The sequence below is a fragment of the Pipistrellus kuhlii genome, unplaced genomic scaffold (genome assembly GCF_014108245.1).
Source record: "Pipistrellus kuhlii isolate mPipKuh1 unplaced genomic scaffold, mPipKuh1.p scaffold_m20_p_2, whole genome shotgun sequence".
NCBI lineage: Eukaryota > Metazoa > Chordata > Mammalia > Chiroptera > Vespertilionidae > Pipistrellus > Pipistrellus kuhlii.
In genome coordinates, this window is record NW_023425515.1 from 150,191,379 (window position 1) to 150,475,080 (window position 283,702).

Sequence of the window (283,702 nt, forward strand, 5' to 3'; positions counted from 1 at the left end):
TTCATGGTAAGAACACTTCACATCTGCTGAAACCGATTTGGCTTAGTATATAGAGTGTCGGTCTGCGGACTGAAAGGTCCCAGGTTCCATTCCAGTCAGGAGCATGTTTTGATACATTGGTTGTGGGCACATCCCCAGTGGGGGATATGCAGGGGGCAGCTGGTGGATGTTTCTCTCTCATCGATGTTTCTAGCTCTCTATCCCTCTCCCTTCCTTTCTATGAAAAATCAATAAAATATTTTTTTAAAAAAAATAACACTTCACATCTACTCTTAGCAAATTTCACACATACAATACAAGTATTATTAACTATAGTCACCATGCTATACATTAAATACTCAGAATTTATTCATCTTATAACTAAAAGTTTGTACCTTCTTACCAATATCTCCCAATTTCCCCCACCCCCAGCCTGACTTAGCATAATGCCCTCAACATTAATTTATATATATATATATATATAAATATTATATATATATTATATATTATATATATATTAAATATTATATATATATATAAATATATATATATATTAGAGAAATATGCTAATTAACCAGGACACTCAACAGGACAGGAGGAGGTTGAGTACACAGCATTGGGGGCGGGGCAGCAGAGGCCTCCATGTGCCTGCACTGGGGAAGGGCCTGATCAGCAGCAGCCCCCGCTGCTTCAAGAGCCAGAGAGGGCCGAAACCAGTTTGGCTCAGTAGAGCATCGGCCTGTGGACTGAAACGTCCTGGGTTTGATTCCGGTCAAGGGCATGTACATTGGTTGCAAGCACATCCCCGGTAGGGGGTGTGCAAGAGGCAGCTGGTTGATGTTTCTCTCTCATCAACATTTCTAGCTCTCTATCCCTCTCTCTTCCTCTCTGTAAAAAATTAATAAAAATATAAAAAAAAAAAAAAAAAAAAAAAGGCAGGGCCGGACCAGAGACTCGAGGGTGGGTGGCACCCTGCGATTTCAAATCAAGTGCTGGGCTCCTAGTATAGTTATAAATGGCAGAATTTCCTTCTCTTTGTGGCTGAATAACACTATGTTGTGTGTGTGTGTGTGTGTGTGTGTGTGTGTATTATTTTCTTTATCCATTTATCTGTTAACAAACACTTAGATTGTGTCCATGTCTTGGCTATTGAGAATAATGTGGCTATGAACATGGGCATGCAGGTATATCTTGGAGATATTGCTTTTGCTTCCTTTGAATATATTCTCAGAAGTGGGATTGCTGAATCAGATGGTAGTTCTATTTTTAATTTTTTGAGAAACCTCCATACTGTTTTTCACAGTGCTTGTAACCTGTTTACATCCCCACTAACAGTGTATGAGTTTCTTTTTCTCCACATCCTCACCAACATATATTTTTTTGGGAAATGTCTATTCAGGTTCTTTGCCCATTTTAAAATCAGATTATTTGGCTATTTTGCTGTTAAGTTGTATGAATTCCTTATATTTTTTGGATATTAACCCTTATCAGATATATGATTTGCCAAAATGTTCTCCCATGTAGTAGGTTGCCTTTTCTTTTCTTTTTCTTTTTTTAATTATTTCTTTTGCTGTGCAGGAGCTTTTTTTTTTTTTTTTTTTTTTTTTTTTTTTTTTAATGTAGTCTTACTTCCTTAATTTTGCTTTTGTTCCCTGTGCTTTTGGTGCTTTATACAAAAAAAAAAAAAAAAAAAAAAAAAAAAAAAAAAAATCATTGCCTAAGCAAATATCAAGGAGCTTTTTTTCTCTTTGTTTTTCTCAGGAGATTTATAGTTTCAGGTCTCAATTTAAGTCCTTTTTCAATTTTAATTTCAATCTTTTACATCTGGATATCCAGTTTTCCCAGCACTATTTATTGAAGAGACTATCCATACCGCAATATGTGTTGTTTGTGCCTTTGTCAAAGATTAGTTGACCATATATGAATGGGTTTATATCTGCTCTCTCTATTCTGTTCCATTCTCTATTTTTATGCCAATACCATACTATTTTACTTACTATAGCTTTGTGATATAGTTTGAAATCAGGAAATGTAATGCCTCCAGCTTTGTTATTTTTTCTCAAGATTGTCTTGACTACTATTTTATTTGTTTGTTTGTTTTAGGGAGGTATGAGGTTCCATAAAAATTTTAGATATTTTGTTTTCTCTGAAAAGTTCTATTGGAATTTTGCAGGAATTACACTGAATATGTATATTGCTTTGGGTAGTATGGAAATTTTAACAATATTTTTCCAATCTAAGAACATGGAATATCTCTCCATTTACTTGGGTCCTCTTCAATTGCTTTCATCATTTTCTTTCAGTTTTTACTGTACCAGTCTTTCATTATCCTGGTTAAATTAATCCTAAGTATTTTATTGTTCTTGATACTATTGTAAATAAGACTGTTTTCTTAATTTCTCTTTCAGATAGTTCATTGATATATCATATATTGTTTTTTGTTTTTGTTTTAATCATGAAACATTGGTGAATTCATTGGTTATAATAGTTTTTTGGTGGAGTCTTTAGGGTTTTCTATATATATGATCATGTCATCTGCAGAAAGAGAGTTTTACTTCTTCGTTCTCAATTTGAATTTCTTTTCTTCCTTTTTTTTTTTTTCCTTTTTTTTACCTGATTTAATTACTCTGATTTGGACTTCCAGTACTATGTTAATAGAAGTGATGAGAATGGGCATCCTTGTCTTGTTTCTGACCATATAAGGAAAGCTTTTAGCTTTTTAATGTTGAGTATGATGTTAGCTATGGACTTGTCATAAGTGGTCTTTATGATATTGAGGTTATTCCTTCTATACCTAATTTGTTGAGAGCTTTTACCATGAAAATATGTTGAATTTGTCAAAAGCTCTTTCTGCGTCTATTGAAATGATCATTGTTTTATTTTGTTACTGTGGTATATCACATTTATTTTTTATCACATTTATTGATTTGCCTATTTTAACTAGCATTGCATATCAGAAATAAACCACACTAGATCATAGTTTACAACCTTTTTAATGTGTTGTTTAATTTTGTTGAGGATTTTTTGCATCCATGTTCATCAGAGATATTGATCTGTAATTTTTTTTTTTTTTGTAGTGTCTTTGTTTGATTTAGGAATCAGGGCACCGAAAAGATTTGTCAGTTTTGTTTATCTTTGTCTGGCTTTGATATTAGGGCAATGTTGCCTTGTAAAATGAGTTTGAAAATGTTAGTTTCTCTTTGATTATTGAAAGAGTTTAATAATGATTGGTATTAATTCAATTTAAATGTTTGGTAGAATTCACCAGTGAGGCCATCTGGTCCTGGACTTTTCTTTGTTGGGAGATTTTTGATTACTGATTCAGTCTCCATACTATTAATCAGTCTGTTCAGACTTTTTATTTCTTCATGATCAGATTTGGTAGATTGTATGCTTCTAAGAATTTACCCATCTCATCTAGATTATTCAATTTGTTGGCATATAATTGTTCATTGTAGTCTCTATGAACAATTTCTAATTTGAGTTTCAGGCAGACAGGACAGTTGAGGGATAGGAAGAGAGTTGAAAAAGAAGCACTAGGGTGCATTAGAGGTCCTGAAGGGAGGCCACTGTGGGAGGAGCAAAGTAAAAAAGGGGAGAACAATGGGAATTAAATGGAAGAAAATGAGTTCTGAGAATTATCTGTAGCCAGGGGTGATGGGCAAGTGAAAGACTCTAGAAGGCCTTCAGCTCTTCTGATAATTGAGTTAAGCCATTGGAGAGTTTTAAGTGGAGAAATTATAATGATTCGACTCTGAGGATTTTGATCTAAGCAACTAGAAAGCTTGGATAAAGTGGCCGTTAATTGAGGTCTGATAAAATTTGAAGAGGAAAATACTTGCTGAGGAATGGGGAATGGATTTAGGAATTTATGTTGAGACATGGTAAGTTTAGAATGACTACTATGCATCCAGATAGAGATGCTGAATAGGCAGTTGGTCATATCAGTTTATTCAGAAAAGAGATACAGGCAGGATATAAAAAATTAAGTTTCATCTACACATTGATGAAATTTAAAGTCATAAAAATGGATGAGATTACCAAGAAAATAAATGTAAACTAGAAGTAGAAAAGGAAAGAAATCCTAGGACTGAGCCTAAAACATGCCTATGTAAAAAATGGGGGAGGGGGGGGGAGGACAAGGAGAATTTTCTAATAACTTAAGAAATTTGCCAGGAAATGTATTTTTTCATTATTGGGGGGGGGGGGGACTAACAAATAACAAAACTAAAGAACTTTGATGCTAAGATAGACTTGAGCCTAAAGAATGATCAAATTCAGCCTGTTGGCCTTTTGGCACCAAATACTTTGACATTTAAAAAACTAGCTACCTGAGTCATTCATCCAATTTTAGGTTAGGGTTTTAGTTTCAAATTATGGGCACTGATTGAAATATGAATCTTCAGTTTACAGTAGGTAGACTAGTGTAAGTATGGGATTGCTCAGACAAAAGAGGGACCTAGTTTAAATCAGAGGTTTGGGTAGGGCACCACTCAATTCAGAAATATTTATTGAGTGTCTATTATGTGTAAAACATTTGGTAGGATAATTTGGGAAATAGAGTTATGAATAAGACACAGCCTTTTTCTTCAGAAAGAGTACAACAGGAAAGGAGAATAAGTAAAATGTGACAAGTGCCATAGTGAGGCAGAGAGATATTTCATAGAGATTCGAGCTAATGAAAGTGATTCTCCATTGGGAAAATCTTAGAAGGCCCCATAGAGGGCATGGCATTTAAAATAGCCTCTAAAATAAGGGTAGGGTGGGATTTTGACAGGTAAAGGGTATGATATGGGCAAAGTTCCTGGATTGGGAGAATGCTCCACTCATGGATGTTCATGTTCCAAAACCATTGTTACTGTCCTCTACTATTTTCTTCATTGTTTTCTCCCAAGCAGGGAAGCAGAGAATGTATAAACAATTACTAGTTTGAATCCATAAAGAAAAGACGCATATATTTGTACGCCCAAATTCATTGCAGCATTGTTCACAAATACCAAGAGGTGGAAGTAATCTAAATGTCTATCAGTGAATGAACCCCCCCAAAAAAAGTTGTATAAATTTCAAAGGTAAAGTGGAGGTAGGAGGATGGGGAGGAGAGATTAACCAGGGAATTTATGTGCATATATGCATAGCCCATGGACACAGACAATAGTGTGGCGAAGGCTTGGGAGGGGCAGGTGCAAGGAAGAGGGGGTCAATGGGGAAAGAAAAAAACCCAAAGGAGATATCTGTAATACTTTCAACAATAAAGATAAATTTAAAAATAAAAAATTTAAAAACCAATAAGGTTAATACTAGTTTATTAGGTATAACAAATTTACCATGGGAGAAAAAAGTGGTATATACATACAATGCAGCCCCTTAAAAAGAAGAAAACCATGCCATATATTATAACATTGATAAGCCTTGAGGATGTTATGCTAAGTGAAATGAGCTGGTCACAAAAAGACAAATACTGCTCTGGCTGATTTGGCTCAGTGGATAGAGAGTCGGCCTGGGAACGGAAGGGTTCCCAGTCAAAGGCACATGCCCTGGTTGTGGGCTCGATCCCCAGTTGGGGGCTTTCGAGAGGGAGCTGATCGGTGATTCTCTCTCATCATTGATGATTATCTCTCTCTCTCTCCCTCTTCCTTCCTCTCTGAAATCAATAAAAATATATTTTTAAAAAGATGAATACTGTGTGATTCCACTTATATATCTAAAATAATCGAACTCATAGAAATAGAAAATAAAATAGTGGTTGCAAGGAGTAGGGAGGAGGAAAAAAAAGAGGAGTTGTTACTCAATGGATGTAGTGTTTCAGTTTTGCAAGATAAAACATGTCTAGAGATCTGTTGCTATATTGAACTACTAAATTGAACATTTAAAAATAGTTAAGATAATAAACTTTATGTTATTTTTTTAACACAATAAAAAAAAAAGTAATCAATTGTAGCGACTAAACCAAACCAGAATAGCTTAGTCAAACAGAAGAGATTTTTTGGTTCAGAGAACCTAAGAAACAGCCAGACCTTTAAGATAACTGCAACAGGGATTCTAACAAGCCCCTAGGTGTCTGCTGACTCATCTTTCACACTGTGAATCTGCTTTCTCAGACTGGCCAACATAGCTGAGTTTAACTCCGGAGTTTTATACCTTTGACTTTCTGCCGTAGAAGTGCCCGATGTTGTCTCTCCGACTTCAAAATATTGAGAAAAGCTCTAAGTGGCCCAGTTGGCTTCTGGACAAACTGATAACAGGATCTTGTAAAAAGAAGAAAAAAAAAATCTTATAAGGGGTCAGGTCTTATAAGAAGAACCTGGTAAGTCCCGTGGGAACCATATGATTGGGAATGGAATGGGATGGAAGGTATATCAGTTAGCCATTATCACTTTAATGTTGTACAGCAAAGTACCCCAAAGTAGTGGTTTAAAACAACTGTCACTTATTTCCATGGATCTGCATGTTGTCTGGGGGCAGCTCCACTTCAGACTGTGGTGATGAGGGTGGCTGCATTCCATACATTGTTCATCCCCCTTTCTGGGCCAGGGCACATGGAGACCTCTGAAGTTTAGGCTCAGAACCATTCTAACTCCTATCATCGAAACAGAATTTTTAGGGGTCAAAAAGTCAGGTTTTAGGAAATTTTAGAAATTAAGGGGACTATGAAAGAAACACAGGGCTTATGAGAAAAATTTATAAGCAGGGCTTATAAGCAGAACGTATACCTCCATAGAAGAGGGAAGCTGAAAAGCTGCAGCAGATACATTTCCATAGAATGAGGGAGCAGGGAACAGCAGAAGGTCTATATTTATGAAATAAAAGGGAGGAAGCCCCTCATCCAAAAGGAGAAGAAGGTCCAAAGGGATTAGGAAAACAATAAGGAAGGAGGCTAGGAAAACCTTACAGATCCCAGATGAGGTTCGACCTTTGAGCTCAGAATTACTATAGTAACCAGTCCAAGGGAATAGTGACCAATCTTATGGGATATCAAGACACCAGAATCTTCAACCTTTTTTCTTTTTTTTTTTCTTTTTTAATATATTTTATTGAGTTTTTACAGAGAGGAAAAGAGAGGGATAGAGAGTTAGAAACATCGATGAGAGAGAAACATTGATCAGCTGCCTCTTGCACAACCCCTACTAGGGATGTGCCCGCAACTAAGGTACATGCCCTTGATCAGAATTGAACCTGGGACCTTTCAGTCCACAGTGACGCTCTATCTGCTGAGCCAAACCGGTTTCGGCTCTTCAGCCTTTATAAGCCGTAGGGAAAAGGAACTCAGTGGGACTCTTCCCCCTCCCTACATGGGAGTCCATTCAGAGGGACTCTTTTCCTCTTCCCACGTGGGAGTCTGTACTTATTCTTCAACAAATTTCCACCTTGTCTATACCACCTTCTGTCTGTGGATTCATTCTTCCACTCCACCCGACAAGAGCCCGGGAACCATTGTGTTTCAGTCCAAAAATTCCGTTTCACCATGGATCAAAGCAAGCCACATGGCTAGGCACGTAAGTCAAGGGGACGAGAAATACTCTCTGTTCACAGTGAAGCTTTAGTAAGAGCAGGATGTAGGGGGTGGGATAGGATGGGGATAGTCATTTAATTTAAAAGAGGGTGGGTGTGTGAAACAGTTCCCAGAGGAAGACTGGACGTTGGGCATACAAGATAATAAGTGTCCACTATAGTATTAGTTTGTAGATACAAATGGTAAAATATGAAGTAGTTTTATTAATCCTCATTGTTAAAATAGAAGACAATTGGAAGAGAACTAGTTAACCCTTACAATGTAACAAGCACTCTACTAGGAATTGAGTAGATATCATTTCAAAGGAAAATCAAAGAAGCTATTATTAACCTGAAATAATATAATTTCCCCCCTAAATTCTTTTAGTTATGTTTCAAGGAAAGTATCAAGTTCACATTTCTTTAAAATTGCTGCTTCTTGAAGAATAAGCCATGCCATAACTTTCTAATTGTTATATCTGCAAGGAGCAATGGGAAAGAGAAATATTCTGGAGCCAAGGAGACCTGAGCTTAAATTCTAGTCTGACCATTTACTAGTTGAATTACCTCAGACGAGTCACAGACCTGTTTTCTTCTCTATAAAACATGGATAATTTATAGATAGCATATGTTTTAGGGGAGGATGAAATGACAGTATGTTTATCAAATGTGCCTCACAGTGCCTGGCACATATATTAATAACATTTAAAAACAGTATTTAATAACTGTTAGTTTCTTGGTTATGGGAATAACAAATGAAATCAAGTAAAGCTCCTATATTGAGTTCAATGCTTTGCTCCTTTCCACACTAAAAATCTAATACTGTTACAGAATGAAAAAATTCTCAAATGAAATGAAGCACAAGTTTACAGGGAGAAAAAAAGTAAAATGTTAAAGCCATTAGCACTCCAGGTGAAACCAAAGTTCTATGGGGGAGAAGGGGAAAGCAGTTGCTTTGTCAACTATTTCTCTTAATAGAATCCTCTGGCAACTTAAGTCTGAGAGTTTCCATTTCATGTTTCAATCAGTAGTGGAGCTCTTGTAGTTTATTTTGAAATTCCGGTACAGCACAGGGGCTTAAACACTGAGAAACTGACACCTTTCACCATTCATAATTTGCAAGCACAATATTTCTTCGTGGTGACTCCTTGTTTTCACACATGTAAACATATTGTACAAGGCAATCTATTATATATATATAATAGATTATATATATATAATAGAATATATATATATAAACCCAACAACGGGTATAGCCGAATGACTAGAACTACCAGTGGCTGTGAGGTGCACTGTGGCAGCAAACTGACCTGATCGGGGTCTCCTTGGCTCCCCACCCTCGCTGACCCGCCCAGTCCCGGATCAGCCCCCAACACTCTAGGGGCGGGGCCAACCGTCCATGGCCCCTCCTCCCACCAGCCCGCCAGATGGGTCCCCATTGGGGCTTGCCAGCTGGACCCCACCCATGCACAAATTCGTGCATTGGGCTCTAGTTTATAGTATAAATTAGGTTGTCAAATTTCTACTTTCTCATTTGACAGAATAAATCTTGGCTGATGAATTTAATTAGTTTGTCTTCTTTTGATGCCTTTATACTTTTCATAAGTGGTCCTTGCTATAGCCTTCTTTATAAGAACCTTTATATTTTGCTGGAATTTCCTTTTTAAGTTAATACTAATCAGTTTTTAAATTAAAAGAATGATTCAATGTTAGAGTTAAACCTTTGTTCATGGTTCACTCTAAAAACCAATAGAAAACTTGATTAAGTCCTGGCTACAATCCATCCCACTTCCTGGGATCACCTACTAACTAAACGCCTTGTACCAAACTCCTTGTTTTCTGCTTGATCTGCTTTTGGGAACACGCAAATAGGCTGTAGAACCTTTTGTAACGATCATTACGTTTTCATTCTCAATTCACTTTTAAAGCAAAAATCCTTTTCAGCACCATATTCTAAGTCATGCTACTCGTTTCAAAACAACCTAGAGATTATTTATCTTCAGGCAGAAAGCAAAATGTGTCTTGGTCACAGACAGAATTTGAACCTGCCAAGATTTTGCCTGTGAAGAACCTTTGACTTTGTTATGCTGTAAGTGGGTAGAGAGATCCTGAATTTGAAAGGAAAAAAAAAAACTTAACTTCTCACTTCCTAAATTCCTTTGTTAAAGTACTTAACCTCCTGCGTGTCAATTTCCTCATCTATGGCATGGGGATCAAAATACCTACCTCTTAAGCCTGTGGGAAAGATTAGATGAGGTTAGGCCATGAACACAGTGTCCAGTTACAAGTGGTTCATTCTTTAGCAAAATAACAGACACACACACACACACACACACACACACACACACACAAAACAACTAGCAAAACACCTGTATCTTAGATCTTTTCTCCATATCCTCTTTCTCTTTAAGTTTTACCTTTTCTCTAAATAAAACCAAAAAGAAGAAAATAACAAGAGAACATATTCTTGCTTGTACCATAAAACTCTTTCTTATTTATAAATCAATTACTTGTTTGCTCTTTAATGCTCTCCAACCCATTCCCCCTCCTTTCTCTCTTCCTCCCACCTCCTCCATTTGCCTGATTTTTTCACTAGTGTACTTTGACTTTAATAATTTTTTTTCTAATTTAGTTTAAGAGTATTTTTTTTACCAGTTTAAACTAATATGACAGATTTCTTAGAACTTTTCTTTAAAGTAACAAAATCCCTGGCAAAATGTTTTTGAATAAAAGTATAAATGTTTTTAAATCATCTTGAATTGGTTTCCTTTAGTGGTCCTAAAAAGTTGAACAAATGAATTTGGAATTATAGTAATATTTTCAACTCTAAGTTAGTCTAAGCAGAAATTCTATGTTCAGCTCAGCATTAGAGATTCTGTTTTGATTCAGTTGGATGTATCCTCAGTAGTTTTGAGCAATAAAAATATTTACATCTGATTTTATGAGTCATAAGAGCAACTGATACATTATTTCTACTCCAGGATATAATCTGTATTTAGGAGTCTTGAAGTCAAATTTAATATGTCTTGTTCATTTCAGATTTTTCCTGCCTCGGGATCAAAACCAATTGCTTACATTGATTTTGTAAAATGTCTTCGAGATCAGATGAACTGGAAAGGTTCAAGCTTGTAGTCAACAAAAATGTGCTGTGGTCCTTCCCTCAGATAAAAGTGCCACAACCTGGACTAGAGAATAGAAGCATTTTAAAGGAATTACTATCAAATTATCAACAATATTTCTTTTGTCTATTCTCAGCTTTTCTATTTTTAATTTAATAATTGAAATCATTAAGTTAATTTTTTAGGCTTTAGCTTTGTGAATGAAAAAGGGGTTCTACAAAAAGTAACCTCACAGAGTGACCTGATCATAGTTCCTAATGGGCAGTCATGCCCTCCCTTCCCCCTCAATATAACTTCTTTTTAATCTTTACCTTAAGCCCTGTCCACTGTTTCTGGGCATGTAAATTAACAAGCTTTCTAAATGCCTCCTTTAGGGCCCCTCAGAAGAGAAACCGCCCTCAAGAGAGCACAAAATCTTCTTAACTATCCTGTCAAACAATCCCCTCCTTGCTTTCTCCCACCTTTGTGTAATCTTCCTTAGAGTCCCTCCTAAATTCCAAATGCAAAAGCATTTTCTCAGTCTATTGAGATTTTGCTTCCAGGCATATCCTGTTTGGCTCAAATAAAGTTTTATAAAAATTCTCTTTAGGTTTGGATGTCCTTACATTGACAGCTTTGTGTACTTTTGTAAAAACTTTTTGAATACCAAATGAAAAGATATTTTAAAAAATTTTAAAGAGGCTTTTGACTTTTCAAGTCCCATAAAAAGAAAAAGATGTTTTGGGCCAATGAAGCATTTGAATAACTTGGCTGCAAAAATAATACATACGTTTGTTTGCATTTTTTACAATCCAGAAGGTTCTAACTGTAAAATAATGTTCTTCTCTCAAAAGTAACTTTTTAATTTGATATTGTTATTTTTAGTAAGGACTCAGACTCTAATGTGCTTATAGGGTTGGCCCAGCAACCTTGAAATTGTTCATTGATATAGCCAAGTCTTTGCCGTGAGGCCTATGGATGATTTATGCTGAAAGTCGCTGGGAATTTTCTTCTGCCCTAGTTGGCAAGCTCTCTGTTTCATTGTATTCTTTTCAAAACAACTGTCATTACTGAGCGAGTAATTAAGAACATGAACCCAAATTGTCTTTGAAAGTCATTTTAGATTTGGCAAGAACTACATTTTAAAATAATTCACTCAATTTCATCGCTTCTCAGCCATAAAATAATTCACTCAATTTCATATTTTATCCTCCCAGTAAATCATCTTGAATTAACATAATCTACAATATTACAGATAAACTGGGATTACTCCCCACAAACGTTATAATCAGAAACATCTTCAAATTATATTGTCATTTTCAGATCCTGGTTAGGTGCTGAGATTCAGAGGAGAGTAAGTCAATTGTTGCTTTCAATGAGCTTTCAATATAGGGAGAAAGAGATCTGTCAGAGGATGCGCCAAGTTCTATAGTGAAGGACAGACATGCCTGAGGAAACGGCAGAGTGCACTCAGGGGCTAGGAGAGTAGAGTATTGCAGAAGACAGGATATGGTAGGAAAGGCAGACCTGGAAAGGCAGACTGAGCCAGATCCTCAAACATCTTGTATGCCATTTGAAGAGTTTATGAGTTATTCTGCAGGTGATGGGGAGCAAGTCGAGGTTTGTGGCCTGGAGCTGGATTTGACCAGTGTCCAGTTTAAGGAACACAGTTCTGATGGCATTTTGAAGGATCAATATTTGAGAGATAAGGAGGGGAAGGATAAGGAGACAGTAAAAGTACAATAATCTAGAGGAGGGAAAGTGAAAACCAGAAGGTCTGAAGGAAGACAATGGCAATGGAAATAAAAGTAAGGACTTGGAAGGTCTTGTCCAGTTGGGGTCAACATTGCCTCATTGTTCATGGAATTATGTGAAAGGCTGTTGACCCATTCTGACCTCAAAATTCTATGAGTTGGTCTTCTCTGACAACAGAAGAACTCTATACTCCCAGAAGAGGGCATTTCCCCACAACTCTAAGTATCTCTAAGAATGCTTCAGACATATCTCTACATATTTAAGAAGTGAGATCATCTCTCCCACCCAGTTATTATATCAGTTGAAATGGTAGATAATTAGGTCTATTTCCTCGAGCACAAACTAATTTTTTTGTGTGTGTGTTTCCAGTTTGGAAACAAAGTAATGATTATCATAGTAGTCTCCCGAAATAGGAGGCCTACATTTGTGCTTTATAACACACAGTGCATTTTAGTTTCTGTTCACTGAGCTCAGAATAAGGATTTAATAGAAAACTGAGAAGTAAAACTGTGAGAAAATTAGAAAAGAAAAAGAAGCAAAATAATCAAATGATGGTACAGAAGATACTGAATTGCCATACCAAAATAGAAGATACAGACTTTCTGAATAGATTATTATTGTTTCCTAAGTTCCAAGGATTTAGAAATATACTGTGAAGGAAACAAGTAAGCTACCAGATATATGGATATCATTGGTGAATGCACGTGGCAGGTATGACAAAAAAAGCAAAATGACATACAGATGGAGAACATGCATTTTGCAGCACTAATAGATAATATTACATATCTTGTTCCTAACTTGTAAGTATATCATTACTTATATTCATTTCTTTTATTTGCCAAACATTTATGTGTTGCTGGGGCTGATCAGCAGACCCTGAGGGACAGATGACTGGATTACTCTGACATAATGTTTGCTGTGAAAGAGAGGGCTAAGGGACTGCCTGGCTAGAGGAACCAGACAACCTTGATTGCCTGTCTCATTAGGTTTTTATTGTAATAGCAGTTTGAGATAAAGTTTATCTTTTAGAGACAATCAGCAAGGTAAGTAATATTGGGAGGACAAATGTGTCTATAATGTCCTTTAAGTAAGGACACCTAAAGGCTAAGCATAAGGATTCCAGTGAACACCTGGGGGTCAGCATGAGCACAGACCTGTTTGGAAAGGTCAAGGAGTAATTGGGGGCACTTCCTTCGGCACACCCCTAAGTTGGAATCCCCACAAACAGTGCAGGCGGCCTTCGACACACTTCTCTTTTCTCGAATGTTCTCCTTACAAACTTTTCAACGAAGTCTCATGCTTCCCCACAATATGTTATTTACATTCACTCAATTAAACCTCATAACAATCCCATGGGGGGGATATATATATATATATATATATATATATATATATATATATATTTCAATTTGCATATTACCTCTATTTATTTTTTTAATTTCTTTATTGATTAAAGTATCACATATTTGCCCTCAACCCCCCATTCCAATCCCCCACTCTCCCTACTAATGCCCCCACCCCACTATTGTCCTTGACCACTGGTTAGACTCATATGCATGCACATAAGTCCTTTGGTTGATCCCTCCCTTTTATCCCCACCCTCCCTCTGAGGTCCAACAGTCTGACCCATGACTCCTTATCTCTGGGTCTGTTCTTGTTCATCAGTCTATGTTGTTCACCATTTCCCCTAGATGAGTGAGATCATGTCCTACTAGAAATATAAGAATCAAAAATGAGACAAGCATTAATCGTTATGCTGAAAGCATATGAATTAGTCTGTAGTGAGTTTCTTTCTGGGCCACCAGTTCTTTTGAGACTCAATTTCGATGTCAAACAGTTCCTTATGTGTACATGTCAGCGATTATATTTCAGTTCTGGATGGTGGACAAATGGAAGTATGTACTTTTTTTAAAAAAATATATTTTATTGATTTTTTACAGAGAGGAAGGGAGAGATATAGAGAGCTAGAAACGTCGATGAGAGAGAAACACCGACCAGCTGCCTCTTGCACACCCCTTACTGGGGATGTGCCCGCAACTCGGGTACATGCCCTTGACCGGAATCGAACCTGGGACCCTTCAGTCCGCAGACCGACGCTCTACCACTGAGCCAAACCGGTTTCGGCGGAAGTATGTACTTTTATTATCCCCACTTTGCAGATGGGGAAACAGAGAGGTTAGGCAGTTAGCTCATGGTCACACAGCTGGTAAGTAGTTGAGCCAAGGATTCAAACTTTAGCGTTCATGTTCCTAACCAGGACACCATGCTGCCTTTCTAGGTTTGAAGATGGGAGAGAAAACAATGTTTTTTTGTTTTTGTTTTGTTTTGTTTTTTAATACTATGGTTTGCTCTAGAAAGACCTTAATAGAACTCTGTCAAAGATTTGTGTATTTTTATGAGTGTAAATGCAGGCTAAAAGCAGTCATAGCATTTACAGTTGTCCATTTCCTCTATTGCTGATGGTTAATTCATTCATTTCGGTTGTTAGGTATTAGGGATGCAAAGATGAATTAAGCATGGTTTCTACCTTTAAGAAACACAGAGGGGGAAAAGAAGTGCCATATTAACAGTTTTAGATCACCAATCAATTAAATTTTAATGCACGTGATTATATAAATGTGAGCTCTTTACTTTTATTAAAATTATATCATGACAAAAGAAAATAGATATAAGTCACTCTGCATATTCAAGTATGAGTCACAAAAAGAACAAAAAAGAAGAGAAAAAAAAAAGTATGAGTCACATCTGCTTCTCATATGGTAATCTTGAATTTTCTTCAACTCACCTTATCATACATTTAAAAATTCCCAGGGCCCACAAACATCTGAGAGTTCTGATTATGTGACTTTCTACCTAAAAGCTTTGATCTCTACACTTCTATGATTTATTCCATGATCTATTTATACAGTTTTTTATTTTTTACCTAAAACAGTAAAATAAAGGTGTCTCTTGTTATGCCAAGTCAATAATATGTTTAAATTGTTTTATTTTTCTCCTTTTTAAATAGAAATTTACTGATTGACAATGGCAGAAAGAATTGTAAAGAAGTTAGAAATTCTAAATGAGCAAGCAAAGGTACTTTTGGCCACAAGAATAAAGGTTTGTAAAATAAAAGCTAAGATTTAATTTAAGTATTAAAAGGTTTTCATTTCAAATGTAAGTGATTATTTTTACTTCTTAGTTAATATGAAGATATAAATTAATTTGTAAAAACAAATATGTTAGTTGAGTCATCTGTGCAAGTGGATGCGCTATAAAGAATTAATTAAATATAAGGTAACTTCTAGATAGGAGCCATATTAGGTTATGATGTATTTAAACTGCTTAAGATACTAGGCAGTCAAATAGTAAATGTGACTGCACCTGTTATTTTTTTAAAAAAATATATTTTTATTGATTTCAGATAGGAAGGGAGAGGGAGAGAAAGATAGAAACATCAATGATGAGAGAGAATCATTGACTGGATGCCTCCTGCACACCCCTGTAAGGGATTGAGCCCACAACTGGGAATGTGCCCCTGACTGGAATCAAACCTGGGACCCTTCAGTTCGCAAGCTAATGCTCTGTCCACTGAGTCAAACTGACTAGGGCTACACCTGTTATTCTTACTAATATGTTAAACATGTTAAAAATTATTTACTTGGGGTGCTTGGCCAGTAGCTCAGCTATGAACCAGTTCAATTCCCAGTCAGGGCACATGCCCGGGTTGTGGGCTTGATCCCCAGTAAGGGGCATGCAGGAGGCAGTCGATTAATGATTCTCTCTCATCATTGATGTTTCTCTCTCTCTCTCTCTCTCTCTCTTCCTTCCTCTCTGAAATAAATAAATATATGTTTTTAATAGTTTATTATTTGGTATTTGGTATAGTTACCAAATTAAAAATAATTAAGACTCATAGAAATTAATTTAAGTAAACAGGCAAGACTCCTAGAAAATTCAATAAATGAAGGGTGATAAAGAACAATGAAGAATAAAGTCCACACAAAACAGATTTTTAGTGCATATGAACAATTTAATTTGTTTACACAAAAACTTGCAAAATAAATGACAATGTGAGTAAGTGAGGCATGGGTAAGAGCGTGCAGGAGAAGTCAAAGAAGTCACCACAAGAGAGGAGCTCAAGAGAATAAACATCTTTATGACAGTGGATTGCTTCTCTCTGCTTTATTAATGACCAGGAATGAGATAACAATGTGTAAATCACTTTGGTAATTGCTTTTTTAATTTTTTAAAACTTTTTTTTATTTTGAAATAATTATAGACTCACAGGAAGTTGAAGAAACAGTACAAAGAGTCCCAGGTACCTTTCACCAAGTCGCCCCAGTTAGTGACATCTTACACAGTGTGGATCTAGACTGTGGTGCTGGTTACACACATCTATAATGGGATAAAATTGTACAATGACAAAACCAGTATGCATCACAACTGATATTAATAAAATTGTTATATTACTGTTATCCAGATTACAAGCTTTATTCAATTTTCCCCATTTAACCTGCATTCATTTGGTCATTTGTATGTGTAGCTTTATGCAATATTATCAAAATACAGCATGTTTATATCACCACAAAGTAACTCCTTCGTGTTACTTCTTTGTATTTGTATCCGTGCCTTCACCCCATTCTCTGTCTCTATCCCTGACAAGGGCTAATCTGTTTTCTATCTCTATCATAATGTAATTTTGAGAATGTTATATAAATATAATCATTCAGTATGTAAACTTTTAAAAATATTTTTTTATTGATTTCAGAGAGGAAGATAGAGAGAGATATGTAGAAACATCAATGATGAGAGAGAATTATTGATAGGCTTCCTCCTGCACATCCCCACATGGGGGATGGGGCCCATAACCCAGGCACAAGCCCTGACTGGGAATTGAACTGGGACCCTCTGGTTCATAGGTCGATGCTCAATCACTGAGCTATGCCGGCCAGGCAGTATGTAAAATTTTGACATTGATTTTTAAATTAAGCATAATGCCCTTGAGTTCCATCTAAGATATTATACAAATCAATAGCTTTATTATTACAAATAGCTAGAGGCCCAGTGCGCAAAATTTGTGCATGGGGTGAGGGGGGAGGGAGGTGTCGATCAGCCCAGCCTGCACTCTCTACAATCTGGGACCCTTGAGGGATGTCTGACTGCCTGTTTAGGCCCGATGCTAGTCGGACATTCCTCTCACAATCCAGGACTGTTGGCTCCCAACTGCTCACCTGCCTGCCTTCCTGATTGTCCCTAACTGCTTCTGCCTGCCAGGCTGATCACCCACTAACCATTCCCCTGCCAGCCTGATTGATGCCTAATTTCTCCCCTGCCAGCCTGTTTGCCCCTAACTGCCTTCCCCTGCAGGCCTGGTCACTCCTAACTGCCCTTCTCTGCAGGCCTGGTCACCCCTAATTGCCCTCCCCTGCAGACTTGATTGCCTCCAACTGCCCTCCCTTGCAGGCCTGGTCCCTCCCAACTACCCTTCCCTGCTGGCCTGATCACCCACAACTACCCTCTTTTGCAGGCCAAGTCCCTCCCAACTGCCCTCCCCTGCTGGCCATCTTGTAGTGGCAATCTTGTGTCCACATAGGGGCAGCCATCTTTGACCACATGGGGGCTGCCATCTTGAGTGTTGGAGTGATGGTCAATCTGCATATTACTCTTTTATTAGATAAGATATATAAATTTTATTGCTGAGTAGTATTCCATTATATGAATATACAGAGTTTCAGTTAATCACCCATTGAAGGACATATATCCTCAATAGATCGTTTGCAGGTATTTTGCTTTTAAAAATAAAGCTGCTAAAAAATAAGGTAAAATAAAGCAGCTATGAATATTTGTTACAGGTTTTTAAGTAAACAAATATCTCTGGAGTGAATGCCCAAGAGTGATTGCTGGTGAAATCTGTCTCTTAAACTCAACAAGGTCAAGGCCGCAAGGTTTGGTTTGAGTTCCCCTTCCCTGTACCTCAGCCTGGAAACTGCCTCCGAGACATAAACTGGGCTATAGTAGGTTTTACCTCATTTGTTTCCCCTGTTTTCAGGGATTGTGGCTCTGCTTGTTTTCTAATGCCTGCTTCTAGCTGTCTTCCTATATTTTGTCTGGTTTTCTAAGTAGTTTGAAGCAGAAAGGCAATTCCCATAGTGCTTAATCTAACTTCATTGGCAGAAGCAAAAGATCTCATATACTTTGATTTGCTTTAATTTTTTTTTTTATCTCTTTGTTCCTCTGTGCTGTTCTCTGAGATAATTTTTTATAGAAGATTTTTGGCTCCTTAGTTTACTCTTTAGCACTCCTTATTCCCCTTCTGTCCATCTATGTAAATATTTGAACAAAGTTCTCCTTTGATTGCTTTCTAACTCAAGTACTTGCTCATGCTACTAGCCAAATTATGTGATCTTCACACATGTGTGGTGTCAGGAAGAGGAACAGGTTGGAGAAACAGGCCTGCTATGGTTCCAATAACTCTATATATCAACATTGTCTTTCCTAAAGATATAGGTTGTTCCTAATTTCTAAATTTGGGAATTAGGAGGGAGCCTTCACCATTATCTAGTCCAACACCCTCATTTCATATATAGGCAAAGAGCAGCTCAGGTCACACAGCAGTGACATAAAAAATTGGTGTACAAGGACCCCAATTTTCAATCTGTATTATTTTTCCATTATTGACTACACATAAAGTGTGTGTGTGTGAGTGTGTGTGAGTGTGTGTGTGAGTGTGTGTGTGGTGTGTGTGTGTGAGTGTGTGTGTGTGGTGTGTGTGTGAGTGTGTGTATGTGTGTGTGTGTGGTGTGTGTGAGTGTGTGGTGTTTATGTGTGTGTGTGTGTGTGTGTTGTGTGTGTGTGTGTGTGTGTGTGAGAGTGTGTGTGTGAGTGTGTGGTGTGTGTGTGTGTGTGTGTGTGTGATGTGTGTGTGTGATGTGTGTGTGTTGTATGTGTGTGTGTGTAAAGTGAGGTGAATTTTGTCCTTTCCACACAGGATTTTCCCTATATGAAAAGCACTCTTTTTTTTAAGGTGTTAAAACTTTGTCTTTGTTGCAGGAAAACAGTGTTCAGAGTTACATAAGGAAGACTTTTGTTAGACCCCTGACATTTGATTTTCAATTGGAATCCAAAGAGGCTATTTCTGCTACATCTACATCTGTGACAGTATCACAGAGCAGAGAAGACAAGCCACACAGTATTACAAAAACTAAAAGGTAACCATAGTAACTACTTCAAACTTTCAACTTGGAATTTTAAAGTATTACTTTAGATTTGTCTTATATTTTGCAGTCTATATTAATGTAAGCTTTGTCAAACATAGATATATTTCATAATGGTTATGAGTTATGGTAGAATATGCTAGATAAGCATTAAAAATAGTTTATATTGCTGAAACCGGTTTGGCTCAGTGACAGAGCGTTGATCTGCGGATTGAAAGGTCCTAGGTTCGATTCTGGGCAAGGGCATGTACATTGGTTGTAGACACATCCCTGGTGGGGGACGTGCAGGAGGCAGTTAGTCAGTGTTTCGCTCTCATTCATGTTTCTAGCTCTCTATCCTTCTCCCTTCCTCTCCGTAAAAAATCAATAAAATATATATTTTTTAAAAAGTTTATAAAATATTCATTATATTATTTCACTACTACAGATAGTAATTACAATTCTGAATTTTTAAAGGAAGGCCTTTCTTGAGCCATGCTGTATGGCCACAGATTATCAGGATTTATTTTAAACTTTAACCAATAGAGTCAAAGGAAAGTGTTATGCCCAGATTTCGTGATCCCCAAAGACCACCAGGGAGCCGAGTCCAATGCAAAAAAAAACCCAAAAGAGCCTTTTATTCCATGCTAGCATGGGCTCTGTCCCACTTACACAGACAGTGGCGAGGTGGGAGAGAGCAAGCTTCAACAGATCAATGGGTTTTATAGAGGTGGTGATGTCACTGCTTGGCTGACCCCGATTGGTTGGGTGAGGGCTAGGGTTCAGTTACAAAATGGAGGATCAGGAGTTAGCCCTGCCCTGCCCTTTCAAAAGCTCGCTTCATTTGAGAAATCAAAAGTAATTCACTGTTGCTAGACTTGAATACGGGGAGGGCAGGTGAAAGCTAAAGAAGTGAGGCTAAAGAGGAAACAAAGGCCAGATCACCAAAGGCCTTATGAACCTACAAAACAGCTTTGGTCAAAACCAGTAGGAAGCGACCAAAAGGTTTACACAGGTCAATGCATAGGCAGATTTGGATCTTAGAAATATCATTAAAAACAGCAAAAGAGGTCATTAAAAATGATGAAGGCGCCTCAGAAAACCCGACCCCTTACTAAAGTCATATTATCTTTAGAAACTGCCTCTTCTGGGAGGCATCCCATCTTGCCATGAGTTCTTTTCTAGACAGAGCAAAATATAATATAGACTGCTTAATTTTGCTCTGTCTATATTTGCTTAAATAGCAGAGCATAAGGCAGAAAGTTTTCATCTTCATATGGAGAATGCTATGCTGGTTATACGGTTAAACTGTATAGATTCAGTTCCTCCAAATCTTGAGCTGCAGCTCCTGGGCTGAAAATCTAGGTTAATAATAACCAAGCTAGGAGTCTCCACCAATGCTCACAAACCCCACTCCAACACCTAGCCAAGGTGTCAGATCCAGTCCACACAGCTTCCAGCTTGGCCTCAAGTTTACACCAAGACTGCCACCTCCTACCAGACACTGCCTGCTCTTTTTTGATCTCTAGCCTCTTGCTGTTCAAAGTGTGGCCTTCCAACAAGCAGCATCCGTGTCACTTGGGAACTTGTTTTAAGGGCAGAAACTCTAGCCCCTTCCTAGACAGAAGCTACAGTCAACAAGATCTTACAAGTGATTCCTATGGACACTAACAACAAAGCAACACTCCCTTTAGCGCAGAGGTTCTCACACACGAAGGGCTTGCTAAAACACAGGTTGCTGGGCCCCGCCTCCAGAGCTTTTGATACAGTAAGGGCCTGATAATTTGCATGTTCAGTAAGTTTCCAGGTAATACTGACATTGACGTTGCTGCTCGGGGTATCACCCTTTGAGTCACTGCTCTGTATGTCCCACTGTAATCGTAGTGCCTAATACCAGCATTCGTTCCATTCTTTTCCTTGGCTTACTGGATATCATAGCAACAGGCGGTGATCAAACGTGCCCGGGTTTATTTGCAGCTGAGCTTTGCTTTCAGAGTAGTCATTTCCAACACATACCAGTATGTACATTAGTATTACCAGGGGAGCTTTAAAATAATTGGGTTCTACTTTAATCGGTTTGGAGTGCTGCCCAGCCATTACTATTTTTAAGATTTCCCAGAGATGATTCCTATATAAAGGTAAGATTGAAAAATCATTAAATTCTTAAGGCTTCTTTGTCAGTAACTGCCAGAGACATTTTTCTATGTTATTATTAGCTCGAGATTTCTGCATCTCTCTTAGATAAATAGGAACTGATAGCCTTTATCACCTGGATCACTTTTCTGATAAGCAAAGTTTTATAATCTTTCAAAAATATCTCCCAGTCCTTATTATTTAATTGGGATAGAGTCTTTAATATTTCTCAATAAACACAAAAACGATCTTCTCTGCAACTTTTTATAATTGGACCTTTCACAAAAGAGCCATGCTCTTTTTAACAAAAGTCTCTTTAGAAAACCACCTGTAATAAGGAATTTTAGTAAGAGAGATGAAGTGACTTTTTTCATTACTTAAGCATTCAGTGCTGGATTATCGTCTGATAATGGCAATTTTACCATGTATAAAGTAGTGAGAAATAGTAAGTTAGGGCAAGTAGGTAGATTAAGAATTTTTTTTTAGGGGAGGTAGGAATGAATGGGGAGAGGTCAATGGAGGAAAAAGGAACATACAATACTTTAAACAATAAAAATTTTAAAATTAAAAAAAGAATTTTTTTAGATAAATGGAAGAATCACTTGACCTTCATAGGTGCTGAAGGGATAAAAACTCACTGAAATGAATAGTCAAGGAGAAATCTCAGGAGGCCTCACATGAAGGAGGGAGGTGAGGACAACTAGAAGAGATATCCCCTAAATAAGGAGTATTTATAAGAGGAAGCAGAAGAGAACCTTAGAAAATATGTATCTTGAGGACAAATAATGAGTGGGTGGGGAAGGGGGTTTTAAAAAAGCATTTCACAATCAAAAACTGAGTAGGAAAATTTAAAAATAGAATACAATTGCAAATTGGATTAATAATCTAGAAGATCAAAGAGAGACACAACCTTACAAAAATTTAAAAAAAGAAAGAAATGGGCCGAAACCGGTTTGGCTCAATGGATAGAGCATTGGCCTGCAGACTGAAGGGTCCCAGGTTGAATTCCGGTCAAGGGCATGTACCTTGGTTGAGGGCACATCCCCAGTAGGGCGTGCGCAATAGGCAGCTGATCAATGATTCTCTTTCATTGATTGATGTTTCTGGCTCTTTATCCCTCTCTCTTCCTCTCTGTAAAAAATCAATAAAATATATTTTTAAAAAAAAAGAAAGAAAGAAAGAAATGGGAATCAGATTGAAAATATACTTAGTAAGGTTTCAGGATAATCAATATCTAAACATATACCTAATACATAAATCAGGAGAGAGAGAAACAAATGGTAAGAAAATAAAAAAATATTAGAAAAATATGCCCATTTTTGAAGGCAGATATGAATTTTCAGATCAAAAGGATTACCAAGTGCTAGACTTATGGAAAAATTATACCAAAGTCAGGAAAAAACATTGGTTAATTACAAAGAAAAGGAAATAAAATGAGTTTCATATGTCTCATCTGCATTTCTAAAGCTGGAAAACAGAAAAACAGTTTTCAACCTTTGAACTGAATGACAATCCTGGAATCCCCTATTTGGATAAGTCATCATTTATATTTGAGAATAATATTTTTGAAAATGAAAGATTTTAGAATGTCATCTGCCTATGTATTCTTTCTGAGGAACTTACTTGAAGAAATATTTTATCCAAAATAAAATGAAATATGACTATGAATAATACAAAGATACAAACTTTATTATACAAAAATGCATTTGAAATTGTTTATGGTGCCAGAAAAAAACGCTTGAACTGGGAATTAACTCACAAAATTTATAATTCCAAGTTTTATTTCTCATATTATATGAGAAACCAGTGCTTTAAACACAGTTTTTATTTCTAGGCTCTTAGCTTTCTCATTCATTTTTCATACTGTTGGGAGAAAATTCTTCATAGTCTCTTATATTTTTATATATTGTATGAGCAGAGGAACTGGCTGTCTTTCTGACAGTCATTTCAGGATGTTTATGTAGCAAACAGCCTTGGAAGACAGAGATAGTACTGTCTTCTGAGCAAGAGCAGGCATGTTACTGTCCATTATAAAAATTTGGGTTCCCTAAGCTAGGGTTCCATTCCTGTGATATAACCAATTGTGTGTGCAGGTGTCATCTGGCACTCTGCTTGTTGCTTTTTTTCTATGAATAACAAATGGTCCTATGCCTCTAATCCAGGAGTCTCATGTTTTCTGCCAGCATAGATAAAACTTTGACACGCTAACTTGTTAGTTTGTAAGTAAGGTCAAGTCTCAGACCTTTCATAGTCCTTCACACCTACTTTTAAGAAAGAAACTGGTTATTAAACACTTATAATTAAAATCAAATTATGTAAACTAAGAATTCAAAGATATACTAAAAACAAAGACATTACTCAAAATTTATCACTTCCTAATTATTTTATTACTTTTTATTATCTACTAAAGGTTCGATGCATGAAATTCGTGCACGGAGTTGGGGGGTGTCCCCCAGCCCAGCCTGCATCCTCTCCAATATTGGACCCCTTGAGGGATGTTGGGTCTAAATGAGCAGTCAGACATCCCTCTCACAATCCAAGACTGCTGGTTCCCAACTGCTTACCTGCCTGCCTTCCTGATTGCCCCTAAACACTTCTGCCTGCCAGCCTGATAACCCCATAACCACTCACATATCAGCCTGATTGATGTCTAACTGCTCCCCTACCAGTCTGTTTGCCCTCAACTTCCTTCCTCTATCAGCCTGGCCATTCCTAAATGCCCTCCCCTGCAGGGTTGATCCCCTCCAACTGCCCTTTCTTGCTTGTCTGATCACCCACAACTGCCCTCTCTTGCAGGCCTGGTCCTTCCCAACTGCCCACCCCTGCTGGCCATCTTGTGGTAGCCATCTTGCGTCCACATGGAGGCAGGATCTTTGACCACATGGGGGCAGCCATCTTGTGTGTTGGAGTGATTGATGGTCAATCTGCATACTACTCTTTTATTAGATAGCAGAGAGGCCTGGTGCATAGATGGGGGCCAGTTAGTTTGCCCTGAAGGGTGTCATGGATCAGGGTGGGGATTCTATTGGAGTGTGGGGTGGCCTGGGCGAGGGGCCTGTGTTGGTTTGCAGGTCGGCCATGCCCCCCAGCATCCCAAAGGGGAAAAATAAATTCCTCTTTGTTGGGGAAACCCAAGTCTCTCAACTGCTCTCTGTGACTGCAGCCATCTTGGTTGGGGTTGATTTGCATACTCATTCTGATTGGCTGCTGGGCATGGTTTGTGGGCGTGACTTGAGCAGAGTGATGGTTAATTTGCATATTATACTTTTATTAAGTAGGATAGCCTTGATATTATTTACATGTATTGTATCCATATGGTAAACTATTATGTATTATCATGCTACTACACATTTTTTCCCAGTTCCACATTCAATGATGTCCCACTGGTAGCTTGAAATCAACCTTGGAAATATTTTCATCATAAAAATTGACAAATATAACAAATCAAATTTGTATATATTGTATGTCTAGATTTAAAAAAGTTAAGGAGTAAATGTTAATGATGAACATTAAACTTAAAAGTATGTCTCTTGCCTGTAACCATTATACTTTAAATAGCAAAAATTAAAATTGTGGAAATATTCTTCTCATATTCAAAAAACTATTCTCTGTCTCAGCAAAGAAGTAACGTATGTCATTGTTGAATATGTGAAGGTCCAATATATGTTTTCTTTTCTTTTTTTAATTATTTTTATTTATTTATTTATTTATTTATTTTACCAATATATGTTTTCATTGTTCACTTTCATATTATTTCTTTCTTTTTTAAAAATATATTTTATTGATTTTTTACAGAGAGGAAGGGAGAGAGATAGGGTTAGAAACATCGATGGAACAGAAACACGGAATCACTGCCTCCTACACACCCCCTACTGGGGATGTGGCCGCAACCAAGGTACATGCCCTTGACCGGAATCGAACCTGGGACCTTTCAGTCCACAGGCTGACGCTCTATCCACTGAGCTAAATCGGTCTTGGCAGTATTATTTCTTAATGTAAATGAAAATATCAACTAACATTAGGGGAAAAGTTATTAAATATTTTCCAGCACCCTCCTATATAGGAGTAATGGAGGAGGAAGAGGGAAACAACAAAATTTTTTATCTGGCCATTGTCACCATCTTCTCTCTCATTATTTTCTGGCCAACTCTACTCACAAAGAACATAGCTGGTGAAATGAGTGAAAGTGATCAAAAGGTACAAATTTCCAGTTATAAGGTAAATGTCCTAGAGATGTAGTAGCATGGTGACTATAATAAACAAATCTCTAGTGAGATTTGTTAACAGATTGGGAATAGGGAATGAGAGAAAGAAATCAAAGATGACTAGAATTTTTGTACTAAGCCTCTGCCTGAATGGAGAAGAGGAAGCCGACTGGGAAGAAGGTGTAAGCAAAAATTTCGTTTAAAATATCGTAAGTTTGAGATGGTTATAATACACCTAAATGCAGAAGTCATGTAGCAGTTAAAAATATAAATCTGGAGTTCAAGCAAGAGTTTGGGGTCTAGTCTGTATATGGGGACATCAGTATAACAGGCAATCCTCAGGTTACATCAGACTCAACTTATGTCACCATCTCCCATTTACAGTCTTTATAAAAAAGTTCCATCATTTTGACATATGTACATATGTGCTTTATGTTTTTTATTACTTATTTGCCACAGATAAAGGTCAGGAATTGTTATCTTTTAAATTTTTTTATTGTTTCACTTCATCACTGCTGTGTATGTGCTCCATGTGAGTGACATAGGTGCTTATATAGGTTGGTTCTGACTTATGGCAAAAACCATCTTACGTCACGTGGGATTGGATCTCCAATGTAACCCAAGGACCAAGTGTATAGGTAATATTTAAAGGTGTGGGATTGGGTAATACCAACTACAGGTGAGTGTCTGAGGTCTAAGGATTGAATCATGGATTATAAGCATTTAGAGGTCAGAAATATCATGAATTATATACCATTAACTTTCTTACATACCGATCAGAGTGGGAGGGCCATTGGAGCTGTCAGGGAGAGGGGCCATATGCCGTTTGCCAGCTGGCCCTGCCCCTGATGGGGCGGGGGGGGCACTGGGAGGCTGGCCAGGGCAAGTGGCCCCAGGCATTCTGGTCATTCTGCTGTTCCATCTATCTGCACATTACCTTTTTAATACATAGGATAAATGCTGTGATCTGGTATCTGAACTGATCCTAACTCCATGTTTCATCACATTGATTCATGGCAATGTCCCCAGTATCTCATTTATCACTTTCCAGCATATTTTTCTAAAAGCTCCTGAACAACCGCTTTCTTAACTGCCCTCAATTTTATGACAATAGCAGTTTCCTGTCTCTTCTTACTTTGAGTGAATATCACTAGTTTTTTTCAGCTCCTGCTTATCAGTCCCAATCTTTTACACTTTTTACTATAATATATTAACACAAAAACATCCAAATCTATATAACAGGGACATCACCACAGTTCTCCAAATTTATTTTTTAATATATTTTATTGATTTTTAACAGAAAGGAAGGGAGAGGAATAGAGAGTTAGAAACAATTTATGTAATATAAGAGGACTGAAAGGAAATTTTTAGAAGAAATAAAATGCTTGGTACCAATAAAGAGAAAAAGAGAGTTAAAAACATTGATGAGAGGGAAACATTAATCAGCTGCCTCCTGCACACTCCCTACTGAGGATGTGCCCGCAACCAAGGTACATGCCAGGATCGAAATCAAAGCTGGACCCTTCAGTCCACAGGCTAATGCTCTATCCACTGAGCCAAACTGGTTAGGGCCAAATTTATTTTTTAGATTAGCTTTATACATTTTCTGATTATTTTAATTACATTAATTTTATTTTCCAGCTATGTCTCCTTAAAAAATAAGCCTAAACCGAGAAAGAGTGATTTTGAGAAGTTAAAATTAAGATTACATGCTGCGCCAACAAATATAAAAAATCAAGAAAACAAATCAACAGGTAATACTTTGTGTAATGTATTTATTTCTCCTTTGATATATAAATGCATGCTTTTATTATACATTTCAATATTTTTATCTTAAAGGTTCTTGATAATTTGATCTCTGTTGAAAGCATTTACTCAAAAGTTATGGGTTATAACTGCAGTGTGAAAGATTTTGGGAAGCTAAAAAGAAGAATTTCCTAAGAGAAAGAGATGTTAAATATCAGAATGGGTAATTTATATAATTAAGAAGATATTTTTATTTTTATTATTCTAGAAAGAAAAATTCTGAATTTATTTTCAGTTCATCATAATGGCCTTTACCATTTGTATTTCTACCAACATTTCTGTACATGATTACTTATGTATTATCTAAGAAGATGGAAGTTTTCTCTATAGCTCTCCTCTTTCTTAGTTCTCACCAGAATTGCCTTTAAAATCCCTTTATGGACATATTGACTTTTTCTAGAATGCACATAAAAACTCTTTCAGCCTCTACCCACGCCCAAAGCCACTTCCATATTTTTAGGTATTTGTTACAGCAACACCCCACTTCTCGGTACCAATTTCTCTCTCAGTTCAGGCTGCTGTAACAACCTGCTATAGTGTGGGCGGCTGAAACAACAAATACTTATTTCTCCCAGTTCTGGAGTTTGGAAGTCTGAGATCGGGGTCAGGTTCTGGGGAAGGTCCTCATCCCAGTTTGCAGATAGCCACCTTTCTTTCCAGTCGGCTCTCTCCTAGCTCTTCTTATAAAGGCACTAATCCTATCATGGGGCCCCACCCTCATTACCTCATCTAAACCTAATTACCTCCCATAGGCTCACTTCCAAATATTATCACATTGAGGATCAAAGCTTCAACTTATACATTGTGGGTGGGACGCAAAAATTCAGTACAAAGCAACTACCCTTTTTAAATTATACCCCCATGTATTATTATCACTCACGGACATCTGTTTATTTCTGTCACAGCATATATCTCCATTTATAATTATTCGCTTCATTGTCTCTTGTTTATTTTCTGCATTACCCACTAAAATGTACGCATCATTAGGCAGGAGTTAGCATTCCAGAGTCTAGCACCAGTGCCTGGCATATTGTATGTGGTCAACAAATAACCATTGATTGAATGAATACCACACACTATATTTGTTTATTACATCTATTTTTATTTTATTTTATTTTTTAAATATATTTTATTGATTTTTTTTATAGAGAGGAAGAGAGAAGGGTAGAGAGCAAGAAACAATGAGAGAGAAACATCGACCAGCTGCCTCTTGCACACCCCCTACAGGGGATGTGAACGCAACCAACTTACATGTCCTTGCCCAGAATCGAAGCTGGGACCTTTCAGTCCACAGACTGATGCTCTATCACGGAGCCAAACTGACTTCGGCTATTACATCTATTTTTTAAAAATCTCATTTAAGTCTCACAGCATCCCTATTAAGATAAGGACTACCATTTCCACTTAAAAGGTGAGGACCTGGTGGGATTAAGTAACTTCCCTAAGGCTGCCTAACTCACATAAAGGAATGTAGTTTGGGTCCCAGGCTATCTAAATGCAAAGTCTGTATGTTTTACCCTACATTGTGCCTACTTCAAGACAGTCCATTAAATAATAACCAGATTAATAAACTCATATTTGGAGATGGGGTTATCATATTATAGTAAGTAATCAAAAGTTATTCTGTTGTCCAGCTGATGTGGTTCAATGGTTGAGTGTCAACTTATTAACCAGGATGTCATGGTTCGATTCCTAATCAGGGCACATGCCTGGATTGCAGGCTCGATCCCCAATAGGGGCATGCAGGAGGCAGACAATTGATTCTCATCATTGATGTTTCTATCTTTCTCTCCCTCTACTTTCCTCTCTAAAGTCAATAAAAAAATGTATTAAAAAAACACACATTTGTATTCTGTTAATAGAAATTCACTTCTAAAGCACATTATTCTAGAATATATTTAGCTCTAAAAATGTGAAATCAATTCTATGTAAGCAAACAAGATTATCAAACTACATTTCTAAAAATTTTACTATATGTAAAGAAAATAGTTTATTGAGATAAATTAAAAGTAGACTAATAGTGTAGAAATATCATTTAAGTTTTTATTTGTTTCTTTAGAACCAGTAGAAGAAAATAAAAAACCAAGATGTAAAAAATCTTTTCTTTATCTTAAGGATTCAAATGAGGTAGGTTTAATTTGTATGCTTATAATTACTTAATAGCAATTCAAATTAACCCAAATAATTTTGTATATATTCTACCAATCCAAAATTCAAATGGGCTTTAGGATTCAAAAGCATAAAATTTTATCTCTGTAATGATGGAAAACTTTATGGAGATAACAGGAAATAATATGTTATTTGTTGGACAATCAGTACAATAGAAATTATTTATTAAATATGATAAGAACTAGCAGTTACCATAAAGTTGATTAAGACAGGGCATCATAATCTGTACACACATCACTTAAATGTTTAATTTTAAATATGAAAAAATATATATATTTGTTAATCTTCTGACGTGTATCCAAGACCATTTATGAGCATGGGATGGTTACTTAGATTATATAATCTGTATACATAAAAGCCCAGTGACTGGAACTACCAGAACAACCAGAATGACCAGAACAACCAATTGCTATGATGTGCACTGCAACAGCCAACCAGCTCGATCAGGGCCCCAATCAGCTGTGGCCCCTCTCCCCAGCAGGTCCCACCCTGATTGCTCTTTCCCTCCCCCCATCAAGGGCAGGCCTGGCCAGCCAACATCCTGTGGCCCCCCTGACCAGCTCCTCCCTCAATCCATCCCCCATGAGGGGCAGGGCTGGCCAACCTCCCATGTCCCCTTGCCCTGCCAGCTTGATTCAATCAGCCCCCTTCAGGACAGGCCAGCCGGCTGCCATCTGTGCACAAATTCGCGAACCAGGCTTCTAGTTATCATAAACTACCATAACAGGTTTTCTTCTCAAGTAAATTTTTATGTTAAAGTTTCTGTTTCACATTCATATCTGTAGTCTATTTCTCTTACAAGTCTCCTTAACTATTCAAACTTATCTTTTATACTCAATAAATAGTGAATGCCTCCTACTCTAAATATACTGTTTTCTTGTTCTTCTTATTTATACTTTGGGCTTTTGAAATAGCCTCATCTTCACATCCTAGTATTAAGTTCTTCCTCATTGATGAAATATTTTTGTCTATTTTAGTCCTCACTGATATTCCTCTTTTTTAAATGTCTCCTCATTTATTGATTAGTTTGATTCTTAGTGATATTACTCTACTACATTATTTACTAACTAGTGGCCCAGTGCACAAAATTTGTACACAGTAATGGGGGAAGTTCCTCAGCCAGGCCTACACCCTCTTAATCTGGGACCTCTTAGGGGATGTCCAACTGCCAGTTTAAGCCCATTCCCTCTGGCAGTCAGACATCCCCCTCACAGTACCGCTAGCTCCTAACTCGGAGCACCAGTGGGTCTTTCTTTATTTTTATTTTATTTTTTTAGGGAAAATATCTATGACTTTTAGTTAAAACTGAAAAACAGTCAGGAACAGGAATGACAGAGGATCCATCCTATGTGGATGGGTTTCTGGAAGTGGGAGTGGGGAACATTGTTGACACAGTTGTCAGAATTCAAATGGGGTCTGTGAATTGAACCTTAATACCATTTGAATGGAGATTTCCTTGTATGGTCGGGTGGAGAATTGTTATGAAGGAGTGCCTGCTTTTGGGAAATACATAGGGGAGTATCTGGGCATCCTGTCAAGTGTAGAGCATGCTCTCAAACAGCTCAGAAAAAGACTGGGAGAAATGCGCATATCCTATCTAATGAAAAAGTAATATGCAAAATAACCACCACTGCACAACACCCATAAGCCACACCCACAGCCATGCCAACAAGCCAATCAGAAGCAAATATGCAAATAACCCCAACCAAGATGGTTACAGCCTCAGAGAGCAAGAGGGAAGCGTGGGTTTCCCTGGCAATGGAGGAAGCCAAGCTTTCCACCTGCCCTTGCTGGCCTAGGCCTCCACTCAAGGCTATAAAGTTTCAATAATAGTAGATAGATGAATCCAAACAGAAATGGCAGCAGCCATGGAGCTGAAAAAAACAGGAGGCTAGGGTTGCCCCTGGCAATGGAGGAAGCAAAGCTTTCCACACACCCTGGCCAGCCCAGTTCTCCACTTAAGGCTAAAAAGTTTCAATTATAGAAGATACATAAGTCCCAACAGAAATGGCTGGCACCACAGAGCAAGCAGAAGGCTTGGCTCCACTCCAGGCTACAAAGTTTCAATTGTAGAAGATAAATAAACCCCAGATACCAGGGCCTCTGCTTGGGTCACCAGGTGGTGTGGCTGGCCTGAAAACCACCACAGGCATCTCGCCCAGGCTGCCCCACACCCCAAGGGAACCCCCATCCTGATCCAGGACACCTTTCAGGGCAAACCAGCCAGCCCCTACCCATGCACCAGGCCTCTATCCTATCTAACAAAAGATTAATATGCAGATTGACCATCATTCCAACACAAGATGGCTGCCCAATGTGGTCAAAGATGGCTGTCCCCATGTGGACACAAGATTGCCATCACAAGATGGCCATCAGGGGAGGGCAGTTATGGGTGATCAAGCCTGCAGGAGAGGGCAGTTAGGGGCAAACAGGCTGGCACGGGAGCAGTTAGGTATCAATCAGGCTGGCATGAAAGTAGTCAGGGGGTGATCAGGCTGGCAGGCAGAAGCAGTTAGGGGCAATCAGGAAGGCAGGCAGGTGAGCAGTTGGGAGCCAGCAGTCCTGGATTGTGAGAGGGATGTCTGACTGCCCATTTAGGCCCAACATCCCTCAAGGGGTCCAATATTGGAGAGGATGCAGGCTGGGCTGAGGGACACCCCCCAACTCCGTGCACGAATTTTGTGCATTGGGCCTCTAGTATGAGTATAAATGCAAACACACACACATAGTCTAACCTTGCTATTTTTGACTCCAACTTTGTGCACCTGCCTGCTTGCTAAGATCCATAACTCCAGAATCAGGGCTTGCAGAGCTTCCTTAGCCAAATGGGCCATGGCCAAGGTGCAGGAACCCTGTAGACAGACCTGCGGGCAGAGTCCCAGCTGAAGTCCAACAGGTGCCACCGTTTTCTTGTTTCCACTCCAGTACGTGAACTGGGGTCTGTTTCACAATGGATTCCATTGGGGGCTTTGGCATTTCTGTGCTTCCTGGTGGCATCTAGCTGTGTGGGATGGCCAAGCTGGCACTCCAGTTACTGCCAGTTCCCTGAGCCTGAGGAGACTGTGAGATAAAATACGGAGAAAAGATAGCATTGTAAGCAAGTTCAGGCTGCCCCGTTTCAACCTTAAGGAATCAGCAGCACCCATCACATACGATGTGCTTTTCCTTTTTTAAAAAAAAAAAATATTTTATTGATTTTTTACAGAGAGGAAGAGAGAGGGATAGAGAGTTAGAAACATCAATGAGAGATAATCATCAATCAGCTGCCTCTTGCACACCCCCCACTGCGGATGTGCCCGCAACCAAGGTACATGCCCTTGACCAGAATCGAACCCGGGACCCTTTAGTCCGCAGACTGACGCTCTACCACTGAGCCAAACCGGTTTCAGCTACGGTGTGCTTTCAATGGAAACACAGAGAGCGCTGCCCTGAGCACACATGGTGCCGGCTCACTGGGACCCACAGACCACAGTGATGGCCACTTGGGGTGACATCGTGAAGTCCTGATGCTGAGGCGAACGCCAGGGGTGAGTCCGGCTGCCAAGGCCACGTCCTGGCCCACATCCAGGCCTACGCCCCACAGTGAACCCCGCAGTTGGGCATCAACAGGCAGCTGGGGGACTCACATAGCCATGTCGGTACTGCCGCAATTTCTCTCTGCACGTTTAAACCATCCTTGTTCTTCCGGAAAGAAGGGCTTTTTCTCCCACTCTGGATGGCCATACTCCCCTGGCAGCGCCCAAGAACCTGGGGCCTACCTGGCACCCCCGCCTTGCTGACCCCGCAGGCCACCGCCCTAACAGCTCAGTACCTCTGAGGCCCTCCTCGCAACCTGCCAGCGCCGTCCAACATGGTCCGTCCAGCGCAGTCCATCCATCTGCACCCCCAAGGCCGCCCAGCCACACGCAATTGGACCATTCCTATCCATTCTCTGCTTTCCCCGCTCCTGGCAGGGGGCCCAGTGCACTTGCACAGAGCTCCCGCCTAGATCGGTCTTCCGTCTGGTTGTGAAAACCCTAGTCTAAGTATATATGTTTCATGTATGCTAATCATAGCTATCCAATAAGAATGTGAGCTCACCCTAGCCAGTGTGGTTCAGTCAGCTGGAACATCTTTGCATACACGAAAAAATGGCAGGGTCAATTCCTGTCAAGGCACATATCCATGTTTTGGGTCCAATCCCTGGTTGGGGTGCATTCCGGAGGCAACTGATCAATGTTTCTCTCTCTCTTCCTCCTTCCCTCTCTATAAAAATCTATTTAAAAAAATTTTTTTTAATGTGAGTTCTTTGTGGCCTATATTTTTATCATATGCTTTATTTTTATCATATATTATCCAGAACTACATATATTCTGTGCCTAGTGTGAAAAACAATTGTGGGTGCTAAATACATATTTGGCTTGTTGATGAAGATTCATAAATTATAGTTTATATTTACATATGCATATGTATGTTTTGGGCATCTAGATATGTGTATTTAAGTAAAAACATATGGAGCCAATCTGAGACTCTAATTTAGGGAAATCTGGATAATTTGTTCCAGTTTCTCCTCCTTTACTCAGGGTTATTTTGCTGTATTAACTCTATGTATGAACAAGTAAAGCCTCTGTTTAAATTGAGAAGGCTATTTGTTTCTCAGTATTTTAACTTCAGACTTTCCCTACACTTGGATAAATAAGTTTTATATGGATTAAAAGGCTAGGTTTTAAAGATAGAGATAGTAAAAATTAGTAAGTATGAGCATGGGCAAATTTTTAAATTTCTGTACATTTGTTTCCTTACCTATAAATGATAATAACACCCATCTCACAGGGTTTTTTGTTTTGTTTTTTTGAGAATTAAGAAAACATATTTTAAAGTATTTAAAGAACTAGAAAGCTATTAGTCATCATAATTAGATATTCCAAAGGCAAATAAGCAAGTATAAATAACCAATATACACATGGAAACTATTTCTAAAAAATTTTTTTCCTTTTTCCTCTCCCTGAATTTTAGGTAGACTATGCTAAGCCCTTACGGTATCTATTTCCACACCATAAATATAGACAAGAATATGAAAGAACATCGGGTTCTACAATCTCTTCTTCTATGCCCAGCATTCAATCTGATGCTTATAAGAAGAAAAAAGTTGCTGCTTCATTTACAGGTATACACACTGTGTGTTAATGTTGAAATAACTGAAAATTAATTGCACCTAACTTTTAGGCATAAGCATTAAGAAAACCTTTAACCACCTTTGTTGGTACTCAGTTGGTCTCACTATCTCCCATCTGCTCTCTATAAAGTAATCAATGAATGTGTCCTTGAGTGAGGATTTTTTTTTTTTTTTTTTTAAACAGAAAGAAAATCTGCCCAACCAGTATGGCTCAGTGGTTCAGTATCTACCTATGAACCAGGAGGTCATGGTTGATTCCTGGCCAGAGTTGTAATTCAATCCCTAGTAGGGGGCATGCAAGAGGCAGCCAATCAACGATTCCCTCTCATCATTGATGTTTCTATCCCTTCCTCTCTCAAAAATCAACCATATATATATATATAAAATCCCTGCAAAATCGGGCCTAAACCAGCAGTTGAACATCCTTCTCACAATCTTGGACTGCTGGCTTCTAACCACTTGCCTGCCTGACTGCCTGATTGTCCCTAACCACTCTGCCCGCCAGCCTGATAGTCCCCTAACCACTCCCCTGCTAGCCTGATTGCTGCCTAACTGCTCCCCTGCTTGCATGATTGTCCCCACATGCCCTCCCCTACAAACCCAATCACCCCCAACTGCCTTCTCTTGCAGGGCTGAGGGGACTGGGGGACTCCAACTGGATGAGGTGGGCCTCAGGGGACTGGATGACTGAGACTGAATGAGGCAGTGCTGAGGGGACTGGGGACTCTGGCTGAATGAGGTGAGGCTGAGGAGACTAGGGGACTGAGGCTGGATGAGGCGGGGCTGAGGGGATGTGGGACTCTAGTTGGATGAGGCATGTGGAACCTGCTATGGTGCCCCTTCCCCCCTTGGGGGCAGGGCTGAGGAGTCTGGGGGACTCTGGCTCAATGAGGCAGGCCTGAAGGGACTGGGGGACTAAAGCTAGATGAAGCAGGCCTGAAGAGACTGGGGGATTGAGGCTGGATGAGGCGGGGCTGAGGGGACTGGTGTCGCCATCTTGTGGCTGTGGGCCCTGCCATCTTTGTGAGGGTGTGGCAGTCAATTAGCATATTCCCTCTTTGTTAGATAGGATATATAATTTTAATTTTTAAATCCTCACCCAAGGATATTTTTTCCCTTTGATTTCAAGAGAGAGAAACATCAACATGAGAGAGACATTGATTGGCATGCCCCTGCTGGGGCTGGGGAACCTGCAACCAAGGTAAATGTCCTTGAGTGGGAATTGAACCCAAGACTCTTCAGTCTATGGGCTGATGCTCTAACCTCTGAACTAAACCAGCCAGGGCAATAAAAACATATTTAAAAATAAATGTGTCGGGGTTCTTGTTCTGGCATTAAGAAGGATTCAGCAATCTAGAGAAAGACTGTGTATAACCTAAGAGTCCATAGACAAAAGATAATTTTGAAAGGCATTGGAGGTCAGAGGAACCTGGCTGAAGAAACCAAGTTCTCCTTGTCTCAGGACCCCTTGCATTTTATTAACCCAAATTGTCCTAAAGCAAGGTAGAGCTATACACTTCAAAGGGTAGGGTTTCTTACAGAAGCATTGTCAGATTGGGGAGTAGCCTATGGCTATTCAGGTGTTTGGCCAGTAGGAAGCAATAACATGTAGATGAAGATGCCCTGAGCTGTCTAGCAACATACAATCATCCTTCTCAGGTTTGGGGAAATGCCTTTAGCCATTCCCAATAAGCGATAAAATATGTGACTCAGCCCTTGTTGAGTCTCCAAATTCCATCAACCTTTTGATTTAACTCTTGCAGTTATGACATTCTGGAACTGGCTTCTGGCATAAATAAATAAAATAAAAGGGGACATCTGTAATACTTTCAACAGTAAAGATAGATTTAAAAAAAAGAAATTTTGACTGAGTAACTACTACAGGTAAGGCACAAAACCTGGTGTTTTTCTATGTTATTTTATATTGTAAAATATTTATATAAGGTATTTTCTAAATGTCATAATATATATGTGCCTTTTATGACAATTTTTTATAATTTCAGCTCAAACTGAAAAAAAACCTAAGGAATCATTTGGTTCTGTTGTCTACTTAAAAGATTATGCATATAAAAGGTAATTTATTTTAAATTTTTAAATATTTCATTCTGTTCAAAGATGTTTCTAATAGGAAAAGTTCTGCTTTCATTTTCTAAAAGACCAGAATGGATTTATTCTGGCTTATTACTACTTAGACTCATACTACAATCCAATGGCTGATCCTAGACTTCTCAGCTAGTCAGCATTACATGCGAACCTTGAACATATGACTTATCTACTGCAAGTTTATAGTCAAATGGAGAGAAAGACATAGTAGAATAAATGGAGAGACTACAATAGTTGAGATTCCTCAAACACTGTGTAATGAAAATATAATCATCTTAATCCAGTGTGCTTTGAAATTTGTTTGGAGCAATAATATTTAGTCTCTTTAGGTTTACCTCAGTCCTCTTTCTTTCCAAAATTGTATCTGAGTAGATGAGTGAGGGGCTCACTGGACTTTGACTGAGGAAAGGTACTTGACCAAGGGTCATTGTCAATATCCTGTACTACTGGTCTCATTCCTAGATGTTCTGTGACTACTGCTATCTCTGGTTCATGTACATATGGTCTATTCTCTCTGAATTTGATACAGTCCACTCTTACTGTTCATCAGTATGGTAGGACTTTCTGAGTCTCTTCCATCTCCTTCATCTGCTCTTTGATTGTCCATCACATATGCCAAGCCCTTGCTATGGATTACCCCATCCTTGCAGTGACAAGCTTCTTGGCAAGCCTAAACTCAGTGTCCATGCCACTTGAGAACCAAGGGAGATTATTTATATCCTCTCTGTCTAACCACACTATTCCATCCTGTTAACAAAGCTGGGGCCACCCTATGTTGGCAGAAGCCATCCTACAAAGCACTTTCTCCCAGAATTTCAACAAAGGATGTGGAAATACCTCTCTATCTTTGGTGTTCTCAACCTACATACTATTCCTTCCCCCAATGAAAAACCAAAGAGACACACAGATTACTGTCTTGCTTCCACCACTTTTCCTGTCCCTTCCTCCATCTCCCCTTTTTCCCCAAACCAGGCAGGAAGCCATGTCTTGACTTATCTATAGCAAAGAGTTTGGGGGAGATGTTGGCAGAGACTTTGAGGAATTGGGGCAGACAAAAACTGGCAAGCTGAAATCATCCCTATAGACATTTATGCTGAACTTATGTTCATTTTCAGAAAAAAAGCTCATTTTTGTTCAAAAGAAAATAAATCTGTCAGAATTGAATATCATTCAGAAGGAACGAAAAGCTTGCTACCCTTATGCTTGGAGGATGAATTGAAAAAGCCAAACACCAAGATAATCAACATTAGTCCTGCAAAGACAGTAATAAGAATATCTGTTCACAAGGTAATAAGAATATCTACTGCTGTTCAGTAAATGTGTGTATTCCACGATTTGTGGGAATATCATGTTCTAGTGACCAGAATCTTTGGTAAATCCTTCTTTTGATTTCACACACTTTAAAGTCCTAATGCTCTTTTTAAAACCTTCACTCCCAAACTGGGGATTCCTCTGCACCAGCTGAACATTCCACATGCTTTCAAATGAAGAAGGCTTTATCAAATTTTCTTGATTGTAAGGAAATATGAAATAAAAATGGTATTTTTTTTAAAAAAGTGGATCATGCATCACTTTTCTGTCAATGTACGTCAGCTATTTCAAGCAGAAAATCTACTTACTAAAGGCTATTTGGCAGCTCACAGAATCTCTAGGAAGGCTGGAAAGACAGACTGGCTTGAAAGCTGAGTAGTCAAAAGTCACCAAGTTACAGCCTCAAACTGCTCCACTGGGGCCCATGCTATTGTCACCTATGACAGTTAACAACTCTGATTCTGGGCAGGGGACACTCTTTCAAAGACCCTTGCCACTGCTGCCCTTCAAAGCTATAGATATATCTATCTATCACCATCCTCACTAAAATAGCTTTAATATTTTTTCATAGTCCTTGCTTTTTTTGAATTAAAGACTTGTCTTTGATATACCTTACTGATAGAGCCCAGGTCACATGCCTATGCCCTAAGCTCAAGAGAGGCTGATACAACCAGTGCCTGCTTCTCCCTAAAGGCACATAGATTTGAAAGGTGAAAAATTCCTTTAACATATTGGACAGAACAAAAATATGACACATCTCCACTACTGAAGTGGACAACATTGGCATCACCAATGGATTGCAAAACTCGATATTCTGTCATTTTGAAGGAAATCATAGGCATTAACATGTCTTTAAACTAAGTGTACTAATATATAATTAGATAGATCTTAGTTTCTTATTTTATTATAATAACTAGAGGCCCAGAGTATGAGATTCATACACTCAAGGTGAGGAGGGGTGTCCCCTTAACCCAGCCTGCATTCTCTAGCAGTCCAGGAGCCCTTGGGAGGATGTCCAACTGATGGCTTAGGCCCGCTTCCCAACAGTCAGACATCCTTAGCGCTGCCTTGGAGGCAGGAGAGACTCTGGCCATGGCCACTGCACTCACCAGCCATGAGCCTGGCTTCTGGCTGAACAGCGCTTTCCCTGTGGAAGCGTGCTGACCACCAGGGGGCAGCTCCTGCATTGAGCATGGGTCCCCTGGTGATCAGTATGCATCACAACAATTGGTCGTTCTGCCATTCAGTCAATTTGCATATTAGCCTTTTATTATATAGGATTATACTAGAGGCCAGGTGCACAGATTCATGCACCGGTGGGCCTCCAGGGATCGGGCCGAAACCAGCTCTCCGACATCCCCCAAGGGATTCCAGATTGTGAGAGGGTGCAGGCCGTCAGGGGGACCACACCAGTGCAAGATTGGGGCTGGAGAGGGTCCGTGGGAGCATTCCAGGTTGTGTCTGGCCTGCCTCACACAGTCCCAATTGGCCAGACCTCAGCAACAAGCTAACCTACCAGTCGGAGCATCTGCTCCGTGGTGGTCAGTGCACATCATAGCAACTGGTCAAACGGTTGAGTGAATATCAGACATTTAGTATATTACCCTTTTATTATATAGGATATCTAAAGAAAAAGTAGCAGTTATTGTAAACTAAACACTGATAACATTTATATTTAACAGTTTCCTTAGAGTTAATTTTTTTGCTCTAGAATAGAAATGTGGGGAAGAGTTTCATGAGAAGCTTGTACATACATATTGTGTTACTACTGTGATAAAAATAGTCTATTTTAAAGTCAATCTATTATTTTAGCTACTTTATTCTGCAGATATATATTGAGCACTTTTTTTAAAAATATATATTTTATTGAGGTTTTTTTTTTTTTTTTTTTTTTTACAGAGGAAGGGAGAGAGATAGAGAGCTAGAAACGTTGATGAGAGAGAAACATCGACCAGTTGCCTCCTGCACACCCCCTATGGGGGACGTGCCCACAACCAATGTACATGCCCTTGACCGGAATCGAACCCGGGACCTTTCAGTCCGCAGACCAACCTCTACCACTGAGCCAAACTTCGGGTATTGAGCACTTTTTATGTGTTAACTGTTGGGGTACAATAATAAATATAACTGTTTTAAAGATAATTTTAGATTTTTCTGAATTATTTACTAGGATATCCAGGCTTTGTAGTTTGGGTTTATAATCACTTATATCTCTTATGACCTTTTACTCAATCCATTTTTTTATGTGCTTATTTCTGAACTGGAAATCTAAGAAATGTCAGAATGATGATTTGTTCTACCAATATCCCACCTTATTTGTAAAAGGGTTTTAGAAGGCCCAAAGCTTTTAATCCTAACAGATTTTTAATCCTAACATCCTGGTAAAATATTAAGAAGAGAAGAAAGTATGACACATACAAGTACTTGTTTTTGTGGGTGTGTTTGAATATCACTATTGTTCATATTTAAAACTCCTATTATCTTTTTTGAGTATTTTATTTTATGTTTAAAAATATATGTAGCCTTTTTGCCTCAATAGACTGATGATTAAGTACTCTTTTCTTTAATTCACAGGAACAAAATGATACAAATCCCATAATTTTTCATGAGACTAGATATGTACAAATGTTTCTTTTGACAAGAAATAGGTTTCTGCTTGAATTTATGGAAAATAAAATCAGTGAACCACAGAAAAGAGTAAATTTGGTTTTAGAAAGAAATCGTGAAATTCTCAAACCTGTAACTAATAATCAAAGGATTACTTCTTCCAAACCTAAAAGAACCATGCCTACAGCATGGAGGAAGCGTATGCAAGTGATATCTTTTGAAATGGGTTGCAGAGTTATAGAAGATAAACTAAAGAAAAGTATTGCGCAAACATCCAAAAACATATCTGAGAAATCCTATAATTTCTCAGAGCCTTTTTCCAGCCTAACAAAAACATTTGTAGGTTTACTTGGTAAAACTGTCATTGAAGAAACAAGTGCTAAAATTGGCAAATTTGAAAGAATGTTGTCTACAGTAAAACCAACGAGCAAATTCAGTGCTTCACCTGTCGAATGTTGTTCAAAGCCTTTAAAAAACAAACTCCAAGTCCATATAATACAAACTGTAACTCCACTGGATGATTTGCTAACCTTGTCAAGTGAAAATTAAATGCCTCATAAAATATTTTTTGCGGTAATACTTGAGTAACAAGAAGCAAAGAACAAAGTTTCAAGATCATAGAAGAAATTCTTGTCTAAATAGTACTGTTCTAATGGATGGCATATAAATTGGAGTTATAAATCAATAGAACTCTGTTTAAGAAAAAAAATGTTTTCACAAGATAAAAGAACAAAATTAAGAAATAATATTAACAAGAGAATTAGTTCATGAATTTCTATTACCCCAATTTGGTCCTTAATCACCAGCATTCCTCCAGTAAAGTTTGGTTTGGACCAAGAATGTCAGACTGATTCTGGACATTCACTATTGGAAGCCAAATAACATCGATAATTTTGCTCTATAATTGAAAGTAAAATAAAATAAATGTAACATTAATCTGATGTATTTGTAATTAATCGTATCAGCATTGTGGATAATCCTTGAAAAATATTTTACACTATAGGCCTGGTGCATGAAAATTCATGCTCTGGAGTGGGGTCCCTCAGACCAGCCTGCCCCCTCTCACAGTTTGGGAGCCCTCAGGGGTGGGAGGCCACCAGGCGATCAGGGGAAGGCGATGCCCCATTGCCGGGTTCTTGCTCCAGAACTAAGAAGGATACAGCAATTTGGAGAAAGGCCAGGTGTAACTGAAGCAAGAGTCCAGAGATGAAAAATAATTTTGAAAGGCATTGGGGGTCAGAGGGGCTTTAGCTAAAGGAGCTAAGTTCTCTTTGTCTCCAGAACCCTTACTTTTTATTAACATAATGTATCCTAAGTCAAGGTGGAGATATACACTTCAAAGGCCAGGGTTTCTGTGCAGAAACATTGTCAGATTGGGGAATAACCTACGGCTGTTCATGTGTTTGGCCAGTAGGAGGCAATAACATAGATTAAGATGCCCTGAGCTGTCTGGCAGCAAACAATCATCTATTCAAATCTTTTTCAGGTTTGGGGAAATGCCTTTAGCCATTCCAACAGGTGATAACATATGTGACTCAGCCCTTGTTGAGTCCCCAAGTTCCATCAATCTTTTGATGAAACTCTTGCAATTATGATGTGCTGGAACTGGCTTCTGCCATCCCATCACACCTCTGCTGCTGCCACTGCCAGCAGCACAAGCCTCGGCCGGTCCTGGTTACCTAAGCCTCGGGCAGCCCTTGGCAGCTGGGCAGCCACCATCCAAGGCTTGCCTGTGCCTTGGGCCAAGCCTGGGAAGCTGTGTAGCCAAAATCTGAGGCTTGCCTGTGCTTTGGGCTGGCCCTAGGAGGCTGGGGGGCTGAGGGAACTAGGAAACTCTGGCTGCAGATGCATGCCTGCCACCCCAGTGGGGCTGAGGGGACTGGGTGCCACCATCTTGTGCCTGTGGGTGCCGCCATCTTTGAGGGAGGGGCAATCAATTAGCATATTCCTTTCTTATTGGCTGTGGGCATCACCAAATTTTCAACAGCATGGGGGTCAATTAGTACATTCCCTCTTTATTAGATAGGATTAGCAATTTGTATAATTATAAAGGCTTTGTAAATTTTCAAATAGTTTTTTGTTAGTAAATGTTAGAACTTCATTACTATAAAATGCCTTAACTTTGACTTTTTTCTCAATTGTTAAACAATTTAAAAGAACAAAAAATAAATAAATGAAAGAAAAACTTATCCTTCATAAGTTAAATAATATCGGTAGCAAATCCTATAAAGTATTGAACATTTTAAGTATAGCATTTAACTTCTCATTAACCCGGACAGGATAAAGACAGAACTCAACTTAGAAACAGTTGCATTTCAAAAATTCACTTATAAATCCACTTGTTAGAGGATTAAAAAAAAAAAAATTTTTTTTATTAATTCAGAAAGGAAGAGAGATAGAAACGTCAATGATGAGAGAGAATCATTGATTGGCTGCCTCCTGTATGCTGCACACTGAGGATGGAGCCTGCAACTGAGGCATGCTCCTTGACTGGGAATCAAAACATGACCTCCTGTTTCATTGGTAGATGCTAAACCACTCAGCCACACACGCTGACCAGGCATTTCTTGGAAGATAAAAACAAAAACAAAAAACTTAACTGTTAGTTCTTGAGGAGAAATGTTTTTAATTAGAAGCATTTCAGTAAGGGGAAGGCTTTTAAAAACTTCCGAGGGAAAGGAGATAAAGTTGTTCAGGTTCCTGTTTTCACTTCAGACTGGAGGTGGTCTTTATTGTGCATCTTCAATGCTACTCTTCAGTGTCTCTTCACAAGTAGCATCAACTTGGGCTCTCAAACAGAATGACAAGAAGAGGAAATGGAGAGGGGGTGAGAGGGGTATAACTGGAGACTAACTGAAGGAAGAGCAAAAGAAAGGGGCTTTAGCCCTATCTGGTTTAACTCAGTGGATAGAACATTGGCCTTTTGGATTGAAGGGTCCCAGGTTCGATTCCAGCCAAGGGCACATGCCTGGGTTGCAGGCTCAATCCCCAGTAGGGGTGTGCAGGAGGCAGCCGGTCAATGACTCTCATTGGTGTTTCTATCTCTCTCTCCCTCTCTCTGAAATCAATAAAGAAATACATTTTTTTTAAAAAGGAGGGGAGGGGCTTCAGTTTAGGGTGGTAGGCTCAGATATGTGGGAGGTAGGGGAGGAGCATACAAGCTTTCCTGCCTGTTTGCCTTTCTTCCAGTTCCTGGCTGGGGAGAAGCAGCAGCCATAGTGCAAAGTCATGAAGTCACCATGCTCTTTGTCCAACAAGCACCGACTGACCCTCTTGTTCTCTTTACTTGCTATGGTCTATTCTCCCTTTATCCCCACTCCACCCCTCTTTTCCCTCCTCCCAGGCTCCTTAACTATCCTGCTGGCTCAGAAGATAAAACACAAACTCTTTTTAATCACTAACAATAAAAATAAAAATAAAATATAGCTAATAATAGCACAGTAATGATGATTGTTTTTGTTTGTTTTCTGATATTCAGTATCAGATAAACAACTGTGGACCTTGGGTTTGGGCAGGTGTGAATGAACTTGGGTAAACAAAGTAAACTATCTGAGCCTCAGTTTACTGTATCCCCTCCTTAAGATGGGATAGCCATGTCTTATTACAGAGTTATTTTCAGGATTAAAAAATAATGTGAAGTACCTTAAGTATGGTAAACATTCATTAAAGATTCCTTTCCTATTCCTTCCCTTTCCTCTGCTCTTCATGTAAGTATAACATCTTAAAAGATGTTCCTCCAAGTCTCTTAATTCAATCTCTTCTAAAATCTAATTACAGTATTTAGACTATTGCCTAAAGTAGATTCAAATGAAAGTTGAGGGTTTTTATATTGGTTATTTTTGGAGGTATCTGCTTGAGTTTGTGAGCTTTACCCTTTAGGAAGGCACTCAGTCAACTTTAAAAAATATTCCATTTTGCTGAGGATTCTCCATTAAAACAGCTGGACAGATGGGAGCGGTAGATTCTGGGAAGATGGTGACCTAAATTCAGCACCTTCCTTTGTACTCTCAACTTAAACCTTTTATCTTCTAAACCAAACAGCTGCTGGAATCTTCAAGCAGTGGGGTGCAAGGTTAGACATGGCTTCCATTCTGATGCTGAAATCTGAGTATGGTCCTTGGAGACCAGTCTCAGAGTCACAAGGCAATGATGGAGGTTGTGTTATATCCTGGGACTAGCTGTCCAGTTGGCCTCTGTAGAAATAAATATATATTTATTTACATACATAAAAATATATTTATAAACATACATATATATGTATATAAAATAGAGAAATATGCTAATTAACTGGGATGCCATAATGGGTCGACCTGACAGAAGGAGGTTGCATGTGCAGCATCGAGAGTGGGGTGGCAGGGCCTCCATGCACCTGCACTGAGGGAGGGTCTTATCAGCAGCGGCCTTGGCTGCTGCGGGGTCCAGGGAGGGAGGCAGGGCAGGAGTCAAGGGTGGGTGGCTCTGTGATTTAGAATCTTGTACTGGGCTCCTAATCCTATCTAATAAAAGAGTAATATGCAATTGAACCATCACTTCACTCAAGCCACACCACCAGCCATGCCCACCAGCCAATCGGAGCAAGTATGCAAATTAACCCCAACCAATATGGCTGCAGGCAAATAGAGCAGTTGAGAGGCTTGGGTTTCCCTGACAAAGAAACCAAGCTTTCCACACACCCTGGCCGCCTGGGCCTCCACTCAAGGATACAAAGTTTCAATTATAGAAGGTAAATCCCAAGAAAAATAGTGGCGGCCATGGAGCTGGAGAGAGCAGGCTTGACATTTGTGGAGATACTGAAAAATCCTAGAAGAAAACATAGGCCTTAGAATCTGGGACAGTTCCTTTAGCAATACTTTTTTTCTGATAAATACCTTCACGCAAGGGAAACAAAAGAAAAATAAACAGATGGGATTACATCAAACTAAAAAGTTTTTGCACAGCAAAGGAAACCATACTAAAAACAAATAGACAACCTACTAAATGAAGGAACATTTTTTGCCAATGATATATCAGATATGGAGTTAATATCCAAAATTTATTTTTTAAAAATCTCATACTATTCAACAGTATATAAAAAAAATCTAATTTAAAAATGGGCAGAGATTTTATAATTGAGTTTATTGGGGTGACATTGGTTAATAACATTGTATAGGTTTCAAGTCTCTTTCCATCAGCATTTATCCCCCCTTTTACCTTCCTATATCCCCCTTTCCCTCTGGTCTGGGTCTTTTAAGTTTTTTTTCCCTATGCTTAATCTTTTCACCTTTTTCACCTAGTCCCCAAACCCACCTCTTCCCTGACAGCTGTCACTCTGTTTTCTGTATCTATGAGTCCATTTCTATTTTGTTTGCCGAGGATCTGAATAGAAACTTATTTAAAGAGGCTATACAAATGGCGCATAGACATATGAAAAGATGATCAATGTCACTGATTGTCAAAGAAATGCAAATTAAAACCACAATGAGATATTACTTCACACATATCAGAATGGCCGTTGGATAGTTTTTAAAAACATTTCTCCTTTTCCTGGAAGCTATTCAGATGTTTCAAGACATCAGAAATGTCTCATTTTTCTCAAGGAGTCAGGTGTCCAGGATTAGGCACAGGTGTGTTATGAGCAGGAAGGTATTTTATTTCAGTGTCCAAAGAGAGAATCAAAACTAGTCATTATTAAAGCTGAGGGGATATTGTTAAATGTAAATCCTATTTGCTGCTGATTTCACTCTAAAGAAAACCTTCATTATATGTGTTTTCTGCCCATAAAAAAGGTAAGACACTGCCTTTACAGTTAGAGTAGTGGGATGGCAACAAGAAAGAGGCAAAGAAAGGGCAGAGCAGACCAGTAGTCACAATGTAAATTCCAAAGTGGCATTTAGTTTGTCAAAATGTCTAATTTATTTCAGTCAATAGTCAATTTGATCCAAACCCAAGTGCAGACTTCTATGTGAACCAGAAACTAAATATGGGCTCTCTGTTTCAGAGATGAACTACACGTGTTTGGTGGCAATAATTGATAACTAATGCTTCTAAAGACAATTCTATTTCATTCTTTTGCCTTATTTTTTTTCTCCCAATGTCCTTAGTATCTTGTTCTTTTTCTTTTTTCTTTAATTGATTTGGCTTAGGACCTCAGAGCTAAAAAAGATCTTGAAAAATCTTCTAGGCCAGAGCTGTCGAGTAGAATGGTTAGCAATGATGGAAATGTTTTTATATTTATGTTGTTCAATATAGTAACTGCTGGCCACATGTGGCCATTAAACACATAAACTGTTTCTAGGGTAGTGTTTGTCAGATTCAGCACTATTGACATTTTGGGCTGGATAATTGTTTATTGTTGTCAACAATGCTGAGTAGGTCCATGCACAGTTATTCAATTTAACTTCAACTTTATCCTCTCAGCTCTCAGCAATCTTATTTAACTCCTGTTCACATTCCTTCACACATTCCATGGTGGCTGTTCCAAACTCTCCCACTGTGCTCAAATTCATGACTATACCCTGCCTACCAGTTCCAAGAATAAGGGGAAAGCAAAACTAATTGCAGCTGTAATATGAGATTATTTCCTCAAGTAATCCTGGCATTTACTTAAAATTTCTAGTTCCCATGTGAGTAACAATACTGATCATTTCTGAATTTCTCCATGCTGTGAGAAAGTCAAATTGGGGTTACCTGTCTCTTTGGATCTAATAGAGGGAGTTCAGTGTAATGAAAAGAAGATTGGCGGGAGATATAAGAGGCCAGGGTTCTATAATCAGTAATAATAATAATAATAATAATAATAATAATAGTAATAATAAATGGCCCTAGCCGGTTTGACTCAGTGGATGGAGCATCAGCCTGTGGATTGAAGGGTGTCGGATTCGATTCTGGTCAAGGACACATGCCAGGGTTGCGGGCTTAATCCCCAGTGTGGGGTATGTAGGAAGCAGTCGATCAATGATTCTCTCTCATCATTGATGTTTCTCTCCCTCCCTCCCTCTGAAATCAATAAATATATATATATATATATATATATATATATATATATATATATATATTTAAAAAATGATAATAACAGCCTAAACTGGTTTTGCTCAGTGGATAGAGCGTCAGCCTGTGGACTGAAGTGCCCCGGGTTCGATTCTGATCAAGAGCACATACATTGGTTGCGGGCACGCCCCTAGTGAAAGGTGTGCAGAAGGCAGCTGATCATTATTTCTCTCTCATTGATGTTTCTGGCTTTCTATCCCTTTCCCTTCCTCTCAATGAAAAATAAAATATATTTAAAAAATAATAATAATAACATACAGTATATGGTTGATTCAGCAAGACTTTCAATCTGGCCAGCCTCAGATTCCCCATCTGCACATCATAAAAGTTTTTAATTATTTTTCCCCCTCAAGATTTTAGATAATCTTTCCAGGTGTAGATATTTAAGGTTCTAGGTTCTTCTTCTTTACTGTTCAACTTTTAAGCAAAAACAATGTTTGAGTACCAGCTGTATGCCATAATTGTGCTAGATGCTGGTAATGAAACAGTGACTAGAACAGAATTGATGAATGCCCTCACTTATTTTGATGGAGAAGCTGACTACCTGTTCAATGGGAAACTCAGCTTTAGGGAGAACAATGCATCTAAGCAGTAGGGTTGCATTGTTTTATTCGTAGGCTAACCCATAGGATACCAAGAGGGTGAATCTAGGCCCACCTAGTTTATCATTTCTCACATGTAGCTATGTTGACAGCTTAGTAGAACCAGGGATTATATGAAAAATATTTAATAATGAGCATAGTACAGGCATTGGTCAACAAACTTATAACTGAAGCAGGACGTCACTCTAGGACTTACTCCTTTGACTGCTGGTTTGTGGGGATTCCAGGAAAGGGGCTAGGCACCATAGTAGTAAGTTGAGTCTCAGAGGATCTGGGGATATTACTTTTTACTAACATTTGTAGAAATATTCTTATATTCTAACTATAGAGTGGCTTTACCCATGTGTTGCTACTGAATATAAACCCTAGGTAGAACTGATGAGGCAATATGGACATACAGCTAAGTCAATTTATCAGCAATATTGGTCCTTCCAGAGTCAGTGAAGCCTGCAGTATCCCAACACTTTAAAAATGCCTGCATGGATGTGTACATGTACGTAAACCCTCCATCTTAACTTGAGTTTCCTCTTTTGATTCTACCAAAGTTTCCATCCAGAACCTCCCTCTCCTGGGCCATCTCCCAATTCTGCCTACCTCAGAGTCCAAATAGGCCCATCACCACCTCCTATTGACATGTTTTCTTTCTTTTCTTTTAAATATATTTTATTGATTTTTTACAGAGAGGAGGAGAGAGGGATAGAAAGCTAGATACGTTGATGAGAGAGAAACATCGACCAGCTGCCTCTTGCACACCCCCTACTGGGGATGTGCCCACAACCAATGTACATGCCCCTGACCGGAATCGAACCCGGGACCTTTCAGTCCGCAGACCGACGCTCTACCACTGAGCCAAACCGGTTTTGGCTTGACATGTTTTCTTAATGTGTGGAGTGGTTTAGGATCCTAGACTACCTCATTTGGCCCAATGCATTGTCCTTCCTTGGAAATAACTCTTAATAATGCGTATTTTATTCCAAGTGTAAAGAAGACATATTATGCTTTTATAATCCAAATTATGAAAAGCAACAACCCTACTTTCTCTTTCTTCCTTCTGTTCTCTCTTTTAACATATGTGTATTGTTCTAGGTACCAAGAATACAATTGTGAACAACAACAAAAAAGTCCTCCACAGATAGAGGCATGGATAATCAAGCAAATGACACTTAATCTTCACAACCCTTAGTCATATGAAGTATCTCTAAGGACCCAAGAGGGGCACTAGAAAAATGATCACCTGTTTATGTATTTTATACATTTTATAAAATTTGCAGATGTGAGATATTTTGCTGTTGTTGGTTAAGAATGCTGTCTCTTTCCACTCATATTTTGCCACCATCATACTTCCCCTCATAGCAGATAACATTTGAGGTAAAAAAGGTATTTGGAACTCCTTCTAAGAGAAATTGAGTCCTGGATCTATCTAGCCTGTGTTTAATATGATGTATATAGATGGTATGCAGTCACTTCTACATAAAGTTATTTAGTTGCTATAATGTATGATTGGCATCCAAGAATACTCCAACTGTCCACTGTGCTACTTTATCATGTGACACAAAGTTTCAAGCATGTCCTACAGTGTCAGTTCCAAAAGTTTGTGGCTAGATGGGGAGAAGATCTGAAACATAGAGTCTGAAGCTGCATCTGAAACCTTTCTACAGTCATCAAATACAATTATTAGCAGAGAACTGGGACTCCCCAATACTTAGTCTCTCAACCAATGTCATACCAATAAATTCAATAAAAAATTGTCTTTCATTTGAAAATAATTATGTAAAGTATACTGTTATAAATGTACTATGCATTTTTCTGTTTTGATATAATCATGCAAAATAGAACTTACCAGAATTTATTTGTTTGTAGGGCACATTCATGGCAGTACTACAGTGAGTTTGTTTGGGTGTGAGGATTCATGTTTCACAAATCCCACTTATTAATAATAAAATCAAACTGGTTAAATCATGCTAAAAGAAATACTGAGCTATTTTTCTATTATTTCTATTAAAAATCCTATATAATCAAAGCCTAATATACTAAGTGACTCATCATCCATTCAACCAAAGTAAAATATGCTAATGATATGCTAAGACAGCTCAACTGCTTGCTATGACATAAACTGACCACCAGAAGGCAGACAGTCAACTGGTAGACCAGTTGCTATGATGTGCACTGACCACCAGGGGGCATCCAGTTGAACCAGAAGGTTAGCTTGCTGCTGGAGTTTGGCTGATTGGGACTAAGATAGGCAAGACATGCTTTGGAGCCCTACCACAGCCCCTCCCTGGCTGGCCAACCTCCTGCATTCCTCCCCAGCCCCGATTGTGCATTTGTGGGGTCCCTCGGCCTGGCCTGCTCCCTCTTGCAATCTGGAACCCCTTGGGGGATGTCAGAGAGCCAGTTTCGGCCCAATCCCATAGCCAGGCAGAGGGACCCCACTGGTGCACAAATTCATGCAACAGACCTCTAGTATATTATAAACCACTTGGCAATAGGCAAAGAGACACCTGATTGGTGGTGCTCTTGTATCATCAGGGGCATAGCAGAAGTATAGTCCTTAGTTCATCCTAGCTTGATGCCAATGTTGGTGGCCAGACCTGTTTCATGCCTGGGATACCTAAAAAAATTTTTTTAAAAATCCCAAACATACAGGTATATATGTAAAATTATTATCACATACTGGTACAGAAACAGTAAAAATATGCAGCCAAAAATATAGAACAATTATAGAACTATGGTTGACACGTAATAAAAATACAATAATTTCCTATTTGTCACATTTAAATTTTTTATTAGTTCTGATTTATTTTCTTACATTAAGTACATATAAAATTTTGCGCCTTATTTTACATTCTGAATTTTGCATTTTTTAAAGAATTCACTAAAGTTTCATAAAAACTTGGATCCACTCTTGTTCATGGAGCTAATAGAGAAGAGGAGTTGTCAGCAAAGCAGAATGAGAAGGGGCATCCAGGGAACCAGGAGGGGTTGGAGAGCGCGGAGCCTCCCGGGAGGCCGGGGAAGAGAGAGCAGCTAAAGGAAGGGAGAGGATCAGCCGTGCAAATGTCACAGCGTAGTCAAGCAAGGGAAGGACTGAGAGTGTCGTCTGGGTTTATTCCCATGGAGGTCATTGGTGACTTAGGCCTGAGCAGCTTCAGTGTAGTGGAGGGGATAAAACTAGTTCAGTGTGGGATGGGAAGTGATTGAGGGATGGTTAGAGAGGGAAGAGTCATGGTGAATAGGTGGGTGGTAATGTCAGCTCACCGAGGTAGAGGATTCAAAGCATTTGTCTTAGGATGCAGTTCAATTGTAAACATATTGAGTGTGAAATGTCTATTTTCAAAAATGCCTAATTTGATGTCTGGTACGGTAGTATTTGTGAGAGTCGTGATTGAATGACTTCCACAGATTGCTACTTCTATATCCTGGTTCTTTTTCATAGATAAATACTAAAGTTGGTAACTGAAGGAAGTAATGACATTGCAAGAACATCTTTTAAAAGGGAGTATGTCCACTTTCCCCAAAAGAGGCAGGATTGTCAGTCGAGGAGCACAGACTCAGGTTAAATCTATAAAGTCACTTAGAGATCTGGGGACTTGGGTTATGCCTAATTGGTGCTTGTTTTCCTGTTTATTAGTTGTTTCACTACACCTACTTCCTGACATAGGTAAGGATGAAAGGAGATGAATTTCACTTGTAGCACAATGCCAGATTCACCATCCGTGGTCAATGAGTTCATTCCTTCCAGCCCAGCACAGAGAAGCATGAGGCACTGCAGAGAAACTCCAGGTCCTTTCATGTTTTTTGCTTTTCAGAATTTTAAAAGCATTGTTCAGGTACAAAACACAGATGATCTTTGTTCCCTGTCTGAACTGTAATCAGTGGTGAAACACAGCAGGGCACTGGGTATGATCTAGGACCTGGAAGAGAAACAGAAACTGGTGAATTAAGGTAAACACAAAAAAGGCCTACATTAATTCCAGTATAGGAAGAGCAAGTAAGCCAAGGGAAAGTGAGAAGTAGAGAAAAAAGAAATAATACGATTCATGTTAACAAAAAGGGAACAGAATCAATTTCCCCTGTGGAGAAACATGATGGCTAAAGCAAGGTTTTGATAAAAAGACATGATTTAATTACGAAGATGATTTTTCTGCTAGTAATTCTGCCTAGCAAGTTGTATAGTATATATTGACATTTCCAAATAGATTGTGTATCAGTGAGAAAATTTAAATTCAGCCTTTACCATTTTATACAATTTTTAAAGATATGGTTCAACCTTTATTCAATTTTATCAAATAAGTAGAGGCCCGGTGCACAAAATTCTTGCACAGGGGATGGGTCTCTCAGCCTGGCCTGCTCCCTTATAGTCCAGGAGCCCTCAGAGGATGTCTGACTGATGGCTTAGGCTCACTCCTCACGGGCCTAACCCATTAGTCGGACATCCTTAGTGCTACGTGGAGGCGGGAGAGGCTCCACCACTGCTGCTGCACTCACCAGCCATGAGCCTGGCTTCTGGCTGAGCAGTGATCCCCTGGTGGGAATGCACTGACTACCAGGGAGCAGCTCCTGTGTTGAGTATCTGCCCCCTGGTCATCAGTGCACATCATAGCAACTGTTTGTTCTGCCATTCGGTCAACTTTCATATAGGCCTTTTATTATATAGCATGTGTAAATTCCCCACATATAATTTTGTGATTAATATTACTGAAGTTAAGAAACAGGTCCAAGTACCTAAAATACCTAAAATACAATAAACACTTTACTAGGGTATGAGCATCTATCTTGTCTTTATGGGTACCTATTAAAAATGTTTGATTCCCTCAGGTGTAACAGCATTTTACTGAAGGTCCACAAATCATTACTGGTGTTAAGAAAATCCAACATAGTTCTTGGCCTGTCTATGGCAGATCTTAAATATTTGTTAACCAATAATGTAATCATGCTGAGAAAAAGAACAGTAATTGCTTGGATCAGTACTTCTAGGAGATTTCTTTTTATTTCATTTTGTGTAACTGCGATTCATTTACCACAGCTACCATTTCATACTCCACAGGGCAGCACCTGAACTGGCCTCTTTTAGTGATCTCCATTGTTGCCATATGACTTAAAAAAAAAAATTAAAAAAAAAAGGTTTTACTCAGTGGATAAAACATCGGCCTGCGGACTCAAGGATCCAAGGTTCAATTGTGGTCAAGGGCATGTAAATTGGTTGCGGGCACATACCCAATAGGGAGTGTGCAGGAGGCAGGTGATCAGTGTTTCTCTCATTGATGTTTCTAACTCTCTATCCCTCTCCCTTCCTCTCTGTAAAAAATCAATAAAATAAAAAATTTAAAAATCTCAAAAAAAAAAAAGGTTTTATTTTTATAGTGTTAGTGGGAATATAAAAGTGGTATAGTCTCTTTGGAAATCAGTTTGTTAAATCTATTAATGAAACAAAATATGGCCTTTAATTAAGCAATTCAACTTCTAGAAACTTATACCTGCACAAAGTAGAATAGACAAATTTGAGTGGACAAGGATAGTCTAGGACAGGGGTCTGCAACCTTTAAGACATAAAGAGCCACTTGGACCTGTTTCCGAAGGAAAAAAAACCTGGGAGCCGCAAAACCATTGCGACATTTAAAACAAATATAACACTGCATATATTGTTTCTTACCTTAATGCTATATACCGGATCGTGCAGTTAGCTGTCAATCTGAAGAAAAAAAGGACTTTTTCATTAACAATGTAAAATATATTTTTGCAAGTTAATAGCTAATTAAAATATTTAATTTACCTTGTTAATGGGATTTTTGCTCCTGAACCTCAGTGCACAGTGTCTGCACATCAGGGCTGTAAGACGTTACCTTCATTTTCACACAGGCTTGCAAGTTGTCATCTGTGAGGCATGATCGATGTTTGTTCTTAATATAGTTCATGTTGGAGAAGACCTGCTCACATACATATGTGGAGCCGAAGATCGACAGGACTCCAAATGCATACTTTTTCATGTTTATATAAGTGTTGGGGATGGCATTCCATGTTTCGAATACAAGTTTGTCCTGTTTGGGAAGGTTTTCAATATCACTCCATTTATGATTCTGAGCCAGAATGGCCTTCTGATGGGCAACATCCTCAAGAGTAGCGGTCAAGCATTTGAACTTGGACACCCATATATCTTTGTCGGCTATATCGGCCAGTTCCATCTCAAGATCAGGTTGACTTACACCTGCAAATGCATTCATATTCAATAGGGATGGATCGATCGCCAGGGAAGTGACAGGGAAGGATAATGTGGTTTTTTCCTCTCTGAACTCACAGAATCGTTTCCCAAACGAACTTCGCATTGTGGTGATTGCAGACTTCAAATATTCCAAATTTATCGTATCATGACTTTGTTTGAACTCTCTCAAAGAGGGAAAGTGAGACAGTGTACCTCTCTGTAAATCTTTGACAAACACTGTCGACTTGTGCTCGAATGCCAAAACAGCCTCCAGCATGTGCAGGGCTGTGCCTCCTTTCCCCTGAAGGGTTGTATTTAGTGTGTTTAGATGTGCTGTCATGTCTACCATTAAATGTAATTTTTCCAGCCACTCTGGTTGTTCCAGCTCAGCAAAGGTAAGTGATACAGCTCCCCGTCCCCCTCCCCCCCTGCTATTGGCCCTGCAGAGCCGCGGCAAAGCTTCAAAAGAGCCGCATGCGGCTCTGGAGCCATAGGTTGCTGACACCTGGTCTAGGCTGTATTGCTTATGAACTGAAAAACTGGCAATAACCTAAATGTTCATAGGGAGGGCTACATGAATTATGATACATCTAGCTGATGGAATTCTCTGCAAACATTTTTTTTTTTAAAAGAATAATGTAGAGTTTCTATATTGCAACAGAAAGGCCTTCAAGGAGTATTAAGTGAAAAGAGAAAGGTTGAATGATAATAATTAAAATAATAGTAATTATTATAAACACTTACAAAGTGTGTACTATGTTTTAAGTACTTTACCATTATTAACCCATTTAATTCTCATTACCACCTTGAGGTGCATACTATTGTCATCCCATTTTACAGATGAGGAAACTGAAGCACAGTAATATCAAGTGGCTTGCCCAAGGTTGTCAAATTAGTGTCAGAGGCATTGTCTGGTTTGAGAATCAGTGTTCTTACCTAGTTATTTCCATGGATGTTAAGAAATGAAAATACATGAAAGTATTTTTGTGTATGGATGTGTATGTATATGTGTTCATATATGCACGAAAATGACTCTAAGCATAGCCTCTTAACTTCTAGCAATTGCTTTCTCTAAGAAGGGTTTGGGGTGGGAAAGGAAGAGGAGAAGATACTTACATTTCTTTTTTGCTTGTTTGCTTTTGTTATGAGGAACATTAATCCTATATAATAAAAGGCTAATATGCAAATAGATTAAATGGCTGAATGACTAGTCGCTATAATATGCACTGACCACCAGGGGGCAGATGTTCAACACAGAAGCTGCCCCTGGTGGTCAGTGCGCTCTCACAGGGGGAGCACCACTCAGCCAAAAGCTGGGCTCACCATGCTATGATGGTGAGCACAGCAGCAGTAGCCATCTGTTGGACATCCCCTGAGGGCCTCTGGACTGCAAGGGGGTGCAGGCCAGGCTGAGGAACAATGCCCTCTCCCCCAACACACACACCAGTGCACAGATCTTGTGTACCAGGCCTCTAATATTTTATAATCTTCTTTTCACAAGGGATGTTTCTCAAAATGTAACTCTCTAGTTATTTTCCTTCTGTTGCTAGCAGTTAAAGAAATTTGACCATTTTCCTCACTATTAAAACATTCTTTCATTCATTGGTTCACTTAATACAAATATCTAAACTGTCCTAGTTCTCCCTGTCTTTCCCAGTTCTCAAGAAGTTCACTAGCCGAAACCGGTTTGGCTCAGTGGACAGAGCATCGGCCTGCAGACTGAAAGGTCCCAGGTTCAATTCCGGTCAAGGGCATGTACCTTGGTTGCGGGCACATCCCCAGTAGGGTGTGTGCAAGAGGCAGTTGATTGATGATTCTCTCTCATCGATGTTTCTAACTCTCTATCCCTCTTTCTTCCTCTCTGTAAGAAAATCAACAAAAAGTATATACATTTTTTAAAAAGTTCACTGTGTAGTGAAACAGATTGACATATAAACATGTAATTCCAGAGCCTCTATAAAGGGGACACACAAAGATGGGGTGGGAGGGGCACAAAGGAGAGATGTCAATTCTGAGGAGAGCAGTGAGAAGGAAGGCACCCGGAGAGGAAGTAATGTTTTGCCTAAATACTGAATAAAAAGTAAGAGTTCTTTAGGAGACAGGGGAGGGAGAGAGAGAAAAGGCATCCCAGATGGAGGGAATAATGGGAGTAAACACAGAAATAAAGACACTGGAACCCACCTTGTTCTTTAGGGGACGGGTGTGGCTTGACTTAGCTGCAGCTTAGCAGGAGAAACATGAGCAGTGCCTGCCTCTGGAGATGTGGGCAGGAGCCACATTACCTAAGCCCTGAGAGCCATGTTACGAACTTCATCCCATGTACCAGATGTTCCTAAGGAACATTAGACGAATCAGGTGTTCCCAGAATAAGTCAAAGATGTAGATGCATACGATGGAAGGCCATTCTGACACATGCTGCATGTGGATGAACTCGAAAACATGCTAAAGGAAATGTTAGATACCAAAGGACAAATAATGTTATGATTCCATTTATACGAGGTACCTAAAATAGTCAACTTCATAGACTGAGAGTAGAATAGTGATTCCTCGAGGCTGTGGGCAGTTACTGTTTAGCGGTTACATAATTTCAATTTGAGATGATGAAACTGTTCGGGAGATGGGCTGGAGATGGGTAATGTAATGGTGAGAGTTGCACAATAATGTCAGTGCACTTAATGCTATTGGAACTGTACACTCAAAAAGTCTTAACATAAAACATTTTACATGATGCATATTTTACAATTAAAAAAACAGGTTAAAATGATAACTTTATGTTATGTGTATTTTTACAATTGAAAAATATGGGGAAAAGAGATAAAGATATTGACAAAAATATTTAGGGAAATCATTCTTTTTCTTTCCTGACATTAAAATTAGGTACATCAGTCAAAAACATTTTTTATTGATTTCAGAGAGGAAGGGAGGAGTGATGGAAACATCAATGATGAATCATTGGTGGGCTTCTCTTGCAGCCTTCGCCTCTCATCAGAGATCGAGCCCACAACCTGGGCATGTGCTCCTGACGGGAATCAAATCCCGGACTCTTCAGACCGCAGGCCAACGCTCTATCCATTGAGCCAAACCGGCTAGGGCAGGCGAGTCATTTATTTGCTTAAGCTGATAATAAAGATTTGTTTCCGTTATATAACAATGACTATCATTTACTGGAAACTAGCTCTGTGCTAGCGTTACCTTCATAGAGATGGGAGAGATGCAGGCTCAGAGAGCTCAACTAACAGGCCCAAGAGCACACAGCCAGGGAGGGGCATTTCTAGGAAACCTCGAATTGGAACTCAGCCCACAAGGTGCTTGATTATCTAGCTCTATTTTTGGACATGCCCATATTTTTCTTTAAAAATCCTCCCATGATCTGCCACGAACATATGTTTGGTGTTTTCTGGGTTGGGAACATGTAAAAAGCCTGAGACTATGCAGAACGAAAAGTTGAGTGTTTACTTGATTGATGATTGATTGATTGACTGAAGTATTACATATGTGTGTGTTCCCATATGAGGTATTACATATGTATTCCCTCCCAGTGTTTACTTTTGATTCACATATAGACCAAGGGCCTTCGCTGTGAATCTATAAACACACAGCCGTGAACTCCTGGGCCAAGCACCTGGGAGGGTGGAGGACGGTTGCATTCCTGTCCCAGGTCTGTCCCCAGAGAAAGAGCCTCCCGCCCGCAGCCGCTGCCTCCGCTTCCCAGGAGCCGGGCCGCGGGGAGAGCGCGCGGCTGGCGCGCAGGCGCGAGGTGGCGGCGCCGCTCCGCGCGGGGCTCCGCCACCCGCGTTCCGGGGTCCCCCCCAGGGATCCCCCTTGCGCTTCCCCTCCGCCCTCCCCGCACTCGGGGTCGCCGCTGCCCCTTCTCCGGGCCCCTCCGTCCCTCTCACCCCGGCCTGGCCCCGCACGGTCCCTCCCTCCCCTCTGACCCCGCGGTGCACCCCGCCCGCCGCCGGGGCGAAGTCCGGAGGGTGTGAACCCCGGCCTCCCTGCCCCTGGGCGGGGACGGCGGCCGTGCGGGGAGCCCAGGCGGCGAGCGCGCAGTGCAGCCCGCAGCCCGCAGCCCGCAGCCCGCAGCCCGCAGCCCGGCCCGCGCGCCCCCCGGAGCCGCCGCCGCCGCTCGCCCCCGCCGGGCCCTCCCGGCCGCCGCCGCCGCCGCCGCAGCCATGGCGGAAGTCCACAGACGTCAGCATGCCCGGGTTAAAGGAGAAGCCCCCGCGCCAGCCTCCACACACCGACATGCGGAGGCGCTGGGCATGGCGCCGGCCGAAACGCTGACGGTGTTTCTGAAGCTGCTGGCCGCCGGCTTCTACGGCGTGAGCTCCTTCCTCATCGTGGTGGTCAACAAGAGCGTGCTCACCAGCTACCGGTACGGCCGCGGCGCCAGGCCCGGGGCGGCGGCGGCGGCGGCGGCCCCGGCGCTCCGGCTCCAAAGTTCAGGCTGAACAAAGTTGGCCGGGCGGGCGCGGGGGAGGCCGGGCGGCGCGGACACGCGGCCCGGGCGGCCTGGGCTGGGGGCCTGGGCCGGGGGCCCGCGCCGGCTCCCGGCTCCGCACGGCCCGGCGCGCGTTCGGGGAGCGCCCGCCCGCCCGCCGCGCCCTGCAAAGCCTGTCCCTCCGGGCGCTCCGGAGCGAAGTTGTTTGGTGACCTGTTGGTCCCTGTTGGTCCCTGTGCTCGCCGTGCTGGGAGCAGAGCGGGGATGTCCTCCCGCCAGCGCAGCCGGGCTGGGGGCTGGGGGTTGTTGGGGCATCAGGGTCCCCGAATTCGCTGACAGCCTCTGGGGACGCGCGCGTCCTCAAGCCCATTTGTAAGGAGCCCGGTGCTGTCACTGGACCCTGAGGCAGCAGCATGTCTGCTTGCAAGGTATGAAACCATTGCAGAGACCCATGTCTTCATTTCCTTAAAAAAAAACAACCGTTGGAAGCAGCCGACTGGGATTGTATCAATAGAATCAAACGAGACGAGGCAAGTAGCCGCCTGAAGGTACAAAATCCACGGTGTTGCCTGACCCCACGCAGGGATTTTTCTCTCACCGGTTTTCATTTGGATTGGAGGCGGACACGGGTGTGCTTTGGTATCAGGATGCATTTTAAGGTCAGCTGCGCGCCAACTGCATTCACAGAGCTACCTTCGGGTTTTTCTGACCCTGTCTTGTTTTTCTCTCTCTACCGTTTTGTAGATTTCCCTCCTCACTATGTGTTGGACTTGGCCAGGTGAGTTGGAAGCTTCAGCGTTAACGTGGTTTAGGTCGTTAGAACTTCTCTGTGTGGCTTTATGTGTGGAACAGTGAATCTGTGTTCTCTGTTTACAGATGGTGGCTACAGTGGCAGTTCTCTGGGTGGGAAAGGCGCTCAGAGTAGTCAAGTTTCCTGACTTTGACAGTAATGTACCTCGAAAGGTAAAAATATAAATAAAGTAATTCTTTATTTTCTGAAAAGAAGTCACTATATATTATGTTATATATTACATGTTACATATTATATGTTACACATTATATACCATATATTACATATCATATATTATATATATTACATATATTAGTGTTTATATATTAATCAGTTGCCTTGCATATTTAAAAATTGTCACCCAATCCAGAGTGCGTATAATAAAAGTAAAGAATAAATGTTGTAATAGGTACTTTTATTTATTATAATTTTTTATCCTTATCCGAGGTTATTTTTTCCATTAATTTTTAGAGTGGAAGGGAAAGGGAGAAACAGAGAGAAACACCAATATGAGAGAGACATATCGATTGGTTGCCTCCCACATGCCCCTGACCAGAATCAAACCCGGGACCCTTTAGTCCGTTAGTCCGAAGGCCAAAGCTCTATCCACTGAGCCAAACTGGCTAGGGTATTTTTTTTTTAAAGTTCCATAATCTCTTAAAATTAAGAAAAAAAGGCCCCAGAAATCATATGTTCTGTTTAACTTACTAGTAATGAACACTTTCTTTTTGGAATACAACCATTTTGCATTTCCTGCATCTAATCTAGCCAGTGTATTGTTTATTCATTCTTCAGGTTTATTTTCTTATTCTGTCTGCATCTGCTTGCTCCACTTGAAGATGAAGTGCATTTTTTCCCCCTGCTGACCTTAGAGCTGTGGGCTAATACATTATCATATTTTAAAATAAACAATATATTTATCCCACGTTTGATTATACTCATATTTGTTGGCCCTACTCCCCCCTCCCCGGCCCTCCCCCCATGCCTCTCTCTCTCTGCCATGGTAGTGCTGTTTATCCAGGAATAATATTGTTGGAGCACTATGTGGGGGCCAAAATTGTGTGTGAGAACTAATCTTGTGTTTTTAAAGGGAAAGAATTTAATCATATAAACAAAACTGTTTCTGTTTGAAAGGCCCTGTGTTAGCTATCTTTATTATTGAGTTTTGTTATCCCTTTTAAATTTTCTAGACGTTTCCACTACCTCTACTATATTTTGGGAACCAAATCACGGGACTGTTCAGCACAAAGAAACTGAAGTATGGATACTTTACCTTACTAGTGAGGTTATCTAATGTATTCTTAAAATTTTATTTGAATGTCAAATATTTAACACATTATTATTGATGCTGAAAGAAATGAAAGGACCAGAAAACTTGTGCTATTAAATAATGAAGATTACACTAAGGGTTTTAGTTTAAGCTCTTTAAGTTTAAAGGGAAAGAGGGTTTTTATTTGTTTGGGGTTTTTATCACTCAGTTTGATGATAGAAGTCTTACAGTGTCATAAAATGCTGTGATAGAGGATTTACGTTATTTTTCCAGATGTATAGTGAAGGATATATGCTTTGCTCTTGGGATTTCAATTATTTAATTCAATTTATGGATATTATGTTTTTGACAAATTTTACAAGCAAAATCAGAGGGTGGGTAGGAGAACTTTCGTAGTGCTTCTTTTAACATGTTAAAATAACACCAGATGGAACCCTGATGTAAGCGTGATTAATATTTTCCTCATGGCTATATACCTGTAGAGGCAGCCTTTTCACTTTCGGAAAGAAGTGATAGCTCTCCACTCTATGACAATACTGTCTTATTATCCTTCAACTTCCCCATTCTTGGTGTCCATACTTATGGAGTATAGTATGTATTGAGTATATGTGATGTTAAAATTATACACACAAGGAAACCATTTAACAGAAATCCATGTCTTACCACTTTCACATGAGCTAAACCCTGGCATACTTGCTGGATGGGTATAAACCAGAATGGGGAGACCTCTGAGGGTCAGGGACCAATTGTTTTTCATTCCTTCTTTAGACCCAAGAAACTTTACAGAAGGACCATGATGGTATCTCTGGAGAGTGTCTCATGGAAGTCAAATTTGTCATAGGCGGGCATCCTTTTCCATCTCAGTACCCATTTGGAAAGAAATGCAGGCCTGCTGGAAAGGCTGCTAATAGCATTTACTCTTTTTCATCCTCGCCATCCATCCGTTCAGCCACACCCTGACTGTGATTGCCAGCTCAATATAAGGCACTTTGCAGTGAGATGAAATATATTCATAAATCACTGTATTCCAAGAGGCTGTATGTTTGATCAATGCAAGCAAAATACTCTGAGAATTTGGAGGAAGACAAAAATTACTTCCACAAAAGGACAATTAAGGAATGTCTAATGGAGTAAGCTTATGGTAGATGTTATTAGGAGGGTTGGAGTGGGAAGGGAGGTCAGTAAAGAAAGGAGAGAAAAAGAAATAAGTTCTTAAACTTTATTTTACCTAATTATCTTTTTTTTTTCCCCCCTAGCTTGCCAATGTTTACAGTTCTGAGGAGGTTCTCCATCCTGTTTACAATGATTGCTGAAGGAGTGTTACTAAAGTGAGCTACATTTCTAACACATTTAGTCTTTAACAAACTGTAGTCGCTTTGAAAAGGTACCCAGCATAGTGATTGTTTAATAAAAATATTAAAATTATTTGCCTTGCTTCTACTTTATCTCTTGGAAAGTTTAAGCAACTTGATCCCTTTGCTCTGGGAATTGATAGTTTATGGGAACAGTAGTTGGGAAGATTATGAATAGGAGTTAGAAACCTGTCTAAACACGAGATACACTTTCATGAATTCCTATACTGACTGCTGCTACTGGGGGAAGAGGAGTCAGAAACATCAGTATAATTTTGTGCTTTACTTAAATCCTTACTCGAGGACATGTTTTTATTGATTTTTAGAGAGGAAGGGGGAGAGAGAGAAACATTGATCAGTTGTCTCCCGTATGCACCCCAATCGGGGATCAAACCTGCAACCTAGATATGTGACCTGATGAGGAATCGAACCAACAACCTTTTGGAATACGAGACTATGTTCCAACCAACAGCCACCTGGCCAGGGTAGAATAGGACTTAAATAGTGTTCCTGTCTCGGCTACTTTCACTACAAATGTGTGTGACCTTTTTCTGCTTTAAGAGATTCCAATTTGTTGAACTACAGCTCAATAAAAACAAACGATAAGAGTGAGGGAAAAAATGAGTATATAGCAAAATAAGTTTTTGTTTTATCAAAGGGGTTCTTTTAAATATCTAATTCATTGGAAACATAAAAATATGACTGTCTAGCCAAAACCGGTTTGGCTCAGTGGATAGAGCGTCGGTCTGCGGACTGAAAGGTCCTAGGTTCGATTCCGGTCAAGGGCATGTACATTGGTTGCGGGCACATCCCTGGTAGGGGGTGTGCAGGAGGCAGCTGGTCGATGTTTCTCTCTCATCGATGTTTCTAGCTCTCTATCCCTCTTCCTCTCTGTAAAAAAATCAATAAAGTATATTTTTAAAAAATGACTGTTTATAGCTTTTTTCAAATATATATCTTTTTGTGTGTATGCCTGTGTTATGAATCTTTGTGAATAAAGCCACATTATACATAAATTTTTTTGTTTTTTTGTAGGAAGACCTTTTCTTGGAGTATTAAGATGACTGTATTTGCAATGATTATTGGAGCCTTTGTAGCTGCCAGGTAAGATGTGGGCTTATATAAGCCTATGAGCACATTAGAAATTATCAGTAGTAATTAATAATAATCAATTACCAATGAAGATAATTTTTATAGGCTCCCTAAGAATCATATCTTTGAAAAGCATCCAAAGACCCTTAAAAAATTAAATCTTTTTGAGTTTGTTAAGATCAAGGCTGGTAAAATCAGATTCTTAAAAGTTAAATTCATGTAATTTAGGATTTATTATATAGTCTTCTACTGATTGAGCACCTACCATATGCCACACAATATGTTTGATATTTTAGACATATTCTATATTACAACTCTCAAAGGTATGGATATAATTTTTCTGTTTTATAGTTGAGGAAACTAAAACGTAAATTCAATAACTTATTCAAAGTCCTACAGCTGGTAAGCAGCAGAGCTTGCTGGAATTTGAATCTGTGCCTGACTCCAGAGCCTACGTGCTTTTATAAACCATGTAGCATTTTTTTTTTTTTACTTTGTGTACTGCTGAAGGAAACAGTGTCTCAGAAAAGGCAAATGATAATGAATTATTTGCCTCATCGAATAATGAATAATAGAATTGCTTTATTGGGCCTCACTTAGGATGTATCACAAATGCATAACTTATTCTAAATTATTAAAGCTTTCTCCATTGTTCTTAAGTTTTAGTTTTCAGATGGTTGGAGAAAATGTATATCCAAAGACTCAGAAAATTAAAACGATGGTCCGAAACCTTCTACAACAGGAATCTCTTTAGGTAGAAAAAGGTCAGACACATTTATAGTGAAAGTAGCCGAGACAGGAACACTAATTTTACTCAGCCCAGCGCATGCATATACGGGTTTGCTAATGTCACAGATTCTGCCTGATGTACATTTTTCATTTGGGAGTTATAATGTACCTCTTAAATTGGCTCATTTACCTTCATCTTTTCCTGTGGTATAGATAGGGAGGGGGGAGGAATATAAGTCAAATTTTATTCCACCCTAAATCTCCAAGTGAAATTTCATTGTAAAAAAAAAGTGAGGGGGGGGATAGAATAATTGGTTACTAGAATTTCATTATGTAGCTAACTGCTTTTCTCTCTACATATTACTGCCTCCTTGGATAAACATTCTGTATGAGCACCTACCTTTCTTTTTGAGGCATTTCTTTGGAGCTGGTGGGATCCAAAATTGAGCCACATGATAGGGATTCCTCAGGGCTAACATCTGGCCTGCAAGATTTCTGAGGAGGATTGCTATCTGGACCAGCCTTGTCTATATAGGACATTCTACTTGGGAAAGAGGTTGTGAGGAAGGGAGTCTGAGCTTAGGGGGTGTCCAGGCTGCTTGAAAGGAGGGGTGGGCATTAGGCTGGTTCTGCCTCACATTGCAGTGGTGGAGAGCTCCTCAGAAGTCCTGTTCCATGTAGCAGCATAGGAGTAATAGTAGTAGTAGTAGTTTAGATACAAATACATAGTATCTTTGCAAAATCATAAATGTGGTCCACTGTTTAGCTAGGGTCCTAAAATATGAAGGCATACTTTTCTTAGATTTTCACTTGTTTGTTGAATTTAATAATTTTTTTTTTATCACTACTAAGTACTAGAAAACTTCTGTTTTCCTCATGCCACTAGTATATACCACATAGGTGCATTAAGCAATTATTGCAGTATTTGAATTCCTTCTGTGTGCTTTTGGGCACTGTGGTAGCTTGATCTCAGAGCTAACCATGATCCACACTTCAGAAATTCCACCTCGGGGTCCAACCACCTGCGCAAGATAGTCCTGCCTTTTGCGTGAACTTTTGGAAAATGACATATTAACAGCTCATCTGTTTGGTTTCCTTACCTATGAAATTCAGCTCTGATGCCTTCTGCCCACTTCAGCTGTAACAGTGAATTTGGTTGCTAATTGTTGTCTGACTTGGAATTCAGAACAGTGTGCTATTTAACTGACATGATTGTTCCTGATAATTTTAAGTGTTAGTGTTTCTCCTTTCTGAAGACTCTACTTACTATGAAGTTGCAATATATAACTAGAAATCAAGAAATAAAATACCTACTGTTCATTGACCTAAAAATATGTTGTTGAAAATACTCTATTCACACCTACTTAAAAGGACGTGTTCCTTAAATGAAAGTTGTTAAAGTGCTGCTTATGTTTTGCAGCTCTGACTTGGCATTTGATCTGGAAGGATATGTTTTTATTCTGATCAATGATGTCCTGACAGCAGCAAATGGCGCATACGTAAAACAAAAATTAGATTCAAAGGTAGGTAGCAAATCTAAAGTTTCTGTAAGATGATGTTTATTGATCTTGGGAATGATAATGCCAATTCATCAGAGAAGAAGCAGGGAATAAATAAAAATGTTTAGGAGGAGTGGGAAAGAAAGAGGGGGTTCTCTGAGGGTAGAGAAAAGTGTCATAAATGATCATGGCTGTATTCATGGTGAGGGACCTGAACAAGAAAGAAATATCTGGAAGCCGTGAGCAGATTTGAGGAGAAGTGAGTGTTGGCAGGAGATGCAGAAAAAGAATGGACTTTGCGCATTACACATAATGGGAACCTTTCCGGAGAATTACTATCTTTCTCTGGGGCAACAGCGAGTTCCCTGGCTCAGATCTCATGCACATGAACTTTTTTACCTATCTCTTTTCTCTCACTTTGCAACATGCACACAAAGGCTTTATAGATATTTGTTGTTAGTTTATGTATATGCTTTGCATATAGACACGCTAAATTTTATTTTTAGATGAAGTCAGGTCGTCAGGAACCTGAGTTTTTGAGCCACATTAGTTTACTCCATTATGGTGTAAGGTTACATTATTATTACATATCATAGGATTGTTATTGAAGAGGTTGTCCTTCCTGTCATAATGTGTCCTGTATGGGGACCCACATGAGATATTTATCATAGATGTCACCACAACTCTTCCTGAATAGCTGGTTTATTTTATCTCATTGTAACTGACTATGGCTTTATCTTATTTTCCTACCCGTGTTTTCTCTTCAGTCAGATAGTCTTATCTGTTTAGTTTGTACAGTGTTTCTGGAATGACTTCAGGTCCTTTTTTGGAGTTCAGATCATAAATACCAATGCCCTTCCTAATACTAATAGTATTAATATTGCGTTTGCATCATCTTGGTGAGAAGCTTTACCTTCTCCAGAAAATGACCCTAAAACCCCATGGCCATCCCAATAGTTCTCATTTTCAGAGAATGTTGACTTTTAATATCCTTGAAGAACAGAATGTGTAGATGTTTCCAAACCTTTTATGTCTTGTTCTCCCTGTACTTGCCTTGACAACTTCATGGGATCATTGCATTTTAATGGAAGCGACTATTAACATTTTTGACTTTCTGAAATAGTTAAAGAAAAGGGACCAGTTAGAGATTTAGTTTTATTCTGTGTTTTTTGTTTTGTTTGTTTTTCTTTTTTTCCTTCAGCCCATTTGCTGTTTTGAAATATAGGTATGAATAACTTTTCATTTGTTCAGCAGCCCCAGCTCTTTCAGTATTTCTGCTGTCCAGTAATGGTAGGCACTAGCCATATGTGGCTGTTGAACACTCGCTATATGACTGGTAAAACTGAGAAACTGAATTAGTAGTTTGATGTGTAAATTAAAATACCTTATTGTACAGCACAGTCTAGAGCTGGGATGGGGAACCTTTTTTCTGTGAGGGTCCATTTGGATATTTATAACATCATTTGCGGGTCATACAAAATTATCAGTTTAAAAATTAGCCTGCTATATTTGGTCAAACATTTAATTAACTCACCCCTAATGCTTTGGCAGGGCCAGACCAAATGATTTCCTGGGCCTTATACGGCCTGTGGGCCAGACATTCCCCACCCTTGGCCTAGAGTACTATATATTTTAGAACCTAGAAAAAAGTAAAGAGGGTTTCTGAGTATTTTATTCCCAATAGATCCCTTTTGTTCCTTACTCAGAAATGACTTATGACTTCTTTGTATGAGACCTTTTAAGCACATTGATCTGTTTTTCATAGTTAATGGATTAGAAGCAACAAACTCCACATGGAATTCTATTTAGAGGCAGAGAGGCTTACGGGCAGTCTGAAAGGTCAGCTAACAATAAGAAAGACAAGCAGGAAAACTATAAAAATCAGATGGAAGCCCTGGCTTGTTTGGCTCAGGGATATAGGGCCTGCAGACTGAAGGGTCTCAGGTATGATCCTGGTCAAGGGCACATACCTCGTTTGCAGTCTCAATCCCCAGTCCTAATGGGCATGTGCAGGAGGCAATCAATGATGTGCCTCTCTCACATCGATATTTCTCTCTGATTCCCCCAACCCCCTCCACTCTCAACATGAATGCAAAAACATCAGATGGATGTACTCAGAAATGATTTAGGGGCCATTAAACACCCTTAAGGGCAACATCATATAAGAACAAAGTACAGCCCTGGCTGGTGTGGCTCAGTTGGTTGGAGTGTTGTCCTGTACACTAAAAGGTAGCAGGCTCGATACCCAGTCAGGGCACACATCCAGATTGCGTTCTCGATCCCTGTTAGGGATGCGTGCTGGAGGCAACCCATCAATATTTCTTTCTCACCTTGATATTTCTCTCTCCCTCCTCCCATAACAACACAATGCCCTGACTTTAATAATGTTTATAATGCCCTGACTGAAATTTTAGTCTATTTGCTCCCTTTAAGAAGGCAGAGGAAAAGATGCTCCAAACAGTTAAAATGTTAAGAGAAAAACAAAACAGTTTGGCATTTTAATTTTTGGCAATTGTCAGTTGCCTGAATAGGTGTGTTTTGTGTGGTGTGTAGGCATCCTTTTTAAGAGAGGGATAATACGTAAGTCTCTGGCTGACTGGGTGCCTGCTGTTTCAGATTGTTTTGTCCTATGGCTTTTTTCTTGCTACCTTAGAAATGAGGTACTTCTTTTCCTGATGCTTGTGGTGGCCATAAGCAGTCAGTTTTTTGGTTTATCCAAGAGGCAGTATAGCCACACTGAGAAGCTTTTAATAAAAAGGACTGCTTATAATCATGGTCCTTTGAGGATGAGTCATGGGGCATAAAAATTTAGGGCTGCATTTCAGACATGTATGCAGTTATTGAATTTAAAATATTTTTAACTTTAAAAAAGTCACAAATAATACTATTTATAGAAATATTCGTTTTAAAATGTTTTGTTTATTACTTTTAGAAAGAGAAAAGAAAGGAAGGGAGAGAGAAAGAGGAACATTAATTTTGTTGTTCTACTTATTTAAGAACATTCATTAGTTGATTCTTATATGTGCCCTGACAGAAGATTGAACCCACAACCTGGACATAGAAAGACGATGATCTAACCAACTGAGATACCTGACCAGAGCAATAATACATAGTAATAATAAAAGTTGTAGAAAACATAGATAAGCAAGAGGAAGAAAATACTCCTTAATTCTAACCTCTAGTGAGAAGCACTGTTCTAATGGATATCCTTTAGAGCAGTGTTTTTCAACCTTTTTTGGGCAAAGGCACACTTGTTTCATGAAAAAAATCACGAGGCACACCACCATTAGAAAATGTTAAAAAATTTAACTCTGTGCCTATATTGACTATATATAAAGTAATTCTCTTGAATAGGAATCAAATAAACACAAAGAAAGTATTTTATAATTACTTTATTATGAAATATTAAGTAAACAAAATAGTGAAAAATTATAAAATTCTTGTCTTGTCTGCACCTACGGCACACCAGGCAACATCTCGCGGCACACTAGTGTGCCGCGGAACAGCGGTTGAAAAACGCTGCTTTAGAGTGTGTGTGTGTGTGTGTGTGTGTGTGTGTATGTACACACCTAACAAATTTTTAAAGAGGTATGATACATAATATTTCCTAACCTATATTTTTCATCTAATACTGTTTCATGAATACCTTTCAGTATTATTAAACACTAGAGGCCTGCTGCACAAAATCTGTGCATGTGGGGGGATGTCCCTCAGCCAAGCCTTCATCCTCTCCAATCTGGGATCTCTCTCACAATCCAGGACTGCTGGCTCCCAACCACTCGCCTGCCTGCCTGCCTGCCTGCCTGCCTGCCTGATTGCCCCTAACCACTCCTGCCTGCCAGCCTGATCACTGCCTAACCACTCCCCTGCATAACTGCTCCCCTGCCTGCCCGACTGCCCTTAACTATCTTCTCCTGCAGGCCTGGTCATCCCTAACTGCTTTCTCCTGCTGGCCTGGTCACCCCTAACTTCTCTCCCTTACCAGCTTGGTTGCCCCTAACTGCCCTCCCCTGTAGGACTTGTCTCACTTAACTGTCCTCCCCTGCTGGCTCAGTCACCCCTAACTTCCCTCCCTTGCCAGCCTGGTCGCCCCTAACTGTCCTCCCCTGCTGGCCTGGTCCCCCCCCCAATTGCCCTCTCCTATAGGCCTAGGCCCCTCCTCCCCCCAAACTGTCCTCCCCTACAGGTCTGATCACCCCTAACTGCCCTCCCCTGCTAGTCTGATTGCCCACAACTACTCTTCCCTGTCAGCCATCTTGTGTCCACATGGGGGTGGCCATCTTTGACCACATAGGAGTGGCCATTTGTGTGTTGGAGTGATGGTCAATTTGCATATTACCTCTTTATTATATAGGACTAGAGGCCCAGTGAATGAAATTTGTGCATTGGGGGGAGGGTCCCTAAGCCTGGCCTGTACCCGCTCCAATCTGGGATCCATCTCCCAATCCAGAACCACTAGTTCTTAACTGCTTGCCTGCCTGCCTGCCTGATTGTCCCTAACTGCTCCTCTGATGGCTCTTCCCTAACAGCCTGATGCCCCTAACTGCCTAACTGCCCTCCCCTCTTGGCCTGATCCCACTAACTGCTCCCCTTCCTGATCCTCCTGTCACCTTCTACCTTCTCCTATCTCCCTCAGCGTCGCCTTCTCCCTTCTGCCTTCTCCTGTGGTGACTTCTCCCATGGCCTCTGCTAAAGGGACCATGGTGCTATACTGGCCCTCATAGCCGTCACAGCTGCTGGCCCTCGGCCATTGCAGTTGCTATGACTTTGTCTGGAAGGACATCTGGAAGGATGTCTGGAAGATATCCGGTCTAATTAACCTATTACCTTTTATTGGTATAGATTTTTAGTGGCTTTATAATGTTTCATTGTATGATTGTATCATAGTCTAATCAACTAGTTTTCTGTTGTTGGATATTTGTTTCCAGTTTTTCACAACTTCTTTTGGAAGGTGGTTTGACTTTTTACACAATTCGGTGATCTTTCAGTTAAAAGAAATTAGCCTTTTCCTCACTACTACTTCACCCTCTTACCCCCCAAACTCTGGCCTACTTTTCCAGGTGGCTCTGCTTCCCGATGAATGTCCCAGAAGTGTGTGAGTCAGAGGTGGACCCAGAGTTCTCATAGGCTCCCTGTGTTTGAAGATGTTTGGGGTCCTTCATTGCTCCCCGGTTTCCTAGGATACAACTAGTCATACTCTGTTTTGGGAAATGTAGATAGAGGGAGCTTAATTTTTTAATATACTTCACATACACATTTTCAGAAAAACTTCTCTGGGAAGTTATACCTGCCTGTGTTGATGAGGTGTGAGTCTGTGTCTGGCTCTGACCAGCCATCTCTTATGGTTCTAAAAAGTCCAACACCAGCTTGGTGAATTTTGACTCAATTCCAGAAGGGAAAGGGCTTCGGAAATGGATTTCTGTAGGGATATGTGCATATGTTCAGTATAGCTTCTCCCCTATTGGCTGTTTTGAGGCAACAGTTGGTATCATTTTTATTTCTCTACTCTTAAACAGTCAAGGAATTTATTTTAAATAAATTTTAAAACATAAGTTGTTTTTTTTCTTTTGAAAGCTTGGGCTTCTTCTTGATGTTTGAAAACTTCTGACTTGGCCTAACTGGCTGTGCATATTGTGGGGAAGGTGTGTGTGTATAGTGAGGGTAGGACTTTATGTAGGGTTTTGTATATGTTGTGTGCTAGAACTAAATGAAACACCTAATTATTCCCTATCCTAGGAGCTGGGAAAATATGGCCTGCTCTATTACAATGCACTGTTCATGATTCTGCCCACCCTGGCCATTGCATATCTTACAGGAGATGCACAAAAGGTAGGACTTTCTAACAGTGGTTTAATGCCTTCTGTTTTTTAATTGTATTATTGTTTAAGAACAAAAGATAATTGTGGAGTTGTTAAGTAATGTACTTACCTAGTATTAAGGGACCAAAATCTGAATTTATTTTTTAGCTTGCTAATGTCATGCTAACCTTTTTTCTTGGCATAAGTATTGCATAGTGCTAAAATGGCTCAAAATAGCTCTGGCTGTCAACACATAAAAATAGTGCATGCCAACCAGTGTCTTTTTCTTATGGGCCAGAAGGATGGAGAAAGGGAATTCTTACATTTCTACCAAACTACAAAATAATAGTAGCAAGCTATCCTTGAAAAAGAAACAAACAAATCTTGAAATAATAGAATTCTTCAAGACTTAAAATTTTAGACCTCTCTAGAAGCTTCTGTTTTGGTGTAAAATTTGTCATCCTGGCTTAAATCCCAAGCTGGCTCCCCTCGCCCCCTCCCCCCAGGAGATATTTAGCACAGTGTGGTGACTTAACCATATAAATAGCAAATAATATAATAGTTTACTCATTTCCTGCAAATGTTTAGCTAAATAAATCCAGAATAGAGGAACAAAATAAATCCAAATAAGAATTCTTCTCTAAAACAAGCCTATATTCATAGGCAAAAAAAGTTGATACCATTTTGTTAGAATTCACAAAATTTTGCAAACTACGTAAATGGAAATCTAGAATTCTGCCAAGGATTTCTGTACCAAGATTCCTTCTAATGATCCCCCTGGCAGGTAGGTTTTCAAAATAAATGTGTTGGTTATGTACTCCAGTAGCAGTGACTATTTCCACAAAGAGGTGGCAAGTGGTTAATCTGTTAAAAAATTGCTCTTGAATTAAAAGGTAGGAGAAGACTGACTGTTTTTAAAGCTGTTTGGGGTTTCCCCCCTCTACCCCCTCATCAAGAACTTTCTTAAAACAAACACAAACAAACAAACAAAAAACCTGGCACAGATCAGCTTGAACATGTGTAAAGATTTAATGCACTGTGTAACCGGGCTGCTAGCAGGCCTACAAATGACACCAAAGTAGAAAACTGAGCTATTGCTTTGACTGAACAAGAGTGCTGAAATAAATATTTTGTGGCTGTGGAAAAAAGTGGGAAGAGAAACCAACATTTATTAGCCCCTGTCAGGTGCCAGTCACTTTATGTGTGTGATACGATGTAACCCATAACAGCTCTGTTGCCCATGTGGAAATGAAGTTCAGAGAGACTAAGTAACTAGCTCAGTGTAATACTGTCTGTGGGTAGTAGAGTCAGGATTTAAACCCAAGCTTGACTCCAAAGGCCCTGGTCTTTCCGCAGGGTTCTGTCTTTCTCTAGCAGACTTTGGCTGAAGCAGCCCTCTCTCTTTAGCTTTGGGGCAAGAATGTGATGCAGAATAACCAGGCCCTCCTTGGCAATGCAGATCTCGAGGCCAATCTGTACATGAGAGAGTTGGAAGGAGTAATGTGGTTGGTTAGGTTATTCTACATACTTGGCAAAGGTGGAATTTTCATTAACTTGAAATTCTGACTAGTAGCTACTTGAAAAATTGAACCAAAGGAGAAATATCTTCATTCCAGAGTGATTATAATTGAACTAGAAAATAATAATTCATGCATATTTCAATAACACACATTTAATATGAAATGCTTCAATATAAGTAAGAATGTTTACTCTTAGTGGAAAAATTACTTTGCCACCCGCATTAGAATGAGATTTAGATTTTTCTCCTTTTTTTAAGCAGAGGAGTGAAATTTGAGTAATGTTTGTTTTTCCCCAATGAAAATGCCAGGCAAAGGTCAAGAAAGGTTTATTTTGGAGGAAGTATTCATCTAAATACTTTGAAATTGGGCTGATAAAGTAATTATGGGAACTGAACTCATTGTTTTATAATCAAACCCCACCAGTATTTTGATCTCACATATTTGTTCATTCTCACTCTTATTATTAAAGGGTACTAGGGGCCCAGTGCATGAATTCATGCACTGTGAGAGGAACTGTGGGCTGTGGTGGGCACAGGGGTAGGTCCTGTCACTCCCATACGCAGGCCCCACTCGCACCCGCTGACAGCACCACGTGATTGGGGCTAGTGTCAGCAGCGGGTGCGAGTGGGTCCAGTGCCATCAATGGGTGCGAGTGGCAGCTGCTGCCCTGATGGCCCCTCAGGAGAAGGGGGATGTGGAGAAGCCCTCAGGGGTGATGGGGCTGGCCACCGCTCACACCAGCTGATGGCGCCAAGCGATTGGGACCAGCACTGAGTGACAACAGTGGGTGCGAGCAGTGGCTCCAGCGCCGGCAGCAGGTGTGAGCACCAAGTGGGACCACAGTGCGTGGGGGCAAAGACTTTTCAGTAACCACGGGAGGCTTGCCCTGATCACAGCGACTGGCACCCCACCTTGGTCTGGCGCCCCCGCTCACCTGCTCCACCATCCCGCCTGCTGCCAACGCTCACCATGTTCCATGCGTGACCCCTGGTGGTCAGCGCACGTCATAGCAACCGGTTGGTTGTTCTGATGTTCACTCTATTTGTGTATTAGGATTTTATATATATATAGGTTGTTATTCTTGTATCACTTTTATTGAGGTATAGATAGACATGCTAGCTGATAACCTTACCATCTCATGATCTTTTTCTTATCTCTCTCCTTAATCTGTTCTCCCTCTAACATTCTCAAATAGTTAAGTGCTGTTGTGTGTCTCACAGTGTTAGGCTCAGGTGATTAAAAAAAAAAAGAAATGAGTTAGGTGGTATTGCCTTCGAGGACCATCAGTCACTTTGTGGAGCATATCTGTCATCATCAGAGCAATAAACTATTATGTTTTGTGGAAGAGATGCTTTGGGTGCACTATAGGGTGTAAAATGGAAGAGGATCAAGTCTCTCTCCTTGTTGGGGATGGAATGCCTCAGGAAGCTTTCCTGTGCACGGAATTAAAATATCAGTGAATTATCAGTGTTGTTTTCATAGGCTGTGAATTAAATTTGAAACTTGGGAATTGAGAACCTAAGTTTGATTCTGTTCTTAAATTCCTGAGATAAGTCAGTTCAATGTTATTTTAAGTTCAATTCGGATTAGTATTTCTGAGTATTTTTCTTTTGCTAAGAAAGCCCTGTGCTAAGTTCTCTTGGGAATATATGAGAAATATAGCATAGTTCTTGCCACACCAGGAAAACACAGAGATGGTGTAAGAAATAGCACCAAAGTGCATGACCATCAGTCAGTGCTATAAGTATAGGGTTGGAAGAAATGTATGTGGGCTGAATCTCAAGATTAGCTTTTTTTTTTTTTTAAATATATATTTTATTGATTTTAGAAAGGAAGGGAGAGGGAGAGAGATATAGAAACATCAATGATGAGAGAGAACCATTGATCGGCTGCCTCCTGCACGCCCCCTACTGGGAATTGAGCCCACAGCCCAGGCTTCTGCCCTTGGCTGGAATCAAACCTGGGACCCTTCAGTCCACAGGCCAATGCTCTATCCATTGAGCCAAACCAGCTGGAGTTCAAGATTAGCTATTTTATTGATTTTTTTTTTTTTTTTAACAGAGATGAAGGGAGAGGGATAGATAGTTAGAAACATCGATCAGGTGCCTCCTGCACACTCCCTACTAGGGATGTGCCCGCAACCAAGGTACATGCCCTTGACCGGAATTGAACCTGGTACCTTTCAGTCCACAGGCTGACACTCTATTCACTGATCCAAACCGGTTTTGGCAAGATTAGCTTTTTAATCCTTTTCCATTTTATACCCCACAATGCACCCAAAACATTTCTTCCACAAAACCTATCATAGTTTATTGCTCTGATGGTGACAGGTCTACTCCACAAGGTGACTCCATGGTCCTCAAAGGCAAGAAGACCGCCTAATTCATCTTTCTTTCTTATCACCTGAGCCTAATACTGTGAAGGGCACAAGAGCACTTCACTAAAGGAGACAGGGCTTGGCTTTCTTATCTACCAAGTGCAACAAGTAATGCTCACCTGTGCTAGGGGTGGTTGTTGAGACATAACTTAGAGAGGTGGTTGAGGGGTGTGTTTTTATTAACCAGCACAGAAACAATGGGTGGAAGCCATAGGCAGCCTACTGTGTCCAAGATGCTCATAGCAGCCTACAGGAGTTGCAGTGTATTTCTTCCACCGGAAAATTCAGTCTCAGAGTGGTCAGTTGAAGTCTGGTAACGAGTTCCCATGTCAGAGTTTTCTAGTAAGTCAGGTTCATTTTTAGCACATGTCTTTTAGACCTGTGCTTTTTCTCCAAAGTACGTATACCTATAAGTGGACATTCATGTAGGTGCATGTATTTTTTAAAGAATGGGTGCTTTTTCATGTGACAGTGTACCTTTAACTAAAGCTGTTCCCAAGTTAACAATCTGGGCCTCCTTCTGGCCTTATAGGGTATGAGGCCTTGTACCTGATAAGATGCTCCCATATAAATTACTTTCCCTGACCTCATTGTATGCCTGTGAGGTAGGTCATTATCTGATTTGCAAAGGTTAAGGGCATGCGTAAGGTTGCACAGTGTCAGATTTTAGAGCCTGCCTGTCTGACTCCACATCGATCCCTTGCTTGACTACATCTGTGCTCTCTTTCCGACTAGCAGGTGTCCTCAAACTTTTTAAAGTGGGGGCCAGATCATGGTCCCTCAGAGAGCTGGAGGGCCGGACTATATGAACTACTAATTCCTACTGTAACACCTCGGCTGCGCTCACTGCCCAAAAAACCTGGCGGGCCGGATCAGACTCTTCTGCGGGCTGCATGTGGCCCGCGGGCCGTAGTTTGAAGACGCCTGGACTAGGGCTTTCTTCCAGAACAAGCTACTGAATGTGAAAAACACCCCAGGGTAGTATTAGAAGTGAAGTCTCTGAAGCTGGGCCTTGTTGTTACTTAATTGTTTACAAATAATCATATTTCTTTTCATTCACTCTGATGCTGTTCTAAGAAAAGAGAAAGAAAGAAAGAAAGAAAGAAAGAAAGAAAGAAAGAAAGAAAGAAAGAGAGAGACATGTTGCTGCCTTAAGGAGCCTGCATTCCAGTGGCATGAGGTGGACTACACATAATTATACAATAAGAGCTATGAAGATAAATAGAATGAAGAGAGTGACTGGAGAAGTCCCGTTTTGCATCAGATGGTTAGGGGAAAGCCTCTTTGTCAGGTTCCTTTGAGCAGACAACCCAATGGTTGTGCCTCTTTGAAAGGATAATCTAGGTCAGTGGTCGGCAAACCGCAGCTCGAGAGCCACACGCGGCTCTTTGGCCCATTGAGTGTGGCTCTTCCATAAAATACCATGTGCGGGCGTGCACGTACAGTGCGATTGAAACTTCGTGGCCCATGTGCAGAAGTCGGTTTTCAGCCTGGGCGAGTCTATTTTGAAGAAATGGCATTAGAACACTCAAGGGGCCAAAGAGCCACATGTGGCTCATGAGCGGCAGTTTACTGACCACTGATCTAGGTCAAAGGAAGGGCAGGTTCTAAGAGATGTGGTGGGAGTGCCGCGCTTGTTCGCAGGGGACATTTTCTGAATAACTAAATATCAGGCAAAGTCAAGGTGGGCCTTGAAAGATGTGGAGGAAGAAAAACAAAAGGTACATCCCAGGTGTGACTACTAGCATGAGCACAGGCTCAACCGCAAGAACTAGACTCTTCAGGATGCTTAGAAGGGGGAAATGCAAGACTCAGAGACTTTAGAAGAGACCTCAGAGAGCATGGTTCAGCCTCTTCCTCACAGATGAGGAAACGGGAGCCCAAAGAGGGCTCAGGACTGGAACCCAGACTTCCCGGCTCTGTGACTCCTGCTCTCCCTCCTCCCACCACACCACACCCTGCTTCCTTCCCAGCTGGGACCAGTGTTAAATGCAGGAATTTGAAGTTTACTCTGCAGATAGTGACAAGTCCCTAAAAATAAGTAGTACAGGAGAGAGAATTTGGGGCCAGAAGGCAGACGACCAGCAATCTCTAATTCTTTCCCTGACCACGGTCTGACTTTGGACTAGACCCTTGCCCTCCTGTCCTGCTTTGTCCTGTGTAAACTGAGTAGGTTGGATCAACCAAGTTGGCTGCTTCTCTAGGTAGGGCCCTTTCTTTCCAGGGCTGAGACAGAGTTTCTGAGAAGTGGAAGGCCTTCCAGGGTGGAGACAAGGCTGCTGTTCTGACAGCTGGCATGAGCCCAGCGGCTCCCTGACTCCTGGTAACCAGTGCTGATAAACTCTCCTTATCTCTTGGGCCCCTGGCTTTCCTGACCCAGATCTGTTATGTAATTGAATGAAAAGATCTCTGAGATAAATTGTTAAGCAAAAAGCACAGTATAAAACAGTGTGTGTGATATGCTACCTTTTGAGTAAAGTAGAAAGGAAACAACAATAAGAATGTATGTATGCATACATTTTATTCACTATTTAAGTAAAAACAAAACAAAAAACCAACTAGATGAATATAATGAGACTAATAAAGCAAGCACCAGTGTGTGTGTGTGTGTGTGTGTGTGTGTGTGTGTGTGTGTGAGAGAGAGAGAGAGAGAGAGAGAGAGAGAGAGAGAGTGAGTGTGTCAGAGAGACATAGACACACAAGGGCTGTGGGGAGGGTGGCCGGTGGGGGAGGGGTAGGTGAAACTTTCCTCTGTCCTGCAAGGTTCTTTAGCTGGTCTAATAGCTAAGTCTGCATGAGACAGACTAACAAGAAAATAACCAGATTAAATTCCGTATGTACATATGGGAACCCCACATGCGAGGTTCAGGACAGGAAGTTAAAATGTCGTGTGTATCACATTCTGACCCACGGAGGAGGAAAGTGCTCCGGGACTCCAGAGGAAGGTTACTGCAGGACGAAGATAAAAGGAATAGATGCTTGCTAACTAGTAGTTTGCCCTACCATATAGATAGATAGGCTGAAAAGGTTATCTCTGATAATCTCTTATTATGGGGAAGGCCCTTAATTTAAGTTCTTCTAAGTAGTTGGGGGTGGGGTGGGGGAGCGGGGCAGGGAAGAACAAAAGTTTCTCTTGAGCCTGCAGGGTGTCTGTGCCTTTAGCGTAAAATGAACTGCATACCTCAGAGGCACCTCTTTGGATGACTCATTCTCCCTGCCAAGGAAACAGGAATGGGAGGGAGACTTGATTATTCATCCTTTTATATTTCTTTGATTATAGAACCACGTGAATGTACTTTTAAGTTATATTTTATAAAAGTAATGATAGGGAAACGATAAAGTTAAAGGGAAAAAAAATGATGACTATCCAATGATGACTCTTAAATTTTAAAATAGTTGGGTGAGGTGGGACAAATTAGTTTATTCTCATTATTCAGAGTTGCAGACACTGGACCTAGGATATAAATTGAAACAGAATCAAATGCAGATTCCTTTTCTTCAAATCCCACTGCTCACCTTCGTAGGTGGAGGAGGGAAAAGTCCTCGGTTAGGAAGGAATCCCAGGGAGGCAGTGCTGCAGAGCAGTTATGGGGCTGCCACAGCCTTTAAACAAGACTTGGAGGACTAGGAAGAAGAAGAAAACTAAATTACCATAATAACTGAAAGGGAAGATTCAACTGAACAACTCATCCATCCCAGTGAGGACCTAATACAAGGTCATTGGCAAAGCTTTCTGAGAAACCAAACCAGATGTGTGTGTAATTAAAAAAACATTACAGTTCTCAAAGTCCTGGGTTTACCAGAGACCAAGGAACCAAATACTATTTCAACATTTAGTTTTTAAAAAACGTATGTTTTCACCAAAACCCGTTTGACTCAGTGGATAGAGCGTCAACCTGCGGAGTGAAGGGTCCCAGGTTTGATTCCAGTCAAGGGCATGCACCTTGGTTGCGGGCTCATCCCCAGTTGGGAGTGTGCAGGAGGCAGCTGATGGATGATTCTCTCTCATCGATGTTTTTAACTCTTATCCCTCTTTCTTCCTTTCTGTAAAAAATCAATAAAATATATATATTTTTAAACCACATAGGTTTTCTAACTTCAAAGGGTTCTCCTTAAAACACACACACCCCAAAACACAACACACCCAGAGCTGCGTATCATGCAAAAGCCAGAGTATTGTCCATAAAAGATACCCGGTTTACCAGATAAAGGCGGAGCAAGCATCACTTGGCTAATGACTTCCAAAGTGTCAGCTGGGACAGACTGTGTTTACACTGATCGGGTGCTGCCTCCAAAAGGAATGGCTGCCCCACAAAGCCCATGATTCACGGAGCCCTGGGGACGGGCGCCAGGCCTGCTGACAGCACCGCCTGCGAGGTGTTCTCTGACAGGCGGAGAACAGACTCTCGCTGTAGATCTCACAAGGCCGGCACTGAGGGCCTGGTCTGTGGTAGAATGTCTGCATTATATCACTGGTTCCATTGCACGGCTCAGATGAGTTTACAGGAAAACTTGCTGCACAAATCATCCACCTGGCAGTGCCTCTTCATACGCATAGCTGACTAAATAGGAAGGGTTTTTAGGCCATTGGTTCTGCCTCTCCAGAGTTGTTCATCGTTTCTGGGTCACTCTGTAGACCACAGAGACTGAGTCTCAACCCTGAATTATCCTTTCCACGTGGCGACAGGTCCCTTCTGCTTTGTGGACCTTGGTATTCCCAGACGTAAAACAAGAGGGGTGGGTCCGTTATAGTTCACTAGTTACGAATGACTACATCTTCCTCTTGGATTATCGTTTGACAAAAATAATGTTTTCAGCCATTCTCACCTTTGAGAATCTTTCTTTTTGCAATAAAAGTGACTCATTGGCCCTAAATGGTTTGGCTCAGTGAATAGATTGTCAGCCTGCAGACTGAAAGGTCCTAGGTTCGATTCTGGTCAAGGGCATGTACCTTGGTTGCGGGCACATCCCCAGTAGGGGGTGTTCAGGAGGCGGCTGATCAATGTTTCTCTGTCATCGGTGTTTCTAACTCTCCCTCTCCCTTCCTCTCTATGAAAAAATCAATAAAAAATATATTTTTTAAAAGTGACTTGTTGGTGAGCTGGAGTATGTAGTTACTTTTGCCATGGTACAATACATAGGTTTTGCTTAGGTGGCAGAGCCTGCTGAGCAGAGGGAGTGAGATACCTGGGTTCCAGTTCCTTGTCTGAGATAGGAGCGTGAGGGAGAGCAGGAGCAGTTGTGGCGAATGGTCAGAATGGTGCAGAGAACTGTAGAGGTACCCGAGGACGACTTTCCCAGGGCGGGAAGGAGCCACGCAGTTATTGGCTCCCCGGACATTATCTTCTGTCTTAGAAAGGTTCCTAGCAGCTTACTTTCTGGGATAAGGTTTCCTTTTTTTTTTTTTTTTTTTTTTTTAACACAGTTTTTTAGGGAAAAGAATTTTGAAAATAGAATTGTATCATATGCCAACATTTTTTCTTTACCATGAAGTCCAAAGACTAAACGGTTTATTATTTTTAGACTTTATACTAAGTAGGGAGGTATCAAAACACTTAAGAAGATGTCCCAGTTATGATTTGGAATTTATTTCATGTCTAAAGTAATTTGGCGACTCTTTTCTTAGCAAATTTTCTTGAGAGAGAGAATGGCTGCATCTTAGACTAAAGTGCACGTTGGAATTATTTCATGCTTTTCACTGGATTAGGAGTGGTGAACTGGTCCTGTTATCCTATACTCCTTGCAGATATTGCCACGTAGTCATAGCAGTTTTTGCAAAGTCTAGACAACCTCCAGCTGTTTACTAGACAGTGGTCCAGATGGCCAGAAACAGTCTTTTAGAGCTGGTTTATCAGACAAGTCTGATTGTTTCCCTGGACTTGATTTTATTGGTTGTATTATTGATTATGTAGTATTTAGTGCCTAATCTTATTAGGTATTCCCTTTCTCTCTTAATTTCCTTAATTGAAGCAAATTAAAACGGCATTTTTTTTTTTTTTTCATTACATGTTTTTTTCTAAGTATTTTTATTTAAATAAAAGTCCCATTCAAACAAATGCCTCATTTTAGGGAGTCCATATCAACCATTTGCTCATGGGTTACACCACATTCTTTTCATGCCTGTGGTTTGGCCTGTGGTATTAGTTTACACCACCAGCACCTAGAACCGGAGAGTTCGTCCAAAACAGAAGCGAAGCCTGAGAAAGCATCTTTCCTATCCGGTCTGAAATCACAGCCCCCTCTCAGCCAGTCTGAAGGTTGCAGGCCTTGTGGCAGGAGCCCATCTGGTTCTGTATCACACAGATTGAACAAGCGGGCATTTCTTCTGACTTTTCTAGAGGCACAAATTTTGTTTTAAATGTGTTTTTCCCCCCCTCCTCGTTAGTAATGTACATGTTTACTGTGACTTCTGTCTTAGGGAGAAGAAAAATTTGCACATCTATTGAGAGATAATGGTGGAATTTTTTTAAATATATATATATTTTTCATATATTTTATTGATTTTCCACAGAGAGGAAGGAAGAGGGATAGAGAGCTAGAAACGTGGATGAGAGAAACATCGACCAGCTGCCTCTTGCACACCCCCTACTGGGGATGTGTCCGCAGCCAATGTACATGCCCTTGCCTGAAATCAAACTGGGACCTTTTAGTCCGCAGACCGACGCTCTATCCACTGAGCCAAACTGGTTTCGGCTAATGGTGGAATTTTAAGTCAATAATATCTAAATTTGAATACATTTGAAATGTCTGCATTTCATTCTCTGATTTGATTCTTGTAAGAGCAAATGGAGGAGTCTGCTTTCTATATTTGTAACATAGATAGAGACTTAGGTGTAGTGATTTTATGATGGCCTTGCAGAAAGTTAATGGCAGAGTGAGAATTAGAACACCACTTATTTAATTAACTGACTAATGAATTTTCAACTACACAATACAGTATTGTTAATTGTAATACCATGATGTACATTAGATCCTCAGAACTTATAACTGGAAGTTTGTGCCCTGTGGCCAACATCTCCCTACCCCCCAATCCCTGAAATTCTCTCTGTTTCTCTGAGTTTGGCCTTTTTAGATTCCACATATAAATGAGATCATACAGTGTTTGTCTTTTTCTGTCTGACTTATCTCATTTTGCATAATGCCCTCACGTTCTGGTCCTATTATTGCAAATGGCAGGATTTCCTTTTTTTCTCATCCTATATAATAAAGAGGTAATATGAAAATTGACCATCACTTCAATACACAAGATGGTCATCAAGGAAAGGCAGCTGGGAGGGACCAGAACTGCAAGGGAGGGGCAGTTGGGTGCGACCAGGCCGGCAGGGGAGGGCAGTCAGGGGCGACCAGGCCAGCAGGGGAGGGCAGTTGGGGGCTTCCAGGCCTGCAGGGGAGGACAGTTAGGGGCAATCAGAGTGGCAGGGGAGCAGTTAGGCATCCATCAGGCTGGCAGGGGAGTGGTTAGGGGATGATCAGGCTGGCAGGCAGAAGTGGTTAGGGGCAATAAGGAAGGCAGGCAGGTGAGCATTTGGGAGTTAGCAGTCCTGGATTGTGAGAGGGATGTCTGACTGCCTGTTTAGGCCTGATCCCACCGGGCAGTCGGACATTCCTCGAGAGGTCCCAGATTGGAGAGCATGCAGGCTGGGCTGAGGGACACTCCCCCACTCCCCTGCCCATGCACGAATTTTGTGCACTGGGCCTCTAGTGGTTACATAATATTTCATTTTTTATATTTTATATAAAATATTTTTCCATATTTTATCTCTTTGAGGTCCTGATTTTATTTTTTTTATTTTTTTATTTTTTTTAATATATATTTTATTGATTTTGTATAGAGAGGAAGGGAGAGAGATAAAGAGTTAGAAACATCTATGGGAGAGAGTCATCGGTCAGCTGCCTCTTGCACACCCCCCACTGGGGATATGCCCGCAACCAATGTACATGCCCTTGACTGGAATCGAACCTGGGACTTTTCAGTCCCCAAGCTGACACTCTATCCATTGAGCCAAACCGGTTTCGGCTGAGGTCCTGATTTTAATTCCTTACATAAATACCCAGAAGTGGAATTGCTGGGTCATATGGTGGTTCTAGTTTTAATTTTTTTAGGAACCCCCATACTGTTTTCCATCAAGGCTATAGCAATTTACATTTTTACCAACAGTGTACAAGGGTTCCCTTTTCTCCAACCTTGTCTTTTTGATAATGGCCATTCTAACAGGTGTGAGGTGATATCTCTGTATTTTTTATTTGCATTTCCCTGATGATTAGTGATGTTTAGCACCTTTTCATCTGTCCTCCTTGGAAAAAATGTCTATTTAGTTCCTCTGTCCATTTTTTAATTGGGTTATTTTATTTATTTATTTATTATTATTTTTATTTTTTTGCTGTCGAATTGTATGAGTTTCTTACAGATTTTGGTTATTAACCTCTTAACAGATACGTGACTTGCAAGTATTTTCCCCACTCAGTAGGTTGCCTTCTCATTCTGTTGATGGTTTCTTTTACTGTGCAGCAGCTGTTTAGTTTGATGTATTTTTTCTTATTTTTTGCTTTTGTTTGTGCTTTTGTGTCATATCCAAAAAAATGTTATCAAGACCAGGGTCATGGACCTTTTTTTTCTTCTTATATTGTATTTTCTTTGAGGAGTTTTATGATTTTGAGATGAAATTTCTTTATCATGAGTGATTACATGACTATATACACTGAGTGGCCAGATTATTATGACCTCTGAACACATAATAATCTGGTCACTCAGTGAGTGTGTGTGTGTGTGTGTGTGTGTGTGTGTGTGTGTATGCGTATTAGAGTCCCAATTCATACATAGATGAGGTCTGGCCAGCCTGGCCAGGGTGAGGGGACATGGGCAGTTGGCCAGCCTACACTCCTGGTCGAGGGCACACTTTGCATATTTGTCTTTTATTATATAGGGTATATACTGAGTGGCCAGGTTATTATGCATTCAGAAATTATAATAACCTGGCCACTGAGTGTATATTTGTCAAGATTCATTGAATTATACACTTATAACTGGTTCATTTTTTTTTCTGGTATGCTATACCTCAACAAAGTAAGAACTATAAACAAACTGAGTGTCTACTGTCTGTCAAGTGCTGTGTTAGGAATATGGTTAGATAGATGTGATGTGGGTCCTCTCTCCAGGCGGCTCACAGCCTGTAGAGTTGGTGTAGATACACACAGGCCAGAGGGAAGAGCCCTGTGGCGCAGTCCGTCTGCTGAGGCTCAGGGGAAGGTGTTCTTGGGTAGGGAAAGTGCCGCAGAGGAGGTGCTTGACCTTCAGTGCGGTGGGTGGGCAGAAGCTGGGTGTTGAGGGAAAGGGCACTCCAGGCAAAAAAGAGCACTTCACATGTGAGTGTGAAACTGCATGGTGACATTTCATAAACCACAAGGAGCCCAAACTGCTGGCGCCCTGGAGCTGTGAGATTATTTATGTCAAAGTGGCAAGAGTAGAAGCAGGGCAGGTTGGCAGGGGCAAAAGATAAAATGTGTCTCACATTTGCTTATCCAATTCCTACTGCAAGAGAAATTACGTACGTAAGAGAGAAACCCTCCCTCTGGATGAGAGATGAGATGATCAATGCGCCCATTCATATCTCTTCGTTTTGTTGCTTTTTGCTTAAAAACAGAACAGCAAAAGCCTTGCTTTTTCTATAACTATTTTAAAATAGTAATTCTCTGTGAACAGACCTCAGCTGAATTTGTGCAGCTAAGGCTGTACTTGAGCTTCACATGTAGCAAGGAGGGAGCATGATTTAATGCTTGAGAAAGCCTTTCATACCAGCCATCTGGGAGAACTACTGAGATTTGCCCCGTGCGGCTTGTGCCTTCAAGCTAATGCCAGTTTCTTTGTACCCATAGGGAGAAGTACAAAATCTCCCTCGCATTGCATTTTGAAAAGGAGAAAACCTTTTGAACCTGCTTATTGGTTCAACTCCTTATATATGAAATTCTTGAACATCATCTGTCCTTGGAGGGATGCAGGGAAAAGTGTGTGTGTGTGTGTGTGTGTGTGTGTGTGTTTGTTGGGAGCAAGTACAGGATTTTGATTAACAAGTGGGACAGCTAATTTTGTTCCAAAACTGAATGCTTTGTCATATATTGCAGGCAATGGATTTTGAAGGCTGGGCGGACACCCTCTTTCTTCTGCAGTTCACCCTCTCTTGTGTGATGGGGTAAGCCTTTGCTGTCTTGTAATCAAGTAGTTTTCCTAGAGAAATGTGTTTTAGGGTCCTTTTGCCTCATCTTCAGTATCCTGTTCTGTCCCTTGAGTGTATCCAGTTCTGTCCCTCTGATAATGAAACTTCCGCATTCAGGTGGTTTCACAGCCCTTGGGAATGTGCCCTCAGGGCAGCTAAACAGATTCCCAAAGTCATGCTTATAAGGCTGGAGGACAACTAATGTTTACGCAATGACGTAGTGGGTAATAAGCACCATTATTTCTCAAATTATTTTTGACCATAGGGTTATTTTTTTTTCTAAATTGACCATTTGGGAGATGTTGTTGTCCCTATAATCATGAGAAAGCAGGCTCAGAACTCAGGTAGGTTGCCTGAGTTTGCACAGTTAGTGATTGTTGTAAAGCAAGCATGTCAAACTCGAAGGCCAACACGGGCTGAATACACAAGGTTTAAGTTTATGTGGGCCGCAAAAAAAAAAAAGCTTCAATTTTCATAGAAACGTAGGTTTATTTCGAGAGACACATGCTGAATAAAAAGGGCTGAAATAAATGATAGAATATTTTAATAAAAATTAGTAATTTTTCTTGAACATCAGCTTATCAGACACTGAATAACTGCACAAATTAATAAACATAATACAAATAAACCTATTTTTCTTGTTCTCTGAAAGCGAAATATTTCGTGCTACACAAACCAAACAAGTCAATCTAAGACTAATGACATGGCAGTCGGCTGCTAAATATTTGCTGCTAGTATTAGTGGAGAGAAATGGTGCGCCTGCACATAAGGGTGTGTACGTTTATAGTAACCAGTCAATAGTGAACATTGTTAATAATTATGTATAACAGGATATTGTAAAAATTAAGTTAAGAAATTTTTATTGAAATGTTTCTTACATACCTTTATATTGGCTGGGCCACAAAAATATTCATTATGAGTCTGGAATTTGATATACTAGTTATAGAGAAAACACCTAGATCTTACTCATAAGATACCTCTCCTCCTTCATCCCAGGTTTATTTTGATGTACGCCACAGTACTCTGCACTCAGTATAACTCGGCTCTTACAACTACAATAGTTGGCTGTATTAAGGTGAGTTGAAAAAAATACTGTTATTTTTGGGGACCTGCTTTACTTGAGAATTATTCCTCTCAAATAAGTCTGGCTAAGGCCTTAAGCCATATTTTTTCCTTATTTCTTCCTTTTTTTTTTTTTTTTTTTTTTTTTTTTTTTTTTTTTTAATAGTCTGGCAAATTGTGGTGATGGTTTCGGAAATAGTCTTTAAGAACTCAGGGAGAACAGTGTCTCTACTTTCTGGCAGTTTAGCTCTGCGGAGGAGGAGCGTGAGAAAAGGAGAGCCTGTTATCTTAGAGAAGAGGAAGAAGAATTCGGCCTGTTTCTGACTGGGCAGCTGACGAGCTCAGTAGGGAGAGGCCTGTCTCTAACCCCCGATGAGAGCTGCTTCTTCTCTGCCTGCTGAGTGCTGGCTGTTTTTAGGGGAAGGGTGCCTGCCAGAACTAATCGAGGGAGGTTTCCTGTGTGTCAGCCAAACCTAATGGCCCACTTTTAAAAGCTGCGTCTGACTTTTCCAGTGATGTCATTTCCTCCTGACCGTTTTATTTGAGTCAGGCTCATTTATCTTCACCAGGAGAGCCAAGTTGACTTAAATATTGAGCTGACATTTGGGGAGGGTGGGGGTAGTGGGGAAGAGATCAACCAAAGGACTTGTGTGCATGCACATGGGCCTGGCCAGTGGCCATGGACAATGGGGGTGGGAGGTGGGGGGGAGGGGAGGACATATGTAGGGAGGGGTTTGGGATGGGATTGGGGGGATGAGGACAATTATGTGATACCATAATCAATAAAAAAAAAAAATGGGGAAAAAAAATACTGAGCTGACATTAGTGGCTTTGAAGCCTGAGGCCTCTTTCACCCGACTTTGTCATCGTAGTGGTTTAAGATCCAAGTGGCCCCAGCGAGCCTGAGTTTTAAGTGGATTAGCCAGGTAGGCTTGCTTTCTGAGAAAGGTAAAACAGAGAGAGGTAGATCCCAGATCACTGGGGAAAGAGTGGAGGTGCCCTTGGGACTTCCTTGATGATGCCCCTTTTGTCAGAAAGTGAGGCCAGTGGTTGCAGAGCCAAGTTTTTACTGCTCTGTGTTACCCTTTGCACCCCCAATGGAGTGGTGTCCACATGACCTTATTTCAGAAATTAGATTTGGGTCAAAACTTCATGGAATTGGAGTGTTTGGTGTGAATAGAATTGTAGATGGAACTATAACAATCAATTGTTTGAATTCCATTGAAATCTAGACAGTTAATCTACTTTCAAAGGTCTGGCTGGCTGACATGGCTTTAGTGCCCCACCCTCCCCCCTTTCTCCGTCCCTCCTCTTCCCTGGCCCCCCCACCCAAATGAGCTTGCAGCTCTGTTTCCATTTTGTAAAGTAAATGCTTTAAGAGCAAAGTTGGATGGCTTGCATCTTCAGAATAAGAACAGCAAGAGCAGGGCAGCTGGTACCATGTTTTTAGCCAAGAAGAAGGATGGTATAGGAGAGCCTATATTTAATTTTAATAACTAAACCTATTTGCTTAGAATTTCTTAGTGCACTTTCTTTGTCATTATCAGCAAGGGGCACAAATATAGCTATGCTCTCATGAACATGAAGTCCAGTTTTTTACTTTTGCCTATTTCCTTCTCTGTGTAGAACCTTATGAACTTAGTCCAAAGGGATCAGTTTTGCTTCCAAACTTCAGAGGGAGGGAGAGAATTGGATTGTCTGTTTAGTGTGCAATTGCTGTTGCTTCTTTCTGCCATGTGGTATCGCTGTTGAAGGATGTCTGGAACCTTCTGGCGGATGAGAGTCCACGGAAGCCCTTGCTATTTCACTCTCCTGAGTGACAGTGGAGCTTCCTTCCTTAGCCTCTCAGTGGATACCCTTTAGCTCAGTCATTGTTCCCCAAGGGGCTTTAAGCTGTCTTCTGTGCTTGAGGATCCCAACCCCATGAACGCTTGGGTCAGCATTTCTTGTTTCTTTTAAGTGTGGTGGGGAAATCACTCGGGATAGCTAGTTAAACATGGAAATTCCTAGGCCCACCTCGGATATACGGAGTTAGAATCTCTAAAGTCGAGCCTGGAAATGATCATCTTTAACAGTTTCCAGATGATTCTCAGGTACTACTAAAACTTGAGAGTTAGTCTTGAACTACTGGACTCTTCTGTGCTTCCTGGTTAGTTCTGCTTTGTGAGCTGGGATCTTTTCCTGATAGCAAACCTGTGTTAGGCTGCCCTAACGTGTACTTATAGTTTTTCTGCCTCCTGCTGATTGGTTTTGCTCAGTGAGGCCTGGGTTCTCTGTCTTTTCCCTTTCTCAAGTTCCTTGAGCAGTTACACAGGGTAGCCCACCTTCTCTCTGGATCTCTGGATCTTGTGTTTGAAGAGAGGTCCTGTTACACATTTTCCCCAGCTGCCTACTGTTCCATGGCATTTCACACCCCCTGAAATTATTAGAAAGACCTGCCTTATGGTAACGTACTTTCTCTATCCTTAGACTTAGAAGAGGCAGACATAATTTCGAATGCTCCAAGGGCACTCCATTATGAAAGTAATTTGGAAGTTCATTTTAAAGTAGAGCACTTTCTGCTTCAGAGGCCTAATCTAGGAGAACCCAGGTACTAACAATGTTTGTGACTTTTACAGTTTATGGCAGTTGTAAAGGCAGGGAGGGAGGTAAGTGACTTAGGAATGTGAAAGAATGGAGGTTGTTAGGGAAGAACTGAATCCATTTGGAAAATTTTATTTCACCTTTGTGGTTCGAGTTTAATTAAAGGGGGAGCACAGATAAGCAGAAGATGTTTATGCCTGGGAGTTTAAGGGAGTCAGGCGATGTGATTTTAGATATGCTATTTTGAAATAACTTCCCATGTGTGTTTTGAAAATACTAAGACTCCTCTAAATACGTTCTTCATGTTGGTAAACTCCCACCATCCCCTTTATCCTTCTCAAAAAAGAGGGAAAGATTCTTGACCTTAGCAGGCCTTTCTTCTTCACTGTCCCATCACAAGTCAACAGTTACCTCAACGAGAGGAAAAGCATTCTTTTCTGATTGCTAAGTACGCCTCAGTGTTTTCCGCCCTTAGAAGCAGCAGAGTTTCTCTGTTTAGATTTATAATGTCAGCCCATTCCACAGAGCAGAGAAAGTTTGATTACCTTGTTAGTATTTTTTAGTATTGGTGAAAGCATTTAGCGCTCTGTAGAGGAAAAATTGGGGAGAGGCTAATGTCATTGTTCCTTGTTAGTATACTTGTTCATACTGCACTCATTTTAGGTTTGGTGGAATTTTGTTATTGTCTGTTTATTTATTTTTTGCATTTTAAGAATAGGTATTTGGGTCATAACAGGGAGGCGTTTCAGTCCCGGAGTGGCCGGGCCTGGAGCAACCGGGCCGGGTGCGGCCACGCCCGGAGCAGCCAGGTCGGAAGCAGCAGTGGCCAGACCTGGAGCAGGTGGTTGTGGAATGGACCAGAGCAACAGAGGCCAGGCCCGGAGCAACCAGGCCCGGAACAGCTTGCTCCTCGCCTGCCTCCGCCCCAAGACTGCCTCTCAGACATGGCTGGAAACTTTTGGGGGAACTTGAGGGTCTGCTGAATAAATGAGGAAGGCGTAGATCTGGATGTGTTGAGTTAGTATAGCGCTGGGGTGTTGATCTGTAATTGGTTTGTGTGGGGTCTGGATGAGGTTGGTTGATCTATTTGGAAATGTCTTTTGTGTGAAGTGTATCCTTGGGCATGTGGAGGTATTATTGATTTGAGAAAATGCTAAGTAACTGATTTACTATCTGAAAAATTTAAAGTTCTGAAAGTTTAAGGTCTCTTGCCAAAAAGAGGTTTTAAAGCTAACACCTTAATTTTAATGGAGAAAGGGAATGACAAGCCCTTCCGACCCAGAACAGGTAATCCAATTCCAACCAGCAGCTTTGTTTAAACAATGTGTCCATTTACACTTGAATGGCTACACCTTTTGATAGCCTAAGGGCAAGTTTACATGTAAACAAGTTTGCTCTCAATTCCCAGGGCAGAAAAAAAACAAGGTTTAAAATTAGTAGATTTTAAAATTTATTCTTAGAAGTGTAAAAGTTTATTAATTAAAACAACAACAACAACAACAACAAAAGGAGATTGAAAAACCTGATGAACAATAATAGCGGTTCATTGTAGTAGAGTCGGCCATATGGGAGGGGAGTGGACTGACCTGGGGGGAAAGGGAGGGAGGAAGAGACTGAACATAAACTGTGCACCTATGGATGAGGACAATGGGGGGTGGGGAGGGGGCGGAGGGTGGGGTGGGAACCTGGTGGAGGGGGGGAAGAAATGAGGAACCTTTGTAATAATATGAACAATAAAGATTGATTTAAAAACAACAACAACAACAACAACAAAAAAAAACCAGGGAGGCGTTTATGTGAATATTTAAAAAGTTCAGTTAAACTTATGTAACAGTGTATTGCTTTTTTTTTTTTAGAATATATTAATAACTTATATTGGAATGGTCTTTGGTGGAGATTATATTTTCACATGGACAAACTTCATTGGCTTAAATATCAGGTAAGTAAAAATATTTAAATATAACCACTTTGACAAATAGTGTCACAACAAGGTTGGGCTCTTTAATGTCAAATTTGTTATTTATTAAACAAACCTATATGGAGTGCTTCCAATGTATTATATATTTAACATCTTTAGAGAGTGCTTTTTAAGAGAGAGAAAGTGGTTCCATATTTTATGTGTAATAGTTGGGGAATCTTTTCTGGAAGTGGAATTCCTTTTTACTTAGCTCTTCGAAGAGCAGACCTTTACTTAGTATACCAGATGGCAGTACACTGTTCTTAAGAAAATGCAGGACTAAAGAATACCAGCTCCGTTAGAAATGCATTATATGTGTTTGACTTTGGCCATATCACTGCATTTCTTTAGACGTTATCTTCATCAATGATGAGTGTGTCTTGTATGAAAGATCTTTTTCAGCTCAAGAATTTTGAATCTCATGGTTTTTAATCTATTTATGTGCTTAAAAATTATTACATTTGTAGTTGGGCCAGACCTCTGTCCTGAACTCATGCTATATATTTAACAGCCCCCTTGACATCTCCAGCTGACATGTCCATTACTGACCTTTTAGTTTTCCCAAAGTCTCTTCCACCGAAAGCCTCTGCATCTCAGCTGATGGAGACTCCATCCTTCTAGGCTTCCAGTTTTAAAATCTTGGAGTCGTGTTTGACTCTTCCATCTTATACCCAATATCTAGTGTGTTAGCAAATTCTGTTGGCTCTACCTTCAGAATATCTTCAGAAAAGGACTACTTCTCACTATCTGCATTGTTCATCATCTAAGACACCAATATCTCTTGTCTAAATTACTGTCTAATTTCTATATTTGTCCCTGGTTGGACTCCTTTCTTGTCCACCCCATCCCTCAATCCCTTGTCCACTCCAAACCCTGCAATTCTTAACAGAATAGATAGTGTATTCCTTGTATAATAATAAGTAAGACAGAACATGTCACTTTTTTTTCCCCCCCACCTCAGGCTCTCCATGTCCCAAAGTGCTCACAAGGCCCTAGAAGATCTACCTCCTTTACCTCGCCAGTGTCAGCTCCTGCTTTCCTTTTCTCCCTCACTCTATTTCACCCACAGTGGGGTCCTCCCTATTCCTTTAGAACAGTGTCCGCTGACCTTTCAGACATCATGGACCACCAGTTGTCCATGGGCCACCGTTTGGCGACCGCTGCTTTAGAACACTGGATATTCCCCCACTTTAGGGTCTTAGTACAGGCTATATCCTCTGCCTGGAACGTTGTACTGCCAGATACTTGCATGGCTAACTTCTTTACATCTAAAAAGTTTTTCTCAGAAGTTGTCTTCTCAAGGAAGTCTACCCTGACCACCTTATTTAAAATTATAACCTATGGGGCTATCGGAGGAGGGAAAAGAGGCTGTAGGGGGAATAAATGGTGAAGGAGATGGAAGGAGACTTGAACACACAATACAATATACAGATGATGTGTTACAGAATTGTAAGCCTGAAACCTATATAATTTTATTAAAACAGTGCCATCCCAATACATTCAATAAAAAAGTAAAATTAATTAATTAATTTTTAACCCTTTGCACTCCGCTGTCCCCTCTCAGGGGACATCGGAATTCTAGCATATCACTCTGCTGTCCCCTCTCAGGGGACATCGGAATTCTAGCATATCACTCGGACGTCCCCTCTCAGGGGGGGACATTGCAGTTTATTAGTGATCACGGGGAATTGGGTTAATTCAACGCACGTGTCCGCCGCAAAGTAGCTTCGAGTAGCCAATGTCCAGAATGGTTCGAGTGCAAAGGGTTAAAATTGCAGTCTGCTCTTCCTCTTTTGATTCTTCCAAATCGTCTTATTCTGCTTTTTTGATTACTTTTTTCCAGAGCACTTGTTTTCTTTCTAATATACTATATAATTGGCTTAGTTATATTTATTGCCTATTTTCTGTCTTCCCGGCTAGAATATAACTTCCATGAGGGTAGGCTCTCTGCCTATATTTTTCACTCACGTTTCTCAAGCTCCTAGAATGAATCCTGGTTGTTGCTTAATAAGTATTTGCTCTTTGAATTCTATTTGGATTAGTGAAAAAGCACTTTGAGAATTATGAAGTTCTCGCCTAAAATATGCAGCTAATTACATAACCTCTCTGAGCTTTAATCTCTTTAAATGTAAACAAATGATAATACCCTGTTTCCCTGAAAATAAGACAGTGTCTTATATTAATTTTTGCTCCCAAAGATGCGCTAGGTCTTATTTTCAGGGGATGTCTTATTTTTCCATGAAAAAGAATACAGTACACATTTATTGTTAAATGAAAATAAAGGAAATTTATTACCTCTATACAGTACGGTAGTACGGTAGTTGTCAACACAAACCAGACAAACTGAATCCTACAGTATCAAGAATTTACTCATTTATTCAATGACGATCATGTCATCATCTTCTGGAACATCATTGTAACAATCCAATTCCTTAATTTCCTGGTGAATTTCTTGTGACTCCATTTCTTTCAGAAACAGTGGACCAAATCTCTCATGTACCAAGGTGGGGGGAGGGGGATCACTTAAAATGACACATGGGGGATCAAATGGGGAAATCAAAATGCACAGGAGAATCAGAGTGGGGATTATCATTTTAGTAACCCCTTTTGATCCTCCTGTGTCATTTTGATTGCCCCCTCTGATCCTCCTGTGTCATTTTAAATGATCCCCCTCCCCCCACCCCTATGCCACTGAACACCTTCACCAGACATCCCTCCTACCCCTTTATCAGACATTTACCCCCTGGGGCCTGCCTGGGGACTATCACTGGGCTTGCTGGGGCCTGGATCTGGGCTGGAGCAGGGTCTGCCACTGACTGAGAACCTTCAGTCATCATGAGGGCGGCCACGAGCATCAGGTAGTGTCACCAGAGACAGACCAGCACTCACCACCTTCGCCGTGTCCTGTCCGCTCTAATCCTCCTGTTCTTCTACACGCATCTGCAAAAGTCTCCTCCTCTCTCCCGCCCGCGCTCACCGCTCACTCTGACCTCTGCTCAGTCTTCACACAGCAGTGATGTCAGGACTCCACGTAACGTCACTGGTTGCTAGAGGCCAGTCGGGGCGGCCCTAGCGACCAGTTTACGGTAAATTAATTTTCATTCTGAGACAGAGCCTAGAAGGGCCTTATTTTCAGGGGGATGCCTTATATTTCACTCAGAAGGAAACCTGTAAGTAGGTCTTATTTTCGGAGGATGTTTTATTTTGGGGGAAACTCGGTAGCTATTCTACCTCTCTTATGGATCAACTAGAGGCCCAGTGCACGAAATTCATGCACTTGGGGCTGGGGGGAAGATCCCTTCCCCACCCTGTGAGAGAGGCTCCTGCCACCTCCACTGTGCTCACCAGACATGAGCCCGGCTCAGGGCTTCTGGCTGAGCGGAGCCCCCTCTGTGGGAGCACATGACCATCAGGGGGCAGCTCCTGCATTGAGCATCTGCCCCCTGGTGATCATTGCGCGTCATTTCGACCCTTTGTTCTGCTGTTTGGTCAATTTGCATATTAGCCTTTTAGTATATAGGATATGAGAATCTAACACAAATATTAATAGGTTAATAATTCATCATTGCCCCTCCCTGACATTTTTTGCCACTGTGGTTGTTGGCCTTTTAGAGGAAAAATCACTTGTGATTTGTGGGATTCAGAGTTGGGAGGACTGTGGGTATATATGTCGATCTGAGAATTGCATATTATAGAAAGAAGATGAGTAGTCGGGTCTCAGATCTGGTTGGAATTGTTGTTCTGAAGTTTACCGTGTGTGTGACTAAGTTGCTTATCTTTTCTGAGCTTCAGTTTTTTTTCAATGTGCTAAAGATGAAATACCTACCTTTTTAGAGTTGTTTGAATGAGTGTAAGTACCTAACTCACTGCTTGACATCCATGCTTAGTAAATATCTCTCTCATTAAAATTTGTGAGGAAGGGGCTGGGTATAAGGAGCAAAATGGTGAACCAGTTCTGACCTTGGATATGGCCTGATTTTCACTCATTTCTAAAAGTCTGGATTAAAAGTCATTATGACACTGAGTCAGAGATGTCTTAATTTTCTTTTAGCCTCCTTAAAATAAATAACCTGAGAGCCAAAATGAAGTAGAAGTTCTATATTTGCATTTTTTAGATCTCTACAGTTCAAATCTCATAAAATAATCTTTTCAGAAAGATTAGGTATCTTTTTTTACATTGAAAGCCACTTAAAATAACTTTTTTTTAAAGTTCTTGAGTATATTGGAATGTTACAACTTATGTCAGCCTAACATGTATTAAATCTAACATCTGGAAAATCTTCCAGTAGAATTTCTGTTTCAAGATGTTAGATTTGATGCATGTTCTGCTGACAGAAGTAGAGCTCTGTTGCGTGTCTGGCTCTCTCCAAATCCCCTAAGTGCCTTTGTCCAGTGGCCAGTTATGAGGGTGCTGGGCCAGGCCTGGGACAGTCACAGAGAGGGTGGGAAGGACCAGTGAAGGGTGGTGACAGTGCGTGCTTCTGTACTTCTCCCGGTGGCTGCACTCCCTCTGCGGCTTCAACTTGAGTCATGTAGCCTTTCTTTGTAACGAATGACACCATCATCCTCAGAACTGCCCAAGCTAGAATTCTTAGAATCTCTGGAACTCTTCTTTAGTTGTTGACCCTTTTTTTGTTTCCATGAAAAAAATGAATATACATTTAATTACAGTAAAATTAAATGCTTTTAATGTACAGCTTATGAGTTTTGACAACTGCACCACATTCAAGATATGAAACATTTGTTTCAACACCCCCCCCCCCATAAACACACACTCCTAAAAAAAAGTCCCTATGTCCCTTTGCATTGAACCTCTGCCCCTAATCTGTTTTCTATCCAGGAAGTGTCCAGAATGTCATTAATGATACATAATATTATGTAGCTTTTGGTCTGACTTCTTTCATTTAACACAGTCCATGTTGCATTTGAGATTTTGGGTTGTTGCATATATTAGTAGTTTGTACCTTTTTATTGCTGAGTAGAATTCTATTCTTTCAATTGGTGAATGGATAAACTGGGGATTTCACAGTTTATCCATTCACCAATTGAAAGAAAAGTTTCTAGTTCTTAACTGTTTTGTATTAGCTGCTAAAACATTTACTAACAAGTTTGTGTGTGAACATAAGTTTCCATTTTACTTGGGATAAGTACCTAGGAATGGAATTCCTGGGTTGTGTGGTAAGTGTATGTGTATAAGAAATTTCTGAACTATTCTTTGAAAGTGTCTGTACCATTTAGGTTATCCTAAAACTCCTAGGCAGATGGATTGATTCACATCCTGGCCATAATTGTGTGACTAAGGTACTTCTATTTTTAAAGTTTGTGCACAGACCAACACTTATCTCAGTATAGCAAGGACATAAATAGATCCCGAGGAAGGCAACAGATAGGAAGTTAATGTTTGTTGAGTACCTGTAGATGATGGTCACCTTTATAGTGTCATCTCATTTAGTCATCTCACATAATAATGAAATTGAGGTTCAGAGAGGTGAAATAATTTGTCCAAAGTCACACATAGTAAGAATCAGAGCTGAGATTCTAATCCTGATCCAACTTTTAAAATATGCCCTATAATTTAACCATGTGAGGGCACATGGGATTAGCGGTTAAAATGGCCTTTCTTGTTTTGAACATTTCCAGAGTCTCCTTGCTTACTTCCTGCCTGAGTTGTCTTTTATTCTCCTATTTCCCTTTGCAGGCAAAAGAATCAGAATTGTTGAACCCTTTCTGTACATATATTAAAGGAAGTAACTACTTAATGCATGAAAGCCATAGGCTAATTTTTATTTTTAGGGAATTTGTAATCTACCTAGGAAGATTTATTCATAAGCAGATACATAGTATTAGGTCTAGTAATAATTAATGTCGTTTTCTAATACTTTTTTTAATCGAATTTATTTAAACAATACAACAAAATTTAATCAACAATATAGTTGCCGTTGTTTTCTACTACTTGTGCCCAATGCTCAGGAAGCATTTTAATCCCTCTGTTGTAAAATTCTTGTGATTTTGATGCAAAAAATTCGGTCAATGCATTTTTGAGGCATTCTTCATTATTAAATTTTTTTCCAAGAAGGAAGTTTTTCAAAGAACGAAACAAATGGTAATCGGAAGGGGCAATATCAGGAGAATATGCAGGTTGAGGGAGAACTTCCCATTCCAACTGGCGCAGTTTTTCAGCAGTGATTCTTGCAGTATGCGGTCGTGCGTTATCGTGGTGAAGAATTACGCCCTTCCGATTAATCAGCGCAGGTTCTTTTTCTCTTAAAGCTTGGGCTAACCTTTCCAATTGGGCACTATACACTGCACTTGTAATGGTTTGGGTAGATGGTAAAAGTTCATAATGAAGAATTCCTTTAAAATTCCACCAAACACACAACATCACTTTTTTCGCATGCAAGTCAGGTTTTGGCATGGGGTGCGGAGCCTCATTTTTGTCCAACCATTGAGGCCGCCTTTTCAAATTAACATACAGCACCCATTCTTCATCTCCGGTAACAATTTGCTCTAAAAACGGCAAACGGTTTTGACGAGACAGGAGCGAACTGCAAATTGTGACTCTCTGATTACAGTTGTCGGTCAACTCATGAGGAACCCATTTTCCAAACTTTTGGACTTTGCCAAGTGCACGCAATTGATTGGAAATTGTTTTTTGTGAACAATTTAAAGTTGTCGCAAGCTCTTGTTGGGTCATTTGAGGATTTTGCACCAAAAGAGCTTGAAGAGCTGCTTTTTTTTTTTTTTTTTTTTTTTTTTTTTAATATATTTTATTGATTTTGTACAGAGAGAAAGGGAGAGAGAGAGAGAGTTAGAAACATCGATGAGAGAGAGTCATCGATCAGCTGCCTCTTGCACACTCCCCCCCGGGGATATGCCCGCAACCAAGGTACATGCCCTTGACCGGAATCGAACCCGGGCCCTTCAGTCCCCAAGCCGACGCTCTATCCATTGAGCCAAACCGGTCTCGGCTTGAAGAGCTTCTTGATCAAAATTGGACACACGGCCTCGACCACTCTTGTCATCTAACGAAAAATTTCCCTCGCGAAATTTCTCAAACCAACGCTGGCATTTTCTGGCGCTAACTGCATCTTGACCAAGAGCACTACAGATGTTTTTTGCAGCCTCACTTGCTTTTCTTCCTAATTGGAACTCGTAAAGCATGCAGTGCCGAATATGCTCTTCATCCGCCATCTTCTTAGCCCTAGTTTTGCAACAAAAACCAAACCAAACACAAACTTTTTCAAGCAAAACTTGTTAATTGCACTTCACATGTTCTGTAAATACCACGTGTTTGAAGGTTATGTCAATACAAGTCAACGCCAAGCAAGATTTTAAACGAATGTTTAAAAACGACATTAATTATTACTAGACCCGATAGGTACCTACAAAGTACAAACATTGTAGGCAGAGGCGATAGAGGTGCTATCACACTGATCAAAACCTTTCCCTTCATGGAGTTTTCCTTCTAATAGAGGAAACAGAAAATGAAGGAAGAGAGAAATGAATGAACTACGTGCTGGCAATAAATGTTAGCTCTGCTAAATAGTTTTCCAGAAAAATTAAGCAGGGCAGGGGGGATAGGGAGTATTTCAGGGGTGGGGGCACCTGCTGAAAGGTTATATTTTATGTAAAGACCTAAAAAATGGAGGGGATGAGCCACGTTGATTTCTGGAGGGAAGAGCAAGTGAAAAGGCCCTGAAGTGGCCCAGCGGGTGTGGCTCAGTGGTTGAGCATCAACACATGAACCAGGAGGTCACGGTTCGATTCCCAGTCAAGGCACATGACCAGGTTTCGGGCTCCGTCCCTGGTAAGGGGCATGCAGGAGACAGCCAAGCAAAGAGGCTCTCATCACTGATCTTTCTATCTCTCTCTCCCCCGTGTCTCTCTCTCTTTCTCTGAAATCAATAAAAAAAACATTAAAAAAAGAGAAAGGCCCTGAAGTGGGAGTGTGCCTGGTGTGTTCACAGAACAGCAAAGAGGCCGGTGTGGTGGAGTGGGGTGAATGAAATGAGATGGGGTGGAGGAGCACACTATGGACCACAAGAAGAGAGGGGACAGTTGGACTGGAGGACTCAGTGCCTGGCCATGAAGTGGCTCTGCTGAAGGCATTTTAGATTGCATTTGTGAATGGCTGTCTACTTCTCTGTGGCTGGAAAACGTGTGCATGGCTCTCGGTCTAGGAGAGGCAGGTTGCATTTGCATGGCTTTGGAAGATCAGAAGTGGACCAGAGCCGAGGAGGGACACTGCTCAGCACTTCCCAGTCTTTTCTGCATTATTCTAAGGAGACCCCTATCTGCAGGGCACAGTAGCTTTGCCTTTTTTCTTCTGTTTATCTCCTGGTGGTGTCTGCCACAGTCTCATTGAATTTGGTAATACTATGTGAGGTGAATATTAGGCAGCTGGAGAATTGCTTGAGATTTTAAAAATGAATATTTAGAACGGTTGAATATATAAACACCAGTTTATATATTCAGAAGTTGTCAAATTCCATGTGAATGTTTATGCAGCCAGATTAATGAGAAGTTGGGTTTTTTGTTTTTTTTTTTGGAAGCAGTAGAAGATCCTGGTTCACAATCATGGTACTGATGTATGAAAATTCAGATATAGGTCTCCCTGCTCTGCTCCAAATCTAGGCTTTCCCTTTCTCTTTTCCATCCTCCTCTTCCCCTCCTCCCAGTTTCCCTGCATCCCCAAAGTTGCCAGGAAGCAGTTTTACAGTTTACCCTTGAATAGCACAGGTCTGGACTCTGTTGGTCCACTTGTCTGTCAATTTTTCAATAAATATGTAAGTACTAGAACTGTTCTTTCTCTTCTATCTTACTTTATTGTAAGACTTGAGGCCCAGTGCACAAAATTTGTGCACCGGGGGGGGGGGGGGGGGGTTGTGGGTAGTGTCCCTCAGCCCAGCCCTCTCCAATCTGGGACATCCCTCTCAGAATCTGGGACTGCTAGCTCCTAACCACTCGCATGCCTGGCTGCCTGATTGCCCCTAATCATTCTGCCTGCCAGCCTAATAGCCCCCTAACCACGATTGACACTTAACCAATCCCCTGCAAGCATGATTGACACCTAACTGCTTCCCTGCCAGCCCAGTCACCCCCAACTGCCCTCCCCTGCAGACCTGGTCATCCCCAACTGCCCTCCCCTGCCAGCCATCTTGTGACAATGTGGGGGCAACCATCTTGTGACAACATGGGGGCAGCCATCTTGTGATGTGAGGATGTGAGGGTCAATTTGCATATTACCTCTTCACTATATAGGATTATCTATATATATAAAAGCCTAAGTGACTGTTACAACCAGTTGACCAGTCGCTATGATGATGCTCTGACCAGTCGCTATGATGATGCTCAACGTAGGAGCTGCCCTCTGGTGGTCAGTGTGCTCCCACAGCCAGGCTCCCTCAGCCAGCCAAACTCCTGTGGTCCCTCCCCCTGCTGGCCAGCCCCAATCGGCCCTGATCGCCATCCAGGCCAAGGGACCCCCCCCCCCCCCCAGTGCATGAATTCATGCACCAGGCCTCTAATAGTATATAACGCTTACAACATACCAAATATGTGTTCATCAACTGTGTATATTTTTTGTAAGGCTTCCAGTCAACAGCAGGCTATTAGTAACGTTTTGGGGGCATCCAAAGTTATATGTGGATTTTTGGCACCCCTTACCCCCCAAGTTGTTTATGGGGCAACTGTATGGTAATCCTTTCCAAAGCATTAACTCATGACTGCTCGGCACATGGTATCCTTATTGATGAATATTCAGTTCTCTTCAGACGATTCAGAAAAGGTCATTTCTGAAAATTTACATACCTGATAATGATCAAGTCAGACATAAAGATGAGATGGAAAGTCTTGTACTGCCTCTTGTTGGAGCTTGTGAGACTCTGACCAGGCTGTGCTCTTCATTCTCCAGAGTTCAGTAGTCTCTGTGTGTGGTTTTGCGCTGGATATGTGGCAACAGGGTGCCCTCTTGCATCAGGTTAACTCTGATTATACCACCCTTCCTTTGTTAACATTGCATTTTGCCTCTGGTCGGTGAGTTGTCAGAGGAGGGAATTAATATTTCTTTTTTTTATATATATATATTTTATTGATTTTTTTACAGAGAGGAAGGGAGAGGGATAGAGAGCTAGAAACATGGATGAGAGAGAAACATCGACCAACTGCCTCTTGCACACCCCCTACTGGGGATGTGCCCGCAACCAAGGTACATGCCCTTGACCGGAATCTAACCTGGGACCTTTCAGTCCGCAGACCAACACTCTGTCCACTGAGCCAAACTGGTTTCGGCTAATATTTCTTAATTGCTTAACTGTGTGCCAGGATTAGGGCCTGGTTCTTTTTATTTTATTTTTATTTTTGTTTTCTTTATTGATTAAGGTATTACATATGTGACCTTATCCCCCATTGTCCTGTCTCCCCCCCCCACACACACACACACACTCACACACACGCACACACACTCATGCCTTCATCCCCCTGTTGTCTGTATCCATTGGTTAGGCTTATATGTATGTATGCAAGTCCTTTTGACATTTCCTCCTCCCCTCCCCCCACCTTCCCCTACCTTCCTTCTGAGGTTTGACAGTCTAATCAGTGCTTCTCTGTCTCTGGATCTGTTTTTGTTCAGCATTTTCTGTTGTTCATTATATTCCACAAATGAGTGAGATCATGTGATATTTATCTTTCTACAACTGACTTATTTTGCTTAGCATACTGTTTTACAGGTCCATCCATGCTGTTGCAAATAGTAGGAGTTCCTTTTTATAGCAGCTTAGTATTCCATTGTATAGATGTACCACACTTTGTTTGTTTTTTAAATATATTTTATTGATTTTTTTTACAGAGAGGAAGTAAGAGGGATAGAGTGTTAGAAACATCAACCAGCTGCCTCCTGCACACCTTCTACTGGGGATGTGCCCGCAACCAATGTACATGCCCTTGACCGGAATCGAACCTGGGACCTTTAGTCCATAGACCGACGCTCTATCCAGTAAGCCAAACCAGTTTTGGCATGTACCACAGTTTTTTAATCCACTAATCTGCTGATGGGCACTTAGGCCGTTTCCAAATCTTAGCTATATAAGCTATTTATTCTTTATACATGCTATCTCAATCCTCAAACCAGCCTAGATAGATAATATTATTCTTTTTTTAAAAATATATATTTTTATTGATTTCAGAGAGGTAGGGAGAGGGAGAGAGAGAGAAAGAAACATCAATGATGAGAAAGAATCATTGATAGGCTGCCTCCTGCATGCCTCACACTTAGGATCGAGCCCGCAACCCAAGCCTGTGCCCTGACTGGGAATTGAACCTTGACCTCCTGGTTCATAGGTTGATGTTCAACCACTGACACATGCTGGCTGGATGGTAGTATTATTCTTATTTTATTAATTCAGAAAATAGAATCTCAGATACCTTAACAAATTTACCTAGGGACACAGAGGTAGCAGTATATTCCAGATTGAACCAAGGCCTATCTCCACAGTCATTGATTTTTCATTACACTAACTGCACTGACAGCATAGGGTCCTGGGTCTCCATAAGGACTAAGCCTGGAATAAGGTCCTTGTCTTCTAGCATGCATTGCTTCATTATTCCTATCCAGGTGAAGCTGGCGTAACAGGAGCGTCAAAGATAATCCTGACAGGAAAAATAGGTTGTCATGTGAGTGGGAACCTAGAGGAGAATAGGATGACAGAAAGAAGGAGCAGTCCTTCCACTGTGTTGGGGCATGGAGTGGGGTTGGTGGAAATTGACTACCATGTAGTCAATTAAATGATGTGATAAATACTTTGTTGGTACAGTGAACCTCAAGAATATTTAGCCTCAGTCCAAAGGCTACATAGCAAACCATCTCCGTAGGTCCTAGCCCCAGCAGCCAGGCAAAATTATCTACTTGGTGCACTAGAGAATTAAAAAGTTTCCAGAAGTGAGATAAAATTCAAAAAAGAAGAATATGTGGAGTAAAGTTACCAGATGAGAAGATTGGGCTCGCGAGGTTCCTTTCTGTGCACAGGGCCATACGGACATCGTTCAGCAGTTATTTACTGAGCTGCCACAAAGTGCCAGGGACTCTGTCGAGCTGAGAGGGAGGCCTTGGGAAATTTATAGGCTGATGGGAACAAAATAACAACAGGCACCTGCAGCATCCAGTGGAAACATTGCACTGACGGGGTTCTACTCTGGTCCATCATTGGGATGCTTTGTGGCCCTGAGCGCGTTCTCTTTTGCCTCTGGATTTTTTTCTCATCTGCAGAGAGATTGTACCTTGCAGGAATATTGCAACAGCAGATGTGTATAAAGTAACGTGACATGTAATAGAGTTGAATAAAGGGCCACCATTTGATTACTAAGTGCTGTGAAGTGCCTGGTCATCCTTACTTCGGGGGCGAGGCACCTCTCACCAAACCCCAGGGGAAAAAGGGACTCATTTCAAATAAATGCAGCACGTTTATGAGCCAAGTGGTCAAGCAGAAGATTGGGGTCAAACCTAGGGCAAGGACGTCTGAAAGCAGAGCCCAGGCCAGCCTGCCAGCGGGAGACCCAGGGGAGCCATGGGGGCAGGCTCAGCGGGAGAGCAGGCCCCGCAGGCCAGGGCCGTCTCTGAGCTCCTCCACTGACTCTCCGTTCAGCGAATCAGGCAGGAAGCTGTGCGTCGCAGGTGGGGTTGAGGCCCCCACAGAGAACAGATAAGAGCAATCCCCGTCCCCAAAGAGTGAACCCTCCTGGTAGGAGGTGTGGTGGACAAGTGAAGGGCACCAGAGGCTGAGAGCTCAGACAGTGGGTTTTCCACTGCGGATGTGATTCTAGTCAGAGGAAAACCAGCTCTGAATCTCCCAGCATCCGCATGCTTACGTATTCATTGCAGTGATTTTTATTAAAAATAACATTTGCCTGGAATGATTATCTTTAGAAATGCAGAAAATATGAATAACGAAGTCACCTATAACCTCACCATCCAGGCGTAACCCTTGTTAATATTCTTGTGTTCCTTCCAGCCTTGATTCTGGTACATATCAATATACACACTCTTGTTCATTTAAATAAAATGGGATTGGATAATAATTAAAGTTTTGTGAGATTTATTTCACTTAAGATGTCATTGCCTGTTTTTATTTTACATCATTTTAATGGATGCATGGTATTCTGTTGTATGAATTTACATAATTCCTCACTGTGGGACATTTACCCTTTAATTTTCTGCTGTGATAAATGATGTGATAAATACTTTGCTGGTAAGTCTAAGGAGATGTGCACAATTCATCAATGAAATAGATGGCTAGGTCAAAGGATATGCATAATTTTAAAAGCTTTTGATTTCAACAAATTGTCTTCCCAAAAAGCTTGTATAAAATTGACAGTCCTGTTGACAAGTCTGTGCAAACATTCATCTTCCCAGAGCGTCAACAGCAGTGGATAATACCAGGACAGGGGAGGGCCTCAGGTGAAAATGCTGCATGTTTTCATTTTATGGGCCGTTGATTTATACAGGTGACTCCTCCCTCACCTCCGTCTCCCTTGCATTTGCCGTCCCTTCCTCACTCCCTGATGGTGGTTTTCTATTTTTTGCAGTATTGCTGGGAGCCTGGTGTATTCCTACATCACTTTCTCTGAAGAGCAGCTGAGCAAACAGTCGGAGGCCAGTAACAAGCTGGACATCAAGGGGAAAGGAGCGGTATGACCAGAGGATGGCTTCGGCGACGTAGGCCTGAGACTTTGGTCCGCTTGGAACACTGGCAATTCTCACACAGACTCGGAGGTGTCTCGATTATGGAGAAAATACCATTCCTTTGCACTTACACAATCTGAGGATTGATTGCTGCCTTTTAACATTTTATGAGAGAAACTTATAATGGACTCTATTTTAATTGTGCCATTTGAATTAATTTATATCAGACTGGAAAATGCACCGGGCTTTTTAATTTATTTTTCTTCTGTGCCGACAGTGAACCAACCACCCGTGTTTGGAAACTGTTGCATTCCATATTTTAATACCCAGGTATCCCTGAGAGCTGCATCTATAACGCGCTCCGACCGGAGCCTCCTTGTTCACGTCGCTGCTGCGTCTGGAGGCAGGTCCAGCCCTCCTTCCGCGGGGGATGCAGTGGAGTGCGGGCAGTGTCTCTTCTCTGAGTTACATTTCTTAACGATTGCATTTTCTTCCTGAGGATATCGTCGCCGCATTTGCCAAAGGCTACAACTTTGGCTCTTAAAAAAAAAAAAAAAAAAGGTGGGGCTGTGAGGTGTATTGCTCTGCATGTGGGCTTTCCTGAGAAGTCCTGGGATGAGCAGAGTGCATTCCTTGAAAACTTGCTGCTGCCTCTGGGTTGTGTGGGAGGGGGATAATGAAGTGCTGCAGGAAGCACTTATCTATCTGCTTCGTTCATCCACCTAACATGTGGTGAGTGTGTAACACGTGCCAGGCCTTATCCCTAAGTGCTGGGGACACAGAGTTTTCTGGAAGTCGTTGAATGATCTCACCTCGGCCGTAGTGACTGAGTGAGGTTAGGCAGGAGAACTTAGCTTGATCCATCCATTCGGCACATGTGACTGAGAGCAAGTCGTAGAACTTCATCCAGTTCTCTGACACTGCAAGTCTACGGGTGGGGTGGGGTTGGGAACACCCGTCCCACCCAGCCCACAGCGGTGTGAAACCACACACCGAGGTGTGGGGTCAGATGCGCATGAAGAAGTGCATTTTGTGAACCATGCAGCGAGGCCCTTCCCTGAGTGAGCATGGCAGGCAGGCAGGCCAGGTGACCCCTGTGTACCTCCCCCTGCCTCCCTTCTCTGGGTTTAGCCGATACTCTTCTTACCCCTCTTTAAATCAACATGAATGGATTGGCTTGAGGGGAAAGGCTGGTTAGGTGCGTGTGTGTGGGGTTGAGGTCTGGTTGATGTGAGAGCTGTCACCTTCTTGCTCCTGATGGCATGAATACACCTCTCTCCGGTGGCCACTCCCACCTACATTCTGCCGTCCTCGTCCTTCCGCTGATGTACTGAGGACACCAGCTTCTCTCAAGCCTAGTGCTGCATTCTGGGAGAATGACATTGCATTGCCTCTTTGGGTGGGCCGGGGTGTTCAGTTCACAGCCCTGTGACTTTGTTCAGACACAGCCGCTGACTTTGGGGATGAGTGTTTGCTCAGCCAGTTGTGCAGTGAGTATGCAGGAGGCCGGGTGCCTGGTGCACACACTACCTTTAGTTCGTCGGGTGTGGAATCCACTGGGCTCCTCTGATCTAAACAATGAATAATTTGGTGTCTCGGCATGGCCCCTGGAATGTTTTGATCTGTTGATATTTTTGATGGAGGTCATATTTATGCTTTTCCCTTATTTTGCTTTGTCTTTATTAAAGCCTGGCCAGTGGTGCTGGGTCCCCAGAATTAGCCTCACAGCCAACTTCCAAGTTATAAGCTCCATGTAAGAGTTCCTAAAGCTCACTCTTCTTCCCCCCCCCCCACCCCCCTCCATATCAGCTGATCTGAGGAAATTCTGTGGGAGCATAGGACATTATCTACTGTAAGATGGTTCTTACTGTCCCTGTTTTACCAATGAGAAAACAAGACTCAACAGAAGTAGGTGATTTGCTAATTAGTCTAAACGTATGTTTTTTCCATTGTACCATGCTGCCATAAGTTACCTGTCCTATAAGAGGGAGTAAGGAAAAGGGGGTGCTAGCTGGATTAGCTTGAGGCAAGCAGTCGATTGAATTTTAGTCAGAGAGGAATAGGCTTTGCACATCAGGGAGAATGACGGATCCCTCTATATGCCAGAGCTCTCTTCTAACTCCCAGGCTGGCCCCAGCTGATCCGCACTCTGGCTGTGACTGCTGCCTGTCACTGCCTGGGTTTGCCTGGGCACAGTGGAAAGGCGTTGTGAGACCTAATTTTAGCAGCTCTGTTCCTTTTCCTACTAGCCACATGAAAGAACTTGGACATTAGAAATAGTTTGTGTTGCAGAATTTCTCATCATGAAAGGCCTTTGGATGTGTTCAGAGGTGTTGAACTAGAACCCCACCAGGACTTGAATTTCTTCTTGGGGTTAGGTTCCCTTGAAGATCCTCCATCTCTCCAGGTTAATATGGGAAAAGCATGTATACGTTACAGCTTTGCTAAATGCACATGGTCTCAGGGCCCCTACCCTATGCCGAACTGACTGACCTGTAGGACAATTTATAGATCCTGTCCTGTACCTGTTCTGATTTCTGGATGCTCCCTTCAACTGCCATCCACATTTCAGGGTAAGAGGAGGCAGCCTGGGGAAGTTGGGATCTTTTTGAGAGCTCTGTCTGAGCAAGGACAGAACTGGCCAGCCATTTTTGGAGTTTGCGTCCATTATGTGCCCCTCGGTTACAGCAGTACCCTAGAGACTTACCTAGAGCTATGGCATCACCCGGCTGTCTGGAGTGTATCCTGAGGTTGATATTTTGCAAGATCGAACATTCTCTGACCTGTTAACTACCTCCTGGGAGGAAAAAGCGGCAGTGTTGAGTTTAGTCTGTAATGTGCTCTGTGAGACAGCTGTGGAGAGAATTCTTTTAAAGCAAAAATCTCTGACTACTAGTTTGTCTTTTTGAGTTAATGACAGTAGAGTCCGCTTTGGCCAGTTTGCTTTTATCAGTGCCGGATTGATTCAAATGACTTTGGAGGCTGAGGCTACCCATGACCAACATAACATGTCCGGTGATTGTTAGTCACCTCACATGGCTGTTGACTTTATCAGTCAGTCATTTGTAGGATCCATCTTGCGTGTAGGTGAAAAGTTTTCGGTAGTCCTATTGTGTCAGAAATCCATGGAACGTTCAGGTCAGTAAAGCTGATATCTGATCTTCATGGAAAGAATAAGAAGATTTCACACATTTGACTGGTTTGGAGTAGTACCTAGGAATTTAGGCCTGCCTTTCCTTTGATATCATGGCCTTAGTCAGTGAGCAAAGATTTACTGTGCATCTATTTTTAAAAAAATATATTTTACTGATTTTTTTTTTTTTTTTTTTTTTTTTTTTACAGAGAGAAAGGGAGAAGGATAGAGAGTTAGATACATTGATGAGAGAGAAATATCATTCAGCTGCCTCCTGCACATCCCCTACTGGGGATGTGCCTGCAACCAACATACATGCTCTTGACCAGAACTGAACCTGGGGCCTTTTAGTTCGCAGGCTGACGCTCTATCCACTGAGCCAAACCGGTTAGGGCACTGTGCGTCTATTTTATGCCAGTCGTTACGCTCAGTGTTTTGTTTTGGGTGGCTACGTTATGCTCAGAGACTAAGATTGGTTTGCCAGTATTTTATTTCACACATGTTCACTGTGGGAATTATAAAAATTTCCTAAGCCCATAACAAAACAACATGCTCCGAAGCAATGATAGATTAGTTGCACCATTGTTCCAGGCAAGGGAAGGCGAGTGAAATAAAGCCCAAATCTAGTGAGGTGTATCTTTTCTGTAAAGTGGGTTCTTGGGAGAGACAGCTTCATCAACAGAGTGCCTTCCAGCTGCCAGCACAAAACGGATCTCTGGTTGCTAGGGCAGATTGTTGGGGAATGATGGCACTAGTTGGCCTGCAAGAAGTCCTCTGAGAGGCTGCTCCAGGCTCTTGTCACTGCTGGTCAGAGTCTCCATTACCGTGGGGAGCTAGTGCCCAGAGGTCTCGGGAGTGCTATTTAGTTCAGCAAAGGGTCTCCTTGCCCAGAGAGAACTTCCTAATAGACCTCATAAACTCTGCACAAACACGCAGGCTGTGTATCGTCTAAGTAGGCCTTCACTAATTGCTTCCTCTTGGGGTGTTTTTTATTGCCAGGGCCCCAGGGACGCTCCTCAACAGCTGAGATATGTGATCATGACACATCTTACTTCTCTTTTATATCAAAACAGCTTTACTATTTAAAAAAACAAACATTTTTATTGACCGGAGAGGAAGGGAGAGGGGGAGAGAGAGAGAAACATCAATGATGAGAGAGAATCCCTGATTGGCTGCCTCCTGCACACCCCCTACTAGGGTTATAGCCTGTAACTCAGGCATGTGCCCTTGACTGGAATCGAACCCGGGACCCTTTAGTCCACAGGCTGACGCTCTATCCATTGAACCAAACCAGTTAGGGTAGTGGTCAGCAAACTGTAGCTATGTAGCTTGCGAGTGGAGGTTTGCCGCTCTGTTGACTAATGAGTTTGCCAACCACTGACCTAGACTCTTGATTCCAGTAATTACAGGCTGCTGTTGTTCTTTGTGATTAAACCCCTATCCCAGTGGTTGGCAAACTCATTAGTCAACAGAGCGGCAAACCACTGCTCGTGAGCTGCAGTTTGCCGACCACTGAGCTAGGGCAAAGCAGCTTTACTCTTAAAACAACTTTATTTTTGTCATAAACAAGTAAAACTGAAATCCTATCAAAGCAATAGACAACACAGAGCTCTGGGGAAAAGGACATGTTTCTTGCTTGTATTCTTTGGCAAGACCCTAACTGAGAGAAGCAGTAGAAGGGGTCAGTGATTTATCAGTATCAGTGATTAGGGGTGGCCCACCCATAAAGCTGAAGCTTTTTTTCACTCTCAGAGTACTTTTATGATTTATACTAGTCTTTTAGCTCTGAGATGTGCCAGGCTATTAGAATTCCATGACTACCCTGAGTCCCTCCTCCATTAACCGTGTTTTCTTGCTTCCCCATAACATCGTATGATTAGTCCCTCCTCATAATAATATTCAAAAGAAATGAGGTGTTGGATGCAAAACTACTCAGCACAATGCCTAGGATACATTGGCAGATTTTGTTACTGTCATCGTATGGTGAGACTTTAGGCAAAACAAGTTTCTTACGTTGTGTTCTTTGAATGCTAGAGGCCCTAGACAGTGTGCGTATTTCTTGCAAAATGTGACCTGTACTTTGTTTGCTTCCAGAATGCTTAAATAATAGTGTCTTTTCAAATTCCTATCGGATATCATTGTGGCCGTTGTGTGATGCAGGTGATTCCACTTGTTTTTTTTTTTTTTTAATGACAAAATTAATTATATATTTACAGTAAATTTGAAGAAACAAAAATTACGTTACCCTAGGAAGATACACATCAGAATGGTGATTCGGTTAAAGCGTTTCCAGTTTGTCTCTTTGGGGTGGCTGTTTGCATGCCCGTCATTCCTCCTTCTTTTCTCCGAGTGAAAGGCCTGGGCCACGCGCTCCGTCTGCGTCTGCGTCTGCGTCTGCGTCCGCGTCCGGGTTCCTCTGGGCTGTTGGCGTTGGCGAACCTCTGGCACCTTCCCTGAACCTCCTGCTCGTGCTTCCTGTGAGGACCCCGCTTCCTCATGGAGTGAGGAGATACTCTTTGGTCGGGTGTTTTTTTGTTTGTTTTTTTTTAGCTTTCTTGTTTGAAAATACTTTTAAAATAAATCTACTGGTTAGATTTATGGTCTCACAGAAATGTTTTTAGAGATTCTGTTGTTCATAATGTTGCTTTCTCGTGCTGATGATCAACTGATTTTTGCCTACAAATGTTGGCCTATTATAGTATTTTTTCAGTATAGATTCTATTTACCAAATGACCATTTTAGTGTTTTTAAGAGGTACTGAGGATTGAGATATGTAAAACCAGGTGACATAAACATGAAAATTATGTGCCTAAATATTTTTGTAAAGTTGTCAAATAAATACTTTTTTTTTTTTTCTGAACACATGGATCTGCAACGTTTTATTTATCTGTTCATTCATTGATCGATGCTTGGGTTGCTTCTACCTTCTGGCGATTGTGAAAGCTTCTGAACGTGGATGTCTTAGTCCGTTTGTAACCACGCAGAACCCTTATTTCCTTTTATCTGATTTTTTCCCTTTGACTCAAACTGGCCTCACCTAGCACCCTGCCCTGACTCACCCACCCCCACTCTCCCTTGCTTAATCATTAAGCCCTCAGGACAGTGAGGTTCTGGTCAGCATCCAGTAGTCTTAGGAACATGCCCCTGGGTCTCTTGACTATTGAGACAGGGTTTTCAATCAAGAGAAATATCTTGGCCTCAGTTGTGTTTTAGCTCCAGAATAGGAAAGTGGAATGACTCCACAGAACAAATCCTTGTGAAGTTGGATAGAGCAACTCCATGGCTGACAGGAGAACTGACCGCAGTGACCAATTACCACATCCTGGCACCAACCAATCAGTAGAGACCACAACCCTACCTCCTTTAGTCACCATGATTAATGGCTTTTCCCCTGGGTAATCCTCCGCCCCCCACGGAAGCTATCGGGGAGCCAAGTATTTGAGTATGAGCTACCTGTGTCTCCAGGCCTGGCGCCATCTCCTTTAGAAATCCTCACCTTGGCTGCAGACTCCTGTTCCTGCCTGCTGGGCTTTGACGCCTGCAGGCGAATGAACCTCTTCCTTCGGTAACAAGTTTGGACTGCTGTATCGAATTACCACCGGCTGGGTGCCTTAACCAGCAAACATTTATTTCTCACAGTTTTAGAGAGATGGGCAAGGCCAAGGTGCCGGCAGATTGAGGTCTGGTGAGAGCACACTTCTGGGTTTGGAGATGTCCAGTCTTCTCGTAGCCTCAAGGGTGGAGAGCAGAGAGAGGCAGCGAGCTGTATTCTGCCTCTTCTTAGGGCACTAATCCTATCAGGAGGGCTCCTCCCTCATTACCTAATTACCTCTCAAAGGCCCCATCTCCAAATACCATCACATTGAGGAGTAGGGTTATTTTTATATAAAGAATTTATTGATTTTTTTTTTTTTTTTGAGAGAGAGAGAGAAGCATGGATTTGTTGTTCCATTTATTTATGCACTCATTCGTTGATTCTCATATGTGCCCTGAGGATCGAGCCTGCAACCTTGGAATATCTGGATGACACTATAACCAACTGAGCTACCCGGCCAGGACAGGATTAGGGATTTATTGTAGCATATGAATTAGGGCACACAAAATCCATGGTAATGGCTACGCAAATATGCTTTCAGTTATTTTGGAATTGTTGGGTCGAATGGTAATTCTATTTTAACATTTTGAGGAACTGCCACACTGCTTTCCATGTGGCTGTGCTATTTTACATTCACACTAGTAGTGCACAGTGTTTCAATTTCCCCACATCCTTGCCACCACTCATTTTATTGAGAGTAGCCATCTCAGTGAGTGTGAGGTGATCTCTCATTGTGGTTTTGATTTGTATTTTCCTGTTAATTAGGTGGTGCTGAGCATCTTTTCTTACGTTTGTTGTCTATTTATATGCTTTCTTTGGAGAAATGTCTATTTGAGTCTATATTTTTTTAAAATTGGATTTTTGTTGTTGTTGAGTTGTAAGAGTTCCTTATAGATTAGGTTTTAGCCTCATCAGATAAATTATTTGCAAATATTTTCTTTTATTCTGTAGGTTGCCTTTTTTATCACTCTTGTTGTGTCCTTTGATGCACAATGATAAATTTTGATATTGTGCCATTTATTTTATTGACTATGCTTTTGGTGTCATATCTAAGAGTTAATTGCCAAATCCATTGTTATGAAGCTTTCCCCCTATTTCTTCTACCAAGAGTTTTATAATTTTAGGTCTTACATTTAAGTTGTGGATCCATTTTTAGTTAGTTTTTATATGTGGTATAATGTAAGGGTCCACCTCCATTCATTTGCATGTGAATATCCAGTTTTCTTGACACCTTTTGTTGAAGAGGTCCTTAAAGCATGTTTTTATTTTTGTTATTGTTAATCCTCACCCAAAAATATCTTTCCATTGATTTTTTTTTTTTTTTTTTGAGAGAGAGAGTGGGAGAGGAGATACCAAGAGAGAGAAACATCGATGTAAGAGACACATTGACTGGTTGCCTCCTGCATGTGCCCCAACCAGGGCTGTGGATTGAGCCTGCAATTGAGGTATGTGCCCTTGACTGGAATCAAACCCAGGACCCTTCTGTCCTCAGGCCGACAATCTATCCCATGAGCCAAACCAGCTAGGGTAAAGAATGTGTTTTAAACAACTTTTAAAAGTGCTCCTAGTTTTACTTTCTTTCTTTCACTTAGCTCTTTGCTGGCTTCTTGTCTTGCTTGGCTTTTGCACTCAGGGGACTCCAGAGAAGAAGCACCATTGAGAGGAGCAGAGCCAAGAGCTGGCTTGTGCATCCACTGCAGGTGAGCAGTTGTCAGGTACCTCCCGGACTTCTTCCCTGCGCTCTCATCACCTGTATTCGCTCATCCAGCTGCCAGCCAGACTGAGCTCACTGGGCCAGCACCCAGCCTGATGGAGGCCTGGCACAACCACATTGCACAGATGAAGCTCAGTAAGAGAGAACTGTCCAGTGTGGTTGGTGAACCCATATTTAAACCCTAAGCAGTCTGACTCAAAAGACCTTTGCTTTTTACCACCATACTAGGTCCTTGTTTCTCCTGCTCTGCTCACAACAGACTTGATGGGTCATCACCACTATATGCATGTCCAGTGCCATTCTACAATCAGAGTCCACACACCATGGATTTCAAGCTTAGGTGTGAGCTGGTAGCTGATGGAATCTGAGGCCAAGGAGCCATGCTCTCCCAGCTGTGCAGATAGTGCCCTCTTGTGGTAACAACTGCCATTGGAGGTAAAGCATGGAAAGCAGTTTGCTTTCCAAGAAAGAAAAGCGCTATTGCTTACTGAGGGCCTACTATGTGCTTTCATGGAGCTTTTGTGGTGCTTTTTCCCATTACAGTACTTTACCATTGCACAAATGGTGGCTTAAGAAAGGCAAAGGGATTTGCCCAACCTGCTCTAACTAATAAACTTAAATCTGCACTTTGATTCCCAAACCTTTCTTTAAAAGAATTCCAATCACGCTGTGATTACGAGAATGAGGTCAGAGATCATCAAGAGTGCTTCTCACATTTGCTTCTTCTTAAGGTAATGTTTTTAAATGAATAGTTTTGAGGACAATATGTATAAATGACAGATTCATGAAACTATCTGAGATATACATAAGAATGGGAGGAAGAATATCATTCTGCCTGGGAAAGATAATGGAAACATTTTCTTGGAAAACATGGCATTTGAGCTGATTTAAGGACCACTAGGATTCAACTAAGGTATTGGAGGGGACTGCCCCCTAGCATTCCAGGGCCACTATATCTACTTCGGTCTGGAATTCATTCTCCCTTGATGTCTTTTAAAAAAATCTTTATTGTTGAAAGTATTATATATGTCCCCCTTTAACCCTTACTATCCTCTTCCAGCCCACCCCTGCTCTGCCCCAGGCCTTTACCACCTATTGCCCGTGTCCATGGGTTAAGCCAGTGGTCGGCAAACTCAATAAGAACCAAATATCAATAGTACAACAGAGCCAAATATCAACAGTACAATGATTGAAATTTCTTTTGAGAGCCAAATTTTTTAAACTTAAACTTCTTCTAACGCCACTTCTTCTAGACTCGCCCAGGCTGTGATATTTTGTGGAAGAGCCACACTCTAGGGGCCAAAGAGCCGCATGTGGCTCGCGAGCCGCGGTTTGCCGGCCACTGGGTTAAGCATAAACAAGTTCTTTGGTTGATCTCTTTCCTCTACCCACCCTCCCCCTTGTACCTTATAGCACATGCTTTCCTCTCCGTGGGCCTTCCCGGAACCACTTGTCTGAAGTGGCCCCTACTACACTCTGCTTTATCCCCACAGGCCTAGTCTCCTCTCATCAAATGTAAGCTTTGTGAAGGCAGCGACATGGGTCTGTTTTGTTCACTATAGTGTCCCTGGCATCTAGAACAGTGCTGGACACATAGTAAGTACACAATAAATAATTCCTGAATTAATAAAGTATACCAATGAAATAGCTCCATTTTTTGAGCCCAGCAAGGCAAAAATGTGGCCTTGTCTTCATTTTAGATCATCCCAGCTGCCTGATTTGAGTTGTATACTGTAGGTCAAGTGTTGACAGATTCAGATCTTAAAGGGGCCAGGCAGGTAGAAAGTGTAAATCTGAATGAGTGCAATCACTAGAGACAATAGTAAGTGGTAGGGCATGTGGTACCTGGCTGCCTAAAGACACATTAGAACTAAACAAAAAGCTGCCAGCTAGTTTTGGCCCCTTGGCCACCCGTGAGCCTGAATTGAGGAACTACTATAGATCAGGTTTGCACTCAAGCAAGATCACTGAGGATGCCATTCAGATTGCTGTTGGGTGGGGGGTGAGGGGTCAAAAGGCAGAACTGTCCAATTAAGTTCATCCACTGGAGGAGGCTGGTGATGAGCAATGATGGGGTCCTAAAGTGTAGTTGTGAAAGCACAGAGGAGAACCAAGGTGAGTTGTTTAGGGAGATAAAATTGATGGGTGATATTTTGTGGAAGAGCCACATAAAATCTATTTTTCATTTATGAGGAAAGCTGTGATGAATCTTTCTTCATAACTCTGTCTTCAGGAGACCATTTGAACTTCAGGAAACCAAATGTGAACCTTTTTAAAGTATTTAACTCAGGCTTCCAAGTGTTTTCCGAAAAGAATATTTGAAGTGTAGCAAGGGAAGAGAGTACCTGCTCTGACCAGTAAAAGTAAGTTTACTGAGCATCTGCTACATGCTAGGTAGGCACTTCTTAGCTCCTTACATATTGATACACTAGAGGCCAAGGCACGAAATTCATGCAGGAGTAGGCCTTCCTTCCCCTGGTCGCTGGCACCGCCTTCCCTCTGGCATCTGGGACCTAGGCTTCCCTCGCAGCCCGGGCTTCGTCCGGGAGGAAATCTGATCTAATTAGCATATTACGTTTTTATTATTATAGATGATTAATCCTCTAAACCAGCGGTTGCCAACCGGTGGCCTATGGACCTACTGGTGGTCCATGAGGTCTGAAAGGTTAGCCACGGCTGCTCTGAAGAATCCTTTACAGTCAGTTCTGTTATTATTTTAGTGGGGAGGAAACACACAGGAAAGCTCCATTGTTGGACAGTAGTAACTGCGAGGGAGTCTTTGCTTTACAGAAAATAAATCTGCCTTCCTGTAAGGGCTACCTTTTGCTCTGAGTTCGTGGAGCTGCCCACAGTGGGCAGTGCTGTGTAATGTTTGGGAATGGGAATAATGTCAAATTACTTATCCTTTTAAGTCAAATTAGTGTGTTCTCCGTCCCATCACCTCACAGGAAACTCAATCCCTGGCCTTCCCTACAGTCACACAGGATTCAAGGGAACTGCCCGTTCCCTGGCAAACAGCACGACCTTCTCGTGTTCCCCTTCACGGTCACTGCCAAGCACCAGCTTTGGCAGGGCGGCGGTTTCCACTACCGCGAGTTCCGGTGCCTGGGGTCTGGCCTCTCACGGCCCATGTGGTCTTTCTGGAGGAGATTCCCATCCCAGCTGTTCCCAGAACCTACTGACCCATCCCCTTACCCCCAACTTGGGGGACTTCCTCCTTTCCAGAATTCAGACTTGTGGGGATAGGTTGTTTGCAAGTAACATCTGCTTCCAACCTCCAACACATCGTCCCTGAATGATAAGATTTAACTCAGGAAAATGGGTAAAGAAAATCCAGATCACTGGGAAAGGTAAGTCTTTCATCCCCAGGTGGCCGTTTCCCCATTTGTGAACTGGGAGAAGGCGGTGAGGATTCCTTTGTAGTACATGGCCCCGTGCATGTGACAGCAGTGAGGGAAGGCACATGTTTATCTGCAATGGGCTTACCTGCCTCATGACTTCTGGGACCAGGGAAGGCTCCCTGCCAGGGAATGTCCCTTCCCCAAATGTTCTAGCACAATGCAAACAGGAGGAGCTGCTGCTTTATGCGAGCCACCTGCCAGCCACAGTGAGCCATCTGTTATAGGGTTGAGGCCAGGGCCTTCGTCACAAATATATAAACTATTAAATGCCATGAGAGAAAAGGACAGAGGGATCAGACCTTGTCTGAGGCTAAGGTGGTTGGACTCAGGGCGGTCACTTTTCGACTTGGGGCCCTAGGTTCTCCCGTCTGTGAAATGAGGAGTAGGAAGCTCCACCTCTGGGTGTTGGTGGGCTCTTCTCACTTTGTCGCTTCATGTCCGCGCTGCTTGTTGGCTCTGAAGGCCCACGTGCAGGGTACTGTCTATATCAAAACTCCCTGCTAGTTTACTTCCGGCTTCCTGTTTGCAAGCTTTCTTGCCAGATACATAACAAATCAGCTGCCGCGTTAAGTGCTGGCAAAACTATGAGGGCTACTACAGGTTTGTAATTCTGAAAGCCACAGTGCTCTGAAAAAGTTCTTTCCTGAGTTTGTTGCCAAATTCATCTGGAAGCAATATCTGACTTGAAATTTGTATGCATATTAATATAGCTCATTGTGGACCTAAGTGCCTTCCCCATAGGTTCTAGGCCCTGCTGTGGATTTTTTAAAAATACACTTCCTTTCTAAAATCTGAAGATTCCTGGCCACAGGGACTTTAAATTACTATTTTGTATTCTCAAGAAATGGATTTTCCTATGTGATTTTATAATCACAACAGCCTTGTAATACAGTGAATGGGTATCTTCCTGATTCTACAGAGGGGCACTGTAGTGGTTTTTAGTATAAGTAATGGCCAAATCATTCTTAAAATATGGCTGAATTTGGATGAACGGGATGCAAAGAGGTAGCATGGTATTAAAGCCTATGTGTGTTTTGAGCAAGATTCTGAATCAAGGACATATTTTTAGACTACCTCTTGGTTGAAATGCAAGTATGGTCTAGGGCAGTGTTTCCCAACCTTCTCTCATGATGAGAATCACCTGGTGGAGTTGTTAAAATAGATTCCTGAATCCCAACTAAGAAGTGCTAAACTAGAATTTTTGGGAACATATAGGTAAAATACAGGTTCCTGAATCGCAACTAAGAAGTGCTAAACTAGAATTTTGGGGAACATATAGGTAAAATACAGATTCCTGAATCCCAACTAAGAAGTGCTAAACTAGAATTTTCGGGAACATGTAGGTAAAATTGTATAGTTAACTAGAGCACTAGTTAAGTTTATGACTGTTCAGTAAACCATTCGGCCCGCGATTTAGGCTGGATTTTAGATTTTGGCCCCTTCTCTGATTGAGTTCGACACCCCTAGTCTAAGGTATAGTCCGAGATAAGGAAACGCAAGGCCAGGTACTGTGGGAATTTGACTCTATGTTCTGAAAAGGAATATTTACAAGTATTGGTAAACAATATGACTCCAAACATCTAATTAAGTCCACTGCTTTCCCCGTTGGCCTATCGGATATATCTTGTCAACACGTCTTTATTGAAAATGACACTGGTTCATAAACACTTCTAAACTTCAACTCTAGATGATGACTTGCAACAGCAAACTTAATCTACTCAAATTCAACTAAAGAAGACAAAATACTACTGCTGGTACCCCAAGCCACAAAAGTTGACCTAGGCCCTCTGTGGAGCCCAGGGGGTGATTCAAGCCAGCAATATCGTGAGTGGCATCCATATTGTTTCTTCTCAAACCCAACACCCTCCCAAATCAGTAGATCTTAAGGAAAGTGCAATGTTGTCAAGTTACACAAAAGCAATAGGAGATGCTGTTTCCCTAATTTAACCAGACACCTTTTGAGGAAAAAAAGGGTTTCAAAATTCTTGGAGCCACAAAAAAAAAAAAAATAAAAAAAAATTAAAAAAGCAAGGAAGGTCAGCATCACCTCTTCCAAATTTTAGGAAATCAGGATAGTGAATGATAAGAGAAATGGGCAAGTCCTGAGTAATAATGTGTAAACCCTGCAGTATATGTTAAAAATAAGTGGTCTTTCTTGGGGGGAATTGTTCATTTGTTTCATATTGGGTTATAGTCTAACTTAAATGTTAAGTTGGAGGAAAACCTTACTTAGCTAGAATTATATGATCTGTGGACCGGTGGTCCAGGAGGTCCGAAAGGTTGGCCACCACAGGTTCAGTGGACTCCCTGAGATCCGTCCTCTCCATTTGCCCTCGGTACTCAGCCTTCCACCACAGTACTTACCTGCTCATGCCTTCTTGCCTTTAGCATCAATTTGGACAAGAGGATTAGTTACACTTAAAGCAAAATGACATAATATACACGCTAAATAAGTCATAGGATCTATGATATCCTAGTTCAGAAAAAGAAAATCTCCATGCACACACAGAGATGTGAAAAAACACCAGCACATAATGAGTTAACAGAAAATTGGTATTAGAAGATATTCTAACCAAGTAATTAAATACATAAAATCAGCCTGCAACTTAGAGGGATGACCCTTTTAAGATTTTGCAAAGGATAAAATTGATTAAAGAACAGTGTTGATTTTATTACAAAAAATTTAAATAATCAGAATTATGTGATACAGAAAAATCATTTTTAGGGAGACAGAATTAACAGACTAAAATTTGGAAACTCCTTTTTTTCCTTCCCATAATGTTATATGATTTTTCACAGTGGCTTTTTTCATGAATGTAGATTATAGTTGGGATAATCTTCATTTTTGATTTGGCATTTAATAGTGATATGGAGCCTGTTACACAGCCCATTGTCATCAGCATACATCTTACCTATGGAAATTCAGAAACACTTATTCAAAGTGCCCAGTTTAAAAAATATATATATTTTTTATTGATTTCAGAGAGGAAGAGAGAGGGAGAGAAAAACATCAATGAGAGAAAATCACTGATTGGCTGCCTCCTGCACACCTCCTACTGGGAATCCAGCCCACAATCCAAGCATGTGCCCTTGACCAGAATTGCACCCGGGACCCTTAATTTCGCAGGTTGATGCTCTATCCACTGAGCAAACCGGCTAGGGCTCAAAGTGCCCACTCTTAATTTTCCATTAAGAGTAGCGCAATATGGTGACAGAAGTTTTTGCAAAATATGTGATATTGTATTTTGCTATGACAGCTGTCTGGTCTGCAAAAGAAGGAAACAAGTAACTTTAATTATATAGTTCAGAAGAGAAACAGGTAACTAGCAGTCCATAGCACAAAGGATATCTCTGAAGAGAAAAAAAGGACAAAAATACATCATCCAATATGAGGTAGAAGAGACTGGAGCTACTGAAACACTACTTCGTGGAATATGTCTAGGAGCAGGAGCAACAGATTGCATGTGTTTTGTACTATAAACAATGTGCATCATAGAAAATTAAAACCTATAATTCTAGTAAATCAATGTAATGAAAATCATTCACACAACATTAAATATGCAAATATGTTTAAAAAAATATTTTAATAAGCATATTCAGAATGGCAGACAGGGAATGGGAGAAGGGAATTATTTTACAGTGCAAAATTACTATGCATAAATTTAAAAACATCCAACTCATAATTTTAAATGCCTATTTAAATATTATTTCAAATACATTTTAAAGCTCAACAGACTTATGTTGAACTGAGTTGAAGATTCTGAATTCTAGCTGAAGACACATCATAGAACAGAAAACCATTCCAAATGAAATTGACAGTGCTTTGCTGGAGGTCAGAGAGACTAAGTAGCTATTAACAAAGGCTTCTTTTCCTAATGCAATTTGTCAGGAGTTCAAGAGTTATGAAATGTAGTAAATATTAAGCAAATTAGATTCATGATATTACTACAAATTTCATAGTGCAATGACTTATAACTAAGTACTGTGTGAAATGCCTATATAAACACAAAATATAATTAAATATTCCTTTATGAGGAGCTGAGCATTATGTATTATAAGAGTGGAATGTCTTTCATTAGGCATACTTTAAAAAGAAAGAAGAAGAAAAGATTTCCTAACATGTATACATGTGCTGTATTCAACAACTTCACACACTGCAAACAAAATGCATCTTTTATAAAAGGTGAAAATGGTATCTCAAATATTACAACTTAAAAAGTACATTACTATTTGTTTGAAACATTTCTATAGTCTTTGACAAAGAGCTAGGATACTTTGGATTCATTTGAATAAAATCTGATTTAGAAAATGGATTGTGACCATATGTTAAAGCTGCCATTCTGGATAAATTAATGTTCTAGGCAAAACAAAAACAAAACAAAATTCATGCTTCTCAACACTTCCACCCAAAACCTGGATTTACTGGGATTCTGTAACAGTGAGTGCACATTATATGAAGCCAGTCAAGTGTCGTAGAGTGGCTCTTAACACTGTTTGGGGTAGGGGGACTTGTTCACACTGGTGGAGGGAAGCAGTCTGAACATATGTTAATAGTAATACTTCATGGAGTAAGGCCTAAACCATAATGTCTCAGTGTAAACCTCTACTCAATTGCATTGGACAGCTTAGCCATTAAAAACAAAATCACATTAGATTTAAAAAGGCATCAGCTCTTGAACTGATGGCTGGAAATGAATTGGTAGAAGCATTTGGGGTATGCCTGTGTGATAAAAACAATAGGTAACAATCTTTTATAAAAGTTTGGATATAGGTTGGTCTATCAGCTGTATAAAACTACATTTTTCAACAAGAATTTTGCACTAAAAATAAAATGGCACTTTTGCAAAGCTATGCAAATGGATGATTCTATTTGTAATCACAGAACAATAGTTACTGTATAACTTATTTTCATTTTGGAAATATACTGTCGAATCTGAAAAACTAGATTGTAACTGAAAAAGTCCAAAAACTTTTCTCTAACTTCACTTTTTCTTTTTAAAAATCAAAATTGCTGCCTGCCAATTCTTTGTGTGTGCCAATTATCTAAATATCACTTGACCTTTCCCCCAGTTCATTTAATGCAAAAATGGAAAATTTCATAATGCATATAAAAATAACTGAACAGGATTCTGGTCAGCATGATACATTTAAGCATTTAAGCCAATATTAACTGTTTGTCTTGCTTCAAAAATAATTTTGAAAATTATAGCAAATACAAACTATGAAATCTAAGTATCATGCTTAATTTGAGAATTATCACACTATTTGTCCATAAGTAAAAAATTGAAAAAAAATTTTCACAATCCTTCATGAATGCTTTTACCACCTGAATAAGAAACATGACTCAGTTACTACACAAAACACTTAAAAATTCATTAGAAAAACCATAGCAAAATAAAATGAAAGCTGACAGACTCAGATATCAATTCCTCTCATAAAAGTTTACCAACTGTACAAGTTAAGAAAATTATACAAGCTTTTGTATTAAGAAAGAACAGCTCAGTCAAGACATATGTACTGTAAAAATCTTTCAAAGGCTACAAAGAATCTGGAAAAATACAGAATGTATTTCTTAAGCCCAGATAAGAATATGGAAAGACATCATTGATGTCAACAATTTTACATATACAAACCTGACTTGGTTTATTTTTAAACTTCTATATATAAAAAAATCATGCTAGCATAACTTTCAGGATTCATAAGGGTTTCCTTAATAACGATGCACAACTTGTATATAGAGAAAAATGTCTGAAAGATTTCAATAAACTAAAAAAATTTGGTGTTAAGCAGAAAATTTGTTTTTTCTTCTCTGCCATAAAAATTAAGCAAAAAGTACCTTAGAGTAAAACTTTAGGATTAATACATCCAATGAAAAGGTACAGATATATCTTTATTTCAAATTTACTAAATTGTTATATCCTTAAAGGGTCTTTTATAGTTTTAAAATAAAAGTTCTGCAAAAGGCAGAATTATGAAATCATATTTACTAAAGTTAGGACTCAATTCAGTTTTCAAATTTTAACCAATTTAAGAAAATCAAGTTTTTAAGGTAACCCATCAACCCTGAAAATTTTAATCACACCAGGATTTACTCCAAAGAAAGTAAAATAAGTCTAAAATTCAGTCATCTGTGTTTTCAAGTTCTTCAAATTTCCCATGTGAGATTGTTTCTTGGAAAAATTCAGAAGAACCTGGACTTTCTTTTCCATTGCTGTTTACCCTTCGCCTTTTGGCAGGTCTCTCACTTTTCTCATCAATATGGGCAAGCTTTGGGTCAGTGGTAAGATTATCTGTTTCATAACCATTACTATCCATATCTGCATGAAGTGGTTTCTTATTTCCACCTGTTGGTCCATTAACGTGTAACCCTTCAACTTTTACTTCTTCTTTGTTTAATAATTCACCTGGTCCATTAGATGACACCCCTAAGTTGGAAGAAACAAACTGCTAATATTAAACTGTTATAAGATTGCTTTTCATCAAGGAAGTGAGGAATCAAATCTGCGTTATGATCTGAATTTGGACTATGTTTATTTGCCTACTAGAGGTATGACCTCAGGTTAAGTTATTAATATCCTCTGAACATCAGTTTTATCACATATACAATGAGGATAACTATGATGCACAGTTGAGAAGATTAAATAAGTTATTAAGTATAAAGAATTAAGAACAGAGTTTGGCATATATTAAGAGCAGGTTGATATTATGTGACAAAATAAGCACTGGATCCAGTAGTCAAAAACTGAAATTTTAAGCAAAGATATGCATAAATTATTCAGATTTAACAAACCCTTCTAAAACTATGTAAAATACTATATTCTTTTTTAGAAGCTTGAGCTTTATACTGCCACATAAAATTACGATGATGTGACTTTTTAAATTTTAATGTAAATCTTTAGATACTCCTGTAGTCTGTCATGTTGAAAATTAATGCTTTCATTGTCTAAGCATACACTTGAAAATGCTAAAAGTCAATAAATTCCTCCATAATAGGTGAGAAAAGAACACAATTATTCTAATGAAAGCAAGTTAATAGTAAAAAGGTCATGTTCACATTATCTGCAATAAGAAGTAGAAATTGTGGGAATACTTAATATAAAAATATAAAATGTACCACTAAAGATAATTAAAATATTCAGTTCAAAGGATAAGACTCAAATATTATATTTTGGTCAAAGTAAATATTCTATTTTCCCCAACTCACAAGTACACCCAATCATGAATCACGGAAGTATGCGTCATGATTTTGTTGTAGTAAGCTGAAAGAGTTGGTAATATTGTGATTAGGTAGAAAATAACTGTAAGGTTTCAAGACACTGATAAAGTCCCTTACAAATAAATAAAACTGGGTTAGAAATTTCCTTCCTTTCCTTGAAAAACCTGAGAATTTGAATTTTAGGTACTTAATGTGAATGGCTTCTGGGCTACTGAGTTAATTTATAGGAAAATCATGAAACTTTCCTACTTGACCTGCATGTTCTCATCAAATGCTTAAAAAAGAACAAGAAAAGGAAATTATTTATTTGGTATTATGAGCAAATAGGAAGACAAAAGTAGTACCAACTGAGTTTCGACCTCTAGTCCCAAGGTCAGATTTCAGCTTTTTATTGTATTTCAGGGTGGAAGTGCTAGCATTAGATGTCATGTGAATGAAACTTTTTGGACCAGGAAATTGGTTGTTGGGCCCTACTTTTTGTTGGCTTAGCTGGTCTTAGAAGGGAAGTAGTGAGGAAATAGAAAGGGATAATCAAATAAGCATGTGCAGTATATTCACTACAGCAGTGCCAGGGTCAGACCAAAGGTTAGAACAAGGGTCAAATTTTTCTCAGCATTTCTCTTCCAGTTTCTGTCACGAGTTTAGGTTAGCTCTGCACTAGCCCTCCCTAAGGCTGCTACATCCAAATGTAAGTAGGCAGATCTTAACTCTAATGTACCCGTTTCTTTCTAAAGAGGAGTGAGGGACTTATTACTTTCTGCCTGGCTACTGTCTTACTTGGAAGATCATTTTTATTAAATTAGAAGTCAAAATAGTTCTCTGATTAGGTGTTACTGATCAGCACAATGATCTTTGGTCCACTATATATTTTAAACAAGAACATTATCTGAACTTCAATCATACTGGTATGCCTTTTGCTTCTTTTTTCCCATGGAAATAGAAATAGAAATGTTTCTTTTTGATCTTTTCCTATCCTTCAAGGTTATTACACTATCAAAGAGAAAAATACTCAAGCTGGTGTCTTTTTAGCTATCTCTCTTTATCAGTATGTGTTATAAGCTCTCAAAATATTTTAAAAATATGTGTATTTCTGATGTGAAATGGCTGGAGTTTTGGTCTAAAAATTAACAAGAATATTTATATTCAGACATCCTAACCAGATAAGAAAATAGATGCTACTCAAAAAGAATAAATTTCTTAAAAGAAATGGTCACTGTTGACAGTATAGTTTATTAAACTTACTTTTTATAGTGATATTAATGGGAAGTCTTTCCAATTAACTTGTATTCTGTGTATTGTTAGTATGTAAGTATGTATGTATGTATGCTGATATCATGTGTCATCTGATGTTTACAATTATTAATTTAACTTCTGCATTGAAGTTTAATAGAAACCAAAACTGAACATTCCAGGCTACAGAAAGAAACAGAAGTGTTTCTTTGGTTGCTTACCATTTTGATTACTATTGCTTATAGTGCCATCTTCTTTCTCAGACTGGCTGTTACTACTGTTTGAGGCAGTTGGGGGAGGGGATGGTGCTCGGCTGGAGGCAGCACTTTCACTTTCATCCAGAAGACGATCCATGTAATCCCTTAAAATTAAGTAAGATAATAAAGTAATTATTTTCTTATATTATAAAAGCTGACAATTAAAATTAAACGAGGTTAAATTGAGAAGGCTCTATTTACAAATATATCCTAATTTTCACTTAGTAGTACATTAATTCTACTGCCTTATTTATCACACCAGGATCTGAACGTATAAATGGAAAGCTTATTTTGGTTACAAGTTTGTAGGAAAAATGAGCAAGAATCTTAAACTAGCTAATTTTAGAGACCTATAGGCAGTTTTAAGACTTTTAAAAGTGCAGGCAAGTGCTCAGAGTGGTCCAACTAAAACCAGAGGATCTAAAAATGAAGAGATAGGGATGATGTCAACCAGGAGTATAGAAGAGTTCCTGAGCAAACACAATGGGATTTTAAAGCCCCTAAAGTCTACTTGATAACTACGGCAACATCTAAAAGACAAATTAGGTCCTAACAATGAATCACCTCCCTAAATCTTCCTGGATACCTTCTATTTTACCTTTCTGCTAGATATGAGCTATAAGTTCACTAAATTTCTGGGCTTATCTACTGGCTTGATCTGCCACTATGTCATTAAATGCGAGTTCACTTCTTTCCAAGTCATTCCTGAATGTTATGGCATGGAAGGTAGTTATGTATATGAATTGGTCTGAGTTTGACCTGGGTTACTATCTCTCTGAGGTATAGTGCTCTTATCTGAAAAGGCATGTAATCATACATGACCTATCTACCACATAGGGTTGCTGTATAAGACACATATAGGAAAAGTCTGCAACACCAGCTCTGGAAAAACTTCCTGAAGGCAGAGACTTTAGTCTGTTTTGTTTACCACTGCACTTTTGGTCCCTAAGTTGTACATGAAACAGCATAGTATTTTAATAAAAACAAAAATACATATTTAACAATTCCCTTAGAATAAGTATAATGGAAATATTCAGTCAAATGTTTTAGAAATTTGTGAGCAGGACAAAGAATGTGGGAAAAAATGTGGACAAGAAAACAGTGGAAAGGCTCAAGATCTGTGTTTAAAAGTCCATAAAAAGACAATCAACTATAGCTTTAATCTCAAACTTCATGATCACGTTGTCCCTTGGGTTATGGGATATAATAAATATAGGGATGTGGTACCTGAGCCCAAGAAGCTTCAAACAATCTGAGGTACAAAATTAACACATATCAGAGAAACATACAAGATAACAGGCTAATCAATTTAACATTCTAGGCCTATTTACCTCATCTATAAATGAAAGGCGTTAAATTTAATTGTCTTTATGACCTTTTGGCTTCATGCCATGTATCTTACCTGTTACATAATTGTAACAAAGTTGAAGCACAGAGAAACAGAAATGAGGATGATGAAAGCTAAAGGGAATTCAGAAGCTAAGGCTAATAGGAACAGAAGATGCATGATGAGGAATTGCTGGAAATAAATTTGGTATGGTGGGAATGGATAATGGAGGATACTAAAACCCAAGCAAAGGAAAGTAGAATTGACTAGATATCAAAGTTATTTTAAATTTCTGAATACATCAATGATATTGTGAAAGAATTATTATTACTTAATAATTAATGGCATTCAGAATGCTTAAGGAAGAAGAGGAGTCAAGTAGACTACCCAGGAGAGTGAAACAGCATTCAGATAACCAAAGTTAGCTGAGTTAATTTTTACTTTTAAAAATATATATATTTTTATTAGAGGCTCAGTGCATCAATTCGTTTACCTCTGGGGTCCCTCGGCCTGGCCTGTGGGATCGGGCTGAAACCAGCTCTCCGACATCCTCAAGGGGTCCCAGGTTGCGAGAGGGTGCAGACCAGGCTGAGGGACCCCACCAGTGCATGATCGAGACTGGGAACGGATGTAGGAGGCTGGCCAGTCAGGAAGAGAATGTGGGAGGGCTCCAGGATGTGTCTGGTCCTTCCCACTCAGTCTTGATCTGCCAGACCCCAGCAGTAAGCTAACTTACCAGTCGGAGCATCTGCCCCATGGTGGTCAGTGCACATCATAACGACTGGTTGACTGTCTGCCCCCTGGTAGTCAGTGCATGTCATAGGAAGCGGTTGAGTGGCCTTAGCATATCATTAGTATATTATTCTTTGATTGGTTGAACAGACAACCAGATGACTGGACACTTAGCATATTAGGCTTTTATTATATAGGGTTGGTTTCAGAGAAGAAGGTAGAGAGATAGAAATATCAATGATGAGAGAGAATCATTGATAGGCTGTCTCTTGCATGCCCTCTACTGGGGATGGAGCCCACAACTTGGGCATGTGCCCTTGACCAGAATCAAACTTGGGACTCTTTAGCCCACAGGCCAAAGCTCCATCTACTGAGTCAAACCAGCCAGGGCAATTTTTACTTAAAAAAAAAAAAAAGAAGAAAAAATTAAATGCAAGGTGGTTTCAGCCAAATCTTCAAATTGCATATGGCTACCAATTCTTTCAAGTAGTAAAGAATCTGCATCAGAATCTTTCAAAGGCTATTTATAGGCAAAGAATGTAGTTCATTCTGGTGAACAAATGCCAGATAACAATGCAACAAAAAAAATGAACAAATAACTTTCAGGAAAATGTACTCTATGATTTTGACTAAAAATAAAGATGAAAAATGCAATTTTGGCCAAAGGCATTACTTAATGTTGTGTGCAACTAATAACAAAAAGTAAACTGGTTTGGAAGCAAACTGGAAAAATATCTCCACGCTTACAGAAAACCACAATTTCTTCTCATCTGGAAAATAATGTACAGTGTGGTCTAAAATTATAGTTCAGCTAAAAAATATATATATATTAAACTTTTTGAAAGACCCAAAGGGAACATAATCAAAGACTATAAAACTGTTATCTTGCCTAGTGGGGCAAGCACATTTGTTCACTTCATACATTACACCAGAGGAACACTGTTAACTCTTGAAGCCCAAGGAAAGAGAAAATGAGGATTACCCTTACCTGTGGCCATTCCACCTACAGAATAACTTAACCTTAACAGGAAACAAGGTTATAGACATAGGCATCTTCAAAACGTTACAGAAGTTATGGAGAAATTATCAGAGAAACTAAAGTGTTTGACAGCACCATCCCTATTTACCGTATTTTTCGGACCATAAGACGCACTTTTTCCCCCCGAGAAGTGGGGGGGAAAAGTCCCTGCGTCTTATGGTCCAAATATAGCCTACACATATACTTTAAAAAAAAAAGTTTTTTTACTTGCCCGGCTCTGTGTGGTCTCTGTGTGCTTGCCCGGCTCTAAAATGGTTCTAAATGCTGCTGTTTACTTTACAGGGTTGATTACATGTGTTTATGACTGTGATGTTGGGTTTTAATGCACATAAAATATTTTAGGACACTATTTGTTTCAGAATCTTTTTTTCTTCATTTCCCTTCTCTAAAAACTGGTGTGTTTTATGGTCCGGAGCGTCTTATGGTCCGAAAAATACAGTAACCTGCGAAGCTTGACAACACAGAGGACCAACAAAGCCAGCCCACAGCACCACCCTTGGTGATGTTCTCTGGAAAAGAAAACTGGATGAACTATGGGTCTGACTCAACATGGCAATTCTTATGTTCTTTTGCTGATAACAGAATGCCTCTAGTTCATGTGTGAATATTATTTCTGAAATGGGTGGAAAAAATGAAATATGTTACTACTGGCTTTTTCCTACAGAATAGCTTGAAAATTGAGACTAAAATGGTACATTCTGTAAATTAGACAGCTATATCTAGTTCTACATTATGCTTCAACAATACCAATTCATTATATAATCCAGAAAAACTTATAAATGTATAATATTAAACAATTAGACAAAATTTGGAATATTGTTATGAAATTCCACTTTAGCGATCATGAGCTTTAAGCAATGGGGGATGAGGCAGTGTCCAATGTACCATGATTTGCAAGGGCAATCATAACCATTTATTTGCTTTTAGATGATTTTGCTTGTGACTTTAGAGTGTATGATCCTTCAGCAAAATGACCAGCAGCGAGAACTATGAGGAAACATTACTCCAAAATATGTATACAAGCACATCTTTCAAAGGCAGTTATTTGGCCAGCGTAAGAACTTGACTAGTGAACACTGACCAAATCAAGTCACATTTTACATTATTCTTATTCCATACACAGTAGGGAATATCAGGTATAGTATGATCAGGTTAAGTCCACTATAATAACATTTTAGAGCAACTCATGTGAGAGGATAGGCTCTATACTCTATGTCAGCCATTTTCAACTAGTGTGCTGCAAGACTTTTAAAACATGTAATACTTAACTATTGAGTCAGGGGCACTGATCTCTTTTCCCTTAGATCAGTGGTTCTCAACCTTCCTAATGCCATGACCCTTTAATACAGTTCCTCATGTTGTGGTGACCCCAACCATAAAATTCTTTTCGTGGCTACTTCATAACTGTAATTTTGCTACTGTTGTGAATTGTAATGTACATATCTGTGTTTTTCGATGGTCTTAAGTGACCCTGCTAGCGGTTCTCAACCTGTGGGTTCTCAATCTTTAGGGTTGCTTAAGACCATCAGAAAACATTAACAAAATTATAGTTATGAAATAGCAACGAAAATAATTTTATGGTAGGGGTTCACCACAACATGAGGAACTGTATTAAAGAGTTGTGGCATTAAAAAGGTTGAGAACCACTGCCTTAAGATTGTCAAATTCAAAAGTGACACAGCCAACACAACAATAGCCACTGATATGAATGAATCAAAATTATACCCAATTTTTTTTGTCAGATCAGCAAAAATTTCAGCAATCTTATATATAAAAGCCAATCAACTAGAACAACTGGTTGCTATGATGTGCACTGCAGCCACTCTACCCCTAGCTCCCAATTAGGGGTTGGACTGGCCTGGCCCCACCACCCTGATCAGGGTCAGGGCCAGCTGGACAACTGCCCTCAGTCCCTCCCACCCGCAGGCCTGATTGGCCCCCATCAGGGCAGGCGGGCCAGACTCCACCCATGCACAAATTTGTGAACTGGGCCTCTAGTTTATATGTGCCATGAGATGAAAAAGGTTGAATGTGGCTGCTCTATGCATTTAAATAACAAATTACTAGTGGCAATGGGAACAATGCTTCATTCCAGAACTAGACTGACTGAGAGCTAAGAGAATTTGGTGCACGGGGACTGGATTAGACATATAAGGCATTTTGCATAATGAGTTTTGGTTCCCTGGATCTAAAATAGATTATACAAGCCTCAACCAGTTTGGCTCAGTGGATAGAGCACTGGCCTGCAGACTGAAGGGTCCCAGGTTTGATTCCGGTCTAGGGCATGTACCTTGGTTGCGGGCATATCCCCAGTAGGTGGTATGTAAGAGGCAGCTGACTGATGTTTCTACCTCTCTATCCCTCCCCCTTCCTCTCTGTAAAAAAAATCAATAAAAATATATTTTAAAAAATAGATTAGACAAGAAAAAATATTAAGTTCCTTTCCTCTTTAAAGTGCCTCTATTAGGCATATGACCTTGTAGTTTTTTTTAGAAAAGATAAGTCTCTCTTTTCTATTTTTACTGCTCTCACAAGAGTTATTAAACTATAAATGCTTATACTAAATAAAACAGAATTAAACAAAAATATGCTTTCACAGCCGTTCTGATCCACTACTCTTAAGGAATCCTACTGAAAACATACACTCTAACATTTGCTTTGAGATATATATATATATATATATATATATATTTTATTGATTTTTTAACAGAGAGGAAGGGAGAGGAACAGAGAGCTAGAAACATCGATCAGCTGCCTCCTGCACACCCCCTACTGGGGATGTGCCAACAACCAAAGTACATGCCCTTGACTGGAATTGAACCTTGGACCTTTTAGTCCGTAGGCCGAAACTCTATCCACTGAAACAAACCGGTTTCAGCTGCTTTGATGTATTTGTTGGCTCAAATAATATGAACTGTAGTTTGCAATGTTTTCTAAGATACTGAGAAGTCCAAATGTCCTACAGATATGTCAAATAATAAATTGAAACTGAAGTATTGTTAAACAATTATAATTTCCTCAAGAAAAATTTAGAAAAGCTTAGTAAAACCCTGGCTAGTTAGCTCAGTTGTTTAGAGCATAGTTCCGATATGCCAAGGTTTCGGGTTCAATTCCCAATCAGGGGCATATATAAGAATCAACCAATAGATGCATAAATAAACAACAAATTGATGTTTCTCTCTAAAGTTAATAAATTAAAAAGAAACAACAACTCGCATCCCAACCAAGCAAATAGAAAAGCTTAAAAACACATTACATGAAGGAAAGATACTCACGTTACACCAGGATGAAGATTGTATTTCTTTTTTCCAAATCGCGTTTGCTGAGCAAAGAAATCATAACGTTCAGATTTTTTCCACATATAATAGAATGCTACACATTCACCAACTGACCTTGTTCGAACCTGTAAGAAACAAATATTTTTACAGTGATCCAAAATTAATTATTTTATAAAAAGCCTGAGAATAGTCTGCAGTGAGTTAAAAACTATTATAATGCTAATGCTTTGTTTACTAAGTTATTCCTGTGATTACTGTGCTGTCCCTATGTGTGTAGTTGAATGGGTTCACTTTACATATGTTCACCTATGGAATAACAAATAATGTTGACAAAATTCAGTTTTGCTACTTGGCTTGGAGAGCTGGAAGGGTTGAAAATGAAAAAAAGGTATCTGCATGAGTACTTGGAATGCAAGATAATATTACTTAAACCCCTATATTTCTATCTTGAAGGAGGTATCTTGTGAGATTGATGGCACCCTAAGGCAAATTTGATTATTCACTTATTTCATTACCTGACATACATTTTTCTTTCTTCCCCTTTACAACTTTGGCCTATGTCACTTGAAGGCTGAAAGCTATTAGGGCTCAAAAAAATTTTTTTTTCAAGCTCATTTTGTCTCCTTTAAAATTTTATTTCTCCATAGATCTAAGCCAAGACAATTGTACTTTTTTGAGTAAAAATTGAAGATATTTTGGGGCATGTGAACTTAACATTATGAAAAATCCTCAATAAAATAAACCTGCATAATAGAACTTATGACTAAGATCAAACTTCAATCCAGGTGTAAAAACAAAGTCTTAATGTTTTCACTGTACCATACTTCTCCCTCTTGGATAGTGGTTTCAAATCACCTAATAAGTTTGTATTCCTTTAAAAAAAAAAGGGGGGGGAGGATATTTGGGGGTATGTTGTTGCTTCTAGTTATATCAGCCTATCATTCCAGGGGTCTCTTCCATAGGTAATCCAACATGGTTTGATAACAAATGTTCAAATTCAAGCAGGAATGCCAGAAAACTGTTATCCAAAATGTCCCTTCAAACATGAAACTATATATATTTTTTTACATTCAGAACCATACATGACCATTCATTAGCATAATGCATCCCTTTCATAGTGTTATTCACTATATTGGAGGTCATATATTTGGATACAACATTAAGGAGTATAGATACATTTTCTAAAACAATGCTAAAACTCAACATTTTTCTATTAGTTATGTCTGATGTCATATACCAAGATGCAAGATAACCCAGAGCAAAATTAAGAAAAATGAACCAATAGGATTTGTAAGCAATATTTTATTTATGAAACAAAATACTGCTAAATATGTGTTAAAACGAATCAAGCTGACACCATCCAATCACATCCAGAAGAATATAAGGAGAATGTGGAAACAGACTATTTAGAGCCTAAGACTTAAGCCCAGTTATTTTTAACATCATCCTAGTAAGCCACCACACAAGACTTGGCTACCATCTTTAAGGAAACATGGAAAGCCAAGTTCTTTGTCACTTGTATTTGCTAAAAGTGTAATATTTTTAACCTGGAAATTACTTAATTCCCTACATTTAAACTCTCAAGAGTTTAATTTTGCCTTTCCCAATTCCCCATAGGAACAGCACATTTTTCCAGTCTATATAATTGTGTAATTACTATTAAAAATCTTACTTTATTTCAGCTGCAAGAGAATTAAACTTAAAAATAAATCTGCAAGTAATAGGGAAGTTCTTTTAGGGATACACTGACACTGTGTGATTAATATTACCAATATGGAATGATCACATTAAATAAAATTGCCAATCTATGAACAAGTAGGTTATGGTTTAATTCCTGGTCAGGGTACATGCTTGGGTTGCAGGCTCAATCCTATGGGGGGGGGGCATGCAGGAGGCAGCCAATCAATGATTCTCTCTCCCCCTCTCCCTTACTCTCTGAAATCAATAAAAATATATTTATCCTAATTATCTATATTAAATAAAGTATCTGATTTTTGGCCTCTCAGGACTTAAGCAAATGTAAATATTTAAAATGTAAATAATGTCATGTTAAAAATGCTTTAAAGTTTCAAAATTATTTGAAGATCCTCCTAACAGGAATTTGTCACAGGTTGTGGAAAATAGCTTTAAATAATTACATAGTACACACGCATCTCACCCAGAAGTTGGTGAACATATTTGCAAATGAGTTCAATATAAAGGCTTCTAACATCATACATTGAAAAGTCCCTTGGCAAATATCTGCCAGGAATATTTATTATAATCCCTAAATACCAATATATTAAAATTTCATTGTATAACTTAAAAAAAATTATATATATATATAGTGGGAGTCCCTTTCATGTCCCACGTGGTTCAGGGTTCTGGTTCAGGGTTTGGGTTCTGGAGAAGGCCGCACACAAATGAAAGACTAGAAAAATATTAATTTGGGAAATGTGGGCCAGGCAGAAACCCAACTCTAAAGGTAGGACTACCTCCTGGCTTTCCCTTTCACTGAGACTATGGGATACACCCATGGCCCTTAGGCAGGTAATTACGTAACAGGCAGATTATCTTATCAGTAAGGATTTACATGATTATTTGATGGGGATGATGCCTCAGTTACCATTGTCTCAAATAGATAGGGAGTGGTTGACTCTGATCTTTCAGAGCTTCAAGGTTGACCAGCCTTCCACATCTTTCTATTAGTGAGAGAGACAATGTTCAGTTTCCGGCAATATATTTTATTGATTTTTTACAGAGAGGAAGGAAGAAGGATTGAGTTAGAAACATCAATGATAAAAAAAACATTGATCAGCTGCCTTCTGCACAACTCCTACTGGGGATATGGCCACAACCAAGGTACATGCCCTTGACCAGAATTGAACCTGGGACCTTTCAGTCCACACAGGCTGATGCTCTATCCACTGAGCCAAACTGGTTAGGGCTCATTGTATAACTTTTAACATTAGAAAATAATAAAGACATAAGATAAATTTGGGTTAACTAATTTCTTTTTATAAAATAGAGAACATACGTCACTTACTTTATTAGCCTGAATTAAATGAAAATCCTTTCCATAGGCCTTCAGCCCTTGTTCAAAATTTCTACACTCTTCTTCTGTCCAAACAGACAATTCCTCTGACAAAATGGGAGAAAAACAACCATTAAGGAACGTTCCCCAAATGTTGTATACAACAAAACTGCAAATAAAAATATAACTCTGGTCACAATAAAGAAAAGTATTTTACTCCTAAGCCTTATTACTTATGGCTGCCAAATGACCAAGTTATAATAACTCCTTATTTATAAAATTTTGGATGATACCCTATGTCTCCAATCTCATCTTGAGCTACTTTCTCCTTTATTCCTTATGACCTTTCAATTCTTTAAATTTATGTTCTTTCTTTAGACTCTGTGCACACTCACTGTTCCTTTTGCCTGGAATTATTTCCTGCCTCCTACATCCCAACAAAAATATTACTTTGTTCTAGAAACTTTCCCTAACAGCCACAACCTTTCCCTCAACTACATTAAGTTCCACTGCAATAAGTTTGAAATGCACCCTTTAGTTCTCCTTTAAAAATGTATAACTATTTCCAGTTTTCCTACCATTTCTAAGCACCATGAGGACAAGGACTTTGTTTGTAGTTATGTCCTTAGTACTTAGACCTTCCAATTTTTGTTGAACAAATCTTTCACTTGTTATATAATAATATATAAAGAGTTGAGAGAAAAACACACATACAAAAAGACCCAAACCCAGACTTTACTTATGACTATTTATGAATAATGATTGCCTCAGCTAAATTATTTCCATTCAGTCTTAACAATTTTGAAGTGAAGGTAACATTTGTCACGTAACTTAGAACTTAGGGCTGTTCCAAGATCAAATAAGAAAGTGTTTATAAAAATGTGCTGAAATTCAAAAGCAGTAAGTAGTTTTACTTAAAAGGTTTTTTTTTCTCTAAAGAAGGAACAACCTGAAAACCATTTCCCATAATTCCTTGTACAGGATGGCAAAAGTAGGCTTACAGGAGAGTGGGGGGAGGATGGGAGCAGGGTGGAAGAGGTTAATGGGGGAAAAAGGAGGACCTATGTAATATTCTCAACAATAAAGATTAAAGGGAAAAAAAAGTAGGCTTACGGTTGTGAGTATGCAAAAGATTATTTCTGTATTGTTATAATTATAACCCACATGTCTTTTTCTATAGTAACTGTAAATCTACTTTGCCCACCTTTGTAAAACTCTTGCTGCTATATACAAGTTATTTAACAAGTTATTTGTTATTCAACAGATGTTTACTAAATTCAGAAAGATCAGTATTATTAAAAGAAGAATATAGCTAGGTAGATCTAAGAGCTTAAGTTTTAAATTTCTTCTACTTCATAAAAACAATTTTAATATTTATGCTTACCTCTAGCTGCTTTTACATTAAATCTTAATCTTCTCAATGCTTCTTCTGTGTCAAAATTGCATTTAACTAATTCATATAATGCCTAGAAAAATAAAGAGTTTCAATATAAGCTACAATTTCTTAAGGAAGTAAAGACTTTTCCAAAATCCAGTGTTTTCATCCTTTCTGGATTACGAATAATTCCAATGGGTGGAATACTACAGAGAAACGAACTTAACCCCAATCCTGATAATTAACTATTTCTAAATATTTCAAAAATAGGATAAACAAATAACCTAAATTGGCTTCCACAGTATCACAAAAATTTAAAAACAAAAAATTTACTTATAAAGATCACAAATTCCTTCTTTTTTGGCCCTTTAGGGTTCCTATTCTAATTTAAACAAATCAGAAAAGAAAAACACTAATTAAAAAGGTTTAAAAAAAAAACCTGGCTGGGTGTGGTTTAGTGGTTGAGTGTCGACCTATTAATCACGAGGTCATGGTTCAGTTCCCTGTCAGGGCACATGCCTGGGCTGGGGCTCAATCCCTGAAGGGGGACATGCAGGAGGCAACTGATGATCCTCTCATCATTGACTATATTTCTGTCTCTCTCTCCCTTGCCCTCTCTCTCTAAAGTCAATAGGAATATACATTTTTTTAAAAGGTAAAAATATTAATGCAGTCATTAGGTTTGCAGTAATCACTGGTATGTAATAACATTATACTAGATGTGCACAGTATTCCCAACTTGATGAGATCCAAAGGAACTTTTCTTTCATTATTATTACTTTCTCCCTCTCCTTTGCTCTCTTTGAAATCAATTAAAAATGTTTTTTAAAGCCTAATAAAAAACATACACAACCAAACTGAAATATCAAGATTTTTGTTTGAGCTGAAGTCATTCTCATGATATGTGTTAACATTAGGTATCTTATGCTAATCATAACCTCAGATTCCATTCAAAACATTACAGGAATTTTGGTGGATAGAGTAACAACACTGAATGTGGCAGCATATTTAAAATATATATATTTTAAATATAATTTATTTGAAGGAAATTATAACATTTCTTATTCATATACCTGTTCATTGTCTTTTATGTGAGATCCTTCAGGAATCGCTTCTACACCTTTCTCATCACCTGTTCTTCTAGATGCATCCTTAAGAAATATAATCACTCTATCTTCCGGTAAGTACTCAGGATCCCACAGGAGTTGATCATCATTTTCATAAACTAATTTAATAAAACAATGTTTTTTTAATTGTCAAAATTTGAAAGTTTGTTAAACATATCATTAAACAAGCAACTCATACTTAGAGCCAAAATGATAAAAACTACAAGGTAAATTGTGGTCCTACTACTTGTCTAATTTCAATCTTGGACAATATTCATAACCTAGGTGAGTAAGCCATCTAACCAGAGAAGTATCACTTTATCCTCATTCAAATTCCGTCACACTTAAATTTATCAAATTCCAAGCTCTCTTGGTTTAGATAGCACCACCACTACTTACTACCTATTATGACTGTAGGCAAATTGTTTCCCTTTCTCTCTGCTTCACCTGTGAAATGGGCTTCACAATCCTACCACATAGGTACAATTAAAACAATTCTGGCACATTTTAAGATTTAATGGATGTTCAATAGTTTTGAAAAGGAGAATTTAAAAAATTGCTCACCCAAATGCTAGCACTGCTTATTTCTTGGTAGGATTTCGGGCAATTATTTTTCTATGATGCTTGAAAATATATGAATATAAATAACTTTGATAAAAATAAGTCATTTTTAAAAAAGCATTTAGGTTCCATCATTAAAACCTCCATTATAGTAAGAATAAAGCCTGAATCTCATCAAAATTTTAAAAGTGAAAGGAAAGAAGGAGAACCCAAGACTTGCATAATTCTAAAAGACAGGAAGATGAAAATACAGACAAAATTAAGAAGGAACAGTCACAAGATAAAATATCAAAACCGTGGTATCACAGCCGCTAGGGGAAGAAAATGTTTTAAGGAGTGATAAACTGGCTAAATGCTAAGAGACCAGACTGAACACTGAAAAAAAAGTATGCTGGATTAATAAAGAGGAAGGGAGATGTTTCAAGAACATTCTGTGCAGAGATAGAAGCTGAAGTCATACTTGAAAGAACTAAGGAATAAATGAATAGTGAATAAGTAAAATGGAAAACTCTTGTAAAGTTTGGTTGTGAGGAAGAATAGGGCAGTAGCTAAAGGGGAGGTTTAGTGGAAGGAAGTCTTTGGTTTTGTTTTTTTTAGAGAGAGATGAGACATTATCATTTAAATGTCAATGAAAGTACCACCTGGAGAAAGATTTTGACTCTAAGAGATAAAGGATAACTGACAGTGTCCAAGTTCCTTTTGCTATGAAAAAGAAATTAAAGCTAAACGTCTCCTATGTACCAGGCAATATGCCAAGTATTTTCATGAACATTACCTGCTCCACCCACCACAGTTTAAATATCCTATCTTTCTGTTCCCCAACATTTGTATTATTTAAAATACAGCTCAAAGGATAGTCTCTAGAGATTTTTTCTTTGTAAATCTCAGGCCTTTTTAAAACTGCTGTAGAATCCTAGTGAAACTCTAAGTTGTAAATACAATGAAACACCCATGACATGACTTTGAATACACTGCTATTGATTTCTGTTCCCTGCTCAGTCCATGTTCGGTGAAGGTTATAGACTAGTTATATTCTTGGGAGTGATGGGTATGGGGTGGACAAGGCCTTATAAGGAAACCTGACTCAGGAAGAAGGGGGAGGGGGTCGCTGAGTCCCAGTGTTCTCCCAGTTAGATACCCCCACATAAAGCCTATGAAACCAGCACAAACTGGGAGATACTTCTGGAATCATTCTGGAAGTGCCAGGAAGCCAAGGATACAATCTTGAAAGATCATACTATGATCAATGACATGAATTTTAAGTCATCTAGCTGAGCTTTTCCAGTTACGTAACTTCACTTTTATGAAAGATCTACATTAGTAACTTTTTGCTAATCAAAAAATATCTGGAGATAATTTTCACTTGTATGAAAAAAGGCAAGAAAAGAAAAAAAGATGTGGAAATGGCATTCAACTTTGTTTTGTAGGGAGCTTTTATAGCTTTTTGTAGTGTGCCTGAGTGGCGCCACCAAATTTCTGCCTTGGGTATTACACTCATCATTTAAGCATCAAGCTGCCATGGTTTATTACTGCCTATATCTGTGATTTACTTCTATTTTGTGCATCCATTTGGCAAGATATGTCCTTAAGGTAACAGAGAACTATATCATTCCTGCTTTTACTATATGTTAATATTATCTTAGGTTCTATGTGTTATTTGGTAGGTTATTTTTGGGGTATGGGAACGCTCAAAATTTTTTCCATATAAATTAATCCCCCCCTTATAAGCATTTTTGCTCCGGCAGTTTTAAGTTATCCACTATCAACCATTGTTTGAAGAGCTCTGCATAATTTACCTACTTCATTTCATGACATACACACTGTTTCCTCTCACATCATCACAAGAAGTACAATATAGTAAGATATTTTAAGACCATATTCATAATTTTTATTACAGTAGCTATTGTCCTGTTTTATTATTATTGCTGTTAATCTCCTACTGTACCTAATTTAAATTTAAACTTTATCAGAGGTATATAGTATACGTATAAGCGAAAACAAAGTACATATAGGGTTTGGTAAAACTGGATTTCCTGTGGGATAGTCTTGGAGTGTATTGCCCTCGAATAAGGGGAGCACACTACTGTAACTGCTTCTTGACTTTGTGCCATTTTGGTATACAAAAGGTTTCATAGAAACACTCTATTTTTGGATAAGTTTCTTCAAAAAAATGTCTGTTATCAACTAAGAGTAGTATATATGTTCAGTTTTCAGTAACTAAAGAATCTGTCGAATGCTCATTAGAAACAATTTGCCTGCTCCTTTGCTATTCACTGCTTCATAATTTCTAACAATCATTTACTTACTCTAAAACTTATGTCATGCAAGCACGAAAATTTGAATGGGAATGATCTGAAATATGACCTTCCCTTTTCCTAAGTAGCCCATCTAAATTCCCAATTAAATTAGTCGTGTTCTGCCGAAACCGGTTTGGCTCAATGGATAGAGCGTCGGCTTGGGGACTGAAGGGACTCGAGTTCGATTCCGGTCAAGGGCATGTATACTTTGGTTGCGGGCACATCCCCAGTAGGGGGTGTGCAAGAGGCAGCTGACGGATTACTCTCATCGATGTTTCTAGCTCTCTATCTCTCTCCCTTCCTCTCTGTACAAAATCAATAAAATATATAAATTAGTCGTGTTCTAGCCGAAACCGGTTTGGCTCAGTGGTAGAGCGTCGGTCTGTGGACTGAAAGATCCCAGGTTCAATTCCAGTCAAGGGCATGTACATTGGTTGCGGGTGCATCCCCGGTAGGGGGTGTGCAAGAGGCAGCTGGTCGATGTTTCTCTCTCATCGATGTTTCTAGCTCTCTATCTCTCTCCCTTCCTCTCTGTAAAAAAAAAATCAATAAAAAATATTTAAATTAGTCGTGTTCTAAACGTTGGCATTATTGACACTGGCCTGATAATTCTTAGTGGTGGGAGTAAGGAGAGGTTCGAACCTGTGCACTGTAGGATGTTTACCAGTATCAGCATTCAAATTACCTAGTCTTATCACAAAGTTGCAGTGTCTGTACTAAGTTTAGTACATGAGAGTGACAAACACATAATCTTAAAAAGCATGTCTTTCATCTTCTTTCTTTATGCTCTGAGTGGGGCTGATACCACCCCTGGGAGCTCCGAGAACAGATAAAGAAGTTAGGGCAAGCTAAATAACTCACTCATCTCACTGGCCACAGTAATTACTTCTGGCTGGGTATATGTTTCAAGCTGAGTCAACAGAGGCTCTCTAGACTTTTGCTGGAGCAAAAGGGTATGGGGGAAATTCTCATTTTTGCTGTCTTCTAGCTATAAGGAGTGTAAGGTATAAGCCAGATGCTCCCAGTAACCATCTTAGCTTGTCTGAAAATAAAAGAGGAAGAGGGAAGGGACACCTGATATGGTAAGAACTCCCCAATTTAGTTATATTTGAAGAAAAAAACTTTCCAATAAAGTCATGAGGTAAATTTTTTTTTAGCTGATGCTAAACTGATCTGGGTTTTTATCACTTGCAAAGAAGAATATAAAGTGATGCTTTCTGAAAATCTGAATAAAATAACATAATGGATAAGATTAATCATTTATTGAATATTAATGCTACTCACTGAGCACCTACTATGTACCAGACACCATGCTGCTAAGTGCTACACATAAAAATGTCACATATAAATCCTCAAGGGAGTCTCTGTAAATAAATGATCTATTATTGCTATTTTATAGCTGATGAGAAAAAATTAAGTAGCATGTCCAAAGTCAAATGCCTAGATACTGATCCAAGTTTACTGACTCCATATCAGTTGTGCTAATGCCATACTGCATATACCTAACAACCAGCTACCAAATGTTTACCTAAGTGCCTTGTATCCATATTAAGGATACAAAGATGAATAAATTATTATAATATACTAGAGGCTCGGTACATGAAATTTGTGCATGGAGGGGGCAGGGTTGGGGGTTGAGGGGAATCCCTCAGCCTGGCCTGCGCTCTCTTGCAATCAGGGACATCCCTCTCACAATCCAGGACGCTGCATGCATCATTGACCATACTTTTCATACAGGTGAAAGGCATCTTGCTGTTATATGGGCAGATACATTTTTTTGCCCTAATTATAAAAAGTAGTACATAACATGATCCTTCAGAGGCAGTAGTATCATTTTCCCCATCTTGTGAGTGGAAAAACTGAAGCAGAGAGAAGTGGCTTTGTCACACTGTTATAAATGTCAGAATGAGGGCTGACCACAAAATGTGCAAGCCAGAGTAGCAACTCCTGTGTTGAGCATCTGCCCCCTGGTGGTCAGTGTGTGTCATAGTGGCAGGTTGTTCCACTGTTCAATCAATTTGCATATTAGAGTTTTATTATATACTAGAGGCCTGGTACACAAATTCATGCATGGATGGGGTCCGGCTGGCCCCACCCCCTGGTTAAACCCCCGGTTGAGGGGACAATTTGCATATTAGCCTTTTATTATATAGGAAGATTGTGGTGAGAATAAATGGTAATTTTCATGAATATAAGAAAATGCTAATGTGTAGTTGAAATTTTATAACCAAAATGGATACCTGTTCAAAGGAATGTCTTTGAATGTGATTGTAACTACTAATAAAAAGCCTAATATGCTAAGTGTCCGATCATCAGTTTAACCAATCAAAGCATAATATGCTAATGATATGCTAAGACCACTCAACCATTCGTTATGACATGCACTGACCACCAGAGGGCAGATGCTCTGACTGGTAGGCTAGCTCGCTGCTGCCAATTGGGACTGAGCAAGATGGGCCAGACATGCCATGGAGCTCTCCTGCAGATTCTCCTCAACTGGCCAACCTCCCTTCTCTCTCTCCAGCTCCAACTGTGCACTGGTGGGGGTCCCTTGGCCTGGCCTACATCCTCTCACAATCCAGACCCCTCGGGGAATGTTGGAGAGCCACTTTCAGCCCGATCCCACAGGCCAGGCCAAGGGACCCCACTGGTGCATGAATTCATGCACTAGGGCCTCTAGTATTTATATAATTGTTTGAATTAGGAGTGATAACTGACAAGGAACATATAATGTGCAGAGAGCCTACTAAAAAGATATCAGATGTCATAGAAAAGTGTCATCAATCTCTCTCCAAAACTCAAAATAGGGTTTATGTCAATGAAAAATTATTCCCACAGTAAAGAGATCAGGTTATCTTCGTTTTATGGAACTTTTATCACAATCACTCAGACCAAATGCTTTCCCTTTTGAATGTGTGCTCACTAAACCATTAAATATATCCTATACTTGTTTAACTATAAGAAAAGATTGCATTAACCAGCACAAACCCCTTGACAACTTTGTGTTTTTCATAAGTTTCATTTCTGTTTGGTTTGTATGCATAAAGGTACCTTATAAGTGGAAACAAATTCTAGATATTACAACAAAAGTTTGAATTCATATAATGACAAATTTAAGGATAGGCCTTGTACCATAGTAACCCCCTCCAAGGCAGTATCACCTTGCTAAATCTAGTCTGATCCTTACACAATCTAATAGGCTTTCTCAAAGTAAGAAAGCTTCATGAATCATTGTTTTGCCTGGGGGAAAAAATATAATACCTTTTTAAAATTATTAAAGCTAAAAATATTAAACCAAAACTTAAACACTGAAAATTAAAGATTATGATCATTTATTTACTGTGGTCTATGACAATAAAACATGTTATAATAAAAAAGAACACATTAATAGATAATTAAACTATCTTCAGCCATAATATCAATATTAACTTGCCAAATATAAAACTGAGCAGTTTTCCTTCACACAGCAAAATACAAAATTTTCAAAGATAAGCACTGTATCTTTCATAGTCAAATTTAAATTAATTTGTAATAGTTTCTTTAATAAAGAAATTTAATAAAATGGAACAAATGTCTAATTTTAATTCTTTATTTGAAGAGAAAGAAATCAATGGTGAACACATACTAAACATATAACACTAGAGGCGTGGTGCACAGATATGTGCACCAGTAGGGTCCCTCGGCTTGCCCGGTGGAGATCGTGCTGAAACCAGCTCTCTGACATCACCCGAGGGGTCCAAGATTGTGAGAGGGTGCAGTTCAGGCAGAGGGACCCCAGGCAGAGGGACCCACAAGTGCATGATTGGGGCCGGGGAGAAACCGTGGAGAACTCCAGGGCATGTCCGGCCCATCTAGCCCAGTCCTCATCAGCAAGACCCCAGCAGAAAGCTAATCTACCAGTCGTAGCATCTGGCCCCTGGTGGTCAGTGCATGTCATAGCAACTGGTCAAACATATGGCTGGACACTTAGCATATTAGCTCTTTTCTTATACAGGATAGGTAAAGCATAGCACTGCAAATTCAATTAGAAAAGTTCAATAAAAAATGCCGAAACCAGTTTGGCCAGTGGATAGAGCGTCAGTCTGTGGACTGAAGGGTTTCACGTTCGATTCTGGCCAAGGGCATGTACCTTGGTTGCGGGCACATCCCCAGTAGGGGGTGTGGAAGAGGCAGCTGATAGATGATTCTCTCATCGAAGTTCTAACTCTCTATCCCTCTCTCTTCCTCTCTGTAAAAAAAATCAATAAAATATATTTTTTAAAAAGTTCAATAAAAGCCGAAACTGGTTTGGCTCAATGGATAGAGTGTCGGCTTGGGGACTGAAAGGTCCCGGGTTCGATTCCGGTCAAGGGCATGTACCTTGGTTGCGGGCACATCCCCAGTAGGGGGTGTGGAAGAGGCAGCTGATAGATGATTCTCTCATCGAAGTTCTAACTCTCTATCCCTCTCTCTTCCTCTCTGTAAAAAAAATCAATAAAATATATTTTTTAAAAAGTTCAATAAAAGCCGAAACCGGTTTGGCTCAATGGATAGAGTGTTGGCTTGGGGACTGAAAGGTCCCGGGTTCGATTCCGGTCAGGGGCATGTACCTTGGTTGTGGGCATATCCCCAGTAGGGGGTGTGCAAGAGGCAGCTGATCGATGACTCTCTCATTGATGTTTCTAACTCTCTCTCTCCCTTCCTCTCTGTACAAAATCATAAAATATATTTAAAAAAAAAGTTCAATAAAAAAGCTAACGGATCATTTACTTTTGCATACAATTACAATGTGTTCAGAAAACATATGCACAGAACTTCAACATATAACGAGGTCCCTCCATATTGAAACTCTAAATTCCTATATAATAAAGAATTACCTTGAAAGTGAGTGAAAGCAGTCACTGGTGTGTAAAACATTTTTACTGTCACTAGAATTTACCAGGCTGTGGTGCTCCCTTAATTACCTCTGATCTGCTGGTTGCCCTGAAAGCCCCTGAGCTCTCAGAATATAAAGTACATTTCTGGAGGGGATGCTAAAAAGAAAATAAACAACAAAAGATTTCTACAACTCCAAATGGACCTGCACATGTCAGCTTGAAATATGGAGTAAACTAAAATAAAAGAAATGAAGATTTCTAGCAACAAGTGATGTCACACTGCACATGAACTCATCGAAAACACACATACAACCACAACATTCTTTATAGAATTCACCTAAATTGAGTAATCTAAAGCAGATTAAAAAAAAAAAATCCTCAAGTATTTTGTTATTAGAAACTTAAGTATTTATGACTTATCTTAGGACTTTAAGATAAAATGAAAAAAATCATGTAAAAGTTGTTTTTACAAATTATTTTAAGTACACAAACATGAAAGTGATAAATTAAGTAATCATTAAAAGTTTCAGAAGCAAGTAAACTTTTTATAGTAGTTATTTACTCAAAAGTTTTATTTAAACCTGTCAACAGCTCCCACTGACAAAACTTTTAAAATCTAAATTATATAGGCTATGAAAGGGTATATTCAGAGTACTTAATATATGAACAAGAAAAAAAGAAATAAAAGTTGGGATGTTTTAAGTCACTTAACACCAAAATAAGAATTCACCTTTTCCACTAGATTTGTATGAACTAGAAAAACAAAAAACATATTTCTTTTTATAGAAATAATGCAGGCCCTCTTTCACATTTCAATGGGGTATCATAAACTGTCATGTTCTTATCCCATAATAAAACAACAGTTCATCACTTCAAAAGCATGAATCCAGCTATTAACTTTACTAATAACCCACCTTTTTCATTTTCTTTGTATCTACAAACGCCAACTGGAATCTCTGCTTGAAACATGGAGCCCACCATAATCTCCTATTTTAAAAATAACATAAAACATTAGTAAGGGCTCTGGCTGGTATGTCAATTGGTTGAAGCATCTTCCCAATGCACCAGGGTTGCGGGCTCGATCCTGCTCAGGACACATACAGGAATCAACCAATGAATGCACCAAATAAGTGGAGTAACAATTCGATACCTCCCAAATCAATAAAAAAATTTTTTAAAGTACATTAATAAGATCTTAGTAACAGACTTAAATCAATTTCTAGTATTACCATCTTCTTGGGCAAACTGTTCCTGGTTTCTGTGTCCTATAATACAGATGCAACAATTAACTACCTCAGAAGTATTGTGAGGATGAATGAGTTAATAATAGGAGCTTGGATATGATTGGATGAAAATATTAGTAATAATAATGGGGTGAAATGTAATACAGACAATATATGCAAACTACTTCAAAACAGGGAGAAAAAAAATAAATTCTTACTATTCAATTAGTAAGATAACAAACACTAAAAAACTGGAAGCCAAATTCATATATTTTCAGCGTATCTACACTATAAACTCTAGTCCCTGGGAAACTGATATTCAAATGCTCAGGTCCTATTCCAGACCTACTGAACCAGAAACTCTGGAAATGGGACTCAGCAATTTGTATTTTAACAAGGTATCCAGGTAATTCTGACACATCTTAAGTCTGAGAACCAGAGCTTTAAGATAAAGAAAGTAACAAAAAGGGTTTGTATAAAGCTCAGTAGAGGCCACACGGATGAAACTCCAAACCAAATGAATAGGAGGTTAGTGCCTGACTTTCATTAAAAAAATATAAAATGTAAAAGTAATCTCCCAAAACATAATTAAAACTTACTTTAGGAACTCTGGTAATCGACTTTATAGCATCAAATCACAAATTAGGGGAAACTATTCAGAAAGACATTAGAGATCATCACAAACAAGATTTTACAACACACAGGGTCCAAAATTATAGACTCTCTCTTGTCTGATGGCTAAATGTTAAGAATATACTGCATTTTTAAAATGAAGGCTTGGGGGGGGGGAGTACAAAATCTTCGTGTATCAAGTTTAAAGAACTCCTAGGATTAGAAAACTTATGTTCTCCAGTTACTGTCATCTCACTGATGTTAGAAATTGTTATTTCCATATTTTATGGGAAGAGTTGAAACTCAAAAAAAATTTTATTTCAAGTACACAGTATTATTAAGTTATGGGGCTATAACTTGAAGAGATTTCATTTCAAAGCTGTTCCCTCTACCTATTTCTATAAAAACTCCCTTTTATCTTACAAGCCTGAGAAGATCCTGAATCTAGACATTTTTTTATTGAAAAAAAAAAAAATCATACTGGGATAACCTTCTTATCACTATAACCCAAACAGAGGTCTCTCCCTTCTAAACATCTTTTTGGAAACCAGTAACAGATCAATTTAGGCTGAAGCCCCAAATCCTGAGTAAGCCAGTCCAAGTTCATTTGAATACTTAATTCTTCCTAATAGAAACTCTAAATATAATGTTTCCTTATTTTTAATCAGGAAGGGGGTCAGGTCATTTTTAAATTTCCCCCAGGTATCCCATACCAGACAACTTTCAACCAACCAACCAAACAAACAAACAAACAAACAAAAAACCTCACAAAAACATAGGGAAAGCTCAAAAGTATTAACTAAATAAATAATCAATCATGACTGAAGTGCAAAAATCCCACTCAATTTGATTTTCTGGTCTATTCTGCATTCAAAGAAATTTATGCACTAAATTTAAAATCAAATGTAGGAAAAACAATAACAAAAAAACCTCAATGGAGTTTTTAAGAGAAAATCAGGTGATAATTTTTTAAAAATATAAATGATTTGCTCTAAACAATGTCATATTTTCATACTTTCATAAGTCAACAGCTTTGCAATAGCTTACCATTAATTCAATTTAATTGTATGATTAAACAATGTTATACAATTCTATAATTTAAAACTATGTCAATACTATATTCTCTTTAGACTTATTTAGAAATCAACTTAATTATGCAATTTTAGAGAAGCCCAAATCCATCTTTTTACACATTATATTTGTTGTAAATATCAACATTGATATAAAGATAAACTTAGAATCAAATTTTTAAACAGAATTTACTGAATACTAAAAAGCCTCATGATTTATACATATTTATCAATGTGATACTTTCTATAGTGAAACAAAAGTCTAATTCAGCACCAGTTCAGAAATTTGGATTTCTAATCTTGGTTTGAATGTCAGTTCAAAGGCCAATTCTTTCTATATCATTATTTTATTTTATAATAAGATAAACATCTGAATATATTAGGGGAAATCTGAACATCTACCCAACATTTAAATGTCAGATAGGGTTTACTTCAACTTTATCAACTATATTTAGTTAGTAAAAAAGTAATTACACTGGGCTTTTTAAATATCAATTTATCTAAGTTTTTAGAAAATATGGCTCTACCTACCTTTTTCCAGTCTTCTGATGGAATATAATCTTCATCTTCTTCAGATTCTTCTTCTATTTCGCTGTCTAGAATAAGACAGACGATATTACTATAAAATGATTGCTTAGCCTGTCCACAGTGTATATTTGTATTTTATTCTTACATCTACCATCAAAATATTTAAATATGCCCAAAGTTATTTCCAGAGGTAGGCTAAGATATTTCAAATCAAATAATACCCCATCAGTTAAAAAAAAAAAAAAAAAGCCCATACACCTTTCAGGTCAATCCTAATCTTAGCCAACTGTATTCCCATGAAATGATTTTCTATACAAACTTCAAAAACAAAATTTAGAATCAAAATAACCTATTTATAAACTTAATTCTCCTATCAACAGCCTGGTGACAGAATAAATTATATCATCTCAATCTCTTCCTTACAAAATGAGAATTTGGACAGAATAGTGATTTCCAAACAGTGCTCCCTGAAACTGAGAATTTTATGGCATCACTTTGGGTGGAAGCACATGAAGGGAGTATGTATGATGCCCTCCATTCTACCCAACTTTTTTATTCAGAGCAGGCAAACTGCTATGTATTTACATTTTGGAGTAAGAATGTATTTATAAAAAGGGGTGGGAAATCTGAAGACATATTCTCAGCATCTTCTTAACTCAAAAATGGCACAGAAAGTTCAGTAGGATAACATTTCATATAGAAATTAATTATCCCTATGGAGAAAGATAGGCAATAAATAGCTTCTATGCAAACATCACAACTGAAATAGCAAATTACAGTTTAGGCAGTCACTTAGCACCCCCCTGTCAGTAGATCTGCTCTCTGCTTAACTAAGAGGTTAATACTACATTTCCCCAAACTTAAAATTAACACAATTATTGCCCTGGCTGGTGTTCTCAGTGGTTAGAGCATTGGTCCCTGGCACCAAAAAGGGTCTCAGGTCCAATTTATGATCAAGGGCATGTACCTGGATTGCAAGTTCGATTCCTGGCCCCCAATCAGGGCACATGTGGGAGGCAACTGATCAATGTGCCTCTCTCACATAGATGTTTCTCTCTCTTTCTCTCTCCTTCCCTTCCACTCTTTCTAAAATCAATGTAAAAAACTTCCTCAGGTGAGGATTAACAACAAAACAAATAACACAATTATTTCAGTAACTAATATCTTCTTAAATTGGTACAATTTTCAATTGGACCATACCTTAGATCAAAACTCAATAAAATTATTATTAGCAGTACTACATTCACTTCTAAACTAAATGTGTAACAGAAATCATTCATACAAAGCAGTTGCCATGTTTAATCAGTTATTACATTCCTAAATTTCATGAGGCATTGTTTAAGTGTTTTTCTTCTTTTTAAAGTATAGAAATTTAGATTAAAAATTTAAACTAATAACACTAATAGTTGACTTTTTATCAGAAAGCTGACTTCTAGAGTAAAAATTATTGTTTAGAATAAAACACTGTGCAGTAGATGAAGTATGCAAATTTTCAAGATATATATTACTGGTCATCTCTGACTAGATCATAATTGCAGGAAAATTAGGAGACTTCTTTCTAAATATAATGTATTCCTACCTCAAAAGTCAACCATTTCTTCAGAACTAGGAGGCATTAAAGAAAGCAATGCTTAGGAATCTATTTTAAATAGGCTAATAAGCAAAGAAAGTAGAAAATGAAAACTGAGGAAAAGACTAGGAAAAAATAAAAAAAGATGACCATGAAACAGAGTGAATTTAAGAAACGGTTAGGAAGGAAAAAAAAAAAAAAAAAAGGAACACACTTAAAACCAAGTAGTAAGTGACACAACAATCACGGAAGTATGTTCATGAACAGGGCCCAGCATTGCAAAATTAATAACCTAGAACAAAACTCCATTACTATTAAGTGATATTTAAGAGTAAATAAATTCAAACAGAGCAGTGGGGGGAATAAAACCACACTAGATATTTAAGGCCATATATTAGAGAGTAAAAATTATACTCCGACTATAGCAACCAGTAACACTTACTTGTATCAAAATATTTACATCGACGTGGGCGGATTATTTCCTGTGCATCTTGAGAAGCAACAGATTGTGATGGATCATCATTGGAAGACTGAGTTTCATCCTCTTGACCTGATGAATCCTTTATATTCTCTTCCTGTGGGATCATAAATTAAATTGCTTTAAGATGTAAAACAGTAACAACAATAAAAACCTGTTGGAGATAAAAGATCATAGTATTTCAAATATAACTAGAAGTTTAAAATAAATACACTAAATTGTAACATGGTGTGATGGGTCAAATCCTGGACTAGGGAAAAGGACATTAATGGAAAAACTGATGAAATCTGAATTGCCTGTAGTTTTAATTAAGTAGTATAGTTCCAGTATTGACTTCTTATTTTTGATAAATCTTCCATGGTTATGTAAGATATCAACATATGGGAAATTCTGAGTAAAGAGTACATAGGAAGTCTCTGTACAACATTAGAACCTCTTCTGTAAATCTAAAATTATTTCAAAACAAATTAAGAAAAATGAACACGGAACTGCCAACTATTCTTTATTACTTATTAGACCTAGTAATAATTAATGTCGTTTTCTAATACTTTTTTAAATCGTATTTAAACAATACAACAAAATTTAATCAATAATATAGTTGCCGTTGTTTTCTACTACTTGTGCCCAACGCTCAGGAAGCATTTTAATCCCTCTGTTGTAAAATTCTTGTGATTTTGATGCAAAAAATTTGGTCAATGCATTTTTGAGGCATTCTTCATTATTAAATTTTTTTCCAAGAAGAAAGTTTTGCAAAGAACGAAACAAATGGTAATCGGAAGGGGCAATATCAGGAGAATATGCAGGTTGAGGGAGAACTTCCCATTCCAACTGGCGCAGTTTTTCAGCAGTGATTCTTGCAGTATGCGGTCGTGCGTTATCGTGGTGAAGAATTACGCCCTTCCGATTAATCAGCGCGGGTTCTTTTTCTCTTAAAGCTTGGGCTAACCTTTCCAATTGGGCACTATACACTGCACTTGTAATGGTTTGGTTAGATGGTAAAAGTTCATAATGAAGAATTCCTTTAAAATTCCACCAAACACACAACATCACTTTTTTCGCATGCAAGTCAGGTTTTGGCGTGGGCTGCGGAGCCTCATTTTTGTCCAACCATTGAGGCCGCCTTTTTAAATTAACATACAGCACCCATTCTTCATCTCCGGTAACAATTTGCTCTAAAAACGGCAAACGGTTTTGACGAGAGAGGAGCGAACTGCAAATTGTGACTCTTTGATTACGGTTGTTGTCGGTCAACTCATGAGGAACCCATTTTCCAAACTTTTGGACTTTGCCAAGTGCACGCAATTGATTGGAAATTGTTTTTTGTGAACAATTGAAAGTTGTCGCAAGCTCTTGTTGGGTAATTTGAGGATTTTGCACCAAAAGAGCTTGAAGAGCTTCTTGATCAAAATTGGACACACGGCCTCGGCCACTCTTGTCATCTAACGAAAAATTTCCCTCGCGAAATTTCTCAAACCAACGCTGGCATTTTCTGGTGCTAAATGCATCTTGACCAAGAGCACTACAGATGTTTTTTGCAGTCTCACTTGCTTTTCTTCCTAATTGGAACTCGTAAAGCATGCAGTGCCGAATATGCTCTTCATCGGCCATCTTCTTAGCCCTAGTTTTGCAACAAAAACCAAACCAAACACAAACTTTTTCAAGCAAAACTTGTTAATTGTACTTCACACGTTCTGTAGATACCACGTGTTTGAAGGTTATGTCAATACAAGTCAACGCCAAGCAAGATTTTAAACTAATGTTAAAAACGACATTAATTATTACTAGACCCGATAAAAACAGTGGTTTTTAAAAGTTGGTACAAATTTATTGTATTTAGAATAGGCATTGAAAAGAAATCTGAATAACACAGATGAAACTTACCCCTCAGGAGTGGATTAAAGAGAACTTCCAATTTTTATCTAAATGTATTACTTTTAAAATCAGAAATACAAATCAAAATAAGCAGTCAAAATGAACATATTACAAATTATAATTCCAACAATAAAGACTACAATCTTAAAAATTCCTGTATAAGCTTACTTTATTTTCTCCACTACAGCCACTGTTATCATCATTATCAGCATCTTCATCATCTTCACCTTCTTCTTCCTCTTCTTCTTCCTCCTCATCTTCTTCAGGTAGTCGACTAGTACCATCATAACCATACAGGCTGAGAAGTTCATGAATTGGCATGTCGCTTTCCTAAACAGAAAGTTAATTTCTGAGTAATATTTCATATTCCTATACTTCACAAATCTGCACTCATTCCATACTGAAGAATGCACTTAGACATGTATCTAGAATTTTAAAATCATAAAAAGTGAAACTGATAGTAGTTCTGAAAGCTAAGAAAATTCTAGTCTTTTAAGCATTTTTAAAGACATTGACCAATGAGAATTGTTAACAACAAAATATTTTAAGTATAATAAAAAGGGACATTGGTTTAGAACTATTCTTTCGTGCAATCATTTAGTTAATGTGAACCTCAGTTAATAGTAATGTATGGATGCTCACACTCAAGAGTATCATATATAACGTGGAAGTGGGGAAATAGCATAATTAGAAAATAAAGGGACTGTAAACTAAGCCTTTTCAGCGCAAATACATGAAAAGAAAAATAGCAATGATATGGTACAGGGATGATATCTTAGATCAAAACTCAATAAAATTATTATTAGCAGTACTACATTCATTTGAGAGTATTACAATCTTATTAGATCTTTAAAGTACCAGATGGGAATGTTTGTTACTCTTATTTATGAATATTCAGAAAACCAAATAGAAGGAAGCATCATGCACTGACAGAGACTTTACTACATAACTACACCTCCTAATCCCAGCTCATACTTTCCATAAACTCATCCTGCACCACAAATTAGAAGCAGGTTTAACAACTGAAGTCACTACTATGAACAAAAGCCCCTGAAGTCACTAGTAAGGGCCAAACCAGGAGAAACACTTTAATGTATATTTCAGATTCATTTCATCTTTAAAATTATCCATACACACACACACACACACACACACACACACACACACACACACATATATCCTCTACTTTTTACAACTGTGTTAACTGATACCTTGAGAAATAACACCAAACAGGCAGATTACCAAATAAATGTCCTAGGGCTCTCGACCATTTGTTCTGTCTTATTCAAGGACAACAGAATCACCTTGAGAGCTTATTAAAACAGACTATTGAGTCCCACCCTATAGTTTCTGATCTAGGTAAGCTGAGGTAGGGCGTGAGTATCTGCATTTTAAAAATAAGTGCCAGGTGATACTGATGCTACTTGTATGAGATCAGATTAAGAACCAATTAGCTCATAGTTCTAAGATAAAATTACCTGCACATCAGCCTTTCCAGTGGAAGGTAATAAAGACTGATCATTAACTTTAATAAAGCTTATAACTGATATCTGACATCTACCTCAGTTATGTGTAAAAAAAATAGGTGTCATAAGAAATCTTTATGTTGACATCATAGTTAGGTTAGATTTTTTTCCTTCTTGGATACATATTTGAGAAATTGTGACTCACTTTATAAAAATTTATTTCTAAAACAAAAATTTACCAACACCTCCAATATTGACTAGAGAACTGAGGAGAGTCAAAAGTAGCTCATCACAGTGCTCTTGGAGAACCACTTTAATTTGAAAAAACAGTAATAGAACTGGCAGAGAAAAGTCAATCAATTCAGGAAAAACTATTACAAGTATAGAAACAAAAATGCTAAGTAGGTTACCGTGATAAGAGCAGAGGGTATCTGTAATAACTAAAAGAAAGTTAGGGCTGGTATTTTAAACTATTTTCTCTAGTCTTACTTAGTTTTTTAAAAAATCTTCATATTCTACTTTTGACTTGGTTTGAAAGTAGATGTTGAGCAGTGAATAACACAATGTTAGGGCTTAGGGAAAATATAACCAAATGTTCAAGATGGACTTAGGCAGGGAGAGATTTAGTTTGCCAGAAAGACTAAACTATGCTGGAATTCACTGCTGTAAATCACATGTGTATAATTAGAACCTAAACTAAATGAGTGGTTATGGTAAAGAAAAAACTTAAGAGACCTTGCAAAAGAAACCAAGAGGATGTAACCATGGATTAAGAGTGATCAAGGGGTCCTAGGAACATTGAATCTTTGGATTCAATGTTCATTGAATTATTGAATTGCAAATGCTGGGGCATACATATTCTGTAAACTATCCCCACATTTGGCTATTGATACCCATAGGACTTCTAAAATAAATAAACAAACAAAGTTCTAAAAAAGTTCTAATATACATCTAAAATGTATTCTTAAAATTAGTTTTAGGTGGATTCTATCATGTGTAAACAAAATAATCATTGCCTATTCTATCAAGAAAATGCTCAGTTAATACAAAATGCTGGTATGGCACAGTAGTTGAGCATCCACATGAACCAGGATGTCTTGGTTTGATCCCGAGCAGGAGGCATGTAGGAGGCAGCTACTCAATGATTCTCTCTCATCATTGATGTTTTTATCCTTCTTTCCCTTTCTCTTTCTGTCTCTGAATCAATTAAAAAAACACACCAAACATATTAAAAACAAACTATATAATGGTATTATAATTCTGGTTAGGTATTAACTTTTATCTTAACCTCTGTCACTCAATATCAATTTAGTAAGCAACAGTCAGCAGCAATAAATTAGTAACCCACTGTGGAATACATTTAGAGTTTGACAGTAGTATAAAAAGTTAACTTGATCTAAGGTATAAAGTGAAAATCTTGTAGCCAACACTGGGCTAAAAAACTACAAAAAACAAAATCAATTCTGCTGTGGAATCCTCTTTTAAATTCAAATAAGTGTTCCTACTATGTGCTAACGGAAATGCTTAAAGATTTAGCAAGTATCACGTAAGAATCATTTATTGTTGTCTGGGAAATAAGGAAGATAACAACTCTTAAATTCTGGCTGTGAAGGTGGATAAAAATAAAAGGTGCATTAATTGGGAGAGGATAGAGGTGTGTAAGAAGAGATTTAGGATCCTTTCATAGTCCATTTTTGACCTGATACCTGTGATGTTTTTACAAAAGTAACTACTTGAATTTTATTTTACATAATGGAGTGACTTCTTTAAAAAAGGCCTTTCATCTCAAACTTTAAACATACCACCTATGATCACATAGAATTTTTCAGTCAACTCTATACAACATCCTTTTTCTCCCCAAACACAGGCAGAGAACCAAAATTTCAAGTGTTAACTTTCACCACAAAAAAAGTTATAAACACTTCATCCTCTAACTCTTATTGTTATTTACCCTTGCAAGATCCTCTATTTCAGAACTGAAGTTTGTTTCTCCTTCCATCATTTCTTCTTCTTCTAATGTTCGTTCATCATCAAAATCATGTACCAGCATGTCAGCTGATGGATCAAATTCATGGTCATCTGATGTTGCTGAACCTCCTGGTAAAGAATATTTTTAAAAGCTTGGTAAATCAAATTAAGTATACTTCATTAATATTAATACAATGTATATGACATTTGAAGCTGATATAAATCAAATAACAGTACCAAAGAAAAGCTATACACAGAAAGTATTATTTGTTTTTTTCTGAAATTCTTGCCATTACTCATATCTCCCCGCAAACCTTCTCTAAGGGTTTTAAGCGATCACTTTTTGCCTTTCTCATCTCTATACACAGGTACAACTGCAAAATAAGAATCACAATTCTTAATCACTTGATCAATATTTAATAGACTCAATGAGTATGAACCCCTATGGCACCTGAGAGTATATATTCATGTAAAATATATAGTCATCTTAACATATAGTCTAATGAAAACAAAGCTGCACTCAAATATTACTCTTCTATTAGCACTTTTATGAAAATTTATTCTAGTATATGGATAATTGTCCTTATCTTACTTGGATGATTTTTATATAAAATAACTCAGATAAACTATAGAAGCAAAATGTACCAAAATTGCAAACAAAACTCTTATGAAAGGCATTAAAAATAGCCTAGTAGGTAACTGATGTGTAAGCTAACCTATTTTTAGCCTGGTGGTTGGAGAATACTGCTGTACTCAATAGGTCATGCCTTGCAATACTGGATTGCAAATGCTGGGGCATACAAATTCTGTAAACTATCCCCAGATTTGGCTATTGTTAAACAAAGACATAAGTTTGCAAAAGCATTTTTTACTAATGAGCAAATGAGTTATTTTACATTAAATAATCAATTTAAGTTTAAAATGTTAAAAGTTGTATTAACAGATGCACCTAACCCTCCTTTTTCCTTCAGTAAAAGAACCAATAAGTAAAACAAAGTGCTACAGATGCTGATTTGTTTTAAATACAGTCTATTAGGGATAAGGAAATACAGAAGGCTCCAGGTTCTTGTCACCTGCCACAATTTTTAGAATAAGAAATATTTTTGGAGTGCTTACTATGTACCATATACTATGCTCAAGCACTTCATATATATCATTTCATTTAAGCAAACAATCCTACGAAGAGCAGAAAGAAAAACTTGAGGCTCAGAGTTAAATAGCTTGTTTAAACTCTTAGAGCCAGTAGGTGGCAAGGATGAAATTTGAATCCTGGGCCTGTATTTCCAAAGGCTGTGCTTTTACTGCACTCCAAGCCTCATGTAAGTCACAGCCTCAGAAACAGTAGGTTTCCTGCCTCAGAGAATTCTTGAAAAGAGCCTCTGTTTACTATAATGAGTGAATAGCAAGCCAGGTTAGAAAGCAATATACTTAGAAGTGATGGTACCTTCTGAGGAACATAATACTGATATTAAACATAAAATAACTAGATAAGTAATTGCTATATCAGTTCTCATCCTACAGTACAACAAAAAAAGTTAACAAATTATCAAAGTTTTAGAATGATATACAAAATAAAAACATTTAGAAAAGCATATTACCATTTCTTTTGGAAAAGTAAGAAAAATATGACATAATTAGAGCATCTTAGTAGTGGTTGAGGGACTTGCACAGTTTAAGAACCATTAATTTAGTTGTTTTTTTTTTGTTTTAATCATTATTCCTTCTTTCTGAGTTTTTAACGGAAAATGCTCCCAAAACTTTTCAGTTCACCTAGCAATCAATCTTTTAGGGCACTTAGTTAACAATTATGTATTCCTACAGATAATACTATACTTTTCTTTCTTCTCTCTCATATGCAGAAAGATTAAAAAAAAACAAAAAAAAAACCTCACACAAACCTTTTTTTTTTTTTTTTTAATATATTTTATTGATTTTTCACAGAGAGAAAGAGAGAGGGATAGAGAGTTAGAAACATGGATGAATGAGAAACATCGATCAGCTGTCTCTTGTACACCCCCCACCGGGGATGTGCCCGCAACCAAGGTACATGCCCTTGCCCGGAATCGAACCCGGGACCTTTCAGTCCTCAGGCCGACGCTCTATCCACTGAGCCAAACCGGTCCCGGCTCACACAAACCCTTTGTATACTATACTAATCCTATATAATAAAAGCCTAATATGCTGTGCCCAGTCATTTATTCAATCAATGAAAGCATAATATGCTAATGATATACAAAGGTCTCTCAACCATTCACTATGATGTGCACTGACTACCAGGGGGCAGACAGCCAACCAGTTGCTATGATGGGCACTGACCACCAGGGGACAGACGGTCCAACTGGTAGGTTAGCTTGCTGAGGTCCAGCAAATCAAGATAGGCCAGACATGCCCTGGAGCCCTCCCACAGTCCTTCCCTGGCTGACCAACCTCCTCTCCAGTCCCAATCGTGCACCAGTGGGGTCCCTCAGCTTGGCTTGCACCCTTCGCAATCTGAGCTGAAGGATTTCCCCTCCACCCCGCCACACACACACACACACACACACACACACACACACAAACACACAAACCAAGTGCACAAATTTCATGCACCAGGCCTCTAGTCATAATATAATTCCTATTAGATGCAAATATTGTCAAAATAACTATGCTTAATTCCTAACTGCTTCCCTTCCTTTACGAACTTAAAAAAAAAAAAAAAATCAGACCAAATCATGTCATATGATTTACCTAAAGCCCTTCATTTTTTGGTCATTATAATCAAGATCAATTTTATTTAAAGTTTTGTCATTTCCCCCTTCCCTACAAGAAATAGCTTGGGTGAATCTTTTCTCTCTTCTTACTATAATTCTTTTCCCTACAATATACACTGTAACTTTTTTTTATAAACTTCCAATTTTTTCTTGCCTTCATATGACTTCTTTATTTTATGACTTTTCTTTTTACCTTGTTCTTTGGGACCAAATAATCACCCTATTCCTTTTTGATAATTACTAAGGCACATTGGTAGGCTGTCTCCTAAGTAACAAAAAGGTCTCAAAAATAAATTATTATGATGCACTGTGAAAATAAGAATTAATTTTCCGAGTTAAGCCAATATCAGGGCTTTTTGTACCCTACTGCAAAATTACTAAAAGGTATCCTACATAATTTCAACCATTCAAAAGATAAAATTCCACTTATATCACTAGAGACCCAGCCTGGTAAATGAAAAGTTGTGCACTTGGTGTGGGGGGAGAGGGCAGTCCCTCAGCCCAGCCTGTGCCCTCTGGCAGTCCAGGAGCCCTCAGGGGATGTCTGACTGAGCTGCAGTCTGGCCTCCCTCTGCGGGAGATAACTGGTGGGGCCAATCAGGAGATGGCACAGGCAGCAAGTGGCCCTGCCGGTGGCCTCTGCGGAAGGCAACTGGGTTATCGGGGATGGCACAGGCCAGCTAGTAGCCGCACCCCACTGCCTCTCTGCTGCTGCTGGTCATCACCACAACCTCCCGTCCCCCATTGCTTTCCCCTCCCTCTGCCTGCTGGCACACACTTTGGCTGGCCTGGTGCTGCCTGCTCACCAGCCCTACCCCCAGCCAACTGGTTGTTCCGCCAATTTGCATATTACTCTTTTATTATATAGGATGTGCACTTATTAAATTATTTTCTTTCCTCCCCTCCCTAAATCCCCACCTCTAATGGCTACTAGTCTTAAAGGTTAAACCTTGTCTTATGCCTCCACATTGGTTTACACTGATGGTATCTATAGACAAACCACCTAACCTGGGCATGTGACCGTTATTACTGTAATGAATTCCGAAGTGCAGATGTTACAAAGGACACAGCCTTTCACCAGTGGACCAAACATTTTTTTTACATGAAGCCTCTATTTCTAATTTCTTCCAACTTACATTATTAGCATTACTTATAAAAATAAATATTCCCTTGGGCAGAAGCCTAATATTAGAAACACTATCTATCTTGAAAGATCTTCCTTAATTTAAAACCAATTTAAAAACAAAAACACTCAATGAGTCAATCTGTTTGCATAAGCATTCAGCAAGTAGTAAAGGGCATCAAAGACATTTGTATTCTTCAAGCTCTACTATTCTTCCAATGCAACCTAGACTGATTCAAATGCAATGGAAACAAGATTCATTAATATCATTTTTGGAGAAATTATTTTTATACCTATGTATTACCTGATGAATATCTCAAAATTTCAAGGAGAAATATACAAAACTCAATTTGTAATATCACATTAACAAAAAACAACTAGAACCTATTTTTTTTTCAATGAAAATGATTACTGTTTGCCAGAAAAAGAAATTAGGAAAAATTCTATGTCCTATAAAAGATATGATAATCTAGTATTTATCTAAGGTCAGACTACTTCCAATCTTAACTATCCAGAACATATTTATAAACCATGAAGTTAAAATATGGTAAAACTACTGTCAACTTAGCACACTTGTCTTTTTGAATGAATCTGGAGGTATTCTAGTCCAACCACCCTACTTGATGCCTTATACTACAAGGAGTGCAATGATATGTGTTCATGAAAAGAACCCTGATCCATTACAAACAAACAAACAAAAAGACTACCATTATGTTAAGCATTTTTACAAATTTACTTTCTAAAATTGAACACAAAGAATAGTGATTGCTTCAATAATCTGAAAATTTTAGTAATACATAACTAAATATTCAACATATGAGATGTTTTCAAATAAAATATTACAATGCCTTAACAGTGCTCCCTTTCTCTCTCTTCTTTAGCTACATTATTCTGTCCCTTAATCCAAGTACTTCATTGCAGAAGACAGTACTCTCTCTCGGTAAAGTCCCTGGACACTAGTCAGAAAAACTGGTTGGTACCAAACTCTTTGCTGACTGCTATTCAGTTCCAACTAATTGTTGCCACACAGAAATGCTGTACCCAATGGTGCTGGAACCTCTAATTGATCAAGAGAAGCCTAAATACTGATTTTTATATAAAATATTCAAATTTAAACACATTTATTGTGGCCAGATTTAGTCCAAAGATAACATCTAAGTTAGGAAAAAATGAATCTGTACTACATTTAAATAATACAAAAATCCAAAGATATGTATTCAGAAGATAAAAACTGTTCCTATTCAAATATTTAAAAACTTCCTTAATTTACAATATTAAATATTCATTTGTTGAATGTTTTTCTTATTTTATTTCTCCTTCCTTTACTAAATGCTTTAACAATATTTCTCTCAAAATATTTTGAATTTCCTACACAACTTTCTAAGTTGTTAGTAATTTCTTTTTTTTTAAAGTATATATACTTCAAGTCAAATAGCAATTAAAAACTATTAAGAAATATATGTGAAAATTCATGAGAGAGAGAGAAGGAAAGAGAGAGAGAACCCATAAATAGTCACGAGGTTGAACTCACAGCAGCCTCACCTGTACTTTCATGGGCAGTCAAACATTTCATCCATTTCTTTTTCCCCAAAGAAAAGAAGCATTCAGAAGAAAAGCAAGTCAGATGATAGTCTAACTCCTCTAGCCTTTATGCAATGAATAGGATAAATATTAGTCAAATAGAGATTATAAAAAGTATAGAAGATACTTACCTGGACTTGAAGACTCAACAGATGGCTAAGGGTGGGGTGGGGGGAGGAGAAAAGAAGAAAAATTAGCATTTTTGTGTAGTAATCCTTACAAATATTACAGAAATTATTCAACAACTACAACTAACAACACACCAAAAACTACCACGATTGTTAATGTCTGAGTCGTCTAGGACTGTGGTCGGCAAACTGCGGCTCGAGAGCCACATGCGGCTCTTTGGCCCCTGGAGTGTGGCTCTTCCACAAAATACCACGCCCTGAGTGAGTCTATTTTGAAGAGTGGCGTTAGAAGAAGTTTAAGTTTTTAAAAATTGGTTCTCAAAAGAAATTTTAATCATTGTACTGTTGATATTTGGCTCTGTTGACTAATGAGTTTGCTGACCACTTGTCTAGGACAAAATAATACTTCCCGTTTTATTTCTGACATTGTATTTATTTCAACATATAGGAAAACTGAAAAAACACTCCTGAATCTAGAAACACAGTAACTTGGAATTGATTCAAATTTTAAAGGCAAATATGGGTATCATAACATAATTTAAGACATATGATTTAGATCTTAAAATTTTCTGAAATATTCCCTCCTATCAATATAGGAAAACTATGTACATAGTTTTACTATCAAGCTGATCTCTGGCTTAACATGTGTGAGCCTAGGCCAGCATAGCTCAATTGGTTGGATGCTATCCATTGCACCAAAAGGTTGCCAGCTGAGTACCCATCAAAGCACATCCCTGGAAGGAGGCATGCAGGAGGCAGCAGATTGATGTTCCTCCTCCTTTCTCTTTCTCTAAAATAAGTATTTTTAAATGTATGTGAGAATGGAGGTGGAAACAATTTAAAACATTATTTTAACTAAAAATTATGTTGCAAGCAAGCGGAAGGAAAAATTAAAGTGTTACTTAAGCACCAAACAGTATATTAGGTTAACTTCACTAACAAACAACATACTTGTAAATTATCACAAAATAAGCAGCCTTTCATGCGCTGGAGAAATTATCAGGTTATCTGATAGACCACAAAAGCTCAAATTATAATGCTCCTTCTACTGTACCATTTCACCTCTCATAAATTTAACCACATACATCTGGAAAACTTAAAGATAAAATTGTTAGCAACTTGTTTTATTAATATCTATGGCTGTTTTATCTTAATTAAATTATAATGAAGTCATTTACAAACAAACTCCTATAAGTTCAATAAGAAACTCAAAAGATGCTTCAAATGACAAACTTTATGACTAAACTTTGTCCATTCATTCAGAGCTATCTATTTTATGCCCAACAGAAGTAAGAGACACTGGAAGGGCAAAAGCACTAGAGAGAGAAAGGGGATCTTCTAGTATTTTCCTTCTTTCTCCTAAGTAACGGTGCAGAGAGGCAAGAACAAAATAGAAATGAGGAATGTGCCCAATACTTCAAAAGCTAGGTAACCAAGACAAATTTTTATAAGGTGTTAAAACTCCATTTTGAAAATTGTCCACATTATGCTACTGTAGTAAGTATACACTCCAAATTTCACGTGATGACTTAAGAGTTCTCTTAAGGCACACTTTTTCAAGGGTCCTATTTTCTTCTTTTAATTCTTAAAAGAGAATGGTCCTTGTTTATAGCACTGTTTTATTCTAACAAAAGACTGGTACAATTTAGTAATGTATATTTTCAAGTGTCACCATCTTTAAGTTACTCTGCCACAACAAACAAATATTTAGTATTTTTTATTTTTAAAAAATATATTTTATTGTTTTTTGACAGAGAGGAAAGGAGAGGGATAGAGAGCCAGAAACATCCATGAGAGAGAAACATCGACCAGCTGCCTCCTGCATACCCCCCATCGGGGATGTTCCCGCAACCAATACGCATGCCCTTGACCGGAATCCAATCTGGGATTCCTTAGTCCGCAGGCTGAGGCTCCATCCACTGAGCCAAACCAGTCTCGGCAGTATTTTTTAATTTATTTCAGCAAGATAGGCTGAGGAAGAGATAGAAACATCAACAATGAGAGAGAATCATCAATCAGCTGCCTCTTGCATGCCAGCTACTGGGGATCCAATCAAGCCTGCAAACCGGGCATGTATCCTGACTAGAATCCAATCCGTGACTTCCTGGTTCATGGGTCAATGCTCAACCAATGAGGCACACCAGCCGGGCACAAGTGTCACTTTTTAATTCAGTTCTTCAATGGGAAGCTGAAGAGTAGAGTGAGACAACACAATAACCTATGATAATAAAAGCATAATATGCTAATTAGACAAGATGTCCTTCCAAATATCCTTTCGGACGACCTTTTGGATGAAGCGGGGCTGCGGGGCCAAGCCCCCTTGCACTAATTTTGTGCATCCAGCCTCTAGTGGAACCAAAGGGTTTCTAGTTTGCTTAACATCTTTCAGGCAGAGCTACAGATTTCTGGCTGAAAATGAATTTAACCACTACAAAAATTATTGCACAGCAAATCAATATTTTAAAAAATTAATCTGTTTATTTCATGTAATTATATTTTATTTTCCAATTTTAAGCACATCCTCTGTCCAAGACTACAATGTTCATAACTACCTTCATCTGGTCTCAGATTCACTATCCACATAATAGCCTTACAATGAATGCTGTTTTTCCTTTTCAGTAAACTTTTGAAACAAGTTTGCATGGCATAAAGAAGAAAAACCAGTATTTCTTTCAAATTAGAAGCTTAAAAAAATGGTCTTTTGAGCATTCAGTCATTTTTGAACTCTCCCCAATAATTATTCCATCTAACAGTCTGATAAAAAAAAAAAAAGGCTTTCTGATTAAAAATAAGTTATTCGCACTAGCTGGTTTGGCTCAGTGGACATGTGTCGCCCACAGACTGAAGGGTCACAGGTTTGATTCCGGTCAAGAGCATATATATACCTTAGTTGTAGGCTCTATCCTCTTGCAGGAGGCAACCAATCAATGTGTGTCTCTCTCACATCAATGTTTCTATCTCTCCCCCTCCACTCTTTCTAAAGATCAATAGAAAATTATCCTTAGGTGAGATTAACAACAAAAAATAAAATAAAGTAAAATAGAATACCAAATATTTCGAGGACTGATAGCATTTGTAAATATAGCTGGCATATAATAGAACATCCAGTGTTGAAAGATAGCATTAATGATCATATTATGTCAGAAATACTGAAATGTGCCGAAACCGGTTTGGCTCAATGGATAGAGCGTCCGCTTGGGGACTGAAAGGTCCCGGGTTCGATTCCGATCAAGGGCATGTACCTTGGTTGTGGGCATATCCCCAGTAGCGGGTGTGCAAGAGGCAGCTGATCGATGACTCTCTCTCATCAATGTTTCTAACTCTCTATCTCTCTCCCTTCCTCTCTGTACAAAATCAATAAAATATATTAAAAAAAAAAAAAGAAATACTGAAATGTTTCAAAAACCATGATTTGACTGATGGTATACCTAGATTAGGATAGAGGGAGGGAAAGTAGGTATAGTTTTATTCTTCTATATTAAAAATAAAATTCCATTTATTGGTTTGAGGAGGGTTGGAATAACATTAGTTTCTTGAAAGTACTTATATCCAATTAAATAAAAGATGACCATTAACCAATATCACGCAAATAAATTTAATTTAAAACGAAATATACTATGACTGATTAAACAAACAAAAAGAGGAACTTCTGGAAAACTAGCATTTGAAAACAGTTTATACTGTAAACATTACTTCTGCCCAACCTACAAACAAAATTATTATCTTTCAAAATATGAGTTTAATATTATAATACAGGATGTTTCAGAATGGAATGAGGGCATTTTTTATTGACCTACTTAAAACAACAAAAGTAGTTTACATTTACATAGATCTACATTTTTTTCAAATGCATAGTTACATGATCATAACCATAAACTTGGCAATAATACCGTCCCCATCTACCTCATTTTATGTATCAGCAAACCCAGGGAGATAAAGTGACTTGATGAAGGTTCCATAGTATAAGTGAAAAAGCTGGAACTAAAGCCTAGAGCCCAATTCCTTGTATACCTCCCAGGGAAACAACTCCGTAGAAAAATTTCTCATTTCCTTTTTTTCTTACCCTTATTTTCTTTTTCTTTGTACAATAATTTACATCTGTTAAAAAAGGTTTAAATGTGACTGGAAGTCTTTCATTTGTCGTGTAACTCCTATCTATGTATCCTTAGGAACTTGTATCTCTAAGAATACCCTACAGGAAAACTGCAACTATCTACCAGTAATGATCACACTAAACTGGAAATGGGGAAAATAAAACTAAACCTATATAGGTACTCACTTGTAACAATATCTATTTTTAGAAAAAGTTCAAACTATAAAATGAAGAAGTTAGGATTTTACCTTGAGGATTAAAATATCTTAAGTGCACCCATACACTATTGGTAAATATATGAGTTGGTTTACCTGCTCTGGAGATCGTTTTTGCCAAAATGAACTTACCCTACCGATACACCTAACAAAGAACACCAAGATGTATAATGTTCATCACCACAAAGGTTTTCACAGCACAAAGTTAGGGAGAAATGTAAAAGTCCGCCATTTAATTAGCTAGAAATGGAAATATAGTTCTTCCAAGCAACGGAACACTATTAGTCCATTTAAAAAAATGAATGGCACAGACTTATTTGTATTGAGAAAAAAATACACAGAGAGAGAGAGAGAGAGAGAGAGGTAGGGAGGGAGGGAGGAATGGGTTGGGGAGAGGTTTTTTTCATTTTACACATCATTTTGCTAACTACTTACAAACATTACTCCTTATTTCTTAAAATCAGTGGAAGATTGTCTCCTGAAATTATGGGAGACTTTAATTTTCTTACTTTACCTTTTGTTTAAAAAGCCTAGTACCACTATTTTTTTCTTTAACAAGTCTAGTAGTATAATTTTGAAAAATAACCTAGGTATATACATAATTGTTTGAGATAGAAAACATAACACACAGACACATACACATTGAGTAGGCTAAATTAATTTTATATTAAATTTATAGCAATTTTCATACTTTGACCCATATAGTATACAATTTAACCAATCAAATTGTTGAGTTGTAATAAATATTCAATGCCTCAGATGTGTTCAAATGTTTTAATTTTTTTTAGAACACAGTGAGAAATATCCCATACACCAGAAAACTATAAATTGGAAAAGAGGGGAAAAAAATAAAATAGAATATTGCCACTATTTAAAAATAAAAAAATAAGGTAGTAAAAACATGAAGGAATCTTTAGATTCTTTCATTCCAGGCAAACATAATCATATTTTCAGTGAGTAGAACTATATAAATTAAATTTTCCGCTCAAAATAATTCCACCGCCATTTCTTTAAGTGTTATCGCCATTCCTTTAAGTATGGAATGCAGATACTAAATTTCCCGTTTAAAAACAACCTTTGTCCAAGACTACAATGCTCATGACTCTCTTCATCTGGTCTCAGAGATTCTCACTCAGGAGAGTATGAGAACAGAAGCAGGAAGGAGCTAAGGACCCTGTGGGAAAGGCGGGAGGGACCATGCCAAGGGCTCACCATAACCTCTTCATACAAAATTAAATCACTTAACTTTGCTGTAAACCCTGAGGAATTCTGAAGCATAAAAAGATTAAGTCTTGGAGTAAAAATTAGCAAGTTTACTCTAGTAGTAACAACTTAAAGGGTGAATTGCTATATTAAGCATTAAGAATTCAGAAGTCTAGGCCCCAATAATTGGGTCACAGATTAACTGCAGGACCTTGGACAAATTACATAAATTCTTTGCTTTAGTTTCATTTTCTCAAATAATTAAATTTCTTCAAGTTTAGTTTAAATTCCTTTGAGATTGAAGTTTTTTACTTTTTTTATGGTTTCTCAGAAGACAACACTACTAAGGAATGTTTAGAGAAATGGATCGGACATGTTTAACAGACTCTTCTAAATTTATTTTTAATCTATGACTTTTGGAAAAAGGATCTCAACTTGCAAAAAGCTTTCTGGGGGTGCTATGAGTTCACATCTACATACTAAGCAAGCATAATTATAAGTCATTCTTCTAAGCCACAGGATAAGTACAACAGAGTGGGTCCCTAGCCAAGAATGTTACTTGAACAGTTTAATCACTACAATGAATTTTGAAGCCATTTGCTAATCTTTTGAAATGTATATGGAACTCAATCTGAACTTCAAAAGCAAGAAATGCCTATGTAGCTCATTACTTTTCATAAAGACAACCTGAAGTTTCAATGGCAATGCTTTATTTCCAAATTATTTGGGAAACTGATTAGTCTCATAAGAATTCTCTAAGACGAATTCACTTCTACTAGTATATATTCCCCACCAACCTTTTCTACCTTTTCAAGCACTTTACCTATTACTTCTTCTGAATTAAACTTTTAAGTAGCTTAGTTTCAAGTAATTTTAAGTAATCTCATACATTGGTATTCTTGATTAGTTTTGATAAATCTTTTCTAGGTCTAAAATTTAACTACTAAAAAAATAATAATTACCAATATAGAAATTTAAGACTTAAATTCATTAAACTGAAACAAGTTTTGTCTAGAGTAGAAATGAATACTATCAAGAATAGCAAGATGGTCACATTTCCTTAAAAACAAACAAACACCCAAAAATCCAAATATACTAAAAAAAATGTTAAGGAAGGAGTATGATTTTAAAAGAAATGAATGGATGTGATAGTGAATAAACAGATATGTACCATTTTTGAAATATCTGAATACTTAAGACTAATACAGAAGAGCAAGCCCATTAAATTTTCTTCTCTTTATTTATATAACAGCAATATGGATGAGGTGAAATGATAGGACTTGTGTTATACTGTGGCTTTAACTTGAGAAAAAATCCCTTATGTGCTTACAAACGCTGAAATAAAAGACAAATTGTTCCTTCCCAAAGGTCCCTACACCAAGTTCCTTATAAAACCCAAAGGATCAACTAGCCTTCTTTTAGGAGGTGGATAAATAACTTTAAGGGATAATAAAGAATAAGAAATATTACCAAAAAGTGTTTTTAAAAAGGAGCATATTCCATTTCTTGGAAGCATATTATACATGTTACTAGTGTTATCACAATTAGAAGAATCATTACTTACTTCCTATTATGGATTGAGGTGACCAGACCAAGTATGAAAAATTGATATATTCTATTTACATCTGAAGTAATCTGTATTCAAGAATTAAATACTTTTGGTGGGGGGGCCAAAACAAGGCTAGAGTTATTCTCCTATGTAGGAAAAAACAACAAAAAACCCCACAGATGCATAATACCTATATTTTCTCTGGAGACATGCTTCTTCAATAACCTGTTTTCCCCTCAGATTTATGGAATGCATTTTACTGCTTTGCACTTACTGTTCTTTCACCAGTTAGCTTCAATGCTTAGGTCTACTTAATCAAAGGTATAATAGCCAGCATTTGAATTATTTACCACATGTATCATAAAGAATGAATCTCTAGGAAGCGCACACAAAATCAAGTAAAAAAGTTTTCCTGCATCAAAATTTTTTAAATAACCAGTCTCTAAAATCTTCTTTATTAAAATGTAGAAATCAGAAAATTATAACTTTTCCCTCCTCTTCACCCATTTTAGATTTTTTTGTAGGACACAGTGAAGTTTAATTCACTCTTCTTCCAAATTGACATAAAAAAAACCACCTACAAGAATTGAAGAATATAAACGATGAATTTTTTAAAGACACCAGGTCACTAAATAAATGTGCTGAAAATAAAATTCAGGGTTTTTCTCCTTGAAATTGGACCACTCACGTGTTCCAACAGTGTCCAAATGATGCAATTTTTAAGAAAATTAAAAGAATACACTTGAAAATATTAGTATATTATTAGTAATTCAAAACACATTGCTTTTCCTCTTACATTAGTGCAAACATCTTTAATTTCTAAAATGAGAAATAAAATGTTAGTATACTTCCATTTACATAGTAAGTTTTCAGTATGCTGGGCAGTTATAATTTCTGGGTGAGGTGTTTTAAACTTAAATTTTACCATATTTTCATATCCTAAGCTACTTTCCTTCAAGAATACCCTGCTTTAAAATATGACAACAGACCTTAAAGCTCAAACCATTGCGAGCAGTACCATTAGGGAAGAAACCACAACACCTATGACAGAAAGCAAGCACAATGCTGCTTATCCAATGGATATTCACAGAAAGGGTGATCTGCTAAAGGCTATTTGATAAAACATATGTAAAGCCAGCAGCTACCTACCACCCCATCCCCTAGCCACCTGACATATGAAGGGGGGAAAAAAAGCAACACTTAAGACTCACCAGGACTAAAATTCTTTCAGCTAAGTGAAATAAATCCAGGCACATTTAAGTAAAATACAAAGTACTATGCTTTCTCTCCAGTTCATGTGAAATTAAAATGCAATTCTTTAACCACAAAGAGCAAAGAAATGGAATTAATCTAAGACTAAATTTAGGTTTTTTTTTAAAAAAATATTAAATGTTTTAAGAAGAATACTGGAAGCAAACAATCCTGCCTCAGCAAAACCTCATCCTCCTTTTGCAGCATAAATATAAAGCCAGTTTCCATCAGCGAGCAGAGGGAGCAAACCCTAAGAGCCACTCCAGAAGACAGTTAACCTTTGTGTCCCCCCACTCAACAGGTACACAAAGAGGCCTCCAAATAAACATGTCCATAACTTAACCATGTTTCTGCATCCCAAGGTTTAAAAAAGGAGATGTGGCTTTGATGAAAACACTCACCATTGATTTCATTCAGCAAGTAAGAAAGACAAAAGTGCGGGGAGGGGGGTGGGGGGCGGGGAGGGCATGGTTAAAAGAATGACCTACTTCCTGAATCTGTATTGGGGTGCCTCTGAGACCATGTAAATGTAATTCACACAAGAGAAAAAAATGCCTTATTGATCACTGTGAGTGGCTCTACTCAAACAAAAATCTAAACGTATCTATCACCTCTTGAACTGAAAGGTACTTAACAAAATTCTTCCGAGGGTAAGAAAAAAAGTTTTTTTGTTTTTTTTTTAAATCGAATGTTTATGGTTTAGTATAATAAAATTTAAATCTGCAGGTCCTATACTAAATCCAAACCAGAAGACAAGAATTGGGTGAGCGGCGAAGGGGAGAGGAGGAGGGGGGGGGGGGAAGAGGAAGGGAAGGGCTGCCGGGGGGAGGGGGCTGCCAGGAAAGTGAAACCGGGGAAGGCAGAAAGCAACTCGGCTGAAACGTCGAAAAAAAAAAAAAAAAAAAGCGGCTCTTTCTCCCTTGGGGTCGGGGATGGAAGTTTGGAGACATGGGGAGACTCGCACCCTAGACGGTGGGATGGGAAAGGCCAGGTTCAGTTCTCCCAGCCCATCCGATCCCCGCCGGGAAAGCCCGCAGTTAATCGAAGGCCCCGACACCGACTGGATGTCAGAGCAGCCGGCGGGCGGGGGCGACTCGAGAGGCGCAACAGCATCGCGGCCGCCGGGGAGGAAAGAAACTTCGCAGGAGGAAGAGCGGCTCCTCTCGGCCCGAGCGCCGGCCGGCCGAGCTGCCGCTGCCCCGGCCCCGGCCCCGGCCCCGCGGGCGCCCACCCGGCCCTCCGCGCACGCAGGACTGACTACGCGGCGCCCGACCCTCCAAACTGCCCCCAAGTCCAACCGCGCTCGGCCCGCCGCCCCCGCACCCATCCCAACTAAGTTCCCGGAAAAGCTCCCGCCCCGAGCGCGGCCTGTTCCGGACAACAGGTGGGCAGCGGCGCCGGCAGGCAGGGCCGGGCCTCCCCTAGCCGGGCCCACTCCGCTGCTCCCCGGCCGGCCGGGGCCCCCGGAGCGCCCGGCTTCGGGACGGGGAGGGGAGCTTGCCTCCCTTACCTCCGCCATGTTTGCCGTCCTGACGGGTCACATCTCCGCGGTGGCCGCCGGCTGGGTCACGGCCAGAACCCGGATGTGAGACTCGGCAACGGGACTACCGTCGCCGCCGCGGCCGCCTCTCCCCGCTCCCGCCGCCACGGCCTCCGCGGGAGCGCGCGCCACGAGCCGCCCGAGCGCGCCCACCACACCCCACCCCACCCCACTCCGCCCCCTCGCGGCGACCCCGCCGAGCGGGACTGGAGGGAAAGGCCGGCGCGGGCGGGCGCGGGCGCGGGCGCGGGGAGCAGCGCGCGGGCCCGCGCAGCCCGCCCCCGCCGTGCGGAGGGGCGGGGCCAAGGTGGGTGTGGAGGGAGGAGGGCGCCGCCCGGACCCGCCCACCGCGCTCCAGCCCGGAGGAGCCTCCAGGAACCGCACAAGCCAGGGGAGGGTGCACACCGCGGCGGGGCTGGCATTCACACCGCAGGGAAACAGATACGTTATGTTTTACACGTAGGCCCCCCCTTTTATTTTTTTTGAAAGTGCATTTGCTAGAAAAACGGATGTTGCGCTTCAAAACAGTGATCCCTTGACAAATATAGTCTTCCCTAGGTCGATTCGCAATGGGCAAGGTAAAAATTCAATATCTCACAATGTTGGCGGTACGGGCAGAGATGAAAAGAAGGGATTGTGTTAAGTCTGCCATCTCCCTATCTCTTTTCACATAACCTGCTGCGATGCCAGTAACAATGCTAAGTGTGCAAACGATTGCATTCTGCACTATAGGACAGAAATTTTTTAACGTGAGATATTGAAAAGCCGCTCTTTGGTGGACATGATCTCCGACTTAACTGCATGGAGGGAGAACTTGCTTATTTGCAATGCCTGAAATGCCTGCAAGTTAAAAGTTTATGATGTATTGTCCTAGAACTAACTGTCCTGGGCCAGAATGCCAACCAACTCTGATTGCCAGAGCCAAAAGATTGAAAAATACAGATATGTCTCGCTTCCATTATTTAGGCACGTATTAGCTAATGCAAACATGATTATCAAAAAGTGCATTCACATATTTTACTAAGCCAGGAGTTTATAAGTCTTATTTCAAAAAGACAAGTTTCCCGCCCTCCCCCAAATGTGCAAGGGTTCCTTTCAAAGCAGTTTTTAAAATGGCTACCAAAATCAACCAGTTATATATGAAAATTACTCATTCCCTTCAAATAACATAATGCTAGTGCTACAATATATTACAAAAAGTTGCACATAGAAAAACTTGTCTTTAATACTCAACTTACAATGAATATGGGGGAAGCTGTTTTCTTAAGGTATTTGTATTCCCTTAACATTCTAGACTCTGTAAGCAGTTTCCTATTTCTAAAGATCCAACATTAACTTGAAATTCTTATGTCCAATAATAATTTGTGCATTTACAGGAATATGAAGTAGCTGCTAAGTGAAAGGACATTACCTGGTAATTTGACAGGAAAAGAGTCCATAGACAGTCTGTAAACCAATTAAACATAAACATCTGATGCACATTTTCTACTGAAAGAAAAGCAAGGGAAAGAAGAGAAAGGAAAACTTTAAGGTTCCCAAATCTACAAACAATTTTTACCATTAACTGTACGGTACAGTATTTTCATTTTATTTTTTAGAATACTTATATCAAAGTGTTTTTTCAGGATTCCTTGGGGGAGGGAATATGTTGGCATAGATATATAGCTTCTAAGTTACCTGCCCTGTTGAATTTCCTTAATCCTTAGGAATCAAAATAAAAATGGCTTTTCAAAGTCAGGTAATAGTCACATAATTTTCACTTTGAGATGTTTGATGGAAACAACTAAAGGCAAAGAACAGTGGAAATACATAGACTTTAGGTGGGTAAAGGCAAAAATAATGAGGGGCCTTGAGGTAGAAACTCAGGCTTTATAATACCATGGTGACAAAGGAGGATTTTCCATTTAAAAGTGAAAGCTAATATATGAAATTTATGTAGCTGGTTACCAAAAGGAAAAATTTAAAGCACTGTCAAAAATGCAAGGTATAGGAATAATTTGCTTGCTTAGACCCATTTAATCTTTGATTCAGTTAAACCTCAACAAAAATCCAAACTGATAAAAAGCTAGGGATCACAGCCTCTTAAACTATTTAGTGAATTCCGAAGTGGTCAGGAAAATCGAGGTCTGAGAAATACTTGAATGGATATCTATCTTACTGACAAGTGACCTTTATGTTTATTAATACTATGTATTAATTTTACTAATTTTAAGTGGCATTATGGGATAAAGGAAAAAAATTCCCTCTACATTTTTCTTCCTCCTGTCTTTATAAAGGTGGGTTCAGTGATTTTCTTCTTCTTTTTTTTTTTTTTTTTAGGTTCAGAGATTCCAAAAGTAAAGAGAAACAGCTCCAGTATTTTAAGTCATCAGTAAGACGTGACTACAATATTCAATACAGTCTACTTCCATTTAATTCTAGTGATATATCTTTACAAACTTTAGGAGCCACCTTAAGGAAAGTCTTTTTCAAAACTCTTCCTACCTCTTCAATATCAAATATGTAAAAATTAAGTATTCGTTAGCCATAGAATGTTAGTGTTGGATGGGACCTAAAAGGTCCTTTGGTATATCCTCCCCTATCTATGTTTCCCCACTCATTATCAGGCTTTTCTGCCTACACCTCCAAAGACTCACTGTGTCATGAAGAAGCTGCTCTTTTAAAAAATAAAACGCTAATTTTTGGAACATTCCTTTTATTAATCCAGTATCTACCTCCTTGTTACTTCCATCCATTACTCTGAGTTCTTCAGCACTTTGGATTAATACAACAGATGTCTTCTTTGTATTCAAATGCAAACAGTCAATATTTACACTTGGGTTAACAAAAAATAAATGTTGAAAGTCTACTGATACTAGAAGAGATGAAAACAGGACATGACAGAGTTAAAGGCATGAGAAAACTCACCAATATCTATGAGTTGCGTAAAAATATTATGGTTGACAGTATTTTTTAATGTAACATTCAAAATGGTAGTTCTGTTAATTGAAGTATTATGTTTAAAATTAAACTAAAAAGTGTGGTTAATTCCAATTTTATGTGAGGTCTGTGGCTAATGTCTCAAAACAAACAAAAACTTCACTATACAAAGCCTGAATAAATGCCTCTTTAGCTCCCATTCCCCACCTAAAGGCTTCCTATTGTCAGGGAAACTAACATTAGCTTTTACTACATTAAGCTATTCAGAACTGCTATTCTATTGGAAAATTATTTTAAAGCAATTTACTGAATGCTCCATTAAAAAGTTATTAAAACAATTTTATAGAAGCCATAATACACATACACAAGAACCACAGAGTTGTTTTGTTGTTAACAAAAGCATTTTAAGGTCACAATTTTACTTCAACCAATACTTTAAAATAACCAATAAGTAAACTTCTTTGGCAGTTTACATATCCTAAGAAATATAACCTTTTTTTCACTACTCATACCTGATTCAAATATAAATAATATACACCCGTATGTATAAACTGCTATGCAATTCAAAGATACCTCTCAAAATGCACCAAAAAAAAAAAAAAATTGTAACCATTTAGACACTGGGGCTGTTTGAGTGAAACAGATTAATACAACATATCCAAGACCCTAAAAACAAATTCTATATCTAATAATTTTCAGAGTCCCTGAGTGCCTTTGGAGATTTTGTAATTATTTCCTAAAATTTTTGTTTAAAAGTGACAGCCTACACATTATGTGCAGGTAAAAAAAAAAAATTATGGATAATTACTAATTTGGTTGAAAATACCTAAAAAAAATCACCTATTTTTAAAAATAACATTTTAGATAAAGGCTGAGAATTTACCTTTCCTTTTTTTTTTTTTTTTTTTTTTTTTTTTAGTAGGCAAGATGCAGGTTACAAAGCAGTAATGCATTACATTTGGAAGCCCCTCTTCTATTCAACAATCAGCATCAGCATCCGGATGTTAGTTTGATTTTTATTGTTATCGCCAGCCCAAGACACACCTTTTGGTTCTCCAAAGATCAGTAAGGGTTTTCTTTTCATAATGTTTATATAAAGAGTTTTTGTTTGTTTGTTTGTTTTACCCAGCGGCCCTATTTCATCAGATTATCACCAACTGATATTTTTATAGTTCTTAAGCTATGGACATGTCATTTTCATTCCACCCAAACTCGACATTCTTGGCCCATCAGCAGTTCCCAACACTGGAACATGTAAGAACAATATATTGATAGCACTTAAGGGAGTTTGGATTTTCCCTCCCTTAATCTCCAAGTGTGCCCCCTGCCTACCAGCATCACATCCGTCTTGTCTGCATTGAACCTCAACCAGTTGGTTCTTAACCACGTCCGTAACTCAGCCAGGCACTGGGAGAATCGAGCCACCACACCATCTGGATCAAAGGAAAGAGAGCCTCAGTAGTAACTGGACCAGAGACCCTGGCACCACAAGCTCATCGCTCACCCAGTCTCTAATTTTTAAAGAATGTCCAGGGATGAGGAGAAGGATCCCGTGGCAATTTTTGAAAACATAATAAGGAATCTCGAGCCCTACTATTCGTAACCAATGGTAAAAAAAAATAAAATAAAATAAAATAAAAGCGACTCAATAAACAGATCAACTCATTCCACCCATGAATGAAGAAAACGAAGGTTCAGTCAACTCCAGATCATCTCGGCTCAGCGGCCTCGGGAGACCTGGCCAGTGCTAAGTTTTTCTGCAAAATGAAGAATTTTAGCGTTGGAGAGAAAGCTTTAGGGGTAACTGCAGCCCCCGGACAGGGGTGGTGGGTGACTCGCTCAAGGTCACACAGCAAAGCGAGGACCAGAGAGAAGCCACAGGCCAGAGAGATCTTTCCATTTACTGGGAGACAAGGCCAGAGGAGGGGGAGGCATCTGCCCCCGGGAATCCTCCCACCGGCGGGGAGGACCTCGGCCCCTCACAGCAATGCCCGCCTCCTGGAGTCTCTCTTCCCTCCCTCACTCCCTCTGGAAGGAGATGCTCTGCCCAGGTTCCCTGCTCACCACCAGGGCAGCAGTGCGAGCAGGAGCCGCCCCGGGGCCGGGACCGAACCCCAAGCTGCTGGGGGAGGAGGCGGAGCCACAGAGGGGAGGTCAGCTTCCTTAGCCCCACCCCGACCCGGATCGGAGGCCGCCAGGAGAAAGGGGCGGAGGCGAACGGGGTCGGGCACACTCACTCCGCTGCCGATTCCCTGCGAGCCGCGGGCACCGCCAGCGCAAAGGGCCGGGCTGGGAGGGAGGGCGCGGGCGGGCGGGCGGGGGAGGGAATGGGAGGGCGCGGAGGAGAGCTGCGCATGCGCCTCGGCGGCCCGCGCCGCCGCGGGGGGGGGGGGGGAGGGGGAAAAGCGGGCCGCAGCCCCGCCCCGGAAGTTCAGGGTCTTCCGGGCGGTCCTCCGCGGTGGGGGAGGGGAAGGGGAGAGAAAGGGGACAGAGGACATCTCGGGAGCCCCTCATCCCAAAAAGGACGAGGAGAGGAGAGGTGGTTCATGGAGGCTGCACTTACAGCCGCTGCCGCCGCCACCGCCGCCACCTTCGCTGCAGCCGCCACCGCCTGGACAAGCCCCATCCATCCGCCTGCAAGCCGGGGAGCCTCGGAGCCTGGGAGGGGCCTGGGGCCGGGGCCGCCCGCCTCCTCCTTCTAGTCGTCTCCCCGAGCTTCCTCTTGCTCCACCAACCCTCTGCCCTCCCCTCCGCCTCCGCCCTCCTCCCGGGCCTCCAGCCGCCAGCCAACCGCGCGGCCGCTTGTTGAGCCGGGGCTCCGCCGTCTCCATGGCGCCCGGCAAACATTCCGGCGCTCCGGCCCCGGCCGCTAACGCCCGGGACCGGATCGGGGCGCAGGGGCTCCCGGAGCCGGCGGGCACAGGGGTGGTCGTCCACTCCCCAGACGGTCGCCACCATGCCCACCACTCCGGTGGACAGCTTAAGGAATATGAGCGGCGGATCGTAAGTGCCGGCGGCAAGTTTCCAGCCTTCGGGTTCGCGGAGGGAAGGAAGGAACCTCTGGCTGCAGCTGGGCTCAGTCCACAGCATTCAGGCGGGGTGTCTCTCCTTCCTGGGCCCCTGCATACCCCCCTGCTGCTGTGCTCGCCCTTTGAGAAAAGACCGCGTTTGTTGAGAACCGACCTTAGCACTCTTCCGTGGGGTCCTCCCCCTCCGCTCTGCAGTCTCAAGCTAGTTGCCCACAAGCTGTGTCTTGGTGTTCCAGCTCTCAACTTCTGAGAGCCCCCACGCAGTCGCGGTTTTTTGTTTTTTTTCCCTACCTCCTTCTTGTACCATCCTGCCCTAAAGCTCATTCCTTTTTTTTTTCTTTTTAATATATTTTATTGATTTTTTTACAGAGAAGGGAGAGGAACAGAGAGCTAGAAACATCCATGAGAGAGAGAAACATCTATCAGCTGCCTCCTGCACCCCTCCCACCGGGGATGTGCCCGCAACCCTTAAAGGGAATGGAACAGGGGTCCCTTCAGTCCACAGACCAACGCTCTATCCAGAGCCAAACCGGTTTCAGCAAAGCTCATTCCTTTTTACAACCTTTTAGTGTTCCTGCAACAGATGAATGACAGACAGGCTGGAGAAAAGCACACAGCTCCGAGGAGGACTTGTTTCGCTGAAAAAGTTCGAGTGTTCCCTTAGTGCTGCCCTGCAGTGGCGCTCAAGTTCCCCGATGAGTTCACTCTCCCATACTTCAGGCCCCTTTCCTTCTCTCTTCTCAAACTTTGAACATCTCTCCAATCTCCTCCAGCTCAGCTAGTTTTTCTTTAGCAGAACTTGTTGAATTTTTTTTTTTGGAAGGGGATGGCGGGGAGCCGTTCTCTCTTGAATGTGATACTCAGGATTTTTGCCCCTTCTACCACTCCAGCTTTCGTAAAGGTCCACAGCAGTTAGCTGCTGCCCAGCCGTATTGAGTGGCCATGTCTGTTTCATCCTCAACTCACACATCAGCAGCTCTGGTCTAGCTTATCACTTCTTGAGTTTTCAATAACTTTTTTTGGTTTCTAGGACACCACCACCCCTTCCCTGTTCTTCCCATGGTTTATGAGTATTTTTCTCAAAATATTTTGCTGGTACTTCATTTCTCCCATGTCTAAATATTGGAGAGTTGCTGGGGTCAGTCTTTTTTCATTAGGATGCCTTTAAAAACCACCTAAACACTGGTGATTCACAAGTTTATATCTCTAGCCAACACCTCTCTCAAGAAAGCAAATATTTAAATAAGCAAATATTTGCCCTTAGAAGTTAATAAGGCATCTCAAAATTTATATCCAAAACGGAACTTAATTTTCTAACCAACTCTGTAATAAAATGGCAACTTCTCTTTCAGTTCGTGAAAAACCTTGGAGTTATCCTTGACTTCTCTAACATCCGTTCCATCAGCAGATTCTACCATTTCTACCTGAAAAATAAATCCAGGCTTACCACTCCGACATAAGCCACTTGTAGCACTGCAGTAACCACATAAATGGTCTCACCAACACCCACATTTTAGTAATAACTGACTCTTTTCAAAACCATCTTTTGTCTCCCATTTCACTCAGAGTGGAAACACTACTTACATTATCTCACCTTGGACTCTTCCTCTTGATTAATTACATTCACTATTGTTCCACATTAATATAGGCACATTATTTCCCCACTTCAGAATGTATACATTTGCTGTCTTTTGGAACATTGTACCCCTAGATAACCTCATGACTCATTTTCTTTAGATGTCACCATATCAAAGAATTCCCTAATGTGGTACTTGTTTGTTAATCTGCCTTCACTCAAGCTAGGGTACTTCATGGGAGCAGGGATTTTTTTGTTTTGTCACTGCTATTGCCTAGAATAAAGAAGGTGTTCAATAAATATTTGTCGACTGAACAAATGACTGAATCATTTTGTACTTTAGTGACTAGTTACTCTTCTGGTTTTTGTTTTTACATGAAGGTATGAAAATCTCAAGATAGAATTCATGTAGTTTTTTTTTTTTTTTTTTTTTTTTTTTGTTTGTTTTTTTAAGTCGTTCAACTTTCAGCTGAGAGAGTGAGAAAAATTCCCATGGGAATTTCTTAAATAATGACAAATTCATTGAAGATTACCTGTTAAGGAAAGAATTAGGTGGGAGAAGGGAAGTAGCATAACCTTCACATTTTGAGTTAGCCATGTTGTATAATTAAAATTTGACAGATACTAAAGTATACAATGGTTTGACCTAATGTGTTACCTCTCATCTTCTTTAGGATTTAATTCTGACCTTGGAAAAAATTTACATGGAATATGAATTTATCAAATTTTCACTCCAATTTTTCCTAATTTAAGTCTTTCCTATTTTGCTAACCATTATTGAACAATCTCTTTTAAAAACTACCAGTAATTCATTGGTCAATGCTTTTATCCCATTTCTCTGCTCAGTTTCTCTTTTCTATTAACTTCTGTGTTTATTTATTTCCTTTGATTTTTAGAATTTTCATTTGTTGAGCATGTTATCCAGTTTTTCCATTAGAATCCTAACCTCAATCCCTGGTGGAGGGCTTGTAGGAGGCAGCCTATTGATGTTTAACTCTCTCCCCCTGTCTTCCTCTTTGAAATCAATAAAAATATTTTTAAAAAATTAAGTCCCTGCTTTAGCAAACTTAAGAGTGTAGAGCTACCTGCCCTCTTGTATCATGACTATTCTTTAGATCACATGTGTCAAACACAAGGCCCGCGGGCCAAATCTGTCCCGCCAGGCCTTGCAATGTGGCCCGCACCGCGCTGTCATCACTGCACTCCGCTGCGTTTCCATCACAATGACAGTTTATGACTGTTCAGTAAACCATTTGGCCCGCGATTTAGGCTGGATTTTAGATTTTGGCCCCTTCTCTGATTGAGTTCGACACCCCTACTTTAGACAAAGTGATTTTCAGAGTGATTATCTCCTAAAATCATCTTATTGCCCACTAATTTTCGTTTATTGAGAACATCTGTTTTCTAACATAATTACACATGTATCATAAATTTCTAATATAATTGGCTACAGCAGTGTTTCTCAAACTTCTCTCATGATGAGAATCACTTGGTGGAGTTGTTAAAATACAGATTCCTGAATCCCAACTAAGAAGTGTTAAATACTCCACCAGGTGATTCTCATCATGAGAGAAGTTTGGGAAACACGGCTACAGGAATTTCTTTCAACTTCTTTTAAAAAGTCTGTATTTTCTGTCTAATTTCTCAGTGTTGTAGGCAGAGTGCTAATTGCTGGGGTTATAAATGGTGGACATGATAAACATGGTTTTTAGCAGTAGAAGAGGAGAGGGTAGAACTGGATTGTAGTGAATTATGAAGCAAATATGAGGAGTAAGGAAGTAACCAGTATAATTGTTTAGTATTTTTAAAAGTTAGACTATGAAAGATTGAGAAATGTAGTAATAGAGGAAGACTTAGCTAAAGGAAAGATTTTTAAGTTTAAAGGATGACAAGCATAATTATATGCTAAGGGGGAAAGATTGGAAATAAAATGTAGGAGACGGAGTTATTGATGGAGAGATATCCCTGAGAGAGTAGTAAGAGACAAGTTTCAAAGCATAGGTAGAAAGATAGCTTGAGATAAGAATGGGAACTCTTTTACTGAAAGAGGAAGAAAAATGGGTTTGGGTTTATATGAGTTTGTAGGATGAAGAAGAAGAAGAATATAATGAAGGTGGAAAAATAAGGAGAATTTACTTGATTATTTTTATTTTCTTAGAGATGTTTGAGGTAAAGTCACTTAGAGTCTGAACTGGGGAGGACAGGTAGAATACTTAAAAAAGATATACGGTAGCATGAATGGAATTCACTTAGTCATTTCTTTTTAAAAATGCTTATTTTGTGCCCCACAACATAATGGGCACTGCCCTTTGAATTCAGGATATAGCAATAAATAAGACAAAGTTTTTGCCCTAAACATGTTTATATTTTAGTAGAGGAATGGACAACAACATAGTGTCAAGTCGTAATAAATGTACTAATGTCTTCAAAAACATCTTATTGTAGTCTGGTCATTTATGATTTGAAAAGTAAAATTATTATTAAAACATTTTCTTTGGCCAGGACAGGAGTGGCTCAGTGCTTGAGCATCAACCTATGAACCAGGAGGTCATGATTCAATTTCCAGTCAGGGCACACGCCCCCATTGCAGGCTCTATCCCAGTGTGGGGCGTGCCACAGGCAGCCAATCAGTGATTCTTTCTCATCATTGGTGTTTCTATTTCTCTTCCTCTCTGAAATCAATAAAAATATATATTTTTAAAAAGTTTTATTGAAAATCTATTTCCCTTTTAAAATCTCAGGGAAAATTAATAAAATAAGAGTACTAGAATGAATGATAAGGTAGTTTTTTGTCTTAGGAAACTTACAGAGTAGATCCAAAAGTAAAATAATTTTTCTCTAGGATATAAACATTTTGATGATAACTTATTAAAAATTATTATGTAATTGTTCAGGCAGGCTTATGATTATGCTTTAATCTGCCTGTGTAACTGCACTCTATACTCTTTTGTGCTTACTACATGTTAGACACCTCCTAACCATAACATAAATTATTTTAATCCTCAAATAATGAGGATTAAATGAATTAGAAACTATTATCACCCCCATTATACAGATAAGGGAACAGACCCAGAAATCAGTGTGGACTTTGGATCTGACTATCTGGATTTAAATTTCAACTCTACTAGAAATGTTTCCCTCTAAAGTTCTATGATTTCATATAAATAATTAGTATAAATAATAGTAATAGCAACCTTTTAGAATTGAGTGGAAAATTTAACATAATGCATATAAACATTCTAGATCTATTCTTACACATAATGAGCTCTTTAGTAATAGTATTTCTTATTTATATGTTTAGATTGTTTTCATGTTTCTAATGGAAAGTCTCTTTTTATTGTTGGTTAGTTTTTCTTCAGTTGTGGATCTTCTGTATTGTTTTCTTTTCCTGATATAGGAGCTTAGCTTTACTTAACAGGAAGTCTGTTACTGGCTTTTCTGGCACAGTAAAAGGAGCTCAAACAAAAGGATATCTTGGTATGAACCCAAGCAGACTGGGTTTAACAAAAGTCATGTCGACGCTACCAGAGATGAAAACAGATAAAATGATTACCACAAAGGCAGCCATACAGGTAATACCCCCCCTCCCCCACACCCCTCCTCCCCAGGATATTTTATTTGTTTTCAGAGAGGAATGGAGAGGGAGAGAAAGAGAAACATTAATAATGAGAGAGAATCATTGATTAGCAGCTTCCTGCATGTCCCCTACTGGTGATCGAGCCTGAAACCCAGGCATGCGCCCTTGAACTGAACCAAACCCGGGACTCTTCACTCTGCAGGCTGACACTATCCACTGAGCCAAACCAGCTAGGGTCGTAATATTGATATATTGATTTTATTCATCTTTACCACGTAACATATTTTACAACATAATATTGGCAGTTGCCTCCTATAATTCATTATTGGTAATAATATTGGAGTTGAATGAAAAAAGTCTACTTGTGACCTTAAGAATTAGTTGGTTTGATAGTAATTGTGACTAATCTAGCTGTAATACAGATTGTACAGCTGCCATCCCCTCTTCTTTGCAGTGTACTCTAGAAAATTTCATTAAATGAGTTGTCATAAAGAAGGTTATTATATCTCATTAGAAGACTTATTAAGAATTGCCTTTTTAAGAAAAACACCAATCCTCCTAAGACTTTCCCCCCAAAATTAACCAGATAAAGACACTACAAAGAGAATTATAAGCCAATATCCCTGATGAACATAGATGCTGAAATCCTCAACAAAAAATTAGCAAATCACATCCAGCAATACATTAAAAAGATCATATCCATGATCAAGTGGGATTTATTCTGGGGATGCAAGGCTGATACAATATCCGCAAGTCAATAAACGTGATACATCACATAACTTGAGAGACAACACATGATCTTATCAATTGATGCAGAAAAGCATTTGATAAAATCCAACTCTTTTTTTGATAAAAATTCAGCAAAGTGGGAATAAAGAGGTCATAACTGAATGTAATAAAAGCCTTATATGACAAATCTATAGCCAACATCATACTCAATGGGCAAATACTAAAACAATTTATCCTAAGAACAGGAATAAGGGATATCCACTTTCACCACTCCTGTTCAACATAGTATTGGAAGTGCTAGCCATAGTGATCAGACAAGAAAAAGAAAAGAAAAGGTATCTAAATTGAAAAAGAAGTAAAACTGATGACATGATATTGTACATAGGAAACCCTAAAGATTCCATCAAAAAACTAACAGACTTAATAAATGAATTTGGCAACATACCTGGATACAAAATTAACACCCAGAAATCTATGGATTTTTTTTACACCAATAATGAACTCCAGAAAGAGAAACTAGAAAAACAATCCCATTTACCATTGCAACAAGAAAAATTAAGATACCTAGGAATAAACTAAGGAGGTAAAAGACCTATACTCAGAAAACTACAGGACATTGAAAAAAGAGATAGAGGAAAAAATAAGCTTTGGTGCTCATTGAGTCTGCCTCCTGAGTATCCCTTATGGATCTGAGCAGTTTGTAATCTGCATGGTCCCACTCTGACCAATGGGTACACTGGCTCTTAGATCTTCAAGGAGGTGTAAATTTAGCTCTGCTGAGTCCACTCAGCAGGAGCTATGGAGAGATTTTCAGATTCCTCTTATTGGGGTTTGGAGGTGCCCAGATGAGGCCCAACTATGAAGCAATGCAAGCTGCTGTGGAGTCTTGGGCCTTCTTTTGGAAGTTCTGGGCTCCCCAGAACTTTGTTAGGTAATTTTAGTTTATAAAGGGCCAGGCCATTCATGTGCAAAAACCTTTGTGCACAACTGGGGTGGGGTTGTAAATTGGGTTGGGCAGGGTCTCAGGGCAGAGCAAACAGCAATGGCTGACCTTTAGCCTTGCACTAAAAGGCCCCCAGGTCTCAGTGTCCCATGGTAATTGCTGTAAGCACCTCTGAGAGAAAGCTGCCCTCGGGTTCTAACCTGATGCCAGACAGTCCAGTTTCCCTTCTTTATGAGTCTGGGTCCCAGGAGGCTCACCTGGAACTGGAGTTCATAGCAATCGGGAGCTTGTATCTCCCTCCTGATTGAAAAAGACAGCTGTGTCCTTAGTTGCCAGCCCTTTCCATGCACACACCTCCGTACTTCTGCCCTTCACTTCCACACCTCCTCTGAATCTCAGTGTGCTTTTCTCTTCTAGTTGTAGAATTTTACTCAGCCAGCCTTCTGTGGTTCCAGATGATGTGGGTTTTGTCTTTTAGATGTAGTTTTGAAGTGGTTGTGCAAGGCAGCAAGTTCAGGTGTTTACCTATGCTGCCTTCTTAGTTTCTCCTCTCATTGATGTTTCTAACTCTCCATCTCTCTCCCTTCCTCTCTGTAAAAAAAATCAATAAAATATATTAATAAAATAAAAAGTGATGGAAAAAAGATATGTAATACTAATGCAACAGATTAGTTTACAGTCATCTTTAAATGAACAAACTAATGTGCATGCAACAACATGGAGAAATAGAAAAACATATTGTCGAACAAAAATGACAGAATGTCATAATATATGACTATATAAATTTTAAAAACAGACAAAGCTAAATTACATCAACTTTCATACATAGTTGGTGGAAACCACTTGCAAAAACGTTAGCAGTATCTATTAAAGATGCTTCATTAGAAATTCCACTCAGGTACATATCTAACGTAAATGCATACAGCATATTTAGCAACACACACAACAGTATTCATAGCAGAACCATTTGTAAGAGCCAAAACAAAACAAAACAAAAAAACTACATGGATATGTCCATAAACAATAGAATAAATAAAATTCTGACTATTCACAAAATGCAATAGTGTATAATAATGAAAATGAACTATCTACTATACTTAATAATATGAAAAAAAATGTCACAAATATAATAATGAATAAAAGAAACCAGTTCCAAAGAGTACATATTATATGATTCCATCTAAATAAAGTTTAAGAACAAGCAAAACTAATCCATGTTATTAGAATAATAATTTTGGTGGGAGACAGGTTTCTCATGAAAGGAACTTCTGGAATTCTGGTAATTTCCTGTTTTTAAATTTGAATTCTGGGTCCATGGGTGTGTTCAGTTGGTAAAAATTTATTAAGCCATACATTTATATGTGTACTTTCTGTATACATATTTTACTTCAATACATTATATAAAAAGTAAATGCTATTGTTTAGGAATGCATATTTAATCTATATATATAAAAGCTTAAGCGACTATTACAACCAGAATGACCAGTTGACCAGTTGCTATGGTGTGCACTGACCACCAGGGGCCGATGTTTAATGCAGGAGCTTCTCCCTGATGGTCAGTGTGCTCCCGTAGCCAACCTCCTGTGGCCCCTTCCCATGGCCGGCTGGCCCTGATTGCCCCAATTGGAACCTCCCCCCTTGCTGGCTGGCCAACCTCCTGCAGTCCCTCCCCCCAGCTGGACAACCTCCTGCAGCTCCTCACTCTGGCTGGCCAACCTCCTGTGGTTCCTACCTTCCCCACCCATGCTGGCCCACGCCGATTGGCCCTGATCACCAGTCAGGCCTTGGGGTCCACCTGTGCATGAATTTATGCACCGGACCTCTAGTAAAACTATGAAAAGGAGAAAGGAAATTATTACCAAAATTAAGTTAATAATTTTCACTGGAAGGAGTGAATGGCTGTCATCCAGAAGGGGCAAAGACTAAGGGCCCTACTCATGATCCAGGGAGGCAAAGTCTTCTAGAGGTGTTATCAATGTTCTAACTTTTTAGTTGTGATTATTAACATAACTTGCCTTATGTTATTTAACTAGTATATGATTTTGTTTCATTACATTTCTGTACCTGTTAAATTTCATTATTAAAAAGATGAAAAGTTAGCCAAAAACAAACCAAGAATGCAGGGTCAGGCAAAAATAGATTTATAGTTGTTCAAATAGAAAATAATGGAACAGTTAATAAATAATAATACAAGAATAAACTCTGCTTCGCATACTTACAACTGTAAACCTACTTTTGCCCCTCCCTTTATGTAATATGGAAATGCTTATTAATAAAGTGATAAGTGAAAAGTAAGTTTTTTAAAGCTCATACAAAAAAATAAATATACAAAAAATATCTGGATGAATAACATTTTTCTATTTGAATTTTCTCAAATTAAATATTATATATTACACATAGGTAAAACATAAGACTTAAAAATGTACACCTCCTTTAGAAACTTTTTAAGCATAAGAGCTTTTATTGTTCAATTTTTCATGTTTATTCTAACCCAGAAACATTATATTAATACTTACCTTTTTTCCCCTATTACTTTTATTTTGATTTTCTAGGAACCTCATCTTTCTTACTTATTTAATTTTATATTACCATTTTCCACAGGTGTTTGATGCAAATGGAGTTGATGTTACTCCTCGACCTCTTTACCGACCAGATCCACTGGTTGGTACACCAAAGCCAAGTAAACTATTGACATCACGAGAAGGATCATTTACATCAGAATATGTAGCTTCCCACAGCCTTTTTCAAAATACACTAAATCCTAGTATGTTAGGGCAGTTTTCAAGGTAGAGTATACTGTTCTATACTTTTAAAAAATATTATATACATTTTCTTTTCATTTTAGTTGCATATATGTAACTTAGATGTCTATTGTCCCCAGTGTCCAAGTTCCACTCTGTCATCCTAATGTACCATCTTTATGATCTTCTCATAATTAGATCTAATTAGAAATAGATTAGATCTAATTTGCACGTCTTAAGTTCTTCTACACTCACCCCAAAACATTAGTGAAAAAAAATATATAAACTTTACTCAATATTTCCTGAAAAAACAAAAGAGGAGGCTAGTCTTACATACCCACAGACATATTTCTTCAGTTTCTTTTATGCTACAATTTATGGAAAAGAGTGGCTTTTGCTCCCCTCCCTCACACCTATTCTCTCATGCAAATCCCTATTCTCCTAGGGTTTGATTCCTCTCTTGTTTTATAATCTTCTTTCTTGTAAATGAAATGGTATGCATTTATTATGTAGATACTAGCACACTTGACATTTCGTGAATGCTTCTAGTAGAGAAGTTCAGATCTTTGCACTAATGAATCAGCGTATCCTAAATCAATGTAAAGATTAAAGGGAAATATTTGAGTGTGTAATTTTCAATCTGACAAATTAAAAGTTCCAGATGTTAACTAAGCATGAGATTTAGGGGTGGGGGAGTGAGTGTGCTCAGCAAAACAATGGATATTCCATTAAATTTGACTCACCCATTTGGAGTGCAGTTGGGACTTTATAGACAGAAAGGTGGGGAGGGGGGGGGAACCGCGGTTAATATGTTGGAGTAATTTTAAGTCCATGTATTTAAGGAAGTTATTTTGGAACTCTTTAATATACTGATTGCCCAATGAATACATAGATTTTCTTTTAAGTAAATCTTGAGAAAGCCTTTGTCAAAATGAATAAGTCACATTTAAGATGGGATTTGAATGATGAGCAGAAACCGGGTGAAAAATGAAAGGAAGTGTATTCTAGGCTGAGGCCCTGAAGTAGGAATGCTCTACAAGACTGAGGAATAAAATTAAAAAAGAAGAAGAAAAAAAGAAAAATGGAAGATAAAAGTTATATTGAAGATGGAGAGTCTAGGTAGGTCGGCTATATTCTAGGTTTTTACCCTAAATATATTGGGAATCCATTGAAGGACTTTAGGTATAGTTTTGATGTGTTATCTCTAAAATACAATACATTACTTAAAGAATATAAAAAATCAACTTGATGTTTGAAAAACTAATTTTTATCAATTTTGCTTATGATTATAGTATAATTGGTTCTCAATCTGATATTTTCATTTATATGTTTAATTATCCATAAGGACATCTAAGCAAATGAATAATGTTGTTGTTATTAAAGGTCAGTTTTAGGAAGCAGTACAGTTTCTAAGTCAAGTTTATCAACTACTGAATCATTAGCAGAAGACCTAGAAGAATCAGCCTATAAACGGGAAGGACTGCCTAGTGTTACAGGTAATGAAAATACAGTTTTTTATTGCAGTAACAGACCATCATATTTCTTTAGCAAATATGCTCATTATTTTTTGGATACTTGAGATGGAAGAACTGTGGTAATGATTCCCCAATGCTCGTTTGTGCAGTAGCAACATGAACATTACCAGGGTAGTAACTATCCATATAATTCTAAAAGTTCCCAGGGTGGTTGTCCTGTACCACCATCCTCAAGAATCAGAGTGTGTTTTAAAAGACCTCAGCTTTTTATTCAGAGACAAATAATTCTGATACATTGTGATCAATGCTGTAATAAGATATATGCCTAATGTGATGGGAGCACTTAGAAAGGAAATATTAGCTCCTTTGAGGTGAGAAAAAAAAGAGAATGTTCATAGAAAGAACATTACTGACATTTGAATTGGGGTTTAAATATCATAGTTATTTGTGAGAACGAAGAGTAGAGGCCAGTTCCAAGCCAAGGATAGAAGATGAAATAGTGCAAAAGATTATGAAAGTAAAGGTAAAAGAATGAGGAAATAATGGTTGGTCAGAAGTACTGGAAGGAAGGGGTGCCTTCTTGAGGGGCATTTGCCTTGGGGTAGAGTAAGAATGTCTTTTCCTCTAAGATGATAATGAAAGATTAGTGAGAATATTGACATGGTTGGGAAAGTGCTTGATGGAATCTTCCTTTTTGGTGATGGACTCTTATTTTTGGTGTAATAGAAATGCTCTTGACAAGTAAGAGGATACATGCTACCATTTGTTTATACAAATAAAGGCTTATTTTTCCCCCACATTAAAAGAAGTTAAGAGGTAGATAACTTTTGGTCTTAATTTTGTGACTTATTTATGCCAGACTCTGGATTGGCAGCTCCATCATTCTCTTCCCTTAAGCCCTTTCTTGCCTGGTGCCTCATGATCTCAATATATATCTCCCACAGCTCTGGGTATTATCATATCCACATTAAAGGCAGAAGAAGGAAAACGTCACATCTCTTTTATCAGGAAAGAAAAGATTTCCCAGCTGACTTTGTTCTTGTTTATTTTTTATTGTATCTTGTTGGCCAGAACTGTGTCACATGGCCACCCCTAGCTTTAAGAGAGTGTAGGAAACCTAAATATTTGGTGTCTTAGTCTCCATTAAATGGAAAGAGGCAAGGAAAGGGAAGAAGACTTAGCAATGAAATTTTAGGCAATCAGCAATGTCTGTTGCAGGAGTGAAACTCATCCTCTCATAGAGAGACCAGGAGGACCGGATTATTGTCATGACCATCTCCAGCCCTTTCTGCTTATATTCTTGTCACCTCCAACTTGTTTTTCTAAACTATATTCAGAATAATCTGTTTAAAAATACAATCTCCCCTCCTTAAAAACCCTTCTGTGGATTTGCATTATTCTTTTTTTTTTTTAAATCATTTATTTATTTATTTTTACATATTTTATTGATTTTTCCCCCCTCCCTCCCACACATCCCCTCCTTCCCCAGAGTTTTATGTCCATTGGTTGTATTATATGCATGTATACAAGTCCTTCGGATTTGCATTATTCTTATGATAAAGACTAAAATCAATATATCATAATTTACATAAGGCTTTCTTATATAAAAGACAAATAGAAGTGATACAACTTCACCCAGGAAGCCTTGAAGAATGATAATAGATGTTTATGTCTATATAGTTAGTCTCTAAAGTGAGTTGTAACTAAACAATTCTACTTCTACCACATGGCTGATTTTTTAGACTAGAGTAGTGTTTCTTAATTTTAAATGTACATTAACCTCATCAGGTATATCTCTTACAATTCCCATAGAAGGATCAACATACTGAGTTGGAATATCTGGGAGTGGGAGTTAGATATAAGTAGTGGTATCCTGATAAGTATAAAGCAACCTGCTCTGAGATAGAGGAAAAATAGGTATAATTTTGATTGATTCACACTATATGGCTATTATTGTGTTGCTTGTTGTCATTTTTTATTTTGACAATGTTAGGGGAAAGAGGTCAGTACCCCTGACTAAATAGTCAGGTATTACATGTTTTAAAAGTTCTTGTGGCACACCAGGGCATAGAGACATACTGTTTGAAAATTACTGATGTAGATAAAGAGGGAACATTCACTAACTAATTATATGAGGTAGCGTTAGCCTAATACCCAAACCAGATAAAGACATTATAAGAAAATTATCGTCTAATAATTCTCATGGAACATAGGTACAAAAAAAAATCTTAAAATAATACTGGAAAACAAAATCTAGCAATTAATAAAGGGGATAATACATTTCAACTAAATATGGCCCATTTCAGGAATAAAAGGCTGGTTTAATATTTATAATTTTCACAAAGGTAATGTATCAAATTAACAGATGGAATAAGAAAAAAAACATATGATTTATCAATAGATGTAGAAAAAGTACTTGCTGAAAAATAAAATCTATAATTAAAAAAGTTTAAAAAAGACTAGGAGGAATTTTCTTAACCTAATAAAGGAAATATACAAAAACTTAAGTCAAAGGTACAAATATCCAGTTATAAAAGTAAAAGTCATGGCGATGTAATGTACAGCAAGGTGATTGTAGTTAATAATAATACTGTGTTACATATTTGAAAGGAGCTAGAAGACTGGAGCTAAAATTGTAACCATGTATGATGATGAATGTTAACTAGACTTATTGTGGTGAGCATTTTGCAATATATACAGATATTGAATCATCATATTATACATCTGAACTAATATAACGTTTTATCACTTGTGCTTCAAAAAACAAACACAAACAAACACACACACACACACACACACACACACACACACACACAAACACCCCCAAGGTTCATGTTATATTTAATGATGAGAGGCTGAATGTTTCTCACAAAGATCCAGAATAAGGAAAACACATCTCTCACAAATCCTATTCAAAATTATATTGGAAGTTCTCCCTAGTTTAGCAAGACAAAGAAAATGAAGTTTATACACATTGGAGAGAAAAAAATAAAACTGTCCATATTTGCAGATGACCTCATTATGTCTGTAGAAAATGCTAAAGCATCTACAAAAACAAAAATCCCTGTCACTAATAACCTTATATCCTGCAATGTTGCAGGATGATATATAAAAGCAAATTACTTTCCTATATACCATCATGAACAACTTGAATTTGAAATAAAAAAAAAACAATAGCATTTACCATAGAGCAGAACAAAAGGAGGTATAAATTTAACAAAATATGGATCATATCTGTATACAAAAACTACAAAACAGGGAAGAAAGAAATGAAAAAGTTCTAATTAAATGGAGAGGTATTACGTATTCATGTATTGAAATTCAATATTATTTAGATGTCACTTCTTGATAATTTGATGTATGGGAGCAGTACAATCTCTATCTAAGTCTCTGTTAAATGAAAAGAAGGAAGGAAAAGGAGAAACTTCACCCAGGAAGCTTTAAAGAATGACAATAGATGTTTATATCTATATAGTTAGTTATATCTATATAGTTGCATATGTTAACTTGCATATGTTAACTAACCAATTCTATAATTTATATAGATAGAAAGACAAAGGCCCTAGAATAGCCAACACAACCCTGAAAAAACAAAAGAACAAATTTGAAGGACTCACATAACCTGACTTCAAGAGTAAATATAAAGCTACCATGTCAAGATAGCATAGTGATAAAACAATAAACACTTGTCAATGAAACAAAATAGAAAGCCACCAAATAGACCCACAGTTAATATAATCAACTGATCTTTGACAAAGGCACAAAGGCTATTCAATAGAGAAAGGCTTATCTTTTCAATGACTGTAATGGAACAATTGTAGATCAAAATGCAAATAAATAAACGAATGAATGAATAAATAAAGTATAAAATTTCTAGAAGAAAAATTCAGGAGATAATCTGTGTGATTTTGGATTGGTGATGATATTTTAGATATGTCACCAAAAGCATAGTTTATATAAGAAAAACATTGAAAGATTGGATTTTATTAAAATACAATTTTTACAATGTTAAGTGAAGGAAAAGGCAAGCCACACAATTTGAGGAAGCATTAGAAAATTACATATATGACAAAGAATTTGTATTTTAAATGTATAAAGAACTATTAAAACTCAACCAAAAAGAAAAAAGAGCTTAAGAGTAGAACTAAGTCTTCTCTAAAAAAATAAAAATTAAAAAAAATGCATATGGCAAATAAGCATATATAAAGATACTCAGCTTCATTTGCAGTTAGGGAAATGCAAATAATAAGATATCACTGCACACCCATTAAAAGAGCTAAAATCCAATACCAGTTGGCAATACCAATTGCTAGTAAGAATACGAAGCAATAAGAACCCTTAGTCATTACTGATGGGCATGCAAATGATATAAAAAATTGAAAGACAATTTTGTGGTTTTCTATAAAGTTAAATATAGCATTATCATCCAATCCAGTAGCTCCACTCCTAAGTATTCAACTGATTTGAAAACATACTTGCATGAAAATGTTTCTAGTCACCTAATCACAAAAACATTGGAATCAATCAAGATGTCCTTCAATAGGTGAATGGATAAATGAACCAGGGTACATCTATCCAATGGAATATTATTCAGCAATTAAAATAAATGAGCTATAAATCTGCACTACAACATGGATGGATCTTAAATGCTTATTGCTAAGCCAAATAAGCCAGTCTAAAAAGGCTGTGTGTAGCATTGCATAATTCCATGTAAATGATATTATGGAAAATGCAAAAGTATAGAAACAAAATAGATCAGTGGTTGCCAGGGGCTTGAAGAGGGTAGGGAGTTTAGTAGGTGAAACAGTGGATTTTTTTTTTTTAGGAGGGTGAAACTATTCTATATGATACTATAGTGAGGAAAACATGAAAATATGCATTTATAAATTCTAGAAACTTACAGCACAAAAAATGAACCTTAATATATTTACATTGAAAATGTAGTACAGTGAAGAGACTGAAGGACCTTTTAATGGAATACAGACGGTAGCATAAGAATCCAACTTCTTTTACAAACATATGACATCACCTCACTGAAAGAGTGGTGGTGGTTGAGGGGGAAAGATGTAGATATAAATGATGTTGACATTGAATAGAAAATATAAGATTTAAAACATGATACCACATAGAACAGTATACTCTAGTTGATAAAGTCATCTGTCATGGGGAGATGGGGAGACAATTCCTCACCATTGTACATACATACTAGGTTTGAACACATAAGTAAATGAGAGGCAGACAGGGGAAGCAGATTTCACACTACTGTTGGAGTGGGAGATGACTGACAAATAAGGGAAGAAGTTTAGAATTATAAATGTGTTACCAGAAGAGAATTAGAAACATTAATATGAACTCATGTTATCTAAATACATATTAATACATGTATATTGATATAGATATATACATGGATTAGTATACAAACAAGTATTTTCTTGCTCTTTCAGATAGGAACAATGTCTGAAGGCCTAGAAACAATGATATTCCCGTAGCAATAGCTATCCTGTACCCAGATCTTGGTTTCTAATACTATTCTCCAATAAAAGGAACCAGGAATGTTTGGAGAAATGATGGATTCTAGGACTGTGGCAGGGAATATAAAATGCATCAGAAAGTAAAGTGCTAAGAAAAAAACCTACAATAAATAAACAAAAAATGGTGGGGTTATGTGAAAAAGACACAGTGGCCAACAGAAAGAGCTTCCAATGGTCAAAGATGTAAAATTCCAATAACAAAATAAATAGTGTAATATTGGATTATACTCAAAATATAAAGCAAATACCCATGACTTCATACTGATGTAAATAAGTGATTGGACAAGTAAATAGATGGGGAAGAATAGACAAATCTCCTATACAAAAGTATTCTAAATAATTTATATATAATAGATATTCCTCCCTCAAGAAGGTGGAGCTTAACACTCTATCCTGTTTAAGTGTGGGCTTTGCATATTGATTGCCTTCTAAAGAGTACTGGATATAGAGGAGAGAAGAATAACTTGAGAGCAGAGAATCCAGACAAACACTACCTCAGTTCAAGGTTAATATCACCAAATGGTTAGTCATGTTGATAACATGTACTTTTGATATGATATGATGAGAATGATGCTTTTCCTTTGTAGTCTTCCTCCCAGAAATCCATAAGCCCTCTCTGACATCAGACAAAACCAAATTGAAGGACATTCTACAAAATACATGACCAGTACTCCTCAAGACTCCTGGTCATCAAAATAAGAGAAATTTAAGAAACTGTTACAACCTAGGGAAACCTAAGGAGATATGATGACTAAATGTAATGCATCTTGGATGAGATCCTGGAAAAGAAAAAGGACATTAGTTAAAAACTAAGAAAATTGGGATAAAGTGTGACTTTTGGTAATAATGAAGTATCAATATTGGTTTATTAGTTTTAATAAATGGTAACAAAAGGAAAAACTGGATGCAGGGTATACAGGAAGGAACTCTTCATACTATTTTTGCAAATTTTCTGTATATGTGAAACTATTTTACAATGAAAAGTTTATTAAAGGTTTAAGAAAATGTCTAGCGGTGAGTTTCTCTAGGTGATTCTGATGCATGCTAAAGTTTGAGAACCTTACTTTACTGTATAATAAAAAGGAAGCTTTTGATTAGAAAAGCTTGTAATTTTATTGTAAGGTAGGGACCAAACAGAATCTTAACAGATTGTCTCTGGATGGACTCAGGGAATAAATGAATAAGTAACAGCTATTTATCTTTTACATAAACTCGTAAAGAAAGAATATTAATTTGCATATAATCCATTTGTGAGGAGGGGTATGAATAAAATGCTTTTGTGACTCAATTGTAGTGTAATTGTATCACACCAATTCTAGCCAAGTAGTAACCAAAGAAGGTTTCACAGATTGCTGACTAGTGGGGTCTTTGAGCTTAGCCAAGAGATAGTATGCCTTTCCCCCACACAGTTCTGAATTAATTGAAAAATATAATAAGAGTAGCTATGATAGATTGGAGCCAAAATGTGACATTAAGGATAAAGTCCTGCTATTGAATTCTCAAATTTGACAGACCCACTTACCCATTCATTCAAGAATCTCGACCACCTCTGGTCTATCCCAACCCTCTTAAGGAATATCATGAATAAAGGTGTGGAGAGGAGCCAAGATTGTCACACTAGAACTCACTCCTTCTGGAAGAACTATCAGGAATGGGGAAGATGTATTCTCTCCATCTCTGGAAGTAAATAAGGGCAAGTGAGGCAAATTGATAAATTTGTGGGCTTTTCCAGGTAGAGAGGGATATGCCGTCAAGATCTAATTGTACAGCCATTTTAGCTGTAGGGGATAGATTCTATAGGTGTACTGGAGGCCTGGTGCATGGAAGTCTTGCATGGGTAGGGTCCCTAGGCCTGGCCAGTGATCAGGGCCCATAGGGGCCTTCTGGCTGCTGGCTGGAGCCGTCCTTCTGGCTGCCGGCCGGGGCCTTCCTTCCTCAGCTGCTGACTGCCAGCTGAGGCCTTTCTTTGTTCCATGCCACCCAATGGTAGTCAGCACATGTCATAGAGAGTGATCGAACTCCCGGTCTCCTGGTAGAAATCCTGAGGGGACAATTTGCATATTAGGCTTTTATATATATAAATGAGGGCGTTCCAGGCAAATTCTTAATATAAGCAACATTCAGAAAATGGTTAATACAGAGATCCAGGCAAAAATCAGCCATTAAGTAGAAGATTGACTAGACTCTTGCTTTTCTACAATTAGTGGAATAAATAACTTGAATTTTTTTAGGTTATAAGGGAAGTGTTTTTCTCAGGCTTTGGAACTTCTTAAGAGGAGACTGAGCCTTAATATGTGGAAAGTGTACACCCTTAAGTTTTGTTTTTCTAAAGCCATCCAAGCTTTACCCTTCTCAAAGACTCATGGATTCCTGCTTCACATCCTGTTTTTAACAGAAAACATTGAACTCTGTGTGACCTAATTACCTTGTCATGGCTTTTTATTACCTGAATCGAACTTCCCCAGTCCTGAATGATTTTTTTTTTTAAACTTGGACCTCTGGCTAGCTTATAAGTTTGAGGCCAACCTTTTTCAATGTATTATTTGCATGGATAATAAGCCTATTTTGATCCTATATTTAACCAGAATTTCCAATGAAGAGTCTTTAGCTCTTGGTAAAGATGATTAGAGGCAGGCTGTAATCTAAATCAAAAGACAACTGAAAAGAAAGACAAAGAACAAAAGGTTGTTGTAAATATAGACTAGAAATTTGTTTAGGTTTAAAGGAAGGTTGCATATTATGTTCCCAGTTATTTATTATTTTAAAGTAGCAATTAGCAAATTATTTGTATTGTGCATTTTAGAGTTACAAGTTACGAAGAAAACAACCAAAAAAGCTATAACAAAAGAAGATCTAAAGAAGATGGTAGACATCCTACTCACAGAGACAAAAACAATAACATTATTTGACCTACCAACAGTCATGATTTCTGTGGAAGCTGATGACGCTGACAAAATACTGTATGTATGGTTCAATTGTTTATATTGCTTCTATAATTTAAATGCTAAGACAGAGTTTCTTATTATTTTTTAAAAAATATGTTTTTATTGATTTCAGAGAAAGGAAGGGAGAGGGTGATGAGAGAGAATCATCAGTAAGTTGCCTCCTGCATGTCCCTTATTAGGTATCAAGCCTGAAACCCAGGTATGTGCCCTGACTGGGAATCCAACTGTGACTTTCTGGTTCATTGGTTGACGTTCAACCTCTGAGCTACACCGTTTGAGTGGAGTTCTTATTCTTGTTTCTGTCCTGGGGGATTCCTGGATAAATACTGTAGTGTATGGGCATGGTGGGTGAAATTATTTGTTACCCTATGTGTCCTGTGAAATTATACTTAAAGTGTTTATGCTGTATGCACCTTTGTGTAGAGGAAGAACCCATAGCTTTACCATATTCTTTTAAAAGTAGAGGAACTACTAAGATAAGTCATAAAATAAATAAAGGAAGTTTCCAAGCATCAGTAGAGGGTTTAATGATTTTAGGCATATGTAAGTTTTCAATTGAAAAGAAAAGGACTGACATTTTTATATTCAGAATTTAAGAAGGGAATGTATGTTATGGGAAAATAATTGACTTTATTAGAGTAGATTTTCCATTTCTCTTTATTAATGACTATAAACAGATTACTAGTTTTTGCCTCATGTATTTTGAATCTCTGTTAGGCGCATACACATTCAGGATTGTCGTCTTTGAAAAATCGATCCCTTTATCACTATGTACTAACCCACATGTGTCAAACACAAGGCCCGCGGGCCAAATCCGTCCCGCCAGGCCTTGCAATGTGGCCCGCACCGCGCTGTCATCACTGCACTCCGCTGCGTTTCCATCACAATGACAGTTTATGACTGTTCAGTAAACCATTTGACCCGCAATTTAGGCTGGATTTTAGATTTTGGCCCCTTCTCTGATTGAGTTCGACACCCCTATACTAACCAATCTTTATCTCTGATGATTTTCCTTGCTCTGAAGTCTGATCTGTTTGAAATTGATATAGTTACTACAAATAAATTATTAATGTAGTTATTTAGATTATGTAGCTTCAAATATAATTTGAATATGATGCAGAGTACTAAAAAATACAATAAAATAATTTTGGGGATATTATTCTTACCCAAATATAAAATATTTTTTTATAATTGCATATTATTTTTTATTAAGGTATTAAATGTGTACATATCTTATCATTGCCCCCCACTCTCATACATGCCCTCCCTCCCCAAAGTTTTTCGTCCATTGGTTTTTGCTTATATGCATGCATATAAGTCCTTCGGTTGATATCTTATCTCCCCCATATCTCCCTACCCTCCCCGCTGTAATTTGACAGTCTGTTGCTTTACTCAAATATAAAATATTATAGTGTTGTTTGCATTATAAAATATAGTACAATTAGATCTTGAATAATATACTTTTAAAATTTCATATGACAAATGTGAAAGCTACCAGGACCAAAAAAAAAAAAAAAAAAAAAAAAAAAAAAAAAAAAAAAAAAAAAGGAAAGAGAAAAAGAACAAAGTGTTAGATAAGAAATCATCAAAGAGTGAAAGAGTGGGAGATGTTAGAAGCAAATGTTATATTAACTCATAAATCTAGACTCCACATTAAGTCTTGGGTCGCCAACAAACTGAAAAAGCTAAATGAGAGATTCTTTTATTAAACTCAGACCCTTAAAAGATCTTAACTATCTCCAGTGTTCTCAGGTTAGCAGGATCTCCTAGCCACTATGATAAGCAAGCACAAGTCTTCTCTGAAGGAAAATATACCCATTTAGGCTCTTCAGATTCCTCAGATAGGTTTGGTAAAAGCACAGTAAAGCCATAAAGATTACTAGTTGCTTTTTAAAAGCCATTATAAATGAGAGTTAAACTAAATAAGAAACCCTAGATTTAGACGCTAACCACTAATATATTGTATTCTATTATATAATAAAAGGGTAATAGGCATATCGACGCAATGGCAGAATGACTGGTCACTATGACATGCACTGACCACCAGGAAGTAGACACTTAATACAGGAGCTGCCTCCAGGTGGTCAGTGCGAGCGCTGCTCAGCCAGAAGCCAGACCCATGGCTGGCAAGCAAAGCAGTGGTGGTGGGAGCCTCTCCTGCCTCAGCAGCAGCACTAAGGATGTCCTACTGATGGCTTAGGCTGGCTTCCATGAGGAGTGGGCCCATGGGGAACGGGCCTAAGCTATCAGTCAGAGATCCCCTGCTCCCAGATTGCAAAAGGACACAGGCTGGGCTGAGGGGACTGCCCCCTCCCTTCCAAATGCACCAGGCCTCTAGTATTACCATCTACACTAATTAAAGAGAAACATGCAAATTGACCATCCTCTACCACACCCACCAGCCAATCAGGAGTGAGCATGCAAATTAACCAAACAAAGATGGCAGTTAATTTGCATACACCAGGCGCTTAGTGAAGACTGAAGACGGCATAGAAGGATGCCAAGCACTTCAGAAGGAAGCAAAGTGGTAGAGAAGGGAGCAAGGCAGCAGAGACGGGAGGGAGTGAGGCAGTGGAGAAAGGAGGGAGTGAGGAAGAAGAGAAGGGTTTGCTTGTTGTAATTAAAAAGTAAACACTGACTTAATTCTTGTAATTAAAAAGTACATTAAATTTAAATAAGCCATAATAGAATATAGATTTAATAAATGCATCTGAATGACATACAAACAAAGATCTGGATAAGTTATATGAATTAAAGTATGTATAATATACAAAATAAAGTATGTATAATATACAAAATAAAGTATAATATACAAAATAAGAATGGGATATTAAGTATGACAAATTTAAAAAGATATTGACAATAGAATAAAGACCTAATATACAGTTAGTCATTTACAAAAGGACAGAATAAAAAGAATAGAGGTGAATTACTATGTAAAGAGAATGGGTAAGGACTTTCCCAAACTATTTAAAGACACCATTCTACTGAAAAAGAAATGAATTTTTTAAAAATCTAAAGAAAAATAGAAAAGAACTTAGTGCATTGTACTGGTGCTGTATTGAGCATATAACAAAACAACAAATAGTGAAAGATTTTTAAAAGAAATAACATATCATCTATAGAGAAACAATTAAACTGACAGCATTATTTGGGATAAAGAAGGTTACTTCATAATGACAGGAAGGTATAATAATTCTAAACTTGAATTTTTATAATAAGATAATCTCCAAAATATATGAAGCAAAATTGGAAACTTGATAAGTATCCTTTAAATTAAATATTTAAACATACCTCTATTAATTATTGATAGGTCAACTGATAAAAATTAGTACAGATATAGAAAACTTGAACCAAAAATATAATCTAATGGTTATACATAGAACTCTACATTCTTTACAGGCACACATGGAACATTCATAAAAACCATCCTTGCACAAGGCCATGAGACAGTTTCAAAGGTTTCAAAGAAGTGAAATTTAAAAAAATAAATTCTCTAAACACAGTGGAATGAAGATAAAAATTAGTAACAGCCCTAGCTGGCTTGGCTCAGTGGATAGAGTGTTGGCCCAAGGACTGAAAGGTCCCAGGCTTGATTCCAGCCAAGGGAACATACGTGGGTTGCAGGTTCCATCCACAGCCCTGGTCAGACACTTGTGAGAGGCAATCAATTGATATATCTCTCTCACATTGGCATTTCTCTCTCTTGGTCTCTTCCCCTCTCTTCCACTGTCTCTAAAAATTAATGGAAAGGTATCCTTGGGTGAGGATTAACAATAACAAAAAAAAAATTAATAACATAAATCTCAACTAAAACATGGACACATATTTACATATACATTTGGAAGTTAGCAAGCACATTTCCTAAATTCTTCATGAATCAAAGGAAAAGTCATACTGGAAATTTAGAGAATACTCAGAACTAAATAATTATGAAAGTAATACAGGATGTTATAAAAGTAAGTGTACATTGAGGAAAATTTATAGCTTTAAGTGTTTATATCAAAGTTTATCAAATCTTTGTGGAGATAGTCTTAACATATTTTGGGTGGGCAATGAAAGTAGTAGTGACGTTGGGAGGTATAAAATAAAAAACTTATTTGTTGGTAGTTTAATAAAAGGCAATCTCTACCTAAGGAGAGTTTTGATCTCTCCCTTTCTGGTGCAGTCCACATTAAGAAAGTCATTTTAAGAAAATGCATAATATAAAGAGATGATATGTGTAGTAATATTAATTTTTGTATTTAGTTTAATATACTACATTTTTTATAGGAAGAGAAACAAGAATTATGAGAACCTTTGTAAAAATAGATTAGGCAATGACTTATATGTTGAAAGAATGATGCAGACTATTAATGGAGCACCGAAGAATAAAGATGTTCAATGTGACAGAATTATAAAGGAAAACAAAGGTAATTTATGTTTTATTCTGCTTTGATAAACTATCATGTTTTAATATGCATTATATGAGTCTATCAATTAATAAGTAAATATTAAAGTATATAAAGTAAAAACTAGAAATAATTTGGTCAAATCACAATAGTATCTGAGTACTGTGATACACAGCTTTCAGAATATGACAATTGAGTTAACTAGTAATAAACATAGATATAGAAGATTTAAATAACACAATTATCATTTTTTATCTTTACACAAACTATGTCATAGAACTTTGTACTCTTCAAGTGTTTATGAAATGTTATAGAATAATTGTTTATGTTACAAAGAATATCATGTACAACTAATAACATTTAATGCGAAGCAGATACTATTCTAGGCCTTTTACACTATTTTAGACCTTTAACTGGTTTAATTCTCACAATGACCCTATGAAGTAGGTATTATTATTATTCCCCATTTTATAGAGGAAGAAACAAGCAAAGGGACATTAACTAACTTGACCAAGGTCACTCAGCTAGTACTGCAGACAACTAATATCCCTCAGTAGTCTAGTTCTAGCCTGTTCTTGTAACTACTATCTTTCAATGTTTATAAATTAACAACCCTGAGAACACTGCATAGTACAAAATCTGTGAAGTGTTGGCAAAGGGGTAATTAGAAGAAAGGTTATAATCATAATGGCCTTTGTAATTCAGCAAAACTACAATCTAGGTAGCTAAAAGGAAGAAAGCTGTGATAGGAGAATGTCCAAGGAATTTCTAAGCATCTGGAGATGTTCAATTTCTTATTATGGTTGATAAGTAGCTGGTGTTAACTTTTTCTTGACACTACACATGTATTATTATACACTCTTTGGTGAATGGTATATATTTTACAAGAAAATTTTTATTAAAATAGTAAAAGACAGTTTATACTAAAGAATTTGGATACAAATCAAGCAAATATTAAGGTTTTATAGATCTCTTCCTTCACCTATTTTCAATGAAATTGAAAGAGATTTAGGAGTCAGACAGATGGAAATCAAAATATTATGTTTATTACTGATAAAGTTAATGGAAAAATGTAGCCTTCAATTTGCAGTTAGATGGGCTTGTTATATCTTACCTCCAGAATAGAATTTACCAATAGTGATTGGCACAACTAGCCAACATCAGACCTCTTCTGTAGAGGTGAGAACAGACAAGAATGAATGCTTTCTGCAAATGAGCAGGCCTAACAAAAGGATCCAGAAGTGACTTAACTGAAATTCCTTCTAAACTCTCCTACAGGATTAGTCATTTCTCTTTCCCTGGTAATGCATAAGTGAAGGGCAAAGGCCAGAGTGTTAAGTTAGTGACGTTTCTTCTGTAAAGATTCACAAAAAGTGAGGAAAAATTTTCCCACTTAACAGTATATAAGTAGTAATCTATATATTTAAAGAGGTAATATGCAAATTAGGCCAGGATGCCATAATGGGTCAAGACCAGACAGGAGGAGGCTGTGCACTCAGGTGAGGCCCAGAGCAGAGATGGAGACAGAGACAGGGAGGCCTGCCCGAGCCAGTGCGGTGGCTTTGGTGGCCCCAGAATGGACACATGTAGTGGGCAGGAGAGCGGGGGGGGGATGCTGCAAGTCAGACGCAGATCCCAGCCCCCTGCAGCGCTGGTCCGGTCTGACTCCTGCGAGTCAAGCACAGGTCCTGCGCCACCCCCCCCCCCCCCCCCCTTGGGGTGCCTCCTTGCACAGCGGGAGTCGGGGCACCTCCTCCCAGGATTCCAATCGTGCACTGGGCCTCTAGTTTATAGTAAAAATGGCATCACAAATAAGTGAATAACAGAATAAGTGTATTTGTGTTTCTGGCTAACTTTTGAAAATACAGTTAAATCTTATAACTTTGTAAATTTCATAAAGCTACTTTGTTTTCTACATATGATACTACAATAAAAAAGTTTTTTTAAATCAAAGTATGTGTGATATGAGCTCATTTTATTAAAATATATACATATTGGTTTACATACACATACATTTATATGTGAATCTGGAAGGACATACACTGGAATGTTAGCAGTTATTTCTGGGTGATGGACATGCAAGTCATATTTACCTTTTTTTTTTTTTTTTTTTTTTCCAAATGACCATGTCTTCTTACTCAGCTAAAAAGTAATTATTCAGTAAATGTTATATAGCCAATTGCTACTCTTTTGTAGTCTGAAATAAACTAGTAGAAAGAAACTTTTAAATATAAGAAAACTATTTAGGCATATCTGAGACTCAAAAATACTTTTTCTGATACTAGTTAACATTGGTTTCTTTAATAGTATGTAACAATATAAAATTAGAAGGTTATAACAATTTATTATTCCATCTTGTCCATGATATTATGGATGTGGTTTGAGATTTTCTATTTTTAAAATTACTTTATTCAAATGAACAAATATAATCATGGTACCCAAAGTAAAATTACCAATGTTATCTTCAAAGAAGAAACAATTGTAAATCACTCTACGTTTTACATTGCTCACTTATAACATGCATACTCATTTATGTAGGAATTATTTTTTTAGTGGCCATGTAACAATATAATTCAACTTAATAAACTATCAGGTAAAGGGGGGGAGATTAGGTAATTTAATATTTAAAGATGACTTCTTTCTATGATCTTTTACTTTATGAACATAGAAATTATATCCCTTTCAATTCAGCAAAATATACTATTTATTCTGTGAATGACTTTGCTAGATACTATTAAAATGAATTCAGTAAGATAGAAATGGTACTATGAAATGTGAGTTAACATTCCTACTAATTTAAAACCTTGTTAAACCCCAGAGAGCCTTCATTTTTCATGAATAAAAGCTTCTGACAATGAAGTAGTTGCATTTATTAGATCCAGATCCTGTTTTTATTTTCAGGGGGAAAATTCTTTACTTTAAATGAAAGTTTAGCATGTAGGAATATATTATTATGTGGTCACTGATAAAATAATTGCTATATAAGCCTTTCATTTTTAGATCAGCATCTAAGGGTTGGGAGGCTTTTTGTTTGTTTGTTTGTTTGTTTTTGGTAGACTGTTATATTTGCTCATTTGAATAAATATAGATAAGCAAAAAATTGAAAGAGAAGTTCAAAACCCTACTACTCTATCAGCTTTATGAAAACAGGGTCTGTCATTTTCTCAATAAGTATATAGAAAATTTTCCTTGATAAAATGTAATTAGATGATTATAAATACAAAGTTCTGGAGAATATAACATGTTCTTATCTGTAACCTTAGTAAAGGAATAGTAAACCTTGTTATATAACATTACTAGAGGCCTGATGCACGAAATCGGTACAAGGGGCTTGGCCATTGCCGCCCTGCGTGCCTTGGCCGGCACTCGCAGCTCTGGCTTCATCTGGAAGGTCATCTGGAAGGATGTCCAGAAGGTCATTTGGCTGTACGGTCTAATTAGCATATTACACTTTTATTATTATAGATTTTCTGGGCTCATGTCAGCTGACAAACTGATGAGCTTATGCTGTGCCAGCGGGGGATGAAGAGGGGGGGTGGAGTAAGGGAATCAGAAAGGATGGTGAGGCTAATTAGGAGCTGCCACTAAAGTCTAGATACTACGAGTGTGATGCCTAAGGATCTCTGAAGGTGTCTTCATGATTTATTTCTCTTTTATTTTTATTCACTTCCTGCCATTGTGGTTAAATGTCCCTCCTCCCCCCATCCCCCAGACAGTAGATATCTTAGATTTTGCTTTGATGAGTATGTGTAAACTAAAATATTAGAATTTGGTTTATAGTAATTTTTACCTTTCTGTCTCTTTATTTAGGCATAATGTCTACTGCTTGGGATTTGTATGATTCTTATAATGCTCTGGAGCTTGCATCTTTACCAGTAAAACAATCTATAATTGACTCAAGCAGCAGAGCAAGTATAAAACGATCTGTAATTGATGCAAGCAGTAGAGCCAGTCTACCTTCTAAAGATCAGGACCGAAGAGGGCCAGGAAGTACTATAGAAAAAAGTAAGATTTCAATTTTTTTGAATTAGGTTTGTCACATGACATTTTCAATACATTCTTTTTTTTTTTTTTTTTTTTTTAAGCAGTTATAATTTTCTTTCTGGCGGAACATGAATAGTATTTTTATGTCTATGCTCATGAGGGACATTGGTTTATATCTTCTTTTGTACTTTGTTTTTTTGAATACTAATGTCATAAATTGCATTAGAAATGTTTCTTTTCCCTCCTATTTTCTGGAAGAGGTTGTGGAGAATTAGTGTTAATTCTTTAAATGTCTGGTGGAATTCTCCAGTAAAACCGTCTGGGCCTGGAGTTTTTTTTTGTTTTTGTTTTTTGGCAGGGGTGGGGGGTGGGGGGGTGAGATTTACAATTACAAATTCAATTTCATTAAATTTGCCAACCTCTTCAGCTTTATGTTCAGAATATATGTGGCAATAAGAAAACCCAGGGAATTCACAACGGTGTCATTCCTTGGGTTCTGAGTACTCTTATCTAATTGTTCTACCTTCCTCTTCCAAAGTCTTTTAAAGCCTTTTCATAATTATATATATATATCCCCCCCCCACCTAGGATTTTTAATTGTAGTTATCAGGAAGAACAGGCAAAAACATCTAAGCCATCTTTATGAAAGCAGGTTTTCCTTTATTTATTATTTATTTTTATTATTTTTTGAAGTTTTATTATTTTTTTATTTTTTATTGTTTAAGTATTCCATATAGTAGTACATATTACTCCTCCCCCCCCCATTGACTTTTCCCCAGCCTCCTCTACCCCCTGAAGCATGCCCTCATCCTCCCAACCCCCAGTGTCTTGTGTCCATTGATTGTGCTTATATGCATGCATACAAGTCCTTCAGTTGATCTCTCCCCCCTACCCCCTGCCTCAACACTCCCCAGCCTTCCTGCTATAATTTGACAGTCTGTTTGATGCTTTACTGCCTCTGTATCTATAATTTGTTCATCAGGTTAAAATGTTCTTTATTATCCATAAATGAGTGAGATCATGTGGTATTTTTCTTTCATTGCCTGGCTTATTTCACTTAACAGAATGCTCTCCCTCCAGATCCATCCATGCTGCTGCAAATAGTAAGAATTCCTTTTTTTTTTTAATAGCAGCATAGTATTCCATTGTGTAATGTACCATAGTTTTCTAATCCACTCATCTGCTGATGGGCATTTAAGACTATTTCCAAATCTTAGCTATGGTGAATTGAACTGCTATGAACATAGGGTTGCATATGTCCTTTCTGATTGGTGTTTCAGTTTCTTGGGATATATTCCTAGGAGTGGGATCACTGGGTCAAATGGGAGTCCCATTTTCAGTTTTTTGAGAAAAGACCATGCTGTTCTCCACAGTGGCTGCACCAGTCTGCATTCACACCAGCAGTGCATAAGGGTTCCTTTTTCTCTGCATCCTCTTCAGCACTTGTCATTTGTTGATAATAGCCATTTTGACAGGTGTGAGATGGTACTGCATTGTCATTTTGATTTGCATATCTCAGATAATTAGTGATTTTGAGCATGTTTTCACGTATCTCTTGGCCTTTCTTCTGTCTTCTTTTGAAAAGTTTCTATTTAGGTCCATTGCCCATTTTTAAATTGGGTCATTTATCTTTCTTTTATTAAGTTGTATGAGTTCCCTGTTAATGTTGGAGATTAGACCTTTATCAGTGATAACATTTGCAAATATGTTTTCCAATACAGTGGGCTTTCTTATTGTTTTGTTGATGGTTTCTTTTGCTGTAAAAAAGCTTTTTATTTTGATGTAGTCCCATTTGTTTGTTTTCTCTTTAGTTTCCATTGTCCTAGGAGCAGTATCAGTGAAGAAATTGCTTCGGCATATGTCTGATATTTCTCTGACTGTGGATTCCTCTAGTATTTCTATGGTTTCCTGATATTTACTTAAGTCCTTTATCCATTTTGAGCTTATTTTTTTGTATGGTGTAATTTGGTGACCTAGTTTCATTTTTTTGTATGTATCTGTCCAATTTTCCCAACACCATTTATTCAAGAGACTGTCTTGACTCCATTGTATGTTCCTGCTTTTTTTGTAAAATATTAATTGAGCAGAGTGGTTTGGGTCGAAATCTGGGTTCTCTATTCTATTCCATTAATCTATATATCTGTTCTTGTGAGCAGTGGCTCTGTATTACAGCTTGAAATCTGGTATTGAGAACCCTCCTATTTTGTTCTTTTTTTCTCAGGATTGCTGTGGCTATTGCTGGGACTTTTAAAAAATTCCAGATGAGTTTTTTGAAAGTTCTTTTCAGGTCTGTGAAAAATGATGTTGGTATTTTAATGGGGAGTATATTGAATCTATAGATTGCTTAGGGTAGTATGGACATTTTAATGATATTGATTCTACCAATCCACGAACATGGTATGTTCTTCCATCTGTTTATGTCTTCCTCTATCTCTTTTTTTCAGTGTCATGTAGTTTTCTGCATATAGCTCTTTTACCTCGTTAGTTAAGTTTATTCCTAGGTATCTTAATTTTTTTGGTGTGATGATAAATGGGATTGCTTTTTTAGTCTCTCTTTCTGTAAGTTGACTATTGGTGTATAGAAAGGCCATAGATTTCTTGGCATTAATTTTTTATCCTGCTACATTGCCAAATTCATTTATCAAGTCTGTTAGTTTTTTGATGAAGTCTTTAGGTTTTTTTTTTTTTTAATGTACAATATCATGTCATCTGCATATAGGACAACTTTACTTCTTCTTTTCCAATTTGGATGCCTTTTGTTTCTTCTTATTATCTAATTGCAATGGATAATACTTCCAGTACTATGTGAACAGGAATGGTGAGAATGGGCATCCCTGTTGTGTTCCTATTCTTAGTGGAAATAGTTTAGGTTTTTTCCCATTGTATATGATGTTTGCTGTGGGTTTATCATATATGGCTTTTATTATGTTGAGGTATGATTTTTTTATTCCCACCTTGTTGAGAGTATTTATCAAGAAAGGGTGTTGGATTTTATCAAATACTTTTTCTGCATCAATTGATATGACTGTGATTTTTATGTCTCAATTTGTTTGTGATGTATCACGTTTATTGATTTGCAGATATTGTACCATCCCTAGATTCCCGGGATAAATCCTACTTGGTCATATGTATGATCTTTCTGATGTACTTCTGGAGCCGATTTGCTAGAATTTTGTTAAGGAATTTGGCATCTATGTTCCTGAGGGATATTGGCTTGTAATTCTCTTTCATGTGTTGTCTTTATCTGGTTTTGGTATTAGAGTGATGCTGGCTTCATAGAAGGAGCTTGGAAGTGTTCCTTTCTCTTGAAATCTTTTAGAATAGTCTGAGGAGGATAGGTTTTAGTTCTTCCTGGAATGTTTGGTAAAACTCCTCTGTGAAGCCATCTGGCCCCAGGCTTTTGTTTGATTGATGCTTTTTGATGACTGCTTCAATTTCTTCCATAGTTATTGACCTATTGAGATGTTTAGATTCTTCCAGATTGAGTTTTGGAAGGTTGTATTTTTCTAGGAATATATCCATTTCCTCCAGGTTGTTCAGTTTGTTGGAATAGAGATGTTCATCGTATTTTTTAACAATCCTTTGTAATAATCTTTCTTATCCACTCAGTTACCCTATGTCTTTTGATTGGGGCATTTAATCCATTTACATTTAAAGTTATTATTGATAAGTACTTGTTTATTGCCATTTTTATTCTTTATTCCTGTGTTCCTTCTTTGCTTCCTTCTTATTTTTACAGCAGACCCTTTAGCATTTCTTGCATTGCTGGTTTGGTGGTAATGAACTCCCTTAGTCCTTTTTTGTCTGTGAAGCTCCTGATTTCACCTTCAATTTTGATTGATAGCCTTGCTGGGCACAGTATTCTTGAATTCAGACCTTTCCTTTGCATGACTTTGTATATTTCATTCCATTCCCTTCTGGCCTGATGTGTTTCTGTTGATAAATCAGCCACTAGTCTGATGGGGAATCCTTTGTAGGTAACTTTCTGTCTCTCTCTGGCTGCTTTTAAGATTTATACTTTGTCATTGGTGTTTGCCAATTTAATTATAATGTGCCTTGGCATCTGTCTTTTGGGGTTCATTTTGTTTGGGACTCTGCGAGCATCTTGGATTTGTGTGGCTTTTTTCTTCCCTATATCAGGGAAGTTCTCTATCATTATTTCTTCAGACAGGTTTTCTATTCCTTGCTCAGTTTCCTCTTTTTTTGGCACCTCTATTATGTGGATGTTGTTTTGTTTCATGTTGTCCTAAAGTTCTCTTAGGCTTTCCTCCTGCCTTTTAATTTTTTTTTCCTAGAAGCTGCTCTACTTGAGTATTTTTTCTTGCCTTGTCTTCTAGCTCACTGATGCAGTCCTCTGCTTCTAGTCTACTGTTGATGCTTTCTATTGAATTCTTTATAGCAGTGATGTCATTTTTCATTTCTTCTTGGTTCTTCTTTATTTCCCCTTGGTTCTTACTCATATTGTTGCATTTGTCTTCTATTCTCTTCATCCACCTTATGACCATTTCTTTGAATTATTTATCTGACAGATTGCTTGCCTCCATTTCGTTTACTTCCTTTTCTAGTGATGCCCACTTTTCTTTCATATACAGGCTGTTTCTTTGTCTTCCTATGATCTCTTTTCTCCAGGTATCTGGTTATATAGTTGTCTCTCTCCAACAAACACTCCCTGTGCAACCACACACTCTCCCTTTGTTCTCTCACTCACACACTATCTTGCAGTTGTCAGCCATCTTTCAAAATGCTTCGGAAGTTTTAATCCCTTTATTTGTTTTTTAAAGTAAGAGTCTGCTAAGGGTGTGGTAGGCAAAATAATACTTCTTCCCAAATGTATATATACCAATACCTGGAATCATTAAATATCTTACCTTACATGGCAGGAAAGACTTTCCAGATATGATGAAATAAAGGTCTTCAAAGGAGATGTTTTTGCATTAAGTGAGTTCCATCTAATCTCATGTATGTAAAGTGGAGGGCCTTTCCCAGCTGTGCTCAGAGAGAGATGCAATGACAGAAGATCAGAGAGATGTAATATTGGTGACTTTGAAAATGGGGGAAGGGTGTGGATGGGTCCAAAGCTGGAAAAGATAAGGAAACCAATTCTCTAGACCCTCTGTAAAGAGACAATATCCTACTGACATCTTGATTTTATCCCAGTGAGACCTGCATTCAAACTGCTAAACTATAGCACTCTAAAAATGTATGTTTTTAATCCACTAAGTTTTTTATAAATTACTCTAGCATCAATAAAAAATTAACACAGTTATAGTATAATATTCTTATAAAGCAACAATCAGATCGGATCTCTATCTGAAGACTTATCTTGTTTTTATTGGAATAAAAATTATAGACATGAATGAATATTACCTCATGAGGTTATCATTGCTTATCTATGGGAAGATAGTACATTTTTAAATTGAGAATTCCAAAATGAGATAATATATGTATATCTTGCATGTGCTTGGTACATAAAGTTATTCAACAAATGTCTCCTGAAGTTGTTGAATCCTGGAAGAAAACAAATAGAAATGACAAAATGTCACTTTTTAATATTTAGAATACATGAATCATCTAATGTTATTTGGACTATTTTATCATTACATTATGTTTGCATTTTACAGATAGTGAAGCTAGTTCTATAATGGAAATAGAAAATGCAATTCTGGCTAAAAAGCATGATGAAGAAGAAGACTACTCACAAGCAATATTCAGATCTGAGAAGTTTCAACAGGACTTATTTTTTATGGAACGAGTTCTAATGGAAAACGTATTTCAACCCAAACTTGCAGCTTATCGTCAGCTTCCTATTCTAAAAGGTATTTTAAAAACAAAATTTAAACAAAGTCAATTAATTTTAAAAATTAAATGATGTTATTACTTCTAAATGTAACATCAATTGGGATATCACTTACCAGAAGATATATTTTATATAGCTTTTAGCACTAAAAATGCAAGTCTCAGAATTCAGACTAGAGGGCCCATAGCAAGTCGTAGATCCTTAGATTTAAAACTCATAAGCATCTGTGGCTTCTTTGGCTCTGCATTAAATATTGTTTCCTATTCAGACTTCCCTTTCATTGTCTTTGATACCTCCCAGGTTCTGGCCTTTATTGCCTCTTACTAATTTTCTTGTGGGGTCATTCTTCCTCTTCTCATTGCTACAAATTCCATCTCACAAGTCCTCAAATATTTGGAATATTTTAGAGGTTATCTAATTCAACCTTTCAATACTTGAATGAACAAAATAAAGGCTATAGAAACTTTATAAGGTTACAAAGTCTATGACAAAGCTAGGCATTCAATCAAGATTTGATTCCATTCCAATTCTTTTCTCTCTACCATCCTAACATGCTGATGTATCATAAACACAGGTTTGAACATGGCATTTAGCTGCTAAAAAACTTCAGAACCTTCCCATTACAAACTTCAAATGTATCATACAAATATACTTGCACTATGGCCACAGACTATTTCATCCCATGGAATGACTTTAGAGACCCTAAAAGTTATCCATGTTATACTTACCTGACAACCCCCAAACAAAACCTGAACATTTCTGCCTTACCTTTAGTTGTACTATGTTTGCCAGTCCACCCTTGTACCCATCATCTTTGCCTATTGTATTATATTCCCACCTTTCACGAATGCATTAGAGCAAGCTGCTTCATGAAATCTTTCTTGATCTTTCAAGTCAAAATCAAACTTCTATATGCCTACATCAAAAAGTCAGGTTACAAAATAGCATGTGTGACAAATGGCTATAAACCTTTTATTTACATAGATCCAAGAATATTAAAAAAACTATGTCCTTTTTCTCATATCAGGCTGATATTTGATGTTTTCATCAGACACATAAACTTTTAATCCTATATTTAAAGAGTTATAAGGTTGAAATTTACTTTATACTGTGCATTTTGACATTTTAAAAACAATTAAATGTTGATAGATCACTTCTTTAAATATATCTAAGAAGTGAAAATACAATAGAAAAATTGTTAATGAGGTAAGATTTATACACAAAGAAATACAGATATTTTAACTATGTAGTTTGATACATTTTGAAAATATATAAGCCTGTGCAACTAATACCCTAATAGAAATAGAGAATATATCCATCAATCCCAAAAGTTCCATTTGACCCAGTGACCCCACTTATAGGAATAGAAATACCAATCAGAAAGGATACATGCACCCCTATGTTCATAGCAGCATAATTTACAATAGCTAAGATTTGGAAACAGTCTAAGTGCTCATTAGCAAATAAGTGAATTAAAAAACTGTGGTACACCGAAACCGGTTTGGCTCAGTGGATAGAGCATCTGTCTGCGGACTGAAAGGTCCCAGGTTCAATTCTGGTCAAGGGCATGTACATTGGTTGCGGGCACATCCCCAGTAGGGGATGTGCAGGAGTCAGCTGGTTGATATTTTTCTCTCATCGATGTTTCTAGCTCTCTATCTCTGTCCCTTCCTCTCTGTAAAAAATCAATGAAAAATATATTTTTAAAAATAAAATAAAAAACCATGGTACATCTACACAATGGATTACTATGCTGCAGGGAAAAAAAAAATTCTTACCATTTGCAATAGCGTGAATGGACCTGGAGAACATTATGCTAAGCAAAATAAACCAGTCAAAGATAAATATAACATGATCTCACTCATTTGTGGAATATAATGAACAACATAAACTGATGAAGAAAAACAGATCTGGAGACAGAGAAGCATCCATTAGACCTTCAACCTCACAGGGAAGGCAGGGAAGGTGGGGTAAGGGAGAGAGATCAACCAATGGACTTGTATGTATGCATATAAGCCTAACCGATGGACACAGACAACAGGGGAGTGAGGGCATGAGTGAGGGGTTGGGGGCTAATAGGGGAATACAGACACATATGTAATACCTTAATTAATAAAGTAATAAAGAAGAAAAAAAGTTTTCTTGTGCAGTTTTCCAGTTACAGTTTACTTCGTCTCCTCCATAGAAAGCTTTCACCTGATTTCTCTATTGATTAGCTGTTTTAGTGTATCAGCTAAGTGGGTTCCTATAGTAAGTATTATTAAGTGTTGGGCTTTTTTAATTCAACATAATGTTTTTGAGATTCATCTAGTTTGATGTGTATATATAATAAGTAGTTAATTTTCCCCCCAAGTACTGTTCCATTTTATGAAAACACTCATAATTTGTATATTCATTCATCTGTTGATAGGTACCTAGACTGTTTCCAGTTTTTAACTATATGGATAAAGCTGCTATGATCATTGTTGTGTCTTTTTCTGGACATGTTTTCATTCCTCTTGGGTAATTACCTAGAGATAAAATTGTTGGATCATTGGGTAGAATTACTAGTATGTTTAATTTTTTTTCACTTTAAAAAATATATATATTTTATTGATTTTGTACAGAGAGGAAGGGAGAGAGATAGAAAGCTAGAAACATCGACGAGAGAGAGTCATCGATCAGCTGCCTCTTGCACACCCCATACTGGGATATGCCCGCAACCAAGGTACATGCCCTTGACAGGAATCGAACCTGGGACCTTTCAGTCTCCAAGCCGACGCTCTATCCATTGAGCCAAATCGGTTTTGGCTAGTATGTTTAATTTTTTAAAAAAACTGAAAAATACCTTTCCATAGTATTTGTACCATCTTACAACCCACAAACAATATGAGTATCAGTTGCTTTATATTCTTGATAATACCTCATGTTGGCAATCTTTTCAATGCCCTAAAAACTAGTCATATTAAGTACTTTCCATCTGCTTTTCTTGGTCATTTGTAAATCTTATTTTGTGTTATGTTTGATCAAGTCCTTTGCCTACTTAAAATATTTTTATTAATATTTTAAAAATATTTTTTACTATCACTTTCATTCTGTGCCTACTTTAATATATATATAATTTATTTCAGAGATGAAGGGAGAGAGAGAAAGATGAAACATCAATGACAAGAGAGAATCATTGATTGGCTGCCTCTTGCATACCCCACACTGGGGCATGCTCTGACCTGGAATCTAACTGTGACTGCCCGGTTCATAGGTCAACCCTTAACCACTGAGCCACCCTGGCTGAGCATATTTTGTGGCCACTTTAATATTGAGTTTTTTGTTTTTTGTTTTTTGTTTTAAATCAAATTGTCAGAACTTATTTTTACGTTTTGGGTACAAGGTATTCTGCCCCCTTTTAAGAGAGAGAGGAAGGGAGAGGAGAGAGACACACACACACATACACACATTGATGTGAGAGTGAAACATTGATCTATTGTCTCCTGCACGCATCAAACGCACAATCTGGGTACGTGCCCTGATTGAGAATTGAACCTGCCCCTTATTGGTGAACAGGACAATACTACAACCAACTGAGCCACACTGGCTAGGGCTGGATACAAACTCTTTGAAAGATACATGCATTGCAACTACCTTCTCTAAGTCTTTGGCTTGCCAATATATTTGTCTTTTGATGATTTCTTTTTCTCGATGAGATCTTCTCTTTCAGCTTTCTCTTTTGTAGTTAATGTTTTTCATGTCCTCTCTAAGAAATCTTTGCCTGCACTAAGTCTGCAAATATCTTTAACTTCTTCCTGGACTTAGAGGGCAAGATTCAATATTTCATTGTTAAATTTGATATTAGATACAGTTTTTTTTTGTAGATGCACTTTATTGATTTGAGAAAATTTCCTTCTCTTTCTAATTTGCTAGACATTTTTAAAGATAAGTGGGTGTTGCATTTTGTTCAAAATTTTTTTCATTAAAATGGTCATATAAATTTTCTACTTTAATTTGTCAATGTAGCCAATTACATTGCTTGATTTCAAATGCTGGAACAAAGTGAATACTTATGGTTAAGCCTCACTTGGTTATATTGTATTATCCTTTTTATATGTTGGTATATTCAATTTTTTAATATTCTGTTAAGAATTTTGCACTGAGTTTATGCAGCATATTTCTTCTGTGATGTTTTCCTCCTGTAAATCCCTTAATGGGTTTTTGTATCAGTGCTATGATAGACACATAAAATGAGTTTTGAAAATTTTCTTTCATTCTCTATATTCCAGAAATATGTGTATTATTCTTCTCTAATTGCTTGATAAAATTTACTAGTGAACCATCTGGAACTGAGTTTTCTTGATAAGAAACTCTCAAATTACAAGTTTAATTTTTATGACTTTGAGTGTGGTAATGACATTTTTTTCTTATTTAACACTAAGAAATAGTGAGCACCAATATCAACATAAAAAACTGCACACAGACGTTTATGACTGTTTTATTGATATACTTTATCCAGCCCCTCTTGCAACCATAAAAGAGGCACAATGCCTAATGGAACTCTTTGCATTTTGGAGGCAATGTATTCCTCATTTGGATGTGCTCTTCTGGCTTGTTGAGTGACCTGAAAATCTGCTAGTTTTGAGGGGAAGCCAGAAGAATAGGAGATTCTGCAACAGGTCCAGCCAGAACTGTTCAAGGTACCCTGTCACTTGGGCCAGATGATCCAGCAGATCCAATGGTGCTTGTAGTGTTGGTGGTAGAGATGCTGTTTGGAGCTTTAGGCAGGGTCCTATAGATTAGAAGAGAATAATATTATTTTTAAAATATATTTTTTATTGATTTCAGAGAGGGGGGGGAGAGAGAGAGAGAGAGAGAGAGAGAGAGAGAGAGAGAGAGAGAGAGAGAGAAATGATGTGAGGTTGTCTCCTGCATGCCCACACTGGAACTGAGCCAAAAACCCAGGTATATGCCTTGACCAACAATAGAATCCATGACCTCCTGTTTCATAGGTAGATGCTCAACTACTGAGTCATGCTGGCCAGGTGATAATTTTTTTATTTGATTTAATTTTAGAAACACAACCTGAAGGGGCTAAAGTCCTTTCAGAAGATAAAAAACTTGAACAGGTAGAGGAAGAGATTAAGAAGGAAGAGGAAGAAGACATAGAAATCAGTGAAGAACAATCAACAATACCAGCCAATTTGGAACGACTTTGGTCCTTTTCCTGTGACTTAACCAAAGGCCTTAATGTGAGCAGCCTTGCCTGGAATAAAAGTAATCCAGTAAGTTATCTCATTGTTGTTATAATCTGCAGTCATATCTCTGATGATTATTGATGTTAAGCATCTTTTCATATGTCTATTGATCATCTGTATGTCCTCTTTGGAAAAGTGTACATTCAACTCCTTCGCCCATTTTTAAATTGGCTTGTCTATATTTTTGGTGTTGAGTTTTACAAGGTCTTTACAAATTTTGGATATTAATCCTTCATCAGATGTACCATGGTGAATATGTTCTCCAATTCAGTGGTTTGTCTTTTCATTTTGCTAGAGTGAAACAAAAATTGGCTGCCTCTTCTGCGCCCCACACTGGGCATCGAGCCTGCAACTTGGCATGTGCCCTGACCGAGAATCAACTGGAAACCCTGTGGTGCATGGGATGTACGCAATCAACTGAGCCACACTGGCCAGCACAATCATTCACTTTTGTCTATTTATACTTATGTAAGCATGTCTTGAAATGACCTGCTTTACTCATTAACTCAGGCTGCCATCATAAAAATCCGTAGGCTGGGTGGCTTAAACAATAGAAATTTGTTTTCTCATAGTTCTGGATGTTAGGAAGTCCAGAGTCAAGGTGCCAGCTGATTTGTTCCTGGGGAACCCTCTCTTCCTGGCTTGCAGATGTCTGTGTCCTCATATAGCAGAGAGGGCTCTGCTGTGTCTTTCTCTTTATATAAGGCCATCCACTTTATCAGATTAGGACTCCACCCTTATGACCTCATGTTGCCTTCATTACCTCCTAAAAACCCTATTCTTAAATATAATCACAAAGGGGATTATGAGTTTTACATGTGAATTTTGAGGGAGGAGACACAATCGTTATATGATATTTGTCTTTACCTTAAATGTCTTTATTTTACAAAATGATTTGGTCATTCTAAAAAACCCAAGGGATATTATAATGTAATAATGCAATTTTGGAAGATAATCTCAATACTAGAGGCCTGATGCATGAAAATTTGTGTAAGAGTAGGCCTCCCTTCCCCAGGCTGCAGGCACCAGCTTCCTTCCGGCACCTGGGGCCCAGGCTTCCCTCCTCTGGCCACCAGCAGGCCCTCCAACCCCAGCTTCATCAGGAAGGAGGTCCTGAATAACATCCTGAAGATATCTGATCTAATTAGCATATTAGCCTTTTATAAGTATAGATCAGTGGTTGGCAAACTCATTAGTAAACAGAGCCAAATATCAACAGTACAATGATTGAAATTTCTTTTGAGAGCCAAATTTTTTAAACTTAAACTTTTTCTTACGCCACTTCAAAATAGACTCACCCAGGATGTGGTATTTTGTGGAGGAGCCACACTCAAGGGGCCAAAGAGCCGCATGTGGCTCATGAGTTGCAGTTTGCCAACCACTGATACAGATGTAAAGGAACTTGTTAGCAATTCATTCTTTGGGGGTACTTATTCTTTAATCTGAAAATTTGATTATCATTATAATTTTGCTTAGAAAGATGAAGATTTAAAGTAAAATAGAGGGTATACTAGTATTTAGAAAAAAATCTTAATTAAAATGTTTTATCACTATTTTAAATACAGTTCATTAATATGCATAGTTTGCAAATATTTGTGTGTCACCCTCTCATATATTATGCATAATTTGCAAATATTTGCATGTCACCCTCTCTTATATTAAATACAGTTTTCTGTTTTTCAGGACCTTTTGGCGGTTGGCTATGGGCATTTTGGATTTAAAGAGCAAAAAAAAGGATTGGCTTGCTGCTGGTCAATAAAGAATCCCATGGTAACTCAAACAGAATGAAGACCCATTTTTATTTAATTAAATGTTGACATGATTATAAAGCAGATAATTTTTCAAGCAAGACTTTTTTTTTATTCAAGTACATAATAATTAAAATGTGTTCTTTTTTATATAGGATAAATTAAGTTCATTTACAAATTCATTCAATAAATATTTATTGAGCATTTACTATGTACTACTACATCTGTTGATCCAAAATCAAACCATTATTATTTATCACTGCTAATTACAAAGAATGAATTTGCAAAAAAAACACAAACCCAATAAACTTTAAAAATTATATTTCATTTAATACTGGGTTGTTTCTTAATATATGAATAACTCCTTATCACCCTATAAGATAGATTTCTGTTATCCTCAACTGATATAAAATAGGTTAATATGATCATCTTATTGCCATAAACTTTTCAAAGAGAACAAATAAGAATCAATCGTTTGTGTGTGTGTGCTAAATTGCCCCAATTTGTTACTTTATAGCTTTACATTTAGTTTTAATTCACAACTGAAATGTAAAGTAAAAAACCTAGAAAAGGATCAGGAGAGCATATAAAAATAGAGTTTTTATAAATATTCCCACTTTTGTTAGGAAGATGGGTTTATATAGGATAAAAAGAAAAGCAATTTTAAACAGGTAGGAGGATTAGTATAATATTCATCATCAGTAGGTTGTCTTCCATGTAGGGTGTTATATACAAGAAAGAATTTAGATTAGACATTGAAACAAACAAATAAAATGCTTGACAGAATTGTAGGAAAGTACCTTAGAGAGTTTTGGAGCTTCTTTTATCTTTGTTTTAAAACATACAGGAATATATATGTTAGATAGTAATTTGTTTGGAGCCCATTATTTGTTTCTTTAAGAATGTATACCTGTATTGATCAAACAAATACTACTGAAAGTTGCCAATATATGATAATTATTGTAGAAACCCATCTTGTATTTATTAAAATTATTGCGCTCTGAGAATTCATCAAAGGAAGGGAAACGAGGTTTTTGTTCTTATCTATTCTGAAACATAGGAAGAGAAAAGGAACTTAATGTAGACTAACTCCATTGGCACTAAATTACACTTCAGTCATCATCAGACCCTACCTACTGTGGTATACAAAACCAAGTTTAATATGTAATATAGTAAATTTTTTTCCAGTGGCCAGAACGCATTTACCAGAGTCCATATGGAGTTACTGCTGTGGATTTTTCAATTGGAGCACCTAACCTTTTAGCAGTTGGCTATCACAATGGCACCATTGCGGTTTATAATGTACAGAGCAACGTTAATGTTCCAGTTCTGAATAGCAGGTGAGAATCCAAGAATTAGATAAATGTAAAATACATGCTTATTTAGAGAGAACTAAAAATTTAATGTTATTTGGTTTTGAGTGAATGTTTACATTGTTACTGAGAATGGTACCATTATTTTTCAAACATTTAATAATTTCTCCTATTTTCTCTCCAACTGGAATGCTTTCCCCTAACATCTTTATCTTCTCTGCCCACCACACCGACAAATTTTCTTTGGCTTGACAATTTTATGCTTATTCTTTTTTAAAGAAAAATGTTTTCTCAATTTTATTGAGATATAACTAAAATATTGTACAGATTGTACATTATTGTACAATCTGATTTTTTAAAGGTGTACAATGCAAGGGTTGAATGTTTGTATACATTGTGAAGTGACCACAATCAAATTAATTAACACATCTTCTCAGTAGTTACTAAGTAGCGAGAAAATGTAAGGTCTACTCTATTAGCAAACTTCAAGTATACAATACTGTACCATTAATTATAATCACCATGCTGTACATTAGATTTCCAGAAATGACTTATCTTATAACTGAAAGTTTATACCCTTGATTGCTATGGTATGGCCTCCTCAAGGAAACATTCCCATTTCTTTCTTTTGTGCATGCTATACACAAATTTATCACAGATATATCATGCTGTATATAAATTGTTTATGCATATATCATTCTACTGAGGAGGCTGTAAGCCTTTTGAGGGCAAGAATTAAGTCTTGTTTATCTTTGCATGCTCAATACATCCATCCCATGATATTAGATAAGTAACAGGATTATAGTAAAAGTTTAAGAATGAATGAATGTAAACATAAAATGCAATATACAGATGATGTATTATAGAATTGTACACTTAAAACCAATTTAATTTTATTCACCAATGCCAGCCCAATAAGTTTAATGAAAAAGAAACATATAGAACTCTTAAAAGAAAAAAAAAGAATAAATGAATAAATGAGTCAGATTGAGAAAATAAAAACGTTAAAGGGGGAAGATACTGAATATGTTAGGTTTTTGTATGGTAATAGGCCAGATATCAATGGGAGGGAAATGAGGTAGGATATTTATGTTAGTTTTGAGTAAACTTTGCTGGAACTGAATGGAAATAGGTATTAAAGCAGAAGTTCTTAAGCTTAACTTTGAAATTATTTACATAGTTTTGTAAGTTGAGGCCTTTCTGCTTATTTCCAGGAAAAGGGTCCCTAAATTTTACCATAAAATCAAAGAAATCTATGATTTTAAAAAGATTCAGAATTATTATTTTGGAGAGTTTGCATTAAAAAAAAAATCAAAGGATTCAATCCTAGGAATAGAGCAATTTACTAATCTGATAGAAAAACAGTTAGTAATCTGACAAGTGATTTAAAAATTCACTGAGAAGTGAATAAAACTTAAACAACTTATTCATTTAAACTATGAAAAATCCTTATACTTATATTCAATATGTATAAAATAAGCTAAATATAAACAATTTAACTAGAAAAAAATAAAAGGAATAAAGTAAGTGAAATAAATTTTTAAAAGAAAGGAAATAATTTGCTTTTGTATTTGTTATGAGAGCCAATAGAATTAATGGCATTAACAATTTTCTTTTTTTTAAGAAATGAGAAAAGTGGCAGTGAATATTAGATGGCAAAGTTATTATTTTTCCTGTTTTTCAAAATATTTAAAATAAAAATCTAGTCCTATTTAATAAAGAGTGAATATGCTAATTGACTGTCACGTCCTTACAAAGATGGTGTTGCCCACAGCCAATAAGGAGGGAATATGCTAATTGATTGCCATGCCCTCAAATATGGCAGCACCCACAGCCACAAGATGGCTGCACCCAGTTCCCCCCAGACCCCCTGGGTGGCAGGCACACTGCACGGCCAAGCCCACCCCCAGGTGGGTTCAGCCACTTTGTGTGCCAGCCTCCAGAATCCCCCAGTTTCCTCAGTTCCCCAAGCTCCCAGGTCAGGTCCAAAGTGCAGACAAGCTTCAGATGGCGGCTGCCCATCCACCCAGGGCCACTCAAGGCTCTGTTGACCAGGGCTGACTGAAGCTTGTGCTGTTGGTAGTGGCAGCAGCAGAGGTGTGATGGGGGAGTCGCTTTCCTCTGATTGCCAAGTTGCCTCTGGCTCCTGAAGGAGCAGGTCATGCTGAGGGTATCCCCCTCCAGTACATGAATTTTCATGCACTGGGCCTCTAGTTTTCCAGAATAAAAGCACTCTATAAGTAGGTTATTGTGCTTTATGGTGGTGTCCTTGTCACTTGTGCTCTAAGCCTTTTTTTAAAAAAAAATTTTTAGTTGGTACTTTTCTCTTTTTCAGTGAATCACCTCAAAAACATTTGGAACCTATATGGCAACTACAGTGGATAGAACAAGATCGAGGAACAACAGGTGATGACAAGAGAGAAATACTAGTTTCTATATCAGCAGACGGAAGAATCGCCAAATGGATTATACGCAAAGGACTGGACTGTCATGGTAAAAAAAAAAATATACTACTAATAAGTAGATATCAAATTAACTTTCTCTTGTTATAGGCTGAATTAAAAACTCCTAGTAAACCATGTGTAAGAGGTGACAAATTTTGGTTTTGCTCAATAAGAAAATAAAACTGGGCTTGGTCATCTTTTTCTAAGCATCTAGTTTGGGTATTTGCTAATTTTAACTAAATCAGATGCAGAAGATGGCAGAAATCATTATTTACTGAAGGGACACATTATATCTGCAATACTTTTTCATGTGATAAATAAGATATATATTTTTCTTTCTTTTTTTACCACTCTGAGATAATTTTAATAAACTGGTTTGGGGACAGTTTAGAATTTCAGTTGAAACTAGTAGCACTCTCAAACAACAATATTATGTTTGCAAGCTTAGTTTTCAAAGACAGGAAACATTTTACCCTATTCTCTCCCATTCTTTTTTGCATTTATTTATCTTTTCCCTGCTTCATTCTAAAAATTAGTTCAGATGCCCTGACAGTTATTTATATAATTGCTTGGGATAATGGCAACAGTGTAGCAGAAACGGCATATATGTATTAAATCACATGGCAATTGATTTTCTTCCCCTGGTATGTACTTGCTCCACTCACCATCCTAGCTTCCTCTAACTACTAAGAACCCCAAATTGGTTCCAGGGAAAGCACTTAAAACCTTATATTTTCAGAGCCTTAAAAAAAAAAAAAAAAGATCACATGGTGAAATCACACTAATATCTCCCCATGAAGGAAATAAAAGTCTGTGAATCTCATAATTTGAAACCTGTGGGCGACCTAAGAAATATAATATATTTTTTCTTTAAATAAAGATTTGATGCGTTTGAAGCGAACTACTGGCAGCAGCAACAGAAAAGGAGGAGAAAAGGAAAAGAAAGGTGAAGCTTTGATATCTCGTCAAGCTCCTGGGATGTGTTTTGCTTTTCATCCCAAGGTAAATTATTTCAATCCGTGATTTACTATTGCATAGAACAACTTTCAATAATGGACGTATTTTAAGATATAAAGCAAGACAAAAAGTTAGCATGTTAACTAATAGTGTGCCTTGTAAGTAAGAAAATAACAAACATAGCTGTCAACCAAAGATAGTATGGCACATTCTAGTTGACTATACTCTGTCTTTATCTACTTTCCAGAGAAAAGGTCTGTGTTTCTGAGGAACTATGGCAAGATCCTCTTTACCACTGCATGTATAACAAGTGCCCCTGCTTGGCCTTCTTGTCTGATCTGGTGCTCTATTATTCTGATAGAAACCAAATGTACCTTATAGTCCTCTAGATCCTCCATGTAAGGGGTTGCTCTTATGATTGTAGGCATCAGGAAGACTACTTAACACACTGCACACCAGAAGTTTTGTTGCTAGCTTTACCCAGTGGCCAGATAAGTTTCTATTGAATGAGTACAAAAACATTTTACAAAGTATCATACTTTAAAAAAATATTAGCTTGTAAGAACATGTGATAAATAACTTCAAAATGCAATGGGTATTTAATTTTGAGGCATGCCTTTAACATGTATGTAAGCTGAAAGTTTATTGTAGATGGAATTAGGTCCCTACTGCATCCATCGTACACAAAAAAAACTTTTAGAAGAAAATGTAGGAGAATATATCTATGACCTCAAAGTAGGAAAAATCTTCTTAAACAAGGCACAGAAAAGTACCACATATATATATCTACACTAATAAAAGAGAAACATGCAAATTAACTATCATTCCACTATACTCACCAGCCAATCAGGAGCAAGTATGCAAATTAACCCAACAAAGCTGGCAGTGGCCACAGAGCTGGAGCAAGCAGGCAGTTTGGTTTGCCCTCAGTGATAGAGGAAGCCAAGCTTCCCACCTGCCCTGGTCAGCCCTGGCCTCCTCTCCAGGTTGCAGTTTCAATTATAGAAGATAAATAAATCCCAGATACCTGCTTCCAGCTGGCCCTGGCCTCCACTCAAGGAGGCGCTGAAAAGAAAAGAAAGGCCCTAACCCAGGCTGGCCATTCCCCCATGGGGGGAGGGTCCCCACTAGGAGGATTGTCCAGCTTGAAAACAGCCTCAGTCCCTCGCCCAAGCTGGCCACACCTCCATGAGATGAGGGTCCCCACTGGGGGGCTTGGCCAGCCTGCAAACAGCCATCAGACCCTCACCTAGGCTGGCCAAGTACATCAGTGCGGACTTCTACCTAGAAGGGGATGTGGCCAGCCTGAAAATGGCCCTCAGCCCCTCACCCAGGCTGCCCACACCCCCTGAGCAGGGACTCTGACCCCTAGGGACATGGCCAGCATGAAAAACAACACAGGCCCCTCACCCAGGCTGCCCCACACCCTAAGGGAATCCCCACTCTGATCTGGAACACCCTTCAGGACAAACCAGCTGGCCCTCATCCATGCACCTTGCCTCTATCTATATTCTATACTAATAAAATGGTAATATGCTAATTAGACTGGGAGACCTTCCAGGAGATCTTCTGGATGTTCTTTTGGACAAAGTCATGGTGGCGAGGCCAAGGTAGAGGTGGTCAAAAGAGGAGGGCAATTGTGGGTGATCAGGCTGGCAGGGGGGAAAGTTGAGAATGAGCAGACCAGCAGGTGGTGGGGGGGGCAGTTGGGGTGAACAGGCCATCAGGGGAGGCAGTTGGGAGCAAGCACACTGGCATGGGGGGGGGCAGTTGGGGGTGATTAGGCTGGCAAGGGGCATTTGGGCGTGAGCAGGCAGGTGGCAGGGACAGTTGGGGGTAAGCAGGCCAGCCTGCAGAATGGTTAGGGGCAATCAGGCAGCAGGCAGGCAGGTGAGCCATTAGGAACCAGCAGTCCTGGATTGCAAGAAGGATGTTCAACTGCTGGTTTAGGCCCATTCCCTGTAAATCAGCAGTAGGACATCCTTCGAGGGGTCCCAGATTGGAGAGGGTGCAGGCTGGGCTGAGGGACACCCACCCCCATGCATGAATTTCTGGCACCGGGCCTCTAGTATACTAATAATAGCCTAGGACAGTGGTCGGCAAACTCATTAGTCAACAGAGCCAACTATCAACAGTACAACGATTGAAATTTTCTTTGAGAGCCAAATTTTTAGACTTAAACTTTTCCTAACACCACTTCTTCAAAATAGACTCGTCCAGGCCGTGGTATTTTGTGGAAGAGCCACAAAATACACTCAAGGGGCCAAAGAGCCGCATGTGGCTCAGGAGCCGCAGTTTGCAGACCACAGGCCTAGGTGGCCCTCACGCCCTCATGCCGTGTTGCCTTCACGCATCACAAGGAGGCTGCATGCACAGCTGGTGTGCACAGGTGGGCGGGGTCTTGACACTGCACGTGTGGGGCAGAGGTGGGGCCCAGCAGCTGCTCCAGGTGGTGAGGCCTGGGGATCTTGTGGCTCCAAGTGCCAAGAAGGCAGTGCCTGGCAGCTGATCCACACAACAAGGCCTGGGGTCCCGGGGCTGTGCATACCATGGAGGCAGAAACCCCTGGCTCTGGCCTACTTCTTCGGGGGAATCTGCCAAGGAGCCCTGCAGTCCTGGGTCTTGTGTGATTTCACGTGCTGGGTAATATAAATATAAATATAAATATAAATATAAGTATAAGTATAAATATAAATATAAATATAAATATAAATATAAATATAAATATATTAATACCAGCAACATTAAAATGAGAGCTGCTATGTACCAAAAGACACCAATATAAATAAATAAATAAATAAATAAATAAATAAAGCCATACACTGGGAGAAGATATTTGCAATATATTTAATAGATGAATAATATGTAATAGAACACATACATAACTTACACAAATAAGTATGAGAAAGAGAGATAGTAAAATAGTCCGGAGATGTGAACAGAAGAGGAAATAAGTGTGCTCAACATTGTTAATATTCATGTACATGGCAATTTAATCATTAGGTATAATTGTACACCTAATAGATGATAAAACTTAGCATGTCTGATATAACCAACTATTGAAGAGAATGTGGGTCAAAGGGAACTTTTATTTACTGCTGAATGTAAACTAGCAATGCTACTTGGTGGGGGGTGCGGATTTTACTTTTTGTGTAATTTAAAATTGCATATACCCCATGATCTAGAATTTTCATTCTTAAGTACTGCTGCTACACACTAGAACAGCGTGTCTAAAATTTTAATGTACATACAAATTATTTGGAAATCTTGTGAAAATGCAGATTCTGATTCAGTAGATCTGGGGTAAGGCGAGATTCTGCAGTTCTAAAATGTTCTCAGGTGATTCTGACCCCACATAGTTAGGACATAAAACACTTACTTTCAGACTTTCTAACAATGACATTTTTCACTATAGGAAATACATTTAAAATCCTTATTTAAGACATACATTTTGTTATAGATTTCTGAGACACCATCTAGTTCAATTTCTTATTCCCAGCAAGAATCATTTCCTTAGGTTTATATAGACAAATAGCTATTATTAAGTTATCTTCTTGACTAGTTGCATTGAAAGAATACTTACTAGTTCCCTGGATTGCTAGTTCCAGTGAGAGAGAGCTCTAAGTATTGAAAAATACTTCCTCATTTTAAAGCAATTTTTGTCCATGTAATTTCTAGATAGGATGCTAAGTTATATCCTCTATTCCAGCAAAAAAACAAATCTATATTTTCTTTGTACAGTAGGTCTTCAGGTAGTTTAATTATTATAAAATGATAGAAAGAAAAAGACAACAGACAACTATCTTAAGGTTAGTATTTCTAGTTTTGGTTCCTAAATTGATTTTAATATATCTTGAATGGTTTAATATTCTGTTTAACACATTTACTAATGTATCAAAAGCCAATGCATTTTGATTTTTTGTGTTGTAGGACACAAATATCTATTTGGCTGGCACTGAAGAAGGTTATATTCACAAATGTTCTTGTTCATACAATGAACAATACCTAGATACCTACAGAGGACATAAGGTTAGTTTAAGTATAGTAAGTATGGAAAATGTGTCTTGGAATATTTCTGAAACAGTAATATCATTATGCATAGTATTTTAAACATGCAATACATTTATATCTTCAGAGTTAAAAATATCAACTCAAAATAAGTGCTTGCTTGCATGGAAACCATCAATAATGTGTGGAGCATTGTATTTGGTTTCCAGACATCCTCAATTCTTTCTTGCACATAATGGAAGTTGCAATTTTTATTTGTTTCTGACTTTGTGATAACATACTGATCCAAAAGTAAAATTGTCTCTTGCATATCCCTGTTCTGCATATCTTTTATAATTGTTCCATCTATATTTCTTCATTTTTTTTAACATTCCATATATATTTTAAATGTTTGACTTAAAAAAAATATTTTTATTGATTTTTTTTTACAGAGAGGAAGAGAGAGAGAGAGAGGTAGAAACATCAATGAGAGAAACATCGATCAGCTGCCTCCTGCACACCTCCTACTGGGGATTTGCCCGCAAACAAAATACATGCCCTTGACCAGAATTGAAACTGGGACCCTTGAGTCCGCAGGCGGACACTCTGTCCACTGAGCCAAACTAGTTAGGGCAACACTCCTTATGTTTTTAAGTCAAAATGTATAATATGTATTAATATTTAGTGAATATCGTATGAACTATTTTTAAATGTTTTTGTATGGCATAATTTAGAGAAGATTCAATTTATGACATTACTTTCAACTAAAATAATACCCACATAATAATGCATGGTGAATAAATCTAGAAATCTTAGCATTTTAAATTTGTTGATGAAGTTTAAAGTATTAGATATTAAATACTATTTACCTATGTGTTTTAATTTTTTTTTTTTAAATTTAAGGGTCCAGTGTATAAAATAGCATGGAATCCGTTCTGTCATGATGTGTTCTTAAGCTGTTCTGCAGATTGGGGCGTTATTATATGGCAACAGGAAAATACTAAGCCTTTTTTGAGTTTTTATCCAACTACTTGTGTTGTTTATGATGTTTCTTGGTCCCCGAAATCATCCTATATATTTGCAGCTGCAAATGAGAACAGAGTGGAGATTTGGGACCTTCACATCAGCACGTAAGTGTTAATATCTTTCTTGGGGATGTTTCTAGTAGAAGCAGGTCAAACTAAATGATACATGGAAGTTTTGACATTGGTTACAGAGACCTGTACAGGGTGGGGCAAAAGTAGATTTACAGTTGTTCATATGGAAAATAACACAATAATTAATAAAAAATAATAGAAGAATAAACTCTTTGTACTCAAAACTGTAAACCTACTTTCCCCCCACCCTGAATTTACTTTGAAACAAGGCCTGTAATAGTTTATCCTATGAGAGTTCTTTAAGAATAAAGATGCTATATTACTATTAATTGCTTACGTTGTTATAATTATATTTGAATGAAAATAGGTTATATTGCCCTGGCCAGTGTGGCTCAGTTGGACATAGCTCCATACACTAAAAGGGTGCCTGTTCCATTCCCGGTCAGGGCACATGCCTGACTTGTGGGATCTATCCTTCATGTGTGGGACGTGCTGGAGGCAACCAATTACTGTGTCAATGCCACATCGATGTTTCTCACCCCTCACCCTTTCTCACTCTCTAAAAATCAATTTAAAAAAATCAGTAAAAAAGGTAATATTATTCATCTCCTCAAATGATTAAATACTAATATATAATATCATAACTACCTTTAATTTAGTTAACCATTTTAAATCGACTGGTTTACAGGAGAATGTAGAGAAGTGGCTAATTTTTTTAACTAAAGATTTTCTTTTAAAAAAATTTTTATATAATAAATCTTTATTGTTCAGGTTATTACAGGTGTTCCTCTTTATTCCCCCATAGCTCCCCTCCACCTGATTCCCCACCCCACCCCACCCCATGCCCTTACCCCCTGCCACTGTCTACATCCATAGGTGTAAGATTTTTGTCCAATCTCCTTCCACACCCCTCAGACTCCCTTCTCCCTGAGAATTGTCAGTCCACTACCTTTCTATGGCTTTGATTCTATTATATTCACCAGTCCATTCTGTTCTTCAGATTTTTTATTCACTTGATTTTTAGATTCACTTGTTGGTAGGTATGTATTTGATGTCTTTTTGTTATTCATAGTTTCTACCTTTACCTTTTTTTTCTTCTTCCTCTTCTTAAAGAATACCCTTCAGCATTTCATGTAATCCTGGTTTGGTGGTAATGAACTTCTTTAGCTTTTTCTTGTCTGTGAAGCTCTTTATCTGATCTTCAATTCTGAATAATAGCTTTGCTGGATAGAGTAATATTGGTTGTAGGTTCTTGCTATTCATCACTTTGAATATTTCTTGCCATTCCCTTCTGGCCTGCATAGTTTCTGTTGAGGAATCAGCTGACAGTCGTATGGATACACCCTGGTAGGTAACTAACTGTTTTTCTCTTGCTGCTTTCAAGATTTTCTCTTTGTCTTTTGCCCTTGGCATTTTAATTATGATGTGTCTTGATGTGGTCCTCTTTGGATTCCTCTTGTTTGGGGTTCTGCGTGCTTCCTGGACTTATAAGTCAATTTCTTTCATAGGTAGGGAAAGTTTTCTGTCATTATTTCTTTCAATAGGCCTTCAATATCCTGCTCTCTCTCTTCTACCAGCACCGCAAAAATCCGGATGTTGGTATGCGTAAAGCTATCCCAAAGGCTCCTTACATTATCCTCAGACTTTTGGATTCTTCTTTCTTTCTGCCTCTCTGGTTGTGCGTTACCCCCCCATATTCCAGATCTTTGGTTTGACTCTTGGGGTCCTTTGATCTACAGTTGAGTGTCTGTATATTCTTTATTTCAGACAGTGTATGCTTCATTTCTGACTGGTCCTTTTTCATTTTTTTGGTATTCTCATTAAGGTCCTTGAAGGTCTCTTCAAGTTTCTCAGCAGTTTTTAGAAGATTCTTGAGTAACCTTATAAATGTGATTCTGAACTGTGTCGTCCAATAGTTTACTTTCCTCCATCTCTCCCATTCGTGACATGCTTCTGTGCCTCTGCATTTTGGTTGCCTCCCTGTGTTGATGGACTGGCTTTGTGTAGTAGGTGACCTATAGGGGCCAGTAGCTCAGCTTCCCCTATCACCTGAAGTGGTTGCTCTTGGTACACCATTTGTGAGCTGAGTGCAAAGTCTTGGTGTAGTTAAGCCTTGATTGCTATTGGTACACTGGAAGGAATTGACCTCCAGGCCAATTGGCTGTGAGGACCCACTTTGTCTATAATGGAAAAACTGCTGTGCTGCAACACACTTATGGTGCAGGCCTTGTTTCAGTGGGGCTTTGGTGCTCACTGAGTCTGCCTCCTGAATGTGTCACTTATGGATGTAAGGAGTTGAAATCTGGTGTCTCACACTGACCACTAAATACACTGGCTTCTAGATCTCCAATGGGGTGCAGTTCAGCTACTGTTTGAGGCCACCCTGCAGGAGCTACAGTGAGAACCACAGACCTCTCTTCCCTTCTTGGAGCTTGGAAGCTTTGGAGCTGTCTGTACCAAGTTGCAAGTTTGCTAGGTTAAACTGTAATAAAGAAGGCCATTCATATGCAAAAGCTGCTGTTTGGAGCTTGGGTGTATTTGTAGATTGTGTGGGGTGGAGTCACAGGCTAGGGCATGGCAAACAGCAATGGCTGCCAGTCAGCCATCTCTGCCTCTCTGACTGCGTCCCTGTGTCTCACGCCCCAGCACAGCAAACAATTATTCTTGTGCACAGCTCTGTCAACAAGCCACCTTCACTTTCCAACCTGATGGCAGACAGTCTAGCTTCTCCCCAGAAACTGGATTTCAGAGAGTGGAAGATTGTCTCTCTTTGAGTTGAAGAAAGCAATGCCCTCCACCAGCTAGAATCTGCCTCCAGTTCTTATTGCCCCTTTACCTCAGTTTTTCAGCGCTTGTGCCATGAATGCTCCTTTCTCTTTCAGTCTAGTTGTAGAGCTTCCTTTCAGCCAGCTTTCCCGTGGTTCTGGGTGATAGACATTTTGTCTTTTAGTTGTAATTTTGAAATTGTTGTGCATGGCAGTGGTTCAGATGTGTAAGCCGCCATCTTGGCTTACATACCTAAACATATTCAAAGGGGGATTTGTTTAATTAAACTTTTTTTTATTTAAGGTGTTACACCAAAGTTATTAGACTGTCATCTACAACCTCTTAGCTTTTTAAAATGTTGCCATAAAATGTTTAATGATTCTACTTCAATTAGAAAATATTGGAGATCTTTATGCTGTTTTAGCAGAAGGAGCCGAGAAAAACATTCTTGTTTAAAGTAAATGATAACCCTGGCCATGTAGCTCAGTTGGTTAGAATATTGTCCCAATATGCCAAAGTTGGGGGTTCAATCTCAGGCCAGGGCACATACAAGAAGCAACCAATGACTGCATAAGTAAGTGGAACAACAAATGTTTTTCTCTCTCCCATCTTCTCTCAAATCAGTAAGTTTTAAAAATTTTTTAGATAAATGATGGAAAATTCAATGGGTTTATTCTTAAAGGCAAAATTCCCCCCCCCCCTCCCCAGAAGTTAATAATTTAATAACTTTAAAATTTTGTCATGGCTTGTTCTATAAAAGAGCTTGAACCAAAAATCAAGGATTATATCACAAATCAATTTATTCTTGAATATGAGATGACTACTGTCTGATTTTAATTTTTCTAATAAAAGTGAAGCTCTTAAGACTGTATTTCTTCAGAAGAAATATTCAAGTTGCTGCTTCGTTTGCTTTTTAAGGGAATCAGTAGATGCTTTGGATGACAAATAGGAAAAATTCTTGTTCAAAATATTCTTTTATGTTTCAGAGGTTCATTTGGATGTAAACATCCTTTTATTAAAATAAATTTATTATTTTAGGATTTGAATTAGTCAGGGAAACACAACAATTAAAAGAGAGGGAGAAAATAAGGAAGGAAAGGGAGATGAAGGAGGGTAGGATCGGGAGAGAGAGGGTGGGGTGGAGGAGAGAGAGAGAGAGAGAGAGAGAGAGAGAGAGAGAGAGAGAGAGAGAGAGAGAGAGAGAGAGAGAGAGAGAGCGAGATTTAAAGGAATGGGCTCATAGCTTTGTGGTGCCTGGAAAGTCCCAAATCTGTATGACAGGCTGGTAAGCTGGCATTTTCGTCAGGAGTCCATGTTGCGGAAGTCCGCTTTGGGGAATTCAGTCTTTTCTCTTAAGGCCTTCAACAAATTGAATGAGTCTGACCCATGTTCTGTAGAATAATCTGCTATATTCAGATTTTACTGATTTAAGTGTTAAGAAAAAATTCCTTTACAGTAACATGTAGACTAGTGTTTGACCAAATAACATAACCTAGCCAAGTTAATACATAAATTTAACCATGATAGTTTAAACTTAAAAGTTCTCGCCTTTAATTGTACATTGCTTTAATTTATCTAGTTGATATTAAAGGTTTTGATTGAATAAGGATTAAGAAGCAGTTACTTTGATTTTGAAAATGCTTAAGCTTTTGATTTTTATTGCATAAAATCACAAAAAATATTTCTGACTTCTCTAAGTCTGAATATACAAAGAACATATTAACAACAACTAAACTTACAAAGAACATGTTTTATTACAGTTTGGATCCTCTAATTGTGAATGTTGCTAACCCCGGAATCAAGTTCACAACTGTTCTCTTCGCTAAACAAACAGATTGCCTTCTAGTGGGAGACAGTGATGGTCAGGTTGCTGTGTATGAACTGAGAAATATGCCCACCGCTTTGACTACTAGCCGGGTAAGACTCAAAAGTCAAAATTTTATGTAATTGTATGATTTCATTTAATTGCAATTTTGTGTCATAAAAAGGATTTACATTTCTTATATCTTAAGTGTGGTGCAATGGAAAAAATATAAGTCACAAGATCTGCTACCTCCTTGGCATGATTCCTATTCGTTCTCTGTCTGTAAAATTAGAATAATGATGTTGAGCATAAGATTTATGAATGTTATATGGAAGAACTTAAAATTATATCTAGTATTTACTTAGGACTTAATAACTGATAAATATAGCTGACAAAATTTACTGAAAATATACAAAAACTTTTACAAGAAATAATGTTTTTAGATATTATCCAATGTTCCTAAAATAGGCATTTTGTTTCTATTAGTTTAGCATTATCCTTAGTCCCTTACTCTTCAAATACCAAAGCTTTGTAGCTTTGTGGTAAAACCTTGACAAGCAAAGTAATATCAAAGATGCCCATTATTTGTAAAGTAGCTTTTCAAGTTGTTTTCTGTTTCTTATGTTTAAATTTCTATTTTAAGGAGTAATCTAGCAAATATTACAGTAAATACTATAAACATGTTAAAAAATTGCAATATTCAGAAATTGATAAGGAAAAACACTAAGACTCCAGTACAGAGTACACAAGATTGGAAATTTCATTTACAAAAAAATGACTAGTAATTTATATTTTAAAATTGAACCTTACTAACAAAGAAATAAAAAATTATTACATTAAATTAACATGCAATAGCATTCTCATATATCAAATTAACAAAGAAACAAAGATTTTTTTTTAATGAGATTGCTCAGTACTGGCAAACATTTGGTAAGATAGGTCCTCGGCTATACTGATGTTTGGAATAGAAATTGGCATAACTTCTTTGGAAGCAAATTAGCAATATGAGCCAAGACTATCCACTTCTGGGACTCTATGTTGTAGAAATATTCATAGAGGCAATCAAAGAAATTAAGTATACCATTGTTTGTAATTGGATTAAAAAAGAAAAAGAAGGGAAGAACTTAAATATCCAACCAGAGAGAAATAGGGTTAGGGAAGGCAGATGTATTGATTAGATTTGGGTCACATGTTGGAGGTAGAGTTCTACCCCAATCATAGGTAGTTTTGGAGATTATTTTCTCAACTGGCTGAGATGCATATTGACTGTAGCCATTTAAGGGGATTTTCCTAACTGCCAGGCCGAGCCCTGTTGCACTGTTCATTTGTCATTGTCCTCCATTGGGGGAGGTCTCAGAGCCTTTGTCTCCGAAAGTCTAGTTACAGTTTACTTACATTCTCCATCCTTTTATGGAGCTCTGCAACATGTTGCTACATCGCTTGATTGATTTCTATCAAGTGATAGGAATAACCTAAATGATCACCAGTGGAGAACAAGACAAGTAAAATATAGCGTATTCACCTGAGTGACTACAATACCAAAGTTTAAATGATGTATATTTCAATGTGTCAATATGACACATTTTGAATACCCGATAAAAGCAAATGTCATCAAAGGAAGTACAAATATGATTTTGTAATATTACTTAAACACAAAAATTAAAACTGTGTTCTTAGCCATACATATAGGTAGTAAATGTATAGACTGGAAGGTGCAAGACAATGTTTCATTTTTGTGTTTGGATTTGAATCAATTAGAGACATCTTTTTTTTTGTGTGAGCAGTATGCCATGCAAGCAGAAAGTAGGCAAAACTCAGAGAATCTGAACATTTTTGGTAATCTAGTGTGTGTGTGAGTGTTGTGAGTGTGTGTGTGTGTGTGTGTGTGTGTGTGTTTTACTGATTTCAATGCTGGTGAGCAAAATTTTCTTTTAATAAATATATTCCATAAATTAGTAAATAATTATAGTTTCCTAATACAAATAAGTCTTTTATGTTTTTGGTCATAATATTCTAAAGGTTAAACATTATATTTATGGGAGATTAAATTATTAATCAGTTTTTACATTACTTATTAACAAACATGAGCTTAACTGAGATAGCTCTTTTGTAGCATTGCAGAGAATTATAATCATAACAGTAATTTGAAGTCTCAAAGTAATTAATGCCAAACCATTATTTTCTATCACGGGTGTCTTATCAAGTAACATTATGATCTATAATTTCCCCATTAATTTTAACCAAGTTGAATAAAAATTTTTGAAGGCTTATGATTTCATTGTACAAGAAAAATCTGTACCAAACTTACAGTAAAGGCTGCCTCTGGGAAGTGAATGCTGAGAGAAGAACAGCATTGGGGAGGGCTGCAAAGGGAACTTTAATGTTATCAGTATGGTTTCATTTCTTTTATTAAAAAGTATCCAAGGCTTCCCTAGGCAGTGTTGCTCTGTGCTTAGAGCATTGGATTGTGCACAGAAGGGTCATGGGTTTGATTCCTGGTCAAGGGCATATACTTGGGTTGCAGGTTCGATCCCTGGCCAGTTCAGGGCACATGCACGAAATAACCAACTAATTTGTCTCTCTTACATAGATATTCTCTCTCTCTCTCTCTCTCTCTCTCTCTCTCTCTCTCTCTCTCTCTCTTTCTCTCTTACTCCCCTCCCCCCTGCTTGCTCCCTACAACTCTCTAAAAATCAGTGGAAAAAATACCCTCAGGTGAAAATTAACAAAACAAGACAGGTCCCCAAGGCAAAGATGACATTTGTTGCTTTGGAGTGGACATGTTTCCCAAAGGCAAAGGACCATATATGCTGCAGCAGGGTTCACTGGGAAAACCCATGGAGAAAGGATTGACAGCAGTTTTAAGACCACAACTCCCCCGTATCTCTGCATTGCCCATCACTCTTTGTGATGGAGTTGCACAGCAGGGGGAGGAGGGGAAGGAGAAGGAGAGGGATCCTTGGGCTATGGAGGTTTTGAGGGATGAGATTTTCTGAAACTCTGGCCCCTCCCTGAAGTGATAAAAAAAACAAACAAAAACCAAAAAAACAGAATATTAAATAGTATTGTGCAGCGACATAGCAGAACATTGGCTGCAGCCCTATCCTATCAAGTCAGGGTTCATGGTTTGGGGTAGCATTAGTCTGGTGCCCGGCATGAACAGGTGCCTGGGATTCAAGCCTTGCAATTAAAGCAAGTGGTGTAGCCAGCTGTCAACATGATTAACCAACCAGGTTCGCATTTATTGGCGTTGAAACACCAATTCCTCTCCTGGCATGATGGGAATTGGTTGCTGGGAGCCCAAGTTTTGCATTGTGCAGATTATGAAACTTGGTAGAAGCCAGTTTCAATGGGCACTGCACAAATAAACTCCCTTTCTGGAGGCAGCCTGTAGAGAATTACTCTTGGACGTTATTTCTACTCTTATGTTTCAGTGTACAAATGTTTGTCATGTTATTCTTTATTCTTGGGCTTTTACCTTTTTCTTCCCCAAATAAAAGAAAAAATAAAAGATAAGTAAAATCTTCAAAATGGGGTTTTAGAAACATAAAACATAGACACACAATGAATTCATGCTGAGTGACACAGAAGGCAGAAAAAAATACACCATTCTTTCAGCAGATATTTACTAAATATGCACTATGGCAGGGTCTATTTGGGGCACTAAAAATATAATAATGAACAAATTATGGAAGTGATCTATTTATTTGCCCACATGAGAACGAGCTAGAAAGAGATGGGTTTGAGAAGCAACTTGAGAACCAACTGGGAGTGTCAGGACTTGAAGAATGGAAGGAATGCCTCCGAGAATTATGGTACCAGATAAAAGACAGGAACTGGCCTACAAGTTAGCTGAGGTGTTTATAACTCTTTAGAGTTTATAGTACACTTTGATATTTATTAGCTCATCCAACTTTTAGAACACTCTTTAGAAGCAGAAAGAGGTTACCTATTTCTAGACATAAGTGATTTTCTCAAGATTGCCTTGACTTTGTGATCGGGAAATCACCAGGCTTCTGCTCCCAATTCCCATCTTTTCACTGTATCTTTCTTAAAAACTCACCTCCCCTCTTTGGTTTCATCCTCTTACGTATGATCATTTTACCCCTTTAGTACAAAGGTCATTTTCATTACATGAAATATACAATCCACTTAGCAATTCAGACATTTTACTCTCTCTAAATTATGTACCATATTACAGATCATGAAAAAGCCTAAGATAATATTAAGACTAAAAATTATTTTATAAATGAGAAAATTCAGCTTTATGCATTAAGCTAAACAGGAGCTGCCAGAATTGTCCCTTTACTGAATTCTTATAAAACTGTTTATCAAATTTCAGTAAAAGAGTCTTTCATAGAAAAAAGCAGATTATACTAGGGTTTGTTTCCCTTCTGCAATCTTATCGGATGCCCTCTATATGTGTATCACCAATTTATATGTATTTTTTAACTTGTAAATTTTAAATGACAATTTAAAGACTACTTTACCTCTTCATTTGTGTTTTATTGCATTATAATTGTGTAACTTTTTTTTTTTCTTTTCCAGAGAGATGTGATAGATAGTTTGCTTGGACCAAGGTCAAATCAACCAGGATAAATTGTCATTACTGATATCCTTCCTTGTTAATTTTTTTTAAAGGAACATTGTTTAACATATATTAGACTGATTGGATGCAGTAATCTGGGATTTTGATTTTAGAAAACAATATTTAATGTATAACTTCTATTTGAACTTAATAAAAATTTAATCAACTTTTATTCCAGTTGTTAGTTTTTTTTTATCCAAACTAATTGTAAGGGTATTGTTGGGATTTCCTTAAATTTTGAAAGATATTCCTATGCCAGTTCTTAATCATATTCCAAGTACATATACATACTTATAAAATATTTATGTATGTTAGAAAATTATTATTCCTTTAGAAGAAAAGCTTGGGGTATACATTTCCTTTTGGTTAAGTCTATTGTAATATATCCCCTTGTCTTTCTGAAAGGTTAGCTTTTCCATATCACTCTGTGCAACAGAATAAAAACTTGGTTTCATTGGAAAAAAAGTGTTTCTTTTTATTACGTATTTTTGATCATTAAAAAAATTTCACATGTTCTACTCTCATTGAGCTTAAATGAAAAATAAAGCTATTTTATACTTCTTGGATCCTGGGCAATTGACCCTATTCCATTTCACCTTTCTGATCACCAATCTTGTAGACTCTCCCATACTTTTAGATTAGCATCATACTTTTAAGATTTTCACTTAAGAGTTATAGAAACTATAAAAGGCATTATTTTGCTGGCTTTCTAAGCTGACTTTGGGTTCTTAGAAAATTTTAGTTACCATAAAATTTTAAAAAATTAAAAACTTTATTTTTTGGAGCAGTTTTATGTTTATAACACAATTGAAAGGGGAGTATGGAGATTTCCCATATGCCATCTGCCCTGAGAAATGCATAGTTTCTCCAGTTATCCACATCAACACTAGAGTGGTAAGTTTGTTATAATTGATGAACTTATACAGACATAATAATCACACAAAGTCCAGTTTACTTTAGGGTTCATTTAGTGTTGTACATTATATGGGTTTGGGCAAATACATAATGGCATACATTCTCTAAGGGTAGTATTACATAGAGTATTTTCTCTGCCCTAAAATAATCTGGGCTCTGCCCATTTATCCCTCCCCTCCCCAATCCTGTCTCGATAGTTTTGCCTTTTTGTCTGGATGTACCACAGTTAATTGTCATTCACCTACTGAAGGGTATCTCAGTTGCTTCCAAATTTTGGCAATTATGAATGAAGTTGATATGATAACCATGTACACGTTCTAAATTCCTTTGAGAAAATACCAGTCCGATTGCTGGAACCATATGGTAGGAGTATGTTTGGATTTGTAACTCCCAAACCATCTTCCAAAACTGGCTGTGTCAGTTTTCATTTCTGCCAGCAATACATGAAAGCTCAGCATCGACAGCAGGTGCTATGGGAATCAGGGTAGCACATGGTTTCAAGGGGCATGTTGTAGTTGCAAGATTTTCACACATGGATAATTGTAGAATATAAGTTGGAATTCAGGCAGGTCTAAATAATTCAGGCAGGTTGGAAGGAAGGAATCTAGCTGTCATTGAGCACTTAAGAAGTGCCAGATAGTTTCATGGGAAACATTCTGTGAAGTAAGGACTCTTACCACCATTTACCATTTTACCGCAGACAAAATTGTTCACCCAGGTAGTAAGCAATGAGCCTAGAGGGTAAACCAAGTCTGCCTGCCTTCAGGAACTGAAGTCTTTGTTTATTCTACTCTGTGCCTCAGGTAGGAAAAAAGAGATGGTGGATTGCTGTAACAAATGACAGTATTGTGGAGAGACAAGTGGGGTGAAATGGAATTATAGTGGGAATCCCAGTTGTAGGAATTGTCTGACCAGAATTTTGAAGTGGGAATGAACCTATAGTATTCCAGAAATAGTGAGGGGACTGAACTCTCTGAATTTCTTCATTTTTAAAAATTCAAGTAATTTAGAAGTTTGGTATTCTTTCTGCCAATCTTATATAAAGTATGAGGCAGAGTTTATTTAAGATTCTATTTTAGTAATTGCATTTATGTCTAATCATAAAATGTTAAAAAAGGACAACATGACAAATGCTGTCACCTATGATTGTAAAGGCTTCTATTTGGTTTAAAATGACTTTGGTAGCCATTGCCAGTTTGGCTCAGTGGATAGAGCGTAAGACTGTGGACAGAAGGGTCCCTGAGTTTTGGGCTCAATCCCTAGTGTGGTGCATGCAGGAGACAGCCAATCATGGTTCTCCCTCATCATTGATGTTTCTGTCTCCCTCTCCCTCTCCCTTCCTCTCTGAAATACGTATATTTCAGAGAGGAAGGGAGTAAAATAAGTAAAATGACTTTGGCAAACAAAATTATTTTTTAAAATGACCCACAGTTTTCATACTTTGGTAGGTGAATTTCTTGAAAAATTATGAACTTACCACCTCCACCTTAATATTGAGAGGTTGAGAGTAACTGAATATTAACAGAAAAAAATAAGTGTTTTTAATCTCAAGAGAGAAAGCATAAATTTACTAGATTTACATAATCTGTCAATCTCTGGAATATAAAATCAAAATACACTAGAAAAAGCACATTCAGACTATCTATGACACACTTGGCAGTGGAATGGATGTCTGTATAAGGCGCTCTCTTTTTAACACCACTGATGTAATAAACTTTCATAGGTTTCACTGATGTAATAAACTTTCAATATTTTTCGTATATTATTTATTTGAGCAGTTACCGGTTTACCAATACACATTCATTCATACATGAGTTCTTGGTGCTTGCTAGTGAGCCAAGGTGCCGATAAGTATTATAAGTCTGAACCAAGTTAAAGTGAGAGAGGACGTTGGGAACAACACCCCGGTAAAAACAGCGGGCCCCATTTTGTATTTTTAGGCAAGAGGTGTAAGTCTCCAGGGCACACCGCAGGGTTGTTTTGTGTTTGTGTGTTTTTGTTCATAGCATGTAACTAATGTCTTTGAAAGCTGCTGACCGCAGAGCAGAGGTGGCCAGGACAACCCAAGACAAGCCTTGTCTTGGCTATGATCCAGCTGAGTGACACTGGTTATGTCTCCCCTCTCTGCCCCGGTGTCTCCTCCTCCACAAAATGAGGAGGCTGGCAAGGCCTGAGTGCTTCCCAAAATGTCTATCTCTTGAAACAAGACCAACACGAGAAAAAAAAGTGATGTGTAGGATTCAATTTCTTTTACAAAATCCAGTGCATTGCACCAAGAATAGAACTTGGTTGCTGCCTTCCTTAACAGGGTCCTTTAAGGAAGTTCCTTCCTTCCTTCCTTCCTTCCTTCCTCCCTCCCTCCCTCCCTCCCCTCCTTCCTTCCTTCCTTCCTTCCTTCCTTCCCTTCCTCCTCCCTCCCTCCCTCCCTCCCTCCCTCCCTTCTTCCTCCTCCTCCTCCTCCTCCTCCTCCTCCTCCTCCTCCTTCTTCTTCTTCTTCTTCTCCCCTCCTCTCTCTCTCTCTCTCTCTCTCTCTCTCTCTCTCTCTCTCTCTATCCCCCCCCGCCCCCCCCCCCCCCCCCCCCCGTTTCAGTTGAGAGAGGAAGCTACTTCCAGCTTCCAAATGAACATGAGGTTTCTGAGGAAAGCACATCGTAAAACCTTGGGCAGGCGGATTCCGCAAGGGAGGAAAGTCTTCAGCGTGGACAGCCAAGATGGGACCTGCAGGTGTGTGCTGCACCAGTGGCTGCTCCGTGGCTGACCTGAGTGCTCTTTGCTAAGACGAAAGCAGATGCCCGATGGGTGGCCGGGCTTTAGCACATGGTTAATCACAGTGTTACTGCCCAGTGCCCTGAGATTATATGTAATTTAAATAATGGCTTTTGGGTAGGCAATTTTCCTTTCTTAAAAGTTGTGTCTGAAGAATGGTTAAAACCACAATGAAGCCTGTTTTCTTCCTTAGATGACTGTTTTCAAATTTCCACAGATCCTTTGAAATTTCGAATGCTGTGCAGAATTGCAATAAAAATGCCATAAACAAAGCTTGCTGTGATTTTTCTTACCTTTAAACATTTTTAAAAATAACTTTAAAACAATAAACAGAAAATGCCAACGGCAGAAAAACCTACTGTATTTTCCGGCGTATAAGACGACCCCCTAATTTTACAGTTAAAACATAGGTTTAGTCCTATATTCGCTGTATAAGACTACCCCCCACTTCCGAGGCAACACCAGTTCTTTTTTTAATAGACCGCCTCTCTGACTCTGGCCAATCTGAGCAGGCTTTTTACTAGAACACAGTGTACATGTTCTGTCCCCGAAGCTACACTGTGTTCTATAAAAAGCCTGCTCAGATTGGCCAGAGTCAGAGAGGCGGTCTATTAAAAAAAGAACTGGTGTTGCCTCGGAAGTGGGGGGTAGTCTTATACAGCGAATATAGGACTAAACCTATGTTTTAACTGTAAAATTAGGGGGTCGTCTTATACGCCGGAAAATACGGGTAAACAAAAACCAACTGTTATTTCATCAAACAGAAAAAAAAATTACCCACTCTTAGCTTTTGGGTTATTGTATATTACTGAAAATGTAAACACTGATTTATTGCCAAGTATTAGAAACCACACAGCCGAAACCAGTTTGGCTCAGTGGTAGAGCATCGGTCTGCGGACTGAAAGGTCCCGGGTTCGATTCCGGTCAAGGGCATGTACCTTGGTTGCGGGCACATCCCCAGTGGGGGGTGTGCAAGAGGCAGCTGATCGATGATTCTCTCTCATCGATGTTTTTAGCTCTCTATCCCTCTCTCTTCCTCTCTGTAAAAAATCAATAAAATATATTTTTTTTAAAAAGAAAAGAAAGAAACCACACAAAACGCTTTTCTCAGACTCCTAGAGTGCTCAAGAAATGTGCTTAATATCCCACACTGACATTCTCCTTAAGAATAGCTGGGGGCATGTATGCATGTATGTAACCATCAGGTCCCATTAATAGTTAAAGCCCAGAAAATGGTTGAGTAATAAGCTCCTTCCTATAGTCTGGGCCACCTTGCTTTTGCCTCTCTTCTGCTGAGATGAAAGGACATTCTATTCTCATTCTGGAATTAGAGAAACTAAGGCCCAGTTAAGGCATTGCAATACAATTGGGTATTTTCACAGATAAAAAGACAGTTTTCGCAAAACTGTTTTCATTTCTGACTCTGACAGTCAACACCTCAGCGGGTTGGAACAATAGTCAGACTCTGTTCATCTGAAGTGCTGTTCTGATCAATGCTGTAGTTTGTGTGTTTGAAGTCCATCTACTACGCATTCTGTCAAGGTACTGTGCATGGCATTTGAACATTTTACTTCCTGCCTTTGTTGCAGGCAACCTATGAGGGTGGGATGGTACTTCACCGATGTTTTCTGGATAAGGAAACGGAGGCACGGTGGAATTGAATAAACGTGTCCTAAGTCACACAGCTGAAGAGGTGGTGTAATTGGATCCAAATTCAGGCTCCTGAACAAAGGCAGTCAAGCCAAACTGGTCCTCAATGTATTCCCTATGTTACCACCAAGGAGTCCTTTTTCTTTTTTCTTTTTAAGTGAGTTTCACGGAAGACTTCAACCCTTGTGCACATGCCTTTCACTATTCTGGGTGGTGACCTGGAAGACTCCACAGAGAGCTTTTGCAGCATGCTCACGTGTGATGGCTGTCTGGAGGAAAAGCACTTGTGTGGTTGAATTGTGAGCCTCTGGCTAGCTGCTTTTCCCATAAAGCACCACGTTCTTTTTCTTTAAAGAAAAAGACTGGAAATCTGTGGTCGATCAGACTTGGGTATTTGGAATGAAATGAAACCAGGCTTGAAAAAGAACAAAGTGATCCTGTAACTTCAAGAGAAACAACCGACACTATTTGTAGCCGATGATAAAAATTGAAGCTGACAAGGAATTTTGGAAAACTTTTATTCACCAACGTTAGCATCAGTAGTGATATTAATGAATTTTGACTTTTTGCTATTGTGTAATGAAATGTGTCAACATTTGTAAGATGTGCAAAACTAACTCAGTATCAATGTATGATGTTACAAAACCATGAATGGGCACTGTGTGATGTTCGCTGGTAAAAATATAAATAAACAATAAATAAATAAATGTCTTTACAGGCAACAGGCCTCTATTGTGTATATAATGCTCTTTAAAAATATGTTTTTATTGATTTCAGAGAGGAAGGGAGAGGGAGAGAGAGCTAGAAACGTCAATGATGAGAGAGAATCATTGATCAGTTGACTCCTGCACACCGCCTCCTGGGGATCGAGCCCACAACCCGAGCGTGTGCCTTTGACCGGAATTGAACCCGGGACCCTTCAGTCCACAGGCCAATGCTTTATCCAATGAGCCAAACCAGCTAGGGTTGTATGTAATATTCTTGGTCATCTAAAGAGTTTTATTCTATTACATATGCATAAGAACTTATTTTGTTAAAATTAGCCTTTAAATTTATCAAGTTCCTATTTAACTTTATCATATAATTATTTTCTCTTGTTAAGGTGAAAAATTGTGTTTACAGGCCCTGGCCAGGTGGCTCAGTTGGTTAGAGCATCATCCTGGGCACCAAAAGGTTTCAGGTTTGATTCCTGGACACGGCACATCCCTAGGTTTTGGGTTTGATCTCTGGTGGGGACATGTACAGGAGGCAACTGATCAATGTTTTTCTCTCATATTGATATTTCTCTCTTCTTTTCCCTCTCACTAAAATCAGCAAGACATACCAGTGAGGTTATAAAAAAGAATTATGTTGAAAGCCTTTCTCATGTTGAAATGTCCTTGCATTCTCAGAATAATGAGATCATGGTGTAATATTTTTTAATGTTCAGAATGACCAAACTGTTAATATTTTATTTGAAATTTGTATAATCGTGCTCATAAGAAAGTTGATTCTACCTATTTGGCAGTGAAGATTAATTTCATAAAATGAAGACTTTATCTGTTCTTTAGAAATTTGGAAGAAAAAAAAGCTATAGGCAGGTAGACAGACATGAGCAGGGCAAGAATGATGGGTCAGGTACAGAAGGTCACCAAGGTGGAAAGCCCTGTGTGCCTGGCAAAGAGCAAAACTGGAAAAACAAGAACCTCGTCCCCAGAGTAACCTTTTGTCCCTAGCCTATGGCTTGTCAGGTGGTTTAGACCCCCTGACCTTTTCATCCTTGAAGATAACATCCAGATTCAGTTGTATTTCAGCTCCAGGCCCAGAAAAGCAGCAAAACCAAACCAATGAGCCCATGGCTGCCTCAGTTCCAGCTGCATTGAGTAATGATTTTCTGCCCTGGCACTGACCAATTGGTGGAGACCACAGCCTGAAAGAGCACACCTGGAAAGCTGATGAATATCCATTGAGACCCTCCCCTAACACACCCACCTGTAAGAGAGAGCTGAATGTGTTTAGGATGAAAGACCACCTGTGTGTACTCTCCCCGAGGTGAGCATGCCCATGCAATTTCCTTTCTCCTCCTCCCCTCTATAGGACCCCATGAGACGTGTAACTAGGGGAGCAATGGGCAGTGGCAGCTCGTCCTGGGCTAACATTCTGACCCTGTCCCCAAGGCTCCCTTTCCCCTGACTTCCCAAGTGAGCTAAAGCAGCCCACCTAGGCTCTCCTGTTGCTTCTTTCTCCTATGCTCTTCCTTGTTTCATTCTCCTAAGTATGTTTTTGCTGTGGGCAGTACATTCTTATTAACTTTGCTACACTTCGTTTCTTGATTGAAATCTTTCCTTCAAGAAGACAAGAACTGAAGGCTCGTTGTCCCGCCAATAACAATAGTATCTTTTGCTTGGTGACTTAAAAAAAAAAAACCTCACTGCAGTATAATACAGCCAAGTGTGCAACTTTTCAGTTTCACTGGGACATGGCCACACATATTTGGTTACTGTCCATGGCTGCTTTTGTGCTTCAAGGCCAGGGATGATAAGCTGTGGCAGAGACTCTGGTCTACAGAGCTGAAAATAATTACTGACTGGCCCTTGACATTTTGCTGACCTGTGCTTAAGGACATCATATAATATTACCTCAAATGGACCCAGCTCCCTAGAATGGGTCCTTTAAAGGCTTTTACTTGTGTTTATGAACTGGGATGCAAATGGACTGTTTTTCAAAAATTTTTTTAACGATCTTGCCAAAATAAATTTCTTGTTATAAATTTCCTTAAATAAAAACATAAAGATAATGTATTTTTAAAACTTAGCAGTGTTTCCCAAAGTGTGGTATGCGTACCCCCAGGGGTATGGGAAGAGTTTGGTGGGGGTACGCGTTGCACCAGAGTTTGGTGGGGATATGCACTGCACCGTGCTTAGCTGCGCCTATGAATACGAGGGGTACACAGCATTACAAAAATTATAGAAGGGGTACACATATGTCAAAAGTTTGGGAAACACCGATGTAAAGTTTTACGTATGTCTCCTTTTTCAAGAAAAGGTATTTTTATAATTAATTACATTTAGTTCATTTTTTTTTTAGTTTTAAAATGAAATAATGACTTTGTAAGCTTAGTATTTTTTATGTGAATTTTAAAAATGATTTCCCAGCACCCCCTGCACAAATCAGAAATTCCTTCCTTTGGATAGTTAGATGATTCACCCTCATCTTCATCTGTCTGTGGGAAGCAACAACTTTCTTTTTTTTTTTTAATTATAAATGGAAAATGAAGCTTAGTGCTCCCATACTGGTTATACTGGTTCCTTGTTTGCTTAGTTGGGAAAAATAGCCCCGTGGGTGGGTGGGGAACCACAACTTTCAAGTTATATCCTGCACTAAAATTAAAGGGGGGGGAAAAATCCGTACCTTCATTAAATTAGCAAGGGAAGCAACCGAGAAGAGAGTACAGAAAACTTTAATCAGGTACTTAATACATTTAAGCCTAAACCAACCTTCTATTAGCATGTGTGCATGCATAAGAAGAAGGAGGAGAACATATAATTCACATGGACACAATGACAGGGAAAAATAAGTGGCACTGAGCAAAAGCAAAGAAAGGGACTGAGAAAGGGCGGCAAGACCGCTGATTGGAAGAAGCGCACAGACCAGCAGCGATGAGCAAAAAGAGGCTGCATTTGAAAATGAATAGGATTTTATATTAAAGTAGTGAATTTTATATAAAATGTATACACAGTAGTGAATTTTATACGAAATTTATGCCTGATCCCTAAGCCCGACCTGCAATCTGGGACCTCTCTAAGAATGTCCTGCCAGTTTACAGGGATCAGGCTTAAACCAGCAGTTGGACATCCCTCTCACAATCTGGGACTGCTGACTCCTAACCACTCACTCTGCCTGCTGACCTGCTTGCCCCTTTTGCCCCCCCACCCCACCCCAGCCAGCCTGATCACCCCCAACTACTCCCTGTGCCAGTGTGCTTGCCCCCAAATGCCCACCCCCCAACTGGCCTCTTGTCCCAACCTTCCCTCCCCACTGGCCTGCTCACCCCTAACTGCTCCCTGCTGGCCTGCTCACTACAAACTAACCCCCCCCCCCTGCTGTCCTGATTACCCCCAACTGACCCCCACTGACAGCCTGTTTGCCCCCAACTGGCCCCCCTGCTGGCCTGATCACCCTCAACTGCTCCTTCCTGCCAGCCTGATCAGCCCCCCAACACCCCTCCCCCCACCGGCCTGATCACCCACAACTGCCCTCCCCTCTTGGCCTCTGCCTCCTCTACCTCGGCCCCGCCACCATGGTTTTTTCCAGAAGACTGTCTGGAAGGTCTCCCAGTCTAATTAGCACATTACCCTTTTATTAGTATAGATTTTGACTTTAGGAGAAATTAGTTGCCAAAGACAGCAGTAGTAGATGATCAAAACTTTGAGAAGAAAAACGTAACCTAGGGCAGTACATGATGGTGGTGAGCAGAAATCACTAAAACATTTGCTCAATTCTTATTTTTTATTATTTTTAATTTTTTTCTGTCTTTATTGCTTAAGGTCTTACATATATGTCCTTATCCCCCCATTGCACCCCCTTTCCCCCTGCCCTGCTCATGTCTTCACCACCGTGGTGTCTGTGTCCATTGGTTAGGCTTATAATCATGCATACAAGTCCTTTGGTTGATCTCTCTCCCCTTACCCCCACCCTCCCCTACCTTCACTCTGAGGTTTGAGCATCTTATAGATGCTTCTCTGTCTCTGGATCTGTTTTTCTTCATCAGTTTATGTTGTTCATTATATTCCACAAATAAGTGAGATCATGTGATATTTATCTTTCTCTGACTGGCTGATTTCGCTTAGCATAATGCTCTTCAGGTTCCATGCTGTTGCAAATGGTAGGAGTTTCTTTTTACAGTAGCATAGTATTCCATTGTGTAGATGTAGGACAGTTTCCCCCCCCCCCAAATATATTTTATTGATTTTTTACAGAGAGGAAGGGAGAGAGATAGAGAGCTAGAAACGTCGATGAGAGAGAAACATCGACCAGCTGCCTCCTGCACACCCCCAACCGGGGATGTGCCCGCAACCAATGCACATGCCTTTGACCGGAATCGAACCTGGGACCTTTCAGTCCGCAGACCAACGCTCTATCACTGAGCCAAACCGGCTTCGGCAAGGACAGTTTTTTAATCCACTCATCTGCTGATGAGCATTTAGGCTGTTTCCAAATCTTAGCTATGGTAAATTGTGCTGCTATGAACATAGGGTTGCATATATTCTTTCTGATAGATGTTTCTAGTTTCTTGGGATATATTCCTAGATGTGGGGTCCTGGGTCAGTTTTTTGAGGAAACTCCATATTATTCTCCATAGTGGCTGCACCAATCTGCATTCCCACCAGCAGTGCACGAGGGTTCCTTTTCCTCCACATCCTCATGATGTGCTCAATTCTTTAGGAAAACAGGTTCTGCAGGAAGAAACGAGATCAAGAGTAAGATTCTATGATGGATCCGATATTTTACACATTGCCTCTCCCTCTTTTTGGCAAGAACATAAGTGGTGATCATTGATCAGTAATAAGTAGTGGTCATTGTTATAATATAATCATTTTTACCTTTGAGAAAATGGAGGCTCAGGACACTGGCCACTTTGCCTAAACTTCACAGTTGGGCAGGATTCAAAGCTACAATGAAATGTTTATCCAATCTGTGCTAAAAACAAAAACAAAAACAAAAACAAAACCAAAATCCTAGATCGCACTGCTGCTCAAAAGAAATGAATTCGGAAGCTGCTGCGAGTGCAGCTGGAGGGATGTTTGGCAGACTTGGCCTGAGGAACCATGTCTGCTGTTTGTGAAAACAATACGGGTAGATGAGGGGGGTGAGACTGATTGCAGGAGGTGGAAGCCAGAGAAAGTCTGTGGCTGTGGGTGCAGGCCACTTCCTTAAACATTTGAGAGCAAAACAGCAGAGTAAATGATCAATAACCATTTAATATTGACTTTTTCTTAATGAGTGTTTTAGTAATACCTAGAAAGACAGGTCAGGTAATGGTCCCAACAAGGCAAGTGCTCATTCTCTAAAACGCTAGATTTAAAAGTTCTAATTTCTCAATTGCTGGTTTTTAAATCACTCCCATACACTGGATAATTCTCAAGAGTTTTTTTTTTTTGTTTTTGTTTTTTTGTTTGTTTGTTTTAATCAATGAGCTGAAGTAGTGCTTCATTTCGCAACACATAATCTATTGGACTCTGTGGTCACGGCTCCTGTGAACAAGGAGCACAGACATATTCCACAAATGTGTGAGATCATGTGATATTTATCTTGCTGCAAGAGGCTGACGTATTTTTGAGAGAACCTTTGCGTGTCCTATGATGTCTGGTATCAGAAACAGATCCTATAGAAACATTTTAAAGTGAAGATAAGAAGGAAGGCACCAGTGACTTCGCTTCGGGGGGAAATTTTCCCTATTGATTTTGGGGGAGGGTTTCCTGCTGACATCCCCAGAGTTAACAGATTCATCCATAATTTGCTCTTAGTACTGACTATGCAGTAGAAGCTGATACTAATGAATATTTTATAAAGCCGGAGGGAGATGTCAGGCCTCAACGTGGAGGGCTGCCAAGTCTAAGCCTCTCACCTTGATGTGGTAGCTCAACTCCACTTGCACTTTTTCGGCTGCTGGAGAACATCTCCACCGGAATGTCCCCTTATTAACTTCAATTCAACAAGTACATGCTCAAACTCAGTGCTTCAGTCCTCAGCACTTCTTGCTGACTCCCTTCGTTTTGCCAATAGGACCGTTGACCTAGTTGCCCGGACTCAAAACTTTGAACTCCTATCAATGAAGCCACTTAGATGAGGGATTCCTACCAGGCATTGTACTGCTACGAGCTAGCAAGCATGAATTTTCACTTGTTTTTAGGAAGCAGAGGCTGTAACCTCACAGGCCCGTCATAGCCCTCCCTTTGAAAAAGTGTTCTGTCTCCTGGGACTGGCCTGACTCCAAAACACTGTGAGATAGGTACCAGCATTATCATTAAGAGGGGCGGCTGTGGCTAAGTGAGGCTGGTAATTTGTTTAAGGTTAGTTAACTAGTGGCAGGAGAACAGGATTCAGACCTGAGACAGCAAACACCCAGCGCTCCACATCTTCAGCCACCTGTCCTGTTCCCTGAAAGTCACCTCTGACCCCTATTTTCCGGCGTATAAGACGACCCCCTAATTTTACAGTTAAAACGTGGGTTTAAGCCTATATTCGCTGTATAAGACTACCCCCCACTTCCGAGGCAACACCAGTTCTTTTTTTAATAGACCGCCTCTCTGACTCTGGCCAATCTGAGCAGGCTTTTTACTAGAACACAGTGTAGCTTCGAGGACAGAACATGTACACTGTGTTCTAGCTTCGAGGACAGAACATGTACACTGTGTTCTAGCTTCGAGGACAGAACATGTACACTGTGTTCTAGTAAAAAGCCTGCTCAGATTGGCCAGAGTCAGAGAGGCGGTCTATTAAAAAAAGAACTGGTGTTGCCTCGGAAGTGGGGGGTAGTCTTATACAGCGAATATAGGCTTAAACCCACGTTTTAACTGTAAAAATTAGGGGTTCATCTTATACGCCGGAAAATACGGTACTCTTCCCTTGTGCCTGATTGTGCAACTGTCCTGTTTTCCATTTCAGTGTCCCCATCTCTACTGGTGGACTTCTCTGAAGAAATTGTTTCATAACTGCCATTAGCTGGACGAAAAGCCTTCAATGACTACCCATGGTCGGAGCGTTGCTTTCTAAGCCAGACATTCAGCTTACCACCCACAAGCCCTTCCCATTTTAGTTCTGACCGCTTATCTTTACAAACACTAGTTTTTACCTAGGCTAGACTTTTTGCCGTATTAGGACCTCCTCTGTCTGTTGAAATTCTACTTATCCCCTTCATGGACTAGGTAAGTGAACCTCCTTCAGGAATCTTTTCCTGATTCCCTTATTACAATACATACTGGAATTTTCTTATAAAATCATATTCTTGCTTGTACTGTGGTCACTTGTATACTCATCATCCTGGTAGGATGCTAGTCCCTCTAGGGTTAAGTGGTGCATACTAGTGTCTTCAGTGGTTGGGAGTTAGGTAGTATAGTGCCTTCCTATGATCCTTACTCCAAAAGTTCAGATGGACTAAATTTTATTGTTAGGTGCTGTCAGGATGTGTGGTCCATGTATTCAAGATGTTTTCAATGTAGTAAGGGAAACAAAACTTATTATTCAAAAAGCGGCTAGAGGATAATCAGGAGCTCTACTGTGAGAGTGGTGAGAGGAGAACTGGAGGAAAAGAATGGGTGGAGAAGAATGTAGAGAAAAGGTGAGACCTGCCTTTACTGCTGAAAAGTGAAGAAAGTTGCTGTGTGGGGAAGGGAAAGGCATAAGCAAAGGGGGCGGAAGGATGGCACTTTAGGGACAAGTATCAAGAAGGAAAAGTACCAGGGAAATTCAGGATGTTTCAAAGTAAAACCATTCCCTCAAATTTACAGTGTCTTTTTTTTTTTTTTTTAAAGAAAATGTTTAATTTTTAAATTGATATATAATGGACCTAATATTGTGTAAGTTTCGGGTGAGTGACATGTTGCTTGGACACATTTGTATAAGCAATGTGCTTACCACCTCGGTGTTAGCTAACACATCCATCAGCATTTCCTACCACCAGGCTTTCTGTGATAACCAGCATTCTTCCCAGTTAGTCACAGGCAGTGAGTTTTTACTACATGTTTTTATATTACTAAAAATCGCTAAAGTTCATCATTGACCATCTGAATTACATACAGAAAATGGCAATATGCTGGCAAACTGCTTCCTTTTTGCTTTTTAACAGCCATCATGGTTGTTTTTTGTTTTTAAATTTTATTTCAGAGAAGAAGGGAGAGGGAGAGAGAAATAGAAACATCAATGATAAGAGAGCATCATTTCTTGGCTGCCGCCTGCCTGCCCCTCTCCAGAGAAGGAACCCACAACCCTGTGGGCACGAGCCCCAACCAGGAATTGAACTGAGCCATGCCGGCTGGGCACATGTTTTAAGGTTTGATTCCTAACACAGCCTGGGACAGATGGTAAGAAAATCTCATGGATAAGATTTTAGAACTAAAAAAGAAAAGAAAAAAAAGCCATTTTTAAAATAATGGACTCTCTACATACTAAATAATTTCCTTCATTCTTATTTAGTCATGCATAATTGCTCTATGATTGTCACTGCTATTGTTCCAAGCGGGGAGATGTTCTCAAGTGTGTAATGAAAATATGAAGCTCATTTACTTACTGTTTTTATGACATAATCCAGATTCAAAACTGGTCTATGGAGATTGACAAATATTGGTTGTGATAAATTATTACAGACATTTTCCCCTCTAAGGCTCTAACAGAAAAAATAACAAAAACTGACCAGTTCATTTTGAAAAGCTACCTTCAAAGCCAGAGCGAGCAGAAGGCAAGCGATTTTTAAAAGTAAATGTGGTTTGGGTGAAAAATGAAACATCGATACATTTTAAAACTATACAGAACCGACTGTTTCCCTGCTTGTTAAATTCTTTTTGGTATGAATTACACATCATTTTTTCCTTTGGATTCGGTGTTGCTAATTTTCTCCATATGTGCACGATTTGTCTTTGACCTTTAACTAATGTCCTCCGGGCAGTCCACTTACCATCCAAGAACAATGGCCCGGCATCAGTTTACACGCTGAAAGCTCCATAAAAATAAATGATCCATGGCCCAAGCTACATTAACAAGCAGAATAATAAGCTCTTTCAGCGCTATAAATTTTAGTGCCATCCATTGAAAACCGCACCGGATCACTTGTAAATTCACAAGAACAAAATAGTAAACACACACGTCTGACGTGTTGGGCTGCCAGCGCTATATTTTGTGGGCAAGTTTGTTAGCTTAGGAAGACCTCCTCAAAGGCTCACCGCGAGCAGTGTATACTTAAAAGCAGTGTCTCTTTCGAATTCACGATTTCATGTGTCACAAATACATTTACTATTAAGCATCATGCATATTTAATGTCACAACGATTACTTCAGTGCCTGGAAAAGGCTTTATTCACTTTATGTTTCCATTATTGAAGAGCCAACATTCAGTTCTCCCACAATTCTGTGGAGTGCAGGCAGCCCACAAGAGCTTCCAGTTTCATCTAGCAGCCCCGCGGGACTACAGTAATTGTTATGAAATCATTAATTCTACCTCAGCAGTTTCAACTGTCAGGTACATGTAACAATAATTGCAGTTAATGAATGCTGCTCAATTTATTAAATAGAAAATGGAAGCCAGTATTTTTTTATATGCAGCACAGAGACATATTAACATTAGTCATTTGTGTATGCCATGTTAAATATCCTACTGTCGCTTATTGGTCAGGGTATGTAGCCATGTATTTTTTTTTTTTAAAAAAAAACCTTTCTTCCTTAAAAAATAATGCAGAAAATTACAGCTCTTTAATGGAAGAGTAATTAAAATAATTAATACCCAAAGCAATATTTAATAAGACTCTATGTCTATGAAAAAAAAACCCAGCAGAACCAAGATTTAGTTCCTCCTTGAGATAAATAAGATTCTTTCTTGTGCCACGCTCCCCACCCTCAACCTTTAAAAGAGTATTAAAAACTTCAAAATCTTCCAGTTGTTTGAAGTATTAATGTTCCCTTCCCAAACCTTTAGTCAGTAAAACTTTTGAGTAGTTAGACACAGTCTATGATTTCTTATTTTCAGTCACTCAAAGTAAACAGCATAGACATTCGCAAGAGCAAAGAGTGAAGAGTTCCTGAAAACATGAGAGGCAAAGGTATCACTTTCAGGATTCCAGAGGCATCTACTCCCAATCAGGATGCTCTGGCCACGCCGAGGGCCAATGTGAACAACCACAATCAGCTTGTACCGTGGGATCTCCAAGTCCTTGACCTGGGCTTTAATAACCTAGAATTTAAAAAGAAAGAAAGAAAAAAAAAATGGTTCTCACTTAGCTGCACTGTCATAAATATTCATTGTCATAAATATAATCGATTTAATTTAAGAGAATAGCATGATCCATTGTAGATACTGTCATTAATTGTTGTCGATTAGTAACTATTAGTGACGATAACTATGATTTGCTTCAAGCTCTGTCCTCATGAGAAAGGACATTTAGGGACAAAAAGACAGCACCAGCAATAAATGTACATTTTTTCCTCAGGCGCATGAGAAAACTGTAATCCAGAAAACAGAATTTAATGGAGTTATTATATTCTTTGGAAAATTTATGTTAAGATGGCTTCCTTTCAAAGAATGTTGGCATTAGAGTCACACCATCTTGCTCATGTCTAATTAAGAGGCCATAAATCTGGAGTCTCCTGCAATATGACTAATCATAAATGCTCATTAAAGACTTTGTTATAAAAAAGCAAACCGAGAAAATCTGATAGAGTGCCAGCACTTTCACTGATAAAAATAGAAATGAATGTACTTAATTTAAAGGTCACAATGTCTGTGTTTGATGTCCATCAAAGCTGCCTTGGGGAAGAGAAATGATCATTAATTTTTAAAAAAATCTTTTACAATAATTAAAAAAAATAAACGGGGGGCAGTTTTATACATTTTTTAAAATGAAATACATGCAAATGATGCCCATAATGATTGTTTCAGACAAAGGCTCTTACACAGAGATAGAATATGACCTAATAAATATTTTAATAAAATAAAATATAAATAAGCATTTGTACTGCTACTGCAAATGAATTGCCTTCTTCAAAAAGTAGGGGGTTGTGCTCTCTGAAAATATTCTAGTTACAGTTAACTCTTTAGACAAATCACACATTACCTCAGAAATTGTCTTAGCCATCTGTCTACAGAGCTCTGGGTCATATTGTTGTTCTTGTAGGTAGTTAGTTAACACATCTTTCAGAATTTGATTGACAATAGCCACAGGAAAATGTTCGGTAGGACCTGAAAATACAGACAAAATTTCTTCCTAAGAAGTCATTTTATTTATTTGTTTATATTTATGTGTGCATGTATGTATGCATGCATTTATTATTTAAAAAATAGTTTATTGACTTTTTAGAGACACTGGAAAAAAGAGAGAAATATCCATATGAGAGCTTAACATCTATCAGCTGTTTCCTGCACTCCCCCTACTGGGGATCTAGCCAGCAACTTGGGCATGTGCCCTGATCACAATTGAACCGGCCACCATTGGATGCATAGAAGGATGTCCAACCAAGTGAGCCACTTAGCCGAGTGGCCTGGGCTAAGAAGTCATTTTATATCATACCCACCCACCTCACAGGCTAATTAAGAGTTCTGAAACATGGAGAGACATTTAACCTTCTGTGTGGCCTTCATTAAAGGAGAAATGGTATTCTTAGGCTTTCAGTCAAGTTCTCTGGCAGAGAATAAGACAATAGTCTCCTCCATTTACAGACTACCTAAACAGTTCCCACTATTAATGACCTACGTCCAAGGCTCAACATCTCTCTCTGCTTCTACTACCACACTGCAACGGGATGGACCGCTCTGAATCCCAGATCGTTTTTAATTTTTGCTGTTTACTATGTTCTCAGGGCCATTCTTTGTTTTAAACCTCAATTGTTGAAAGTGTTATAGCCCCCCTCCCCCATTGATCTCTCCCAACCCATATGAATTCATTGGTTAATTAATCTCTTCCCCTCTCCACCTTCTCTCTGAGGTTTTATAGTTTGCTAGATGTTTCCATGTCTCTAGGTCTTAAATCCCAGATCGTACCGTGGTATTTCCCTTAGCAAGGTCTAACATTCAGCTCCCACCCTACCTGCACCTCTTCTCCCAGCATCACAGTCTCTGCACGATGCTGCTCCACCTCATGGACTTCATCTGTCTTATAAAGCTGCTTGTACATTTTCTCTTGCTCTCTCTCTCTCTCTTAATATGGAACATCCTTTCCCATCATGTTCATCTGAGAAATATCCACTAATGTGTCTCAAGGCCAGCTCAGAAGTCTTCTCTAGGTCGCCTTCTTCCTCCCTTCAGGTAAAAACCATCCCTCCCTTCTCTGCACTCCCAGTGCACCGGGACCCCACCACGATCTTGGCTCCTAAGGCACACCTTCCTTTCTGCCCAGTGAAATGATAAGGTTGGCCAGATTTTTACCTTCTTCAGAGCCTAATACAATGCTAATAGTGTAAGAAATATTTAATTTATGACTTCTGAAATAAGACAGAATCAAACATGTAGAGCTAATAATCATGGTACAGGTCATGGCTACTTTTACTGAGCATTTTTTACACATCAGGCACTATGATAAGAATTTCATACTTGTCACCTTATATAACCTTCCAGTAATCTCTGGGGTGAATCTTACTGTTATCTCCCTTTCACAGATGGGAAAGCGAGGTTTAAATGCATTGTGTAACTTGTCCAGAATCACACAGTGGCAGAGCTGGGATGCCCCATGTTTATCTGACTCAACTGCTCTTAACCACAGTTAGTCCATGTTCAGATAAGGAGCTTCAGATGGGTCTTCTTTTTTTATTTTAAAAAAATGTATTTCATTGATTTTTTTACAGAGAGGAAGGGAGAGGGATAGAGAACTAGAAACATTGATGAGAAACATCGATCAGCTGCCTCCTGTACACACCTCACTGGGGATGTGCCCCCAACCAAGGTACATGCCCTTGACCGGAATCAAACCCGGGACCTTTCAGTCCGCAGACCGACACTCTATCCACTGAGCCAAACCGGTTTCGGCCAGTTGGGTCTTCTTTACCTGGCACTCCAGGATCTTGCCTGTACCTCCTGGGAATATTAACCCCATTGTCTTTCTGTCACTCTACAATGTGTACCATGTGCCCAGGGCCTGGGCTACAGGGGCCCGATCATTGTTTGCTGAATTGATATGGATAAATGGATGAGATCAAGAATTATATCAAATTCTTCTTGAACAGTCATCAGTATCTTCTCAGTGTTTATTTTTAATGACTGTATCGGTCAGGGCCCAAGGGAACACATGGCACACTGAAGTTAAGACAATTCCAGGAGGGCTTACTAAGGGAGTCCTTTGAGAGGTCTGAGCAGGATGTAGGAAATCTCAAGGAAACCACCTCTAGGTTAGTGAAAGTGAAGGTATTGCCCTCATCCTATCCCTGGCTTGAGGGATATGAGAAAGGAACTCTTCTTAGATCCTAGAAGAGGCATGTGGACAGGCTCCCTTGAGAGCAGTTATGTCCTTCTGTGGATGGATACAAACAGCCTGAGATGAACCCATGGGCAGAGTGGAGGGAAAAATATACCCAGCTCACGATCCTTCCACCCTATGGCTTCTGAAGCAAGTTTCCCATTGGCTGAACTGAACCAGATGGTTACAGCCCATGCTTGTGGCTGAGTTAGGTCAGCCTCCTGAGGTTCAATCAATAGTATTTTTATTTTGATGATGGTATAGAAATTGTTCAATTAAATTTATATTCTTGTGGGGAATGCATCTGAACATGTAAAACAGGGACACCTGACCCAATGGGTGCGATAATTAACCCCAATCGTTAGCAGGAATCTCTGTTCCACAAGACAGAGAGAAGCAGTTACAAACCTGTGAAAGGTTGGTCTTGATTACTCCTGCTTTATGAGTCTGTAGGCAAGCTCCCAGTACCATAGACCTCAGTGTCCCTTTCTGTGGATCTTTTCGATTTCTCCTCAAATGTTCTAGTAAAATGAGGCTAATTCTGGGAATGATTCCCCCCTTTCTGTTTAAGAAATTTTAAAATGGACTGCCAGATTAGACTAAATTAAGTAGGTTACATCCTTTAGATCCATACCTCTCTCTTTCTCACTGCCTCCTACCAAGCACTCCTATCATACATACCTTTTGTTTGAACTACATCACCCACATGATGCTTAACTTGGTCATGTGCTATGATGACCATATGCATGGCTGCCTTCAGAAAGTAGTAAACCCCTTCGGTGCAGAAGCCTGTCTGCCTCGTACACCTCCCTGCCATTTGGGAACAGCGTCTCTCTCTCTCTCCAAGAACTGGTCCTCTTCCTACACTGACCACGTGGTTCTTTAGGATCTCCCACTGCCTCTTTTGAGTCCAAGGCCAGGTCATGGCGGATTGGCCCAGAGGAAACAATTGCTCCAAGCCAGGCCAATTAGAGCCCCTTCTTAGAATTTTTATTTAAAACTTGATGGGGAGTAGGAGAGGATCAGGCTCTTTCTGTGGCAAAGTTACGCCATGTGACCCTCAGGAGCTGCTGGAGGCCCGTTTCTCACAGTGGGAAGGAATCCAGACACTGGGAGAGGAGGCGCTCACACAGTTTGGTGCTGGAGAGACAGACTGCTGGGGGCACGTGAGCCTGTCTCCAGTAGCTCCTGTTATCCAGATGGACCCATGTCTTTTCTGCACTTTGGTTATTTATTTATTTATTTATTTATTTTTAAATAATCTCATCAACCAGATTCTATTTTGAAATAGAATGAGCTTTTCTATAGTAATGAGCTTTTCTCACCTTTGTGACTTTCCCCCTATACAGCCACAATCATTATTGCCTTGCTCAGGCAGGGATGCTGAGATGCAAAGAGAAGGAGATTGTCAGTGTTCAGCTTTTGACTTTCAAAATAAGCTCCTTGAAGCTGCTTTCAGAGTCAAGGGATGTGAATGCCAAAGCTCTTTCTTTCTTTCTTTCTTTTTTCTTTTTGAGAGATTTTTTTTCTTTAGAAGGGAAACATTTTTTTAGAAATAAAAAATCAAGGACCTGAAGTAGGTCTGATGGATAAAAAACAAAGAAAAAGGGGAAAACTTGTCCATAAAAATAGATGAGAGAATAGATAGTTATTAATTATGTGTCTCAGTTTCCCAAAATTGATGTAATAATAATGACCAAATATTTTTTGTTAGGGTTAAATGAGTTGAACTTTTTAAAGTGCTTACAACAGTGCCTCCCTCAGCCTCCCACACTCATCCTTATCTAATAAAAGAGTAATATGCAAATTGACTGTCACACCAACACACAAGATGGCCACATGGTCAATGATGGATGTCCCCATGTGGACACAAGATGGCCACCACAAGATGGCCTGCAGTGGAGGGCAGTTGTGAACAATCAGGCCAGCAAGGGACAACAGTTGGGGGAGACCAGGCCTGCAGGGGAGGGCAGGTAGTGGGGAGACAGACCTGCAGGGGAGGGCAGTTGGGGGTGACCAGGCCTGAAGGGGAGGGCAGTTGGGGGTGACCAGGCCTGAAGGGGAGAGCAGTTTGGGGAGACAGGGGCAGTAGAGGAGGGCAGTTGTGGAAGACCAGGCCTATAGGGGAGGGCAATTGAGAGCAATCAGGCTGTCAAGGGAAGGCAGTTAGGTGTTACCAGGCCAGCAGGGGAGGGTAGTTGAGAGTGACCAGGCCTGCAGGGGAGGGCAGTTGGAGGGAACCAGGCTGCAGGGGAGGGCAGTTGGAGGGAACAAGGCCTGCAAGGGAGGATAGTTGCGGGGGGCTGGGGGGAACACCAGGACTGCAGGGGATAGCAGTTGTGGGGAACAGGGGCAGCAGAGGAGGGCAGTTGGGGAGACCAGGCCAGCAGGGGAGGACAGTTGGGGGGAACAAGGCCTGAGGGGAGGTCAGTTGGGGGAGACCGGGGCGGCAGAGGAGGGCATTTGGGAGAGACCAGGCCTATCGGGGAGGGCAGTTGAGGTGACCAGGCTGGCAGGGAGGGCAGTTAGGGGTGATCAGGCTGCCAGAAGAGCAGTTAGGCATCAATCAGGTTGGCAGGGGAGTGGTTAGAGGGTGATCAGGCTGGCAGGCAGGCAGGCGAGCAGTGGGAGCCAGCAGTCCTGGATTGTGATAGGGATGTCTGACTGCCAGTTTAGACCCAATATAGGTGGATTGGGCCTAAACTGGCAGTCAGACATCCCTCAAGGGGTCCCAGATTGGAGAGGGTGCAGGCTGGGCTAAGGGACACACACCCCTGTGCACAAATTTCATGCGCCGGGCCTCTAGTTAGATATACATTGTTGTTGTTGTTGTTGTTGTTGTTGTTGTTGTTGTTGTTACTACCTTATTCTGAGGAAGGAAAGGGAGTGCTGGTGCTGAGAAGGCAGCGAGATCAGTGAGGGTGTCCGTAGGGAAGAAGAAGGTCTCCTCAGGGTGGGCTGAAGTCAGAACTGAGACTCATGGGCTCTGTCCAACAACACATCTGATGCCTGATGTTCTCACAGAAGGTGAGCTCCAATGATGTCTCTCTCTCTCTTCATCTTAAAAGTCAACTTTCCATTATGTTGGCTTCATCCTCACACAGGCTGTCTCAATGTGCAGCAAATATGGCCACCAATGAGTCTCGTCTGACTTGCTGCTCAGTCAGTGTTTTTAAAGAATCAAGTACCTCTTTAATCATTGCTCCAAAAAAGGACCATGGAGAACTCATTCCATACTTAATAGGAAATTATACTGGATGTCATAGAAGGCTTTTCTTTTTCTTGATCCAAGGTAAAGTCTTAGAGGCAGTCATCTTGAGAAGCAATAGCATAATGAATGGAGAAGCAATGTAAATACATTACTTCATTTAATTCTCATAATATCCATCTGATGTGTGGACTGTTATCCCTATTTATAGATGAAGAAACTGAGATTCAAGGATTCTAAATACCTTGCTTGAACACCATTTATTTAGGATTTGGCAAAACTAGTATTGAAATTCAGATATATTGGATCCTATAGACTGTATTTTTTCTATATACATGTTTTAATAATTAATTAATGAGCATATGTAAATGGTATTTCATTACAAGAAATATATGCATTTATTTTATCATTCCCTTTTTTTCACTTCATTAATTTACATTCATGTTTCATCTCACTCTAGGCAGCTGTAATTACTCAGATAAAGGGAGGGCAAACATGTTAACTATTTAAGATATGTTTAGATTATACAAATATTTTTTTATAGAATGTGAAATATTAAACACAATAATGCTGGTGATTGACTGATCTCCCACCCCCACTAATCTGGTCAGTATTGCCTTTTGTAGATATGAGAAAATCTTTACCAAGGCCCACAGAGTATCTTTCATGTGCAAAATAAATCCAGAAAAAACAGAAGTAGAAATATGTTTTTGATTTTTAATAAAATGGCTAGTTGAATGCTTAAAAATTGTCAAGCACAAAAGAATAATTATAGGAGAATAATTCACACAAGTTTTGTAAACATATATGGAAAATATTATACATATTAAGGTATGTGGAAAATTTCTTTTCTATCCTCTTTTTAAAAAGTTAAATTTATTGGGGTGACATGTAAGTTTCAGGTGTGGATTTCTGTTACAAGATCTGTATATTGCACTGTGTGCCCACCAACCAAAGTAAAACCATCTTTTGTCACCATATTTTAGGCTAATTTTCTAACTTGGTTCAACATCCAATACTTCTAAAACTGATAAGACAATTTAGCCCATTTATTTGAATAAATAAGTCATAAAAATAATATGTCCTAGGAAGGAGAAACAGATGGCTTCATATTTCAGCTCCTTTATCTTGTTGAAATCGGACCCAAACCCTTTCAGTATGTAGAACCCCAAATCATAGGCATGGAATGGCAAAGATCTTTTAGCTACTAGTGGGTGAAAACCTAACCTAAACTTAGCTTGCCTAACTAAAAAGCCCCAGAGTACTTTGGACTTAAGGATTCAAACGATGACGTTGGGATGTAAATTCTCTCTTGGTTTTAGGCTTCCTGTGAGGGCAAGAGAGCAAAAGCTGTCACAGCTTCTACATTCTTTAAGGCTTCAGGGCCCGGTCTGCTTCTTCAACAGCCAAACATTTTCTGAATTGAATATCAAGGTTTTGATTGACTTGACCAATCAAAGAGTCTATGTATGCCATCCCAAAATCAGTCACTAGCAATCTCTGAAGCTAGGATCAGCTTCAGCAGAATGTTAGGGACTCAAAGTGGTAATGATGACTCCCCCCAAAAAACTGGGTAAGGTTATGAGAAGTGTAAAAGTGCATTGGGTGGCAGGCATATTCATTGTCTACCACAGCATGATGAAAATACCAGTAGACTGACTAATTATGGAGCCTTGTAATCCATGTAGTCTTGGGGATTACTTGTAGAAACCCAGCTACAAGGCTTAATGGGATGCGCGGATGGTCTATAATTTTCACGAGGTTAACTGGCACAGATGGAACTGCTCTGGCCCAGAGGGTCTTTCTTTGGTCATTGGAAAGTCTCTGCGGAATTTCTATATAGCAGTAATTATATATGGATCCAGATAATAGTGGGCAGGGACGCATTGAGAGAAAACAAGTAGGTCTACAAGGAAACATGAATGGGAAAAGATATTCACTGTGGACTCCCCTGGGAGTTCAGGGGCAGGTGCAAAGATCTTTGTTTTCAAAGATCTAAAACCTCAGTGTGCAGGGATAAACATCTCTGTCAACAGGGGACCCAGCATCATTTGCCTTTGACTTAAAGGCTTTTTTCCCCCACCTATCAACAGCATTGGTTGGTTTTGTTGGATAAAACTTTAATGCATAGCAATTTTATTTCCTGTTTTACATATACACTTCATTTCAAGTAGATATAAAATAACTCCACAAGATAATCCCCCCAAGTACTCAATGGACTTCTGACTTCAGTCAGTCCCAGTATTCAGCAGTGCTGCCCAGCGAATTGCTTGGTGTTGAGGAACCACTGACAAAGGAAAGCAGACCCTTCAGAAGGGTCGTAAGTGGTTCTGCATGAGCACCAGCAGACCCCCAGATGGGGTGAAGAGATCCAGCCCTGACCTGTCTCCACACAGGTGACCCTTCCAAATCCCAGATTTCTTTAAGATGAGTCTCCCCCAATCCCATTCCTCTCCATTACCCCAGTCCTGTGGTCGGCAAACTGCCGGCTCGCAAGCCACATGCGGCTCTTTGGCCCCTTGAGTGTGGCTCTTCCACAAAATACCAAGGCCTGGGCGAATCTATTTTGAAGAGGTGGCTATAGAAGATGTTTAAGTTTAAAAAATGTGGCTCTCAAAAGAAATTCCAATCGTTGTACTGTTGATATTTGGCTCTGCTGACTAATGAGTTTGCGGACCACGGCCCCAGTCCTCCCTCTTCCCGTGGAGGGGAGGGGAGCTGACCAGGGCTCAGGTAGCCTGAATCAGCTGTGAATCCTTTGGGGTTGAGCCTGCCAGCCTCAGCCCCTGGGAGTCAGGCGGCATTCCCTGAGATTCCTGGTTAGGAAAAGCTTGTCCCTTGTCTTGCCAAGTTGCACTCTGTCCAGCTATCTACATGGAGCCACACTGCTCCCCAAGGAGAAAGCCTGGCCCCCCACATGAAGAACTGCAGCCTTTTGTCCTGCAGAGATGGTGTTGTGGAGAACTCTTACAAAATTAAAGTTTGGGGTGATGACACTCAAAGAAAAGAAAAGGAAAGAAAAGAAGAGAAATTACAGCAGCATCCATCACTCAATTATGATTCCTTACATTGTACTAGCATTGAAGATAATGCCGGTTATCAAATATTAGTTTAAGTAAACATCATTCACGGAATCAGAAGTTTAACACAGAAGAGAGTGATAAAATAACACACCCAGCTGATAGGTGTTTTCCATCTGAACGGTGAGGTGAGAGGCAGCGTCATGCTGGCTAGGTTCATCCACGTACGACACAGAACTCACGCAGCTAGGAGAAGGAAGAAAACAGATGTCAGTGGTTATTACGACAATAATAACAAAGCACAATACTGCTTTCTGCAAAAATACCACAAAAGTAAAATTTCCTCTAAAAAGTCTAAGCAAGTCCCAGGTAAATACCCTGGTGGCACATTTAAAGCCCACAACATTTGAGAGATGGAAACTTTAAGGTATAAGAAGATTGTGATTGAATTCACTAGTGATCAAAGCCCAGTGTGGTGCCCAGGCATCCGATTCTTGAAAAAGTGTTCGTGGTGGGTCTGCCTGTGCATCTCCACCCCAGGTGCACAGGCTGCCCTCAAGGTGGACAAAGCTCACAAAAGGGGCTGGAAATATACGGAAAACAACACCTTGGGAAACAAGTCTATGTGTACATAGGGGGTTATAAAGAATGCACGGTTGTATGTACCTCACAAATCCCGTTAGTAGAAAAAAAGAAAAGCGAAAAACTCATCTACATGGTGAGAAAAACCACAATTCACCCAAATGATGGTAAATCAATAAGCATCAATCACCCTTTTCAAAGCTCAGAAGGGGTTTAGGCTCGGTTACCAAGGCAATATAAGCTTCACCAGGTGCTGAACAGGAGGCCCAATCCAGAGGAGCCCCTAATGTCCCCCAGGCACGACTGAATTCAGCCCAATTCAGAGGAAATCCAACTGCCACGAAGGGCAGGCTCAGAATGCACTACCCCAGTTCTCTCCACCTGTGAGAATGGAGGTTAAGCCAGATGTCATTTCAAAGGAGATTATATAATGTGTGTGTGTGTGTGTTTTCAGAGTGACCCCTTTGATAAGCAGGCTGTGTTTTTGCTTTAAATAAAAAAAGAGGTATTTATCCTTAATTGTTAGAATTTCTTTTTTTTCTTCCACGAGGAGTTTAAAATACTTAGTTCTCAGCTATTTGGAATTAGTGAGCTTCTTGCAAAGTGATATTGTAAGAACATCATGGATGACCTATTTTTTTTTATGTAATCCTTTATTGCAATACATTTACACAATAAATTAAAGTTTACCAAGAAGGTGATGCAAGAAATTGTGGCTGTTTTTCATGATGGCTTTCTGGATTAGTGACTGAGTGCTCATTCTTGTAACACCTGCTGTCCCCAATTTTTTGCTCCCTTTGAAGTAGCAACCAGCCTGTTTGGCTCCGTTGGCTGCAGGTGCTGTGGGCAGCACCGGAGGAGACTGCTTCTGCTTAATGTTGCATAAGCCCCTCGATTCTAAGATAAGCCAGCCTGTCCCAGTATAATAAATGCTACTTTTAACTTGCAAAACATTTCCTAGAATGACCTTATCTTACCTTCAGAATGCTCTTTTAAATTAGTAAAGGAGTCATTATTATACTCATTTCAGAGTTACAGGGAACAATGCAAAAGGCTTGCTTTTCACGTAGAAAAGGAGGATGTATTTTAAATATCCTATGAGACAAAGTCTCACATATGATTGTACCTGACAGAATAAAAATAGGGGTAATGACTACCTGGAAAATTAGTGACTGCCAATAACACATAAACATAAGAAGGTATTAATAGAATCCCTATTTCTTTTCTACTGAATACTAAGAACTCATAGAAAGAGAAGTAGAGATGGTACAAAACCCAGACTTGCGAAAGTTAGACGTCTAAGACAAGAAAGCAAATAAGGATTTTGACAAACAGTCCTCGTTATTGTTTGCGATCGCCATGCTACTTACAAACTGATGTTCAGGGCAGTTTAATATTTTCAGAATGAAACGGGTATCACAGGGAGCCTAGAAACCCCACTGGCTGCAGATTCTGTACAAAGGGAAAGTTTTGCGGTGACCTTTTTGATGAATGGAGATAATTTTGTCCCAGGCACCTCTCACTGTCACCAGTGCGGTGTTATGGGACAGCCCTCTGAGTCACCGGGAGAGGACTGTCCCCACCTCGATCCTTGACTTCTCATCTGAATGAATTTATACGAGAGACCTTGACTGCCTTGTGAAAAGCCAATTTATCAAAGCAATTAAAGCCTGCACCTTTATTGAAAAAGCAAAGCAAGTAAGCAAACCTATACATCTGGCTTATGAAGAGCTCTAAGCTAACCTGAAGAGCAAGTTGGGTGAGGGTTTGAGGCATTATATATCCTCTTGTCTATAGGTTTCAAAATCCTGCTGCTGAATATTTTGGCATAGATCTAGTCTCAACGTCCTATTTTTACTTTGCTGTGACCTTCCAGAATTCATGAGAAGCACCTGCTAACATTATCTTGCCAAGCCTTGAGACTGCTGGCTCCTCTGCTTAGGGCTGTGGTCAGAGCCACATGCAGCTCTTTGGCCCCTTGACTGTGGCTCTTTCACAAAATACCACGGCCTGGGCGAATCTATTTTGAAGAAGTGGCATTAGGAGAAGTTTAAGTTTAAAAAATTTGTCTCTCAAAAGAAATTTCAATCGTTGTACTGTTGATATTTGGCTCTGTTGACTAATGAGTTTGCCAACCACTGGGAGTAAAACTTCCCCCTTTTTCTTTTACCCTCTCCCCCAACCCCTCCCCCTTTCCCTATTCTTTCACAAGGGAGGTTTTTAACCATTTGCTCTCAGGTGTCTTATTATCGATAGTTACAAGCTGGCTGCAAACTGCCCACACTCTTTGGCCTTGTTTTAACTTTCCTATCTCAGTTTCCCTATTCCTCCTTCCCTGGAATCCTGTAGCAATTTCATTCAGTGTCTTTTTATTCCCACAGTCATCATCCGTATGATCATCGCATAGTCATTGTAAAAAGTTGTAAAAAGTTCAAAGCGTAGGAAAGAATAAAGGACAAAGTAAAATTACACAAAAAAGTACTAACCACAGTGGTTATCTAACCATTGTAAACGTTAAAAGAAATATTTTCAGATGTGATTTTACAAATGTGAATCCATGATCAATGTTGAGTTGCTTTTCTCCCTCTCAGAAATGTATCATGAATAATTTTCTATGTCAATGAAAAGCAGTCTACATGAATAGTTTAAACACCAAGAGTATATTTAACATATGATCATACTACATTTTGTAACTGTTTATTCTTTAAGTCATTTAGGTTGTGTCCGTTATTCTACTATAGGTCTAGTAATAATTAATGTCGTTTTCTAATACTTTTTAAAATCAAATTTATTTAAACAATACAACAAAATTTAATCAACAATATAGTTGCCATTGTTTTCTACTACTTGTGCCCAATGCTCAGGAAGCATTTTAATCCCTCTGTTGTAAAATTCTTGTGATTTTGATGCAAAAAATTCGGTCAATGCATTTTTGAGGCATTCTTCATTATTACATTTCTTTCCAAGAAGAAAGTTTTGCAAAGAACGAAACAAATGGTAATCGGAAGGGGCAATATCAGGAGAATATGCAGGTTGAGGGAGAACTTCCCATTCCAACTGGCGCAGTTTTTCAGCAGTGATTCTTGCAGTATGCGGTCGTGCGTTATCGTGGTGAAGAATTACGCCCTTCCAATTAATCAGCACGGGTTCTTTTTCTCTTAAAGCTTGGGCTAACCTTTCCAATTGGGCACTATACACTGCACTTGTAATGGTTTGGTTAGATGGTAAAAGTTCATAATGAAGAATTCCTTTAAAATTCCACCAAACACACAACATCACTTTTTTCGCATGCAAGTCAGGTTTTGGTGTGGGCTGCGGAGCCTCATTTTTGTCCAACCATTGAGGCCGCCTTTTCAAATTAGCATACAGCACCCATTCTTCATCTCCGGTAACAATTTGCTCTAAAAACGGCAAACGGTTTTGATGAGAGAGGCGCGAACTGCAAATTGTGACTCTTTGATTACGGTTGTTGTCGGTCAACTCATGAGGAACCCATTTTCCAAACTTTTGGACTTTGCCAAGTGCACGCAATTGATTGGAAATTGTTTTTTGTGAACAATTGAAAGTTGTCGCAAGCTCTTGTTGGGTAATTTGAGGATTTTGCACCAAAAGAGCTTGAAGAGCTTCTTGATCAAAATTGGACACACGGCCTCGACCACTCTTGTCATCTAACGAAAAATTTCCCTCGCGAAATTTCTCAAACCAACGCTGGCATTTTCTGGTGCTAAATGCATCTTGACCAAGAGCACTACAGATGTTTTCTGCAGCCTCACTTGCTTTTCTTCCTAATTGGAACTCGTAAAGCATGCAGTGCCGAATATGCTCTTCATCCGCCATCTTCTTAGCCCTAGTTTTGAAACAAAAACCAAACCAAACACAAACTTTTTCAAGCAAAACTTGTTAATTGCACTTCACACGTTCTGTAGATACCACGTGTTTGAAGGTTATGTCAATACAAGTCAACGCCAAGCAAGATTTTAAACGAATGTTAAAAAACGACATTAAGTATTACTAGACCCTAAAGAAAACTGTAAAGAAAACTGTAATGATCATTGTGGCTGGGACTGCCCTTTTCTTTCCAAGGTTGTTCTCTCTTCCTTGGTCACAGAACCTTAAATTTGTAGAAATGTTTCTCTCTAAATTAAAGACACATTTTGGACTTATTTGGTGCCATGTGTCTTGTGATATAAGTGAAAGCTTTGGGTGGAAATTTTGAAAGAGCTTTCTTAAAAGAACTAATTCAACCAAGAGGAGCCTGCGTGTGCCCTCCTTGATGGCTGGAATATGGGTCTAATGGCAAGAGCTCAGCAGATATCTTGGGTCTTGAGATGACCTTATAGATTATGGATCAGAAAAATAATGTCTAGATCCCCTCCATACTTCTTATGTAAGAAAAAAATATATTTCTGTTTTGTTTAAGCCACTGTTTTTAAAGTTATTATTATAAAAACTAGAGGCCAGTGTATGAAATTCATGCACGGGAGGGGGAGGGGGTAGGCGGATCCTCTCAGCCTGACCTGCACCCTCTCCAATCTGGGAGCACTCAGGGGATGTCCTACTGAATGCTTAGGCCTGCTCCCTGTGGTTCACTGCTCACTGTGGACCTGCCTGCTCCACACTGCTACAGGACCCTGCAGAGAGCAGACAGCAGGGCCTGTAGCAGTGTGGAGCAGGCAGGTCCACAGTGCTACAGGCCCTGCTGTCTGCTCTCTGCAGGGTCCTGCTTGCCCTTTGCTATATCAAGGGCTAAAATGACTTAGGCACTCGGGCGGGGCTGAGGGAACTGGGCAGCGCCATACTGTGACTATGGGCACCGCCATCTTTGTGATGGAGTGATGGTCAATTTGCATATTCCATCTTTATAATATAGGATTAGAGCTATAATTGATTCAAATTCTGATACAGAATTTGTTTATTGGAATTGGGATGCTGCAAATTATAGAGTACAAAACTTGGAGTTAGTTTGTAGAGGAGACAGGGCTTTGGGGAGTGAAGTTTCAGATATTTTGCTGGAAATCCAGCATCCCGTATCATGCAGAGGGAAAATAATTAATTAGTCTATCAATTTATGTACCTTGGATGGCTGACTATTTATAAACCAAGGCTATAATTTCATGAATAATTAGAGGAAAATTATACTTAAAAATGTTTATGGTATTTTTGGAACTGAAACTTGACAGTTCCAATACTAGAATAAGATGAGTTGAAAAAAGAAAGAGAGAAGAATAAGTTGAAAAGAAAAAATAGAAAGAAAAAAAAAGGTATTTCTTGAAAAAAGACAAAATATTAAAAATGCTTGCAATCTGGGCAACTGACATTAAACTAGAACATGGACTCAGTAAATTTTTATAATAGATAAAAAAAGAAATCCTATATTTGAAAGTTGAGAATAACCAATATTAATTCAGAATATTGATTTAGACAAACATATATATACTAGAGGCCCAGTGCACAGAATTTGTGCATGCGGCTGGGGAGGTCCCCTCAGCCCAGCCTGCACCCTCTTCAATCCGGAAACCCTTGGGAGATGTCCAACTGCCGGTTTAGTCTTGATCAGGCTAAACCAGCAGTTGGACATCCCTCTCACAATCCGGGACCACTGGCTCCTAACTGTTCACGTGCCTTCTTGCCTGATCATCCCCAACTGCCCTTTCCCCCCAGCCCCCCGCCGGCCTGGTCACTCCACACAGCCTGTTTGGTTGTCCATTTGGTTGTTTCGGATGCAATGGTCACTTAGACTTTTACATATAGATTCTTTTTATTTATTTATTCATTTTTAGAGAGAGAAAGAGATCGGGGGAGAGAGAGGGAGAGAGAGAAAACATCTATTTGTTGTTCCATCTATTTATGCATTCATTGGTTGATTCTTGTATGAGCTCTGACTGGGGATCGAACCCACAACCTTAGCATGTTAGGAAAACACTCTAATCAACTGAGCTACCCAGCCAGGAACAAACATGTTTTCTAGTGATAAACAGCTTTACTCAAGCCCTTGGAAAATTTTATAGATAAAAATTTGAGATGTTTGAAGAGAAAACTTATTTTAATTACCAATTCTACATACACAGCACAATATATTTTTTGAGTATATGTCACAACATTGCAAGTGGATGAATTTTAGTTGTCTATGACCAGACTTTCCCTAGTGTATCACACTAACTCTTCTAGAGTCATTGCAAAGGGAATGCCATAGTTGAGTTATTTATTTTAAATTAAAAAATTTTTATTGTAGAAAGAATTACATATAGTCCCTACTTCTCACACTGGCCTCTTCTAACCCTCCTCCCCAGGCCTTCTCCATTCTGACAATAGGGTGATTTTGTTTTTTTACTAGTAAATGTAAAAAATGTTCTTTCTGTTTATGCTTACCATCAGCTTCTTGGCATTAATAGAGAAAAAATTTCAATTGGCAAAATACATACAAGGCAGATGTCAAGTTTTAAGAAGAAAGGTAGATTACCGGTAAATCTCATGTAAACTGGTGAAAACACTGAACAAATCAACTAATATTCTAGAGAGAGAGGAGTAAAAATTTGTAATCCAATGCAAATTTCAGTTAATACTTGGAATCACATGTACTGTTGCTGAGGGTAGACCTGAAATTAACCTGGATGCAGAAATAGCTGCATAAAATGGCCCACAGTGACAAAAGTCACCCTTTGATATTGTACACGTGAGTTCGAAACTTCCCATGTGAACTAACCCAGCAGCCAGTGTTCTGATTACTCAAAAAAGGGGCAAAAAATTGAAAATAAATAGCTAAGGAGTTGGAATACATTTATTCTTCCATGAAATTCAGTTTCACTGAAAACATCTTACAAACTTGCTTGCTGGCCATTCCTTGAATTACACAGAATAATGCAAGGCATGTCTTACTGTTTTGGCTGTTAGAAATAGAAACAATTATTTCAATTAAATCTCACCAGCCACACATACCACACCATTTTTATTGAGAAGTCATTTCCAGACAGTTCACTGCCATTATCACTTAGATATTTTGAAAAGGTAGTAAGAGAAAATAATTGAATGCACGTAAAGCCATTAATTTAGTAGATTAAGAAGGTCGGAATAGCATTTTTTCTGTTACCATAAATATCTGGAAGTACCATATTTTGAAGTGATGTGCTGCCTCCTAGTGGGGATGTTTCAGAGCGCACAGAGAAAAGGGGGGCTCCAGGGAATATAAATTTCCACTCCCTACCCCCCATTCATCTTTCAACCAATGTGCCTCTCCCAGAATGCGGGGGCGAAGTGGGAAGTCCTTGCAGTACAAAGGAAGTCCCCGTGCTTGAGAAGGAAGAAAGAGAAAACAAGATAAAATATGCATCGTTACGCACTTACCTGGGAACTTTCTACCTCAAAGCTTCTATGGATAATTTTATGCATAATAATCTTACAGAAAAAGCATGCGTATTCCTCCCCTGTCAGTAGGAGGTATACGTTGCCTGATAAGGTAATTTATTTTATGGCCATTTAATTCATAGCAAGTTTGGTATTTTTGAAGTGCAAAATACACAGTAGCTGCAGTGGAGGGAGCAAAGATGAGGCCACGTGAGGCGCGTTGCGGGTGGGCGGGGCACACGGTTCAGCCCATTGCAAATACCAACACTTTCATGATGTCTCTAAATGCTGGAGTCAGGGAAGCACCTGGCAGTTGTGAAAATTTGTCAAGCGCACCCTAAGCCTCAGTTTCCTCGATGTATGGGCATCATAGCACAAGCCTATTTTTCTAAATGCTGTTGGATTGCTTTACTGACAGCACGGGCTTTATCAGTGTTTATTCTTAGGTTTTGCTATTCAGATTGGGGTGAAATGGTATCTTGTTTTAATTTGCATTTTCCTAATTCCAAGGTGAGTTCAGCCATCTCTCAAATTCTGCTTGTGAGCATCTCTTCATGTTCTGTTTAGTCATCTGAGCTTTGCTTTTGTAAACTGCTATTGATCTCACACGACTATTTTTAAAATGGTTTTCCTTTTTTATTGTTAAGGCCCATGATTAAAAAATACGTATCTTCCACCGGCTTATTAACTGTGCCTATTGTATTCGATGTTGAACAGAAATGCTAAATTTTATTGTAGTTCTACTTATCAAGGTGTCTTTTTGTTTTGTTTTTTACGTTATGGTTTTTGAGTGTTGTTTTTTTTTGTGTGTGTAGGGATCTTATTTAAGAAATCTTTTCCTAAGGAACATGTAGAACACAGAGACATTCTCCTATACTTTCTTCTACTAACTTTAAAGCTTTCCACATCAGGGTTCCATCAGTGGTTGAGTGTTGACCTATGAACCAGGAGATCACGGTTTGATTCCCAGTTAGGGAAATGCAAAGTTTGCAGGCTCGATCCCCAGTGTGGGGCGTGTAGGAGGTGGCCAAGTAATGATTCCCTCTCATTTTTGATGTTTCTCTCTCCCTCTCTCCCTCTCTCTCTCTCTCTCTCTCTCTCTCTCTCTCTCTCTCTCCCTCCCTCCCTCCCTCCCTCCCTCCCTCCCTCGCTCCCTCTCCATTCCTCTCTGAAATCAGTTAAAATATATACGTTTAAAAAATCCAGCTTTATTTTCTTCCATATAATGAGTCTTTCCTACCAGATTATGAACCAAGAAAGCAGGGATTATTTCTGGGTGGCCCACCACCTCCCCTAGTGCCTGGAATGTGCTCCATGGTTAATAAATATATATTTTAAATGAAGTAATGAATATGGTTTTTCCTATTTTTTGCAGAAAAAAAAAAATTTACCAGGTGGTGTTTAGTTTACTTGAAAAAAAAAAAAAAACGAGCTTCTCCAGAGTCGAACCTTACAGTGAGTCACCTGTACATGCCTAACGAGGCACAATCATCCACACGGAGCAGAAGCTCAATGAACCTGAATAAATGAATAAGCGGAAGGATGGGACGGTGTGTTAGATGCTCCAGGGGGTTCCGGCGAAGAGCTGTGGGATCCATACTCAAAGCTCTCACAGCCTGACATCACTGTAATTTTGATTTGGGGCAAAGGAGAGGCTCTCATCACCAATGTGAGGCCTGGCCTACTAGTTGAACCAGCGGACTCAGGGATCATAAGCCTGGATATCATGTCACATGATCCTGGGACAGTAACCTAACCTCGGGTTTCAATTTCCATTTTAAGGACATGAGAGCAGCACATCTGTTCAAATACTGTTTGCTGTTGCCAAAGGCTGAGTTTCCAACAAGAAGGACGTCATTGTAAATACCTGCTCTTACCCCTGGATGGGAAACAAGGGTCCGGTGAATGAAGAGTTCACTTATGCAAGTCACACATAGATAGCCACTTTGCAGGAAATAAGAATACTTGACCCCAAGCAAAAGCCCATTTTGCCACTTCCTAATTCTGTAGCTTCGGAGGCTCAGCTTCTCGCAGCATCTGCTTCTTCATTTGTAAACTGGAGATGATAAATAGCATCTGTCTTAGAGAGCAGGGGTTGGCACAATTTCTGTAAAATTCCATAGAGCCATTTTTTTTTTTTAATTTTCATTTTTTGCTTTGTGGGACTTGTGATTTCCATTACAACTACTCACCTCTGTAGTTCCAGTGGGAAAGCAGCCAGAGGCAATACGTACATAGAGTGTCATGGGTATGTTCCAATGAAAAGTTATTTGTGAATACTGAAATTTGGGTTTCTAATAATTTTCAAGTGACAAAAATATTACTCTCCCTTTGATTTTTGAAAACCATGTAATAACCATACTTAACTAGGGCCATACAAAAACAGGTGGCAGGTTGAACTTCGCCGTTGGGCCATAGTTTGCCACTGTCTGTGATAGACCTTCTATGAGACTTCAGTGAGGTTATAGTGAGGGCTCAACACGTGTCAGCCATTATCACCCTTACTACTATTAATCGCGGAAGTGAAACACAAAGTATGATGACAACTCTGTAGGTATGCATAGGAAGAAATGTGATGTGTTAACACTTAGGATATTGAGATAGTAAGATCCAGAATAAAAAGTTTCTTTTTTAAAAAAAAGAAAGCATAAAATTACATTAGAATTAAAACATAATTTAAATAAATACACACAACCCTAAAAACTGTTAACAATAATTATATTGACTTATTTTTTTCTATTATTTTTTTCAATTATATTCTATTGATTTATTTTTTTTTAAGAGAGAGTGGAAGAGAATGGTAAAGACAGAGAGAGAGAGAGATGGATGTGAGAGAAACACATCGATTGGTTGCAACTAAAAGTATGTGCAGGGAGAAGAAGCCTGCAACTGAGGTATGTGTCCTTGACTGGGATCAAAAAGGTTCCTTCCATCCACAGGCTGACACTCTACCTACTGGGCTATACCTTCTATCATTCTTTCACAATTCAGAGGGCTCTTTGGATGTTCATTATGCCCAGGGATCAATGCTAGGCACTGGTTACCACTGTATAAGACTGTAGACAAAAAATCCAAAACTGCAGGGTTAAATCTATGCAGATCTTATAGCACACCTAAGATCCTGCTTTCCTAGTAGCTCTACATTCTACTCTTCTTTGCTCTTCTTATCTGTGTGTTTATTGTTATAAACACAAATGAGGCCACAACCTAATGAGCGAGATAAACAAACAAACAAACAAACAACAAACAAACATGCCAAATACAGTACCATGTTCAAGGGGGAAGCAGCGGGAACAGAAAGGAAGAGTGTCTAACATAGTCTGGAAGTGGAAGTGGTTGTAGTTGGACTGTTAGAGCTTCCTAGAGAGAGAAAGAGAGATGGAGATGAAGATAAATTCTGAAGGAGGAGGAGAAGGAAGCCAGAGTGTAAGAAGAATATTCCTGATAAGGGAACCCCACAGGAAAGGAACATAAGGCAATGGCTGGAAGGAAGACAGAGCACTGAGGGGATTATAAGTATGGGAGCTGAGTATGGCTGGAGCATAGACCACATGTGTCAAACACAAGGCCCGCGGGCCAAATCCGTCCCGCCAGGCCTTGCAATGTGGCCCGCACCGCGCTGTCATCACTGCACTCCGCTGCGTTTCCATCACAATGACAGTTTATGACTGTTCAGTAAACCATTCGGCCCGCGATTTAGGCTGGATTTTAGATTTTGGCCCCTTCTCTGATTGAGTTCGACACCCCTAGCATAGACAATAGCAAGATAGTGGAGAAGATGGTGCTAGAGAAGTGGACAAGGGTCTGTCCTTTCCTTTTTGTGTGCCACAAGAGTTTTTAAAACAAGCAATATCTGACTATTTAGTCAGGGCACTGATCTATTTTCCCCTGAATTGTCAAATTAAAAATAACAAAAACAGTCAACACAATAACCATCTGGTGTGAATGAATAAAAATTAAACCTATTTTGGTCAGATCAGCAAAAACCTATTTTCTGGTGTGCTGAAGAATTTTAATAATTAGTTTATGTGTACCTGAGATGAAAAAGGTTGAAAATCACTGCCACATGCCCTACTCATGATCTAGGACTGTATCCTAGTCATTAAATCATCACTCCACTTGTAAGCTACAGTTATTTCACTGTAAAATGATAAAAATGATGTCCCCCTGTAGGGTTAATGCTGGGGGGGAGGAAAAGAGACAGTGCATTAGGTCCACAATATACTTCAGGATATATACTTTATACTACTGAAATTGATCTATTAAAATTGGTTTGAAATAACTTTCAAATGAAAGGTATATGCTGTTCCATAAAGCACTGCAATTTCAAAACGATGTCTGCATTTCATAGCCTCGAAGACTTCAGAATTTTTCTACGAGCTGATGGTGGATTTCATGAAGGAGAATCCCCATGCAGTCTAGTCTAAGACAGGGATGAAGACAATGAAATTACGCAGGAGTCAGAGTTGGGAAGGTAGGAGAAGGAAGGAGGAGAAGGAAGCCAGAGTGTAAGAAGAACGCCTCCTAAATGGCCTTGATTGCACGGCTCTCCAAGAAAAAGTGTAGATAGAGGATCATTCTGAATGTTTTGTTTGAGAGTTCAAATTCCTACTTCAAAATATATCAAAACAATTATCACTTAAATGTATTTGTTAGTGAGAAATCGATTCTAATGTGTTGATAAAACTATTTTTTATTTGTGTTGCTTAGTTTGTGTTTATACTTCAATAAAAAGAGTGACCTCTAATTCTTCAAATGTGGCCATGCTCTGCTTCTCTATGGCTTCCTAATTTGCTTTGAAAGGGAAGAGGTAAATGAAGTATGTAAATAGGGATAACAGTTTAGTCTTTGGATGAGAAAAGTTTTTTTTGTTTTTTTTTTTATGAATCATGGGAATGTGATTTATGTCAGATTATAATAAATATTTTCTCGAAAAAAGTTGAATTGAACCTAATAATTATTTAAAAATACATAATTGAAAGAACTCTTATGAACTCTTATACATAAATATTGGAAACAGCAGCCCAAATGGCTAGGGTCAGAAGCAAAAATAACAGAGGTTAATTATTCTCTCAGCTTTACTTCTGTCATGCTAAAATTGCTATTCCTTTGTATTTCTTATCTGTAAAAGAGAGACTGTGCTCGTAATCCACAAATATCCAGGGTTGGAAAGTGTAATCTTATTCATTTGTTAAATCTTTATTGTTGAAAGTATTACATATGTCCTCCTTTCCCCCCCAATTGGCCCCTTCTAGACTGCCCCCATCCTGTCCCCCTCCCCACTCCCTGCTCCCTGCCCCAGGCCTTCATCATCCTAATATCTATGTCTATGGGTCATGCCTATATGCATGCAAGTTTGGAAAGTAGAATCCTATATAATAAAAGCCTAATATGCTAAGTGTCCATTCGTCTAGTGGGCCAGTCAGCCAATCAAAGCATAATATGCTAATGACATGCTAAGACAGCTGAACTGTTTGCTATGATATGCACTGACCATCAGGAGGTAAACGCTTCTACCAGCAGATTAGCTTGATGCTGGGGTCTGTCTGATGGATCAGGACTGAGCAAGTTGGGCCACACACTCTGGAGCCCTCCCTCAGTCCTTCCCTGGCTGGTCAACCTCCCGCATCCTTCCCTGGCCCTGATTGTGCACCTGTGGGGTCCCTTGGCCTGGCCTGTGCCCTTTCGCAAGCACACGAATTTTGTGCACCTTCACCCTCAAGTACACGAATTTTGTGCACCTTCACCCTCAAGTACACGAATTTTGTGCACCAGGCCTCTAGTATTAAATAAGTGCATTGAGCCATTCTGAGAGTAGAAAGATTTGGTTTCAGAATTCTAATGTAAATCTACCCCAGCTCTTATGGTCTCTGTTCCATAGGATACACTAGCTCTTGTTTCTCAACCACAAGGATTAATTACCGTACCACATCCTTCTATTCTGTGAGACCGTTAAGAAAGAGAGGCTGTCATATGAGTTAATTGACCTCTGCACTGAATAATTTGTTTTGTTTTCTTCCCAATTGCAGTCAAATAGAAATGCCATAAAAATATAAAAAATTAATACGTTATAAAATTTGTATAAAATGATGCTAAATGCAAGTGCTTAAACTATGAATTTATATAATATTGAAGATGGGGATTCACGAGGCATGTAGGAAGTATCCGGTCTACATTGTATATGGTGTTCTTTTGAGCAGGGGTAGGTGATTTTTTGGGGTAGTGTTTGAAATAGTAAAAAATGCTTTTTAAAAATATGCCTCCCAAGGATGACCTGAACCTTGTACTTGTCCATTTTCTCTTTTTACTTCCCAAAGGAAATGTTTTATTTTCTCCTGATAAACATTATGAACCTGTTTATTCAGTCATTGAACGTAAGATATGAGACCTTCAGTTACTCACTCTTTGAGGCGCCCATGATGTTCCTTCCGCTGGAACTCGTGGCTGCTTAGAGAAGACACATTCCCCTCTTTCTTCAGTGAATGAGCCCTTCCGTCTTTAGCGGTGTCTGCCATCATCAGAACCTATGGAAGAAAACTCCTGTCAAAACAGCAGGCGAAAGATCTGACACCATTTTTAGTATAACTCAGATATTTCTTCTCAATACAGTACACAGATACTTTTTCTACCATTTTTGAACAGAGAAGTGGAGTTTCTTTAAGAGTGATTTTTAATGTATCGTGTTATTCTGGTCAGTTCAACTGATAACTTTTATTTATGCAGTTGTATACTTACTCCACATAAGCAGATATTAAACTGCAGCACATTGCTAAACTATAGCAGAGGCTAAGGTCACTGAGAAAAGATAGCCATGCGTAGAAGAAAAGATAGTATTCCATACTATAAAACAATATTTTTTATTGATCCCATTTATTTATTTTGTTGTTGTGTTTTTAAAAATATATATTTATTGATTTTTTTTTTTAACAGAGAGGAAGGGAGAGTTAGAAACATTAATGAGAGAGAAACATCAATCAGTTGCCTTCTTCATACCCCCCACTGGGGATGTGTCCACAACCAAGGTACATGCCTTGACTAGTATTGAACCTGGGACCCTGGAGACCACAGGCTGATGCTCTCCACTGAGCCAAACTGGTTAGGGCTGTTGTTGTTTTTAAATTGTTATTGTTGAGAGTGTTACAGATGTTGCCCTGTCCCTCCCAGTGCCACTCCTCCACCCGTTCCCCACCCCACCCCATGCCTTCACTACCTTATTGTCAGTGTCCATGGGTGATGCATACATGCATATAAGTTCTTTGGTTAATCTATTTCTACCCTCCCTTCCCCCTTCCCTCTGAGATAGGTCAGTGTATTCCATGTTCCCATGCCTCTGGGCCTATTTTATTCATCAATTTATTTTGTTCATTATATTTCTTGCTTGTTTATTTTGATTTTTAGATTCAATTGTTGATAGGTGCGTATTTATTGCCATTTTATTGTTCATATCTTTGCCTCCTATTTATTCTTGATAAAAGTTTGCTAATTAATATTTGTTATTACTTTAAAATTTCAAATTGTCCTCCCCAAAGGGTATTCCCCGCCCCCCCCCCCCCCCCCCCCTCTCACAATCACTTGCTTAAAAGCTGGTGGTAGGAATGGACTTCCCATTACTTAGACGATAACTCTACTGCCCTACTGACTATATACCAATTTAGATATTCATTAAAATTACTGTATTTTCTGTAAATCTGAGAGCCCTAGCAAGCAAACACTGTGCCAGACACTAACGCTGGCAGCTGGGTGGCTGGGCCGGACAAGAACATCACCTCAAACCAGTGTCTCAGTGTCAGGGCAGAGACAAAACACACTGAAGGGCAGACATGTGGTAGAGGTGTGCTGTGTATTGGGAAGAGAGGAGTTGGTGTACGTGTGTGCGTGATTGTGTGCCTGTGTATGAGGGTGTATTCATGAGTGTGAGCATCTATGTGTAGGTACCTGTGAGAGTGTTTCTCTCTGTGGGCATGTGTCCTTGTGTGAACTTGAGTCCTCATGAGTGTGTGAGGCTGTATCAGTGAAGTGTCTGTGTCCACGAATGTAAGCATGTGTCTGTGTGAACCCGTGTGCATGTCTGTACATATGTGTGCATGAGTCATTTTCTGGGTGTACCTGAGTGTGTGGCTTTGCGAGTGTGTGTGAACCTTTTTGTGTGATGTGTCTACGTACTGAATGTATGTGTGAGCTGTGTGCGAGCATCTGTATGCGCGCATGTGTCTGTGGAGTGTCCATGTGTGTGGACAGGGCACACTGAGACGGATGCAGTGGCACATGCAGGTTCCCACCCAAAGGGACACAGACCTGCGTCTGCTCACCTGTTTCCCACGCTGCCCTGAAGGCTCCAGTTGGAACCTGAAGATGGAGGGGTGGGGGAGGGCCTTGGGCTGCCGGGGGCGCCAGGCTGGGCTCAGGAAGATGCTCAGGACTGGCCAGGTCTGCACTGGGCATCACCAGAAAGCCCAGATGCGCAGGTGACCACGTCCAGGTCACAATGGGGCCACTTTTTCTTATTTGGGGGAAGAGGAGCCGGGCGTCAGAGAGGTGGTGGCCCAGGCAGGCAGGCAAGCTATTCCTCCCCACGGGGGAGCCTCCTTCCCGGGTCCCTGCAGCGCAGGAACTTGCGGTCCCCTTTCTGTCCTCTGGTCTCCGCCCGCCCAATGCACCTCGGAGAGCGCGCACTTACCTGCCCAGCGCTTCCCAGACCGCAGCTCCTCCACTTGGCGAGGCTCCCTCCTCCGGCCTCCTTCTGCCTGCAGCCTCCCTCCACTGCCCCTGGGCTCCGCGGCTTGTCTCCAGGGTGACTGCTCCAAACAGAGCCCTCCGCCCGCCCCGGACCCACAGAGCAGCTGCCTGGCCCCCCGGGCCGCCCTAAGGCATCCAGGATCCCGTCCTCACTGCCCAGCGCCGCCCAAGCCCAGCTGCTCCCTGCAGGGGCTGCTCCCTGCAGGGGAACCGGGGTTCACGCCGTTCCAGGAGGACATGGGAAGCTCAAGAGGCAGCTCCAAGAGTCCTCATCCAGTGCCTCTGCCCGCGGATGTCCATAGCAGGAGTGGGAGACGCTGAGTTCCCTATAGGACCGGAAATCCGAGACCCAAAGAGAAAGTCAAGCAACCCCAGACTCTGCACCGCCCGCCTCCCAGGCGCAGCTGGCTGATAATGGGAGTGGGTGTAGGGTGTGTGTGTGGGGGGGAGGGGGGAGGGAAGGAGGTGAGAGAGGAATTGAGAGCTTACATTTACCAGGTACTGGCAAACAGTTTTAGCTTTATTGCTTTATTTAGGATTCCCAACAGCTCTGTCAAAAGGGTTGCTCTTTCTTTGCAGATGTAGAAAGGTGAGATTCTCAGCTTCTGAACAGCGTGCCCAGGGCCCCCTGGAATCATGGGCTTATCCTCAACACCGCTCTTCCCAGCTCCTTAAGTTCAGGCAACTTTGGAGATGGTCTGGGGTTGAGGACCTACCTGACCTAACTCATAGACCTTTTCTTCGTAATAACCATGCCCTTCCCAACCCCAGAACCCCTCCTCAACCAAAAGCAAACGAAAGCGGGCTGAAGGGATCCTCACCCAGCGGGCAATCACTGGGGGCACAAATGAGGCCATGCTTCTAAGCGCCTCGCCTGGCACCTGTTGAGTGTTCAATGCAGCCAGTATTAGCTGACACAGCAAGGCACTGCGCTGGTAACAGGAGAGGCCCTAAGGGTTATGGTAGCGTTAGAGAAAGAACATGCAAGTGTTCTGGCTCATTTCAGTGCCTAGTCACATAAGAACAGGAAAGGATTGCTTATTGAATATCTACTATGCACTAGGTAAGAATGTTTAGAGGACTGATGAATATTATCTCATTTACTCTGTCTGTTCAGTGACCTATGATAAAGTGGCATTAGTAACTCCATTTTTTAAAATTCTTAAAAAATATATTTTATTAATTTTTTATAGAGAGGAAGGGAGAGGGATAGAGAGTTAGAAACATCGATCAGCTGCCTCCTGCACACCTCCTACTGGGGATGTGCCTGCAACCAAGGCACATGCCCTTGACCAGAATCAAACCTGGGACCCTTCAGTCCTCAGGCTAACGCTCTATCCACTGAGACAAACCAGCTTCAGCATAGTAACTCCATTTTTTAAAAAGTTCCTTCTTTTAATTAAAATTTTTTTAGAGAGCAAAGAAGGTGTGTGTGTGTGTGTGGGGAGGAGAGACAGAGAGGGAGGGAGGGAGGGAGGGAGGGAGGGAGGAAGAGAGAGAGAGAGAGAGAGAGAGAGAGAGAGAGAGAGAGAGAGAGAGAGAGAGAGAGAGAGAGAGAGAGGGTTCCTTAGTTGGTTGCTCCTTGTATGTGCCCTGATAGGAGAGCCAATCTGCTGCAGTTGGGGAAGTGAAGTGGGGGTGGGAAGGGAAGGAAGGAGAGCAGTGCTCTTACCAGCTGAGCTACCTGGCCAGGGCCTCCATTTTTATTATATGTTATATTATATTATATTATATTATATTATATTATATTATATTATATTATATTTATTTTTTAAGGAAATGAAGAATCATTGAGCAACATGCTCAAATCTACTGTTAAATTATAGAGCTGGGACTTGACCCACTTCAATGCCCTTGCACAGGGTCAGACAGTTTTCTCACCTTGCCAAGCTAAATCTGCAATAAAATTTTCCAAAAATGTGGACAAAGTTTTAAGAGGCTGGTAATAAAAGAGGTTCACAACTGAATTTATTTTTATGGTTTCTATTTATTTTTCAGGAACATCCCCCCCTCCCCCCAAACACACACACATTTAAACATTCACTCAGATATTCCATCTTGTTCTCACCTATAATTAAACTCTGTTCTGCTGTTCTAAACTGGGAACCTGGCTTGTAGTAATGTGCCATGATAAATAATTGGATATTTAGGATTTATGAAATGGGTGATTGGGAAAATTATGAAGGGAAAAAAAAACCAGATTTGTAAAGATCATTATTTACAAAAAAATGATACCCATACCTTTTCTAATTTATATGGCAAGTAACGTTAAATGTTCTCAAGATGATCGTAAGTCAGCACTGCCCCTCCATGTCGCCGTTGCTCAGCAGAGTGCTCTGCGGCGGGTCCTGGAGGGACAAGCAGTCGCTTCTTTTGCTGGTTTTGTCTGGGGCCAGCACAGAGCATGGGGCTTTCTCACAGACAGAGCGGTAAGGGGTCTGGGAATCAAGTGTTCCTTGCTGAATTATTCAGGAGGAAAGAGCCAGGCATCAACATTTCAACTAAATTTAAAAAAGTATCTGTGAATATTTTAACCCCTAATTCCTTGTGTAAACATTTTATGCCCAAGGCATTTTGTGAAAATACGTAACCGGCAACAAGGTAATAAACCCATTTTATGTTTGCATCAAAAGGTCACAGAGAACTCTAAATACAGGCTGCCACCAACTCAAAGTATAGTGTACGCTAACAGCCTCTTCCTTAAGAAAGACATTTGATTGAATTTTGTTACCTTTACAAAGACATAAAAATTTCTGAGATTCTTTCCCTAGTTTCTCTTATTGTTAAAAAAAAATCATGCCTTATATTACCAGTGTGTAGGCATGAAAATTAAAATTTGATCATTTTATTCATACAGATCCTTTCCTATGAAAAATTTTAAAAAATTATATAACCCAATAATATTCAAATAGTTTATAAAGCCAGCTCTTGCAATTACTGCTTGCCCTCCAATGGAGACTTGCTCATAGATAGGATTAATATATCCTCATACCAACACTTGGTTTTTCAAGAAAAAGTATTCAACAGTAATTTTCCAACTCCCTTAGAGTGCATGTGCGTGAGAGAGGGATCAGATAGGCGCCCATCTCTTTCATGTGTATCCATTAAATAAAGCAAGATAAATACTGGCCTGCAAAATTAACACAGCTATAAGAATGGTCCTTCTGGCATTTCATAGGAAAAGGAAAAAATCGGACTTTGGACTTTGGAACATGGGTCCCAAATGAGTCATTTGGTTCATTATCTAAAATAGTTTGAAGTATTGGGGGGGGGGGGTAAGGTTAAAATATGTACACAGATAATAACTTAATAAAATAAATAAATAAAAAATCAGTACTGATAACAGGAAAAAAATAAAATAGTTTAAAGTAATGATGTATGAATAATACTGAACATTAGTTTTGCCAAATGAAAAAAGAAGTGAAAATGTTAAATATACAACTGAATTAGATGGAATTAACATTTGCATGATATAACATTCATGAAATAATTGTAAATGGTAAGTAGCTTGTGATCTATCAAGCTGATTCATAGACTCTGAATGAAAAACTGAATTACATTTAAAGAAATGTAAGAATTCAGCTTTATTCTTTTGTCTGAAAACAGTTCACTCAGGAATTTCTTTAAAAGAATTTTGTTTTATGCAGAACAGATTTGAAAAATAAAGGAAAGCAAAAATTGTGAAATGTTCTTTAATAGAGGATAGAGTCCTGCAAAATCTATACTATTGCATTCCTCTTAGCTTTAGCAAAAATGTTTTTCATATAATTTCTAACAAGATTATATAAAATGCTGTCAGTGTTAATCTATCATGATTCAATTTCTTAGAGCTGTTTAATAAAATATTACCAAAGATTGCTCACAAGTGTTAATTTCACTCTGCAAAGAATTTGCACCATGAAATAGTAGTCTGATGTGGTCATAATACTTAAAATATTAAAACAATTTCATTATTTTGTTTTGAATATTTTAGGTGGTAAAGTTAAATTCACTATGATGTAATAATAAAATTTAAATTCACTTGAAATGGCAGGAATCTCCCTTAAAGTTGAAATAAAAAACTAGAGCAACCATTCAAAGCCCTGTTGGTTATATTATTTATAGTTGGTGAAAAATATGTAAACTGGTGTTAAAACTTTTCTAAATTTCTTCAAGGTGTTTTTAGGGGAAAAAAGTGTTACCCTGAGCCAATAACTTCATTAAAACAATAACATTTATTATCAATGGGGACTATGGTATAGTATCATTTATTCTCAGACCACATGAACATTTG

The 283,702-nt window shown here is 38.9% G+C and overlaps 5 protein-coding genes, 2 long non-coding RNA genes and 1 pseudogene across 19 annotated transcripts; 6 read left to right on the forward strand and 2 right to left on the reverse strand.

Annotated features, from left to right (window-relative positions):
- Positions 1-15,344: 15,344 nt before the first annotated feature.
- CUNH1orf141 (chromosome unknown C1orf141 homolog) lies at positions 15,345-41,660 on the forward strand. Its single transcript, XM_036445161.1, has 6 exons — positions 15,345-15,419; positions 19,353-19,510; positions 27,475-27,587; positions 36,967-37,036; positions 38,224-38,344; positions 40,952-41,660. The coding sequence occupies exons 1-6, from the start codon at positions 15,345-15,347 to the stop codon at positions 41,531-41,533; spliced, it is 1,119 nt and encodes a 372-aa protein (XP_036301054.1). The 3' UTR covers positions 41,534-41,660.
- Positions 41,661-51,085: 9,425 nt separating this feature from the next.
- LOC118725167 lies at positions 51,086-51,227 on the forward strand (annotated as a pseudogene).
- A 7,441-nt stretch (positions 51,228-58,668) lies between these two features.
- On the forward strand, positions 58,669-108,306 carry SLC35D1 (solute carrier family 35 member D1). Of its 3 annotated transcripts, XM_036447128.2 has the most exons (12): positions 58,669-59,186; positions 59,997-60,030; positions 60,129-60,215; positions 61,233-61,300; positions 62,569-62,640; positions 63,700-63,768; positions 65,906-66,008; positions 71,721-71,813; positions 85,799-85,866; positions 86,887-86,965; positions 91,392-91,474; positions 105,071-108,306. In XM_036447128.2, exons 1-12 carry the CDS (start codon positions 58,984-58,986, stop codon positions 105,177-105,179), a joined length of 1,068 nt encoding a protein of 355 aa, XP_036303021.1. In that variant the 5' UTR covers positions 58,669-58,983; the 3' UTR covers positions 105,180-108,306. The 3 variants fall into 3 exon arrangements, with proteins under 3 accessions (XP_036303021.1, XP_036303022.1, XP_045440447.1); XM_036447129.2 differs by lacking the exon at positions 91,392-91,474 and having other exon boundaries at positions 58,858-59,186; XM_045584491.1 differs by lacking the exon at positions 71,721-71,813 and having other exon boundaries at positions 58,860-59,186.
- Positions 103,486-104,563, forward strand: LOC118724150. The gene is made up of 2 exons (XR_004989497.2): positions 103,486-104,097; positions 104,143-104,563. It is a non-coding gene; the product is annotated as an uncharacterized LOC118724150 (long non-coding RNA).
- Positions 108,307-109,520: 1,214 nt separating the features above from the next.
- LOC123652708 lies at positions 109,521-117,662 on the forward strand. The gene is made up of 2 exons (XR_006742176.1): positions 109,521-109,800; positions 114,915-117,662. It is a non-coding gene; the product is annotated as an uncharacterized LOC123652708 (long non-coding RNA).
- A 2,913-nt stretch (positions 117,663-120,575) lies between these two features.
- On the reverse strand, positions 120,576-177,133 carry MIER1 (MIER1 transcriptional regulator). Of its 11 annotated transcripts, none has more exons than XM_036447118.2 (16): positions 177,000-177,133; positions 175,769-175,869; positions 172,929-172,963; positions 161,670-161,694; positions 161,500-161,536; positions 156,068-156,213; positions 152,819-152,980; positions 150,743-150,875; positions 148,734-148,798; positions 146,212-146,284; positions 137,551-137,702; positions 136,487-136,568; positions 135,115-135,209; positions 132,087-132,214; positions 125,678-125,817; positions 120,576-123,435 (listed from the first exon to the last, which is right to left on the reverse strand). In XM_036447118.2, the coding sequence occupies exons 1-16, from the start codon at positions 177,064-177,066 to the stop codon at positions 123,131-123,133; spliced, it is 1,746 nt and encodes a 581-aa protein (XP_036303011.1). In that variant the 5' UTR covers positions 177,067-177,133; the 3' UTR covers positions 120,576-123,130. The 11 variants fall into 11 exon arrangements, with proteins under 11 accessions (XP_036303011.1, XP_036303010.1, XP_036303013.1 ...); XM_036447117.2 differs by having other exon boundaries at positions 172,929-173,002; XM_036447120.1 differs by lacking the exon at positions 177,000-177,133 and having other exon boundaries at positions 172,929-173,005.
- Positions 177,134-177,265: 132 nt separating this feature from the next.
- On the forward strand, positions 177,266-238,569 carry DNAI4 (dynein axonemal intermediate chain 4). Its single transcript, XM_036447116.2, is given in 18 exon segments — positions 177,266-177,313; positions 177,315-177,439; positions 182,439-182,613; positions 186,892-187,076; positions 188,415-188,527; positions 196,841-196,997; positions 201,255-201,394; positions 205,184-205,378; positions 210,979-211,173; positions 216,195-216,403; positions 218,060-218,146; positions 219,313-219,464; positions 221,773-221,930; positions 222,762-222,883; positions 226,769-226,867; positions 227,729-227,955; positions 232,449-232,605; positions 237,041-238,569. Coding segments are annotated over 18 exon segments (2,595 nt in total). The 3' UTR covers positions 237,092-238,569.
- Positions 238,570-253,113: 14,544 nt separating this feature from the next.
- Positions 253,114-279,783, reverse strand: DYNLT5 (dynein light chain Tctex-type family member 5). The gene is made up of 5 exons (XM_036444923.2): positions 279,371-279,783; positions 277,096-277,233; positions 262,925-263,016; positions 254,212-254,336; positions 253,114-253,331 (listed from the first exon to the last, which is right to left on the reverse strand). The coding sequence occupies exons 2-5, from the start codon at positions 277,209-277,211 to the stop codon at positions 253,128-253,130; spliced, it is 537 nt and encodes a 178-aa protein (XP_036300816.1). The 5' UTR covers positions 277,212-277,233; positions 279,371-279,783; the 3' UTR covers positions 253,114-253,127.
- Positions 279,784-283,702: the final 3,919 nt, after the last annotated feature.

Coding starts and splice junctions, on each gene's coding strand:
- CUNH1orf141 (XM_036445161.1), top strand. CDS start 15,345: ATGGCAGAAAGAATTGTAAAGAAGTTAGAAATTCTAAATGAGCAAGCA. Junction 27,588..36,966: donor TCAAGAAAACAAATCAACAG/GTAATACTTTGT, acceptor TTATAATTTCAG/CTCAAACTGAAAAAAAACCT. Junction 37,037..38,223: donor AAAGATTATGCATATAAAAG/GTAATTTATTTT, acceptor TAAATCTGTCAG/AATTGAATATCATTCAGAAG.
- SLC35D1 (XM_036447128.2), top strand. CDS start 58,984: ATGGCGGAAGTCCACAGACGTCAGCATGCCCGGGTTAAAGGAGAAGCC. Junction 60,031..60,128: donor TATGTGTTGGACTTGGCCAG/GTGAGTTGGAAG, acceptor CTCTGTTTACAG/ATGGTGGCTACAGTGGCAGT. Junction 86,966..91,391: donor CAATAGTTGGCTGTATTAAG/GTGAGTTGAAAA, acceptor TTTTTTTTTTAG/AATATATTAATAACTTATAT.
- MIER1 (XM_036447117.2), bottom strand. CDS start 177,066: ATGGATGGGGCTTGTCCAGGCGGTGGCGGCTGCAGCGAAGGTGGCGGC. Junction 148,799..150,742: donor ATGTAAATATTTTGATACAA/GTAAGTGTTACT, acceptor GTCTTATTCTAG/ACAGCGAAATAGAAGAAGAA. Junction 135,210..136,486: donor TAATGTAAAAGCAGCTAGAG/GTAAGCATAAAT, acceptor CCATTTTGTCAG/AGGAATTGTCTGTTTGGACA.
- DYNLT5 (XM_036444923.2), bottom strand. CDS start 277,211: ATGATGGCAGACACCGCTAAAGACGGAAGGGCTCATTCACTGAAGAAA. Junction 263,017..277,095: donor CATCATGGGCGCCTCAAAGA/GTGAGTAACTGA, acceptor TCCTTCTCCTAG/CTGCGTGAGTTCTGTGTCGT. Junction 254,337..262,924: donor GGAAAACACCTATCAGCTGG/GTGTGTTATTTT, acceptor CTGTATTTTCAG/GTCCTACCGAACATTTTCCT.